The 235502-nt window shown below is 41.9% G+C and overlaps 12 protein-coding genes across 16 annotated transcripts; 4 read left to right on the top strand and 8 right to left on the bottom strand.

Annotated features, from left to right (window-relative positions):
* Positions 1-47395: 47395 nt before the first annotated feature.
* tmem59l (transmembrane protein 59-like) lies at positions 47396-61059 on the bottom strand. Its single transcript, XM_047342785.1, has 8 exons — positions 60718-61059; positions 59504-59609; positions 58559-58653; positions 58229-58381; positions 50999-51104; positions 50794-50908; positions 50049-50166; positions 47396-49268 (listed from the first exon to the last, which is right to left on the bottom strand). The coding sequence occupies exons 1-8, from the start codon at positions 60883-60885 to the stop codon at positions 49110-49112; spliced, it is 1020 nt and encodes a 339-aa protein (XP_047198741.1). The 5' UTR covers positions 60886-61059; the 3' UTR covers positions 47396-49109.
* A 4603-nt stretch (positions 61060-65662) lies between these two features.
* On the top strand, positions 65663-75192 carry crlf1b (cytokine receptor-like factor 1b). Its single transcript, XM_047342986.1, has 8 exons — positions 65663-65744; positions 67024-67245; positions 69016-69145; positions 69363-69535; positions 71144-71301; positions 71645-71816; positions 73860-74041; positions 74878-75192. Exons 1-8 carry the CDS (start codon positions 65663-65665, stop codon positions 74899-74901), a joined length of 1143 nt encoding a protein of 380 aa, XP_047198942.1. The 3' UTR covers positions 74902-75192.
* Positions 75193-75740: 548 nt separating this feature from the next.
* Positions 75741-80008, bottom strand: rex1bd (required for excision 1-B domain containing). Its single transcript, XM_047343308.1, has 5 exons — positions 79847-80008; positions 79269-79351; positions 78895-79099; positions 76400-76488; positions 75741-76173 (listed from the first exon to the last, which is right to left on the bottom strand). Exons 1-5 carry the CDS (start codon positions 79847-79849, stop codon positions 76104-76106), a joined length of 450 nt encoding a protein of 149 aa, XP_047199264.1. The 5' UTR covers positions 79850-80008; the 3' UTR covers positions 75741-76103.
* Positions 80009-81393: 1385 nt separating this feature from the next.
* Positions 81394-86147, top strand: fam78bb (family with sequence similarity 78 member Bb). The gene is made up of 2 exons (XM_047342806.1): positions 81394-82557; positions 84105-86147. Exons 1-2 carry the CDS (start codon positions 82190-82192, stop codon positions 84625-84627), a joined length of 891 nt encoding a protein of 296 aa, XP_047198762.1. The 5' UTR covers positions 81394-82189; the 3' UTR covers positions 84628-86147.
* A 1816-nt stretch (positions 86148-87963) lies between these two features.
* On the bottom strand, positions 87964-95551 carry slc35a3a (solute carrier family 35 member A3a). Its single transcript, XM_047343206.1, has 8 exons — positions 95136-95551; positions 94770-94979; positions 93720-93874; positions 93429-93551; positions 91159-91333; positions 89924-90042; positions 89638-89771; positions 87964-89524 (listed from the first exon to the last, which is right to left on the bottom strand). Exons 2-8 carry the CDS (start codon positions 94957-94959, stop codon positions 89434-89436), a joined length of 987 nt encoding a protein of 328 aa, XP_047199162.1. The 5' UTR covers positions 94960-94979; positions 95136-95551; the 3' UTR covers positions 87964-89433.
* A 2303-nt stretch (positions 95552-97854) lies between these two features.
* On the bottom strand, positions 97855-143902 carry notch2 (notch receptor 2). 2 transcript variants are annotated; one of them, XM_047342800.1, is made up of 35 exons: positions 143533-143902; positions 130155-130236; positions 117925-118199; positions 117232-117439; positions 116969-117102; positions 116450-116572; positions 114965-115198; positions 114251-114406; positions 113970-114155; positions 113400-113513; positions 113134-113247; positions 112681-112914; positions 111304-111414; positions 111007-111199; positions 110507-110652; positions 110263-110376; positions 109998-110117; positions 109743-109895; positions 108871-109099; positions 108372-108573; positions 108078-108231; positions 107642-107826; positions 107377-107509; positions 106911-107162; positions 106600-106712; positions 105218-105753; positions 104792-105133; positions 104513-104661; positions 104187-104388; positions 103431-103518; positions 103125-103278; positions 102723-103042; positions 102450-102597; positions 102093-102190; positions 97855-101166 (listed from the first exon to the last, which is right to left on the bottom strand). In XM_047342800.1, exons 1-35 carry the CDS (start codon positions 143603-143605, stop codon positions 99730-99732), a joined length of 7512 nt encoding a protein of 2503 aa, XP_047198756.1. In that variant the 5' UTR covers positions 143606-143902; the 3' UTR covers positions 97855-99729. The 2 variants fall into 2 exon arrangements, with proteins under 2 accessions (XP_047198756.1, XP_047198757.1); XM_047342801.1 differs by having other exon boundaries at positions 103125-103170.
* A 9981-nt stretch (positions 143903-153883) lies between these two features.
* Positions 153884-159248, bottom strand: sec22bb (SEC22 homolog B, vesicle trafficking protein b). Of its 2 annotated transcripts, XM_047343197.1 has the most exons (6): positions 159034-159248; positions 157948-157959; positions 157391-157500; positions 157060-157220; positions 155477-155623; positions 153884-155286 (listed from the first exon to the last, which is right to left on the bottom strand). In XM_047343197.1, exons 1-6 carry the CDS (start codon positions 159106-159108, stop codon positions 155132-155134), a joined length of 660 nt encoding a protein of 219 aa, XP_047199153.1. In that variant the 5' UTR covers positions 159109-159248; the 3' UTR covers positions 153884-155131. The 2 variants fall into 2 exon arrangements, with proteins under 2 accessions (XP_047199153.1, XP_047199154.1); XM_047343198.1 differs by lacking the exon at positions 157948-157959 and having other exon boundaries at positions 159034-159246.
* A 4731-nt stretch (positions 159249-163979) lies between these two features.
* npl (N-acetylneuraminate pyruvate lyase (dihydrodipicolinate synthase)) lies at positions 163980-174168 on the bottom strand. Of its 2 annotated transcripts, XM_047343013.1 has the most exons (12): positions 174012-174168; positions 173195-173272; positions 169787-169860; positions 168675-168762; positions 168498-168555; positions 167722-167797; positions 166119-166211; positions 165871-166016; positions 165495-165541; positions 165312-165396; positions 165172-165211; positions 163980-165070 (listed from the first exon to the last, which is right to left on the bottom strand). In XM_047343013.1, the coding sequence occupies exons 2-12, from the start codon at positions 173263-173265 to the stop codon at positions 164925-164927; spliced, it is 924 nt and encodes a 307-aa protein (XP_047198969.1). In that variant the 5' UTR covers positions 173266-173272; positions 174012-174168; the 3' UTR covers positions 163980-164924. The 2 variants fall into 2 exon arrangements, with proteins under 2 accessions (XP_047198969.1, XP_047198970.1); XM_047343014.1 differs by lacking the exon at positions 169787-169860 and having other exon boundaries at positions 174012-174157.
* A 3460-nt stretch (positions 174169-177628) lies between these two features.
* edem3 (ER degradation enhancer, mannosidase alpha-like 3) lies at positions 177629-191180 on the top strand. 2 transcript variants are annotated; one of them, XM_047342994.1, is made up of 22 exons: positions 177629-178614; positions 178761-178939; positions 179032-179077; positions 179573-179673; positions 179840-179879; positions 180147-180259; positions 180389-180542; positions 180985-181119; positions 182464-182569; positions 182834-182931; positions 183668-183793; positions 183882-183965; positions 184210-184293; positions 184568-184692; positions 184873-185044; positions 185143-185288; positions 185405-185549; positions 186258-186449; positions 186738-186903; positions 187891-188076; positions 188487-188534; positions 189948-191180. In XM_047342994.1, the coding sequence occupies exons 2-22, from the start codon at positions 178851-178853 to the stop codon at positions 190304-190306; spliced, it is 2715 nt and encodes a 904-aa protein (XP_047198950.1). In that variant the 5' UTR covers positions 177629-178614; positions 178761-178850; the 3' UTR covers positions 190307-191180. The 2 variants fall into 2 exon arrangements, with proteins under 2 accessions (XP_047198950.1, XP_047198951.1); XM_047342995.1 differs by lacking the exon at positions 188487-188534 and having other exon boundaries at positions 177630-178939.
* Positions 191181-192033: 853 nt separating this feature from the next.
* zgc:92140 (uncharacterized protein LOC447854 homolog) lies at positions 192034-220808 on the top strand. Its single transcript, XM_047343219.1, has 6 exons — positions 192034-192238; positions 206641-206770; positions 214769-214854; positions 216782-216849; positions 217531-217591; positions 219358-220808. Exons 2-6 carry the CDS (start codon positions 206680-206682, stop codon positions 219403-219405), a joined length of 354 nt encoding a protein of 117 aa, XP_047199175.1. The 5' UTR covers positions 192034-192238; positions 206641-206679; the 3' UTR covers positions 219406-220808.
* A 5035-nt stretch (positions 220809-225843) lies between these two features.
* On the bottom strand, positions 225844-227613 carry LOC124854707 (axonemal dynein light intermediate polypeptide 1-like). Its single transcript, XM_047342985.1, has 5 exons — positions 227560-227613; positions 226927-227036; positions 226585-226739; positions 226269-226447; positions 225844-226047 (listed from the first exon to the last, which is right to left on the bottom strand). The coding sequence occupies exons 1-5, from the start codon at positions 227611-227613 to the stop codon at positions 225844-225846; spliced, it is 702 nt and encodes a 233-aa protein (XP_047198941.1).
* A 1267-nt stretch (positions 227614-228880) lies between these two features.
* On the bottom strand, positions 228881-230832 carry LOC124854706 (axonemal dynein light intermediate polypeptide 1-like). The gene is made up of 5 exons (XM_047342984.1): positions 230813-230832; positions 229815-229978; positions 229490-229668; positions 229210-229374; positions 228881-229116 (listed from the first exon to the last, which is right to left on the bottom strand). The coding sequence occupies exons 1-5, from the start codon at positions 230830-230832 to the stop codon at positions 229069-229071; spliced, it is 576 nt and encodes a 191-aa protein (XP_047198940.1). The 3' UTR covers positions 228881-229068.
* Between the last annotated feature and the right edge of the window lie 4670 nt (positions 230833-235502).

Genomic DNA, 235502 nt, shown 5'->3' with positions numbered 1-235502 from the left:
CACAGCTCAGACCCTGATCTTGGAGTTTGTCTGTACATATGGACACAGGAAAACACATTTTCACCAACTCTGAAACTATGCTTAATGTGAAAAGACCAGACACTTGAAGCTGCTTGAGAAATGTTTGAAATATTCATCACTGGTAGAAGTGCTGTCAAACTAAGAATAGAATTTCAGATACAACTTGTTTTGAACATCCACTGGTGGGTGTTTGTCTGATGATAATCAGTGTCTCAGGTCATTGTTTATGCAACGCTTTATTCATTATTATTTGTTTCAACTGTTGTATTCCGGTCAAGTGCAGCCTGAATCATCTTTCTGAGCAGTAAAGGACACACAACCTTTAGTGACTCTGATTATCAAACAATCCAAAAATGAAGAGGTTGAATGTGGAACCAGAAGCGATGAGTTAATCAAGGGCGTTGTTGGTTATCACAGAGGAGGCTTAAGCAGCCGTCTCTGGTGCCAAGTCAGACTCAGTGTTCTGACACGATCACCCCACAGTTCGAGCACAGCTTCAACTCAACATTTTACATCATGCGCAAAGCCTCAGTCATTATTAGATCTTTGGAGCTGATTTCTTTTCAGCTAAAAGGGGATTGGTTATTCTTACTCATTCCAACTCTGACACCACAGTGACCTGAAGGCAATCTGCTTTCCCTGCTGCTCTTACACCTCAGACTCCAATTAAAAAAAAAAAGGAAACAGCTGCAGGGAGGTGGCACAGCGGCCGTTCCATATCATTGAATGGGACCAGCTCATATAAGAGCATCTCAGATTAGCTGCTAGATCCTAAATATAAGACACATTTATGTTTGTTGTCAGCCTAAAGGCAGAACGTGCTTGTAGTGTTTGACTTTTAATTACCTATAGCATGTTGAATCATCAGGTTAGTTTACTGTTCACACTGATCAGTATATGATACATAAAAAGTCTCAAGTCAGGGGCCGTTTCCTTAAGAGGCTGCATTTGAAGACCAATTGCCTCACATCTGTGCAACTAGACTGTTGAAGTCAAAGGCTCCTTCAAATGCAGCCGACAAATGCGTCCTTCTATCCCTGAGCAATGGAGGCTGCACCAGGTGGATCCTTCCTGGCCCAACATATCCCATGATTCATTGCGATTCACAGTTTTTCAAATACGTAATGGTGGCAGCAAGCGAGGCAACAGAAGAATTAATTTTAAATGTGTGAATTCAACCGAACAGCTAACAGTACACATGCTTTAAAAAATCTCTTTTCAGTGTTTTTAACCAACCGAAGAACTTTCTTGTCCAGAGCTCTGTTGCTAGGCAACAACTGTAAAGGCGGGACAAGCTGGTGACCCAATAAGAAGACCATCTCATTTTGGTTCGGCCTGCTATGGACTGTTTGAAATAATGGACGTGTACTTTGACTTTTTAGTTTGGTCCATGTCCCATCCACTAACACAGAGGAGGCAGGGTTTATGGCCTATACTGCAGCCAGCCACTGGAGGGGATCAAGACACTTTGGCTTCCCTTATACTGTAAGTAGAGGTCACCTTGTCCATCTTCATATACAGTCAGTGGTCTGAAGTATAAGTATTTGATATTGTATTGATCAGTGGCTAGATTCTTGATCAATCAAACAGCAATTTAGAGTAAAATAATGAAACTCTATAAGTCAGGGGCTGAATATGTTTTATTTCATATATGCGGTTTAGAGTTTAAGTTTTTATTTTGTTAATGGTTAGAAAACATAGAATCATTATGTAGTAGTTGTGGGGGAAATTGAATCACTTCAACATTACAACAATGCTTTATGCTTTCACATGTGTGCTTGGATAAAATATTTAGAAAACAGTGAAGCTAAGTTGTCAAGACAACCAACAGAGACATTTTTTATACTGGCGACATGCCACAGGTTAATCCATCTGATAAGGTAATACGGGTTTGACGTCAAAGGTCTAGAGTAATAATAGTGATGATATGTGATAAGTGCAAGAAAAGTCAAATTTCAAGTACTACACCTTGTAGAAGGATATCTATCACTGGTATGTACTTACACAGCGTCAGGTTAACAAAAGGAATTATTGTTAGAGATATGAAAACATGATTACGTGTTGTTACATGGACAGCCCATATCAGTTTTGGGAGGAACCTTTAGTGAAACAGGAGCCGTTTCCTCCATCTTTTCTCTCTGTTGGGTGGCCTTTCATTCACTCAGGCAAACAATGCAAAAGTAAAACCACTGAGCAACCACCGACCACATTGACTTTCTTCAACCTGAAATGTGTGTTCAAATCTTGTTGCTCTCCGCCATTCTGCAGAATGCAGCGTCTTCCCTTCATGTTATGCAACAGCACCAGCAGCGAAGGTCCACATAAGACGTGCAGGCATCCAGTAACCCCACCAGGTCCCTGCTCCGCCCCGACATGGGCCTGCACGGGAAGGAAAAACACAATAAGCCGCGGTCCAGACCAACAGAGGAATTCCCCCAGCCCCTGCCTTTGTGAGGCCAAATTATAATTAATAACAGGTTGAATAATTCATTGCCAAGCGAATGGATGCCTTTCTCAGCCCATTTCTCTGCACCTGCCTCGGGAGGCGTCCCCGGGGCCTGCATGTGTGCATGTGTAGGTAATGTTTGTGTGTGTGTGCGTGTGTGTTTGGTGGAGGAGCTTCCCAGGGCCAGTAAAAGAAAAACACACAGCCACACATCCTTTCACTCGCCGTTTCTCTTTCCTCCTCCTTGACATCATTGACTTATTGAAGAGAAATTGCACTTTTACATACACAGTGGTGAAGAGGATTCCTGGAGGGAGGCTGGCTTTACTCAGATGCCTCTTTGCCCCCCCCTCTTTATCTCCCTGATTGGGTCAACAGTTTGCAGGAAGTTCATGTGCATGAATGAGTTGCTCAAATCGCTCATGTGGCAAAGTCATCGCTGTTAATTTGTTTAAGTGTGAAATTCAAACAGGAAACTGAGTCGGGACATCAATCAATAAACTGTTCAGCCATTGTTAAGATGAAACATATTCAACCCCTGCTGTCAGTCTGTCAAATGAATAGGTGTCAAATGTCATGAAGAAATAGGTTCCGTTTGTTTTGATGCTTCATCATCATGACATTTACATTATATTTACAGATTTCAATTCCAAAATTTACATATTTTTACAAAGCTCACAGAAGACACTGGGAATATATTTAAATGTATGTATCTAGAATGGCATGCGTTACAGTGCATACCTCAACAGCAGAGTTTGGTATCATTTGGGTTTTCTCCAACACCGGTGGTCAATCGATGCTTTTAAAACAGTACCAAAACAATGGTAGATAATAATACAGCATTCTTTTATTGCTACGGTAAATTGGAAGTTGAAATTCAACACATTAACTGGGCACGTGTGGTGATGTTTATGTTGTCTGTAACTGAAATGAGGCACTGTAATCTGTCTTGTGATTTGGACCAATAGGTTGAGGAGAAACCGGTTCCTGATTGGCACCAGATTTCCTAAACCAACCCTACCCAACATTTCCCTTCCATGTATTCATGCAGCACCAAATTGCCCACAACTACTTAAAAAAATATGTCTGATTTTTTTTCATTAAGATTCTTACATTATTTCCTGGGAGATCAGTGAAAGACAGTGATAAAAAAAAAAAAAATCCTGGATCCGCCTACAGATACGGATACGGTCCAAAATGTTTTGGGATTCTTCCCGGACTCATACCACATTCTAGTTAGTACTTTTGCTTAAACCAACAAAAAGACTTAAACTCCTTGGTGGACATAACAATAAAAAATGATGTCCCTCTGCACAGAATAGTCTGGATGAACATCTAGTGCTGGTGAAAGATTTTTGAAGCCGTAAGCCAACTCCTTACATAACTTCACTCTGTTATCCCCAATATGAACCTGTCTGTCTGTTAGTGTGTCTGTCTGTCCGTCCATCTGCGTGCCTACCGACCAGTATTTACGTCTGTCCGCCTGCCTTCCTGTCCGTTTGTCTGCTTTGATTTGCATCATTCCACTTGGTCACCAGGTTCGTCTGTGCCATTCCCAAACTCCCCGATGCACCCGCCCCGATGCACCCCCCCTTTCGCTTCGCTTCATGCATCTGACACCCAGCGGCTATTGTGGGCCTCTGCTGCGATAAAGAAAGACTCCGTGCTCTACAGCGCTCCCATAATTAGAGACAAAGAAATAAGGAGCGCATTGGCACTCGCGGATTTTCGTGCCTTTCCTCCTCATACACCGGTTGAGACACACATGAAAGAAATAATAAAATCCATCCCCCTACATCTCTTTAGGCCGCCTCGTAAAAACGTTCAAAGTCATTTCAAACTTTAAAAACATTATTCAACATATTGCATTTGACAGCACAAAAGCCTTAATGGCTGAAACGCATCTGTGTTACATTTTCCAATTTTTCTTTTCAACTTGTATGTGCCATTACCTCAGATTTAACAGCAGCTAAAGCTACCTCTCCATCAATGGAGCCTTCTACCCGGGATAGATGAGGCCTTACCACCACTGGGATAAATAAAATAAAGAAATGATGGTCAGGTTTGGAGTTTCAAGCAGCAGTGAGATGAGGTGAGTGAAGCCCTCTCATATAGAATAACTACACAGTGGTTTACTACAACCATCTCTGTGTGCACCGTCAGTGCAGTGGCCTCTTGGAAATGAACCAGTGTTTCTGTGTTAATCACAAGCAGCTGCTAATGTCTGTAGGAACAGAAAGAGACATGAGAAACATGGTCAAATCTTTAGCTGTCATTTAAAAAAAAAATAGTGGCACTAGTTCTATTAGTAAAATCTATTATATCTATAGAATTTAACAAAAATGAATTTCTGGATCCAGCCCATAATCCAGTATTTTCCCTGATGCATATACTTCCACCAAGTCTCGTGGGGATCGATCCAGTGTTTTTTTTTTTGCGTAATCCTGCTAACTAACTAACAAACAAACAAACACAGATGTAAACATAACTTCTTTGGTGGAGGTAATGATGGTCCGATATCACAGTGTGGGGCTTTGGGTGACAAACCATTGGGTCTATTTAAAATCGGTCACACACACACACACACATACCCCCCCCCACACACACACACACACACACACATGCACGCACACGCACACGCTCCACACACGTGGTGCATGTATACGGATCATGTAACACCCGTCCAGTTCGGTCTCTTTGTGTGGACAGACTCTTGCTGACTTGTGCAAATGAGAACATTTACATCGCACAGACACAGAAACCACGATCACGGTCCTTAAGATCACACACACAGATCAGAACAGTGAGTTTGTCTTTAGATCATCATCTCAACTCGAACACGCTGTGCAGCGCAGAGAGTGGTGTGTGTTGCATGAACTGTGGTTTCTTTCCTTCACTTGTATTCTCTACCTGATTGCTTTGTCCCTGTACCTTTAAGAACCAAAGGAAGAGAGAGGGGAGGGGGTGAGAGAGGCTGGGGAGAAGGGCAGAAACAGAGAGAGAGAGAGAGAGAGAGAGAGAGAGAGAGAGAGAGGAAGAAAGAGAGAGAGAGAGAGGGAGGTGGTGTTAACGCTCTCATGTGTTTTCCTCCTGTGGGAAGTGCCACAGCCCCACCGCAGCATTAACACGCACATGCATGAACACACGCCTGCCCGTGTGCTCACACACACACACACACACACACACACACACACACACACACACACACACACACACACACACACACACACAGTCACACACAGGAAGGCAACACATTTTTGGACGTGTGGGTGAGAGTCCCTATCCACTCACAATCAGGGAAGAGAGAGTTGTGTTGACGACCATATTCCATGGCTGTAATCCCGTCATACTGTGTGGACATGGAAAAGGAAGCGGAAAGCGTATAGGAAGTGAGACACTGAGAGACGGTTAGTTGGGTTGGTTGTTTGACAGAATAAACAAGGTTGATTTAAAGTGTGGTTGAGATGAAAAAGACGATTTTTATGAATAAAGTTTTTGTTTGTTAAAGCCCAGATGTGCCACTACACAGAAAGTCGTGCCTTGGCTTCCATTCCCTCGGCACTGATATATTCCAGCTGATACAACACAGATGAACATGGCTGTAATGTCACCACTAGTCGATGCCCATTATTAATAACTGGGAGGAAGAATTGCTTTGGATCAGTCCAGTTCCTGCTCAGTTTTAGATGGGAACCACTAACAACTACAGACCCAACAGAGCCACACTGAAACATGTGGTTACATCCTGTCTGCTCACTCTCTCTCTCTCTTCCATTATCCATGATGCACCACCCTCCTGCATGCATCACCCTGCCATCCTCTGCTTCCCCACCACCACAACATATTGGCTTTGCCCTCCTCAGACAGAGTCAAATTACCATGACAGTGCTGAGGAGGACGTTGGGGCCACTGTTCGACCCCGGAGCGACTGAGGAAGTGAGAGTGGCATCTAGCTGTTTCTGTAACAGGCTTTGTGGTATCCCCATCCCATAAGCTAGACCTGGAGGGGCCACGGCGAACTGCAGCCGCACTCCGATAAGGTTCCTCGGCCTTGGCAGCAGCAGAGGAACATGCGCCGCGTGCGACTTGGCAGGCAGGCGGTGAAATTGCATCATCAGCATGAAGGCAGCCACCACGCCAAAAACATGCCTCGATGGAACCCGTGACAACATGCCGTGCCAAGTGCCTCCTCCTCCTTCACCTCTACCATCCCCACTCTCCGTTTAACAACCCCTCTCTCTAATACCACCCTTAATTTCCCTGCTCCCCCCTGCCCTGTCACATTTTTTAATTCTCTGTTCCAAAACATGCACAGGAGCATGCTTGCCAGCATGCGTGCCCACACTAGCGCGTGCATAAATTTGGCATCTCAGTAGTTTGTCTCTGCTGCATGTCTCCCACACTCCCTCGCACACCAATGCCAGCAAGCACAGAGCGCTGTGACCTCCCACTGCCCTGAGGGCTTGTGTGTGTGTGTGTGTGTGTGTGTGTGTGTGCGGCAGGGGGGGGATGGGGTTTAAGCAGACGGGTAATGGGGGTTGTCACACCAGGGAATCAGAGAGAGACGGTTGTCTGCTCCTCTGTGCCCTACAAGAGAGAACTGGTGCCATTATGAACATCATTCAATCCCCGAGCTTCACGACACAACACAAGCCTTCACTCCAGTAACAGTCGCACAGGGGGAAAAATAAAAACTGCAACTTTTACACCCATTAAATATTTCATCGTATTTCTAGGGGAATCACTGCAGTTCAGATTCAGGGTCTTGACACTTCACAATGACAGATCACATATTAATATCTGCAGTAAACAGAGAGGTAAGATGTATAAAAATGCTGAAATAGGATTGGTGGCAGCGGAGTGAGACTAACAAGTTGCCAGTTGCGTTTAGTTCCAAACGGATTTGTCGGCTGTGTGTAAAATTCGACTAACCTGGCTAAATTGCGTGTGATGCGAGGATGGGGTCAACAAGGGGACAGTGGCTGACATGATAGCTGGAGGTGTGTGTTCAGGGGAGGGCGGGCAGAGTGGATTGTGATCCTGCCAGTGCTCAGAGGAGGGGGGGGGTTGCTGGAGGGCTCATAGATATGAATAATACCACACAGACAGTAAACAGCCACTCTCAACGTTCTTTACACCTACAGCAGCTGACTGGCAGAGAGAGAGAGACGGTGGGAGGGAGACACACAGAGAAAAAGATCAGGAGACACCTCTGCATGAAGTTTGTCTAATTTCTTGGGGTTTTTTAAGTTCCCAGAATAGCCACAGTGGGATGATGAATTTAGAGCTGCCTGTGTTGTCAGGAGAGTAGGATGGGGGGTTATTGTTTGGTTTCTCTTCTCCTCCGCTCTTCCTTACTCTTAAACATCTCCATAGACAGACTCACAGAAGCCTGTCTAACACATGAACCCTGCTCCTGCTTGAAACTGCACTGTAAAAAACAATTTTATTCTAAAAGAAGGCAGCAGGGACGGCTCACTCAGCTTAGTGACATCAAAACCGAGCCGATGCCATGGGATGCCCGGCGAACGCCACCGCAGGCTCCTCGCTGAGGTGGAGGCTCAGCAAGATGCTCACCAGGGCTTTTTTTGTTATATGAGAAGTGCATGTGTCAATATGTGTGTGTGAGTGTATGTGTGTGTGTGTGTGTGTGTGTGTGTGTGTGTGTGTGTGTGTGTGTGTGTGTGTGTGTGTGTGTGTGTGTGTGTGTGTGTCAGGAATGTGGCATCACTTCCTCTCACTCCTTTTCCTTCTACCTCATCTTCACTCTTAAATGGCTCAAACTAAAAACTGGGGTTTTTAAGAAGTCAGGTGGGATTTCGTGTGTTTGTGTTGTGTTTTTTTTTGCATGTGTGCTTGCGTGCGTCGCTACATGTGTGTTACACAGAAAGGGGGTGTAAGTCTTGCAGAAAATAGGTTGACGTGACCTACATATCCATGTGGCTTCTTATTAGCATAGCACAGACAGAGTCCTACATGCGCACGCACGCACACACGCAAGCACACACACACACACACACACACACTCCAGATAATAACAGTGACTTGTGTCATAGAGACAGCCAAGAAAGCTATTTACATTATTTGCCTTGTGTCCTTTGTTTGCCTTTAACCGTCTCATCAGCAGAGCAGATGGCACGCTCGCACACACACACACACACACACACACACACACACACACACACACACACACACACACACACACACACACACGTGCAACATATGCGCAATGCACATAGAAGATAGCCATCATTGATAAATGTGTGGTCAACCCTGTAGCCACCAATTTCCACTTTGAGAACTGTCTGACAATTTACATGATGATGCTTATATACACTCCAATAAACATGAACATAGAGGAGGAAGCACCAACATTAACAAATAAGTGATACCACAGGGAGTAGAAGGTAAAGTTGAAGGTAAACAAAATAAACTTATAATAACCTAAACAGACAAACAGTAAATTAGGAACAAACAGAAAAAATTCAGAAAAATAGAAAATAGACGACATTGGTAATTTGTCCTAAATCGACCTACAGCTCTGTTGACAAGAATCTCTTTTGGCAGCCACATCTCGTAGAAGTTAGGTGTGAGTTATATACTATTACATTAATATGTTAAAAAGTTTTAAAGGAAAAGTAATGTCTATCTGGACCATGTTCACTCACATTTTTAGAGTCTATGAACTATTACTAAGCTGAGAAGCTGTATTCAGGGTTTGAGTCCTGAGTCAAATACTTTGGTTATAAGGTGGTAAAACACCAAATGAACAAATCGGGCTCATACTCCCAGATCAATGAGATATTTCCTGATGACCCATGTAGCTCACATTAATAACTGTTGCTTTTGTTAAAACATAAATGTGCAGGACACGTCTCATTACAGGGAAACACCAAGTTCAATGTTTGATAACAGATTGATTGACACTAATTGTTGGTGACGCGCAACATTCAAATGTTTTCTCTGATTCGTTAGGCTCCTGTCACACGACCCCCTTCCAGAAGAAAACAACCAGCAACAGCCACGGTTACCAGTGTGGAGCTCAACATAGAGAATCAATTACAAATGTCGCTAACCCTATCGGGTTTGCCAACTGCTGCTGTGCAGTTGAATTTTGCATTTTACAATGATACAACTGCTTACATGAGTAGGAGACGAGCTGCTGTTCGAGCAAATCCTGTTTACACCGGCATATACATGCCCAGTGGTCATGTGATATACGTTTGCATGTTAGTATGGAAGGGGATTAAAACTGATACCGAGCCAAAACGGTCTTGTGGCCGGAGATCGTTTTAATGCAGTAGTATGGATGTAGCCTCTATTGATAAATCTTAATGTCTGTGGTGTTATATTTCTCTCACAACTTATTTTGTGATACAAATTAGTATTTAAAAGTTATTTATGGGAGACAATAGCTGCGGTTATGGAAATAATGTCAGTTGTACCTTAAGAAAGGTTTTAACGCCGCAATACCTGTTTGTGGATGAAGAGGTTGAGTTAGCCAACAAAACATGTGATTTGGACGAACGAGATCAGTATTTGTTTTTTTTATTTTCTTAATGTTGTTGACTCTGAACCATAACTGTGAATTTGTAATAACCTAAACCAAGTGGTTTGATTTCCTTCATCAAATGGACCCACTGCAACACAACAACCTTGGGAGGGGTTATGTTTGTGTTTGAACCAAACCCCGCCTTAACCATAGCAGTGGCAGATCACAAAACAGTCAGCTGAATCATTTTTGTCAAGGCTGTTTGTAACGCCGGATAGGGTCAATCTGGGAGCCAATCACAAACTGTCATGTCTGTAGGACTTGTTAATGAATATGTGAGAAATCCTGTAACAATTTACACGATGATGCTCATATTCCAGTGAGCATGATCGCCAACGTGACCCTATAATATCAAATTAGTATATGACAACAGAGTGTAGAAGGTTAATTTAAGGCAAAACCAATCACTTACAAGATTATTGTATAATCAGAGAAAAAAATGGGACATTTGGAGTAAATGAATCTGCCTACAACTGTAGAACAACATTAAAGGGACTTTTTAAAAATTAATATTTGATATAATTAAAAGCTACTTGTTGGGTTTATTCCAATCTCCCAGCACACACACAGAGAGAAAGATGAACCCCGGTCAACAGGCAGCTCGTCCGAATGCAGGGAGGACCGAATGCGTCCGAACAGCAGGCGCAACCTGCGGGCAAGTTACAACATCGCCACTGACAGAACTAAAAGCGTTTTAATTGACAGATCATTAACACGGATTTGATGTCCTTAAGATTTGTGTACAAGGGCTCCACTGTTTTAACAGATTTAATTCATAAACACTTTTGAACACACTATTGCAACAGAACAGGAGATATTCAGAAATCTCAGTTCTCTGTTTCTCTGTTAAACCGTTTCAGACCCCTGGGCAGCAGGAGTCCTTCTCCCTCTCCTTCTCTCAGTCTTTCTCTGCCTCTGTTTTCTGCTCTCACTCGCTTTCTCTTCCTCTCATCCCTCACTTCATCTTTCTCTCTCTCCGCAGAGCAGCCGTCCCCAGGACAACTATTAATCAGAGGCAGAAATGATAGATGTTTTGCTCAACAGCAATGCCATCTATTTTGCCTAAGTACAAACAGTAGATGTGCTATGCATATTTATTGCTAAACACAAAAACAGTGTCTCAAAAGAACACACATATTTGCACATTAAGAAATGCACACACACACACACACACACACACACACATATCTATATTCTGCTCCTCTGTAAACAGCCTCTACCACAGTGACGCAGAATGCAGACTTAAATATACCACATTCAGGTCTACATTTTGTTTCCCTCCGCTGTTTGACCGTCTTAGTTTTCGTGTGTCATGGCCCCTTGCAGCTCCTCCAGCGCACCGATGATTAAGTAGCACAATGAACACTGTGGTCACTGTTGGCACAGGATCTCTGAAAAAGTCTTTAAAAGAAGGCCTTAGTGAGTCAGAGGACTGTTAACTTTACTTTAAAAATAATGTGTTTCACAAGGCTTTAACCAGCTATTGATATGAATCATTCACTGTCTGCTGTATCATCCTTCCAGGGAAAGGCTCTCCCACCCACGACCTGACTATTACGTTCGACAACTCCGTGTTAGCCCCCACCCAGACTGCTAAGAACCTGGGTGTGACACTCGACAGTTAACTCTCCCTTACTGCCAACATTGCTGCAACAACACGTTCCTGTAGATACATGCTGCACAACATCAGGTGACTACGTCCCCTTCTCACTCAGAAGGCGGTGCAGGTTCTGGTCCAGGCCCTAGTCATCCCACGCCTAGACTATTGTAACTCCCTCCTGGCAGGTCTACCTGCTAGTGCCATCCGACCGCTGCAGCTCATCCAGAATGAAGCAGCACGACTGGTCTTTAACCTTCCTCAGTTCTCGCACACTACTCCGCTCCTCCGCTCCTTTCACTGGTTACCAGTGGCTGCCCGCATCCGTTTCAAAACATTGGTACTTGCGTACCGTGCTGCGAACGGATCGGGTCCAGTCTACATCCAGGACATGGTCAAACCTTACACCCCAGCCCATTCACTCCGCTCTGCATCTGCCAATCGGCTTGCTGCTCCCTCACTGCGAGCTAACCACTCAACAAAATCACGACTGTTTGCTGTCCTGGCTCCTAAATGGTGGAACGAGCTCCCCAACGACATCAGGACAGCAGAAAGTCTACACATCTTCCGCCGCAAACTAAAAACACATCTCCTCCGACTAAACCTTGAATAAAAAAATAAAATATAAAAAAGTAGCAATTTAATAGTACTTATATGGCACTTACCTATAGCACTTTGTAGTTTGGCTTTCTTGAAGAAAATTGTACTTTCTTGATTCTTCTTGTTCTGGGTTTGTACCCTCATGGTTGAATGCACTTATTGTAAGTCGCTTTGGATAAAAGCGTCAGCCAAATGAAATGTAATGTAATCATGAAAAATGACCAATTCTCAGTTTTCCTTTCACTGTGAACTGGTAAAATGAAGCAACCAGCTGTATATATATATACACACACATAATTACATATATATCTATATGTGACGTTAAGACTAACCTTCCTCACCTTATAAATCACTTCTTAAAACTGATTGTTATTGACTGAAAGGTTCAGTGTGTAAGATTTAGGTGAAAGGGATCTATTGGCAGAAATTGAATACAAAATAACCCTAGTAATGTTTTCACTAGTGTGTTTCATCTAAATTGTACGAATTGTTGTTTTCTTTACCCCTGAATGGGCCCTTTATATTTAAATACTTTATATTTACATCGGGAGCAGGTCCTCTCTACAGAGGACGCCATGTTTTTCTTACAGTAGCCCAAACTAGACAAACTAAACACCTTTTGAGTTTTTATGACAACTGAAGGCTACCACAGGTTCTCCTTCATGTTTGGAAGAGGAGGGTGAGGTGAGGGGTATTCAGCTGCAACATGCAACTTCAACACTAGATGTCACTAAATTCTACACACTGAAACTTTAAATTAATGTGACACTGTAGCCTACTTCCATTCAGTATGCTGAGGTCGCTAAGGCTGTGTCCACATTCAGGGCCAGGTAGGCTCCAAAAGAGCTGGTTACTAAGACATATTGTTCAAACGGCCACACCGGAGTGTGCGGATAGTCACCATATGATATTCGAGTAAAGCTACCGTTGTGGAAACGCTATCTTCTCATGTGCAAGGCCCTGACATACCAAGCAGACATTCAGCACTGCTCACATCTCTGGGTACTTATCGTCACTCAGTTGTCTGATCAAGCACGATAAGTCAGCGTAGTGGGCGATCCAGGTTTATCTGGTTCTTCCTGTTTAGTCAAAATAGCGTTGTAGTTACCACATGGCGGGTATTTGTTTTCACCTTCTGACTGTTTAAGTGGTTGTGTCATGGTGGTAAGACCTGCTCCAGGAAACAACTACTGTAACAGGAAATACTAAAGACGCACTTTGGAGTATTTTGGCAGGCATCTATGACTGTGGAAAGATTTTGTCAACGCAACAGCATCATAGGTGTGTAGAGTTCAACGAGTTCATAAGATGGGTGTGATCCAACCCAGGAGTATTGAATACTCATGTAACTATGTAGTTATAACTATTCAGTGCTGTCTGACTAAAAGAGTCTGACTAAAAGAGTCGGGGATAGAACCACTGACCTTCTGGCTTGTGGACAACCCGCTCCAGCTCCTGAGCCACAGCTGATGCAATGACAACATAATATATTCATGGGCTAAAATGTCAACATGTCTCGGCAAGTGATCTCATACCATGACTCCAGTTTATGCTTGTTATTTAAATGTTCTGTAAATTAGATTTTTTTATTGTGCATCCTAAACTCACTGTTTATCACACTAGGAGCAAACACCTAGGTAGGGTTGGTTCAAACTGAACCATGTTTTTTTTAATATTTATATTTCAGACTTTCAGACCAATTGCAGGAAATGGAGACAGCATTACACAGTACAAGAAGAAAAAGACAGAACTGCGGAGCGTCTCACTTGGACATTTGCGTTCACACATGCACCTCCTCCGGAGAAAATACGGAGGATCTGCGGAGTTCAGTGCGTGTCTGAGAGCAGCTTAAGTCCAACTACAACTTGACACACTCACCTTTACCCAACCTCAAGCTCCAATTCCCCATCATCACTTCTCCTTCTATGATCTGCAGAAAGTGACCTTCATATCTAAAACTCATATGGGTCATTGGATCTCTTCACTTGCAGATCTACTTCCTGCTAGTCCCTAAGTCTGTTCCCCTCACAATCAGGTTAATCTTATTTTCAATTCTCTCTCTCTTTTATTCCTTTTCTAAGTATCTTCGACTGCTTTAGCTTGATTTCAGTTATGTATCTACTTAGACAACACAACACCGAACTGCTCCTCAAACAATAAACCGCCTAATAGCTTCTCAAGGTAGTAAAATAAACTGTTGTGTGTGAAAAGCTTTTTGCTGTCGGTTGTTAAGTCTTCAAATAAAACTGTCTGTACTGACTGATTTATGTTGTTGCATGACTTTCATTATCTACATCATAATACAAGTGGTTATTTATCTTTATACTAACTGCTTAAACAATTCACGAACAACATTATCCCACACTCAGCGAGCATTTCATCATGAACACCTGTACACCTTCTTACTCAGTGAATTAACTGTGATGGCAGCAGTGCAACATGATGCGGCTGGTGAGTAGCTTCAGTTAATGTCGGAAATATGTAAACTCTGCTGACTTTTGTCTGCAGTGTGAATGGATACAATCAGCATCCACTCCCGGGTCAAATGACAGGTTTTTATCGGCACCGGCTCTGATCAGCAGCGATGGAAACCAGACACCCGGGTTAACGCGCCATTTATTACACATACATTTTTTATGGGCTTTACCCTTGTTTGAAGTACCTGTGTATACCCACTAAATTTGGAGTTTAAGAGGTATGACTGTGAATCTGGCATGACTGTTGGATCAGATGAGCTGGTTTGGTAAAGTCAGAACTTGGCAATGGCAGAATGAATCCATGGACCCAACCTGCCTTGCGTCAACAGTCCAGGCTGCTGCTGGTGGTGTAATAATGCTGGAAATGTTTTCTTGTCAGACTTTTGGCCCCTTATTACCAAACAATCATCATTTAAGTACAGCCTGTCTGACTGTTGCTGCTGAACGTGTGCATTCCTTCGCAATTTACCACCATCTAATGACTACTTCCACCACGTAACAAAGCAAAGCCCTCAAACTGGTTTCATGGACACGATAACGAATTCTGTGAACTTCAGAGACCACATCACCACAAAAGGTTGACCTGATCTGAATCCAATGAAGCAGCTATGTGGGGTAACTTTATCAAGCCATCAACCACCTTGTGTGATACATAGATATGGATATTTGACAGTTCTGATACAGCCGTTCTGATACAGCCGTTTATTAGTTTCCTGAACTTGACAATGAGTTTGGTGATCACGGCAAAATCACATTCCGTTTGACTCGTACACATCTGGTATTAACATGTGGTTTTTGTGATCCTATCACAAGTGGACAAGTGTGTTAGTTAACACCTGGCATTAAAATGTGGCCCCACAGCCGTCTGGAGGTCGGATCTCACCTCCCCGCTCTATAAAAACAAACACGTACGTCATTTCTGTTCAAGAAGACCAAGTTATGTTGTTTTTACCCAGTCTGAGTACACAAGTGTGTCCGATGTGACTGTGTGTGTGTGTGAAAGAGAGGAGAGACAAGTCAGTAGAGTATGAATGAACTCCTGCAGCTGTGCTGTGAATATTTGATAAAAAAGGAAAATATCGATCGTTATGTGGTGATCAGTGTTGAAATTGTAGCGGTGGTCACAAGCAAATCAACGAGAAGAGAAAAAAATAAGTTTGATTCAATGTGAAACTGCAGCGGCCCAGAGGACGTCAGCTGAGCAGGGGGTCCTTCATATGTGGCCCAGGACGGATTTGCATTCACACTGCTAAAAGAACGTGGACGCATGTGGCCCAGACAACCTCCGAATGTGGTCTGGCATGTCAGTACAAGGTGTGTATGGGCCAGATACAGTTATTTCCTCTGCCAAGGAGGTTGTGTTTTCATCTGCGTTTGTCAGTTAGTTGAAAGGATTATGCAAGAACAACTGGACGGAATACCACGAAACCTGGAGGAATGATGTGGTATCAGTCTTATTACATTTTAATGCAGATCTAGAATAGGGGGCGGATCCGGTAATTTTTTCCTTGCTTTAGCATTGTGTAATTTTAACATTTTCGTTGATTTCTATAAGAATAATTCATGGATCCTAATGAAATAAAATCTGCCATGTTAAGGGCATTGATATCTAGGAGTTAATGCAATTTGGTGCAGAGTAAAAATCAGGATCTAGTGAATTTAAATGTGGTTTGAAAAGGGGATTGATGGTCCTTGGCGGAGGTAATGTGCTGTCTGAGTGCCATTATAGTTATTTTACGGTTTATTCTGTTTCAAACTTTAACAAGCAATTTGCTTGTTCATGATACTTGACAGTTGTAATAATTCTGTGTTGTTTGTTGTAAAGGGTTTTAAACTAAATATTGAGACCAACCCATACCATCACTCAATATATTGATTTCGCCAATGGCCAGTTACTTTTAATTCTCAGACAAAATTAGGCCAGCACCTCCCCCTTCAATGAGCTGCTCACCCATGAACCTCATTTACATGACTGAAAATCATGCCTCTCAAAATCAGTCATGCACCATGGACCCCAAGAACAAACTGGAAGTCTTGGCAGAGCTCGAAGTAAACCAACAGTATGGAGAGTATCGATAATGAGGACACAAACCTCGACTAGACTCCGCAGCTCTTGCTCAGCGTGCCAGGATTTGTCCAAGTAGATAAATCAGAAATAATTGCCCGTTTCCCCGACATTTCCTGGCCACACTGAGTGGAGATGAAGGGCAACGACACAATACAATCAGACATCAGTCACTTCTCAGCCTTCACGGGTCAGTGGCTGAAACAATAGGGAACATAGGGTAACTGTTAACCATATTCCTTTTGGACAAAGATCGTGTTTTTCCTTTTTCTTTTTGTCCAAATAAGGATTAAATAGGGAACTCTTCGACCTACTTATCAGGTTTTCTTTCTTGGCTCATCCTGACTCACCTATCAGGCACCTCATGTGTAATAATGACATGTACGGAAGTTTTGAACCCGTTGGAATCATCAATAAGTTGGTGTCGGTCATTGGTTGCAAACAAGACGCTGGTAGCAGACACCTTGTGCCTGTTAGGCTTCTTCAACTGTCAACATTTTTAAAAATGACTCAAAAGTAAGAGATAAGTCTCAGAAAACAAACCAGAATAAACTACTTTAAGTGACAGTTGTATAACAGAAGTAAAGACATTGGCAAATAAATGACCGTATGTGTATGTGTGTGTGTGTGTGTGCACCCTTTTTGAAGTTACATGAACTGCACTATCCATGCAAGAAAATTGCTTTTCATGCTCTTTCTTTCAATGTCACACGTCAGTGTTGGGTCAACAATGGTGAAGCATAAACAGAGGGGTGGCAGGATGAGAGAAACAGGGCAAATGGTGTATGGAGGGGCTGAAATGGAGTGAATCACTTTTTTACAGGGTCCTGGCTCAGGGCTCCTGGGTGATTGAACAGATCAGCTGGCATCCGCCCGACAAAGTGAAAGAGACGCAGACAGGAAGACACACAGAGAGAGATTTATGAGTGTATAGGGATGTGATCCTCCCCGTGTATGTTACTAGAGGAGTAATTTATAGTGTGAACACCTGCAGGCTAAAAGGTTGGGTCTGCACAGTACAGGCCACCGTCATGCTTTTCTCATCCATATTTAAAATAACAGGGGAGGGTTAGCAGAGGTCAATAGAGTAGAGCAAGGAGGCTGTGATGATACACTGGCAGATCACCACTTTATTATTGGTAATATATATATATAATTATGGGCCACTGGTTTTCAAGGTAGGACACAGACTTTTCCATGAAAAATATATACCAAAAATAAAATGAAATATTTACTAAATTCATATTTTGTGTATTAGTACAGCGGAGTATCAGGGCCACATAGTAGGAATAAGAAATCATAAAGTCTTTATATTACAAGAAAAAAAGTTGTAACATTACGAGAATAAAGTCATAAAATCATAAAATTTGAGCGAGAGAAAGAGAAAAATGTGTTTATTCTGAAAATGTCCAGATTTTTTTTCTTTAATGTGGCCCTAATACTCTGTCATTTAATACTAATAGTAATTAACATTTAAAATAATTTTACATTTACATAGGGACATTTTCAACAGGGGTGTTTTCGCGAGTCTGAGAGATGGACACAGAAAGAATACATTCCAGCTTTTTAAATCTCAATACGTTTCACAATACATTTATTTATGCAAGAGTGTTTATGGTTTGGGAATATTTTTGAAGAATATGCATATAATAAATCAGTAATGTTTTTCAATGAGATGGTCGTTTAAATGCAGTTTTAAACTTCATAATTATAAATGTGAGAGTATAATTATTTTTCTCTGTGATGAACCTCGGCCACTGAAAGTGTTTTACTGCTCAGTTTACTGTTCTCCCCTTCAGCTGAACTCATTTGTTGACAAGTTGTGTTTCTGTAGTTTTTTTTTGTTCTATGAAAACATCATTCTGCTGCACAACAGAGTGAACGCCTACACTTTTCTATTCATGCTCATGACTGAGTGTGTGTTGACACAAGAACACACACACTAAACACTATATGACCCGACACTTAAATGTAGGCCTGTCAATTTTTCATCAGCAGCACCTGAGTCATTCTCATCAGATCTGTCACATTCAGTTGCTCAACTCACGGCGTGAGACTAGTCCAACCTGTTTGTGTGTGTGACTATATGTGTGTGTGTGTTTTGTGCGTGATGCATATGTAAGAGAAAAAGACTGCAGAGTGGCTGGGGCCATACTGAACGGTATGTTCTCAGGGTGCAAGTGTATGGCTTCTCTATCAATACATTAAACTTCACTGTTTGCCATACTGATGGTATCAGAGTTAATATGTGTTAAGCATGTGTTGCTTCTAGTTACAGGCTAATTAATCACTGACAAGAACTCCCCAGGTTCCATTTAAAGCACAAATGAGTGTAAAATGAAAAACACAATGAATGAATGCAGTAATTCAAAAGCAAGCATATGTACGTTCATCCAAAATTTGACTCAAAACCCTTATCAACCTCATAGTGGTGCTCGAGGAAAGGTCAGTGAGTGACTATAGGATTCATTCTCTGGGGACAATGCATATCTGTACAGAATGTCATGGTAATCATGGCCAAACAGTATTTTGTGAGATGTTGAGTCTGGACTCAAAGGGGTGGACCGACAGGCCAGTCTGCATGGCCTTCCCAAACCTAAATATATATAAAGTTAATACACTAAAGTATTTATATGAATAAATAACACATTATTGCCCTCTAACTTAAAAGGCTGTTTTACTTTTGAAAACAGAAATGCACTTAATAGAGCCCATGCCACCTTATGACACCATATAAAGATTTACTAGATCACAACTTTGTACACAGTCATAAATGTCAGTCCCTTAAACATGCCTTCAATGTAAATGTTTACTCTCTATGCTAAAAACAATTATTGATCAAACATTTTGTCCTTGGGTCCAGCTCCACCCCTCCACAAAATGTCATGGAAATCCGTTGAGTAGTTTTTACCAATTCCACTCTCACTAACAAACAAACACAGACAAAAGCATAACGTGGCAGATGTAATAGAACACACAATGGATGGATGCAGCGATTCAAAAGCAAGCGAGGTGCAAGTCGATCCAACATCCAACGTTAGTGGGTCCCCATGGGAGTCGTGCTCTGGGGACCATGCATATCTGTACAAAACACGATAGGCTAACCTCCCTAGAGCCACGGTGCATCCATGGCTGCAATATAATACCTCCTTGCAATTATGAAAGCCTTTTTCATTAAACTATTGTAATTTAGCAAATTGTTGATACCTAAATATATGCAAAATGTGCCTCCAACTGAGCAGCTGACATTGAGTCTGGAAAACCGACTTGAAAAGATCAATATAACAAGACATAATATTGCCTTTAATTTTTATGATGTCGTTACTCAGCTGAACTCAGCCGTGTGTAAAAGATATGTAGCTCCTGTTGGGGAGTACGTGACACTGAGTAAAAGACTTGAACCATTGTTCCAGCAGTGTTTTTGAACTTTAACATGAGTTCTAGCAGCTGAGATGAACTATTGCTACCTCTGGCGACTCGTTAGTGCTAAGCTAATTAGTGGTGCTATGGCGGAGGAGAGGGGGGAGCTGGGATGTGAGGGGAGGAGCTAGGCTAATGAAGGATTAGACAGAGGTTGTTACCCTGTTTCCTTTTGATGGGATTACTATGCTGAGGGCTACACACTGGCTGGCTCTTAATGATAGTCGTTCTGCTGTCATCAGAAAACAACACCAGCCATAAAGTGGCCCACGGCACGAAGGAAAGGAAACGAATGGATAGGAAATTAGGATAGGCAAGAAAAGGAGAGGAGAGGAAATGTTAGGGAAAAGGAAAGGAAAGGAAATGTAAGGAAAGGACATTTTAGGAAATTAAATGAAAAGAAATGAAACCAGAAAGGGAAAGGAAAATGGGAAAGACAAGAATGAAGGGGAGAGGAAATGTAAGGAAAGGGGAAAGGAAACTAAATGTTAGGAAAAGGAAAGGAAAGGAAATGAGAGGAGAGGGAAGGAAAGGAAATGGGAAGAGGAAAGAGAAATGAAATGAAAGGAGAGGAGAGAAGAGGAAAGGAAATGAGGAGAGTGAACTGAAATGAGAGGGAAGGAAATGAAAGGAGAGAAGAGGAAAGGAGAGGAGAGGAAAGGAAAGGAAAGGAAAGGAAAGGAAAGGAAAGGAGAAGAGAGGAGAAGAGAGGAGAGGAAATGAGATGTGCAGTGACTGTGAGATTTAGTTAATTAACCTCTGTTGTGCACCTAAACTGCTCTCAGTCCGTCATCACCTCTCTCTGGGAAACACAAGTAGCATTAAAGGGATGTTCCACTGAAAACACCGCTGTCAGAATACTAACACAAAGCCTGCACTGACATCCCCCTCACCAACAAAGTGCGACAGCCACACCAGAGAGAAAAATATACATGCTGTGAGAAAAATTCATCGGGAGTGTCATGGTAGCTCAGTTCTCATTGATATGCATACCAGCTTATAATTTCAGCTCTGGTGATTCTCAGAACAGGATGAGTCACACCAACCGGTCTTCACCCTCTATTACTCTTCTTTCTCTGAGCTCGGCGGGGAGAACTTGAGACAGAATTATACAGCACTTAGAAGACAAACTATTAACTAAATGTTTTCAACCCGAACACCAGTTTGGAACCTTTCTCTGTCTTCAACAACAAACGCTCACATGGGGCTCCACTAATCTGTGTTTTTGATATCAACGCTTGATCCAAAGAAATCAAGAAATATTACATTCTGAAATTGTATGTGTGCGCAAATGTCTGAGTCAGTTGCTCCCTAGTAAATTGTCTCAATAAATGTCCAACTGAGCCCGTTTGAGAAAACAGTCTGGAGAATGTCTGGAGAATTTACAGCGAGTAAGTGGACTTGTTGATGACTTTATTAATTCTGTGTTTGCACCAAACCTGAAGCAACATTTTCACGCAATGAGATTACATACAAAGTCAATGTAAAGATGCAATAGATGCGAAATTCTCGCTATTTGCGTCACTTGCTCCAGTGAAAAAAATCACTTTTTGCCAAAGCCAATCAGCGTTGAGAATGACATTCACCGGAAACAGGTCCTGGCACCGACCTTAGCTAGCAGGTCATCAAAGCTGTGTGCACCTCCAGATGTGGACACTCGCACGATGGCGATGGATTCAGGTACAACGCTGTAGTCGGTATTCTTCCTCTCTTCTCTTCCAGTGGAGAACATGCAAATACCGGCGAACTAAACACAAATGATCAAACTTACGTAAAGCAACATGGGAATTTGCATCGTGTTTCGAGTGAAACCTCAAAAAGAACATAAAGACCTCAGGATGAAAAAGAGGTGCCATACATGTAGAAGACACCAAGAAGATGTCAACAATATTCAAGAGCTTTTGTTGAGAAGGGCCGACATCTGTGTCCGCAGCAGAATGTATAGATTCTCTTCTGCCTCCTGCGTGCTCTACTCACCCCTCACCTAAATGTTGTTGTTGTAAACGTGTCTGAATAAGACAATGTCCTCTTCATATATTAAAAGGCAATCTCCGAATATTTTCAGAATTCATGTCTGCAAACAGCTGTATTGACCAACCACAGAGAATTTCCAGCTGCTTTTTAGTCTTTTACCTCAATGATTTGGTTTTACAGCTGGAAACTCTGCTTCCATCAGTCAATTCCAGATGTAACAGACCCTTGTTATCAGCCAGAAAGCTCAGAAAAATGTTCAATAAATCAGTACCGCCTCTTATTTTAGTATTCTGTTTGACAAAAATGAGAAGTGCTCCTGGGGTCTACCATACCATATAGAAAGATAAAGATAATAAATGATTATAGAAAATTATTAAATTGAAGCGTAATATAAACAAAGTTAACAATCATTCATTTTTAAGCATACAATTAAGACAAATACAAAAAAAGCACAGGCATTTATATCCTTATAACTCCATATACTCACTTCTAATTCAATTTTTTTCAACTATCAACAATCTGTTTCTCTCAGTCTTATTGTCATTGTACATGAATCCGAATACACTGCCAATCCTTGACTTGCTCATAGACTCATCATTAAAGGCCAAATATTTAATATTATATATAATATTTAATTGGGCTACTTTTTTTTATACAAATCTTCCCTCCTCATGTTGACTTATGGAAACAAAAACAATTCACATGGGCTTGCCATTTGTAAATGTTGTGTTTTTTACTTGTTTCATAGCCCTGAAGTAGTAGCTCATGACAACGACAATAACTACGTTAAAATGTACGTGTCAGAAATGCATACAATTTTTTTAATAAACAGTTTTAAGAAAAAACATCTATGTAGCTCATACACTACATGCGTGATCAAGGTATTCAGCCTGTTAGAACTTCACATAATCTATATGTTTGATTAAAACAATGCCCCTGTTATACAAACACGAGGACATGTGGATGTGTGTGTATACGGCACAATGGTGGTGCCATAGCAACTGAGAAATGTTCCTCCTCATCATGGCCCATTGGATCCAAAGAGAGATGAGGAAGCTGCCCGGGTCTTTGTATGAACCAAAGTGACACGACAACATGACGAACATCACTTGTCAATATTTGTTTTGTAGGTGCTGCCTGAAGCTGTGTGTGTGTGTGTGTGTGTGTGTGTGTGTGTGTGTGTGTGTGTGTGTGTGTGTGTGTGTGTAACAGTCGTCTGTGCATCAGTGACAGACTCGTCCAGGGAGTAAATTTGCCCTCTTTGTTTTGTTTTCGGGGCTTTAATTTTGCTGTTGTTGGAAAATTACCCATAATTGCAGCCTGCAAATGCTTATCCCCTCTCTTTCTCCTCTCCAGCGAGTCTCTAGTGAACACTAGCCACACACACACAAACACACACACACACACACAAACTGAGGCTGCAACCCTCTGCAGATAAAATGGAAGGAGATCCACATTTTCTCACTGTCACACATATATGTTTGCACGCACGCACGCACACACGTCCACCTCCAGGTTGATAATGAGACTCTGAAAACATGATTTATGTTTCATGGTGCCATATAATTGATTTGATTAATCACATTCTTTCTTGACTAATTAAATTACCACAACAGATTACAGAATATTTGGCCGAGCACGTGCCCGCAGCGGTCCTCACTGTTTGTTGTCAGATTACTTGTTTCTGAAAAGCTGCGATCGATGAATTTTATGGCCGATAAATCATTCCAGGTCCATTCCTCAAGCTTTGAAAACACATTCACACAAGAATTCCTCGATACATTTCCCTCAGTAGTCAAACATCTACCAGTGTAGCCAAGTAGTCAGCACACATGATGCAATACAGATGGTCTCGATTGTGAAATTCCACATATGCTCATGATAATATGAAATATACACTGCACATTGCATACATACTTCTCCATGTTGCTCATCCCTGCTCTTGTGTTATATTTAAATAGAGTTTAGATATAGTGACAAAGATTTAAAAAAAAAAAAGATCTTAAATAGTGAGGAGCACTGTGGTTTCTGCAGGTGTGTGTTCCAATATTCTCCTTTCAATCTGTTGATTTAGTACATGTTGTCCTTTGGCCCACATATAGATTAGTTGACCTGTCTTATTCCAGCTTAGCCTACGCTGTACGGTTTTATTCCCATGGTTTTATCCCTCATTCCCTCACATCGATTGCTCCAGATGGTTGGTCTGGTTCATTCTGAGTGACGTGTCAAGCCTTGAATTAGAAATGTGTGTGATTGGAGTAGTTTGTAGAATTCTCAGTCTGTACGTGTTTTTACATTTTAATCATTTGCCATTCTTCAATAATTTGTGTTAGATTGCCGCGTGTTGGAGTGGGCATGTCCCTCGTTTGTGCCGAGATTGAATCCAGATGTTGAGAAGGAATAGGGATAAGTGTGCAAGGGAAGACAAAAAGAAAGCACGAACAAGTAAAAGGAGGAGTTTTCAGAAAACCTTTTTAACCAATCTCAAGCTTGGGGTAGATATCTTTTCACCCATGGGTGCTCAGATGGAAGAAGCTGCATTTGCAATTTAAGCACAATGAATACTGGTCGGCAAAATTACAGCTGTGTCAGTCTAAAACCAGCAAAGACGCTTTCTAAATTCCATTGGGTTTAAGGGCCGGGAATACTTAATTATCTTTAACCATCTTTCAACCAAAGTGCTTCTGTTGCCTAAACCAACCACAGAAAGGATGAAGGATGCAAACATCAGTCTCTTGTGAGACAGTTGCTCTGCCGTACACCTCAGCCACCTTCTGACTCTCGCCTTTCTCAGACAAATACCCTCATGAAGGAAGTGAGAGAATGTTTTCGCCAAAACCCCCATAAATGCTTGATTTGAGAAACTGTACCAAAAAAAAATTACTTTGAATTTAAAGTCCCCTGCCGGTGAAAATCAAATATTTAAAGATATTAACATAACCCTTTGTGCCATTTGTATGATAAAAAACATATTTCGAGGGAAATAAGCTGTCAGTATCATGGCTGAGTATTTCCACCTTAACACTGCAGTAAACAAATGCCAGTGTGAAAAATATAGATCCCAACAGCTAGGGTTTGTGATGTCACAAACCTAAGGAACCAGTCCTGTCAACTTATGGGTGGAGCTCAGTAGCTGTAAACAGGCTCCAAAGTTTGGTGGTATATTTAACGTCATGAGGGGAATATTTTCATGATGAAATGTTTGAATATCTTATTTTGAGGAAGATTAAGATAAGATTCTTAGGGGGTGTGATAAGCTACTGGAGAGGGATTTTCATAAAGAGACAACAAGGGAAGTGTAAAATTTACAGTTTACCCACAACATTCCCCCTGTACACCATGACACTGAACCGCAATGCTATTTCAATTTGCTTTACGGTTGCTGGAAGTCATCTATATATTGACTAGGGTATAGTTGCTCTCGTGAAATGTCTTTTTGCAATGTTGAGCCATCGTGCTGCAGAGACTCGAGATGACTGCAGCCTGGAAAAATGAAAATAAATTATGCGCGAGTGGGTCGAGGAAAACATAAAAAGAAAAGACTGAGAAATGGAAAAAGGGAAAATACAAGAGGCACGGGACTTGTGAAGTTTCGAGGTACAGCGGGACCTTATGAAGTGGGCAAAGAGTGTGAAGAGCACATAAAAAGAGCGGTGGATAGAGACGATTGGAAGAAAAGAGCAAAGCCAAATACAAGACAGATTGGTCGGCTAAAATAGTGGAAAGCAGGGGGATGTGAAGAAAGAAAAGAGAGGACAGACGAAAGAGTGAGAGAGACAGGAAGGGAAAGAGAAAGAAAGAGAGAGGGAGAGTAAAGAGGTCATGGCGTGGTTATGAAACAGACTCTGACCTAATCTGGTGTGTTTATGACTTTGTGTTTTCCTTTTTTTCCCCAGGCACTGAGACGCAGGCTGGAATTAGACTGGGCAGTGGCTTAGGATGAGCTCAAAAAGACGAGAGACGACAGAGAGATGGGAGCACATTGTACTGTCCCTTGTTGTTTTATACCCAGAATGCAGCACTGCTCATGTGTGTATAGTGGGGGTTGAGCTGGGGAGATCAGATGCGCCTAGAAGCACCTGAGCCTGAATCACTAAAGTCCTGTAATCATTAACCGGAGAAATAGTACAAACAATAAAAAGGTGGTTAGATAAGTTCCAATTATATACAGTAAGAAAAAAAATTATGCCATGGAGGGAAATCCATGTTAACTCCAAACTGTACGTTAGTAAATTACATGTACAGTCACTTTACTTTAGCCTTTTTCACAGCAGACATTTTGATTTATCACTATAGGAAAAGCACAGGTTTTACCGACAACATTTACAGTGGCTCTGTTTGGATCGAGGGTCAATGAGAATGACAATGAGCCAGTATGCACCAGGACCCTGAAACTGAAGCAGCTAAATGGAATTCAGCCATACTCATTTTATTATTTACACATTTGCTTAATGTAAGATGACATTTAAAAAAATACCCGCTGTGGAAAAGGTTTATTCTGCTCCCAATCTAACGCGTTGTTGCAAGTTATTTGCCTTTCTCCAGAGAAAATCCAATCCATGCAAATCTAACAAATCCAGGTAGATCGAGTCTAATAGACTAATGGTTCTTTTCACACCTCCCTTGTTTGGCCCAGACCTTCGGACTTTTCAGTTTAGTCTGAACCAAAATAACCGTTGTCGTAGGTGCCTCAGACAACAGACTGCACCAATGGAGCAAAATGGAATCTGACTAACAGAGGAGGTCTCGGTCCAGATCAAACTGAATCATGGTTCGGTTTGTTCGCAGTGTGAAAAGGTTTTTGGTTGGATATTTTGGTCTTTCAGGCCTATTGCAGGAAGCTGAGACAGAATTCAACAATAGAAAAGAAGAAATAGAAGCAGGATTGCTTGCAGTCTTTGCCTCTGATGATCCGTTTGAACAACAAGGACACTCATTTTGCTGGTAGTAATACAATAATGATATTAGAGTGGCAATGAAATCAACACAATGGACTACTTCTTTTTCTTCATTTAACTGGAAAGAATACTTTTTTATACGCACTTTGTTCAAAAATGTATTGAATACAGTATAGACGAATTGACATCAGACACACGGCTTTCTACAAACTAATCAATGTGAAGTATTAGTAGACGCAGCCCACGTAGGTGATGACGCCAGGACGTACTGTGCTATATGTCCATGTTCTCTTATGTCCTATGTGTCGTACTTCCTGGCTGTAAATACAACTTGTACTTTGGGGACAAATAAAGTTGAAAGTTCAAGTTGAAGTAAGCATGTCAAGTCTTTAGTCTGCTCCCTGACTTGCGAATGTGAAACCAAAACTAACCAGATCAGATGGAAACAATGGACCGTCTGGAACAAGGTGTGAAAAACCCCTAAAATCAATAAATCATTTGTTCATTATCTTGTCAGAAAAGTTACCACAGTGAGAACTGGCTTGTGGCAGCGTCCTTCGATGTCCGCTCTTCACATCATTGTGAAACAGAATTCAGCAGCGTTGGATTGATCACACACTTTTGGGGGACATGAGCTGGGTTTAGACCATCGTGAGACAGGTTGGTTTTACCCTGGTGATGTATTGTTGCAATAGAAATCCGTCCCGGTACAAGAACGTTTGGTGCTTTACCTCCTTTGAGAGGGTAGGTGTCTTTTTTTTTCAAATGAATTACTCCATTAACCCATATAGTTATTTCCCAGTGTTAATTGTGCATATTTTTATCCCCAGCAATATTAACTTATCTTCCGTAACTTGTCAGTTTATAGAATGCTGCTATCTTAAAGCTAACTGAGCTAACTCCCTTTTTGAACGATTTTGTATAAATATAAATGAAATTTACTTAAAGGATCAGTGTGTTAGATTTGGGTTACAGGGTTCTATTAGCAGAAATGGAATATACAATAATTGAATCATAATGATGTTTTCATTAATGAATAATCAGCTGAATTTACTAAGTGTTAAGTTTACATTACCCAAGACCCTTTATATTTACTTTGGAAATGTGACCTCTTCTACACAGTCTGAAGTTGCACCACCATATTTCTACAGTGGCTCAAAAGGGCCAAATCAAGCACAGATTCTGGAGATGGCCTTTTGAGTATTTGTGATACCTTAAGGCCACCATAGATTCTCCTCCGTGCTTTGAAGGGGAGGGTGGGGGAGGGGCATTCAGCTGCAACATGCACCTTCACCATTAGATGTCACTAATTCCTACACACTGAATCTTTAATATAACACGAGAGTTTAAAATTTTTCTCTCAGACTCTCTTGTCATTGCTCTCCCCTGTCGTCTTTGTGCATAGCTCTCGTCTGATACTCCACCCGTGCTTTACACTGAATTATAGATTTGACATCACATTCCAGGTGACCTGCTGCCACTGCACTCGGGCAGCGAGAAGTGCTGCTCTTCTGCTTGATCATTGTTGCATATGAATTCTACTGTACAAGAGACTCGGTGATCTTTCTCTCATCGTAACTAAAACACAGACAATTTGACACTAATACTCATTTACTATGATAATCCAACTGAACCTGTGTGGTTATGAACAACTCTGTGTAAAAGCTGCAAATCAAGATCTCAGGAGTTTGTCCACTGACAGCCTGTGAATCGATCCCATTACAGAGACGGCACGTGGATCGCTTTGTGATTATTAGTTGTAAAAAATATAAAAACACACGAGGAACAGACTTGAAACAGACACACATAAGGCTGCAGAGATCAGCAGTGATTAGCGTTCTCATTGAAAGTGTTTTCATAGAGTTATGATTGCAGCAGCTTTTATATATATATATATATATATATTTCAGCTAAATTTCAGACCACACTCAGTGAAATCACCAAGATCAGTGGACAGCACACAAATTTTCTGACAAATGATGCAACGTCCCAAGTTTAAAAAAACTAATTATATTTTGAGAATTTTATCCACGACTTTCACCAATGTAACAAATTAAAGTTCAGCTTCACCTTCAACACTGACAGCAACAGAGCACAAGGTGACTGGTGGGAGATTTCCAAACTGTTTGAGGGGCCCTTGTAAAAAATTTCATATATCTCTCCATCCATCCATCCATCCATCCATCCATCCATCCATCCATTCATCCATCCATCCCCCTTCATGTATATAAAGCAATGTCTGGACCCAATTGTCGGGACATTTCAGGAGTTCATGTCTGAAAACAGCTGCAATTGATTCATCAGTTTTAAGAGAGTGAATAACCAATAGAATCATTGTTCTGAAGAGTGTAATGTAGAATAAATCATTTGTAACTTAAACACATATACTTCTTATTCTTCGTATCTGTTACTGTTGGATTGTACAGCACAATCTAACTAAGCATCATTGCCATGACATCATGGTAAGTAGGTTATCGTAACAGTGACATATTCTGAAGAGGCACCGAATGTTCTCTGTTCACGTGTCATCACAACCTCTCATCACGTCGTGATTATATCAGCTGAGGGATCATGCCAAGCCGCTGTAATATAAACCCTGCGTTGTTCCTCGTGCAGGAGCAGAAATTCATTAATGAACTTGATAGTTCTGTAGTAGAGTGTGTGTGTGTCTACTTGTACCTCTATCTTTGTGAGGACCAGTTTGAGACCTTACAGAGTGAGGACATTTCATCTTCAGAGTGCTGTTTGAGGGTTAAGGTATGTGTGTGTGTGTGTGTTAGTGTGTGTGCACGTGCATGTGGCTTGACAAAGAGAGAAATATATGTTTTTGCATGAAAGTGTGTGTGAGTGTGTGTTTGGCCATTCCTGGAAAACAGCACAGAGGCTCACCAAGACCAGACTGTCTGGGACAAGGCGTACAAAGCAGCGTTTTAATGCTTTCCTCTGTCCTCATCTGACTACAAAACAGCACAGCTCACAGTGCGTGCGTGCGTGTGTTTGTGTTTGTGTGTGTGCGTCCTTCACTTTCTGATGAACAAATCCCAAACACAAAACAAAACAGATCTGTTTTCAATATTTTTTATTATGATATTAACCTTCTTATGACTAACATTCAACCACCTACTTTACAGTTTGATTCATATGTTTGTCAGGTTTATATGATGTGTGTGAACTTCTCAGTAGACTGGTTTGAATTCATGTGTATCATGTGCTGTTTACTGCAGGGAAAAGGCCAACCAACTACGTTCAGGTTTTCTGTCTTCTCCCTTCCAGGGCCTCTTCAACCCCCGCCCCCTGTTCTTACACACAAACACACCAAATCTCTCCCTCTCCTTCGTCCCCTCTAGCTCTCATACACACACAGATGTGCGCACACGCACGCACGCACACACACATGCACACGCACACACACACACACACACACACACACACACACACACACACACACACACACACAAAGATGCAGTAACACATTACCATGCACACAACTTGTAAGACACACACTCGCACACACACACACACATTCCTACCCGCTCGGCTGAGACGGTATGTGAACAAACCACAGGCAGGGAGAGGTAGAGAAGGCCGGGCCTCCACTCTTACTGATTACTGCAGGAGAAAAGAGGAGAGAGAGGAGGCTGCTGCCAGCTTCTCTCACAATGACGTGCACACACATGCATGCACGCAACTAATTCACATGCACAGATATAGAGAGAAACAATAAATCTCCCTGCCGCCTGCTGCACAACTGTATGTACTAATGCAGACAAGAGAACATGCGGGTTACCACACATACAAAAATGAGATGCTCACTTGCAGAGATATGATCAGTAGATCTGTAGCCACACACCCACACACACACACACACACACACACACACACATTAATGCTTTTACAGCTCCTACTCTCAGAAAAACATTTACACTGGCTCCCAGTCTTCCACACCTCTCTGCCCTCTTAAACTCCTGTTCTAACACCCCTGTGTTTATGGAGTCACGCTCACACACACTCAGACCCTTCATATACTGTACAAGCCATGTCACACACTGTCATGGAACCATTTACATCCTCGCAGCACAGGTTGCGCTGCACGTTGTTGCCATGCCAGCAAATGCTGACCATACAAAATGTAACCCCTTTTTTCACACTCACACACATTTCTGTTCTGGATGTGTGACATGTTAGCATGCTGATGTTCAGCAGGTATAATGGTCACCATCTTAAGCCCCTTTTCCACTGCTCAGAAAAACCTTCTACCATCTGGCTTTTGTCTGCAATGGGAATGAATACAAATGACTCTGCAGTAGACACATGTTTTTATCGGCTCCAGCTTGGTTCAGCAGTGATGGAAACATGACAACTGACTTTTTCTGTGCGACATTGCGATGCAGACTCAACATCTGGCCTTGGCACATTAATAGCGATGAACAACAGCGATGTTTTTCTTCGTGTTATGCAAAATGCAACACAGGCGAGACAGCAAGATGAGCTCAGTTTCAGGCACGTTCGTGATTACGAACATGTTGTACAGCCAAAAAAACTCTCTACTGGCAATAGGAAGTGAGTCAATTGCCTTTATTCAGTGGGTATACCCGTGTTTGAAATAGAACTTTGTACACGATAGTTTTACTGTATAATAGGTTTAGGTTTAACATGGTTAATTAGCATATTGCATTAGGCACTAGAAACACAAAGCGAAGATGGGGATGATGGGAATTTGTATTTGGTCATAAGGCAAATTATGTGGACAATTGACAGTTTGACCTGATGATAGTGCTGGGTTAAAAGTTAGGAGATCAACAATGTGAAGTGGATTCATCTTCTGGAGACAAAGAACTTGTATGGATGTGATGGATATCAGGGCTGTGTCAAAACACTGGCTCAGTGATGACTAGATGGTTCCGTCTTTAAACAATCACACACAACAAACCAGAAGCCAAAATATCCTAGATATGAACGATGCCATTCTAAGCCAGAGTCTGCACAGTAATGATCTGGGGATGGAGCCGCAGTATCGAGGTCCCGTCGACACAAACTCAAGGCAAATCAGGAGTTAGTCTCCGTCATCAATCATGATGTTTCCCCCCCTTATTAAACACAGGCTAAAATGAAGAAGTGAACAGTGTAACCACAGAAACTCTATTTGAACCGTTTTTTATCTGATGTGTATTTTGACTTCTCAGTTCACGTCCAGTTTGGTCCATTGAGACGCTCTTTGCTTCACCTTTGGGGAGCTGTCATGTCGTTCATCTTTATATACAGTCTATATCTTTAAAAACAGTCTATGGCGCCTCCAGGATTTGTCTTAGTGTTCACGATTTGTTCCCTCCACGCCTTGTACACCCCCGTCCTGCAGCACCTTCCCATGACCACCACCACACTCACCAATGTATATAGTAGCCTAAATGCATCCATGCATGTATCCTATGGCAAACTACCATGTTACGCACTTTGTAACACAGACAAAGAGCGCACTGGGTGACTGTTATGAATAGAAGTGAATAGAGGAGATCTGTTCTCTTCTCTAAACTTTATTTTCATCTCTTCTTGTGCATTTTTAAGCTGGCATACTGAAACCCTGCAGCTTTCTTCATATCCAGACTACAGGATAAGTCCTAAAAAAACATTTGCTTCAGGTGGGTTTTGCTCCTTCAGAAGTCTGATCAGCACCAGGAAACATAACTACTTCTCTTGGAGCTTCTTTTCTGACATTTTTTTTTTAGCTTCTGTACCTACAGACATGAGGATCTGTCTGTTTTTTGTCTGACCCCCGCTCTACATCTCCTTTGTTCTAATGTCTTTTCCCATGCTGCCTGTTGACACAAATTTCATGTTAAAACAACTTCACCTTTCTACAGTCATGAATACAGACTGGGGTTTGCCATGAGGAAGATTGGTGGGGGTCAGGTTTTTTGTGCATAACCCCCCCTTGCTGAATATAAGATTTAGGCTAAATTCACATTAGGTTTTCATTTGAAATTGGATCACTACAATGGAGAAGTTTGAAAATGCTGCATGCCACGTTTTACTCTGGGCTGCTTTTTAGTATCGAGGCGCACAAACCGACATGTTCGGAATCGATGACACCGACGCTCACAACAGCTTGCTGATTCTGTCTTTTCGGTCATGACGTAACTTTCACTGACTCATCAAGTTCCTATTGCATTACCCTCTTCCAGAAGAAAACAAGCGAGTGTAGAACACAACATTGATAATCAGTTTTGCGTGGCTGAACCTGTTCTCTTTGGTATTAGCTGTTTAAATTCGGACTATTCTGCTACAATTCTGCAACTAACAACTTGTATGGACAGGGATTAAAACTGATACGGAGCCCAAAAACTTGTGTGAACAGAGATCGTTTTAGCTTAAAAACTTTCAAACGAAAAAACATATGGATGCATCTTAAACGTCCACTGTTGTGTGCTCGTCTGTGTGTTGATGGCTGGAGCTCGGCATCAATCCGAATAATGTGGCTCTGAAAATAAAAAATCTCTGCTCATTGATTTCATATTGCTCGTGCATGCCGTCATTTGCATGTATATTGCCGACATAGAAATGCATACGGTTGAGCGGTTTCCATACTCCCAAAACACCATCCTTCTCCTCTCTTCTCTCTTTCAGCATTCAGCTCTACATCACCTCACCCCAACCATCTCAAAAACCTTTGCAAATTCTCTCCACTGCCATTTTGTGTGATATCTCTTTTCTCTTTTGTCTGAAATTTATTAACTCCCGTCTCCTCCTCTTACTCCGTCTATAGTTTTCTTTCTTGCTTAATTTCTCCCCTTTTCTCCTCTAAATGCCGCTTTTATCGTGAGCCCTGTCCTTTTTTTTATTAGCAGTCCAGAACAGTGTGACATTAATGTGAACTGCTCGTGGAGTTTCTCCTCTGCTATCGTATCTGAGCAGAGCTGCAGACCCCTCAGCACAGTGGCTCCACACAGGGCCAGCTCATGCCCTCTGACGCCATTCATAATCCTCATATCAGCCAGCAATGAAACTTCATATCTTCATATCAACGATATCCCTGCCTTTTAATAACACGGGAAATTGCTGGTCTAGGTAGGTGCTTGCAATGAATATTCTGGATCCGCATCAGCTGGATTCATTAAAAGCTGAAGAAATAAAAGATGAGAGAAAAATCTGTTAACTGTTTTATGAAAATGTTAAATTATTACAATATGATATCTGCAGGTGCATTTAGTCTTCTGCTAAAAGGCCTCCATGTGATTCCTCTTATTTTCTCAAATGCACATGAGACAAACACTTACATGTGCAACACTGATGAGTGTGGCGGAGCTGGTAATGACCACAGAACATTTCTCCTCCCACCGCTAAATCTTCTCATGAGAGCATCATGGAAACTCAACCAGTGTGTGTGTGTGTGTGTGTGTGTGTGTGTGTGTGTGTGTGTGTGTGTGTGTGTGTGTGTGACACATGCTGGCATTAACAGACACAGCTCCTGGATGATCTGTTTAAAGACACACCAGCCACTCTGATTGCCGTCTCCATAGCCGGCCATAAATAATGAGATTTAACTCAATTAGGATCCTCTTGAGGTGTAAAACAAGTGGAGAGGCTTCAGTTAGCCTCCAGTAATCCACACAGCTTTTACTCAGCCTGCTGGTGGATAACAACCCCGGGGTCAGTGTTTATCCTTAACGTAAACTAGCTGCTGTGAGCAGTGCTCAGCTGGCAGAACAGAGCCGGATCGAGCAGACACCTCCTGGAACGATAGCATCTGATCTCTCAGCTACTTGACGAACAACAGGACACTCCGGCTTCCACCTTCCCCCCTGCAGCAGTACCATCACCGCCAACCCTCCATCCATCTTCCTGCTCTTACTCTGGATCTCTGTCTCCACGGCTCAGACACAGGGACTGGAAGGGCAATTCAAGCTCAGTCACATATATGCTGAGAAATGGTGAGGCTGTCGCCACCGTATATACAGTGGACAGGCCTCATGCACTACACAGGAGGTTCCACACAAAGTATATATATATATAAAAATAAATAAATAAGGACAAACAATAATAAGTGACAGTAAATTGTAGAACTGGAGGACTGACAAATAACAAGGAACAATTTTGAAGCAGCTCCAGAGCATTAACAAGCAAGCAGCACATTCTTAAGAGGCAGGTTTAGAAAAGGCACTGCACAAGTAAATTAAATGAACAAACCTCCAATATTTAACAGTACTTTAGCAATATTAGCCAGACTGCATATCAGGTAGGCTGAGGTAGAATTATGTGGAATGGAGGCACACACAAAACTACAACACTGGTATTTACTTATTTACTTAGTTACTGTGCCTTAAACCACATACTAGAGCACTCATGCAAGACTGCTACTCTACCACTCAGTCATGCTTAAATATATCTATCTATAAAACAGGGAAACTACCAAATCAAACACCAAACAAAAGATGGCCTCATGCTACCTCCCTCAGGTGCTTCTTGCAGGAACAAAGCTCCATGTGGCCTTCCCACCCCTTTTTTTAGACTCCGCCCCTTTACCTGGACTTCCTGTTACTTCTCCTTCCAGCATGAACCTTTTCCAGTTGTAAAAATAGGTGTGTTGGCGATGGATCTGGTCTGTCTGTGGCTGAAAGCTGCAGGGGTAGAATATAAAAAGACACACATCTATTTGGACACTCTCTACTCATGACGCATCAGTGAGTCGACAACAACGACCAATCTCAAGTCGTCACATCTCAACGAATCAAAGTACTGTTACGTGAAAACTTACATGATGATGGGTAAACATATATGGGGGCAAAGACCCATGCAATATTTTCAGAGACAAACGGTTAGAGAGAGAACACATTTATTGCTTTCTGTTTCTTTGAGATCTAAAGACTTGAGAAAACTGTCTATAAATAAATATAAATATAAAACTATATTTCTCATTTCTTGCTGTTTTGATTTATCCCTCCTATCTCCTTAATTGCTCTTTTAAAAAATCTTCTCTGTTCTATGCCAATGCCGTTTTCAGACATCACCTGCGGGTAAAGTCGAAGAATTGGGTCCGGACTTTACCTGCAGTTTGCCTTTAACACATGCACAACACAGCGGGAGGTTTTTATGCGCCATTGCATTCACAACAGCAACAAATTCTCTGCATTATTCAGGTAAGGGGTGGTGCTGTAAGGTGCAGCAGGCAGAGGCAGGAAGTCACGTATAAATTCTGCTGCGGAGATCATGTGATCATGTTTACACCTCGCCGCCGTCATCAGTTCTTATCACCCCAAACTCTCTTGACATTTTCGTTTGTGTCATTTCCGTGTGTGACACCGCTTGTCGCGCGTTGGAAGTGTCATCAACTCCCCAGTCGCTCGTTGTGAATCCAATGGGTGATCTCCTGCTGTGTTCTCACATTCAATTCTACAGACTTTCTACAGACTCTATAGTAGGGGGCCAGGCGGATAAAGTCCGAAGATAATCCGGAGCCTCTCACTCTGACATTTGCGTTCACACATGCACCTCCTCCGGAGAAAATGTGGAGCATCTGCGAAGTTCAGTGTATGTCTGAAAGCAGCTTAACTGTCACAGGGAGATGAAATAGGCTTCCTCTCATCCTCTTTGGAGAGAAATAAACAGCGCATAATCTGAACTTCTTAGAATAGAAACGTCAAACACGTCATGCCTGTCAGTGAAGTTCTTCAGCCAATCAGGGCAGAGTTGTGTCGTCACAGATGTGGTTCCCCAGGTGCAGCAGCTGGAGCAGAACAACTGTGCAATCAGTCAGTCACTGCACATGAGGCTTTAAGGTCATGTGACATGATGACGTTTCGCAGAAAAATCTCTAACCAGCATGCATTGTGTTAAGTCTGCACACCTATTCCAACACTCTTGATGAAGGCTAAAAGTGACAGCTCTGACTGGTCCGGGTCTCAGCGCTGCATGGTGACCTCTCCTACTTTCTGCACATCCGTTTCTATGAAGTTGAAAATTCATCGTCATGGACAAATCAAGGTTGAAATCAGCCTGTGTAGTTCACGTTAGAACCAAACCTTTCTAAGACATGAACACATTTTACAAGACAACAAAGTGCAGCAGGATAAGCAACATGACTCCTTGTGCAGAACAGAAAATCCATGTATTCAGGCAAGGAAGGTAATGCAATTAACAAGAGTATCAGATGACCTGCGAGAAAAAGCCACGGCGATGACCTAACTGCACAGACTGTTCTAACGTCTTAAGATGACCGACGCTGAATTGTCATGCAAACACAGATCGATCGACAGGAAGTCCGCCGTGCTTCTCGCTCTTTTGTGATTGAGTGATTGACAGCTACAAGTGAAAAACACTGAAAACCTCTCAACCAAAATGGGACCGAAGACGTCGTTTTGCAGGGAGAGACTGGAATGTCTGCCAGAGAGGCGTGGTCTGTCTGTCTGTTGGTCTTCTGGGCTTCCATTTTATGGCGTGTTGGTGAGGCCGATGCAGATATGGTTTCACTCCCCTTGCCAGAGTCAGGCCCCGCCGCTGACAGCAGGTTTTATTTGATGTGGATGTCCCGTGTTGGGTTTCAGTGCCGGCTTCAACATATGATCTCCATTATGACCAGAGGAGGAACGCATGCTGGTGGATGACTGGTGACTCGGGGCAGACAGGAGAGAGGGGGATGGAAGGAGAGACGGAGGGAAGCCAACAGATGGAGAGTGGTGTGGAGGGACGGAGAAATGTAGAGGAAGGGAGACAAATGGATCAGGTGGACGAGTCAGGAAAAGTAGAGGAGGAAAGAATAGAAGAAATTAATGAGATGTGAAGGGAAACATAAACAAATTCAGTGTGGTTTGGTGTTTGAAGTGTAATAGTAGCTAGTTCAACAGCCGCCAGGCCCTGACGTCATTATATTCAACTAGAGGACAATTAATCCTGCATAAATCACACATCACACAAAAATGTATCATGTGTAAATGTGCTCATACAAAAACAAAATAATAAAGCTGTTTTCAGACATGAACTCCGAACATTTTCGAGAGTTTGCCTTTCAGATATGAAGAACGCAGCAGGAGATTGTCCGGGTCAGACACGTTGACAACAACAGGTAAATGTCCAGAACATTCAGGCGAGAGGTGGGACCTGGGTAATAGAAGATGTAGGAGGCGTATAAATTCTGTTGTGGAAATCACACCATGTTTTTTTTTACAACACATGGACACTGGCGTCGGCCCTTATCACCAAAAGCTCTTGGATCTTGTCTTTCCAAGTGGATATCTTTTTCTGCATCTTCTACATACCTGGCACCTCTTTGTCATCCTGAGATATTTGTATTACTTTAGTTTTTTTCACTTTATAAACATCAACACATATACTCACTCACTATGACTTTTCAGGCTGTATTCTCCCAGGGGCTCACTTAGATATTTTCTGGACATTTTACTAGGGGGCTGGCAGGGAAAGTTGCAGATATTTGTGTTCTCACATACAGCCCCTCTGGAAAATTTCGGGAAAATGTCTGGAATTCAGCAGATGTCTAGAAACAGTTTTAGTTAGTAGGGTTACCCAAGGACCCAAAGAAGAACCCATTAATGAATGAATCAAGAATTTATATCACTTTCTTTAACATTGCTAGCTATGGCATTAGCACATAACGGAGGTATGCACTCTTCGGACACCCCCCCTAGTTACCAAATAAGATATTGAGGAACACTGAGGAAATATATAGTCTCTTTTAGATGCCATAAATATCCAGTTAAGAAGTTTTTCCATCTTCCAAACTGAACATTACGTACAATCTGTTTCCATTCATTGTCTATACCGCTTCTCCTTTGAGGGCTGCAGGGGTAAGCTGGAGCCAATCCCAGCTGACATTGGGCAAAAGTAGGGGTCACCAGTATAACAGGGTCTACAGGGACAAACAACCATTCACACTCACATTCACACCTAAGGTCAATTGAGAGTCTCCGAACAACCAAACTCCAATCTGCCTGTCCTTGGACTGTTGAAGGAAGCCGGAGAAATCCCACGTCCATTGATTTGAAACTCGGTGACGGTACTAACCACATCACCCATGTGCCGCCTTGTACCATCTGTTTATTAAAGACAGAGCTATTGGTGTTACAGTTGTTTTGTTTATGTTTTATGTCATTGAAAATGATGTAACCCCATATAATAACTCTTCAACAAAATATTTCATTCAAGATTCGAGGAACACAAGATTGCAACACAACATTTGCATCCATTCCATTAACAGTCACATGTGACAGCCGTTTAGCTTAAAGAAAATAAAGATGTATTTTCAGCAAAATGATTAAAATTAAATATTCATAAGCTTCATTGGAGTTATCAGTACTGCCCTGCCCACTGCCACTGATACTGGGGGTTTATAAAACTAACTCTTCCACATATACCAGGCTTAAACTTAAACTGACATCCCTCACAATTCAAGTATCACAGTGAAACTTATGATCCACACGCACACATTAGTTCCACAACAAGGAGAACGTTCAGACACTTACTCTCGTACGGAAATGAAATGAACAACCACTGGCTCAGGATTCAATCTGATACACCGTGTACTATGGATCATGAAGCTTAATTATATGTTGGCATAATACTTGGATGTTACCTAAGTGCCTCAAAGCGCGGCCCTTTAAACGCTGGAATATGTTCAACTAATAGATTTGAGGTGTTAGATGGCATTTGTTGAAAGTGTGAAGAATTAATTACACAGAACGCCTTACACCTGCTGTGAAAGGTCAAAAAGATAAGTGACTTCACTACGGCAAACAGAGGTTTTATTAATTCTGTGTAACGATGTCTAATAAGTCAGAAGAGAGGGAAAATGACTCCGGGTGGATACAAAGATCTCGTATCAGTGTGACACACTCCTCCTGTACATCAAATCACTGTCCAACTCCAGAAATAAAACATTTTATAATCAGTAGCACTGAGAATTATTTTTCTACAATTAGAAAACTGATACTCTACATGACCTGCAGGGGCCAAAAATGTCACCCACACACCCACAACCCCCCCAAAAATCCCATCATAATGTGTGCATTTACACCATGTCACTTCTCAATTCAATCCAATTTTATCTGTATAGCACCAAATCATAATATACATTATCTCAAGGCACTTTAAATAGAAGGTCAAGACCTTTAAAAAGGATAGAGAAACCCAACAGTTCTCACTGATCCCACTTTCAAAACAGGCTGTTCTTTATTATCGCAAATGCTAATAATAATAATAATAATGGGAGTAAGTTATGCTATAGCGTCCCATCTTCTCTTGTGTTGTGTTGGTAATAACTTGGGCTAACTCTAGCACTAATAATAATTTGATGGAGGAGGAGAAAGGAGGGAAGGGGGAAAGAAAAAAAAATCATATTTATTGGATGTAACTGTTTCGGGGGTCTCTCTCTCTCTCCGTCAAATTGAGCCTGCACATCATTCTATAATTCCTTCTTATCGGCCAGAGGCTTTAGTTATTTACTTTAAAATGGACTAATTTCTTATTCCAGCGGAGGGGGGACCGGCCGCTGACTTGAACAGCTGCTTCATGACCCAAAAAACTGTCAGTCTTTCCCTGGAATAAATTGTGGAATGTTCCACCGCAAGGCGAGGGGGTGTGCGAGCACGGGAGAGACCACGGCTCCTGTTTAAAACGCGCCGGGGCTCGGTTTTTTCGCGACGCGCACACTCGCGGGACCACCTCGCGACACGGGCGGGTGCGTGCGCGTGAGTTGCGGCGGTGTGTGGAGGCGGCCGGACGCGGACGCACACGCCGCGCGCCCCCCGCCCCTGAGCGCGGCGCGTCGTGTAGGCTCATAGTAGAATCAATTCACACAGAGGGAAGCTTGAAACCGGCTCCGGGCTCTGCGCGCTGGGTTTGGAGAGAGTGGCGTGTCGGGCAGCTCACACTTTAATAGTCCGGGTAGCATCCGTGCAGTATGTACATGTCTGTCTCTCCATGTGTACGTGCACGGCTGTGAAAGAAGAAGACAGACACGGAAAGGAGGGACAGAGAGAGAGATGTGCAGTGAATTCTGATGTGACATGTTGTTAGAGCTCTGATTGAGTCTTTGTTTTGAGGCTTCATGACAGATGTGAAATAAAAGTTAGTGCAGGTCCGCTCTGCTGCTTGTGCTGATGTTTCCCTCTGTCTCTCCCCATGTGTGTGTGTGTGTGTGAGAGACAAAGCCACCACACACACACACACACACACACACACTCCTCTGTGTGTGTGTGCAACATTTCTCCCTCCCCTCATGATCAAAAACTTTCCACCATGTCAATAAAGCAGATCTGACACAGACCCACATCCATTCTGACACTTGTCACACACAGTTGTCGAGACTCGGACGGCTGCAGAGTTGACAGGTTTCCTGCCCCATGGAGCCGAGCCTCCACTCTCATCTGTCCACGTGCACAAAGAAACATAACAGCAGCATGTCAGGAGATCTGCATTTCAATAAGATCACCTATAGTCAATATCAGCCCGTTTAAGAAAACCCGGCCCTCATAGTTCGGCCGGATGAGGAAGATAAATGATTCTTAAACACGGCTGAAACTATATTATTAAAAGTTTTAAATGACCTTTTGTGAATTTCAATTAAGACCCATTTCCCCTACTTCCCTCGGAGCCTTTTTTTAACTTCCCATCTCCAGGTCACTTTCTTGCACAATTTGAACAGAGCATGGACTGTATAAAAAGATGGACGACATTTCTCGGCTTCCTCACACTATCCAGAAATGAAATCAAAATATCCAGAATAGGAGCGCCATGTTGCGCATTTGGAACTGCGGTCTCTGCAGTAGCAATATGAGGATGGAGCCACTGTAGCGAAGTTCCCGCCACACACACTGGACCAATCGCGAGCCAATCTCAGCTGTCAATCATGACGTTTCACCCTGTTGCTTAAGCATCAAATAACTAATTAAAAGCCAACATATTGGAAAATGAACACCTGAACGTTCATCAGTGTGAGAGGAACTACCTAAAATGACAGAAGCCCATTTATTTGACATGTGCGTTGACTTTTTAGTTTGGTCCATGTCCAATCCACTAACATGGAGGAGGCAAGGTTTATGACCTGTGCTGCAGTCAGCCACCAGGTGATCAAGACACTTTAGGGGAGCTGTCATGTCTTCCACCTTTTTATAGAATATGTTACATGTGCGTAATTTTCTCTGACTGTTATATTTCAGATTCATTATTCACAAACACATTACAACAGACCAGTGTCCAATCAATCCCACTGATGAACTCTCCTCCCTTCCTTAACTGTCGCTCTCGCTCTCATTATTCTGTTTATTTCTACAGTGTGTGTGTGTGTGTGTGTGTGTGTGTGTGTGTGTGTGTGTGTGTGTGTGTGTGTGTGTGTGTGTGTGTGTGTGTGTGTGTGTGTGTGTGTGTGTGTGTGTGTCAGTGGTGGTGGCTTGTTTAATGCAGTGCAGGTTGGCTCCTGCAGCAGGTCTGGCCAGATAAGACCAGCACACGGCTTTCTGGTGGGAGGGAGAGAGAAAGAGAGCGAGAGCGAGAGAGAGAGAGAGAGAGAGAGAGAGAGAGAGAGAGAGAGAGAGAGAGAAACATTGCCTCCTCACTCACATAAACCATTAAATTGTAATAATGGGGCCACCAACGCTCAAAGCTGGATCCATAGCACCCCCTGTGGGTGATTAGCTGAGCGGCAGCCAAAGTGCCAGGGTCCTTGAGACTGGATGTTCCTGTGTTTGTGCTCCCCACTGCTGAATGAGACACTCATGACAATTGTTTGAAGTTAATTAGCCAAAAGATGCAACAACCGTTTTCCTTTGCAATGGAGCATACAGAGATCAGGGTTAGCTGGGTAGAGAGGAAAGGGAGGGAAATAAACAAGTGGAGACAAAGAGAGAAAGAGAGATTTACACTGCTGTGGATGTACAGACGTTGACAAAAAGAAAGAAAAAAATGATAAACCTGGAGAAATCTAATAATTGCACACACAGGTGCGCTGCACGGTACAATTAGCATCCAATACTACCGTGTGGCATCTGACTGGAGGAATCTCTGTCTGTCCGTCAGAGGAAGGACGTACAGTACAAGGGGCTCAAACACTAACTGCTCAGTGTTTCAATAAGAACAGTGACCAGTGTTTTATCTATTGGCAGGACGTCAGATAATATCTGTCCAAATTTGTGGTTCACAGCGCTCATTTGACAACCGTGATGCTCCTGCATCAGTGTGATATGTGAGGGAAATCAGGAGAGCACCTCCTCATCAGGGGACTCAGAATGCAGGATGTGATCAGACTACGTCAGCAAGAACAGTCCACTGATATCCACACATTTCAGAGTTTAGTGCCTAATTGGTCAACAGAGATATGGGAAAAAAAAGTGATACGGTCAGTTGAGTCTTACTTTGTGAGGATATCTGGTGGTTCTGTTATACTGAGGAGGCATTTCGTTCACTTATCTCCTTAGACAGTGTCACCGCAAATCAATAGAAAATTTGTTATGATGGAACATTTCAATCCAGACGGGAGAGATGTCTTCCAGGATGATAAGACACCCGTCCATGATTGGTTTGATGACTATGTGGGTGACCTTCACAGTCACCAGATCTCAACCTGGCTGAGCACCCATAGGAGATTCTGGACTGATGTGTTAGAAGGTGCTCTCCACCACCACTATGGAAACACCAAATGAGGTATTATCTTTTTGAAGAATGGCTTTTCATCGCTCCAGAAGAGTTCAGAGACTTGTTGAATCGCTGTCAAGGCATATTGAAGCTGCTCGTGGTCCAACACCTCATTAAAGAGACTTATGTTGGTTTTTAGTTGCTTCTGGGATTATGGAGTTTTTAACCACCACTCTACAATTACACACATATTTTATATGGCAGGTTATTATTGCCCGATGAAATTCTTGTACTTAATACTTGAATTAGCCCTTTTCACTACAAAAGATAAGGTATGGACTAAACCAAGGGATTTAGTATTTCTCTACGGAATTGTATTCATAAAGTGTGAAGAGGATTCAAAAGCATTAAAGCAACATAATGAAACAAATTTTAACCTTAAAATAACGGCAGCAGTGATTTGATTTGATATGAGTCGTAAGAAGCAGCTAGCTAATTGAAAAAGTTCACTTGATATTCTTAGTACGTACGTCATAGCAGAGCCAGCAAAGAAACCGTAGAGCAAATTGTCAGAGGAATGGAAGAAGAGCAAAAGAGAAAACACTGTAATATTGGTCTGGCTTTTTCTCCTTGACGAGAGATAAAAGAGGCTAACATGGTAGATGTAGATGTCCAACTGGTTAATCATCTGGAGTGTATCTCTGGATAAAAAGCATTTGGAGAGGACCGGGCGAGGGGGAAGACACACAGAATGCTGCCTGTCTGCAGAGGACGGTAAAATAATTATGGATGTTTTAAGTGTTAGTGTTAGTTTAAGATCATGTTATTATCCATGAGTGAGGCATATGTTATTTCTTTCTAAATCTGGACTCATGACCTGAGTATTGATGTGTAAAATTATGACTATGGCAATGGCAGGAAAAAGTCAGAATCACTCTGGAATGATTCCTCCTGGGTTTGGTTGCGGGAAGCTGCTTTTAAAACTCACAGATCGTCCACACACTGTGTTCAAAGCAGGGACTCGGCTCTCATCGGGTCATAAATGTCAGCATTTGTGACATGTGTGTTGTCTGAGCCTGAGGCTCAGAGGCCCATAAAACCTCAGTTTATCTTTCCCTGCGTCAACAGAGGAAGGCTGATTGTCCGAGACGGAGAAAGAAAGAAACAACAAGTCCCATTTCCATTAAATGAGTTGACGTGTCAGTGTGAAAAGTAAAATCTGTTCTTACTACTCCTTTTTATTTATTTATTCTTCCTCCATGCATTACATCCACACACAAATAAGGGATCTATTTTTATTCAGAACAAGGTCTCACACACAGATATATATATATATATATATATATATATATATAAATATACACACACACATGCACAAAACCCCCAACCTCCCTCTCATCAGTTTGTTATCATTGGGACCCCAGCTGCTGCTGCCAGACTCATTCAGTGCACAGAGCGAAGGCCAGCCTGGTCAAGTTACTGAAGTGGCACTACAGTGGGCAATTTTTCTCTCCTTACCTAAAGTGTGTGAATGTATAGCAGACAAGTCAGAGCTCTGATGCAGCCCACACCTCCTGTCAACAGGAAGCCAAAGACACACATCTGCACCTTTCACCCACACAGCAGCGTGACAAATTGACCCCGGTACAAGAAAACAAAATGAACAGTCTGCAGATTTGTTGTGTGTAATACTTATTATCTTCCATCCCCTGTCAAGAGACGCTGCAGTGTTAATGGAGCGTATCACTGCTGCCTTAACAGACCTGTGTGGATGGTGACTGGCAGCGCCGCCCTCTTCCACGCTGCACTTGCAGCTTATTTTATTTCCTGCCAAATCATCAGAGGGTAATGTAACGTAAGTCCTCTTGTTGCTTCTTCCCTTTGATTACGTGTCACCGCTGATGAGAAGGGAGGCATGTTTTGATATTTCCTTCTGTCTGTCGTTCCCACAGCCAACCGGCATGTTATGCTAATTGGACACATACACTGGAGGCTCCTTTGTGCTGCCTTTGTTTGGTGCTGTTTGATTATGAATTGGTGACATCCAGTCTGTTTTTGATGTATTGACAGAGAAGCCAAAGCAAATTTCCATCCATGTCTCTTTTTCTTTTCTTTTCTTAAAAACCTCTTTTTATCTACAAGCTCAGAAAGAATAATTTGTAATCTATCATATAACATGTTATTGGATTGATTTGTAAATTTAGAGATTGGAAACCTCAGCCTCTGAACTCCCTGGACCTTTCAGCCATAGAAGCAGCTGCAAATAATGATCATTTACCAGTGTTTACTCATAGATGTATCCATATATATATGATCATTGTTATGAATGTAAAAAGTCTCTTGCAACACTAGTAAATACATCTTGGTTTTGCCTGGCACTCTCAGGCTTCAAGTCCTTAATTTTCTAAGCCATATTAAAGATACTTAAAGGACCTACTGTATAAATCCAAACCATCTCATAGCCATTTTACAGTCAAATGACATTGTTTTTGTCATTCTTTCAGCTCCAAGACATTTTGCAATATTGCATATTTTCAGTATTTGCTAACCTAAAATGTGTCAATTTTTCATTTTTTCATGCTCGCACACACTCAAAGAGAGAACACTTGATAAACACGATTTATCAATCTGTTTTACTGAAGGGGGGTGTGTGTCAAAGGTTTGCTCCGGTATTTTTGTATATATAGTGTTTGGAACTTAATTATATTAACTAATTAATAAAGTGGAGACAGGAACAAATGACACAAGCACATCAAGTAACATTTAACTTCAAATATCACTTTATGATTGCCATGGTAAATGTAAGTAAGGCCAGTTAGGAAGCAGACACTGGTGAAAACTCAGTGTTAGACCTTCATTAAATGTTAGTATCTCCTGTAGGCGAGAACAGGGAAATGCTTCATTTATTCTCCCAAGAACATTTGCCTTCACTTGATGTTACTGCTCTCATCTGTCATGTTTGTTTTGTTTGGTCGCTTTTCATCTCTTTAGAAATAAACTTTGTGATTAATTTGTGCTGTAAATGCCGCCCATTCTTTATTCTTGACTTTCCGCAGGAAGTCTGTGATGGTCCAGCTGCAGTAAACAGCTTTCTCCACATGACTGTCCTTCTGTTCTTTGACTTTGGTAAAGAACACTTTATCTCAGTCACATTAGGGGAATCAAATTACATCAAATCTCTGATCTTCTCTGATGCATGTATACTATAAACATTGTAAAGTCACTCAGGTGAACTCAAGACTCAGCAGCTGTTGTGTTTAACACTTTGCAGGTACTACTACTACTACTACAATACATCACATAATACATTATAACCAAAACTCTGCTGCCACCTAGTGCACTGAACAGTTATTACACAAGAGGGAGGTCATTTTGGCAGAGAAAGAAATTCCTTGGTGAGATCTAAATAACATTTTTATTACAAGTGCTGCCACCAGTGCTTTTTAGAGATAAGTGTTTTTTCCAAAAGTATGTGGATGACTACATTCTATTGTCATCAAAAAGGAAACGTCTCTGTGCATAAAACAAAGTCCATAAAAAGAAGGTTTTGTAAGATGAATGAAGAGTTCAGGTCTTCATATACCTCCATTGGGTGTCCACATACTTTTGGCTATGTAGCAAGTTAATTAAGAAAGTCTTCAGTCTGCTGTTAACGTGGAGTTCGTTATTCTTCTACGTCATTTTTATTCTTGGAGGAAACAAAAAAGATTCCCTATAAGTCCTTTTTTGTATGTATTCTTGTGTGAGAAAAAAAAAAACACCCGCGTCTCTAATTTATTTACAATGAAAACACTTTATTCATTATGTCCTCAGTATCATTTCATTGAAAATGAACAGACCAGTAAAAAGGAAACAATACAATTTGAAAGTCATATATTCTATATACCTTCAGTTTGAATCAGCACAGATATTGATTGAATGGCTTTTTGATTTGAGAGTCCTTCCTGTAAATTTGTGAGCATATAATCATTCATCATTACACAGTCTATTCAATGGTTACGGTAAATATGACATGACACAAATAAAGAAAATCACACGTCTATAGTAGAAGTTGTACCATGCTGGCATGGCGGGCGGGTTAAGTATATAAACTATCGAAGCGTCACTTGCATGCACGGTTTATTGTCTACACAGCCTGGAATAAAAGAGCGTTACAGGACACAGAAAGCACTGAGAGGAAAACATAAACTCGTCTCTAAGACTGTGCAACTCTGCTCAATAACAAAGGTCTATCTTAAAAGCTTTGCATTACACGTTGTCACAGAGGCTATCCTTCAGTATGTGCTCCTAGGACATACAAAATAGTCAGCTATTAGAAAGCACATGGCACAGAGCATATAACAGCTAAGAACTCTAAGTGATATAAGAGCATTAACATGATAATCATATTAATAATAATAATAATAATAATACAGCAATAGGTGCAATCTCCCTTCTCTACGTGTCTCTTTCCACTCTGTGTTACAGTATATTTTACATACAGAGCAGTTACATGTCGTGATGAATTAACTGTACATGGCACTTCAGTAACACTATTTAACAAGTAACTCATGTCGATGACTCTGAATAAATAGAGAAGACAAAATAAATAAAAAGGTGTTGTTTTTGTCTCGTCTCGTCTCAGTTTGAATCCAGATCCAGCTGCAGTTCTGAAATTGTTACTTATAAATGAATGTGAGCTGTTTGCAGATGCACACACACACACACACACACACACACACACACACACACACACACACACACACACACACACACACACACACACACACAAAGATGAATAAGGTGATAAAAGTTGTGGTTTTAGTTTATTCAGCAAGTGCGTCTGTCTTTCTCTGAACTTTGAGAATGTGTTGCTCACCACAGAACTGTTTTCCGTTGTGTAACGAGCAAAAACATGATAAAAAAAAACATTTTTTAAAGACAACGTTATTAAATATCTCACAATGATGATAAAGTACTGTAGCTCAACTGTGAGCTACAGTATCTGCAGCATCCCGGAGTGCTCACCTGTAATTTATCCCCCTTTCCTCTCACTTCCTACTAATTTTCTTTGCTCTCCGTAATCCATTAATTCACATAAACTCCCTGTGAGAATGAGGAAAATTGAATCTAAAATTAATCTTTGTGTTTGTCTTCTCTCGTTCACACCAGACATGAAAAATTAGAGATGAAGCTCTCAGCTGTAATCTGTCCTCTCTACTCATCTCCAGCGAGACAAGAGCACTGTCTTATCAATAAGCAATAAGCAGGCAGGATCATTTGAGGATGGACATATTTTTACTGTACAAGGAAATGAAATGACAGGCGTAGCTAAGTGAAAACCGTCTGATCAACACAAGCTAGATGTTTCAGTAAGATAAATTCAAAAGACAGTAGGTAGGGTGCCATGCTGTTAAAAATATGTTTTTAAAAATTCTGCTGATGGGCCACAGACTTTTAGACATGGTTACCCTGGGGGGGTGGAGAGAGCTCTCCCATTGCTCCTTTCTAAACACATGTTTTGTCGAGATCAACTTTCACCGGCAGCGGCCCCGCCTCCTGGCTGTCATCCGACTGTTTCACGGTGACAGCGATCACGGGAGTCAGGTGGTACGGGTTGACTTTGTGGGCATTGTCCAGAAACTCTTTATCTCCGTTGATGCTCAGCTGGAGGGACACGAAAAGACAGAACGCGTGAGGACAGTGAGGAATCCTGCAGTGCCTTACCGCACCATGTCTCGACTTATGAGCTCACTGAGATTTAGCTGCGTGAAAGAATTACAGAGTCAGCTTTAAGCCTTTACATGGTTTCATAAAGTGACAGTCCTTGGAGTGATTTTATGAAGATGCTCTGATAACCCAGTGTCTTTGAAGAGATTACAAAGGACTGATGGGAGCAGGCATCACGGAGGGGGTTCAGTGATTTGTCATGGATCCTTGTGAACTGCTGCTGCTGCTGGTTTGTGCTGCATAAACTACGAAAAGGTCTAGAATACTGCAAAAAGACAGTAACCGACTACAGTGATGTGCAGCAGAGCTCCCAGACGTGCAAGTTTTTTTAAGCTGCAGCCTATAGAACAACATTTACACTGGGTAAATGCAGGCTGCATAACTATGGTTTGACAATGCACATCAGTCGAATTAGAGACTGCAGAAGACAAATACCTTTGACTGACTGTAAAAGGATTTAATCAACTGAGGTGAAATGACATAACACATGAATGAGAGATGCCGGTGAGAATCAGACACCTCGGCTAAAATAAGACATGAAAATATCCCAAAGCATGAGAGCACACAGACACAGACTTAAACAGTAACAGTAATTCACGGTTCACAGCATGTTTATACCTGATCCGAAGAAATTTGCATTTGAAACATTGAGCTCATTAAGTCTCTGCTTCTGGCTTGTGTGCATGTGTGTTTATCTGTGTGTGTGTGTGTGTGTACCTGCGTCTTGATGTGCTGCTCTGGTGCGGTGACGAGGCTGGCACAGCTGAGCCATAACATGACCATGATGGACAGGAAGAGACAGGCCGCTAAAATCCACCGAGGAAGACCCGAACGTCTGGAGAACCGAGGTGTGGGATACAGGAGGGGGAAAAGGTTAGGGAAGGAGAAGAAGGAGGGGAGGAGGGACAGAGAATCATCACTGCATCAAGTACAAGCTTCATTTTTTCTACAGTCCAGTTAATCAGCTTTTATACACACAAATACCACAGAGTTCCTTCGTGAATATCAGGTGTAATTTTGCATTTATCAGTCACACATGAGATGTATGAAGTCTCAAAAAGACCATTTTCATACTGAACAGCCTTAAAGGAACTTTATGTGGAAAACACTAGTTCTGTCATTTATCTTTCATTCTCTGTAAAGAAAGTTAAATTGTACAACAAGTCAAAGAAACACAATGGTAAGAGTTATACTGCAGTGTAAAAAACTGAACAGAACTGAGTGTCAGCAGATCTGCAGTTTTCTGGGTGTTTGCTCCAGATACAGTATGTGGAGCACATAAAGTCAATGCTCCATCTCCATGTTTAGTTTTGACTCTGTCAACAGAAAGCAGACCCGTCCCAGACTTCCTGAGGGGCCCGATGGTTTGAAACGTAGCAGCAGATCAGTATTTTGCATTCTAACTATTGTAGAGCAGCAACAACAAAAACCAAAAGCAGGGTAACCTCCAGCTGCAGCTCACCTTGACATGCAGCCGAGGAAGTCGTGCTCAGCTGTGGGGTCGTCTGTGTGCTGCACAGGGTGCTTCCCTTTACCTCCTGCTTTGGATGTTCCCTTCTCTCCATGTCCCCTCACGCCTGCAACACCACACGTTGACAAACAGAGATTTCAGTTGAAGCGACTTACACAAGCTCCTATATAAACTCTAATAACTGTTATGTTCTCACCATGAGGTCTCTGGGTGTGAGAGTGGACCTGAGGCCAGGGTTTGTCCGCCACGTTGGATCGAGGAGCCTGCAGCTCGGGCAGAGAGTACTCCATCTCCGGCTGGCTCTGAGGAGGAAAACACACTCAGCCGTCATGGCAGCAAATTCACCACCGTGATTCACCAGCAGAACTGACAGGAAGGAGTCAGAGGAGCTGCGACTAAAAATAGTTGTAGCCGAGAAGTGAAAGAAAAAAGAAAAGCGAGAAGCAGCAACAGGAGATGAGTCAAATACAAGAAATGTCAGGAGATTTAAACTTTAAAAGAGTTTGACATTTTGTGTGTGTTCGTTTTCTCGCTGAGATGTTGATTAGAAGTGGAACAAAGCCGTTCTGTCTGTGCATTAACAATGGAGCCAGAGCCTGAGGCTGTTAGCCTAGCTTAGCATAAAGAGGTAGGTGGATTTTAATATCGTCCATCACCTTTAGACAAAGCCAGGCCAGCTGTTTCCCCCTGCTTTCAGGTTTTATGCTAAGCTAAGCTAAGCTAACCAGCTGCTCTATAGCTTCACATAGATATGAGAGTGGGGTCTTCTCAACTCTCAGTGACAAAGCAATAAATCTTATTTCTCAAAAATTTCAAACTATTTCTTTCACACTATATTACTATTATAAAAATGTAGACATTTGATTGTTTTTAAATTAAACATTAAATCACCTACCATTGCAGTCAATGTGGATTTATCATTTTTGTATAATTTTTGTATCAAATTGTGGCCCCTAGAGGCCACAACTTACAAAGAGTGTTGTAACTGTTGACCCCCCCTATTTCGCACACTGGAATCCTCCACCCCTGATTACATTAATGTCTGAACTAAAACAGGAGAACAAGATAACTCAAGGCCAAGTAAAGTATTCACCCTGTATTGTTTATTAATTTTGGATCATAATCACATTCAGCCAAATATGTACGACCTCTGAGCTGATAGTGAATCAGATTTTTACTCAAGGACGTCTCGGCCTTATAAGACAGGATCTGAATTGTCCTGATGATGAACAGTCTGAAAACTAAAAACAACACTCTGCCTGCTGCACAACACATCAAGGTGAGGCAGCCGAATTGTAGAATTATGAACAGGGGAGTTTTTTACTCATAGAAGGGCATGAAAATAGGGATTTATAAGTATATTGAAATACATTTTGTTTTTAAATATATATCCAGGATCATATTGTGAACACTAGCAAAACCTAATTGTGATTTCATCCAATTTGGAGCCTGATGATGAAACGTGTCCAATATGTCTGGGTGTTTCTCACAATATGTTTCTCACCCACACAAAACTGTTGGGGACAGCACTTCTGAAACAATGATTTAAAGCAACTGTACACACACACACAATCACACACACACACACACACACACACACACACACACACACACACACACACACACACACACACACACACACACACACACACACACACACACACACACACACACACAGAGCTTGCTGTCAGTGTTTGCACTGTTGTTTCATTATGTGCGCAGTGTTCCTGGTTCCCCTGGAGAACTCATTAAAAGAGGATTTGGTTCCCCACTGCTGACCCTCCTTCCAATACAACAGCAGCTGTAGTTGGATGTAACGATACTATTGCTGGCCTCAGCAACAACACACACACACACACACACACACACACACACACACACACACACACACACACACACACACACACACACACACACACACACACACACACACACACACAAGTCGTGTCGACCTCCCAGTGTTTATTGATTTGGACATTTAACCAGATCAATGAACTTTTTGCTGTGTCATACATTATAATGTGAGACAAGCAAAATTCAGTTTATTGGTTCTCATTTCTTAATCTATAAAATGATTGATCTCTTTCCTACTAAGTGATTTTAATCACTTCTCCAGAGGAACAGAACACTGAGGCATGTTTTTGACGCTGCCTGTGACACCGTTTTCTTCCTGAAACACTTGAAATCCTCCAAACGTTTGTTGTTGAGGTTATTTCAGAGCCAAGTTTGTTACACCTCGCGATCAATGCTTTCTGACAAAGTGCATCGAAACCAGATGTGTTTTTTTATTAGTGTAAAGTCTGGGGAAAGGCGAGGAGAGATGTGAGACAGATAATTCTCATTGGCTGCAGACTGCAGAGATCTAACCATCAGAATGAGTGGGGCCTGATCTGCATCTGTCATGCATTATGAGAGGGAGGGCAAAAGGTGCTCTTGTTAACAGAGAGAGAGAGAGAGAGAGAGAGAGAGAGAGAGAGAGAGAGAGAGAGAGAGAAAGAGAGAGAGAGAGAGAAGAAAGAAAGAATGGAGAGAGAGCGAATGAAAGAGGGGTTTGAGAGTTCAGACACATGACAGCCATAAAGAGACGGAGGGTTTCAGGCAGAGGCGAGGTGAACACAGTTAGACAGAAATGTCCTTCTCGTATTTGGTTTGATTTTAGAACAAGGAATTTTGCTGTTTTTGAAAAGAGTAAAGTGATTTAACAAATCCATGTAAACATGTGGAGGAAAATAACTTTTTCACTTGGATGATGTGGGTTTAAATTTAGGAAATAATGTGGAGTCAATTGAACTAATGGAGTTGAGAATAAATTACATTCAGTCATGTTCAATCAAGTGAGTGTTCCACACTCCAGTTCAGAAGGTGGCGGTAACGCACCTAAAAGTTGTTTGCCAACCACCATAAAAAAACTGAAGAGGAATCTCTAAGTTTCTGTGAGATTCCAAGTCTTTGGAATCACCACTGTGAAATCGTTTCTTACAAACAACAAGTGTGTGGTCTACGTTCTGGCCAAATCATCCAGTGTGTTTGTTCTGAAGATTATAAGATAAAAAAATGTTTTTTGTCATTATGTCTGTCGTCTCCCACATATTTAAAATTGGTCAATGGTTGAAAATCCTCGTTATTACGTGTTAAAAACAAGATTGGTCGCTGGACTGACTTGGGATTGGTCAGGCGGCGGTATCGGTAGGGCCTCAATTATACAATGTAGTTACTTACACTGTACACTGTGTAGTATGGTAAGCTAAATTCTTCATCCCTGTTTTACATTTTCAACTCTTCAAAGTATTTTAACTGTTTTTTTAATACAAATTCAAGCTAGCAATTCAGATTAGTTTCAGCAGAAACTGTCTTCTCTCATACTTAAGTCACTTCAGAAGCTTGTGCGTGGGTGAGTAAACAAAGCTGGGAACATACAGTGACTTCTGTTTCAGTGTTAGCATCATAAGTCAAAGTCACGCTTCCTTCAAACACTGTTATATCACCGGTTCCCTCTGTTCCTTTCAGGAGGGTTTTTTGAAATGCATTCAGGGAGAATGACTAATGTAATTGTCAAGATGAAATGGGGTGGGGCCTTCTCTCTCTCTCTCTCTCTGTACTGAGCCTTACAACAAGTCCAATTTGTTCTGCAGGCCAGCTCGCTAACTCAAGAAGGAGGAAATCTTTAATCGACTCAGTTTTGTCCCAAACAGCCTCTGAGTGTCGCGCAGTGAGGCTGTTTGGTCAGTGAATGATTTGTTATAATCACAAGCAGGCGGTGAGAGGGGAATAACAGAGGTGGAGGGTGGTGCTTTACCAGTAGCTCTGTTTTTCTTCAACGGGGTGTAACCACATTCAGGGACACTCTTATGATTCGCACTCACTGGGCATTCACATGCTCCAGAAGGTCCGATTTCGGTGTGTTTATGTGATTTCACACAACATCTTGACACCTCGCTCCAATTTTAACATTATAACAAGGACCAAAGAAATAAAATCGGTGTGAAAGCCATACAAATAACTGAATTACTTATCATAAAAACGACTGTATTGGCTAAAAGGTCTGATGTTGGGCGGTTGTGAGGGATAGACATGCAGTTTGACACAAGTGTAACATTTACAAATAGACATTAAAAGCTACTATTTAGAGCTGACTTTCCGAGTTGTAGTTCCACGTTGAGGTGGCGTTCAGGTAAATTCTGCCAGTGAGGAACTTTCCAATTATTCCGACACTTGGATGCACAATACTTACTGCCACTGATCGGTTACTGGTAGCTTCCTGATTGGTTTGGATGATACTCGAGGCTGCACACTACGCTCACCGCTTGAGCTCATAGAAAGTACACTCATGACCACAGAGACGGATGTACATAGACAGTCAGCTTATTATGGATATCCACATAATTCCTATTGCATGCACCGTTGGCCTGTTTATCTGCTGCTCCTCAACTAAGCTGGACTTTTTCTGCTGTTTCAACCCTCGCAGAGACAATCTGTCAAGTCGGTGGCGGTTTGCCAGCTGCCCACTAAACACAGGCCTGATAGTCTTTTCACAGCCCCGTGGAGCCTGGCTTCCGCTCGCCGCTACAGCCGGCACGTCACGGCCGTGAAGAGCAAAACATCCATCACCGAGGTCCGACAGAAACGTTGGCACTTTCATGTTCTGTGGCTTCTGCCTTTGGTGGAACCTCACAGGCCATAACGCACACGTTTCTTACACGTATTAGTGAATTTGAGCATATATAAGAGTCCTCTGTTACACAGAAGCACTTCTGTTTGGGTGAGGGTGCTTAAAATACTATCATTTTCAATTGAACCCTCTAATTATGCAGCTAAAGATGCCATCAAAGTCCCATTATCCGAACGGGAAAACCCCTGAAAGAGACGCAAGTTTCTGACAAGTGTTTGAAATTCGGAGGACACGACTGGATACTGTGGTGGTTAGAGAGACAGAATCTTATTATAGCTTTAATATATAGGTGGCTATACTGCATTGACTTTGGCAGTGTGTTTTTAAGTTTGACAGGAAAGAACTCTCCAAGTTCATACCCCAGCCAAGGCCCTTATGAATCCACATTTAAATTCTCTGCATCCAGTTTTTTAATTTCGACTCCCACACTCAATCACACCTCTAAACATGCCAGATTTTGATCATCAATATCCATGGATTACCCTCTAAAAAATCAATGCCCTATCTTGCAAATTTAATGGATTCTTCTTCCCGTCAGCATCCTTCCACCAGGTTTTTCGTGATAACCCGTCCAGTAGTTTTGGCACAACTCTGATAACTTAAAGGGGACATAGCATGCCCATTTTACCACAAGTTGATATGGTTCCTTGGGGTCTTAATGAAATGTCTGTAACATACTTTGGTCAAAATACCACAAGGATCATTTCAAACAGCACCCTTTTTAACCTGTCTAAAACAGCCCTCCACAGAGTGACCTGTTTTGAGTGCCGGTTCCTTTAAATGCTAATGAGCCAGCTCCCCCCTCCCCCCTCTCCCCCCATGATTTTAAACGATATAAATTACATATTTTATATGATATAAATTATCAAATATGCATCCCATACTTTGTATTCCCCTTCTGTTGTCCTGGAGTTTTAATTTTCCCAATCACATCATTAAGACCATGTAGGGAGACTTCCAGTGCCTTGTTACGACACAAAACCCAGGAAGCTCAATCGAGTCGCTCAAGCATGACGTTTCTGACTTAGAGGAACTATAACAAAACGCGCAAGTGTTTTTTTCCCAGAGTTTTTGGGTTGGTAGACATGCCAGATACCCACATTAACCTGTAGAAGCACTAACAAAGTGGAATTTGCATGCTATGTCCCCTTTAACAGACAAACCAATTAACGCAGAAGAAATCATAACCTCCTTGGCTTTGTTAATAAGACATCCTGCCAACCCACCAACAACCAAACAGCACTTCCACTGCAGGTGGACAGCATCCACGCACGAGTCCGTCACGCCGCCCTCAGAAATAACTTTATTCCTTAGCACAGTCCGCTCTCTGTTAAATCTTGCAGTGAGTTTCTGTCCTGAGGCAAGTTCAACACAGCTTGCCCTGCTGCTTATCAAATATGCATGGTGCTGAGGGCGGTGACATAATTTAAAAGGACATTTATAAACAATTAAAGTGCTGGGAAGAAGAAGAAATTTAGCAGGGCTCTAAATCCAACCACCTTCTCCCTCCCTCACCCCTGCTGCGTGCCCCCTGCTCACTCGACCGTCACAGATATACGGCCACAGAAATGGACTGTGAGATGTTTTGGCAGCGGACCAGGCTCTACGGCATCGTATAGCACAGGATATATTTTACACTCCTAACAGGAAGCGAAGGTCGACTCAACCAATAAGCTATTAAGGTCCACTAGCTTGCTTTTAACCCCCAATTGAAAACATATGATGTGAGAAAGCTTTGTAGAGATTCTTTTTTATGATTATGTGCCATCATGTCTCAGTGGAGCATTTATACTGTACGAGGACGTTGCAGCGATCGAGTCTCTGTGCACTTATACACTCAGCGGGATCGGACTGTGTTGTCAGTGCAGATGTTCAATAGGATGAGAGGGAAACTCTGCAGTGCAGCAGCTTAAATAAACAGGTCTCTATGTGGGTTTGCCACACCATATGTTTTTCACATCTGCAAAGGAGGTTGTTTTCACTCCTGTCTGTTTGTTTGTAAGCAAGATTTCGAAAAAAACGACTTGACGGATCACCAAGAAATTTGGTGGAAGGATGCAGCATGGGTCAGGAACCCTTTCAAATTTTGGTGCAGATCCAGGAATTTTTAACACTCTCTTTAACATTGTGAGCTAGGGAGCTTTTTTTAAAATATTATCAATTGTTTTTATTTTCACTGATTTTCCAGAGAATAATTAATGGGGTTTTGATGAAAAAAACAACATATTTAGGGAACTGATATCTATAAGTGTGCAATTTGCTCTACTGATGCCATTCTAGTTATTCTCATTAATGCAACACAATACAAGGAAAGCAGAGAAGTACGTATATTTATACCATTTAATCAGACTTATTCTGTGTCTCTACTTATCCAATGAAAATGTTAAGGATGAACTTAAGATTCGACCAATGCAGAAAGAGGACTGACTTTGATTTCTCTTAATATCTTCAAGTTGGCTTTGTTGCTATGTTTCAGCCATGGGAAGCATTGCCGCTAAATATATAGCCTGCTGTTGCTACTACTGCTAGGGAAAGAAAAAAAGAGGAATTTAGGAGCTAATTTTTGGTTAAAACCCAATCAGGTTATATGAATATGAATATATCAACAGTGCAGCAAAACCTTTTGCAGAAAATAACTTAATTTATCTTTGAATGTTTAACCATGACACATGAGAGATAAATACTTTTTTGGAAAACAAAAAAAAGTCACAGCTCAAAATGCAAAGCCCGTCAGTCCAGGACAAAGTCTGTACTTACCTGGAAAACCACCACCTTGCCATCGTCAGCCTGCAGGTAGAAGGTCCAGGTGGAGGAGATGAAGCTCTGAGCAGAGCTGACGATCTCGTTGCACCAACTGGACACGGCCTCCATCACGGAGGGGGGCTTCGGGCGGAGAGTCATGGCCTTCAGCTGCAGAGAGAAGAGAGAGCAGGACACTCTGTTAAGAGGGAAATGATTTTCTTTGTGTATAACCTTCAGATAGTGTGCACACTTGTATCCTTAGTAGTGATATAAGCACTCAAACAACTTAGATCTTTTAGCTGCAGTTAGTGTGTGTGTCACTGACTGCAGAGTGGCCTTCCTCACCTTCCTCCTCTTGATCTCAGGTTCAGAGGGTTGGCTGGCACAGCCGGTGCTGCAGGCCTCCTGCTCCAGGAGCTTAATGTATGCCTCCTGGCACGCTGCGGAGATGCAAAAGACGAGGCATGATGGTAAGAAAGTTGGAGAAGAGGAGGAGTGAGCAATACAGTCAGTTGGGCAGGAGACAAGAGGAAATGCAGGTACGAGCTGTTTATCCGAGAGGAAAGATAAAGATGCACATGAGACGCATCAGTTGGCTCCTGCGGAGACGTTTCACTCCACGTTGCTGTTATTGAAACAGGGGGCAGCTGTCTGGGCAGCAAATCACACCATTGATTTCCAATATGGCAGCTCAAACAGGGTGAACAGCCTCAAAGAGCTGAGAAAATATCCACTGGGGCTACAGTTACAAGTTTCCAAGTTGCACATAAGATCAAGGTTAAAATTCATGACTGACTTTTTACAGTCATTATGCAGAGCAGCGCTGGAACCAACTTCCTGATGGTCTTAGATTGAAAACCTTTGTGTGTTAAGTGCCTTTAACTAAACTAGGTCTTACACTATTGTATTTTATTCTATTTTCACATTATTATTTTACCCATTTCTATCTAATTCATTTGTATTCTTTTTCTCTTTCAGCATATGTTCAAATTTTTATACAGATGTATCCTTTTTATTTCCTTTATCTTTTTTGTTTTACTCTTTAAAATCACTTATATTGCTTCTTTTTTTGTTTTTACTCTGGGTTGTGTTTAATGTCCCTGTACAGCACTTTCAATCCACCTCTGTATATGAAATGTGTTTTATAAATAAAACTGCCTTGCCTTTTAAATTTTACGAGGATTCCGTCCTGTCATTCATTTTGACACCACTTATACAGACCAAGGCCTCAGCTGAGAGCACCAGCCTCATCCAAGCAGCTCGACACCCAGGGTCGACAGACTGACTCACCTCCCTGACACTCCTCCCTGCTGGTGTTGAAGCCGGCGTTGCCGTTGACGAACTGGCAGATGGAGTAGAGGCGACAGCCACGGTAACAGGCGTTCATTATGGAGTCCTGTAGCAGCCAGAAAGAGGGGTGCAAAAATTAGAAATGTCTCCTGCACTCTGGGATAAACTCCAGATAACCTTGATGGGGTTGGATGACAGAGACGGGCTGTGGCGTCACTTAATGACACAGAGCAGCTGCTTTATTGCAGCCTGTCACCAACAGCTGATAAGAAGCTTTCAGTCACTGTTGAGGAAACCCAGTGATGAGCAGCCACTTGTATAAAACAGGGGAAATGAGGTGGTGAGCGAGAAGGGAGAAGGGAGGGTGCACATTACTGCTTTATCTTGTCACAATGACTTCAAAGTGGAGAAACAGCGCCCCCTGGTGACCTCTCAGAGAACAGGAGAGACAAAGAGAAGCCCTGACCGTGAATGGTTTATTACAGCCTCGTCTGTCATCATCTTTACTGCGTTTCCCTGTTTGCTCACAGGCAGCAGAGATGTGTGTTTATCCTCAAACCATGAGGCAGCACCTTATACTTAGAAAGTGACTGTATAATCTACATGTTTCCGGTAGGATGACCCTGAGCTGTTAGTGCACAACAGCACCTGCAGGATGTGTTGAACCGCACCTGAAGACAGCGATGGAGGATGAGGAGGATGAAGAGGTGGTAGGAAGCAAAACATGCGCCACTGGAAATCAGAGCATTGGACATAGAAACGTAGAGCGATGCATGAACTGCCGCCCTGCTCCCGGTGCAGTGTGGCCTGGTGTGAGCAGGAGGCTGCGGTGCAAACTGTCAATAACCCCCGCATCACGTCTGGCCTGCTACATCTTGTAATTGCGGTTTATGTTGCTGGCGCAGTTTGATGCACGCGCCTCTCGCTATGCGCTCGAATGCAGATCACTTCTTGGACGAGTCTTTGAGGCGCAGAAGAAATGATGCTGCATCCATTTTCCCTCGGCCTGACTGGGAGCTGTAGCATCCCGGAGGCTGCAGCGGAAGGGGGGGAAAAGCCCGGAGCCAGCGTGTGGTACCTGCCATTGCGCACACAAATAAACGCATCATTTCTCTAGGAAAGAAGCGGATTTTAGACGCTCACCGCGGTGCGTTTATCCTCCACGGAGGCGGATAACCACGCGCTCCCTGCAGCGACGCACGGGAATAACTTACTTTAGCGGGGCTTTTGTTTTTGATGGTGAGCTGGCATTGCTTTTTGCAGTAGCTGATGTCGCCCAGCTGGTTGTCGAAAAGATCCGAGGACGCCGCCGCCGCCGCCGCCGCGAGGAGCACCGAGAGCAGCGCCGAGAAGCCGCACATCCTGCCGCCGAGCCGGAGCATCTGGAAGCCGGGAGAGAGGTGGAGGAGGAGCCGGTGAGAGTCGCTGCTGGTGCGGAGGAAGATGCTGCTGCTGCTGCTGCTGCTGCTGCCTCAGCCCCGGTCCTGTCTGCTCCACTGCTCGCATCTGCTCATGGCGTCACGCGCATCATCACCATCATGCACGCGCACCCCTCACACCCGCGCGCACACACACACAAACCTGCAGTGCATAATGTGGCAGCGATGGCATTCATAAAAAAAAGGCTGCAGATGAATTGTGGAGAAGATGGAGACACAGAGCAAGTGATCAGTTTGATCAGACATGGATAGATGATCCATAATCGATGTGACAGATATCAGGTGATGAAGATCCTGCTGCAACACAAGGGGGCCACAACACCAGCAGGGTGTATCAGCTGAGGACAAAGAACCAACAACTGTAAAAAAAATATATTTTACTTTAGTGGGAAATAAAGAAAGCTATTGTCAGTGTCTTGTGGTGAATGTTCAAACTCTACTTAGAAAAGTGCAAAACAATAAATAAATGTTAATATTACAGGTGTATTATCTATATATTGTATATACCAATAGGAAACAGAATGGCGCTCAGTAGACTGTTTACCTCCATCAAGGCCCAACAAAGTATGTGCACCAAATTGCACATACTTATAAACATCAGTCCTGGATATATGCCTGATTTTTTTAAAATCAAGATCCATGAATTATTCTATAAGAAATTAACAAAAGCATTGAAAAACGCTACTATCTCGCAATGTTAGAGGAAGTGGAAAAAACTCCTGCATCAAATTTAAAATCAAAATAAAAGTATGTTACTATTTTAATACAACTTTTTGCCAAATCGTTTTTCTAAGAGCTATGGTGACAGTTTATATCTGTATCCAGTGTTGGAACAGGATCCACTTTGCACATACAGAACAGTGAGCTGAGAACATTGAGGTGTCACATCATCTTCTGATTATCATTTATAATAGCTGGGTACTGGATGGAGCTGTAGAAAGACAACATAGAAATACACTACGAGGACAAAGGGAAGAAATGAGCTTCACTCCTATTTTGATTTCAAAGCCGTTTTAAAAATCAGCGACATGATCTTTTGGTGCTTGCGTACCCAAGAGACAACTACTTGACAATCTGGAAGGCGTAGAGGAGAAACTTGAAGAGCTCAATGACAAGCTGTAAAGACTAGAACCCTGGGGATGAAAGGAAGACAGGAAACATGGGACGAGACAATACACATGTTCCCAAGAACACCATCTTTCAACTGACAGTGAATTAGCTGAAAAGTCTGAACACTTGAAAATATAACTTTCAGATATTCGAAAGCAGATACTGCAGTTGTCAGCTTCAGAGTGATGGACACACTATAGAAAATGTTCCAATATTCCAAATACAGTAAAACTAAATTATGGGATAGATCCACTAGATTGCAGGGAAGGATCTTAAATTTAAAATAATGTTTCAAAATTTAAAACTAGGGCTGTCAATTTTTTTATTTGAAATTTGCACATTCATTTGAAAGTGGGGAGAGTTTTGTATTAGACCTATAATGACCAGTTCGAATTCGAAATATACAGTTTAGATACACATCAGACCATCAGTCTGAAGTTGTTTGTCTCCTGATCCAGCAGGGGGCGATCACTGTCAGCGTGACCTAAAGCATGCCCTCTTGACCTATCAGTAAAGTGAGCCAGTAACTTGACTTTGTTTCGCTATGAAAATGGAGGAAGCTAGCAAGTAAAGCCGTTCTGAGCCGACAGTTATGACACCAGACACTGATTGTTTGGATATATTTGAACCATTGTGCGTCATGTTTAAATCTTTTAAACTTTACTTTTTGAAAAACTCACAGCCCGATTGAGAACTGCTGTTAGTTTTCCTCTGTACAGCAGATAAGCTCTTCAGTCTGTACGCCACCAGCACATCTGTTAGTCTCTGCGTCACCTTCAGCATCAGCTGTGCGTCACTCTCTGTTTCTATTTGGAAAGTGAATCCTGAATAATAACATTTGTGAAGTTACACAAGAGAATAATTTAAAAACTCACACTTTAAGTTGGAGGGGAACTCACTGTAAGAGGTGAGACATACCAGGAAAGTGAGTAGTGCATTAGCAAGGCTGCTGTGATAAGTACAAACAGCCAAACACACCCAAACTTTCTTCATGTAAATCAACAATAGAACAAATTTTGGAGTAAATAAGTAAATAAGTAAATAAGTGTCCAGACGTATAGAAGATGATAATGGAATCGTTGCAATAAAGTGATTAATGAGAAAATATCATGGAAATCAAAGGTTTCCTTCTTGAGTGGTCATGTGTGGTAAACGTGAATCTGAGTTAATGGTAATGTCTCTAATAGTCTTAACATTATCTATTGTGAAACTTACCTTTCTCCTCTTCGCCTGCTGGGGCCCATTCTTTGGTGGAGGCTGCTTCACCGGAGCCTGGGCCTCCATCTTGTTGGCGTCTCCACTGTGGGAAAAAGAAGATTTAAAATGTATTTAAATGCTGTGTCATTCTAGTTACTGAGTTTTGATCTATCTGAGTTTGTAGTTATTAGCTCCACCTGCATTGTTTGTCAACGTGCTCTCCAGTTTTCGTTGTAAGTGCTGCACAATGTCAACAGGAGCCGAGATAAATTCAACAAAAACCTCACATGCTACCTGGTCTGATCTGAGAAGCAGAAATCTCAAAGTTAGAGTCAAGTGAGATCCTCCTGTGGACAGATGTGCAGCTGACTTTAAAGCCAGATGTGCTCCTGCCAGGTGAGATGGTTCTGAATTAAGTGCTTCTTGTTCTGATTTTTTGAGGCAGTTTCCAAACAACTTTAGGCGCATTACTGCCACCTATTGGACTGGAGTGTGGCTCAGAGGAGGGTTAGGGTTAGGGCAGGCAAACAAAAGAAGAAAAAAAACTTCAATTCTCTTTATTTGATCCGTTTCCTTTATGAATGTTATTAGTTGACTGTATGTTCACCCCAGTTCTTTTCTTAGGATAATCTCTCAAGTGAAGTTAGGCTTTATTTACCCCTAACCCTTTATAAAAGAATACAGGACAATGACACTTTTTATGTGGTCTATGGCCGTGACCAGCCAGCAGGGGCGACTCTCTTGTCGATGAATTTCAGATAATAACATTGAGCATAAAATAACAAACCAAAGTATATCAGTAGCATAGAATTTATACATGAAATTCCGTAATTGCTTTTCATTTTGATGTGCCACCCCAACATCTTCAGTGGCCTCATCTGGCCAACCCTATTAAACATGTCTGGAGACACCACAGGGGGATTCACCAGCTCACTTGAAACAGCCTAAATGACTGAACAATGTAAAAGAACAAAGAGTGTGTGAAGTTGTGTTTTGTTTTGTGTTGACCACATAACATAGATCATTACATTTTAAAGTGAAGACATGTTTTAGGTTAGGTTAAGGTTTAATTTGGGTTAAGTTTAGGGTAAGGTTTGGGCAAGTGGTACATATGGTTAAAGTTAGAGTAAGTCAATCAGTGTGTGTGTGTGTGTGTGTGTGTGTGTGCGCTTGGGAGGGGACACACTGAGGAGCACTAACAAACAAGGGAGGGGTGGTACAGCAGCAGTGGAGCCGCTCTGGAGTTTAAAAAGAAGAAAACCTTGTGTTTCCCTCTCTCTGTCTGTGTGTGTCTGTCTGCGTGTGTGTGTGCAGTCACTTTGGTCTGTGACTGAGTTTCACTGAGGAGTCACATGTGATCTGAGAACAGCAGCAGGAGCGAGACGCCGCACAGACCCTCCTCCTGAACTCTACCTCTCTGTCTCCTTCCTGTGGAAAGTCGAGAAGGAAAAACAGCAGAGAGAAACATGCTCTCCTTCATCTTTCTGCTCCTCCTCGTTCCACATGTGTGGTTCTCCTCGACACGTAAGTAGCAAACTTTCACAGACAGACGGTAAGTTACTTTGCTGTCTCCTCAGACCGCAGGAGAATGGAGGAGGAGGTGGAATCTGCCTAAAGATTAGATCTGTGTTTCCCAGTGTGAGCAGTGTTCTGGAGGCTCTGAACCTTCCAAACCAGTTCATGTTTTTAATCAGTTATTTAGCTTCATTAAAATCTGTTTAAATGATGATTCATTTCCTCCTCCCCAGGTGGACACACACCACCCATAACAACTATAATATCTATCAGCTGTACACTGAATTTTAAATAACAACAATCTGCTTGTTTATTTAGTCAATGTTCAGTCCGTTGCTTTATGAGAAGTAGGTTATATGGATAATCCTATTTTGCAGTATTTAAAATTGTCTGTTGCAACACTAGTGAGTTACATCTTGTATCATCAATCCATTGTGAAACACTCTGATAAAATCACCAGATATAAATAAATATAAATATACCTGTACAATAAAAGAATACATCTAGCAAAGTTTTAAAATGGTTAAAAGCTGTTTGGCAAACTCAGTGACAGTTGACAATTTTTTATCATATTACATCATTCTTTTTTGAGGAAAACTTCGTTGTCATAGTAAACTTTTAATTTGATTGCACAGTCTGTAACCAACTAATGCTTCAGTGTCAACAAAAATGATGAAAAATCATGAAATCATCCACTAATTGTTGCATTTTCCACTAAAATAAATGTGGATGCAGCGGCAGCGCTTTAATATGAGAGTAATCATTAGATGTGACCGTGCGTCTAATGGAGAATTAGAGTGAGAGCAGCAGATATCAGACACAGTGTTGGAATTAACTGAGATAAACAGTGTTCATCAGCTCTGTTGCATGAAGGAGATCAATCTACCAAGACATCAGCATGCAGAGGTTCACCATCGTGAGGCCGAGCAAGTCGACCACACGCAACTTCTTCAAAAAACATGTCAAACACATGTATGCTGGTTAGAATTCCTGAGTTTATTTCACACAAGCGATTATGTCAGTCCTCGCTCCTCTTGTAGTTTTCATCACTTTTCTTCACATTCACTGCTACAGCGTAGTGGCACATGTGTTAGAAAACTTGTCCGCTGCCCACCAGCAGCGCGGTTAATAACACTCTACACACTAAGCCTCATATCTCTGTGTAGAAGGAGCCTTAGTAACATTCAATACACACACACACTGACGGTTTCTCATGGACATCAATCATAAAGGTAAACTCTGAGTCTAAGAGGGGTCGCGGTATGGAAAAGCATTCAAGGTTTTTACTGACAAACCAGGGTGACCTTTCTGAGGCTCCATAAATCCACTTCATCAGAGGATCGTAAACATGTACTGAGCGGCTGCTGCTGTCTGCTGCTGCTGCTGCTGCTGCTGCTGCTGCTGCTGCTGCTGCACTCACAGCGTTTACTTGTGGAAGGAGAGAAATTTATAATTGAACCTCAAGCTTCACTGGAAATGTGTCCAGCTCTTAAATGAAACTGTACAAACATGATGTTATTCAGGAGACTAATAAATGGAAGTTAAAGGATGAAGAGGAGCTAAGATGTAAATTTGATTGAATGTCTGGAAGAAAATAGAAATGGATCGAACATTTTTGTTAATAGAAGAACAGAAATTATGTATATTCAAAATGATTCATAGCGTAATATAAAAAGCAGATGACTTCTGCACACTGTCAGCACTTTATTAAATTCAATTGTATATTTCTAAAATTTGTTGTAGCCCAAATTTAACTCACTCAAATGTGTGTGAATTTATATCTATTACATTTTGGTCACACACACGATGCAATGGTAACCACAGGATGCAAAAAGATTAAAACAATTTACAAGAACAAAAACAAATGCACACTCAATAATTAATCCGATTTGTTCCAAAATAAACAGCTGATAGATCCGGTCAGGCGGTTACAGCAAATTACTCAGAGACAATACTATCAAAACAATTGTTATAAATACAATTTTAGAAATGTATTCTTTGCTGTATGTAATTTTAAATCGAATATCTTTAACTGTAAAACCAGCAAATTCAAGGCATCATTTTAAGACCTGCACTTGATGATCGACAATAAACGTGTGTTTTGTGTGTGTGTGTGTGTGTGTGTGTGTGTGTGTGTGTGTGTGTGTGTGTGTGTGTGTGTGTGTGTGTGTGTGTGTGTGTGTGTGTGTGTCCATCTCCCAGATATAGCAGTGATCTCCCCTCAGGATCCAGTCCTGCGTATTGGCTCTAACCTGACAGCCGTGTGCACGCTGAGCCCTGAGCTCGGCCTCCACTCGAGCACTTTGTACTGGACACTTAATGGGAAGCGTCTGCCCATCAGCTCCTACAGCGTGGTGTCCTCAGACACACTGAGTGTCACCCTCCACAACCTGAATGGCTCCCAGCAGAAGTCTGGAGACAACCTGGTGTGTCATGGAGCAGATGGCCATGTCCTGAGCGGCTCTTGTCTCTATGTGGGCAGTAAGTGGAGCACAGAGCTGTATCGTGATGAGGGGGCTGTGTTAGTGTGATTACATCACATGGTAAAGACTGAATGGGTTTTTAAAAACTATGTTTATCAAACTCAATGAAATAACGTGAAGTCCAAGGGTAATAAACACTGAGCATCAAACAAACTGCTGTGCTATCAATCTACTAAGTGGAAAAACTATTTGTAAATTTGGGTTGTATCAACTTATTATTATCCCACCAGTGCAGATTTGCTGATCACTTCTTCAAAACTAAAAATCAAAAATTCTTTTAACATATGGAAGTTATAGAAATAAAAGATTAAAAGGTGAAGGACTTTATGCTTTAGAAAACTATATTTATACATCTAATTAAAACATAACCACAATGGACTTTAAATTCCACACAAGCATAAATAATGCTCATAATTAATGTGTACATTTTCCTACCAACACTGAGCTTATATCATCAAACTAGAGCCGGAGCAGACAGAGAAGATGGGACATTGAAAAACAGATGAGTTAAATTGCAACAGGTCTGACAAGGACAAAGCCACCAGTTGATTTATTTTACAAAACAAAAAGTTTGCATTTCACTTCTTATTTGTGAACAATAATACAACACAGACAGAGTTACTCTTCTTGAGCTGTGTTCAGCCCTTCAATAGTTTCTTGTTCCCAATTTTCAAGACAAAAACCTTAAAATCCAACTTAACGGGAACATTTCTCAATTAAAAGGTTGAATAAAAAAAAAAGGTTTCCCCTTTGGATTCTTTGTGTATTAATCGAATACATTCAACTATGAAAATGTAAAAAAATTAATATTAGAAACATGTTTTTTATCCATCCAACAATAATTAGAGTTTTAAAATTCGGCACAGAATCATAACTAATAACATTTATATTTCTATTGTTTATCTATTTAAAAATCTATGAGAAACATATGAAATCTTCCAAAACACACAAATGGCAAGTGCTCCAAACAATTTTTTCATCTTACCTCCGCCAAGGTTATTTTCTGATTGCTGTTTGTTTCTCTTTTTGTCTGACTGTTAGGAAGATTATTAGCAAAAACTAAAGAACCTATTTTCTTGAAATCTGGTGGAAGGGTAGGATATGGGCCAAGGGAAACCTCTTTAGAGTGGATTAGATGAAAGGGCAGATCATGGAAAATACCTCTGTTTGTTTAACATTGAGGGACATGGCATTTTTCAACATTTTTGTGAATTTCTCAAAAAATAATACAGAGACCTCGATAAAAAAAATAAAACATGGCACAACAGGCACATGTAGAGGGCTACAGGTGACGTTTGGAGTGGATTCGGTTGACGATCTGGATTTTGTGAATCAAAATATGTATTTTTAGGTTGGGGGGGGGGTGATATGGTATATGTATCTGATCTCAATTCATGTATATATACAATATGGTGAGAACAGATACAATCAGCCCTGGTGGAGGTATGTGCTCCCTAGTTGGTTCTTTATGAAGGATTTTTTTTATTTTATATGTCTGTAATAATTTAAAAACCTGTTGCATAACTAATCTGCTTTTTGAAATGCATTGGCTAAACGGAGTGAATGCTTCAATGGTTAAGAAATTAATCAAATGCTCTTTTCTCTCAATTTGTCTTTACATTTCAGAAACAAGGTCATATAGTTAAAATGAAATAGTCACATATATGACTTTTTTATTTGATTTCAATATGTCGGCAGTAGTTTGTTAAAAAGTCGTGTTCTGCCCCACAAATGAAGCTTTTCATTGCTCTTCTTTTCTTTCCTCCAGCGTCTCCAGAGCAACCGGTCAATTTAACGTGCTGGTCCCGCAACGCAAAGGACTTGAGCTGCAGGTGGAGCCCGGGGGGTCGGGGCGAGTCCCACATCCGAACCAAATACACCCTCAAGTACAAACTGAGGTGAGCGTCCCAGACCTGTGACCGTCTCGTCCAACAGCACCCAGGTAGACGAGCAGTAAATGGACGTGACCCATAGTTTGTCATCTGTATCACATGCTCCACTCGGAGGCTGTGGTGTGTTGTTCTCCTTGTGTACTAAGTGTTAAAAATAGACGCTGCCCTTTCAGAGACAAATGACACCAACACCATGACTAAAATAAACTCTGCCTCCGTCCAGGTGGTACAGTAGAGAGAAGGAGTGTGAGAATTACAGCTCAGGTAAACAGCGTCACTCCTGCTCCATCTCCCGCCACCTCGCCCTCTTCACCCCCTACGAGATCTGGGTGGAGGCGACCAATCAGCTGGGCTCCTCCACCTCTGACGTCACCACCCTGGACATCCTGGATGTAGGTGAGTCTGAACACTGCGTCTGTGCATTCCAACTCCTGGAGGTTAATCAACACTGTTTTTTTCCTATCCTTCCTTTTCCTTTCCTCTCTTGTCGTCTCCTCTCCTTTTTCCATTTCCTTTCCTTTTCGTCCTTTCGTCTCCTCTCGTCTTCCTTTCCTTTCCTACCCTCTCTTCTCCTTTCCTTTTCTTCCCATACCTCTCTTGTCGTCTCCTCTCCTTTTTCCATTTTCCAAAGGTGTATTCCTTTCCTTCCTTTCCTTTCATTTCCTCTCCTTTCTTTTTCTTCCTGGTCCACTCCTCTCCCCTCCCCTCCGCTCATCTCCTTATCTCCTCTCCTCTCCTCCTGCATATGGCTCACACACTTCTTCAGCTGGAGAGGATTTATTTGTATGGTTCTCTCCCTTCGGCCCGATGCTGTAACAACATTAGAGTTTCAGGCTGCAGCCCTCTAAGATAAACTGTTTTGTTTTTGAAAAGTTAAAAACACGGCGGTTGCCTCCAATGGCTTCACAGGCTCCTCAGTGGCAAATGTAGTTAGTGATGTACGAGTCGTAGCAGCCATTCCTTACCAATGCTGCGGCTCTAAACAGGCCTCCAGCGAGTGCCACGTTCTGAACTCAGTGTTTATCGTCTGTGACCGAGCATCCTCTCCCCACTATTCATCGTCCCTGCACACGGTGGAACAGATAACTGGGAGACTGAGAGTGGGCTAAACCCGGGGGAGCGATGCCATGTGCATGATGCATTGCACTGCCTCAACAGAAACAATAAGCTGTTAGCATCACACGCCAGCAGTGAAGGATGTCTAGAGCCAAAGGTTAGAACAGGAAACACTTTTACAAGATAATCAGTTCCTTCCTTTGTCTACTTCATTTTATCTTTATACCTACGTTCCAACTTCAAAGCACTTAATGTTTGTAGTAGGTCAAATGTTTAATAATACCGAGCACAGGAAGGACAGAGTGACCTGAACCAAAGGAGAGAAGAGGAGCCACCAAAACGTATCTGTCAAGTTTTTAAATATGGTCATGTTCAGCTGAGAGGACCCACATGCAGGCACCGAAGCTCAGGGAGAGGAATCGAACGAGAAACAGGCTCACAGCGTCCGGTGGTAAGGTAATCACAGCAAAAACATCAGGTCAATTCCTAAATGAAAACTGAACCAAAACATGAAGAACAACAGACAAACTGGCCAAGACAAAGAGACACACAGAGACTCTATACACACAGACAACAACTCAGTTTATAACAAACACAAAATGTTTGTCATGAGTTCAAAAACGGAGCCGAATGGATTATTCCCCTGCACAATGTTTGAGACAGATATTAAACAGGGAAATCATGTGTCTTGAGGGATGCACATTACTTTGTTTGATCGTGTAGTAAAACCCACCTCATGATCCTTTCTGTATTTTATAATGGTCAAAATGTAAGAACCAGTGGTAAGGATATTATGGTCTGGATAACACTGATTATCCTCTCTATGTTTTATTTAAGATGATACGTGTCTACACTACGACTTTCTCTGCAGGTCACTTCCTGCCCTCTACATACTGTACATCTGCTGTCGTCCCACTCACACTGTCTCAATTGTCCTTGTCTGTCCAGTGACCACAGACCCTCCGTCCAACGTGCAGGTGAGTCGTGTTGGCGACCTCGAAGATCAGCTGACAGTCCGCTGGTCCAGCCCCCCCGATCTCAGGGACATCCTGTTTCAGGCCAAGTATCAGATCCGCTACAGACTGGAGGACAGCACTGACTGGAAGGTGGTCTAAACTCTGAGACACTGAAAAAAACACACACACACACACACACGCACTGTACTACTGCTATGACACCTGATACATTAAACTTTGAACATATAAGTTGCTCCTGCTGCATCTTCAGCTTCTTGTTTGTGCTTTCATCATAAGACAAATCTCCCTCTTGTATAAAAACCCTGACTGCCGCAGGTAAAACCACTTTCATCCAGACTACATTTGGTAATTTGATATTTAAAAAGCGATTATAAGGAATAGAAACTATAAAAACAAACTAAAGAAAAGATGCAGAAAAGATTCAGTATTATTATCTCTTTCATCCTCTTTGTCGTGTTGTGCCCTCTCTCAGTTGGTGGATGATGTTGGTAACCAGACATCATGTCGGCTGGCAGGCCTCCAGCCTGGAACCGTCTATTTTGTCCAGGTGAGGTGCAACCCAGTGGGCATCTATGGCTCCAAGAAAGCTGGCATCTGGAGCGACTGGAGTCACCCGACTGCTGCCTCCACTCCCTCTCCCAGTGGTAAGTCCTTTACAGATTAAAAAAAATATATCTAGATCACATTCAACCTTTCCAAGTAAAATCCCACGTTCAGGATTTGGCTTTTTGATTGAAAGGAAAATGTGAACTAAATCAGAAATTGCAATATAAAACTGTGTGAACAAAACAGTGTTTTTACTTCGGGGAGCCCAGACACAATTTACCTTCAGTAGAGTCACAGTCTTCCCTTTCCTCGGCTGCCTCACGGCTTAAGTGGCTTTTAAATGTTTCCCAAATGTCCGCGATGCTCACAAATCTTGACCATTCTCTCCATCCTAATAATCAACCTTTCATTGCCAATTTAACTCAGACAAACAAAGTTCTTATCCCCGATCCAACATCCTGAACAAGCAGATCTAAACCGCATGTGACCCAAGACAAACCAAACATCAACGGGCTTGGTACCTTGATAGAGATCTCCCAGCAGAGGATGAGAGAGAACTGCAAAGAGCCAGGGGGACATTTGATAGATTTTTGTTGTTGGCTTCAAAGATTGATCAAGTTAAAAAGCTGGTTGTCTGTTGGAGGCACACACAGTGCCTATAAAGCTTGAGTGGAAGCAGGTTTGTGAGCAGGCGGAGCACATAATGAGTTACATAGGTTATGTGGTATTTACTCTCCAGAGGGAGGAAGTTGTTATCGGGCTCTGTTGTTTGCCATAAAGAAGTGATTGTGGCAGACTTTCAGTAGCCGGCCTCCACAGAAACCCTGGTATGGTACATCACCTCCGCACGTTAGGATTCTAAACTGAGAAACATGTCCGCCATATCAAAAAAACTGTTCTCCTTGTTTCATATTGTTCTGGGAATTTAAACAACATGAATCCTCATAAATGTTCTCTTGAGAACTCTGTTCTCTCAAAGCTTTGGTAGTCAAAGACTGGTTCTTTAGTAAGTTATTAATATTTTGTTGATGAAAACAAATTTTATGTCTGATGTTAGAAAATAAATATTTCTTTACTAAATTATGACATTTATCATTATTTTTTACATTTTGTAGTCGAGTTATTGCACAAAAAAAAAAAATAGAAATCCCGGGTTATTGTGCGATTGTATTCCTTTGACCACTGAACTCAATCAGTTCATCCTCGAGTCCAAGTGAATATTTGTACCAAATTTGAAGACATTCCCTGAAGCTGATCTTAGGATATCACATTCAAGAAAAACATAAACATCCATTGTGAGGCCGCCATGACCTTGACCTTTGACCTTTGGCTACCAAAATCGAATCAGCTCATCCTTGAGTCCAATTAAATGTTTTTACCAACTTTTAAGAAATTCTTTCAAGGTGTTCGTCATCTCATGATGGACGAACCGACAACCCAAAAACATTATGGTTGCCATCTTAGCGCCACGTGTTAACATGCTAACATTTGCAAATTAGCACTAAACACAAATTAGGCTGATAGGTGTCAGTTACCTGGTCATTATAATCAAAGTGTGGAATTCTGTAAATGTGGCACTGGATGAGAAGACAGGAGATTAGAATCTATCCTCTGGGGAACATGAATATGTGAACAAAATGTAATGAAGATATTAAGTTTGGGCCAAAGTGAACCAATATTAATATCCCTGTAGCCACGCTGTTAGCATAGCTACCAAACAATTCAATTACAAAATGTAACCAAGCTAATTCACTCAGGACGGCCTCCCAGAGAAGACAAAAACAATATAACAATATGACAATTTAAAGATAGACAAAATATATTTCCTTACAATTCAAATTATCTTCATTGACAGTTAAGTACAAACATGAATGGGTTTTCATTAGATTTTTTTTTATTGAATTCATAGTAATTGAAATAATGCATAAAAAGATAAAACACGTCAGTCACATCCATCGTGATGCTTCACAGGCCGAACATAATCCATACGCCACCTTCTGCTAACACTTGTCCTGACTTTAACCTTGACGCTGTTCTCTCTCTCATCCCACCTCTCCTTCACCTCTTCCCTCACCCTCTTTCCTTTGTCTCTCCCCCTCCTCTCCATCCTCCCGTCCTCCCTCCTTCCTTACTGCTCCCAGAGCGCCTGCAGAGCGGCTCTTGTGAATCCAAGCCCAGTGAGCAGAACTCCACCCTGCGGAGGGAACTCAAGCAGTTCTTCGGCTGGGTCCGCAAGCACGCATACGGCTGCAGTGGCATGTCAATCAAACTGTACGATCAGTGGAGGGTGTGGCTGCAGAAATCCCACAAAACGCGCAACCAGGTAGGTAAGAAGAATCTGTCTTTTCGTTATTTCATCTCACACACACACAAACACACACACACACACACGGCTGCCCTGATGTCCTCCACTGAATTTCTGACCCGGCCCTTTGTCATGCCGTGTGGTCCACATGGTTAACAAAGCAGAACTGGTTTCTCTGTAACGGGCTCTGTGGAGTTTCATTCTGCGCTTTATGATCAGGTAAAATGTGCGGTTTTAACTTTACTGGCCCTGAAGTGGGAGCATAAAAGTGGATTTGCTCTCAGTCATGTTCTCTGATTTTACTACATATTCTAACGACGTAGACCTCTGATCTCCAGCTGATGCCCACAACAAAGACCCACGAGCATGCAAATGTAATTAACGGCCCACTGTGATGTGTTCCGTTTGTGTTTTGTTCTCTCTTGGCACGAAGGACCCCCTTTCACAACCCAATGGCACGCAGAGCCGCGGCATCTCCGTGTGCGCGTCTGAGACTTTGTGGAGAGTTCAGAGCCCTCAGCCACATCCTCTGCTGCTCAGTCCTTGAACTCCCAGAAACCTTCACTCTACCTGACTCAATTAGCTCAGCAGTCTCTGTGGGTTTTTTTTTTTTGTGCCGTCGCCTGAATAATGTCTCTGTTCTCAAAGTGTGACAGGTTCCCATTGATTACCTTGAGAGAAAGGTAGCAGGGGACTGGGAATGATGCACAGAGAATAAGAAAAGAGATGATGCAAACAGAGGCGAGCGAGGAAAAAGTAGAAGCCAGACAGAGCAATTATCCTGATGATTATAAATTATACGCTTTTCCCATTGAATCATCTCAACATGAACTTATCTGCTTTTGTCTTTTCAGGTTCTACACGACGATAATTCATAGCAGCGCTGCTCAGCACGACCGGTGTTTGATTCAATAACCGCCTGAAGGAACACTGACAGATAACTGGCCTCTGGCGTCCCGGCTGTGGGAGAGGTCCACCCCCCCGGCTCAGGGAGGCTGCAGTGTTTGGTCATCAACTTTTGAGTTTAAAGGGCCCGGGTGGAAGATAAATGAAGCGAGACAATGCAGCCTTTTTGGACCATTTCCGCCAGACAAATCTGTCTTTGCACATCAAACACCAATATGTAGGCCCCCAGTAACTGCACTTTTGTTCTATGTATGTAAAAATAAGGGCTTAATGTTAGATAAGCAAGAGTTAGATGATACTTTGAAGTCAAATGGTAACGAAGCATTACTCCAGCATGTGAAAAATGTATTTCAGTGACAGTAACATGAGAAAATGTGGAATAACTACGTCAGATGAGTTTCCAGGTCAAGAAATGTTCAGTATTTTTTATAAAGGCTAAGAAACACAAACTCTTTTCAAAATCAAATCAAACAAATCTGAATTTGCAAAATTTCCATCATGGCATCATTTGGCTGTTAGGATAGTGTATCAGTATCTCTTCATGTATTAATCTTCTGTTAGCAAACAGCTCAATGAGAACTAAAACAAAAGCCATAAAGTGAGTAATCAAACATCAAACATTTTACTTTTACTATCAGTGTAATTCAATTTTGACATTTCTAAATGACGGCCCTGGTTCCTGTAAACTGTACATACTGTATCTGAACAAACATTTTGATACTAAATATATTTTATAAATGTATATTTAAACAATGGATTTTTTAAGTTATATACTGTGTATGAAATGTTTTTAAATGAACAGCAGAGAATGGAAAATGTCTTGTCAAGAATTTATTATTTAAAAAATAGAATGTATCAAGTAAACAAAGATGGATGAGCTTTTTAGCTTTACTTACTTTGAACTATTTACACATTTCATCAATTTCACTGAAACGTAAGCCTTTTTATCTTTTTTGCTGAGGCATGCATTAACACACACACACACACACACACACACTCGCACTGAAAAGCCCTCTGGGTGGAATAAGACTGCAGCAGAGAGCAGGGTGGAGCCAGGGGGGGCGATAATTGCAGCTGAGGAGAACAAGATGGAAATTGCAGCAGGGCCGCGTTGACCCGCCAGCCTCGCTGTGTGGTGATGTGAGAGGGCGGCAGCAGGCCCCGGGGTCACCTGTCAATCACACTCTGAGTCATACTTCAAGTCCTGCATGATCTCACTCAGAGCCTCTTTGTTCTTGATGATTCTGGATGAGAGAAGAACACAAAGCGTTGTTTAATTACTTGCTTCTGTGACAGTTTATTTTCCAATGAAATCAAACGACATAGGTGATTGAGGACAGGTTGTTAAATTACAGACACGCGGGAAGCTCATGAGCTCCTGAGCAGCTCTACCGCCGACAGCAGGTTGTAAGTGAGCGAGGAAACGTTCAGCGGGGAGCCCAACACAGTAAACGCAGGGGCTGCTCTTACTCGTGCTTGATCTCTTGAATCTTTTCTTGACAGCCCTCGTCCTCCGGGTGATCCTGGGCCCGCTGCCTGGCCAGCTGCAGCTTGGCCGTCTGTTGAGGAGGCACATCAGAAAAAGATTTATGCAAACCATTCATCAGCGGAGGACGGAGCGGAGACAGAGGATGGACTCTGGGATAATAGAAGCTTTATGACGTTACTTGCGGAAAGGAAGTTGATTTAATACTATAAAGGAGTGTAAAACTTTATACAAAAGTGCTACACATCAACACCAGATGTATGAGACGCTAACTGTTCAAGAATGTGGGGAATCACCGGAGCTGTTAACCTTTTAACACCAGTCCCAGTAAAACTGTCTCCGCAGCCATGATGAGCGTCACACACACACACACACACACACACACACACACACACACACACACACACACACACACACACACACACACACACACACACACACACACACACACACACAGGTTTAATGTCAACGACTTCAAACTGTCTGATTCGAACTAAACAGAAACAGTGTTTACTGGGCAGTCGGCACAAAAGACTAATATTTCCAATCAGAACAATCATGCACTGTTATACTCTGTCACTTCAACTGTCCTTTCCACTTTATATACTAATGAGTGAAGTTACAACAGAAACAATCACATCCTCACATTCCCAGAGGAGACTGCCATCTTAGCTTTATTGACAAAGGACAGTGATCTAACTGACTATGTTTTCAGATACAAAGGTTTGTGACACGGTGAGAGGACAACCCCCTCATCTTGACTGTTAAAAAGACAGAGGAGGTACTAGATTTCAACTCCTCCAACTCAAAATAGTTCACACTGTACACTTCAGTAAATCTAGACCTGCTAAGATTTACCCGGACATGGCCGACACTTGTCACAGATGTTCCCAGGCTCCATTTAATTTCACTTTGATCATGTCTGAGACCAGGGGAGCCCCGGAAGTCTGATTTCAGTGATAGTGGAACCAGTAATAGAAAGCATGGAAACCTAATTTAATTTACCTCATTAATAGCCCTTGTAGAATATGTCTATTATGGACGAACCCCCATCGCCTACTTTGTGGCTACATGATCCAATGTTTTAAAGTTGGGAAAAAAATCAAGTTTTAAATACAGGGTTCTGTGAGCCTCTTATCACTGACTTTAAGAATCTGAGCTCCGTTAACCAGAATGATTGTCTGGGTCAGACTGCACAACACATTTTAATTTCCTCATTAATGTCCTAGAGTAGAGGGAGGGTTAGGGGCTGTTGGAATAATTCATGTTGATGGAATACTTTGTAATGATTCCTAAAATGCCAATAAAATATGTTTAAAAAAGACAGAGGAGATGGTGTGTGACCCCTGGGCAGCCAGTCAGTGACCACAGGCCGTTGGGCATCAACGTCACCATCTCACAGCTCGGCCTCATACAAATAACCTGGTGTTTTCATCTCATTGACCTGGAACACCCCTGTGCACAGTTGTTACAGAATACAACATTGACTGCTCTTCCCCACTTTTATGTAAGTCTTTTATCAGGATCTTTTATAGAGCCTTATCAGATATGGCACTGCAGCTTCGCTCAGTATATTTAAGTCCAAATGGGTCAGAGTGATGCAGACAGTGTGGAAGATTGTAGGGCTAAAACATTAAACAGCACACATTCCAAAAGTCTATTTACGAACAGGCTGCCCTAAGACAAGCCAACAGGATAATAACTGACCCATCCCACGTTCTACATGCCGAGTACCAGCTATGACGCCCTCAGGCAGGAGGTTCAGAGGCCCTCATAGCAGATACAGCAGTTAATCCTGATGGATGGGGGCTGGATCATTTATAAGGGTCTTTTATTGGATCTGTATTGTTTCCTGTATTTTGACGTCTGGCTATTGTTTGAATCTTGGTTTGCCATTTAGAACCTTGTTCATGATTTATTAACACATTTGTTTATTTTCTGCAGGAAATAGTATTTTAATGGCAGCAGGGGCCTTGAAGATTGATGAATTGTTTTGCAGAAGAACTCTGCCCCCTTGTGTATAAACAGAGTAACTCTATCAAACATTGATAAAATGCTGTGAACTTTTACACAATGTAACATGACTGTTTTTTTTAAAGAAACCTGAAACATTAGTCATGGTAGGTAAAGAGAATGTTTGAGACACGTTTATATATTGATTATTACAGATGATTGTAAAGATTGTTATAAAGCAATATCATCAGTTAATAATACAGTAAACATTTTTTTTTTCAATTAATGAATGCTTCAGTGCAGAGTTGCTTATTGTTAATTATGTTTGTTTGTTGAATATCACAGTTCTGCTGGGTTTATTACGTCCAGTGCCAAAAGCAGGTGTACCACCAGGTAACATTTTATCAATGCACCATGCAACACTGCATGCAATGAAGCAACACTGTGCATAGTACACATTTTCTTGGTGTCTATTGTTCTCTGGTCTCTGTCTGTTTCTCAACCTGATATAAAGAGCATTTCCTACCAGTTCCAGTTTCTGCTTCTCTTTGCTCTGCAGCTTGTCCATGTGCTCAGAGAGGTCTGCCCTGTCAAAGTCATGGTGCAGCCTGCCCTTGATCTCCAGCACTTCCGTGGAGATGCCACAGAAGGCCTGCGTTATCTCGTGGACCAGCTGCCTGTAGTGGTCGAAGTCGTAATGAGGCCCAGTCCTCAAGTAGGCCTCGTGTCCTCTGGCAGGTGGTCAAGCATCAGCCAAAACAACAACAAGAGAAGGAATATGTGAGGCACATGTACATGAGGCATATAATTCACATTTCTCTGTTAATGTGCAGAGGAAGTGGATCCCATACATCCTTTTCACAGTAACAACAACCGCCTCATTACTGGATCTGTACTTACTCATCAAAGAGCCGATATGTCTCCACTCGCTCGGACTGAAGATGATAAAACCTCTGGATTAGGGTTTTAAAGTCTGTAGGGATCTGCAGAGAGGAAATCACATTGAAGAACATTAAACACGTGGAGAGGGATCATTTACAGAGCTCAGAGGAATCTCACATCTATTCAGGTGGACATGTAAAAACAGGTTATGTTACAGCTCAACACAAATATCTGTATTTTAATTCTAAATGTTAATTTTTTGTGCTTTTATTTTTAAGCTATCTCTTTGAGCTTTTATGATTTGTTATTGACCTTTATGAGACTTAACTGATCTAAAAACGACTTTTACTTTAAACCTAATATAACAGGCTATGATAAGCCTTGAACAACTATAAGTAATCTGGAACTTTACTTGTGTTTGTCTCTATTATTTTAGAATCACGTTAAAGTTCGAGCTTAACAGTAAAAAGGAAACTATACCTCTGACTCTGAAGAGCAGCCTGGTTAGCATTAGCTTAGCTTCCTGTCTACTTCAGCACATGTGTCAGTCCTCAGCCTCGGTAAGTTTCCTGCTGAATACAAAGTCAAACTCTTACCATGACGAGCTGTGGGGGGGAAGCGCCGAGGATGTTTCAGAGTCTATAACAGAGACATGATCTGGGTTTTCATCAACTAATCGATGCTTCCACTCTGTGAATCAGCAGCCTGAGGCCCCGCCTACCCCGGAAGTGACGAAAGAGCTCAGCGCACAGGAGTGGACTTCAAAATAAAGGTTTGTCACGAAATAACAGTAGAACTAATGCATTATGTTTCAAGGATTTGGTGACGATGATGCTGAATTGGACTGATACAATTTTGCCCAATAACACGAAATAGCTTGAGTCTTGTACTAGTTAAAGAAAACCCCACATTGAGTCTGGTTCTGCCAGAGGTCTCTTCCAGTTCAATGTAATCTGAAGGTGCTTGCTCGTTGTGGGAACTGTTTGTCTATAATGTTGTCACGTTTGGTTATGATTTGGCACAAAATAAATCAAATTTAATTGAGCTTATATAGTGCAGCCGGACCAGGTGAGGTGAATCTACCCGTTGACCAAACGCCTCCCGTCAGGCTCCTGCAGGGAGAGGCCTCCACAGAGAGGCTTGTCACTACAGTGTAAAAGGAGTCTATGGTCAAACCTTGGTCAAATCAGCCCGATGGGTCCTTCTCTCTGTGACGTGTTCAGTTATCTCTGCCGCAACATTACAATAGCGACAGATCTGCTGTGAGTGTGGCAATTACATTAAATATAGATTAGTTCAGGGATATGCACCGTGGAAGAATAGGATCAACTCAAAAGACCTTAAGTCAGTTGATACTGTGCTTTAGCATATGCTCATATTTACTCAAATAAAACAATATTATTGCAAAAAAAAACCTGAGGACCTAGAATGAATTTCTCTCGCCTTAAAAACAAAGTTGGGCAATAAACAGAACATATTTGTTTCTACATTGTGATGCTTGTGAAGTTTGGTTATTTTTATATTAAATCTAGTTTTGCAAGCAATCCAGGGTGTGGGTTGCATCTTCATATTAATAGAATGGTAATATATTTATCCATCTGTCAGGCCTATCTTTGTGCCGTATTGTGAGATCGTAAAACATGTGCTTTAGAAGTGTTGTGACGGTGGACATTATTTAAAAATAAAAATATATATTAAAGCAGTTTAAAGTCCTTCAAAAACTCCATCCATCCATCCATCCATCCCGTCTTAACATGCAGTTGGTGCTGCTTTTATTTTGAAAAGTATCACAATGGCTGCCTGTAGCCAATCACATGCCCTCCTGCACAACAGTCTCTTCATCTCTTATATTTAATTACAGTGTGTATAATCAAACTGTAACTATGTAAGAAAATGAAGTGATATTTTGTGAGGAGACCATATGGACCATGTAACTTCAGAAATGACCAGAGTGATGTGATAGGTGACCTGTTGAGTCTTAAACGTAAATAAATCCTCACACTGTGCATCAGGGGGCTTATCTGCTGCTTGTGTGTGTTTATAGGATTACAAAGCATTATTCCAACATGGAGGACACAGCAGCAGACACTCCTCCGCCTCCAGCGTCCCTCCGCCGCTCATTGGTCGGCTCAGCCTCTTCAGCACCACGCAGACTGAACAGCGACAGTCCGCCGGGCAGCTCCACCAGAGGAGGCTGCTCTGCTCGGTTACTATGACGATATCCATCTGACTGTTGTTTTTTTTTTACCTCTAATGTCATTGTCTTCTCCGCCTGTGTCGGGTGTTTATTAACGCCTCCTCATCTCTCCGGGTTGTGACCGTGAAGAGCTGCGTCTGTCTCGTCCAACTCTCCGGGAGGAAGCTGTGTGGTTCGTTTTCCCTCCACCATCACTGATGCTCGGACTCGCAGGGTCGGTTTCTTTCACCTGCTTTCTCTTCCGTCGGGTCGCCAGGCAATGACGGGCTGTGACACCCCGGCTACAGGCAGCAGCAGCGTCCCGTGCACAGAGCCGTGCCCGTCAGCCTCGCCGGGCGACCACCGGGTTCCCCCGCCAGCGCCCCGCCGTCCGCCATCAGCTCCCCGGCGGCTCCTGTGACATGACAGCTCGGGGAAGGAAGAGGAGGGTTAGAGGGAGCGGACGGATCGGATCCCAGAGGAGAGGGCACAGCTCGGAATCAGAGAAAATATATGATTGTGGATTTTTTTCTGTGACACTGTATTAATCCGTGCAGGGTGTTTCTCTGGAGAGGGGTCAGATCACGGGGTCAGCGGGGGCCCCCAGGAGCCGCTTCGTGTCCCCGTACATGGACAGCAGCTGACACGACCTGGATCCCCCTGCCCTCCACTGGAGCTTTATTGTGATTCTGTTGATTTCTTTTTGAGCGGGGGCTATAGTGTGGTACAGCACCCACCTTTGCCTTACAACAAGTCCCATCTCATGCACAGCCTCATACTGGTCGAGTCCCAGTCAGCCGCGCTCTTCCCCGGGCCCGTCCGGCTCACCTGGCTGCTCCTCACCGTCTCCCTCACCTGCACAGACATGGGCTGCATCCAGAGCATCGCCTGCAACAAGTCGCGGATCAAGCGGGAGAACATCGTGGTGTACGACCTGTCCGCCACCATCGACCACTGCCCCACTGTCATCGAGGAGAACTCGCCCATCGTGCTCCGCTACAAGACGCCCTACTTCAAGGCGTCAGCGCGGGTCGTCATGCCGCCTATTTCGCGCAACGAGACCTGGGTGGTGGGCTGGATCCAGGCGTGCACCCAGATGGAGTTCTACAACACCTACGGAGACGTCGGCATGTGAGTTTCACACCTCTTGTCACCTGCGTCCTCATGGCACCCCTGAGCTCTCACATACAGATATGGCCGTGTATGCGTGCAGGGCTTGGATGCTTGTGCACAACAACATATTCGTGCATCACACACTGAGCAGCACAAGAGGAGCATTTGTGCACGCAGCAGGTTAACTGTGCTCGTCAGCCTCCTTCACTCAAACGCCCACCGACAGATTCTGTTCCTGTGACTTTGGCACCTAAATAGGAAAGCTGCTATTAGAGGAGCTAAACAACAGTTGCTGCTCTCTCACACACACACTCAATTTGTTGCCCACGGAGGCATGTCCTCCCCCACACCCCCACATTATCTGGAGGGCACACATGAGGGGGTGTTTAATCCTGCTGGGTTTATAGAGAGTGGGTGTAAGGCTGAGAGGATGGTGGCTTATATAGGGTGGGGTGTCATCCAAATAGATGGAAGGGGGCCACAGGAAGACAAACTGTTTGGTGCAACAAAGAGATGATGATAATCCGCTGGTACGACCACCAGATACCATTTACAGGCGCCTGCTGTACTCTTAGCAAGCTGGTGTCTAGATGGGAATTTAGAGTCGAAATGAAATCATCGTATTTTCCTTGTGAACAAGAAAATTACAACAATTTTTACAGACACAAATATGTGCCAGCAATGACATATACAAATAATTATTTGGGGAAAATACTTTTATAATTTAACAAGTGAGATTTAATATTTGACATTTCTGCTTGATAAAAATATTAGATTTTTTTTAAACATTGCCAAAATAGTTAAATCATTTTTATGTGGATCTACTGGTTCAATAATCCAGTTTCATCACTATGTAAAAATGTTTTTTGGATCAGGAATATTTGATAAAATGCAAATTCCATCATCCACAGGTCCAACTCATGAATTACCACAAGAATGATAAATGTACTTTATTCATATTTTGCTTTTGTCTTTTGCACTTTTTCTATCACACAACAATTCGGGGTTCAGTGTCTGGCCCGAGGACACTTCGGAATGCAGACTCTATCCAGGGATCAAACCACCAACCCTCTAGTCAGTGGACGACCCACTCCACCTCCTGAGCCACAGTACTTATATAGTATATGCTATTCATATGAGTAATAAAAAAAAATACATTTTCCTGAAACAGCTGGGCACTGTAATTTGTAGCACACATTACTCAAACAGGATTAGGTTGTTTTCAGCTGCAGATATGAGGCTCTAATGTGTATTTATGGCTCCAGGTCTGTGTGAAATCAACTGAAAATAAACCACAGTGCATGTTCATCATACTGAAGGAACAAGTCACTCAGTGCAACAATGTAGATTCATTATGTTTTAATGGTTTTTGGGGTAGCTGGATATCTAAGGCACAGAGGAATAAGCTACACAAGGATCAGTTTATGGTTGTTGTTGTTTTTTTTTATATGATTTGTTGACAGGAAGGAAAAGACAGAATCTAATCAGACGTATAATTTAAATGCACACTGCAGTTTCCCAGAATCCTCTTTGATTCCAGTCTCATACTTCCTGTCTCGCTCCAGGTCGAGCTGGGAGCTGCCTCAGCTGCGCGAGGGCCTGGTGAGGGCCATCAGCGACTCAGACGGCGTGAGCTACCCCTGGTACGGAAATACAACAGAGACTGTCACCATAGTGGGCCCCACCTCCAAGCCGTCCCGCTTCATCGTCAGCATGAACGACAATTTCTACCCAAGCGTCACCTGGGCCGTGCCGGTCAGCGAATCCAACACGCCCTTACTGACTAACATCAAAAGGGACCAGAGCTTTACCACGTGGCTGGTGGCGCTCAACACCACGTCCAGGGAAAAGATCCTGCTCCACACCATCAAGTGGAGGATGAGGGTCGATATCATGGTGGATCCGACCCTGCCCCTGGGCTCCAGGGCCAGACTGGTGGGCCGGGTGCATCAGGACCAGCCTCGGGTGCTGACCCGCATGGAGCCCATCCCTCTCAACGCGATGGGGAGGCCCAACGCCAACGACGCCCAGGTTCTGATGTGGAGGCCGAGGAGAGGGCCTCCGCTTGTCGTCATACCACCCAAATAAGAGCATTGAGGGCGTCTGATTGGCTGAATCCTATCACAGTTGGCCACATCTGCAGCGAAACAGCTCAAAAGATAATCAGAGAGATTGAAAAACAAATGGAGATCTATAAGCAGGTCGCAATTTTTATAAACTGCCGTTGGCACAAATAAGAGTTGTGTGCGTGTTAAATCTTGAGGGGACAGCTGCCTTAATTCCCCACCGCTGCCTTTGACGATCCAGAAAGTATGTTGGCCTCTTCTTCAGGTGCTGTTAAGCTGTTTGGTTGTTCAGGATTTACTTTAACAGCCCCAGCACAACTGAGCGAAGCTTTGTATCACTGAAAATCTGCCACCGGTGCTGGGAGGTAACACAAACCTGTACTGTAGCTACTCTGGTCCGGAAAGAACAAGTTTTAGAAAGGTTGTTTTGGCCTTAACGTCGACACAACCCTGACCTGCACAGTGAGGTGCAAGAGTGTAAACAAGTTCATTCATAACAGACATAAATAACTGGACTATCAACTGAGATGATACTGGATGATGTGATTTCAGGCATGATGCGAGTGTGTTTGTGTGTTTTCTATAATGGAGCCCCAGGGTCAGGTCCAGGCTTGCTGCTTTGTCACACCAGACTGCCTCACACACACTCACACACACCAGGGGGGTGATTACGTTGTGTACATGCATCCTCAGAGCTATTTTGCTTTTTACATATCACAGAAAATGTAGAAATCACAGCTTGGAGTCGTATACGAAGCCCTGCAGCAGGATTCCCCCCCCCCACCCCCCGTCTCAATCGCAAATGGCCAGTTCATCCGAGCTGCAGAGCTTCTCCCTCCCTGCCTTTTGAAAGCCAGCGATGCCTGTGTTGATGACAGTAGAAACCAGGTTTCACATTTCCCCCGTCCCATCCCATCACATTTGTGGGGTTAGCCGATTTTGTACGTGTCATAAAACGAGTCTGTCCACAGTGGCTGTGTGAGGAGACAAATGGAGCCCCGCTGTACGTCTTCATTTGGTCAATATGTGTTGTTGAAGAACAGAGATTGTGGTGAAAGAGAACTGTAGTCATACTTAAAGGATTGGTTCAGCCAAAATGACAAAACAAGTCTCTAATTTGCTTATAGCCCTTATCCAGCCATGCAGATTTTCACTTTTTAGGAACGTAATTGTGCAAGCTTTGAAATACTGAATCTATCTGTGAGATTTCAAACAAAAGAAGTCAAATACATTTCTTTAGCGATCACAGCTGTGAGCTAAACGCTAACGACTGCATGCTAACTTGCTCGACATAACAATGCTTATCATCTTAGGTTCGAATTTTAACACGCCAACATTAGCTAATTAAAACGTATTATATTATTAAACTATTGATGTTGACGCATGTGAAGTTACTACAATTTATCAGGGGGGATTGGCCATAGACTTTATACAAAGATGGATGATGCTTCTTAACTTCCTCCCATTGTGCAAAACATCCTGGATACAGGCGCCGCCATCTTGCGCTTTTGACTTAATTTAATTTATGATGCGGCGTCTGTGCTGTAGTGATCGTGGTGTGGAGACGCGATATCAAAGTACACACGCTCGACCAATCACAAGTCAGTCTCAGCTGTCAATTTTATAGCATCAAGTAACTAATCAAAACCAAACTTAGTAGTTAAATTAGCACCTGAATAAACATCAGTGTGATAAGAACTACCTGAAAGGACAGAAAGCATCTTTGAGAAAATGATATTTGATGCACTTTGACTTTATGTCCATGTCCCACCCACTGACATGAGGCAGGATTTATGACCTATACTGCAGCAAGCCACTAGGTGGTGATAAAGACATTTTGGTTTCCCTTTTGGGGAGCTGTCATGTCGTCCATCTTTATATACAGTCTATGGGAGAGACACAGAAATGGTGCTATGCTAGGAAATTAACCACTATCCAAAACCAGTAACAAATAGTCCTCATAATCCGCAGACTTAGTTACCAGCAGTTTTAAGAAGCACTGATTCTTAGGTAAGAAAGTATTTACATTATTCACAATATCTGAAAATATGCATGTTGATTTTTCATGTAATTTGTCAAAGCTCTGACTGGTTACATTTGAAGTATTGGAATAGAGTCAGAAATCTCAGATATTTCAAAACCAGACAAAACAAAAAATACATCGCTACGTACTGCTAGAATTAAATGAGAATGTTTTTTTAGATTTTGGTTGAACTAACCCTTTAAAGATGATTTTAGGTATTTGGTTTACACAACTCAGTCTCTTGTGCCATTATGATCTTTTTATAAAATGTGTTTTGACGACGATCCTTGAAAATAAAAAAGCAGAGTGCAGCTTTACAGAACAGGAGTCGGAGAGTAAAATGTTGCTGACTGTTTTCCAAGAGGTTTACATGCTGTGTTTTCTGTTGGTGCGCACTCAGCCCGCAGTAAAACAGGTCATGCTGAGCTGCTGAGCTGGTGTAGATGAGACAGAGATGAAGAGAGACTGGAGGACGTAACCATGTTATTTTACCCCTGCTGTTCATTACTCTTGGTGCAAAACCGAACAAGCCTTCACGCACACACCTCATCTAGAACGACACTAGAGCCATGATCACCAGGAGGGACTGTTCCGACCTGCGGCACACTCAGCGTGGACAGTGGACATTTGAACAACATGCCGATTGTAGCCATGACACGGGAGCAGTTTTTGCGTCTGAGAGCCCACACTGACAATCAAAGGGGAAACATCTAGAGAAGCACCTTTAAGGAGGAGAAACTAAAAAGGGTGATCCTCGGTGGTTTTTGATTTTATTCGGAGACTTTTATAGGGTGGAAACAAAACAAAAACCTTTTTCACAAGTTGCCCTCGATTAAAGCAAGTGTCAGAGAAAATACATCTCTACTTGATTATGAAGTCGCACACTTGCAGTCTGTGTGTATCAGGGCCTCAAGTGTCTTTTACAGTAACAGATGTGCCTGAGGACTCGGGCAGAGCAGGTGCACGGCCCCTTCACGAGGAGCTCGACTCATTCAATCCCACTTGTTCTGCTGATTTACTGGAGTTTAATGCAGCGACTGTTCAAAAACACGACTGGGTAAAGGTGGTTTACAGTGTTACAACATGAAGAACGTGAAACTGCCGTGGTACAGTCCTTTCTCTCAGACTGTCTGGCTTTTGCATGCAGTGTTTTTAAAACTAATTAAAACAAATGCCAAATATGTCAGAGTGTTAAGTTATTTTATGTCCTGCCGTTTGCAGCTCTAACCATGGGATTGAATGCTACCCAGATGATTTCACTGTAGTCCAAGTATAAGATGTGAATGTAAGGGTGGTACAATAGAAAACATCAGAGAGGAGACAGACAAATATATATACAAAGAATTCAAAGTTTTTCTTTTATAAAATATTCACATATCAGTGATTAAAATCATGGAATTATTAATTATACCCGCTTTATCCCAAATTAAGTAGTTCAAGACAAAATACTCCAATCAAAGTGTACAGTCCCAGGTAACCTTCGATGTAAGGTAGGTAATCTGATGTAATCAGTTTCAATAGCTCAGACTTTACTGAGCCACATTCAGTAACGTTTAGATTCCTGTTCTTCGAATCAACAGAATATAAAGTTACACAAGCACAGGACACGAGGTGGATGTCGATAATCAGATGCTTTGAAAAGTCATGTAAACTTTTGTTTAATTCATTAACGAATAAGTTAAACAGAGAATGAATTTAGATTTATTAATTCATTATGATGTAAATGGTGCCAATATTTACATCAAAGGTTAACATCATTTCAGGTTGTAAAAAATTACCACATTAATCAAAACGTCCTTTTCACGTCAAAATTCTGTCATTAAATAATAATCCACCTCCTTGTTACGACCTCCAACTGCATCAAGTTAATTTATTCATTTTATTCACACACCCAGATTAGAGACAGACCAGAGCCATACACACTGATCTGTATATGTTATCAAAGACGCCTCAGTGACTATATGTTGCCTGGCAACAAAAACTGTTTCCAAAAATAGCTGAACAAAGGGCACCATGCGAACCATAATTCAGATAACACTGGTTCTGACGACTTCCAATGCCAACATCTTTGTGTGATTGATCGTTTTTTGCCCCGGAGGCAGATGTACAGAAATCCACCTCATCCGCGGCTCCAATGCTAAGCTCAACCATTCGCACCCTAAACCATGAGACTGCTGCAGTATCGTACACAGGTTTAGAGAAAGCAACGGCTGGGAAGGATCAACTCATCTGTCAGAATGTTAGATATCATAACTGTGAGGTGAACGAGCCGACAGCTACATCCACACGACATCTAAATGTTGTACTGCAGAATGAGAAACTCCTGCCTGTCTGTCCTCTAAAAATCTTTTATTGTTCGGATGTATCAGTGAGTGGCAGTCAAACAGGTTCTTAAACACAATCAGTCGGTCCAGTCGAGAATGTCTCTCCAGCTCTGGAGGTGATTCGTGATTATCTCTACAGCGGCAGTTAATGAAAGACAGAAAAACATACAATCCTGTTTCACCAGTTTACTTCTCTCACTGGTTACTCATCCAGCTGAGGCACTTTTGGTGTTTGAGACCAATCACAGTGTTGTGCTTGCTTTTTTTAAATCTCCCTTTTCACTTCTCCTGTCCCAGCCTGCTTACCTCCTCACCTCCAATTCCTCCGCTCCTCCTTTTGGCGATCACAACATAAGATAAAGACCTTTCCCCCTCTTTTTTTTTTTTTTTTTTTTTAAAATCCCTGTCCTCTTTTCCTCCTCGTCTTCACGCTTCAACAGGACCTCCAGCTGCTGTGGTGGTGTCAGCCGTGAATGTCCTACTACGCCCTGCTGGGGTTGGGGGATGACTTGCCCTCGTAGCCATACAGGAAAGTGGCCATGATGACCAAAATGGCCCCAAGGAAGAACACGCTGTGGAGGAGAGCAGACGTCTCGATCAGCTTGAGAAGTTGCGATTGTGAGAAAGAAAAACTGAGATCATAAAAAACTACACAGAGGGGAGAAAGAGTGATTGTTTCCTCTACCCAGTGGGGTCGAAGTCCTGCAGCCAGAAGTACGATATGACAGTGGACATGATGATGGAGAGCGACGTAGCAAAGCCCTTGAGGATGTTGTCTGCATACTTGATGACCGCTGCTATGACCAGACCTCCTAGGGCCTGAAGAAACAACAAACACACAGACACAGATGGACGAAGGCACGACCTGCACAGGCCGACAGGGAGGCTGCTCCGCCGAATAAAGAGTCTGTTGCTACAGAGGCAGGAACAGTTGTGGTGAGAAACATTTATTGCAGTGAAGTGAGAGTTACCTGCAGCGCGACAACAGCCCAGGTGACTTTATTGTAGCCCTGGAACATTCCCGACTCCTTCACCCTCTCTCCGTCGTAAGCCATCATCCCAAAGAGGCCAAACACCAGACCAAACATCCCTGGATACGGGACACACACACACACACACACACACACACACACACACACACACACACACACACACACACACACACACACACACACACACACACACACACACACACACACACACACACACACACACAGTAAGTGAGCTAAAGATCAGTCAAAGCATTCTATTTCTGCCGTATCTCACCACAATACAACTAAATTATAAGGGTTATATTGAAGAAAAAAAGAAAGTCTTAATATTATGATAATGTAGTCATAATTTAATGAGAAAAACATAAAAATATTAAAAAGTAAATCATCATGACTTTACTCTAGTAAATCAAAGACATTTTTCTCATAATATTACAACTTTATTCTTGAAATGTCCAAATTCTTTTCATGTGTAAGTTGCCCTTATACTCTGTCATACCACAGCTACTTTGTTTCTCTCACCTATGTCTCTAATAAGGCCTCAACTAACAATTATTTTTTAATCATTTTTGATTAATGTGTAAATAATTGTGAAAATAACCTTCAAATTGCTTGTTTTGTTGGAGCAACAGGCCAAAGCCCAAAAATATCCGGTTGCCAATCTGACAAAACAGAGACAAGTTTGACAAATCATTTTATCGATAAGATTATCAACATTACTAATTGATTTTCCAAGTAATCGATTCAGCTCTAAATCCCTATTTCCTCCATTTCCTATTTGATTACGTCACCTTATAACTACTAAGACAACACACAGCATTTTCTGCACTGCTCTTGTTCTTGGCTCCAATATTGTAATGCAGGTGAAAAAGCTCCACGCTCACACCAGGAAGACTGAACACATGCCTCACACGTTCCAGGGTAAAAATAAATCAGACGGGAACATTCATCTTAACAGGAATGTATCGCAGGTTTAAAAAAAGCCAGCTGGATTTCTGTGCAGGGAAGAAAACTGTGCACGAGAGCTCACTGCAGAAACATGGTGCAGGGGCCTGTTTCAATCTTCCTCGTGGATGAATGTGCATTAACCAAATTAAAATGCTTGTAAAGGTTAGGTATATATTTCTGTCGTCAGCATTTTAACACTACTCTTCAGTATATTGATTTACACTTACAAATACCTGCTAACACCAGACTGACTGATTAATACTGACCCAGCTGGATGTTGCGGACCCACACGCTCTGTTTGCTCTCCTTCAGAATCTTCTCAAAGTAGACGCCAGCGAAGCCACTGGAGCAGCACGCCACCAGGACGGCTGCCACACCGATAAAGCCTGTGGACGGTTCCTCCTCCTCTTTGGCTGCAGGAGCAGCAGAGTCAGAGGGCCACTGCAGGCACAAGACAAATGTGTAGATTCTAATAAAACACAAGGTTGAAAGTTCATTATCAACCCTGGAGACAAGTGGTTTAATTAAGATCTATTTCATTTTCCAGATTTTGTCTTTTCAACCGTATCCTCTGATTTCATCAGCAGATGGAGATACCGAGATATAGATCTAGAAGTCTGTGATGCTGGAACATGAAAATCACACACACAAGCATTTTACTACTTTGCAGATTTGTAAAAATGCTGCAGAGTGTGATTTCCTGTGTTATGTTCAGCACTAAGCAAAAAAACATGGTGTTAATGCAAAAGAAAGAAAAATGACCTAAGAGACCTATTAAGAAATATATTGTAGCTGTGTATATTTATGTATATAGATAAATAAGATGTTGTTAAAACTCGTTTCAATAAGTGAAGTGAAAATTAACACCACAAACCTAGAAAATGAAAAGTGAAAATTAAACCCTGCATTAATGAAACCAACTATTTCTTATCAGATCCGTTGCTCATTGGCTCTTTGTTTTTTTGTAAGTGATACTGTTTGCAAACAGAGCAGTTACTCTGGCTGCGTGTTCACGCCCAAATTCGTTGTTACACCAAAGAGGATAAACCAGCCTCATTCCTGCACACAGCACGATAAATATTTTCTTTCTGGTAGATCCTGTTATGACGGTGTAGCTTCATCCCCCCCTCCTCCTCCTCCACTGTGCATTAGTGCGAGTTCACACACAGCATTAAGATAACGTCCGGTATCATATCAACTGACTGGCACCTCCATTGTTTTGCCAAGGAGGAGGAGGAGGTGATTGAAACTTTATCATTCATCAGCATACCATTAACTCAGAGCAAATATTTATACATCAAGTCCAGGAGTCTTTGTTTTGAGTATTTACTTAAGTGCGCTTGGAAGGTGTTGAGGCACCACCCGTTTCTCTTGCACATCTTGATTGTACCCTTGCCGAGGTAAACTCAATAGCATGATTTATGATTTGTACAGACACACAGCTGTCTGTGCTGTACAGCTGATGACGCATATCAGAGCTACAGGCGACCCTCGAAGGAGCTGCCTGCCGAGCTCGGAGACACTGACCTGAAAAGGCAACAAAGAAGTTTCCCAACAGCACAGTGTTCTCCATAATTCTTCAATGGAAGGAGTTTGGAAACATACACTGCTCTCAGTGCAAATGCAGGAATGAGACTGGTTCCTCCATAACAGATAAAACTTCAAGACGTGACGTGATCACGCAGCCAGAGCAACTGCTTTGTTTGCAAAATGCTCTCCTACAAACAAACCAACAAACAAACAAACAAGAGCTAATAAGCAACAGATATGCTAGGAAATTGTTGGTTTCATGAATGCAGCATTTCCGTTTCACTTTTCATTTTTGAAGGTTTGTGGTGTTCATTCTAACTTCCTAGAGCTGGCTGCCAAACCAATTCCTTGGGGGGGGGGGGCCTGAGAAGAGAAGTGAGATCAGTGCAGTGCTGCAGTGATGGCTGTCCTGGAAGTTTCTTCCATCTCCACACAGGATCTTTGGAATGATCCGACAGAGTGACCATTGAGTTCTTGTTCTTCTCACCTGACTGAATTTGGTCATGTGTCCAGCTCTATGAAAACTCCTGGTTCTTCATAAGGCTGCGACTGGGTGGTGCCCTAATCAGAGAGCCGGTGGTTCGATCCTCAGCTCCTTATGTCACCATGTTGGGCAAGATGCTGACCGCTAAACTGTTTGAATTGAGGACTATTAGTACCTGACTGATTTCCATGAAATGTGGTGGAGGGTATAACTATGACTATTTTTTTTACTTTCTTTAACATGGTGAGATAGGACATTAGTCAGGGTGGAGTTATGTGCTCTCCAAGCGCCATTCAAGTTCTGTTTTGTAACACACTGAGGCAAACTCTACCTTTTTGCTTTAAATGGACACATACGCTAATTACTAGTGGAATAAAAGGCTTAATTTAAACGCTGCTGCTCATAACAAGCACTCACAGACGTCTATGTGTTTACTATTTTTCCATTAAGAAGATATTCTGTGTTTATTGTGATGGTGAAGACAGAAGTTAATATTCAATAGACTTGGAAGTTGTACCAGACCTGCACGAGAGCCACTCCTGCCATAAGAATGAGTAGAGAGAGCCACTGGTAGATGCCCAGCCTGCGGCCCAGCATGGACACAGAGAACAGAGCCGTGGTCAAGATCTTCAGCTGGTATGTCACCTGATGTAGGCAAAGTGGAAAAACTGTAAACAATAACAAAATAATTCATGCACAAGAATGATGTGCTTATTGCTAAAAGGCTCAGAGAGACAACAGCTCTTCTGCGTGTTGCAGGTCATCTAATTTTTCACCAGTGGTTTCAAAACCCAACCTGCTCTCATGCTGTACCTGGTATGTGGCTGCGTCGAGGTTTGACAGGGCGACGTACAGCAGGTTGTTCTGTAGTGTGTAGATCCCCGAGGGGATCGCCAGCTTCAGTGTTTCTATGGGTTTTTGGATGATTTCCTGGCGCAGGATGATGTTCAGAGCTCTTAAACTGTAATCTGAGGGGTGAAAACACCAAGTCATCCAAAATTTTACTCAAGTCTGTGTGTATGTACATCTGTAGATTTCTGCATGTTCACACTAAATGAAAGACGACAGAGCGTCTGAAATGTTTTCACTGTGGTATAACCTCCACCAAGGAGGTTATGTTTTCACCCCTGCCAGTTGGTTAGTTTGTTTGTTTGCATGATTACGTTAAAACTACCAAATGGATTTCTTCTAAACTTGGTGGAAGAATGGGACATGGGCAACTTTAATTTTGGCACAAATCCAGGATTTGTTTTCACTGTTTGCAACATTGTGATTGGATGTTATTTGACATTTTCACAGATTTCTCATAGTAAAATTCATGGATCTTGATGGAACTGATTTGTTTGGTGCAGTTTAATTAAATTTAAAGGGACTGTTGGGCCTTGGTGTGGGTATGTGCTCTAGTTTGTGATACGATTTTAGTAAAAGAAAGAAGTATATGTGAGGTTTTGGTGATTTTTCTGTTGTTATGTTATGCTTGCAACATGACGAGGGCGGTTCGACCCCATCCAAGTCTTCAATGTTGATGTGTTTGGATCAAAGAAAACATGAAATTTAGGCGTGGACAGGACTTTTTCACAGATTTCCAAGGGAATCATTCATGGATCTCGATGTAAAAAATACATGTTTTTTGAACTGATATCTATGAGAGTCCCTTAGATTTAAGGGCAGTGTTGAGCCTTGGCGAGAGTATGCAGTGTCATTCTATTTAACAGTATTGCACGGTTGATTAGAAACAACACGATCAATCAAAAATACACAGTTTAACTAAATTCTGACACTCTTTAAATAACATTATCAATGGACCAATCGAATACGATAAACAGTGGGTTATTTGCAGCCATGCAGGTGATGCAGACTCACTGTGCTCCTTGAAGACGAGCAGCACACAGGCGATGATCTTCATGACCTCGGCCGCCACCACAGCGGAGGAGGCCAGGTACCGCGGGCCCTCAGCCTGCAGGGTGCGGGAGTACCGCATGGTGAGCACCAGGGAGGTGGTCTGGAACACCAGCACGCCCAGAGACAGGTACTTCAGCCGGGAAGAAGCCATGGCCACAGGTCGGTTGGTAGCTGGCCACAGAGAGGGAGGAAATACGACTTTAAAAAGATGCAGTGTGTGTAGTTTGGGGAGATATACGTCATGTTGGAGAATAAATACAGAACCACAGTGAGGAATGCAAGCAGGTGTTTTAGACAGCAAAAGAGGATTTTAGTCGCAGCTCTCACCCTCCTCTTTTTCCTGCCTTCCTTCAATGGTGCCTTGACAGCAACTTGACAGACGAAGCCAAATGTCTCTAGAGGAAAAACCTCCTGTGCTCTGTCTGTCTCAGTCTCAGTCTCTGTCTCAGTCCAGGTACTGGAGGCTGGACCCAGGTGTCAAACAGCTGCACCTCAGCTCCTGGTGTCCATTGACCGCTGAGCTCCGCGGATCTAATGTGCGCTCATTCCAGCTCACCGCCGGCCCGGGCTCTCCCACACACCGCCACAGCTCGCTCCGCCATCCCGCTGTCACCCACCGTCACAGCAAAACCCGGATTTAAACACCGAGGCAGAGGCGAGCGTAGGAGAAGATCTCTGACATGCATAAAGTTCAAGGGAACTTCCGTGTACAGGGTTCTTCTTCTTGTTTCCAATCAAAGCTCCCTGTGGGGGTCAGCGACACCCGCAGGTCCGGAAACAAACTGCACTGCTCATTCGTATCAGCCTCTTTTATTTACAGTCTATGTTTTATCTTTTGTTTCCTGATCATCAGCTGACTAATGAAGTAATAAGAGGTTTAAAGGGATAGTTCACTCAAAAATGAAAAATGCACTCATTATCTACTCACCACTGTGCCGATGGAGGGGTGTGTGAAGGGTGTGAGTCCACAGAACACTTCTGGAGTTTCAATTGTAAACAACTGATGTAACTGGGGATCAATTCTTCAAACGTAATAAAACAGAATAAAAAAACATAGAATGCCTCCATACTGCTCCTATGGTGTCATCCAAGCTCCAAAAGTGTTTTGTGGACTCAAACACTCAAACATTTTTGGGAGAACTATCCCTTTAATAACCACTGACCATTAGGGAATTGTTCAGCTTTATTCATTAGTGTTTTTTTGTCTTTTTGAGCCAATTTAAAAAATAAAAGCCTGAAACACTAAAATCATTGTATTTAATAGAAACACTATATTAAATGTCTAATACCATGTACAGAATATCATCTTGTGGTAAGTGATTCAGTGAGATCATTTAATACAACAAAAAGCCTCAGGGGGTGTTTCTGTCTGGAACATTTTGTGCTCTCCTGTACTGATGTGTTGTAAGTGTTGTTGTTAGTATTATACTATACCATTATCGTGTGAAGATATGATGATAACATTGCTGAATGTGCAACATGGAACCAATGACCCACATTTCAAATGTCAGAGTGATGCTGATTTATAGAAAATACAAGCTACTGATTTTGACTTTGGTGATTTGTTCCTCAGGTTATTTCAGATCCATGGACCCAATTTACACCAGAACACGTCGGGTACATCGGTAGCTGTGGCTCAGGAGATAAGGCGGTTCATCCAATAAAAAGGGGGATGGCTGTTCGATCCCAGTGTCCCCCATTCTGTCTCACTGTGACAGATTCGGAACCCCAAATTGTGCCGGCAGTGTATGAGGTCTGTAAGACACAGAAAATGCTGTTCATCAGTGGTCGCCAACCCGTCGATCGCGATCTCCCGGTCGATCTCGCAGTCTTCACTGTCGATCCCCGAGCTCTCTGGACTCACTGGCTGCGGTTTCGCCGCAGATCAGCTGTGTGTCTGTTGTTTACACTGCAGAGTGTCCGCTGCTGGTTTATCTACTGCGTTGCCTTCAAAACAGGTTTTAAAGGCGGTTTATGTACTAAACTAAATACTTTGAAACGGGTTCGGCAAGTGTTGTAAATACGTTTGTGTCATAGACAGATAAACATTGTGTTTCACAGAAGAATAAACAGAAAAAACGTCTTTCAGCTGAGTTTTAATGTTTATCTGTTGAAATTGTGTTACACACATAAGTGGCTGCAACTCTTCTGTAGGCGTTTAAAAAAAAAAAAGCACTCCAGCGTTTCTGTTGACGGAATCCATTCTTTTGTTTAAAAAGGTGCTTTTATTGTGAAATATTTGCAGGAGCAGAATATTCACGGCTTCATACTGTATAGTACTTTTATTTATTTGAGTACAAGCGACTACTTTCATACATGGAAATAGTCACATTTATGGCCACATTCAAGTAAAAGCCCATGTAAAAAACATTGTGCTGCAGGAGCAGCTCCTCTGCAAAACATATTGTTGAACTGAAGCCAAATATTGTGCACTGAACAGATGCTGTAATATGAATTTATAATAATGTGAATATTGTTCATTGAATAGATAAAGTTGCATAACTGCCTTTCTTTGTGTATATTTATGCTTGTACATTCAGCCCTTAACAGAAATTGGAAAAACTAATACATATGACCTTCCTAAGTGGGTTTCTTGGAAGATATCAGGGTGGTAGATCTCAGCTTACGTTTGGAATTAAAAAGTGATCTTGGGCTCGAAAATGTACATAGATGCACTGTTTAAATGTGTCATCAAGACTAGAAAGGTGAAATATAAATGTATTTATTTACAATTTATCAAACTACATCCTGTAACTACCCATCAACCCTATATTAATTTGTTGTATTGGAGTAACAAAAAAAACTGTAGAGAGGAAGCAGATACTTCTCTAAACAATATTTACTGAAAGAATCAAGTTGTTACGTTGTTGTATGCCTTTGAAATAAAAAGTCATATTTTAAAGGACTGAGCACGAATTCAACGTGATGTGTGATTGAACAGCATCCGTTAAAGGTCTAATTGAGAAACGATGGAAAATCAATGAGAAATTAACACAAGAACATGATGAACACAGTAGCTACATCAAATAAGACTGAAGAGCAGAAATCTATGAGGATCTGGGCTTTATTTCAGTAAGCACATTTTTGGTTGATCATTTGGTTTATTTTTTTCCAACAGACAACTTATTTCATCAGTTTTAGTCTTCTATCGTATACAAACATGGTGACAACTACTTCATATGACATGTATATTATAGGGTATTTGGTTAACAGAAGAAAGTACAAAAAAAACATTTTATATACAGAACATAAACACAGCCTTGCATATGTACGGAGCTAAAACGCTTGATACTTGTGAGAGAAAAAAATCCTGTTCACTGACATCTCCATGTACAGCACGTGTTTGTGAAACTGCAGGGATTTCCTTAGTACAGAGAGTAAAGGCCTGAGCAGGCACAGGGAATATCAATGAAAGATTAATAATTCGGTTTCTTTACAGATATTTAAGTCATTATTCAAAACAAAGAGAGCCTTTCCTGCTACAGGTTGCTTGTGCTTTGAGTATCGCTTTTTATAGATCATTATTATTATTAACAGGAATTTGGACTCAATGTACATTTTTGGCTGAATCAAACAAAATTTGGTCTTAGAGACACTGATGTTCTTTGTTTAAGTCTCAAAGGTAAAACAGTGAATGATTGTCCGTGTTCACAGAGCAGTCACACAAAGCTATGCTCAACATCTACTTTAAGAAGAAAGATAAAAAAAAAACCCATTATTAAACTGTACTCACCCCCAGACTTGGTTTATGAATCATGAGAATTTAAGAAGGTGCAGAGTTACACTGATTGTAGTTAAGCAAAAGGCAAAACTGGTTAAATGATTTTGAAAGATAAACTATTTAGAAAAGAGGGAGTTTAAAGTTAGAAACATGCACCTCTGTAACATTCAGAATCATTGAAGAAGTGCGAACAGTATTCATGTAAAAAAAAAAAAAAACAAAAAAAAAGTCTATGTACATTTCATCATACAACAAACTAAACCTGGTGGCACAACAGTACCAGAGAGTGTGACGGAGCAAATCTGTTTGTATGTCTCTCAAGCCTATAGTGGCACCATCTGTGACAAATCCTGATTTTGTTTTAAAATCAACTCTTTCTGTATTTCTGTAACAGTAACTGTCTTCAATATATATAATACATTGCCTGTTATGTAGTAAAAAGATGCCTCTGTGCAGGTCTTTCTACTGTGTCATTTCCTCGGTGTTCGTCTTTCTTAGCAGGCAACAGTCTTTTATAAAAGTTGCCCTTTAGCACAGTAAAAAAAAATGCATGAATATAAAACAATTAAGGCAAAAAACAAGTTAGTTTCGCTTTGAGAATAAAAGCTTAACTTAATGTGACCCATCGTATTAAAAAAAGTAGAGTGAATGGTTTCAACTAGGAGTTAGTATCGGCAGGCTCATCACATTAAACAACATAAAGATAGCACATAGCAGGAAGAAATAACAATGTCCTCCAATGTCGATGCAGAACGTCTGCAGTCCATCTCAACAGTCTGTTTCTCTTATGAAACTCCAGCTGATCAGCGGTCATCAGTTCCGCGATGATCCCTCGATAAAACGTTTGTGTTTGGTGCCAAGGCCCAAAAAGAAAAGTCCGGACTCAGATAGCAGAGGGTTGAAGTAACTACACAGAAAAACTGATTTTAGCTCATGATCGACTCCACAATTTTTGGTGTTGAGAAAGTTTGATATCTAGCTGATAATACTCGACGTTTTAGAAACTATACACACAGTTTTCTTAAGTGCAAAGAGGAGAAGAACACAATAAAGGGGGAGGTGACCGATAATAAAAATCAAGAACATACAAGGAGAACTAACAAGAGAGGTGAGAAAAGCACTGGATGAATTATTACGTGTTGTTACTCAAACTACAGAGAACCCTAAAGTCCGTCTATTTGTGCTTTCCTCTCGGCTGGCCTACGCAAACACCTGCATGTTTCCGAGCTGAGGCTGTTGAGAGGCCTGCTGCATCTGCTGCGACTGCGGCTGCGGCTGCACCTGCTCTGGAATGTGTGTGTGGCGGGATGATGGCAGTGCGTGGTGGGGGTTCCCCAGAGGGGTGGGGCTGGTGGTGACGTCAGACCAGTCTGAGTTGGAGTGCGGCGAAGAGGACGACCAAGGGTCTGGGGACTCCGGTGAAGGGGTGAGATATGGGTGCTCGCTGGGCGGGTGGGCAGAGTGGCCGGGAGTGGTACCCTCGGAACCGGCGGTGGCGTAGCTGTGCTGGGAGGGGGGCGTGGGGTATTTATCCACAGGGCTCTGCATGGGCGGATAGGAGGGCAGTGGTCGAGGCTGGCCCTCGATCCCTCCGTGGCCGACGTTGTGTGGATGCTGCAGGGTGTGGGAGAGCCCGTGCGTCATGCTCATCTGCTCAGGCATCTGGTACATCATTCCCTGGCTGCAGTGGAGGTGGCCTGATGTCTGCTGGGGGCGAGCCTGACTCTGGTTCTGCACCTGGGATTGTGTGACTTGTACCTGCCCTGGCTGAGGCTGCTTCATCATCGCCTGGCCTCCTCCGGGAGCCATCATCTGGAAGGTGACAATCGGCGGCAGCTGCTCTCTGCTCATGGTGACATTCATGGGCGTCAGCATCGCACCCTGACCGTGGTGTTGGCCCATGCCTGGGTGAGATCCCCCCATCTGGTGCGGTACGAGGCCAAACATGTGGCCGCTGTAGCCGTGCTTGGCCATGCCCACCCAGCCCTGCTGCTGCCCCAGCATGTGGCTGACGGGGGGCAGCATCGGTCTGGATGTGGGGCTGCTCAGGAGGGGAGGAGAGTTTGCTGTTGAGGAGACGGCGCCGGACACGTCGCCTGTGTATGAGTGTGGCGATTCCAGTGAGTCGACTGGTGACATGGTGACAGAGCTCTCTGGAAGTCCTCCTGCTGCTTTGACGCCATTCGCACTCCCTCCTCCCGCTGTACCTCCCCCACTTCCTCCTCCCGCAGCCACACCCGGCCCCTCGCCTCCCGCAGGCTTCTTCCTTCTCTTCGCCTTCATGTCTTTCAGGTCCTTAGCTACCCCGCCAACACCTCCCACCTTCGCTCCGCCCCCACCCCTCCTGCTCTTCTTTCCCTGTGGCCCAGGCCTCATGCCGATGAAGCCCGCTCCATTGGCACCACACATAACAGAGTTTCCTCCTCCACCCATGTGGTTCGGCCCGTTGTGTGGACTGTGAACCAGATTGTACTGGTCCAGCAGGCGAACGATGTCATGATGCATCCGTTCTTGGGCAGTGTCACGGGGCAGACGATCCAGGTGATCGGTGATGTCACGGTTGGAATAGTGGTCGAGAAGAACCTGAGCTGCCTCGAAGCTGCCTTCTCTGGCTGCCAGGAAGAGTGGGGTCTCCTCCTGTAGGAAACACAAATGGATTAATACATGTATAATATACATAATACGTGTATCAACACATGTCATAGAGTAGAAATTCAATGTCAACATGTAGGTAAGCAGTTCAGTACATTCAGTCTATTCAATGATGTGCAGTAATAAAGTAGAAAGGAGCCTCAGTGTTAGTGCAAACATGAAGACTTTCTCTGTCTTCATTCCCAATCATCTTCCTCCCTCTCCACCTCTTCTAATCAGCTGACTGTTTGGTGTTTGCAGTAATCCAATCAGATCTTAATCAGCCAATCATGTTGTTGCTGTCAGGATATAAATCTGTTCTCCTCTCTGTCGCTGTCAGCTGTCGTTTCAGTATTTCACTGTGACCCTCCTCAGTCACCTCCAGTCTCCATGTCAAGTGTCAACTTCATCTTGCGAACAGCACGATCTCTCATTCATATCAGATCACTTTCTTCTCTCATTGTGCACGGCAAACAAATGAATTCATTTGAATTTACTGTGCTTACAGAGATTTTAGTAATTGGCCCCTTATTCAGTTAATCATCTTTCTGATTAGTTATACGATTACTTTTTCTCCAATACAACCTTCAAGACTTAGGTCTGCAGTTTAACTTTAACAACAGGACAACTGGTTAATGACATGATGTTTAAGTGACAGTCAATCCTGTGTGAAGTGAGTGTTGAGTAATAAACAGACACGATACACAAAAAGCTGAATTTTGTTTGGGGTTTCACTTAAAACTTTACATTTAAGCAAAAGGAAATAAATCTGTGTATGAAAGTCTTTTTGGTTAATACTTACTTCCTGATGCACCATTTATATAATACTTATACTGCTATAGATTTTATTTTAGCACTTTTCCAGTGAGGTAACTTTAAAACAAAATGAGAATAAGGTTTGAAAAAGCATGAATGAAAACAGAAGAACAGACCTTATTGTCTTGCATGTCACGGTTTGCTCCGTTCTTCAAAAGCACGAGAGTGGCCTCCACGTTATTAACTGCAGCTGCCCAGTGCAGAGCAGATTTGCCTGAAAGAAGTGAGAAAAAACAAAGAAGCACATCCATGTTAACCAGAGTGAAATAATAAAAAATGTAGTGGTCAAGAACTTCATAAAAAATTGCTATTCAACTAAACTTAAATTTACAGTCAGACTTGGATACTTCTCCTGCTTAACAAGCAGGTTAATCTTGCTGATACCACAGGTTGAATTCAGTACAAGCTGTATTGCTGACCAGACATCCAGTACAACACAAGGACATTTCACTAAACAATTTACGGTTCCTGACCGTGGTCGTCGACAGCGTTAATGTCAGCGTGGCAGTGGATCAGCTCCTCCACCATGCCCTCCACAGCGAGCCTGGCTGCCAGGACCAGGGGAGTTGTGCCGTCATTCATCCTGGAATCTAGTTCTGTTGCACGATTACGGATCAGAATCTAGGAGACGACAAAGATACAGACACAACAGAGATGATGAATAATGATGAAAGTCTTTAGTGAAGCGGCTGTCAGAGTTAGTCATCAGTTTATAAATCAAATTCAAGCTCAGACAGTCATCTCACCTGGAAGACTCCCTGGGCATCAGCTGCCACAGCAGCATGCAATGGAGTTCTGCCCATGTTGTCATGGCCGTTGGGGTCTGCTCCAGCGTCCAGCAGTCTCTTGGCAGCATCAGCTCTGGCGTAGCGAGCAGCCAGGTGAAGGGCCGTTTCTCCAGTGCGGTCGGTCTGGGCCATTAGGGAAGCACCCTGAGAGATCAGGTCTGAAATGACGCTCGGCCCTGGTTCATCTCCTCCACTCTCCTCATCCTCGTCTCCCTGCAGGCTGCAGTCTGGGCCTCCGCCGTTCCGCAGCGATGCCAACATCAGCGGAGTGAAGCCATCTGACAGAGGAGTTATTTATTATAAAGAGAAACGACTGAAAATGAGTCACGTCTCAAAAGTTTTGAGGTTAAGTTTTCTCACCAGGTCCCTTGACATTAACATCCAGACAGTCAGCATCCAAGTCGGCCTGTGGGGGAGTGAGCATAATATCAGCAGCCTTGCGGTGCTGCAGGGTCCACTCCCTTTGGTCAATTCCACCATCCATATTGATGGGCAGCAAAGGCTTATCTTCAGTCTATAAAGAAGCAACAGAACTTGAAACTAAATTCCCAACAACCAAAAACACTTACTTATATTTTAAACATTTGTTTCACCCAACTTCAATTTTAACTGCTCCAATCCATCAGCTTTATTTGGACTATTCGTTTTCTTTCTCACTTCACTTACTCTTGGTTTCTTGGAGGGGACATCTTCATCCATCCATCTTTGACTCTGACCTCCATCAATCAGGGCTCCATCCTGGGTCTTGAAATTCCTGATATGACAGAAAACTATTTCAGTAATGCTCTAATTGTTTCTTACATTATTCCAGCTGTTCTCTGTTTCATAACTCCGTCTAACACCAGTATTGTTCAGTGGGAGCTGATCAGTACAACCAGAGTATCTATACACAAAAAAGAATCTTTACATTAGGAATGGTACCCGTATCACCTGAGACACCCAACATTTTACTCTGGTATGAAGTCTCACTTAGCTGTTGGTATCATTTAGCTTGTTTAAAGGAGACATATTGTGCTTTGTAAGTTTCCCCCTTTTCTTCTAATGTTATATAGATATACAATTCCCTGTATTTGCATAATGCATGTCTAGCAACTAGTCTGCCATGCTCCCTAACAAAACCAGGTGAAGTGGGAGTGGAGGCTGACACTTCCTCACACACTGGTAGCAGTTGACCACTCACAATAGACAGGACCAGCCTGCCAATCAGAACAGACTGGGCTTTATCAGGAGGGGGCCTTAAAGAGACAGGAGCTAAACCAAGTGTTTCAGACAGAGGCTGAAAAGAGGAGCTGCAGCAATGGACAGTATGAGGAAGTGATGTGTTTTCTGAACATTAGAGCATGTGAACATAACAAATTCAAATTATGAACCTGAATGTGGGCATGGTACTCTTTAAAACAAACTGTCTGTGCACCCACTTACTTCAGGTCAAAGTCATCTTGTCCAACAGGTTCTCTTCTCTTGTCATTTTTAGTGGCCAAGAAGCCATCTGGCAGCCACAGAACACCATTTTTATGCTTCCTCTTGGCTGCGAGCATCCCCAGCACCAGAATGAGCAGAATAATAACCACCGCCACTCCAATCATGTACATGAGAAGCGGCTTCACAATAGGCATCGGGTCATCTGGAAGATACAAACACTGGTTAGCACACACCAGATGTTGTGTCTTCTTTTGATTTAGGTTTTTGCCAAATGGGTAATGGAAGTAAAGTTTAAATTTAAAGGTTGAATTTAATTAACTGCTTACCATAACTGCCAACAGACACTAATGGGTAAGGCAGTTCAGCCTTGATGTGTGCTGCAGCAATGAAGGCCGCAGCCTCATCTGTGTTGGAGAAACAGTCGACTGAACTCTCTGCACATTTACGGTTGTCAATTTGCAGGTGCACCTCCGAGCTGCACAAACAGATGTGGAAATACAAAGACAGTTAATGCCACACAGTCAATTGGTGATTAAGTATTACGTATATACGAGTCCAAGAAACAGGACTAACTATCTGACGGTGCCATCAGGAACAATCCTTACCCAATAACCTCTCTCTCTAGCTCTCGTTTGCTTCTGCTCCTCTGTATGTATCGTTCCTGCTCCTCCTGTTCCCTGAAATATGGATACACCATTGGCTGATTGTTTGTATCTAGCTTCACGTGCAGGTTGGTGTGCAACAGGGCTCCCAGGGAACGCAAGAAACCATTCAGGTCTCCAAGCAGTTCCTTGGGTTGCAGCCGGACCACGATGATCAGCGAGCCAACTGCTGATTTGGGTGGAGTGTCAGTGGAACAGTCCAGGCCGTCCCAGCCACAAGCCTCTGTGGAGCAGCTCTTGTCACAGATGCCATCATGGTAGTGGTCTGCGCAGTACTTGTCATACCTGTGTACACAGAACAAGAAGGACAGATGTTCGGTGATGTGGCCTCAAAACATTTATGACTTTAGATATAAAAGGGTCACATACTTGCAGGGGCTCGGCGCAGTCTCCTGGCACTCAAAGCCGTCAAAGAGACATCCGGCGTTGTCGCACTCCTTATTACAATGTCCATTCTTGAAGAGATCCCAGCAGGGGACACTGGCAGTGCAATTCACCCAAGGCTGTTGCCAGTTGAGCGAGCAGTCCCCTCCGTCCCAATGGCACTCGTGGTTGTTACACTGATCATCGCACACTCTGTCCCTTGACTGCATCTCACATTGCGCATAGGGGCAGGTCTGAGTGGGTAGTACGGGGAGTTTGTTTTCGCAGATTCGTCCGGAGAAGTACATGGGACAACGACAGCTGTACTGGTTTGGGTTGGACGGGTCCTTGACGCAGGTTCCTCCATTTTGGCAGAACCACTGACACCTCTGTTCATTCTCACAATGTGTCCCAGTGAATCCCAACTGGCATTGGCAGTACACGTGGCCAACTGGTGACTCCACACAGCGTCCACCGTTCTGACAATGTAGCTTTGCACAGTGGCCTTCTCTTTCTATTTCGCAATTGAACCCAGCAAAGCCCTACAAAACAAAACATGCCGTTAAAGTGTGATAGCAATAGAGTTATTTTAAAAGTTAAGCTTGGCTACACATATTTCTAATGTACATCTAGGTTCTCCTGCACATTTGCTGCTTGTCTACTATACCTGAGCCATGGTGTGGCCCTCTGAAGCAAGCAAGAGAATAACAGAGGGAGCGAGATGTTAGTGCAGAGAAAAACAAGCTTTTAGTGATATATCTATGTTCCACAATAAGAACAAAAGAAAGGAAAACACAGAAGTAATAGTATCCAGCTGTCTTTTATAAGCCTATGGTGTCACTCTACTGTAATCTGACAAAGAAATAAATGATCCTCTAAGATTTAAGTAATAATTAAACATCAGAAACCTTGTTTGTATTCTTGATTTTTAAAGAATGTAAAACTTTCCTTATCAAACTTCTTTATCAATACAATTCTAAATTATATTTATTTCTTTATTTCTTATTAACCAAAGTTTACGTTGACTGTGTGATAGTAGTATTGGAGGAATGTGTGGTGGCCAATCAAGACACAAGAATATAACTGGAAAATGGAAGATTACAGAATAAAGAGCAAAAATCAAAACAGAGAACAAAACATGCAAATACGTGGCATGCCAATGGTTATTTGAAAGACTGATGAGCACAGCGCTGTTAACCAATACAAGACAACAACCTCAAATAAATGCATTACATCACACATGCAATAAGGAGAGTACTGCATTACACTGATCAAATTACTAGAGTGCATGGAAACACAATGACTGTAAAGCTCGTTTGTGACTGTAAAATAACTGTTTGAAACAGTGATATCCTATAATGTTAGAAAAGGACATAGGAGAATCTTACAGAAGCACAGGAGCAGATGTAGCCATGGACTGAGCTCATGTTCATGGAGCAGAAGCCACCGTTGTGACATGGCCTAGATAGACACAGATCCACCATGGACTCACAATGACGACCTTGAGAGACGAAAGTCAGGAAAAAGATAAAGTAAAATACAAAACTGAAATACCTTGCAGAATTAATCAAGACATTTACATACATGAAACTTTGTACATAAAAACACAAACGCCTTTCTGATTTTGTAACAGAAAAATGACTTGATATAGGGATCCTGGTGATGTTACGTCCCTTTGAGCAGCTAAATATAAATGTACCCGTGTATCCATGGCGACAGCGACACTGGTAATTGTTGACCAGCTGCACGCAGTCGAGGCTGCCGGGGGCGTGGCAGGGCCCAGACAGGCATTCATTGAGATCTCCCTCACAGTGTTCTCCAACGAATCCTGGAGGGCAGGAGCATGTGTAACGGCCGATACCGTCCACACACTGTCCTCCGTTCCGACAGCGAGGCTCCCAGGAGCCAGGCTTGGGTGCGCAGTCATCCACATTCACTTCACACTGGAGCCCTGCAGAGCAGAAAACAGAAAGATACATCAAGTCACGTTTTAGATGCTTTCAGCTAATTATATCACCAGTCAATCATTTTAAAATACAAAATCAGTCAAATTAACAATGTTTGTCATTTGCTCCACAAAGTTTTTGACCTTTATCCTCCATTACATTTCAAACTTGTGTGTGTGTGTGTGTGTATTTATGTGGATATGCTATATGTAGTCTTACCGTGTGTTCCAGGTGGACAGGCACAGGTGAAGAGGTTTATGAGGTTGATACAGGTCCCTCCATGCAGGCAGGGTTTAGAGTGACATTCATCCACATCATACTCACAGTTCACCCCCTGGTAGCCGGGTTTACACTGTAGCAATGAATCAACAGAGACGATAGCTCAATGTGTGTTTTAGGAATATCGTGGCTAGCTTGGTTTCAACATAACATTTAAAGTAAAGTACAAAACCATCATATAAAAATAGTTGAGAATTTTACTTACAATACACTCGTATGTGCTCTGATAGTCTTTGCATGTAGCTCCGTTCCGACAAGGGTTTGACCGGCACTCATCCACCATCTCTTCACAGTAGCTGCCCATGTATCCCAGCTGACACTGACACTGGTGGGAATTACCCACATTTATACACCGACCAGCGTTCTTACACACATTCTCCACTTCCACACCTGCAGACGTTTGGAGAAGGACATGGAAATGGTGAATACTGTGAACATGTGTGTGTATTATCACTGTTTTGTTTAAACTTCTGTCAAAAATATTTGTATAGCAACACTGAGACTTATCTCTTGACTTTGTTTCTATTTTACAAGAATTCACAATCAACTTGTATGTGATTACAGGTCATCTCAGTCCCACTTTTGAATATTGTGTTCTTTTTTTATTCTGATAACAAACTCAACAAGAAGTAGCTCCAAACCTTTTGTGGCAGCAAAGTCCTGGCAGGAAAGGTTGGGAACATCACAGTAAAGTCCTGTCCATCTCACTGGACAGTGGCAAGTCCAGGAGGACGTTGTCTGAGAGCAGACACCATCATTGTGACAGTGCACCTGGTTGCACAGGTTTACAAGGTTCTGTACGCAAAGAAGGTAAAGAAGAAAATTATTATAGTTGGTTGTAAAAGACCCCAAATTACCAATTTGCCTAAAAAGGGCTTTACAATCTGTACACCATACAACATCTGTACACTTGCAATGATACAAAGACAAATCACCTGGCAGTTCTGTCCATTGTATCCCATGGGGCAGGTGCAGCGATACGTGCCCAGGCCGTCGGCGCAGGTTCCTCCATTCTTACAGGGCTGAGAGTCGCACTCATTCTGCTCATACTCACAGAACGTTCCGTAAAAACCAGGACGGCAACGGCAAGAGAAGGTGTTGATGTCATCAATGCAAATCCCATTGTTCAGGCAGGAGCTGAAAGGAAGGAGAAAAAAAGTAGGGATTGATGAATGAATAAAGAGATAGGGCAAATACAGTATAAAATCAACAAGGAAAGAATTATTATTAAACAAAAATAATTTAATTAATCTACAGGCTTTAATTAACACTCGTTTACCCAAACTAGATAATTTAGGCATAAATATGTTTACATTCCATCAGGAAATTGCGATACAGTACAATTCATCGATGAGGAAAACATTAAGAAAACAAAAATTAAACGCAGCCAAAAAAAGCAAGTTTTCCAGATCAAGCAACGAATAATCCTCTCACCTCTCAGTGCATTCAAGGATGTTGTGTTCACACAGGATTCCATCAAAGCCCGGTCGGCACTCACACACAAAGCTGTTGACGTAGTCCCGGCAGACAGCACTGTTCCTGCAGGGCTGACTGGCACACTCATCTACCTCAGTTTCACAGCGCTCCCCTTCAAAACCAGCGCGGCAGTCACAAGAGAAACTCCCAACATCGTCCAAACAAGAGCCTCCATTCAGGCATGGGTCTGTAGAGAGGAGAGGGGAGGAGGATTTCTATGATCAAAAAGTTTATTTAAGTAGCAGCTACTGAATAATAAATATATTATGAAAACATTTTTTTATAGATAAATGTATCAATGAGAAATCCATCAGGTATCTGGCTGAACTTATAAGGGTAAAAAAGCAACTTCCCTTGTTTTAACAAGACTATGTGTCTGAAATATTTACATCGTGTACAGACTTGTATCCACGTGTAACCCAATAATTCAGTAGACTTTCTATGCTGCTTTTTACTGGTGTTATTTCCTGTTTCCAACTTTATAAAAACATTATATGTGTTGAAAAATATGGGCATAATAAACTAAGAAGTCAAGGTTCTATTAGTAACTATACACAAAGGGCTGTGTCTGCCCTGGACTATAGTCCGTCTGCACCCATTACCATTCGGCTATAGGGGAATATTGGAACTTGGAGGCGATCAGTACCATTACAGTAGCTAATTCCCTGCAAAGTAAACATCACGAAAAAGAGTAAAAGAGTATGTGAAGGGGATTTTGAAAAAGGTAAAAGCCACAATCAGAAGGGGAGATGAACAAGTGACACCCGCAGCCTATATCTGGTGAGTCAGACTACGAACAAGGTGACAGAAAAAGCTGAAGTGAAACTCACTGGGAGAGCAGTCATCAATGTCTGTCTGACAGTTGTGTCCGCTGTATCCAGGTTGACATTTACATGTGTAGCTGCCTTGACTGTTCATGCAGCGACCACCGTTTTTGCAAGGATTCTTTTTGCACTCATCCACATCGTCACGGCAGCGCTGACCTATACAATTGAAAAACATGTATATCAGTACAGGATCAAATACAAATACACAGAATGTGATACAGCTGCTCTTGGGCACACAACTCGCAGTTTCATACGCACCTTGCCAACCCGCGGGGCACCTGCAGGTGTAAGAGGTGTAGTCTGCAGATGGATGACACACTCCCCCTCGCTCACATGGATGGGAGGCACAGGGAGCCTGCTCCACCTCACAGTTTTTACCTATATTGACATTGTGCACATTTTAGATAAAGAGAGACATATGTGAATGAAAATGTTTGCTAAAATGACATTCAGGTGGCCGCTACAAAGACTGCTATTGGACTGAAAGTGGGTGTTAATATGGTGGAAATGTGGTATCACTAACCCGTGAATGGTGCACTACATTGACAGGTGTAACTGTTGACTCCATCTATACAGAAGCCTTGGTTCAGACAGGGTCCAGATGCACATTCATCAACATTCTTCTCACAGTTTACACCTGATGACAAGAAAAAGGGTGATTCAAAGAATTCTCTGTTAAAATACAGCCTTGTGCCCTCTATTGATTGCTGAACTAAAAGCTTTAAAATGCTATGCTGAATTACAACAATTATCATGATTGTTTTTACCTCTGAATCCAGGTTGGCATTGACAAGTGTAGCCATTATGTCGGTCCAAACAAGTGCCACCATTCTGGCATGGGCTAAGCTGGCACTCGTCCTTTTCCTGGTCACAGTGCTGTCCCACCCAGCCAGCTTTACACTCACAGCGGTACCTTTCCACAAAGGAGAGGCAAGCATATGCTTAAATGGGAAATTACCCATAAAGCAATAATAACACCAGATGCTTGGGCTATTTTCAGCATCAGTTCCAGCAGTTCAAGTCAGGCTAATTCTTATTATGTGATAATGCAGTTCTAATGTTGAGCAGGGGCAAATTTGTAAAGCAAGTTGGAAAAAAATCTGCAGCTGAAGGGGTAAAGGAAAACACTTTTAAAATAAAACTATAATAAATATAGTATAGTAGTTAAATAATACAATAAAACTAGCCCACACAAATCTGTATGTTAGTCCACATCCAACGGTTGGATTTGATAAACACAGAACGATATTCAAAACATAAAACTTACCCATGTTGCTGTTCAATACATTCCCCATGCACACAAGGCTGCGGAGCACAGTGATTTGTCCCAGAGAGACACAGAGGGCCGTGGGTAGTGGGCGGGCACAGGCAGTAGAACCCGTTGACCTTGTCCGTGCAGGTTCCCCCACTCATACACGGGTTTGAGATACACTCGTTGATCTCCACATCGCATTTAACTCCTATTACAGAGAAATGTAAATGAAGTAAGTTGTATTAAAAGCAAATATTGATTTAATATTTTGTTTATGAAACATAAACAGGTATATCTTTAAGAAAAACTTACCTGTGTATCCTGGGGCGCAAACACATTTGTACTCATTTATGCCGTCCTGGCACTCGCCGTACTCACAGGGGTTACTGGCACAGTCATCTTCATTGATCTCACAGTTTATCCCTGAGGAGAGAAATTACATGTGGTCCCTCACATAGTGTAAGAATAGTCAGGTTATCTGATTTATCATTTTATCTGACTATATAATGTGAACTGATATTTAAAAGCAACAACAACCATGTTCTCGTGGTGAAGTATATCAAGTAGCTGTTAAAAAAAATAAATTCAACCACCAGGGGGTAGTAGTACTCCATATATAAAAGTTAATGAAGAAGTGAAAATGTTGACAAAAACGGAGACAGGCCTCCGATAGAACAGAGAAATACTACAAGTATGCATAAGACAAGAGAAGAACAAGAGAAACAAGAGAGAGGGAAAGCAAGAGAGAAACAAAGATGTTGGGCAACACAAAGAGAAAATTGGAAAACAAGAGAGAGAACGAGGCACTTCAAAAGAAGGGGAAATGAGGGCATGAAACCTGAAAGTGAAAAAAACCTGACAGGGTGACCTGACGCCAGTTTTGGTAAAGTGAGCTCAGTGCAGACACCGGTACCAGGCCTCAGGGTGACACAACGTACTGAACTTACTAATCCACAGAGCAATGTGGAGTAGCACCACTCGAACCAGACTTGTGACGGCTAACACACATGTCGAAATACTCTACACTTCACAATACACTGAGAGCTACACAGGAAGCTCTAAGTGTGGGGGATGGGGGGGTCTTAACATTTATTTAAGCTGTTCTTCCAACATGACAAAACTATCCGGGGCTCTTTAATGCGATGTGGTAAACACATTATTTAAAACAGATTATTTCAAACAAAATTCTGTCGAGCTAATTTACACTTCAGAGAAAAAAAACAGTTGTGGTACAAAGTGTCAGAGGAACTACAACTCAAAACTAGTTTTGTGTCGATTGTTCAGTCTGTGTGGTTACTATAGCAACCAGATGTCTAGCGGAGTGGAGCTTTGTCTCAAACCGTGCAGACGACATGGCAGCCAACACATTTTCAGGAGCAAGTGGCTCACACTAGACTGTGGAAGATACATACTTGTGAGGCTGATTATAACGAAAAGTGCCTTAATGATGATGATTTTATTCATGTCTACATCAAACACATCAGCACCCACACCAGGTGTTTCAGAGTGATTTGTTATCACAGTCTGGGTTTACACGAGGTATCTTTTTCCCAGTGAATAATACTGCCCCTAAACATCTCCATCAAATATGTCTGTTCCACATGTCGAACAAGACTTTCTTTGAAGAATAAAAATAAATGTGACAAGTCTCACTATGCAGGCACTCATTTTAACACATGAAGTACTCACCTGTAGTTCCTGGTGAGCAGTTGCATTGGTAGGCATTGACCAGGTCGATGCAGCGTCCTCGGTTCTGACAAGGGTTGCTGTGGCACTCCTGGACCTGGATGTTACAGATGGAGCCCGTGTATCCAGGATAGCACTCGCAGGAGAAGGTGGCGATGCCGTCTTTACACACACCATGGTGGCATGGCTCTGGTACGCAGTCATTGATGTTCTCCTCACAAAGTAGGCCAGTGAAGCCTGAGGAAGGACATTTCTTCTTAATAACCAAAACTATTGCATCATGGATCATGTGACTATTTCAGATTGTTTTCTGGGTAAAATAAGACACTGGGGTTTGATGTGGTGGACTCTAACATTGTCCCTGTTTCTATGGCGCAATCGAAGGGCTGGCTAAACAAATCAGAACAAAGACCATGTCACTTCACTTCACTTAAACATAAAGTTATTCCCTTTTACCTTCAGCACATTCACAGTCATATCCGTTGGGTCGGTCGATACACTTGGCCCCATTTAAACAGGGTGTGCTGGAGCACTCATCAATGTCTATCTGGCACATTTCACCACTGAAGCCTGAAAAACCGAACACAGAACAATATGATGAACATAGTAACTACAAATTAAAGACACATTAAATACATTAAAGAACATTTGGAAACGGTTAGGATGACATTCATTGTCATTTTGAGACATCAAGCAGAGTGCATGGCCTCATGTGTACCAACCTGCAGGGCATTCGCAGACAAAGCGGCTGACCTGGTCCAGACATTTGCCCTGGTTCAAACAGGGGGAGCTGAGACACTCATCCACCTCTATCTCACAATGAGTCCCCTCAAATCCTGCACAAAAGGAGAGAAATTGATTTTCTCATTAGCTACTGCACTTCTTTATCCAGATCTGGAACATCCAAATTTTGATGCAAATTAAACTGATTAAATTATTGAAACAAATTGAGATGCGTGCATTACATTTCAGTACTTTACATTACAATTCTTTTAGATGACGCTTTTATCCAAAGCCACGTACAATAAGTGCAATTAACAATAAGGGTACAAACCCAGAACAGCAAGAATCATGTAAGTACAATTAGTCTTAAAAAAGCCAAACTACAAGTGCTACGTGTAAGTGCAATATATAAGTGCAACTAAACATAATTTTATAAAATAAAAAAATTATATGAACACCAGCGTTGACGAGTGCACCGTCGTGGCTGAGTTATGTCTTCTGAGAGCTTCTAGTCTGATTGTAAAATTTGTTCAAATGTAAGGTAATACGTTATTTCTCAAGAAAAGTACCAGGCATGCAGATGCAGCTGTAGTCCCCAATGCGATCCAGACAAGTGCCATCGTTCTGGCAGGGGCTTGATGCACACTCATTAACATCTTGTTCACAGCGCGGCCCGGCGTAACCCCTGGCACAGTTACAGGTGAAGGAGCCATCAGTGTTCACACACAGACCACCATGCTCGCAAGGGTTGGTACCTAAGGGGGTAAGAAGAAAATGTTTGAAACCGGAAGAGATAAAATGTATAATATGCATGTACAGACATTTTAAGAAGGGTAGCCTTTGTTCTTACCGATGCTGCATTCGTCTCTGTCAATGTTGCAGGTGCTGCCGACATAACCAGGTGGACAGTTACAGTTGAACATGCCACTGATGGGGTTGGTGTCACACTGAGAGCCTTCTCTACAGGGGTTACTGATACAGGCATCATCTCTATGGCACAGCAAACCTGGAACGAATAACGTGTTATTGAGCAATAATGACAAATAAGTTTACCCATTTGAAAAAAGGATCCTAATGCAAAGAACCATCTGTGCTGAGACAAAAATGTCACCAGTGAATCTCCATGGTTGTTCGCAGTTTAGAGAAAAACTATTCCAATGTGCCTTTGCTACTAGGTAGACTAGCAAGAGTAGGAATGGGTCACTAAGTTACCATCTATTCTGTTTATAATTAGTGGAAGTGGATTTACATGGATCATGCTATGTGCATTCTCTTCAAGAATAAAGCTTTTGATGAATTAGAAAACTATTAGTTAACCAAAAGTACTATGGAAAACATTAGTTATGCTTCGACTTCCTCAACTGAATGCAGCTGCCTGCTATTCAAAACTCTATCAACAGCAAGTAATCGATAACGAAGAACATATACAGTGTCAGTGTAAGAACCACAAAATCACTTTTTTGAATGATAAACTATAAAAACAAGTATTGAGCAACAACAGAGAATCACGTTCACGTCAGGTTTGGTATAAAAATGTCTCCATGTGGTTTCACTTCTGGCTCACCTGTCTTTCCATGAGGGCAGACACAGATGAAAGAGGCAACGCGGTCGATGCACGTGGAGCCCGGGCTGCATGAGGCTGTAGCACAGTCATCAATGTTTTCAGAGCAGTCGGGGCCGCTCCACCCATTAACACACACGCAGACGTAGCTACCGATCAGGTTGCTGCATGTACCTCCATTCTGGCAGGTGTTTGGCTGCAGACGACACTCATCCACATCTTCTGTACAGTGCTGACCTGTGGAGGGGCAGAGGCAACGACATGGAGTGGAGGAAAGAATATCGAACAAATTAAGTTAATGCTCCGTGGAGCTTGTTACGAATATGGCTCCATATTTTCTTTTGAATGCATTTTTATTTAAAAATGGTTTGTTGCTCACATGGAAACAACAAGTTTAAGTTGGCTTTGCTTCCCCTGGTTGGATCAATATTACACAAACTCACACAGTCCCAAGGAAGCTGATGCATGCATGTTTGTTTTGTAAATGGAAAGCTTGAATATGCTACACAAGTGTGTCAGCAGAGACACACCTTGTGTAGAGAACAATTCTCAGAGATACAGAGAAAGACATCAGAAGAGAGGTAGGAAATATGATATGACTAGAATCACCGCACTGCGGTTGTATGTCACCACCAACCAGTGCCTTTCCCGTCTACATATTTCTAAAACATTTTTTGTAGATTCATATAAGGTCAACGTGACCTTGATCTTTGAGCACAAAAATCGAATCAGTTGATCCTTAAGTCCAAGCGAATGTTTCTATCAAATTTGAAGAAATTCCCTCAAGGTGTTCTTGAGATATCGCGTTCATGAGAATAGGTCGGACGGACTGAGATCAACCTGAAAACATAATGCCTCTGGCCACTGCCCTCTCCGGCACGGAAGCATAAAAACAGACCACATGAAGGGATGGATGCTATTATCACTGATCATACACATTTACTCCACCTGATTGCTCAAACAGCACTCAGAGAAGTAAAGATGTAACAGTAGAAACAAGATTTAATTGTTATTGACATGGGGTTTGGAAAATGGGTTATGTTTTCATCTGGGTTTGCTCCTTTGTTTGTCTATTAGTTAGCACCATTACAAAAAAAACACAAGACAGATTAACATGAAACCTGTGTGGAAGGATGTGGTATGGATGAGGAAAGAACCCAATACATTTTGGTGCAGATCCAGATTACTGGGCAGAAACCGGATTTTTTTTCAGGTTCTGTAACACTGCTTTATAGGGCATTGTTTTTTTACATTGTCACAGGGTTCCCGGGGAACAATTCATGGGTCTTGATATAAGAAACTAAGTATAATTGGGAGATGAAGATTGATATAGATTGACATCTATAAATGCAGTTTATAATGTGCAGTTTGATTGAATTTTAGGGGACTATTGGGCAAAGAGATAGTAACTGTACCACATTAACAACCATAGCATAATAATGGCTATAGGAACAGATATACAAATGATCATACACACAAATCCCTTACCAGTCCACTCAGGGGGGCACTGACAGTTGTAGGTGTTGACTCCGTCCATACAGGTTCCTCCATTGGCACACTGGTGATTGGGGCAGTCATCAAGGTTGTTCTCACAGTTACTCCCATTGAAACCTTGCACAAGTTTAAAGAAACATTAGTTCAATTGTGCGTTGGGAAGACAAGCAATATATATTCTTTGGTATAGTATCATATGGTGTGTGTATATGTTTTGCTGGTGTATAAACAGGGTGGGTGTTTGTTGTGTCTCCAAGGAAACTGTAGCAAACTGGCAGTGCAGTGTGTTTAATACAACACAACCAGCAGGATCAGACTGTTTACACTACAAACATCATGTAACAATTCAGAAACTCAAAGCTGCATTTACATGTCTACAAACTCCCTCTGTGTCTCCACCAGGCTACAACATTGTCCATTGTACACAGCCTGAGTTTTTTTCTGGTTCATGTTCAGAGTGAGCATTAAAAAGATGAACAGAAAAGTAGTCTTTCACAATTTAAATCCTCCTACCTGGAAGGCAGTGGCAGGAGTAGCTGGTTTCAGTGTTCTGGTGGCAGGTGCCTCCATTTAAGCAAGGAGACGGCGAGCACGGGATGTATGAGCTTTCACAATTTCGGCCTGTAAACCCCGGGCCACAGACACACCTGCAGCAATGACAAGAGTTTCATTTCGTTTCATTCAGTCTTTACAGTGGACTTCTGTTTCAAATTAGTGATCAAATTGAATACATTTTGACACTTTCCCAATTGGGTTACTACAAATTAGATACTCACTTATAGGAGCCAGGGGTGTTGTCGCAGGCTCCTTCATTTTGGCATATAGAGGGTGTGGCGGCACATTCATTTGTGTCATTAAGGCAGCGAGGACCTGTGTAGCCAGGAGGACAGGTACATGTGTAACTTCCAGCAGATGGAGAGCTGCACTTTCCACCATTAGCACAGGGACTAGACAGGCAGCTGTCTTCATGTTCACAACTTGGTCCTGGGGATGAAGACGAAGCAGAGGACTTCATGTCATTTCATGATGTTGTGTAACTGTGCTCATCACAAATTATCACAAATTTTGTTTTTTATTTTTCCAGGATACTGTCAACAAACATTAAGCCTACAATTGTCTATAGGACACTTTGGGCCTTCTCTAAAACAGAATTCACTAAAAAATATATTTAACTAATTGATAGATAATTATCGAATACATGTGTCAGAATCCAAAAATATAGTTCGCACATTAAGGAACTTTAAGTTTTTATTAGCCATGTCAGCAACTTTTAAGATATCCTGCTAACAGCTAAACAAGCACAACCACAAACGGATCATCCCCGGTGGAAGCAATAGCAGGCTTCTGAGCTCTAGCTTATTAAAGTAACCTCCTACATTGCAAACAAATACATCATTGTTGTGGTGAGAGACAGATGGCAGACCTCACCAATCCCGTGGAAAACTCCTGACAAAGAAACAGTGTCTCACCTGTCCATCCTCTGGCGCACTCACACTTGTACTTGTCGAGGGACAGCAGGGTGCAGACACCTTGGTTGGCACAGGGGTTGTTCGGGTAACACGTGGAGTTCTGGGGAGTTTGACAGTGCAGACCAGTGAAGCCCAGGGGGCAACTGCAGGCGGCGCTGCCTGGTACAGGTACACCAGCCAACATGGACACTGAGCAGTTCCCTCCATTCAGGCAGAATCCGGGTTGACAAGGGTCCTTGTGTTGGCAGTACTCACCCAGAAAGCCAGGTGCACACCTGGACACACACACACACACACACACACACAAATATAAGTCATGGTGCAAATCATTTAGAGCTAATCATCCAAGATGATAAAGTTGAAAGATGAGTTACACAAATATGTGTATGAGTGCGTGTTTGACAGAAGCAAACAATCAAAACAAAAGATTGAGTTTCAGTCACGTAGATGTAAGGCACCGCATCAGACAAGTGCTGCTGAGGCTGAATGCACACACAAAGACTATCAAATACACAATACTGCTAATTCACAGACTTCACAGTATTAGCAAAATGTGTAGTTGTGTGAAACTAGTTGTTTTGTTGCTTACAATATTAAACCATGTAGTAAATGGTTATTAGACTCAACTCATTTTCATTTAATGCCTTTATCAAGAGAGAAATCTGATGCTATTGACAGTACAGGGCCTGATGCTCAACAGGAAGGATTTTCAGTCTCATGTTGTTAAGATGAGACAGGAATAGAACCACGAACCCTAAGAGCTTAATTTTAACAATATAAGCACATTTAGGGCAAATCTAAATCCCCTTTTACTAGTTTAAGTTGTGTGTTGGTCACTGCCTGAGGTGCATGGTTCCAAAGGGTTGCCCATAGTACTCTGGGCGTGGTGTAAAATAAACCAATCAACTCCCTCCTTGGTGGATTGACATTACTGTGGCAGATTTGCCAGGTAGTAAGACAGATTCCATCATGGTTTTGCCCATGAGCAAAGTGAAAGACATGGCCTTGACATTACTGAACAAACTGCTCTGAACCCTGCGCTGTTGCCCCATAAACCCTGCTCAGAGAAAAGAGGGAAGCTGGTCTAAGGGTTAAACTGGGGTCAGTTTTGGCAAAGAAGAAGTTCAAAAGCAGAAGGATGTGAGGTGGAGTTATCTGGAAGTTGTTGACTGAAGCCTGGTAGAAACTAAAAACAACAAGCAGAAAGCACCAGGAACTTGGGCAAAGTAACAGATGAACAATATTCCTGCCAACAGATAAGTAATACCATAAACTACATAAAAGTTGTTCACAAAGAACTGTGTGGTATACAACTGAAAGAAAAGCACAAACACTTCGCTTTTACCGACTTATGACCACATTTTCAAATCATGTGCATCTGTTTTTCCTTCTGCTTAGTCATCACTCATTTCTTTCGATTTCTCTTCTTTGTCAGTGAATCAACTGCATGCTGAGCAGTGGGTAGGAAATAGCAATATTACTCAATGTGTCCACTAGAGATCTCAAGAAGACAATGCTCCCTCCATCACTTTCTATTCCTTTGTTTTTTCTGTCCCTCCCACTTTCACTTCTCTGTATGTGACAGTATTTGGTTGGAGGTTTTGCTTTGTTACTGAACAGAAAAGCATTAGGTAACTTCCTGTGTGTACCACTTTGTTCAGCCTGTCTCACATGGAGTGTGTGTGTGTGTGTGTGTGGCACATGGCAGACACACTGTCTGGGGACTGTGGGCAACTGAGCGACCTGCAGCCTCTTACACAGGCCTCTAAACCCACCTCCCTAGAGGGGCTCAGGTAACATATAATGGGAGAGTAGAAATACAGCACACTGTAACCAACACGCACAGGCAAACTCATACCCTCTTTCCTAAAACCGCCAAAAGAAAACAACATGGATATTTAATAAATAAGCAGATCTGTAGCATGTAAAAACATACCAGAATCCAGGATCTGTCTTATGTCAGTCTTATTTAATCTGAAATGGAGAAAGAACTGTGCAGATAAAACTTGCTTGATACTCGTCTCACGCTTTCTAACTTTTATTTATTATTGGCCACTCCACCCTAAAGCAGCTTGAAGATGTTAGGTTGTGAGCACATGGGAAAGTGGGAGAATCTTGAGTCCTGCCAGGCAGAAGTTTCACAGATCAGTCACATCTGTGATACTTGTGCCTGGTATGATGCGAGTCACCCGCTGTCTCTTCAAATGTGGCGAGCAACGTCTAACAATACATTCATAGTCTAGCTCACACATTGTTCACAAATGTACAGTGACATGCGCACCATCAAGTGCGAATTCGTTTAACCGAATAAACACTACAACATTGTTCCATGTGTCTATTTTTACAGTTTCCAATTCGTTTTCTTTATCAACTTCAAGTGTAGAACAGGTCTGACAGTATTTGCTCATCGTTAAAAAATTGGTGGTAGTATGGTATCTATAGCCAAACCCAGAAATATCTTATCCCCCAGGGCTGTATACCTAGAGCGTTATCTAAAAATGATTGACGCACATTATAAATACATCAATGGCCCTGTTCAAACCTTGCATTAACATATGTCTCGGGTGATCTGATCACAAGTGGACAGCTCTGACTCCGTCAGTTCACACCTGGCAATAGAATGTGTTTTCACATGAAACACTGAGTAGAGCAAAACTGTTTTTGGTTCGGCAGAGGACGTCAGCTGAGTAGGTGGTCCGTCACTGAGGCCCAGGACACATTGGGGTTCACACTTCTAAAATAAAATGTAGTCATATGCGTCCCTGACCACCTCTGAATGGGGTCTGAGTGATGTGATCTCAAATGTGTCCTTGTGTGTACTTGGAGCTGTCAACTTGTGATCAGATCACCCGTAAAAATCTTCTCTAAAAATCTTCTATTCGCACATACTCACGGTGCTGATGACAAAAAAAATGGAAGATTAGTGATGTCAGATCTTCAAAGAAAAGACAAACTTGCTCTCCCTCTTGACCTAAACCCTCACAGATTAGAAATGGACATACTTCCTCTATACCTTGTCTGTAGCTGCATGTGTGCACTACAACTCCCTACATCCCCCAAAATATATTCCTACACAAAAACACGCACACACATAATTACACAAACACAAAGATGGCCGCCCCCTCCTCCCCCTCACTCTAAACAAAAACACAGCTTGTCCATGATATCTCAACAAGACGGCCGTGCTGAGAGTTAGGACCGCTCTTTTTTTCCTTCACAGACAACCCCCTCCACCCCTTTCCCAGAGTAATGACACAGCCCTCTGCCCTGTGACATACATCACATTAGCAGGCTGACACACTAAGAGCACCATGTCCAGGTTAATGCCAGGTTTACATTTCATTGGGAACATTTCACACATTTTTACCGTAAAAACTATGGGAAACATGAGATGTATTTTCAAAGTCAAGACGAACCACTTCAATGGGAGAAAGGGGGGAATTTGAAACGTGTGCTTTGTTGTAACATTTAGCCAGATTTTCGGTCTTTTGAGTTTGGAATAAACACAATGCCCTTTGTGGGGCATTTCTTTTCTCAGTTATGTCACATAAAACAGAATTAGTCAAGTTAACCTAAGTATGACTCCTTTCGTAGAGTTGTCTTGAAAAGGTATTTGCTACTTTAAGGTTTGTGTGGCAACAGGACAGTATAGTAGTAGGATAGTAAACTTAGTCACTTCATATCTAACCAGTGTTGACAGAACCAAATGCCATGGCGTCAGGAAAAGATACCACCCTGTCCTTCAGGTTTCACTGCCAGATAGAGAGTTTATTATTTAGCCACTGGCTGTATCACTAGAGCCAGAGGCAAACAGACTAGGCTGTGCAGGATTCACATCATTGTCAGGGATTGGTGGCTCACTGAGGAAAAGATAACCCAGCACACTCACACACTGGCTTGTCCCTGAATACAGCACAGGAAGCAGCGTGATTCTTCTGCTAAATGTTCATACGCACTACAGAATAAAGGCTAGAATTTGAAATCACACACACACACACACACACACACACACACACACACACACACACACACACACACACACACACACACACACACACACACACACACACACACACACACACACACACACACACACACACACACACACACACACACACACACACAGCTCTGCTTTCATGAACAACACAGCGGAGCCGCTTTCTGCAGCCAAGCTCATCTATGGGATTCTTTGTTTTGCTCCATGAGGCCTTTTTTTCCTCCTCTTTTCTCCATCCTTCTCTCACACTCCGTGCAGTTTCCTGCAGCCCTTCTTTCCCTCCGTTTCTCACTCCTCCACCTCTCATTTCTACCCCACTCTCGAGGTGTCAGGTTTCCACAGCTGGCTCACATTAGCGCCCCCTTCTCATGCACCGCACTCCCCCCCCTCTCTCTCTCTGCACCCCCTCTCTCCTTCATTCTCTCTCCTCCTCCTCCTCTACCTTGTGCTGACCTCTGTCTATCCTGGCCGGCTGTAGGGGGCTTCAATAAGCAAAGAGGGAGGATTGATTCCCAGTCACTCATGTAATGTCCCTCACCTCCAACCCTAATTCCTGTGTCTCAGGCTCCTCATTCTCCTCCCATCCCTGATCCATCCTTCTCCTTTTGTGTCCATTCTCTCCCCCTACCTCTCCACCTTCCTCTCCTCCCCCTGCTGCCACTTTTCTAGTCTGAACAACGCTTAATAACTCCATCATGCTCTCCCCCTGCAGCCATCACAGTTAAAACAGTGTGAGAGAGAATACACCAGCTCACATTTCAATCTCGGGCTCATTCCCTGGCTTGGCTGGTGCATAGGTGGCCTATTCATTGTACTGTAGTCCTGTGTGTACATGCACGGATGTCACAATTCAGATGCAGAATACATTACTCTATTTACTGTGGCTTCCACACATGCCTGTGCCATTAGCTTAATGGGTGATGTAAATTAGCCGTCCAGGTTGTAAGATGGTAAAGTTCCTGAAATAAGATCTGCTGCCATTTTGACTATAATGCAACTTCATCAGAACCAAGAGTCTTTAGAAAGTTGAATCCAAATCACAAATCATGATCACAATTATTCAATACTGACAAATATATCAAAATATAGCAACTGCATCACTGTTGTTCAAACCAATGATTTGTGTGAGTCGTGACTTGAGACCAAAAACTTGTAAGTCAAAAACTTTCTTCAGACCAGAAGGATATGTACCAGAAGGAAGATAAACTGAGATTAACTTCAACAAACTTCAGATACAGAGGTATAACACAAAGGAGGAAGCACTTTTTTGGACCTAAAAGTTTAACAATGGAGCCCCATTTCTGTACAGGCAGGCAAAAGGTGAACTAAGGTGAAGGTTTTTTTTAAACACGGGTAAAAAGAAAAGGGGTGATTGACTCCTTCCCCTTTGTCAGTAAAAGAGTTTTCGTTTCTGTTTTTTTTCCACAGTGAGTAACGCAATGACGCCATGAAAGCACCTGAAACTGAGACTTTCTCTCCCCTTGCAGTCTTGCCAATGTTGTATTTTGCACAATATGAAGAGAAAAAAAAAATCACTGTACCCAAGATGTAAGGTCTTACATGGTCACACTAAAAGAATATAAACTAAATGCAAACAGAAGTGCAAAAGCAGTCAATAACACCATCACCTCGAGCCAGTGGCACTATATTGAGGACAAGCCTCAGTGAGCTTATGGCAGTTTTGTGATACCCTTGATTAAATTCAGACATTTCAAAGAGGCATCCATTACAGAATCAGGGCTTGACATTGACGTTTTGAGGCTTGTCCCACAAGATCTTTCTCTTACGTTGCCAGGGGGGTAAAACAGGTCTTGCACTAAGTGACTAGCAATAGTGTAATAGTTAGGCCCATACACCAGTGGGTGCGACAGGTAGGTCAAGAGGTTTGTTCTACACTGGAAAATTAAAATGCAACTTAACTTAGAGGCACAGCTTTAATTACAGGTTATTTTCGATGGGATGGAAACTATGAACATGTCACTTAAATAATCATAAGTCATTTTTCTGAGTTGGAGGTGTATTTCTGCCACGGTAGCTCACTTCTCAGCACTTTAGCAGAGTAAGGTGTGAAAGAGATTCAAGTTCACACACACATAAAAGAAGGTGGGTGAAGTGAAGAGAGAGCACAACGAGGTGGAAGTAAAAGTCAGAAAAGTAATGAGAGTGAGACGTATTGAGAGGGAAGGAAGCGGGGCAGCCAGACTGAGAAGCATCAGTGCAGACAGAATAAAGAAATGCAGAGCAGGGTGGAGTCTAAACTCGGGCCTTGTGGTAACATTTCAGGCTATGTTTAGAAACATGTTCATAAAGAGTCATCTGAGTGAGCACGGGACTCATTTTCTCTCTAAAAACTTCTTCTGCCGATCTCTCTATGTTCTGTCATTATCCTGTTTGTGGGGTGGTTTAAGTGGAGTCTCCAACAATACGTCTGTAAGCTGAAAAAGGTTCTATATCCAGGTCTGCTCTGTGTGTAGTAGACCATGGACTGATTTAGAAATCTATAACTAAAAAAAAAAAGCACAGTGTATACCCTCCTATTAAGTTCACCTGATGACAGAATTACTGATGTTTCCCAAGTATTGAATTTATTACTCTAGCCCACCCATGAGATTCACTTGGAACTTCCCACTGGCAGGCAACAGAGTGAGAAATTTAACATGTTATTTATGTGCTGGTGTTGATATTTGTCAGCTTATTATTCAAATAAAAACGAAATATTAATTGAAACTGAATTACATTTAATTGATTATAGTTGCATATACTTTACTGATTACTTGGGCTTATTAACAAAGCAAAGAAGACCGATAGTAAACTGGTCAGAGTCAGAGACTTCACATCACAGAAGATGTACAGACTCAGACTGAGTGTCACAATGTGACAGAGCTGAGGTACTTTTGACCCCACAATGTCATCATCAGTGTGTGACAGAGAGCTACTTATCACCTCACTGCATGTGGGTTTATGGTCTGGTTGCTACATTCCTCACTGTTTTGGAAGGCTTCCTCTTTTGAAGAGTGAGGGTTGACTTTCCAGACCTTCAAGAAGCGCACTGTTTGTGTATTTCACCCTTTATGTGTTTGTTTTTGTTTGTTACCTTCACCAAGGAGTTTATGTTTTTGTCTGCCTCTAACTGTTTGTTTGGGGTGGGGCATAACCCCAAAAAGTACCTATTAAAATCTGGCGCCAATCAGGATCAGGGGGGAGATGAGGAATTTTACTTTCTTTAAGTTTGCAATATATGATTGATTTCTCAGTGAATAATTCATGGATCTTGATGAAGAAAATGTGGTGTGTTTAAGGGACTGATACTTGTGAATGTGTGCTATTTGGTGCAGAATGATCCAAATAAAAATCCACATCTAGTGAATTCAAATGTGGTTTCATAAGGGGAATGTGGGGCAGAGACGGAGTGCCATTCCAGTTTTTAATATTTCTTTTATCATGGTGATCCTCCAAGAGAGATTTAAATCCCAGCGACCACTGACAGTAGAACATGAAGGCCAAGCTCTACTGATTTGATTACGTTTCATAACTAAACAATGACTCAATTTAACTATAAAATGAGCCAAGATCAAAATAGTTGCAGCCCTTGCATCATCATAGCAACACACAGAGCACCATTCAAATAAAGATATGTTAGCTGAACTTCAGACCTCTCTGTGCCAGTACGGGAACTTGCCACAGGCTCAAGGTGCCCCTGACAATTCAAAGACACACACACAGACATACACAAATATAGTACTTATACAAACATACACACAAAGAAACTCTTATCATTGTGGTTCCAGTCTCCACATCTACAGTGCTGTTGACTAGGAGTGAAAGAGTGGGAAATCACTGCCGTGGGTTCTTTTTTTCTTCTCAAGGGTTTGTTGACTTTGGTTTGGATTGTATGCCAAATCCAGTTCAGATATGTGTGAATGTGTGTGTGTTTATTTGTACCTGATGGTGTGGGTGTGTAATGCATCTGATGTGAAAGCATCTCTCGCTTCATTCAATCTTCTGCAGGCATCCCCTTTTATATCTTAAAGGCATGAGACTTTAAGAGCAGATGTGGCTGTGAAATCATAACACAAGTTTCTATGAGGTGACACAAAGTGGCTGAAACTGATAACAGCAAGAACAAAAGGTCTTCAGCAAACCTCTACAAACAGAAATATCTTATCAGAAGATGGCGCAAGCATGACTTTAATAAAGGTAAAAGTTGAAGATGTAAAAAACAATGTATAAAACTAAAATAAAGAGAAAAGAAAGTGTTGAGAAAAGATTCTGGGGTTGTGGGAGAAGGATTAAAAGGCCAGGTGAGTTTTGTCCAGAGGCATCTAAATCTTTGCAGCAGTGGGAGGGATCAGGGCACGGATGGATGAGTGACAGTTTGATGAAGAGGGCGTAGCAAGAGGGAAATTACACTCCTCTCTCCGCTCCTCTCTCGTTTCCCTCCCTTCCCCCCCTCGGTGCTGCTCTCTCATCATTAAGGAGTTGTGCTCCGAGGTATTCCTCCTCAAATTACCTGAAAAGAGACATCCTCTTTTCTTTTGGCCCTTTCTCTTCCTCTGTAGCCAGCAGGCAAATTCTACACGTCAATCAAACTGGCAGCAGGTCCACACAACACAGTGACTCTCTCTCCTCAGTCTAAAGAAAGATTTTTTAATAAACATAAAGACATGACAGTGACTACAAGAGACAAAAGATAATAGAGGGAATATGCATTGAGAAGATGGAGAGTCAATCCCTTTGCTCTCATGGAGTAGTGAAGCGCTTGGACAATATATTATGTGTATTCTCACTAATGCGTCTAATCAGAAATTGACCCCAAACAAACAACAACTTACTTAAGTCAAGCCCACTACTTAATTGTATTCTTCTTTGATTCTAATGAAATAGCTATAATAGCTGATTGTGTGTGTACATTTATGACCTCAAGCCTCCACTTGAAAACAATGCCTGCATACCACAGAGAAACATGCCTGTTTGTCTGTATCAGTCCTGCCCCCACATGCTCTATATGAATGTGTGTGTGACTGAGCGACTGAGCGTGCTGAGAGATTGTGCACAGAGATAAGAATTGTCTTGATTACACAGACATGGGACGTCTTCATTAGGTCCTACTTCAGAAAACACTGGAAGCAATGACTACATGGCAAGCATTAAAAAGTCCAGAGTGAAAAGCTGCATGTTCCTAACCACACAGAAGTTTGTTGAGATCCCTTCGTGTAAATGTAAAAGTCCTCAAGCCCAATGTCACAGCATAACCAATTTCTCTGTGCTCTTATTCAATAAATATCTCATCAGAAGTATTTGCATCCCTTCAGCAAGGATAATTTATAAATACGCAACAAGCAAATTTGTGCACATAACCGGGCAGTGACACAGTCACAACACACACACCTTTTTCTCACACCCAAAGCTGAAGGCTTGCAGTGTCACCGGTTAGACAACTTCTCTGCAACCTGTCCTACGAGGCCGCAGGTCGACCTCTCCCATGTACTTAAACTTGTAGAACATTCTTCATTTCTTGAACGAGACGCCTGAGCTTTCTATGCAAGCAAAAAATTCAAACACTTTTTCTTTTTTTTTTCTAGAAATGGAATTTAATCAGTGAACGCTAATGTACTGTATTAACAACGAGGCTCAGGTACACTGGATCTAGTGTTAAGAAGTTTTCAGTTTCTCTTCCCTTCTCATTTTCTGTCTCTCTTAAATGAAAGAAGTTTGTCTCCACTGTGGTTATGATAATTTACCAATGTCCAAACAAAAAACAATACTGTACTTGCCTGAACTTCTATTATAATTTTCCTGTTATTACATAATTTGAAAATATTTAATAATAGGTCACTTGTTTTTTCATCCTACTCTCTCAATTGAAACAAAGCTGGCTAAACTTAACTAGGAATGCCTCTAAGAAAACAGATGAACTGTCCGTCTGTTAACCATGTGGTGACCTATCATATTATTTGTCAGATTTATAACAGTTACTCACAGTCTCATACATAGGGACGCAGGTCTGAGCCAAAGTGACTGTTTACTTACAAATGGCTGTCTCTACTATACTGAGGAGACTAATAAACACATAATTACATTTTAACACAATGAGCCTTTTGACTAGCAGCACAGTGCAGACAGGACCAGACACACAGGGCAGAGGCAAGCGTGTGTGTGGGTGCATGTGTGTGTCTGTGTTGTTCCTGATGGCACAAGACACTGACTGAGTAGTTAATCAGTCTAACACTAAGCCTGCGCTCTGTCAGCTGACTCTTCTAAACTAGGAGACTTGTCTGTGTGTGTCTCCAGGGCAAGAGGCCTTTCTACTGTTTTTCTTTTATCTTCAATGTCATCATGTATTTCAGAGAAAAAATACTGACTTTATGGTCACGACTGGAGACGGATAGGCTACAAGAAAATATACAAGACAAGAGAAAAACAACAAAATCTTCCCACATGCCTTAAAAATGTATATTTTCTAGTTCCCTTGTACAAAATCGACAAAATAAATAATAATAATAATTAACAATATAATAGAAATTAAATGGAATGTTTACCCTGAAGCACTGTTCTGTATGTAAGTCATATTAAGGACACTGCTCTGACGTTACATGAGATTTTTTATCTGGGTATATGGTAAGGCAGGGATGGGTCATCATTTTTTAAATTTTGAAATAGTCATAAAATTATAAAAGCAGTTTATGCAACTATCACCCTGTCTCTAATCAAAACATTGTCCCTTATTTATACTGGTGCCTTGTAGTAAGTAATACTACGATCAGCAGAAGGAGACTTTAATGCACCTAAAAGCTGTATAACTGTCATTAAACAACAAAAAAGCAGAACAAATGCATTTCCACTAGCCCCAGTAAAAATGTGTGTGTGCTGGATTTAAAGTCGAATAGATCCCTGTGATTTTGCTAAAAATTCCCATATCTACTTTGAACTCGTCTAGGCAACATAATCTCACTGTTTCCTCTTTAAATAAGCTTGACCTAGCCATTCTAGCCTATGTTGATTTCTGACATATTGAATCCACCCATCATACGCAGCCAAATTGCAGATGCTAAAAAACTAGATGCAGCAAGACCCCTTATCGTCACACCCATCCTAGCCTCACTTAAATGGTTGTCTGTAAGATCAAGGGTTGACAATAACACCCGCTGTCTATTAAAATACTTGATTCTCAAAAAAAAAAAATCAGAGTCAACAGGACTCACACATACACACACAAACAGACTCTCACACACACATGCAGATGCTCCACACCAATATATCTCCTCACACCTGCAGTACAGAGTCTATCTGACCTTCAATTTGTCAGAGGGAATGTCAAACACTGATTACGATGTGTCGCTTTCACCTTCCCTTTTTTTTACAGAAGCAGCACAGTGTTGGAATTCCAAAAGCTCTGGGAACAGACGCACAGTGTAATTCACATCACATTCGATGAAATACGATCAGGTTCATGAACCAGCTATGTGTGTATTTTCGTTGGGAATTTGGCTCGGGAGTGGCAACACAATTATAAAGACAGCTCGGTCTAAATTACAAACTGTGCTACGCTGTCAGTAAGTGGAAGGCATAGATCACAGAGACCACGGCTCTCCTTTACACTTTAGCACTTTTCCCTAATGTGCTGATTGCACCACCGGTAGTTGGCGGCTTACATGCAGGTCAATTAAAGTTTCCACAATAATGTGACATGTGCCAAGGAACAAAAGGCTGCACATGTGTGGTAACAATTAATATCCTACTTGTCATTTTGACTCAGCAAGCCAAGTTTCTTTTCTCATTGGTTACAATAAATAGGTTATTTTCTCATGCAATAAAAATATCTCATCATTTTCTTGATCCCCGAGCAACAACAAATCAGTCAACAGTAAAATTATGTTGGCAACGCCTAGAGCTATCAGTTCTATAGCAACAAGAGAGTGTGTAACAAAACCCCCCAAATGTCCTAAATAGGATCTTGGAGGTGGAAATGTGTGTATTGGTATTGTTCCCAGTACTGGTGTACTCTGTCTGACAGAGCAGTCTTTTATTCCCCCTTTCGTGCCTGAGCAAAACCTCATGGTCCCGTGGACAGGCTGAGGTTGATCTAAAAACCCTATTTCTGTGCGGGATTTCACATCCAACAATCCCCTTATGAAGTGTTTCTATTGCTCTGGTCACATTTTCATAGCAGTGTTTGGATGACAGCATGAGTTAAAATTAAAAGCCTTTGTCAGTCTTGACCGGCCAATCTTACCTGCAGTATTCAGTGCCATTGGTAAAGGTCAGACATGTAGCGTTGTTTACACACGGTGCTTTATTATCCACACATTGCAGACCTGCAAGAGACAAGTTAGAGAGAGGACAATCAGAAGCAGTTTTCAGACATGAACTCAGCAAAATGGGGTCCAGAGTTTGCATTTCACAAATGAAGAACGCGGCAGGAGATTTTCCAGCCATACGTGTTCACAACAACAAAGCATCTCTGGAGTATTAAAGTAAGGGTGGCATGGCATGCAGGAGGTATGACCCAAGAAATTTAGTTTTCAGCTTTGTGTGTCACGTATTAGAAACACATGCCCACTTGCTTGCGGAGAATCTCTAGGTGTGATCTCACATGGGCTCACTCGAACATGATCCGGAGTTTTTGGGGGGGGGGGGCTGGCAGAAGAATCTCTATGTCCGCAGCAAGTGACTCAGACATTTGAGTTCTCACATACAGCCCCTCAGGATAATTCCAGGAGTTAAGTGCATGTATAAAAGCAGCTACAGATAAACTTCATCAGCTTGATGTTCAGTCAAAATTTTCGTGACACCAGTTAGTCAGTAGTATTGCTACCTAAGCTGATTTAGCTATTCAGTAACATATCTTAACACAATGAAATGCTGTAGTAGTTTCAGAAAACTCAATTTCTTTATTAAAATGCACAGATTTGTAAATTGTGAAAATGACTGCTCCCAGTTCAGTTGTTTATCTACTCTGTGGAGAACAAGGTCTGATGATATGCAGTTTCCATAATATGGTGTTCTTGAATTGCTTGGTCAATGGTGAAATCCTCAGGCTTTATGTAGCTTAAACCAATAATTATGGTTTTATATCAATAAATTACCAATTTAAATTACTCAAAAGTTAATTAAAAGCTGGGTAGCTTTAGCGTGCAAAGGCTGGCACTACTGAAAACTCATCCAGGGTTCACACTATGGATTTTTTTCCTACAGGACCTATCAAATTCATGTTCACATTCCCAACCAATAGAAATCCAGGTGTAGTGCTGCTGACAAATGTATTTGCCCCACCCTTAATTCATGCTCTCACAACTGAAGACCACACTCTCAAATAAAGTCAGAAAAAAACCTTCATATCACAAACCCTACCCCTCTGATGGAAACCATCCTGTCTAAAGGTTTCCTCATTTCCTTCATCATTCCGGAGATAATGCAGAGGGTTCACCACCTATTTTGCCAACTATGCACAGCCAGCTAGTGGTCACAGGGCGGCTGGATGGGCGAGCAGATAGAGATGAGCCTTGAAGACAACAAAACCCAACTATCCCCCCACCAGTGAGAGACTCACAGCCAGACACACGAGGTATTGTGCGGCCTTCAAGGCGCCAGAGACACATGGCTCAAGTGTTCTTCACACACACCATGCTGGCCCAACATGCCAAACAGAAGTGTGGTCTTTATTCAAGTCTTTATTTATCAATGTGATATGGTAGCCATTTGAAGGAAACCACAGTTAGTGTATGATTAATTAAGCAAAACTGAAAAAAAAAAAAATGAATCAATCAGTAGTGGTTACGTAAATGCTGCTATATTAAAATCCCTTTTTTCATTAATAGCCCCACATGTTATAGTGAGTGGTTTTGTAATGTATAACCACTCTATCAGAACAGTGCTCTTTTTAACAGAACTGAGGGGAGGTCAGCTGATTTCGAAGAAATGACAACAATATCTTAAAAAACCAGTCATTGCATTACAGGAAGTGTGCTCAGCTGTAGTGTTACTTCCTGCGCCTAGATTAATCACAGATTCACTTATGTTCAGGAGTCCTTTAGGAGACACGTTTACAACTATTAACTCTATTTGATATGATTTTGAGGGGTTCATAAGTTGTACACAGTTCAGTTAACTTTCAGGGTCCACTCTCTGAACTGGTCTTATTCCAGAGTGAGAGCACACTAATGCCTTCGAGCCAGGCTGACAGACATAGTTCATTAGACATGGGGATACCATACATAAACCACTGTGAAATTCCTAATCCCAACAAGCATGCACACACACACAGTTACAGACACACACGTCTCTATGTGCATACTTGCAAAGACATCCACTGTAATAAAGTGTGAGTAGATATCAGACTACAGCTGCATTCAAGCAACCACAGAAAATGCTGTGCTATTTTAGGATTTGTACTGAATGGACATATAGTATGCACAAATGCAACAAGTCAGTACATGAAAGTAACGCAGATATAATAAAACAATGTAGACATTCAGCATATGTTTAGTGGAAATGTTTTTATTGTTAAGTTAGCTATGCTTTTACTGTTCTACATAATACATCATAAAAGGAACAACAAATTGCTGTACATTAAATCTGGGCAACACCATAGGATGCCTGTCATCTAGTTGTAAGAGAAAAGAGAATGGCTGAGGGGGAGGAGATGAGGAGAGCTGAAAAGACCAATTCATCAGACAGGGGGAGAGAAGGAACTGAAGCTACTGAGCAGAGACCGGAAAAGGCTGCTGACGCCCCCTGACTGGTTTGACGAGCTTCCCATACACGCTGTTGTAATGCCAGAGACATTACAGACCCAATGATCTTACCAGATCTGGGATTGTCTGCCTCCTATTACGCCACTTAAATACTTTAACACACACACATGCAGACATTGACCAATCACAGTAATCGACCTTCACCAGCCTGGCCCCATGGAAGCTACTACCACAGATAAACTAAGTAAGACTGGTTCACACGCATTAAAATGACTGAACAAAGTTTTGTGAGTCAAACTCATATCAACAGCATTGTATCCTCTCTACCTAACTGTTCTCACACTTAACTATCAATGAAACGAGGAGAGGAAAACCCTCCAGGAATGAGAGTCTTGATAAGACTGGATCGACAAAGTCAACAGTGAAACTACAGCCAGATGGTGTGAGCTGAGAGGAAACAGACACAAGTTACCTGACCAGATGATTTCTATGTTCTTCCTGTTCAACAGTCCTGAGTCCAAATATATATGCATATGTATCCATGTATGTGTGCATGCATGAGTGTGTGTTGTATCAATAAACTAAACGTTATTGGATCTGCAATCGATACACAAAATGTAAGAAAATATCTAATATATTATTGCTACATTGGTATGTAGGGTTGTAACGGTACACAAAAATCACAGTTCGGTACGTACCTCGGTTTTAAGATCACAGTTAGGTACGTTTTCGGTAAAGTATAACAAGGGAAAGAAAACATTTGTCCGATTTTTTATTTATTTTTATTCAACCCTGGTTAACTATGACTGTGTCTTTATTACCAAAGTAATTTTTACAAAGGAAAATAACAAAATAAACACTTATAAATAAATAAAATCTCCATTAAGGTGCAGCATGTAAACAAATGAACTGTACTTAAACTGCACCGGTCAACCAACGACATCCAGTCCTTCGCTAAAGTTGCCCTCTGAATTTTAGACACACACAAATAAGTTCCGCACGTGAACTCTCTGTATTCGTTCAGTACACGTGCATACTGAACCGGAAGGCCCGTACTGGAATATTTTCGGTTCGGATACATGTACCGTATCACCCCTATACGTGAAATGGGATTGGGCCTTACTCTACTGTAGAAACAGCATTAATGTCATGCACTCCACTCTACCAGAAAGCCCCAAGGATAAAGCAGAGGTGGCTGGGGTGTATATGAACTCATGGTAGTAGTGGGAAGCAGAAAGGAAAGGTATGATATGCCTTGTAACTCTTGAAAATGTAAAACAAAAAAAGCAACAGTGGCTTGTTTGCCTTGTCACAAGATCAAACAAGCACAAGTTTTGGATGATATATAGCTTTGCCCTTTATCAGTAAAGAATGAGCTTATGTTCACCTGATGTGACCTCACCCAGCCCTTGCCTTCAGCATTGCTAGACATGTTCTAGTATTGTGTGTTTTAAGTATTGAGAAAAAGCTGCATGTCGTTTGCAACATTGACTTGCATAATCTGAACTGAGGATAGTGTTGCATGGTATAGTACCAGAAAAAGTACAGCACAAAATAAAGCATCTTACAAGTTATTGCACTTACAGGATGACGGCATTTAAATAAGTGTAATATTTTAAATGAGTTGCGTTGATGTGCCACACCTGGGGCAGTGCTTGTGTGTGTCTTGAGCACTCTGCATCAACTCCCTGCAGACACAGTGGGTGTGTCAACTGTTTTAACCTTTCATTGTGACAACAGGATGAGGCATGGCTACTAATAAAAAGAAGGGAAATATTGAATTAATTTGATCACAAAGCAGACAGTCAGGGCAAGCTAACAGATGCAACAAAGAACGTATTTAAAAGATGTCTGAAACCTATGTGGACCAAGGCAGCCAACACATCCAACCTGGCAAAGAATCTCTCTGACAGACTGACAGAAACAGGTTCGCAATAGTGATAGATAAAATTATCACATCAGACCGGTGGGCAATGTCTACTGAAATGGCATATAAGGATGTCTAAAGTTAAGCATCAAGATGGACGATGACATCAGCAGGGTCAGGTTTGCTAAGCTCTGATGCTCAGGTTAGCACAAACGATTGGCATCAACAATGCATTGAGCTACAGGTTCTCTGAACCCCCGCAGCTCCTCTGCATTTTCTCTGGAGGAGCTGCATGTGTGAACGCAAATGTTTGAGTGAGACGCTCTGCAGACTTTCTCCGCCTGGTCTTGTATAATGTCCGTAGAAATCCAGAAACACAGGATTCCCCGCTGTGTTCACATCGAGCGAGTGAAAAAGCGGTGAAACACGTAGAAAACTCCGACAAAGATGTCAAGAGAGTTTGTGGTCTGTGAGTTGTCGAGAAAATAACGTGATCTCCGCAGCGGAGTTAATACGTCACTTGCCTCTGTCTGCTGCACCCAGCTGCTCCACCTCTCGCCTGAATAATACAGAGGATTTGTTGCTGATGCGAACACGTTTGTGCAATAAAAACCTCCCGCTGTGTTGTGCATGTGTTAAAGGTAAACTCTGGGTAAACTCCCTAGCCAATTCATAGAAGACTAGAGTTACAGTTATGGAGTTTGTTTGTGTGTGTGCGTTTGGCGGGTATATCAAAAACACACCCACACTAGATGGAAAAAATTCAAACAACAGAACACTCACTGGCCTATAAACTACAATTTTTATTGAACATGATAATAATACTTATTTAATATATCGTTAACTGTAGGTCTGGAACTTCATTGTGATGAAACTCACACTTCTTATTAACCTGTACACCACTGGGAAAAATCCATATGGGGTATGTTTAGACATGCATGCTGCAGGGCTCATGTGATGGCAGTATCAATGACTGAATGACAATCATTAGATTAGAATGAATTTTGTGTAAACATTTATGACAATCAATTTAATAATCATACCATCCTTCTCACAGTGAAACAACTGGACAGCTTTTTGATGTCCATGAAAATTGCGACTGTTATTAAAGGTCTCAAGTAGGGATGTCACAAGAACCAATACTTCGGTGCCAAGTCAATTCTAAAAACGTCACGTATTTTTTTTTACAGTACCGGAGGTACCAAACAATACCAGCCCGCCGTGCTGTATCACCCTGCCGCATGTCCTCCCTCCCCGCTGAGTAAAAGGACAGAAATCAATGAAAATATCCAATGACAATTTCCTAAAGACAAGAGGTGATACCATCAAATTAACAGTTTTTTTCAACCAATCAATTTGATATCATGCAAGCCTAACGCCGGGTTCACACCGGACGCGGAAGCGCCCCGAAGCACCGCGCAGCGACAATTCTCATGCACGCAGCCGCCTGGCTGTTAAAACCAGACGTGCATTTCTCCGCGATTCTGCTTTCTCCACTGGTTGTTGTATGCTCCGTTCAATGTAGGGGATCGGGGGTAAATGATGATGGTCTTCACAAATTTTCTGTCAATTTACTGTTTATTTAAAAGAATGAATTATGAAAACCGACCTTTCAACCTGGACAATAGCCAGTGCTCCATACAGTCTCTAAGAGCTGCTAGCAAGATTATAAAAGCTTTGTCTTGTTTTTATTATTACTTAAAATGAACTCTTGTGCATAATCAGAGGCTCATTTTATTTCGCTCCATTAAAATTTTCACTTTATATTTCTAGAGGCATTTACTGAGCTGCAAGAGAACCTTGCATTTTGACTCCAGACTCCATGTAAAAATAAGTTTGGTTGGTTTTGTTATTTTCCTGTGAAAACCTATGAGGAACTGAGAACACTGATGCTTAAGTGTAAATAAACCAAAGAGAAGACAGAAATCACAGCCCTTGAAGGTCTAGACAGGAAAAAAATGAAAGGGGCCGTCTGGTTGTTAGTGTTCAGCTGGCATTACACTGGGTCCTCCCTCAGCACTCGCCGCTGCTTTGTCACAGACACCAAAGCAGGTCCCTAGAGGGATGCAGCCATGTCGTATGAAGAAAAAAAAGGAGGGGAAAGGCTTTGAGCTAAAAGCTGTGGATTGAGATGGGGAAGTAATTCTGAAAGTAAAGACAAAGACTGCACACGAAGGGGTGTCCCTGAGCCCTGGCACACATCCCATACAGCGCAGGGCAGGAAGTTGTTCGCGCTGAGTGAGGAAGTAACCCCATTTCCTGGAATTGCTGTACAAGCTTTTATATCCAGCTGGCCCAAAGAGTCGTCATGGTAACTAGCAATAAAATACCCTTAGCTCAGCATGGAAGGAGGGAGACAAGGCTCAAACTAAACACCATTACCCTGAGGGAAGCTGGCCCACACAAACAGCAGAGGAACCGAGCAGACAACCTAAGCTCAGGCTTTTAAGGCTTTAGTCTCCCAGGTCAGCTTCAGTTTGAGGGCAGTGACTTACGGCATGAAACAGGTCAGTGCCAACAGAAACAACCCGGGCATGTGATTACTAGGGAGCATCCAGCTGATCTCTTGGATCGTTATCAGGACGTATCACAGATTTGTTAATCCAACAGTATCTGTATAAAACTGATTCACTTCTAAAGCTTTGCACCTGCTGCCAGAAATGCTTGACTGCCTTAAAACAATGAATCCTATCAAATAGAAATGCACAAGTGACCCAGAGAACAGCACAAGAGTTAAAAAGCAGCCACAAGTCTTGATTGATGAAAATGAGGTAAAGATGGAGGGCAAAATCTTGATTGTGACAGCCCTAGAACTTAGACCTTCCAACTGAGATTTTATTTCCCCCGTTGTAATTACTTGGAAAAGTTGGAAGTAGTAGTTTGGGTCTCATTTAAAGCTGAGTGTATCGGGCAGGGCTGAGCTGTTTTGGTACAGCAGGACGAACTGCTGGCTTGCAGGCTCAGTGTGTGGTGTATGTATATGTGTGTGTGTGTGTTGTGTGTGTGTGTGTGTGTGTGTGTGTGTGTGTGTGTGTGTGTGTGTGTGTGTGTGTGTGTGTGTGTGTGTGTGTGTGTGTGTGTGTGTGTGTGTAGGGTTTTTTCTGCATAGAGAATTGCGAGGTGGCCGCCTCTGTCCAATTTCATGCTGCCTCCGCCTACCGACAAAATTCTAGTAATTGTTTTCACGGAAAACATTACGGTGGAAATAGCGATCAACCATTTATATGGAGTAAAGTTCGGGACAGAGTCGTATCTGCGTCGTAATTGGTTTTTTTCATACACGTTTGGATCGTAAAAAAATATGTTTATTTAAAATTATTTTTAATGGCCCTATCAGTAATTTACTGCTCCTCTGTGTCTCCTTCATTCACATTGCGCACTGACAAACAAATCGAGCCAAACCGCGCGTGCCCCGCCATCTACTTCGACTCTCCATACATTGCCTAAGTTTACAAATTCTGTTGCTTTTACCCAGTCATAGTTTACATGTGTCTGATGACACGGTTTGTGTGTGTTAGTGCATGTGTCGCTATGTGTGTCAGTGCGAGAGAAAGAGAGCGAGCAAGTTATGAATGAATGCATGCAACTATGAAGAAGGATTTTATTCATTTAAGAAAAGTGATGTGTTGATCAGTGTTGATATTGTGGCGTCATTTTTAAAAATCGACTTTTAAACTGGAGCAGGTCAAAGATGTCTGTCTCTCTCTGTGTCAGTGAGAGTGAAAGAGTGTGTGTGTGTGTGTGTGTGCGTGCGTGCGTGCGTGCGTGTAAGGGAGAAAGAAAGAGAGACAGACAAAAACATGGAGTGCAGACCAGACATGGCAAATGAAGGGACTTTCCCGCACTCATTCATATCCAAAGTTATTTCGCTTTCAAAACTTTTTCTTTGTTATGATAAAGAAGTCCGGAGTTTTGTGACTTTTTGAAATAGTTTCAAATGTAGTCTGTAATATTTAAGATGTGCCAAAGTTACTGGAACATTCATACAAAATTCAAAAAAACACATCCAATGATGCATTAGGATATCTGCAGATAAATCAGCAATTCACATTACTACTCCAACAGCTCTAAACTGGCTCCTGAGATACAGCCTGACAGGGCTGGAAATTACTGTGGACAATATTAACATGTTATCGCATTATGGCAATATGTTCTTATAGAATTAATTCAGAAACATGTGGTACAAAGTCAAACACCCTTTCATCCAGTTGAGTCAACAATTTTGTTCAGTGTATGTTTTAGTATATTTCTGTTTGTTTCAGACATCATGCACAGATAGATTTTGGTGCAATTTTATTAGGTAGCATCTAACAATGAAAACCGATTACAAATTAGTTCTGCTATCCTGGTTTAGCCAAACATAACAATTTTTTTCCTCATGACAAGGAAAATATACAAACTCCATCTGTCTATTAGCTGTACCAATTATCCTTGAGGGACACAGGGGCTTAAGCCAGTCCCAGATGATTTTGGTGGGGTTCACCCTGGACAGGTCGCCAGTCAATCACTGGGCTGACACAAAGAGACAAATAACCATTCACCAGAGTCCCCAATTAACCTAACCTGCATGTCTTTGGACTGTGGGAGGGAACATGAAAGTGTCCTTGCTGGGAGGTGAAAATGCCATCCCATAAGCGTTAATCAGAGAATAAGTTTAAGGAAAACAGGTTCATCGCTGGTTGGCGGAGAGTAGGAGCAGAAGGACTACTGCCTGACCACAGCCCATCAGTTTCTATGCCCTGGACAATCTTTATAATCAACTCTATGTTTTAACAAGGTAGTTCTGTTTCCCACCTACATAAAAAGGGGTTGGGTTTAACACATTCATATCCACTCAACTGAGACTGATTATAAGCTACAAGTTACAACTGGTTGTTAAACACAGTACTAAATTATTGCTGCAGCTTATGATTACAAATCATTTCTGCAGTTTCCCTCCTCCTCCTCCTACCTGTTGTGCCCGGCTTGGTTCATTGCTCCATGCGCCCTGCCTGCCTGTCTCCAGGATTACGGGGCTGCATGGGCCAAGGAATGCGGGCGGCAGTAATTCCCTGTTAATTTGCTAACCTGTTCAACAGTGCAGACACAACGCTCTGTAATCCCCTCGACCTCCGCCGCCACAATCGCTGCCTCCTAACAGTGCATGTGATTCATGCCTGGCCTGCACCTAGCTTCATTCACATTTCCACTGGTATTTCTGTAACTGTGAAGATTTGACACTCAGAGCAAACTGATCAAGCAGGTAAGAGTGGCGTTAATAGCACAATCAAGCAAAAATGGTAATAGTCCCACAACAATGCCTTCTACCTTGTCTATAGGTTTGAATCTATTCTCAGACAACTTGGCGTCAGTGCATACATGCACGGTGTGCGTGTGCATGAAAATAACAACACACATATCTGGGGTGAAGTCCCACAGTCCAACCCACTCACCCACTGACTCATACACACATTATTTACAACTCTCTGCCACCATGGCCAACAAGCATGGGACTGAAACACATGTGGCGGCCCGGCTTTTTGAACTACACTACTAATCAAAAGGGTGGAGTCGGCTGAACTTAATATAACCGGAATCATGACGAACACACTGGAGCAATGGCAGATTTATCTTGCGTTGACTGCAGGGTGCAGACGAGAAGAGATAAGAAGGACACTAGAGAGAAACTTTGGAGGGAGTCACAGAGAGGATCTCTTAAGCCACATTAATAACACAGCCACAAGGCAGTGGGTAGAGCTGGTGGTCAATAAATAACGCAGTACCGTGGGCGGCTCAATAAATATCTTTGTCTTCAAAGCGCAGGTTGGCGCAGATAAATCCCATTTCACACCAGGCTCCATCTTGGGTCAGATGCAAGTAAACCATGGGCAGCACAATTGCTGGCCTTTGTCAATTTGTATCCACAATGCAATACATAGACACACACACGCAAATAGATACACACACGCATGTCAGCTGTCCGCACTGGGCAAATATAATGCAACCATCCACAAGCCCACACCATGAGGCTAACACTCAGTCGTGTGCCACAAAGATGGCACCTACGCTTCCTCGAGAATCAGATTAGAGTGAGCTACAACACTGGATTGTCGAACAATGTTAACAGTGTGTCTGCATAAACAAAGATGAGCTTAATAAAATTATGATTAAACTGTGTTAAACAGTCCTGGGCTATTTTTTTGGAATGCTATTGAATTTGTGTTTACATACCAGATATAAAAAAGTGTTTACCATACAAATGTATGAGCTTAGTGACACTGAGCAAAAATAAAATACAGACTGTATCATCTACAGATTATTAAAATTTGGAAAAACATGTTTTAGCTGGGATTTTGCATGTAAACAATATTGTGGTCCTGCTTAGGTTGAGGTCAAACCTTTCACCAATACCCACACTGAGCTGTAGTGCACTAAACTTACAGTTGAGCATTATTTATGAGTTCTTTATGTTCAGCAGATTGCAGCCATTTTATGACCCATGATCATTTGCCAAACTCCAGCTAATTGTCAAGTTAAGGTACTGCCAATTCAAATCTGCTGCCTTACATTAAACACGTTCAAACAGCAAACATCTGGCAGGCTTTTAATGTGAAGACGCTACAGGAAGTGCAGCTGTTTAGCAAAAGACTGCAAACTATTTATAGTATCAAACTTGGACAATACAACGAGAAACAGAGATTTCCACACAGTTTTGTTGATGAAACATGTTCAAATACTGCAAATGAGTAATGCCCACAGTGATGTCTATAGGTATTGTATAGCAGCATGGGTAAACCTCAAACTTCCTTCTTGTCATCAGAGTACAAAGCACCTTCTACTATACTGTCCTGCCATATGGGAAACCAACTTGTGCCTTGCATGCGTCACAGTCACTCACGGTGCTGTCCCATTCATGTAGACGTTCATCATTAACATAAGGAAGAAGGATAGGTGAGGATGGAACGGGGAACAAAAAGAAAGAAAAGCATGGTGCACAAGGAGTGTGTGTGTGTGTGTGTGTGTGTGTGTGTGTGTGTGTGTGTGTGTGTGTGTGTGTGTTGTGTGTGTGGTGGAGTGAGTGAGTGAGTGAGAGAGAGAGAGAGAGAGGAATGTCAAACACCAACAACATTCCTGTGCTTCTCCTTGCACTGCCTGCAGCACTTTTACTTTGTCTTTTTGTCTTTTGTGTAACTTCTCTTTTCATAAGTCACCTATAGTCCATGAAAAATAACACGAGAGAAAAGGAGGACTGCAAGTATCATCTCTGAAGGTACAAGGATAAAAAAAGTGTTGAAAAACCCTAAAGGATAAAAGGGCTACAGGTTATTTCTTATTTCTCATTATCTCTCGGAACTGCCAGCAGAACCGAATCTAATTTAGGTTAAAAAAAATTAATAAAGCAGCGAACTGGGTGGCTAAAGACTCGAAAAATAAAGCATAATCATATAATTTGTTAAAAAAAAGTCAAAGTAAGGCACACATTGGATTTTTAGTATAACTAGATTCACAAATGAATCAAGGTCTGACCCTTGAAATAAAATATCTTGGCCAAAAGTCATCAACAGTTTGACTAACAATGCCAATTAAATACAGCAACCAAGATGAGCTGAGAATCAAGGTAATCCCACCGTCCCTCTGTTTACAACCAATGCAGATTAAACATCACTAATCTCCAGGAAATCACACATTTAAGGTTCATCTTATCTTACATTGCACTGTTTATACCCCTTTTGTCTTTTTAGACCTGCTTTACCACATTTTCACACTAAAATGCAAATAATTTGTGACAGAGAAACAAACCATTGTCTAATGTACTGTTAAATTTACCAATTTATTTAAAGTGCTTTTCAAAAAAATTAGCATATTTGGTTATATCATAAGTATAATCTACATTAGAAAACATAAACAAATGGGCATTCAAATATTATCTATAATATCTATCTAAATAATATCTATTTGCCATCTGTATACAAAACAACCTTTCACTCAAGAATAAATCCTCGCCCACTGTGAGCTGACCCATGGCCTAACCATGTAATTTAGGTCCTGCTATTTAGCTCTAATTAGAGGACACCAATTTGTGCTTTATTAAAGACAGATGCACCAGGACATAAAGCAATTATCCCTACTTTTAAACACACATGGACACTACGAGCAATTCTAGGATATAAGTTCAGTGCAAGTTCCTCATTTTAGTGATTGAGATAATTTCCAATTATATTTAGGTCATTTTGAAAATTGCCCATTTCTTAAACACACTCCTTCCTTATTGTGTCCCGTTTAGTGGATTTAAAGTGAGTGTAGCCTACTTGTTTTGAAAATGGACCCACAAATCTGAGATGGGGAGTGTTTCGTAGAGAGAGCAGGAAAAAGTGAGTCAGTCCCTGAAACTCCATGGAACCATCATGGTGGACATTTGCCCCATTTGCCCACATTTCATTCATCTCTCCATCCCTGTCAGCTCCTCGTATCCAGCCAGGCAGTGTGAACAAGTTACAAGTGTCCATTTTGAATTCTTTCTCATGCTCTTGCTGTTCAACATCTGGGCAGATGTGCGGCTCAGAGCCTCAGACTGAGCAGCCACAACCAGCAGGCCTTCAGTGCTGCTGCTGATCAGACCTCAGACCTCCTGACTTTGACACAAAGTTAGCTTCACTTTCAGAAAGTGCGAAATCCATGATCAACTTTTGGGGTATTTTTGGTGTTAATGAGGAAACAGCAGTGATAACATTGGCGTTAAAATAATGAGGAGTACTGTTGCTAAATGTGTTGTTATAGCAATTTCAAGGTAACCGTGTTCGCATGTTTCTAAACGCAGCAGCTAATCACCGCAGGTTGTCTTCTATTTAAAAAGTTAGCCGCGGGGACTATTCATGCTAATTTAAAACTAGCTAACTTGTCTTTTTAGCTTTAAAGCACCTCACCCACACAGCGCGCGGAGAGAGATGCGACGTCTGCTCCGTCAGAGGCGAAGGCAACAAAACGCGACCGTGACAAGTTATGAAATATTGAGGAGGGTTAAAAAAAAAAACACGCACACATCATAATTTTAAAAAGAAAACACAACTTACCCAGAGAGAGGTGGGTGAAGCACAGGACGAGGACTAGGGACCTGCCGGAGGACAAACCGGGGATGTGCTGCATATTTGCTGTAAAATCCACATATGGTCGCCAGCCCGAAGTTGAGCTGCCTCCCGGGACGGTGTGAGAGAGAAAAAAAAGTGACGCTCAATGAAGAGGGACCAAACTCCTCGCGGAGGACGACTACAACATGTCAGGGGAGGCTCGACACGAGTGACTGCGACGACACGGAGCGACTTTTTTTTTTTTTTACCCGTAAACAACACGCACCGATGAGACGTCTCGCTGGTGCCACGGAGCAGAAAAAACTCCTCCACCTCCGACCGCTCCTCAGCCTCTGAAGCCACTGAGCGCGCAGACGCAGACGCGCGTATCCTTCCGCTGAGGTCCGCGGGGATCTATCTTCGGAGCTGAAAAAGATGGTTAAAAGAGTTGGGTTTTTTTTCAAGAGCCGATGTCAAAATGGAAGTTTCTGCTTTCGCTTTATTAAAAACCTTTTTAACGCCCTGTATGTTTGTTGAGTTTTCTGTCCGGACGCGATGTAAAATAGACACCACAGGTTTTTCTTTCTCGGTGTCGCCGCGGCGGAGGAATTTTGTTTCTCATTTTTCTACTTCTCTGAGCCTGGAATGAGTCAAAATTAACCCGTTCACTGATTTTTACTCCGTTTTCCTTCCTCCGCTACACGAACTGCACGTTTTCTGTACACCAGCTCGCTGTTTGTTCCACACCTTACATTCAGAGGCAGTTTCCAGGTAGTTTGGGCACGAGGAGTGACTTTGAAGCACTTTGTAGTGGGAAGACACAGAAGGTGGGGAAACCATAACTTCCACGGATCTCCTGAAAACCTCCAAAACTTCACTCATGGATTTTTTTGTCATGTTACAGACTCACAAAGAAAAGCAAAGGCCACACACAGGCGAGTAGATCACTGTGAGATTGATGCTGTTAGGTTAGTAGACACTTTCTCAGCTCAACGTCTGCAAAGTTAAAGGTTTTATTAGCTATTAATTTGGTCTTTAGGAGTCATATATTCTTTTTTTTTAACGACGTTGCAGAAACATTGCAACTGTCCTAAAGTTAAAAACTTATAATGATCATCAATGACAAACATGACAATAGATAGATGCCTTAGAATTTAATTGTTTTCTTTTTTTTCATCAGACCTAAAATGATTGGTAATGTAAGCCAATAGTCATACGATCAATCAACTGCAATTCGGCAATTGATTAAAGTTATTTTCATGCAAAAATGCAAAAAGAAAATTCCATATCCTAAAATGTGAGTAAAAAAAGTATCTTCTTTCTTTCTTTTTATACAATTGCATCTTTAATATTGTTTAAGTAAAAGTGTTGGTTTAAAAAAAAAACAAGACATTTGAAAATGTCTTTTTTTCTTTTGTTTAATGTATTTTTTTTAATTACATGTCATATGATTAATCCAAAGCATCTCCAGTCATCTCACAGGTTAAATTTACTGCTCAGGTTGTCAGTACCATAATGAAACTTTTTTGTAGGCTCGAAGGAATGTAAATACTTTTTGGATCACATGATTGTATTTTTTTTTACTAGTAGAGAAACCTTTCCCTCATGCAACAGACAGACACACCAGCTTAATAAATAGTTATTGACCCCACTAATCCCAGACTAATTATCCCATATCAGCCTGAATGATCCTGATGTAAATCACAGGCTTATCACAATAACAAGACCACGTCTCATCCCAGTGATTTGTTTGTCTTTACACCCTGTTAGAGAAACACTGCAGAGACTCCTGCTGCTGCGACTGGCCCTCTGTCCTCCATTCAACCCTGCTGAAAGGCTCGAAACAAGACCCCCCCCCCCAGGGGTCCACACTGACAATTCTTTGTTGCTGCGGCCAATGTCAAGCTCTTGCTCTCCATGTGTGTGTGGTTGGATGTCAGGTGCTGGCACGACAACAAACGGCATCCAGGCATTTGGTCAGATGCTGTTTTTGTTGATGAACCCCGTCTCGTGTTTGCTTTTTTTACATTATCCATCACCAAAGCATATGAATTCATTCGCACAGATGGCAAAGACATTGCTCAAGTAAGCCAATAGTTAATCACATCAGAGGATCACTTTGTCTGCAGCACTGTTTTCCTGATGATGTCACTCCAGATGTGGGCGTCCATGGTTTGGGAGAGAAGGGCTGAGAGAGGGTGTGGATCTGCCTCGTGAGCATAAAACACTGATTAGTTCCTCCCTACCATGGCGCTGATGAAAGACCTTCACCACAGAAGTCTGACACAGTTTCAAAGAGGAGAAATAAAGCGTCTTTGGGAAAGCTCAATATCTTCGGTGCTTTAAATCCCTTTGAACCACTGTTTTAGTAAATGCATCAACAACCTCCGACCTCACATCTCCTGTGAGAGATGACACTCAACCCTCCAGCTTATCAGGGAACAAAAGCAGATTAGATAATTACACTTTTGCTGCGTATTAAAATCCCATTTAAATGTATTTCATTAGCCGGGAAAACTGCAGGAACAAAAACAAAACAATGGGCGTGTCATGAGGTTTTTACAACCACTGCATGAATATTGTTTTTATGTTGAATTCCAGGTATAACGTGCAACAGAAAAAGTCATAAAAAGGCGGCCTGGATCACAGCCATGGGCCCGGCAGGAGAGCCGCTTTCATCAACGTTGGGGCTCTTCACACCGATTTGGAGCTCATCAGTCAGGGTGACTCCAGCTGTTGGCCTGTAGATTTATACCACAGGACACGGTGTTCAGGGGGCAGACACAGAATGACTGATTGCAGGCGAGGACGCGCCTGAGAGAGTACGAGTGTGTATGTTCATGTGCACTCCTCTTAACCATAAACACGCCATCTTCCCCCAACGTGATAGCCATGGGAAACCGAATCAGGGCCTGTCATTCAAGAAGAACGGCACCCGGCCTTTACGTTCTAAGATGGCAGGCAGGAGAGTCAGTATGAAGAGTGTATATATGATTCCTTTCTATATTTAGTAGTGGCAGGGATTGATTCACCTCTCATTGCCCGGCTGTGGCAGCTGACTCGGTTGCATAAACAGTTGTACATAACTGAGACATGTCTCGTTCATTGGATCTGGGGCGCTTCTATATGCTCAAATGCAGTATATTAGTATTCCACTGTAGCAAACAGCACTGGTAAATGTTTGTGCGTGACAGATCAGGTTTAGTTAACACAAGTGTTGAACAGCAGGGGTTTTGTGCCGGCTTTGCTGAGATAAACGTTCATGCGGGAGCAATGGGTGTGAAGTTCTGACGCCATCTGTGTGCCCATCAAGACTTCTGCACATGTTGTGTGTTGATCCATAATCTATTGAATGTTGCCTTTGCCGTGTAAGCAGATCTAGTTGAGCAGAAGGCTACAGGGGGTATATTTAGGGTTGATTATCACCTCCTCCTCGCTGACCTGCCTCGACTGCTGCAAACCAAGCACTCCTCTTAGACAGCTTTACATACATTTGTGTAATGTGTGGCCCCTTCGGTAATAGGCTAAAAGACCATGATTATATTTTGGAGCAAAGGTTTGAGCAAAGGGGCGGAAGGCGACGTTCTGCTCTGCAGGTCTCTCTCTGTTAACAAGTGGCGTTCGAAAGAGCATATCAGATCAACTCAGTTTCACATCTGCGTGACGTCGTCTGGCCACTAGAGTGGGGTCATCAAGATGAGAAGCCACATGGTGTCTGATTTACAGAGAGATGCTGAGTTGACACAAGGGTTAGGGTTAATCACAGTAAATTATTTTCCTGTGTGAACTTGAGGTTATATGAGACAAATGTCAACATCGGGGCAGATAATGCGCAAAACATTTAAGAAAGCACACAGATCAGCACTAAATCTGTGTAATCATTTACTTGGTCAGACGTGGGACGGTGTCTAAGGAAAATAAAACCTGCGCAAGTTAAGATAAATAGCCTCGCGGAATAGCCATAGATAAAAAGTGTAATTTCATAGTGTAATCTAAGATTATGCCGAGGTTGTCATCTGAAGTCGTAACTATTTGATTGATTCTCGAGATTATGAAACACTTTGAAAAAACCCCATCACGTAGCCAACAGCGTCATGTTGCAGACAGCATGCAAATCAAGGGAAAAAAAACACCATATCCAGAAAATCTCATTAGTTGTTTATGTCCTGTGGCTTTGAAAACAGAATACATGTTACACCAGTGAAGCACACGAGAACCTTGTGTGACCAAGTGTTGTGTCGGAGATCTCAGCCAAGGGGTCCCTGTTCAGCACAAGGGGGGAGTTGGCAGGGAGGTGAGGAAACAGGTGATGAGGGAAAGGTGTGAGGAGGTGGAGGAAGGAGAGAGGGAGGGAAAGCATTTATGTAAACACGTCCTGTAAGGTGACCTGGGGCTGTGGAAGGGCCAGGTGGACAGGAATGTGCTGTTGTGTGTGGATGGGATCCTCCCTTGAGCGCCCCGGCCTGCCCACCGTCACCCCACACTAGCGGGCTATTTATATTGCACTGTGGGAAAATGACAGGCCGAGCTGTGTCATCTGGGTTCTGCATGGTTTATAATGCCCTACCATAACCCCTACACAAACACACACGCACACACATGCATGACACCAACAGGGTTCCAAACTCCCTTAGTCACAAACAACTTCAGGATAAACTACAGTATGAAAATGACGAGGAAACAGTTTTGGGACACTTCAATTTTAACATGAACACATGCACTCACGGACACACACACGGGGGGCATTATTCATATGTGCAGAATTGTTCCTCTGTCCTCTTAAACTGTCCCTCTGAGATGAACATTGAATATTGTCTGCTGCATACGCAAATAGGGAAAACAACAAAAATGAAAAAATAAAATATTCTATATTTAAACAGCACTATTCAAGTCTTGGTGACCACTTAAAGCGCTTTGCCGTACAGTTTATTTGCCGTTTGACGTTTTTTTCACCCGTCCACACACACATTCATGCAGTGCATCCAACCTAACCTCTGAACGAATAAGCCAGTCACCTCCCACCCCAAGGTCGTCTGAATCTTTCTCCCATACATTAACACACACAGGGATGCACATTTCAGCACAGACGTATGCACACACTTGTGCACGCACCAGCGCCAAAAAATAAACATGCAAAAATACTGACACGCACATTTGGACCCTCTTCCATCATGCCCAGGGGTCCCTGAGGCCCGAGGGTGCAGGAGGTCAAACTAATCCTCCACAGTCCGTGATGTTTACCACGCAGGCGGGTTGAGAACACAAGGGACAGGATAGAGAGGAGAACTGATAGTAAAACAGAAATAAAACATAATATTTAGGTTGAGGCTATGATTCATTCGGTTTTTTTCTGTCATGAAATAATATATAAACACACCTACCAAACAAAGATGCTACGCAAATCACAGATAGGTTCATCACAGTATAAAACGTGGCAATGCAAGGACAAAATTAAGTTATGTGATAGAAGGAAACAAGCTGTAACACTAACATATAATATGTTAAACTGACTTATGACGCAGAATAAAAGCACTAAGGGTTAACGTGACTTACTTCCATAGTTTTCACAGAAGCATCTAATTACATTCTGAGTATTTGATATCAACAACATCAACGTGAGTCATTTTTTCTGCATTTTCTTCATGCTCAAGTCGTAACGTGTGCGGGCCGTGTTTTTCTGCGTGTTTAAATCACATGCTGAAAGTTATAGAGTGTAAAGTGAGTGTGCCCGGGCGTATCTTTCCAGGGTTACGTGTATCATAAATTCACAAGCCGCCAAAAGACAGGCATGGCTGGAATTCACACTTCAGCCCTCACTTTCTCACAGGCTCTGTGCAGCATTGTGTGCGTGTGTGCGTGCGTGTGTGTGCGTGTGTGTGTGTGTGTGTGTGTGTGTGTGTCAGACACTATGAATAAATCAACAATGCTATCTGTTTGAAGAAATGTAGAAACAAATGAGAAAACCGGGCACTGGCTCACGGCTGTGAACACAGCATCTCTTTACTATTGTGACATACATTTATGTGTGTGAACGTCTGTTGTTCCTCCTCTCTGTTGCTTACCCTCACATTTCTCTCTTCCCACTCTATATCCTGTTTTTGTTTAGGGCATATTCTTACACATCTGACGGACACTTCTAGAACACAGCACAAGATGTGGGTAAATATGTGGTGCTGGGAAAAAAAGGTAATTTATTGCAAGGGTTTTACGACAGAGTTAAAGGTCTGCTCTTTTTTTTTAATACACTCAACATTATGGCAGTAAGGTGTGAGGGGTCATCATTGGACAGTGATAAAGAATACACAGAGTGCAGAGCAGGTCTTGGGCTGTGGAACCGACTCTGTGCCCCTGTGAGAAGTTCCCTGTTCCCAGGACCCGGTGTGTACGTTCGGGGGGGCAATAACTCATCAGGTCCCTTGACTTCCTCTTTCGGCCTTCTGCGTTTTATGGCCCTCTCCGCTGCCATACAGCTGCTGTCTCCACAGCTTCCCTGTTCTCTGATTGGAGGAGACGGGAGTTTGATGGAAGAGGATGAAAGGGAAGGGACCAGGAAGCAGCTGGGATGAGGTGGGAAGCTGCTGTGATATGGGATGGAGCGAGTTTTTATCATAGTAATTACAGATGACTTGATTCCCTGGTGGTCCATATCTCTCTGCATCTTCCCACAACACGTGTGATGTGTGGCGTACAGTGGGAAACAGGGTGTTCCAGCCAAGTTACCATTTAGTTTTTACTTTGTTGTTAATAATTTATTTCTGCATGGAATTTTACTTTTAAAACCATGCTCTTTAAAATCTACAAGGAAGGACATTGTTTAAATGGTGTTTCTTTACTGCTGCCTACTAGGAGTTTACAGTAAATTATAATTGCACCATGGTAATAACAAGTTCACTTTACACAGTACAAACCACTCTAGAGAGATGTCAGCCTGTCCATTACTTTGAAAAATCTCGAAAGTCACTTGGTATAAACGTTCATGTTTCCCTGGGGATGAATTATAATAATTTTGTTTATGTCCTGGTGGTTTCATATTGTGCAATCTGCAATTCAACATTTTTGCTCAATGCACTCCAATCACGAGTCAGCCTCTATCACAACCTTTCACCCCATGTTTATGGCCTTACATAACTAAATACAACCAAACAAAAACTGAACACATGGACAAACATCCGAGGGATAAGAACTACCAGAAATGAAAGAAACCATCTTTGAGTAAAATTTTATTTGACATCTGCTTTGACTTTTTAGTTTGTCTCACGTCCCATTCCACTAACATGGAGGAGGTGGGTTTATGACCTGCATTGCAGCCGGCCAGATGGCAATCAAGGCGATTTTGGCTTCACTTTGGAAGAGCCATCATGTCGTCCATCTTTAAGCACAGTCTGTGCTCTAACACTGTGGATAAACACAACCCCACAGAGGAGCTGTCGTCTAGTCTCTTTTTGTGTTTGGTTACCTAATGAAACAAGTCAGATGGGTTGTTGTTTAAAAAAAAAGTGAACACTCTACAGCTCTGAATGTTGTAAGTACATCACATTGTGCAACCAATAACACATTTCAGATGGTTTGAGGATAAAACAAGTTGGGTTGAAGTTAACTGTGATCTCACCCAAACCCAGTGTTTTTTAGGATGTTGTGTAAAATAGTGTGGGGGATTTTCCCCTCCTGTTTTGTCACCGCCAGAGGTTGAGGTCTGCTCTCGCTCCAGGGAATAGATGGAGTTGTGAGTGTGCAGCAGGCCATCCGCCTCTAACATCTTCAGTGTGACCTTCCATTAATAATGTCATATCTGTGAGCTTCAGTGGGCCTGGGGCACACGGAGCAATAATGAATTAGTTTTTGCAGCCGAGCGTGCAATCTGTCTGCAAGTCTGTTTCCCCTCAGGTGCTGAAACACAACTGAAGCGCTTTCACTGCGTCTGGAACCGCACGCTCGACTGTTCCAGTGATTTTGAGACGGAGTGGCTGCAGATCAAGGTTGAGGTCACGTTGTTTTAATGTCCTGTTTCTTTAAGATTGCACAAGTCTCAGGAGGAGTCTAGATGTGGGTGGACGGTCTTGTTGTTGCGTCTGTGTCTTTGACAGGAAATTTAATCAAGATAGGGTAATGTGAGTTGGCAGGAGGACACATCACAGGTTTTGTTTTTGAAAATAGATACAGTACATGTGTCGAAGGCACTACTCTACCAGTGTCAGAGTATGTGTAAGTGTGTGTGTGTGTGTGTGTGTTTAAATCAGTCTATGTGTGTTTAGTACATGCGCCGTATTCCTGACCCCTGATCACATAAAGTATTTTAATCCAATCAGCTTCGTTTTCACATGACTGTCACACACTCGCTGCTGCTATGGCAACCCCGCAGAGGAAGGAGAGAAAGTGCTGGAGCGCGAGAGAGGGGTTCGTTGTCCTCTCTTTAATCACTGTGACATTTGCACACATACAAACACGAACACACACAACTCACACATAACCCTTATGGATTTTACACTTATATGTAGGTGACACACTATCTTCATATATAAAAAAATAAAAGTGTATATTTCTAACGTTACAAAAACACAGAGATAGAAAAGTCAAAAAGTCACGGAAAAGGATGAGAAGTCACAACTAAAATTAGCTTTAAATATCAATTGTAGTAAAATCATGAGAAATACACAACTGGTAATTCAAACGTTCGTAAGTTTTGTCTCGAAAGTCAAGATTTCAGAGAGGACTTTTTTTTACTTCGAATTTTCCATGGTCAGCATAATAAAACAGATGTAAAGAATTTAACCCTGAAAGAAATTCTAAATTATAGATATATGCATTTTACTACAATCCCGGATTCTTACCTTGGCCAGGAATCCACGTTCTTTAACATTGCATTTTTGAGATTTTCACAGGGAGAATTTCCCATGGAATAATTCTTAGATCTGGATAATAAAATCCGACATATTCCGGAGATGGATATCAATGAATATGTGAAATCTGGTACAGCTTGAGGGGACAGTTGAGGTATCTGCTCTACTTAGTACTATTCTAGCTTTTAGCAGAATTGAAAATTATTGCTTTCTGGAAATAAACGAGAGAATGGCTGTGCAGATGGTGACAAGATCATTTCTATAGTTATGCAGTTGCTGCTGTGGATTTGACAGATATATATGTGCACAGACACAGAAAAGATTATGAAAGAGTGTTAACTCTGATCACGATTGAGGCCAAACTCACAAATACCCACTTCCCTTGAGAGGTGAAAAGGTTAGGCTGTGCCCTGTGGTTGGTTTGTGACGTGCCAGCCATTGCTGCGTCTCTGGGGTTTTTGTCTGTGACATTTCCTGTTCTGCTTCAAGTTGAAGTGTCAGGCTGCTGCTGTTTCTGCTTACGGTGCTCGTCATTCTTACATTTACTGAATGTGTCAGAAACCTGCATCAGCAGCACTGTGTTTTTTTCTTACCTTTGACATGGAGCTCAGTTAACATGAGGTCACTGTCAGCAGTTGAAGTTTCCTGGTAGGGAGAGTCTGGGCCTCACTTTTCAGCAGTGTGCACAGCATGCCATCTTCTGGTCATTGATGGTACAAATATACACAAATGCTATTAAAATAAAGTATTAAAAAGTATTTTTAAATCAGTGTTGATATATTATTAATATATATATATATATATAATTATTTAGTGTTTATACAAAAACAGTTGTGTTTCTGAAAAAGGAGTAAATATATGGAATAATTATGATAAATAAAAAATGTGTAGCTCACTTTACATGTTTAAAAACGAATGCAAAACAAAATGTTTGTAGTCAAATTTTTTTTTACTTTGTTTATTTCGGATTGATTTAATGGATTTTAGGGCCTAATTGGGATGCCATTCACATTCTTCTGGGTATGAAGGGTAGGCATGATAAACTCCTTTATTTATTTATTTGATATGATTTTTTGTAACAAATCCTTTGTTTATCCCTTGCATTATATTATACATAATACCTTTTATTTAAATTATATTATCCTAAATATTTAATACTATAATTCAAACACCATAACTATCTGTCTGTCTGCTGTGCGCACACACACACACACACACAACTGCTCAACTCTTATCATATTACAATAATCCTTTGTATCCTTTGTCCTGTCTGTATCTACTATGACTTTTTCTCTCCGTCTTTTTTTGTCACATATTTTCTACATATATGTCTTCCACTGATTGACAAATTATATTATGAAACCACACTTAAATAACCTTGTGTTTCAATCAATAGATAATCTATGCATCTCAAGAGTTTGAGAAGAGGATCAAATGAACTGGTGGCAATTCTTCCTGATTGTTTACGACCGAGTCAACAATGAGAATCTTATACAACTTTAAAATCACTTAAACTCAAGTTCATCTAACAAATGATTTTATTCGTGGATAACAGACATAACAGAAAAAGTGAAGGTGTCCGTTCCAGCAGAGAGGAAACAGCAGTTTCAACACCCCCTCAGCCTGAAACCCCTTTAAAATCAAGTGGAGAGACGTGTGTAAACTTCATACAAAATAAAAGGACCCAACCAGACAGCAAATACATTTTTCCTTTTTTATGTCTGGTTACAGAAAGGTGCAGATCGACAGTCACGATGTAAGGGAACGGAAAGGGAGTGTGGTCACATACTGTGGACACAGGGTTCAGGGTGATCTGGGTAGGGACTCTGTGAAAATGACTGGAGCGGGGGAGGTGGGGGCTGAATGTTATATTTCACTCTTTAAAAAGAGCAACACCTCCACAGGATTATCTTTGGGTCCCCTCTGTGTCCATATGAGACAGGCATCTTAATGATCCACCGTGACACACACACACTAAACCATCATCTCCACCTACTTTATCCTTCTTTACAAAAAAAAAAATCAATCAACTTACAAGGGAAGCCTGGAATATACATTTGTGCTGATTAAAACTTAAATGACCCTCCCCTGCTAACCAAATAACTCCTCTCACTTTACAAATAAACTGAAAACCTCACTCTCCTCCTTTTCTTAGCAACATCATTACCTTCCCCCCCCCCCACTAATGTTCGTACAGTCCTTATAGACACGGGTGAAATAGCTTTTGCAAGGCTTATACAGCATTTCTAATTAAGTCTATTTAACTTTTTGTATGTTGTCACTGGGCCTATTAAACTAACCGAGGATTTTGATTTCCAAATATCTGTATCTATAGCACATACTATATGTTATAGTACATATATTACTACTATGATATCCATGTTAAGAAATGGGTAAACCCATTTGTTTTGCTCAGGATAAAAACAATGTGGGTTGTTGTTTTCTCTTCACTGTATTATTAGGCAGTACACATGGTTTAATCAGTCACTCCTGGTACAGTACAGCTTTGGAATCTCACAAAACAATTTCCTTCGTTCCTGCACACAAACTCAATATAATTATGAATAATACAACTATGTATTATGAGATTATGTATATTCAGGTCACACATCCATGGACATGCGAGAAGAGGATGGATGAGGGTAGGTCTGTAAAGTCTTATTAAGAGCAGGGATCCTGTTTTTAGGCAAAGGTGACGGATTTTCTTAGCGTCTGGAGAAACTTCAACACCTCCTTCCGTCCTCTTCTTTAATTTCTCTTTCGTTCTCTCAGAGCCACCAGAAGCGTACATAGACGATGAGCATGATGAAAAAGACACCACCGGCCGCCAGCTTGGCATAGGTGGAGCGGGTGTTCAGGTACTTGGCGTCGCTCCTGTACTTCTTCGACAGGGAGGACAGGTTGCTGGCCTTGGAGTCGAGGGCTGCGTGGAGGAGAAAGCGGAGGAAAGGGATGAGGAGGAGGACAAAACAAAAAACAAAAGAGGAAAGACAAGAGTGAGAAAGGAAGGAGGGAGAGACACAGATAGGAACAAATAAAGAAACATACAAGCTTGTAGTTTCCAGTGTGAGAACAAACACGATGCGTCAGTTTAAGCCGAAGGGAAAACTCACCAGAGAGAGCCTCTCCTCTCTGCAGCACCTCCTCTATGTTCGCCACCATGATCCGCTGTACGTCCTGGAGCTCTGTGTTGATGTTGCCCAGATTCCTTCTCGCTCGACTGTCAATGTACGACTTCTTGGTTTTTTGGATGTACGTGTCTGATGAGGAAAAGCAGTTGAGGGCAGTGTAATGTGGTTTTTGCCACATTAGTTGTGAATAGGGCCCCTTCCACTAGTCATAAAACCAACAAACATAATAATAATAATAACCTAAATTTGTATAGCTCCTTTCAAGGGACACAAAGACGCTTTACATGTTTAAGGACATATTGAAGCTGACAGAGACAAAAATAAGAGCAGATTATTTGGCCTTTGTCTGCAATGGGGAATGGGGAATGGGGAATGGATACAATCAGCATTCACTCCCCGGTCAAATGACTCAGCAGAAGACAGGTTTTTCCGATCAGCAATGATGGAAACAAGACACCATGCAGAGTGCACTTAGTGGCAAGAGAGTGAGGTGAGGGTTTCTGTTTTCATTGCTTTTGTGACTGACTCACCGTTGGGGGAAAAAAACCTTTTTTAGCAGATTTAACTTGGTTTAAAATACCTGCTTATACCTGCTAATTTTGGTGTAAAAGAGGTAAAACTGTTGACTCTTAGTTCCACTTTAACGGTGGACCGTTACATCTGTATGTCTGCATGTCTGAGAATGCTGATGAATCTTCTTCTCTGATCAACGTTTGTAGTGACATAATGACCACAGAATCACTTAATGCAGAGGGCGAGTTTGCTTCTTATGATTTCCGGTGTTGTGAGGGATCATCAGGGGATCATGATGCGTAACAGAGTGCTGAAAGTTTAAATGTAAATTTTTTGCAGTTGAGACAAAAAACTGGCCTCAAGACTCTGCAGTCATTTGACAAAACGTTGACATGAAAGTGATGCAGTGGTGAGTCAGAGAATTTTTGCCAATAGCAACAAGTAAATAGTAGCGGAGAAGCTGAATCTCCAGCAGGTCTCTGTGGTAATGTGATTCCCAGGTTTTGAGGAAGAAGAAAGCATTGAATAAAAAAAGAGGATACCTCTGGTTCTGCTGCATAAATGTTGATGCTTTATATTAAATTGTCCATTGTGACAATAATAAGGTAATAAAGGTTACTACAGTGTGATGCTAAATCAACAGCGTTCTCTTTTTAGCAGGTCAGTCATACGCTAGATATAGTTTTTCATTAATGGTGATATAATATTCACAGTTTCTGCTATTAGTTAACGTTATTAAGAGTTTTAACGCAATTTTTTATGTAACCTGAGATGAAAATAATGCACACATTGTGCTATCAAGATTTTAAGTTCATGTTTGTGCACAGGAAGAGAAAAAGTGGTCTGAGGATATTGTTGACTGTTGATTTTTTTTACCCTAACACAACATGTATGCAACTACACTTATTTTGCCCCATGTCAGCTGACACCAGGTCATTTGGATCAAACAAGTTGAGATATCTAAATCCATAATTAACAGGACTACAGATCAGGTATTGATTTGACACCAGCAATGTGACCAAAAGTGCAACATACATCATTTTTGTTCTTACCAAATTCGATGAAGGAGTACGGCCGGGACACTGTGGGAACCTTCTTTCCATGTTGCTCATGAAACTCTGCCTGCAGGTCTTCTATGTAAGCAAAGGCCAGCTTCTTGGGGAAACTGGCTTCACAAAGCACAAGGTAGCAAACGCCTTTCTCTATAAAATAGCTGCAGGAAGGAACGAAGTAGAACACACACACACAAGGTGCCATTTGTCATCTTGGATCTTAACTGTGACATAACAACTTCAAAACTATCTACAAACCATTGCTGGGAAACCAGAGGTGTCTTGTTTGGATTTATTTTCCTGCACATGTCTTCATACTCTTCATACTCACTGAAATGCCATGGCACCAGCCTCTAAAGTGCAGCGTGTGGGACTCTGGTCATTGAGCTTCCTGAAGAGCTGCTTAGCTTGACTCTGATACTGCTGGAGGTCCCGACCCAACTAAACAGAGAGAAAGAGCGATGACAGTCAGCACACATTTCACTCACATCTCACGCAGAAAATAAAAAGGGCAAGAAACCGACTTTTGTTAGCCTCGATGGGCAGGTCGAGTGACCAGGACAGATATTAACTACAGGAATTTAAAATGTGGTGACCAGACAGACAAAAATCATTCTATTTTACATGACAGTGTCACTTTCTTGCCCTGTAATGTGTTGAAAATAAATACTGGGTAAAGACTCATTGTTGTGATGCTACATCTGAGACTGAAGGCATCAAATAGCCACTCCAACTTATGGTGAATTCTTTATATTCAGCATTTATCTTGGGTATGGGTACATTTTTGGGTGTCATCCCCTCCGCCGAATAACAGATTCTTCCCTGCAACATTTGTAGCATCACACAAAAATGCATGAAGTTGAAGCACAGAGCAGAGAAACTACGAACCTTTTCACTTCCCTTTTTGAAAGCAAAAAAAGAGAGTGAGGGGAAAAAGGTTAGACTTTTGAAAAGTCATGCTCAATAAATACCAATAAGGGTCAATAAAAACATTGGAACAAGTTACAAATGGCATCCATTTGAACATTTTACATGTTTCCATGTTAAAACATTAATCGGTGTCCACCATTCAGTGGATAAACCCTTGCAGCCCCATTTTCTTTTTGCAAAAGCTACAGCCGGCATCTCATTTGATGTGTCTTAAAAAGTCTTAATCACATGAACCATAAAATCACAAAGGATAAATATATATATATGCAATATAGATGTCTTTTAAAGGACCATTATGTAGGATTTAGTGACATCTGGCGGTGAGGTTGTGTATTGCAATGTGTCTGTGATTAGCTACTGTTGGCTAATCAATTAATCAATATATCAAACTTTGCACACTATTATCAGCCGATTTATTAGTGTGGTTCTAATAGAGATAGTATTAATAAAAGTAGATAAAATACAAGTACAAAAACATATGGGAATTATAGCATTTGTATATGTTCAACCTAAGAAACATCTAAATAGACTAATGCACCTGAAACCTGGAGATCATCCTTTGTGGCCTTCTGTGTTTTTGCCTCAATCTATTGAACGCGTCTCAATGTGGATTGAAGGATTATCTGTAATTTCTAAGACTTGAATATTACCGAGTTTAGACTCAGCAAGAAGCTTGAAATGTCCACACGAGCTGTAAGATGCTCAGAGGGTTTGGATCAGCGAGTGTTCGGCGTCCAGGTGGAAACCGGGATCTCTGAGGAATGACTCAGTGTCACTGTGTAAACAGAAGTAGTCGGGCTCTGTGTGCAGACAGGCCTCCTCCACTTATCACCTCCACTCAGGGATCTCATTAAAGTTTCATACAGCAGCCCCTGGTCGAGACCTGGAGTCCACATCTGGAGTCCCCCCACCCCCCGGCTCAGCTGCGCACTGTTAGCTAACGTGTCACTGTACCATTTGTACATGAGTTGTGAGGCGTTTTACAGCTGGCGCCTGAACACTGACGCTAGAGTGACACAAAACAACAGCAGACAGCGATCGAACCTGCTCGTCCTCCTGCATGGAGGCGGCCAGCGGCAGACCGTCCGCCAGCCGGGCGATCATCGTCAGCAGAACCATGTCTCCGCCGTCCTCTGGTGTTCCTCCGCCGGCCGGTGAAAGGGCTGCAGGTGCCTGACTGGACCCGGAGCTGACGAGCTGGAAACTGACAACAGCGCAGGACTGACGCGCTGAGCTGGCCGGAAACGCTAGAGCTTTGTTGTGCCACTGCTGAAGGCGTCCGTGCTGCTATCAGACGGAACCAAAAGCGACCATAAATTGAATTCCGTCTCAGCTTCGTGTTTATGTAGTGACGATCATTTTCCTAAATCTATAATCTTCTTCGTTAGTTTCTTCGCCCCACCCCCCCATCGTGTTTACTCGTCATCATTTTCAAGTAAAGTCAATTTTATTCATATAGCACATTACATGTGACAAGCAGAGACGCATTATGCTTCAAGATAATAAGCAAAAATAAACTACAAACAAATTAGACGACTGAACACACGACATGACATTTATGACATGAAGATGTAAATAAATAAATGAATGAAAGGGAGTAAAAACATGACAAAAAATATGCGATGAAAATATAAAATATGCAGACACATCAAACTAAAAATAAATGAGTAAACAAATATTTGAATGAAAGGGAATAAAAAAATAATTACAAAAGTAAACATACGAGATGAATATATGAGAAAACGTAAAATAACAAATAAATAACAAATAAATTATTTGAATAAAAGTTAATTTAAAAAACAAACGAAACAACTAAACATAATATGAATATACAAGGAACAGTCAAACAAAATAAGTGAAGAATAAAATAAATAAAGTGAATAGAAAATACATGGCTTGGCTAAACATATGAGATGGAAAGTAAAAAACTCAAAAACAAAAAATAAATATGTAAGAAATTAAAGAAATAAAAGCAAATTAAAAAATATATGACAAAACTTACCATATATATATATATAATACGAGGACACATAAAAATAATTATGTAGAAACACAAACACATAAACATATATACATACACATAAAAGAGGATTCAAACTTGACAAGACTAAACATATGACATGAAAACGTATTGATAAAAATGAGGAATCATACGACAAAATAAAAAATTAACAAAAATTTTAAAATGCCAATTAATTTCAAATAACTGAAAGATAATAAAAGCAAATACGATAAAAGATAAAAACAAATAAGACAAAATAGAATCAAAGGTTAAAAGAATATATAACAAAAACTTCTTGTAAAGCCAGTGGGTGCTTTTACTGTGAAAATTAAGCCAAGCTGATCTGAGTCGTTACATAAGCCATTCTCCATTCTCTTCTTATTGCAGAGAGCGGTGTCATTATTGCGCCACGAAACAATGTATGTCCTTTGCACCGTGGAGCAACCAAAGACCAAGATGAGCCAGTGAGTTAATCTGATAGTGATAGCTCTGACTTGCAGGCATTAGGGGGCAGCATTGTTCACACCGAGGCAACAGGGGGCAGCATTGTTCAAATTGAAGCAGTGCAGTGAACTGAAAATGGGAATGTGGAATTTAAGACTTACCTGCATCATAAATGTCGAATATTACATACAAAATTTATTTTTTATCTCATGAGAGTAAAGATCGAGGCATCACCCAGGATTTATCATTAAGTTCTTCTATGGTACACTTGATAACGATATGATTCAAAAACAGATTTTGTAGAATGGCACTCAATAGAGCGCGACCTTTGCCGAGGCCCAACAGTCCCCTTAAATCCAACCAAGCTGCACCAAATTACACACACTCATAGATACCAGCCCCGTAAATATGCCAGATTTTTCTTACAGTTACATCCATGGTTAACCAATGAAAATGTACAAAAAATGCCCAATCTTGCAATGTTAAAGAATGTCATGATCTAAACCAAAATGTTAATGGTTAATGGTTCTTCCCTACCCTGACCACATTCTACCCTACCAAGACCACATTCTTCTTTTAAGTTTTATGGTGTTCTGTCTAGTTGTCTTGCATAATCTTGCTTCGAAACTAAATGACTGCAGTAGAGTTTACAGGTACAAATACCAGTCTGAATCAACTCAGGATGGAAAGAGGAATTTGCCAACTCCTCTCAACACACCCCCCCCCCACACACACACACACACATAAACACAGGGTTCGCCCTGGGCAGTGTCCTTTCAACCATCTTGTAAATCTCGTACACTGACGACTACAGAAACCCAACCAGGAAGACATATTCTGAAGTTTGCAGATGACACGGTCACAGTGTCCCTGTTACAGGGGAAGGACACAGCACCTGGCCCAGTGGTGGACGATGGGATAACTTTTTTAAATTAAATGTCAGTAAAACCAAAGACGTGCATAGATTTTAGAAGGAAGTCATATCCAGCAATTCAAACTGCTATCAATGGAGAGGTTGTGTCCAGAGTCATAAGTACCGGAGTTTTGTTATCGAAAACAAACTAACAAATATAAGTACTCTGTTAAAAACAATGCAACGTCTTGACTTCCTCCAGAAGCTCAATTGGTTTGGTGTGTGCAGTACACTGATGACACTAGGGGACAAGTTGCAACACATCAATCAGGTCACCTGTAAGATCTTTGGCGTTAAGTTACCGGACCTGTTTCTCACCTAAGAGAGCTACAGCTCAGGCTCGAGACATCTTACAGTGTCCTCGACATCCTCTCTTTGCTGAATTTGAGCTACTGCCCTCAGATTATAAATCCAAATCCATTTTTTTATTTTTATAACAACTATAACTGTTGTTATTTGATGTAATGATGTATTTAAATGTTTTTCTTTATTGTGTCCGAGTCTATGTGCCTGTGTTTCCTGTGAGTTTATTTTTGGTGTTGTTTTTTTGTGTTGCAAAACAAATTTCCCCTTGAGGACAATAAAGTTGAAGTTGAACACACACACACACACACGCATGCACACGCACGCACACACGCACGCACACGCACGCACACGCACGCACACGCACGCACACATCCTGAAACCACAGTGAAAATCTTCTTCTCCTCCAAACTGTATGGTGAGATGAGTAATGGAGGGATGCAGAGAGAAAGAAAGGAGACTCCAGATGGTGAAACAGTTCACCAGACCCCCAACGACCTCTGAGCCTTGTGACTTGTGATAATAGAGTGAGTCAGGTGGTGTGTCCACAGGGAGTCACTATCACAGGCTGCAGCCCCGACACCACAGGCCCAAGCCAAGTGACCCCTGGCTGCTTAAAGATCATGGAGGCAAGACATGGTGTGAGCTGAAGAGCAGACGTGTAAATCTCATCACTGGATATTTGATAGAAAATCTGTTCAAGGTGTCAAATTTTGTTTGTTCTTGCACTATTGACCAAGTTCAATTCAATTCACATTATTTTTAATATGTGATGTGCAGTGCAAGGAATGTTAAGATATTAGAAAAAAATTAGATTAACAAAGACATAAAACAATAATGAAAAGACTGATTTCATTTATGTTAATAAAATATACACAATAATATAGAAAGTAATAAATTACAAAAAATACAGCCCTGACAATCACACTTGAAGTACAGAAGTATTATTAGGAAAAAAAGTCAAAGTACTTGATGTGCAGTTAAAGGGCTCCTGTGACTGAAATCTTTTAGCCCAAGCTTCAAAATCGCAAAATCTTTTTAGCCCGGGTTTTGATTAGGTATGGTTTATTTATTTTATTGTGTTAACAACATTCAACTGTTTTAGTTCTTGACTCTGTGGGTAACATTTTCATAAGTTGACTATTTCTGTGTCATTTAATCACCATTTGGTCGGTAGTGTTCTCTGCAAACTGTGTCCTCGTGGTGATCATCACATCTTGTTTCCTCTCCCTGACTGGAAACACAGCTTCCACTTGTAGCTTCATAGAAACACGGCAGCGACACAGCCACTGAAGTCAACTGAGGACGATGCAAACACCTGAAATAGCATGAAGGAGATGAACCTGATAGTACTTGTTACTATGACTATTAACAGGTAATATGTTGTTCTGATGCAAGCGACTCATTGAAGAAAAACACACCTTCAGGGTAGAACCTGACTTTACCACTATGAATGCCATGCTTTGCCTTTCTGAGCACGGTTCTTTTGAATCCAAATGTACTATTATAGAAATTTCCAGGACCTCATCATGAAAAATGGGTTTAACTGGGGATGAGTTAACACGTGCAACATGAAATGGAGGTGAAGCAGTTACAGCTGCTGAATACATAGACGCTGGTTAGGTCGACTTCAGTGGGTCATCTGTGAATAAACTGGCTAATTGTGAGGGGTGAAGCAGTAGCTGCATTTCTACCTATCCCAAATCTAAACCTAACCTTAACCTAACATTTACCTCTATTTATCCTTAACCTCAACCTAAATCTTTACTTAACCTTACCCTAAACCTAACCTAATCCTAACCTTAGACTATCCAAACCCTGACCCCTAACCCATTTAATCCTAACCTGACTTTAACATAAATCTATACTTAACCTAGCCTAAACCAAACCTTACCCTAAACCTATCTTTAACCTAATTCTTACCTTAACCTCTCCTAACCTTGACCCCTAACTCCCTACCCTAACCCCCTCACCTATTCAATCATAACCTAATCGTGACCTAAACCTAATTTAAACCTATCCTTAACCTAATCATATCCCTTAAATTAAACCTAAACTTAACTTAAACCTAACCATAATCTTATCTTTCATACATGTGTTCACCTTCAAATTTAATGATTTACGTCAGACTTACTTTTAGTCCACATAAGGAAGACTAGTACCCACAATGTGACACTGTAAACAGATTTAGGTCCCAACAACATGAGTAATACTTGGACCACACACAGACGCACAAGCCACATGTACTAACCTGCATGTATTAGCAGGTCTCAGACATTCCTTGGCCTTGTGATATTATCATTCAAGAATGAGTCATGACTCAGTGTGTACAAACAAACAGATCAGTGTATTTAACAGTTGCTCATTTGTGATGATTTCTCATAATACAAAGCAAAGCATCTACATGGAACACATTTCCCTTTAGAGAGTATACATTTAATAACAAACAAACAAAAACTGAATCTCATTTATCAGCATTTGACGCTCCTTTGTAACTACTTATATTTATTTAGTCTCTGTTTGGAGTGTCAGACAGTTAATATATGAAACCAGGTTTATTGTGTATAAATGCTCCTTCTGTCTCCCTCAGCCTCCCCCTGATGAGGTCAACTCACGTTCGGGGGTTCCCATAACTGGGATTTTCAAGGCAAAAAAAAGTTTTCAACAAAAGGATGCTTTGTGTGCTTAAATTCCCAAAATGAGATTCAGCGATATAGCACAGTACTGGAAAATAATACTGGTAATTTGTGACAGTCCTGGGTTCCATAAATTTCCCCAGGTAATGGAAGTTAGTTTTACTTCAAACCATGATCAATGATAAATGCTGTAATTACAGTACTTGTTAATCGAGAAGAAGTTTCCCAATCAAAAGAAAAATAACTCTTGAAAAAGGTATTGTCAACAGAGAATGCCCATAAAATAGTATAGGAGAAATAGGAGAATATTCAAAGAAGGACAAAAGTCCCATGAATGTTTTTTATCGCAGCAGTAAAGTGTATATTATGTATATATATATATAAGTTTCAGGACCTTTAGAAGCAGTTAATTGTTGTATAATTCATAGATAATTTTGGATTGATTACAAATATACCCAACCCTGAATTGTTTTTTTTCTCACTGTGCTCCTGGAATTATTTGCATAGCACCACTTAAGTACAGCATTTAGCTGATGTAACGGAAAGGTTTGTAGCAAAGTGTGAACGTCTGATTCAGAGTTTCAGCTTTTGGACAGACGGTGAGGTGACAGAGGGATTTACAGGGTCAATCAACAAATCAGTATTTAGGGAAAAGACTGTGATATTTCTGCACAATGGACAGGGCTAGGCTAGGAAGACAAGGCATCACGGGGATTCGAGGAGGCCCCAGACACAGGCCTGACACCTCGATCATCAGCTGCTTGTTCACTCCCAGGTCGAAACCTGTCAATCACAATGAAGCAGCTTCAGTATACGTCCAAGAGCATTTGTGCAGTGTTATACTAAGTAACAAAAACATCATGATACACACAACCATCACTCACCAAGTTTCTTGGCATAACTGAGAAGCTCTTGCATCTTGAACTGTTCATGGAAAGGAAACAAAGATGTCAGACATCAACAAAGTCAATGTAAAAAATGTCAAATGAGAGGTTGTGACCAGCGACAGGGTGATGGATGGTACCTGTATTGTTCTTGCTTGGACAAGGTCGCCTTTCTCAAATGCTGCCATGAGCTCATTGACATGGCATCCCATGTAGTTATACGTGCTGTGGACAGAGATATTAATAAGAAGTTATATGTAAACAACTGGCACAGAGCGTGAAAGGATACAAAGCGTTGTGCAAATACCAGATCACAAACTGACCTGCCAACAGCTCCGTGTGCTCCCATCGCCAGGGCTGCAAGCAGTTGCTGTGGAATAATTAGATATAAATTATTTTATTTGGCTCTTGGTTAGAGTCAGTACAACATAGTTTTAGGGCCATATTAAAAGAATTGGAGATTTTGAGAATAAAGAGGTAATTTAATTAGAAAAAAGTCATAATAGGCATTATAACTCCTCTAGAATTTCACGTAGCCAAAAATTATGACTTAATTCTTGAAAAATGCCAACTTTGTTCTCAAAATCTCCGGGTTTTTTTTCCATTTAAGTGGCACTAATACTCTGTCGTGGCGTCATAAAACTTCATTATAAACGAATTCAGCCCAAAGCAGATGGACCAGAAGGAGAGAAGACTGACCTCGTCCACACCGTAGAGGCATGACCAGTGGGGCTGACTGTAGCTGACACACTGGCCAAAGTCCATCAGGTCACTGCCAGAGAACTTGACTCCACTGAAGGAGGGAATGAGTTCCTCGATACCTTCCAACACATCCCTCCCCAGCACTGAAACAAACAGACCATGTCCCAGTCAGTGAGGAGGCCGTCGGTCAAAACCTTTCACAAGCTTTTTACCAGAACGCAAAATGAGTCATCAGTAGCACTGACCATCAACACCGGTGACAGATGGAATATGATAGTAATAGACAGGCATGGTTGGAGCAACTGAAGAGACTTCATGGAGAAACGTCCTCAGTACATCTGGAGCAAGGTGAGAAGGAACAAATACATCATAAAAAGCATTAAAAGTCAAAATGTTGCAAGTGCTTCCTGCAAAGGCATTTTAACAGTTAAAAAAGAGACCATCTTTCTGGAATAGGATTGAGGCGACTCTATAGCGTCAAACTGAACTTTGTCGACTGCAAGAATTGGAGATGAAAATGTGTTTGTTACAAGTTGAGTTGAGATCTATAAGATTCTGTAAAGAAGTCTAGTCAGGTATTTCATTTTAGAGAGAAACAAACATCCACCGTCTCAGAGAATATTAAAGGTGTTTAAGTCAATGGTGTGTGTTCATTTAATGTTACTACAAAATAGGATCATATTAGGTCTGCACCCGTTTTCTCTAATTACCTCAGCCTAGGAGGTTATATCTCCATCCCTGTTTGTTGGTTTGTTTGTCAGCAGGTTTTGACATTTTCACAGATTTACCACGTTGATGGAAAAAAAGATCAGGCATATCGACAGGACTGATATCTGCTTGGTGCAGCTTAATAGAATTCTAGTTTAACCCTGAGGATATTCTCTGTTGTGTGTAAATTACTTTTAATATATTCTGCATGTGAATTTGCTTCTGTAGCAAGTTTTGCATTGATATATTCACCACAGGCCCTTACTGTACATGCACAGATGACAGGTTGATCTCTGTTCATGATATTGTTTATCCGAGGGAAGAATAACTGAAGGTTTACTGTTAAAAATCTCGTCACTATCACACTTACTGACCAAAATGTTGTTTTAGTGTTTATTTTATTGTTGTTTATTGTTAATTATAATGTACACTGCAGCTTCTCAATTCATTTCAGGGTTCAGGACTTCTATCAGCAGAGGGTCCTCAGAAGAGCCCGGAACACCATCAGAGATCCCACACACCCCCAGCCCCTCTTCACATTCCTTCCATCTGTCTTTTTGGTATTCGTACAGGAGAAAATATATATCAAAAGATCAAAAGTACACAGGGCTGTGCTTTTGTGTGTGTGCGGGTTGTGCAAATGCGTCATACTGGACAAGTACCAGCAGGGGAGTGGCAGTCTTACTGAACAAACACCTCCACATCTACCAACTCTTAGGTTTGTTAGTGTCATGATAGAATGACACAAGGGACTTCACATTACTGACATCTGCTAAACCCAACAATGAATGATTACACATTGAATTCACACACACGAGGTATAATCCAGAAATGATTATTTCTTCATATCACACAGTATTGTCTCAAACTGTGTCATGAACTATAGGAAGCATCAAAAATATCGTACTTTAATATTAGTCAAACAACACCATGCCCAATATAAAATGCTGTGGTAGATTTATTCAGCTAAAGAAAAGAAAAAACGATGGTCATGAAAAAAAGTGCAGTGGAGTTTTCTTGGATTATACAGTGCTGTCGTGTGAATACAATAAGTAAATGGTGGGACACGTTTGCAACACATTTGTGTATATGACCTTTCAGCCTAAATCATGAACATTTTCCTGTTTTCCCACAACGTACCTGCAGTTCTGGGTTTGAAGAAAGAGGGGGAAATGATTGCTATCCCATCAGCCCTGATCTGTGCAGCGTGACGAGTCTGGAGATGAACAAGAAGTGGAAGAGACATGAAATTTCCTCCATGGCATATACAATACCAACATTAGCCTTCTAGCACCTCTTAGGTTCATTGACCAACACATTATTTCTTGTTTGTTAAATCTAAAAGAATTTGGGATTCAAATCATACCATTTTACATTAGCTAGGCAAAAGCCAATGAAGAGGCAGAGTAATTTGTATACCAACAGAATAAAAGACCACAGAGCAACAAGATGTATTTATGGTTTATTCATAGGGTTCACATCTGACATGCTGTCTCTTTAATATTCTATCACTCTAGGTGTTTTTTTATACATGTATACACTTGGACATGCTTTTATAACTAACTTACATTAAATGTGATGAAAACAAAATATCAACAAAACTTTTTTTTATTTGTTGATTTTTGTTTAACTGCAGTGCATCTACTTATTGAAACACAAAAAACTGTGTTTCAGAGCGGAGGATTATTCTTTAATCCTGGTTAAGGTAAAGCTATAAACTTGAAAACTAGCCTCATTTGGAGCGATACATTTCATTGTTAATAATAGACCTATATAATTACGCTCTATGAAACAGAAGTTCTTAGAAATAAGTCTGATTTACTATAATAAGCCTGGTTTATACCTAGTGATCTTGATTTATGAAGAACACATTCTTTTTAGTCATGTGTCATTTTGATGTCTACATTACAACTCACCAGTTCTTGGGAATCTTTCAGACTCATGCAGCCGACATGCACAATCACCTGATCTATTCTGTGGAGACATGCGAGCACATGTACGAAAAAGGAATTTCACAATCAGCTTTACTTGGCCCTGCATTATTTTGCAGATATGGACAAATGTCCTGATGAAGAGGCCGTGTGATGACTTACTTGCCCTTGGCTTTTAGACACCACTCTTCAGCCAGGATCTTCCTCTCTGCAACACTGAGAGACATGCTCTCTCCGGTGGTGCCATTGACTGTAAACAAGCAAAGTCTTGTCTTATTTACTCATAGAAGTTTCAACATCACAAAAGCATAAAGTAAACTTTCTTTAAGGAAAAATAAAAGAAGACAAAAATCTGACCTGAATCTGCCTCTAATGAATCAGCACTCACAAAATAAAATTCTAGATTAAAGTAATACATAATCAATAAGAACAAGAGAGATAAAGCAAAGCAAAATACATGCATGTGCATGTTGTATATAGAAATAAGATGATAACCTAACCTACATATCCAAGCTTAGCCTACCTGGTCCCACCAGACCTTCAGGGAAGGAAAAGGTTTGGCCAAAATGGATGAAACCACCAGGCCTGAGTGTGCAATATTTACCAGGACAAAACAATTTCAAGTGGAATGAGCAGTGATGCAGACAATGACAGTGAGATTAGAAAGAACATATAAGACATGATGAGGGACAGAGAGAAACGCAATCATCCTCTGCTGGTCACAAAGACAGGTTTTACAGGAAGGAATACGTGTCAGTACGAGGAGACAACTGGTCATTGAGTTTGAGCAGGGTGTGAAATTAACATTGGAACAGATTGATTACAAACAGACCTCGAGACAAAACAATATAATCCTGTTTGGCAAGAAAGGTCAGATAAAGCTGTGTTAGCTGAGGAGCAACATGCTACTATGAACAAAGGTGAGGTCAACATATATATATTATATATATATATATATATAAAATGACTTCACAGGTACATTTATTACTATAGATTTTTTAAATAATTGCTGGTACAGTACGTGGAATCCAAAAGTACCAAAGTAACTAACTGACCAAGGTTTGGTATTTCCAACCTAAACTGACTATCCAACACTGCCCGTCACTAAATTTGTTCTTCTCTACCTAAAAATACAGGTTAATATGGTCGAAAGAGGGACAACACATGAACTATGTCTACAAACCAACAAGGCAAAACATGCGATATGAGGGATTCAGGTGGGAACACAGACAATGACAAGTATAAAAAAAAAAAGAATCCACATGTAAACTTACCAAACAAGTTATTTACACCTTGCTTCTCTTTCAAGTAGTCAATATAAGGTCCAATCTCTGATAGGTTGACTTCACTGTTTTGGGAAAATGTAAAAAATATAGGCCCACACATTTGGCAAAAAGAATACCAAACATGCTATAGTGCTCCAGATCTACACTGTAACAAATGGCTGTAGTTTCTACAGTAACATTTTACAGTAACTTCTTGTTCTGTCGTTGTACAATTTTTCCACAATAACACATTGTAAAATTACAGTTGTATTCTGACTGTAGATGGTGCATGTTACAGTTAAATACTGTTGATATCGATTGCGTTGCACGAGGCGGTTTGAAAGAGGACCTTGACATGAGAGCATGGGAGCAGAGGAGCAACAGCCGTGTCCAGCCACTACATAATAAGTAAGTTGAATGTAAATTGCCTACAAAATTAATATGGGCTTCAACTTTGTTGGGATGTCATTGTAATAACATTGTTGACATCTTAATTAAACCAATGCTATTGTTTTCAGTTACTAAAGTGACAACTTACTAAAGTGAATGACTTAAAGTGAATCAATGACATTTGAAATTGAAAAGCTAGTATGCAACCCTACCAGGATGGTTTTTTATTAGAGGAGCAGTTAAGCTCAGTAACATCGCGCTAAAACTAGCATGCTAACGCTAGCGCGCTAAAACTAGCATGCTAACGCTAGCGCGCTAGCTGGGTGAAATGGGATTTGGCCTAAATTGAACAGTCAGTGACTGCAATTTTCCATTATTGTAGCTAAGTCGTGTTTTGAACATAGGGACATTTGGCATTCATCTTGTCTACTTTATTGTGGGGAGGCAGTTGGTTGTGGAACTTGCTGATTTGGGTATTCACAGTCTAACAGGGGTAGTCCAGGGCTCAAACTACATGTGTGTTAAGCAAGAAGATCTCCTTGATTATTGTCCATTAATGGTGTACAAGCTGAATGGCACATCAGTGATTATATTTCACCACTCCCTCCCAGATATATACTGACATGTCAGTACTGGGGGAGGACATCAGACCTGCTGTTTTTTCCCGCCGATCACTGATCATCTGTGAGCCAAGTCGGCTGATTTGCAATACCGTTTTTTTGTTTTGTTCTAGCAGGTATAACTTTTGCAAGCAGATGCAAGTTTGAAATTATTATACATTGAAGCTTTTGAAAATTATATTGGTATGATCTTGTTACCCTCAACAGTTAAGCTATTTTTTTTAATGTATTTTTTCTTGTAGGTGTTAGCAACAGCAGCTGACGTCGAAAGAACACTGACACTTCCTGACTTTCCGAAACTAATCGTCTTAGGTAGTGTATACAGTTTTTTTTAAATCTGTTGTTAAGCATTGCACAGACCGAGACTATGTAACAGTTAAACATGTGGATATGTTTATGTGGAAGGCAACAGAAATGATGTTAGATCATAAACTGCCTTTGTCTGCTGCCCTCTGCAGTTGTCCAAGTAAGACAAAAGTAACGAGCCCATTTAGTAATTCAGTGATAGGAATAGTTGGGATTTTTTGTCTTAAGGGTTAGGCTTACCAACCAGCACTGACGTCGTTGCATGGACATAACCCTGGGCATAGAGTCCTTCAATTGAAGATCTCATGACTAGCCCAACAACAGTGGCAGCAAACTGGGACAACTACCAAACAACATTTTAAACCACAACAAACATGCCAAAAATATGTTTAGTAATCCACAACAGAATATATATTAACTGAATATTTAATGATTTTTCCTACCCATTTTATGGTGCCCTCAGACCACTCCTTACTTTGGAACAATTTTGTTTGTTACTGAATGGCAGTATTACTACACACTGGAGCCACAAAAGGCTCCAGTGTGTATCCAGGCTGTGTTTCACAAACAAAATAGTTCCAATACAATGAGTGGTATAGGAGCACCGTGAAGCAGCAAAATACGCTAAATATAGTTCTGTTGTCAATACTAAAAATGTTACTTCGGTATGTTTTGCGATGCGATTGTTGTCCTTGCAAGCTGGTCAGGAAATCTCAAACCAGAGGACCTGCTGCCTGAGGTTATGTTGATGCAACTATATCACTGCTGGTCAGCTCATGCAATCTTGTGAAGTTTTGCTTTTCATATTAAATGGGCAAGTGATTATCTTGTCTTGAACAACCTGATGGATTCGGCTCCCTCTTTTAAGAGGAGCTGCCGGCGCAGTTTTTTCATGAAGTTTCTTTTCGTGTGATTTTGTGATTTCAGATGTTTCGTTGGAATCAATCCAACCAAAGGCACCAAGACGGCAAAGCTGGTCAGCCAAAGAAGTGGGAAGGGGCGTGAAAACAAGAACAACTCTGTCAGTCCTCGTGTCTCTTCTCTCCTCAAGAGATTAATGGACTTTGAATGGCTTTGAGTGTAAGTCAAACGTAAAGCATGAGGACTGTTCTCCTCCTCACTATGTGACTGGACATTGTTCTTCTCTTAACATTTTATTAGTATTTACATCTTTGGCTGATATATTAAGATTTCCAAACACACTGAATAAAGGTCATCTTTTTTAGCTGGTTAGCTAAAAGTTAAATTATACCAAAAATTAATACATTTCTACCTCAGGTCCTGGTTTCAGATTGGGCCTTTAAGCCGAGTATGTTCTCTGGTCAATGTGAATTCCACTGGGTGGCCAGTGTCCAAAGATATATAATTTACGTTTAAGAGCTTTTCTGAAAAAAAGAACACCATGTACTTAAAACGTTGTTAAACTGTATTGAGTATCAATAAAAGTTTTATTTTGTTGCAGCTCTGGCTCCGTTTTTATTTAACAGGTGAAGAGACTTTAGTGCAATGTAGATGAATTTTGGATAAACAGTATGCATGGTCTCATTCAAAATACCTCACAATATGCATAATTTGCAAAACTGCTAATGTAAAAATAAATAAAAATAAACTAAAAGAATTGTACAACATCATATTGTATTTTGAAGTATTAACAGCTATTTATTGGCAACTTTAGTTGCCAGGTGACTTCTGTAATTTGAATAGAATACAAGGTAATGTAAACTAGATTACAAATAATTGCAGTTTTCTGTAAAAACAAACAAACAAGAAACTGTTGTAATTTATATACAACAAAAAACTGTAAAAGGTATCCTGTTATATACTGTAATTCTTTTTACAGTAATTAACAGTAATTTTACAGTACTTTATTGGCAACTTTTTTGCCAGGTATTTACTGTTAATTCTACAGTCAATTCTTTACAGTGTACTGGAATGTATTGCGGCTACAGTTTTCAAATGTCTTCACACTCACTCCTCACTTAGAATTTGTTTTTACAGGGGAACTGACTCAGAGAACACTTTCACACTAAATACATCAGTCAAAGCTGGACTTCTGGAAAAACAGCAGACAAAGGGGAAGTGGTGGTTAACGGCTGCTTACCCTTGAGCGGTGAATGGAGTGAATGTAGCTGCAACAAGTCCTGTCAGCTTTTTGTCCGCGACTGGAGCCATGACTCACCTAACAACACGAACATTAAATGTTATACACCAGTAAACAAAACATCTGGATGAAACTTGCAGAGGAGGATTTCATCGGCAGCACATGTACAGACAGTGTTGCAGACCCCTGTTTAGACCCCTGCTGTTTGAAGGATGAATATTGAGTTCTGTGGACAATCAGCCACAGACAGCACACTTCCCTCATAACCGGACACATCTGTGGCGCTAGACAATAAGTGGTCATCTGTGCAATTATCAGCATCTGGACATGTCCCACATTTTGATGTGGGTGGATGATCTCAACAAAGCAGAATATTTGAAACACACTTAAGAATAACATTTGTAAGAAATAAGACTTGGGAAAAGTCTGAAGTGACTAGAAGTGCTACTTGAGAAACAAAGACAGGAAGAAAGACAGGGAGAGGAAAGTCAGAAAGAAAGTCAGGTAGAAAGAAGGACAGACAGACACATAGATAGATAGATAGATAACAGACAGACAGACAGACACATAGATAGATAGATAGAAAGAGAGACAGATAGACAGAGATATATTTCTCAGTCCTGTGTGAACATTTAAAGTCGGACTAACCTGACAGTAAAAGACAAACTTGCAGCACTGTTGCACCATGTACCTACAGGCTACACGGTCAGTTAACACGAACAGACGTGTGGAGTTACATCGACCGACCAATAAAGCGGAAATTTAAATAAACCGTCGACAACGATTAAACAAATGTACAATGTGAGCGACATCTTACCTGAGAGACGACTTTTCCTTCCGTGGGCTCAGGACATCAATGTTTATACTTTGGGGGAAGTTGCATGTTACTGGTTTTAACTGGATTTCCAGGAGACAAGGATTTGTTGATGTCCTCGTCATGTGAAAACATCTGAAGAGTCAAGTGATGCCGCAATGCTTCATGGGAAATGTAGTCAATTGTTTAAAAAAGCACGAAAATGAGCCGATATAAAAATGCAATTCCTCTAGTTAAGAATAAGGAAGTAACCAACTCACTTCTGAACACATAGACTGTGTTTCCTATGGATTTGCAGCATGTTTGGAGGTTTAAATGAGTTTATCTGACAATGTGCTGACCAAACAACAACATGGAGGTTATGCTTGTAACCATTGTTCCCTGAGGGAGGGAATCGAGTTACAGTACTTAAGTGATTCTCAAACTGTGGGGCGCGGAGGCATAACAGGTGGGGCTCGCGACCGGGGGGGGGTGTGAGGCGGAACTAATGTTCTGACGTCCGCATCTCTGAGGTGGAACAGTAAAACAAATCGTTCTTTGGCCGTAGCCAGGGGTCGGCAACCCGCGGCTCTGCAGCCACCTCTGCAGTGGCTCCCTGTACAGTGGTGTGCATGTTGTTAAGACTCAAATCTATGTTTTTCTTTGTGTGTGTGTCTGTGAAGATGGCAATGAAACTGAACTCTAAACAAATGCAGTATGTTAGACAGGGGTGGGGGCAGTTTGGGCTGAATATGTGGAGAATGTGTGGCCTTCACATAGTGACTTTTAGTAGCCGTTGCTGGCTGGTTTTAATCTTGAAGTTGGTTAGTGTGTGTGCATATTTTTCGCGAACGGGGAACTTTACGAATCAGTTTTCATATGTTGAACGTGAACGTGAGGGAACGTCACGTTAATTTGTTAAATCATCATCGTATCAGGCCAGCATGAAAAAGCGGGCGAATGTGTGTGTGTGTGTGTGTGTGTGTGTGTGTGTGTGTGCCCCCACTCACACACTTTATTTTTTCTCTATTTTTTGAAAAAGCGACAAATGTCACAAAAAGTTGTTTGAAAAAGTTTTTTTATTTGCACATCAGAAATTCCTGAAAGTAATGTGAATTTAATGTTCATGTGTATGTTATGTAAATACACATGTTAAACGTGGCCCATTTTGTCATAATTTTGTTGGGGCAGGGGAGCGGGTGGGGCATGAAAAATATTCTAGCTCCAAAGTGGGGCATGACAGAAAAAGTTTGAGAACCACTGCTGTACTTCCATAGATAGTATAAAAAGATGGAAGACATCTCTCCACTTCCTACCACTATCAAGAAATGAAGCCAAAATACGAGGGGTGCCATCTTGCTCTTTTGGAGTCTGCAAAGTAGCGATTGGGGGTGGGGTGGGGGTGCCACAGTAACATCCCCGCCAAAGCAGACACTCGACCGATCGTGAGTTAGTCTCAGCTGTCAATCATGACATTTCCCTTGTTTTTATAGCATCAAATAACTAAGCCAAACTTTCAAGAAAAGGCTTAAACAAACATTAGTGTGGCGAGAACCAAATAAAATGGCAGAAAACAATTTTGAGAAAACTGTATTTCACTTTTATTTTGAATTTTGAATTTTGAATTTTGAATTTAGTCCATGTCCCTATCCAGTAACATCAAGGAGGTGGGTTTTTGTCCTATACTGCAACCAGTCACCAGGTAGCGATCAAGGTGCTTTGGCCTCACTTTTGGGGAGCTGTCATGTCGTCCATCTATACAATATATAGGCCTACAGTCTATGGTGTTAGGACACAGATATTTGTTGATATGGTCATAATGTGAAAACATATTTGCATTGAATGGCGCTGCAAAACTTCAAGGGAAATATAGTCAATTGTTGTAAAGGTACCGAAATTAGTAGATATACAATTGTTTGTCCTCTTGTTATGAATTAGGAAGTATCCAGCTCACATTTGAACATTTAGCCTGTGTTTCCATTATATTATCAAATAATAACTGATTAAAACCAAAACAAACTGTATTTGACTTTGACCAATCCAAATCCACACACTGATTTGTTGTACAGAGTGTATCATCCAAAAGGGACCTGTAGATAACAAAAATAAGGATGGACTTAAACGTCCAAAAGCACACACTGTCTTGTCGTCAGCTTCAGGTTTCTGGGACACACCCTGGAGAACCTAACCTGGACTGACAAGGGTGCAGTCAAGGGTGAGGTACGACTTTTATTTTACAAGGAGGCTAAGAATAACCAACCTCCCAAAAAATGGTGCCTATCATCATTTAAAGATACACAATGGAGAGTAGTTAAACAGGTAGACAGTCTGGTACATCTGCACCAGAGCGGACACCAACAAAAAAGATGTCTAGTGTGTTTTGAAAACAGTACCGGACGTAATTAACATTGAGCTGCCACCACAGGAGAATCTTTACACATCACTGAATGTGAGAGGACGGTTAAATAACATCATATAACACACCACACAACCTGATAACCTCTTTAAACTCCTCCCATCAGAGAAGTGCTGATTCATTCACACACGTATACACACACGCGCACACACACACACACACACACACACACACACACACACACACACACACACACACACACACACACACACACACACACACACACACACACACACACACACACACAGTTAACTTGACTGCCATCATGGGCAGGTATAAATATGAATTTAATACTGTCAATTTATGAACCGATCTGTCACTTTAATCCGCAGGTTGTGTGCAATATTTTTGCTCCTTTAACAAATATTTTGCTGCTGAATAGTTTGTTACTTTTGTTACTGTTAGTTTTTGTTGAATCAAACTTTTATCTTTACTGTCAAATGTACTTTACACTAATTACACAAAGAGTTTGTACTTTTATTATACTATCCAATAATGTATGCCTTATCCTTTAATTCTAATATTTAATACTTTACGCCCTATCAATTTCTTTGTAAATGTTTTTAGTGAGTCTAAAACACTTATGCACCACTGGAAATTACGCAATTGCAATAACGTTTGGGAAAAAAAGTTATTTCATCTTGAATTGTATTATTTACAAATGACTAAAGCTGCCATCATTGTTGTCAGTAACTTAAAAAGAAAATTGACGGAAAGCAGAACTTTTATTTTAAATGATATGTAACTCTGCATATTAATTACATCATTGAATTTGATGGCTGAAATAATAAACATAGGATTTGTTAATGTTGTATCACTTGAAAACAAATATAGTCTCAAAGTTGTTTTTCATAATAGATTTAATTTTGTTATTCACTACAAATGCAATGGCTTGGCTTCGCTAAAGACGCTGAATGGTATTTTTCCGAGCTTTCAGAGCCACCATGAAAGGCAACACTGGGGAGAATGGGCGGGACTGTTGTGTGCAGGGATTTTGTTTCTCCACGTGTATTCCTTCAGGCAACTCTTCCGCCTGGTTGTGTCTACACTTCTAAAGCCATAAAACAACAGTTTATTCTTAGAATTATATTAAATGTGCCTAATAAACAGCTTTCACTGCGGTTTGAGTTAAATCTGCGCATCTCAACGAAGCACAGGTTGTTTGATTATCAGCCTGCTAAGAAAATGATGCCTGACAAGCAAAACCTAGGGCGTCTTTGCTCCTCCAAACAGGAAGCGGATGTTGTGGACGTTTTCATCGGGACATCCGGAGTATCGCACTTGCTAGCTCGGCTAAACTACAGCTTACGGTTAAAATATTCTCTCCACACCCAAAGGACAGCGGAGACCGACCGAACAGGCCCGCGGCTCCACGATGGACGTAGTTTTTGTTGATTTGTGTTGTGTTGTCGGTCTGTCCGCGGACGCCAGCTCGGCTAGTTAGCACAGCTAGCTAACTGGCTGATTACAAGTGCGGCTCTTGGCTGATTAGGTGACGGAAGAAAACAATTCAAAGGAGGAAATCTTGAACTTTATTTCTAAAAGACAAAGGGGATACAACAGGAGCTGGAATGACCCGGAGGCTATAAGAGCTGTTAGCTGGACTTTTGGGTTTAATCTGCTGTAGACTGTAGATGAAGTAAACGACCCGAGGACCGGGCTCGTAAACAAATAAGACAAGGGAAGATAACACGGCGCTGCTCGCTTTGTTGGTTTGAACAACTAGTCTTAAAAGATGACGCTGTGTCTTGAATGCTGCTACGTTTTAATTTCCCCGATGACTGTCTAACAATCGCTGACAATACGGTCACTGTCATTTTCATACTCCGATCGCTGGATTCATGTTCACTAAACGGGTTTGCTCAGTGACGTGATGTTTGTGATGTTGGTCTTTGGCATGTCAACGTGTCACACAACGTGTCCCGTGTCGGCATAGGTCCGGGTCAGAGTGTGGCAAAGTAAACAGGTGTGACCGAGCAACCTGCTGGGAGTAGGACTGGGAACAACCTTGCACTTCGAGATAAGGTCAACATCAGTGACACTGTATTTTCTGGTCACTTTAAATAACATTCCTGCAAAGTTATTTCATAGCAATTGCGTGTGTAAGTGCACAGATTGTGCCACGGAGCTCCACTGATGTATACAAACACTCATCGGTCACAGTCCTGTTGCAGGTGACTGCAGAGAGAGAGAGAGACACACAGATGGAGAGTAAGTGGCGAGGTTTCTACTTGAGTAAAAAACTAGGATTTATTTCAGATGCTGTATATTACTACTGAAGATGATGTATAACTCAAATGGGAGGCAGTAGGTTTACGTTTCTTTGTTGTCTTCGTTATTTGGTGCTGTTTGGTTAGGGCCGTGGTAATGACTAGATATTTGCTCAGTGACTGACTAACTGAGAGCCAAGCTGTTGTTGAGTGCTGTGGTCTTTCCCGTCCACCACGATGGCGCCTGTACTGTTCCTCCTGATGCTGAGTGGAGCGTTGTGCAGCCTCGGACAGGCCATGTCCCGAGAGGAGAAGCTCAGGCTGAGGTGAGCTCAGAAAAACTTACAGCACTTTTGGAAATTAATTTGAGGAAAAACAATATGCTGACTGGTGTGTGTCTTCTGTCTCTTCACTAAAGGAACCAAGTGGTTGAGATGTTTGACCATGCATATCAGAATTACATGGTAAGTTCTTCAAAGAAAGAAAGAATTCCATACTTTGGTATTTGTTCTGCTGCCTAACCTAATTCAGGACAAATCTTGTAGAGCTGGACTGATTTATCTGTTGGTCGATATGAGCCTTTCACAGACATATCACTATCAGCGTGTGTTTGCCGATAATAAACAATACAGAGCAGATTTGCATTTATGTTTACATTTTACATAGAAATGGGTATATTACTTAAATTTAAGTACCATATACTTGATTATATTTGTGTTTTCTTTGTATTTATATCATGTTATATCTGGTAAAAGAGTAACTGTGGTGCAATGAAGAAAAATTGCTGATGTTTTAATGACACTCAATAAGTATTAAATGCGGCTTCGAAACTCCTTTCATGTCTCATATCGTGTGTATTTTAAGATGAATGAGGACTAATCAGACTGAGCTGAACACCTAGAGAAAAGAACTGAAGGTCCGATCAAGGCATTAAAAGCATGTTTGTTTGTGTTTGCCAGGACCACGCCTACCCAGCGGATGAGCTGATGCCTCTGACGTGTAGAGGAAGAGTACGAGGGCTTGAACCCAGTCGAGGTGACGTAGACGACGCTCTGGGAAAGTGAGTACCGTACTGCACCAGCTCTATGTTTTTTCTTACTCCCAATAGTGAGGGAAGGTGGAGGCAGATTGCACTAATACATGCTGAATAACATTCATTCAGTTACAAATGTTTTAAGCATTTTCTTAAGCACCTTTGGTTAATAATTATTTTCTGTATATTTTAGGTTCTCTCTGACCCTCATAGATACTCTGGATACTCTGGTGGTGAGTATATAGTTTATTTGATTCTATATACAGTGAAGTAATGACGTACATTATATGGAAGAAAATCTTTAAATTTTTAATGATAGTGATATTATGTCTGCGAGAAATATAAATGTTACTGGTTAAAAATTAACAAGTTCCTTGGTTAAACATTTGATCATAAATTATTCTGAACATAATCCATTGTACTTTCTTCCACTTTTAGACTGTGAATAGGTTTATAATTCAGCCTAATTTTTATAATCATGTACTGTTTGTCATTGCCAGCTTCTAAATAAGACGACAGAGTTCGAGGTTGCAGTGAGGAGAGTCTTAAAAGATGTGAGGCTGGATAACGACATTGTGGTGTCGGTTTTTGAAACCAACATTCGAGTCCTCGGGTGAGATTGGAGTGAACTATCAACACATAATGGCTGTTAGGAAATACACCACATAATTTACAGCAAAACGGAAGACAGAAGACATCAGTGGATTGTGTTGTACTGATATTCCCCTGTTATTGTGTCCAGTGGTCTATTAGGAGGACATTCCATGGCTGTGATGCTGAAGGAGGGAGGTCAGCACATGCAGTGGTACCAGGATGAGCTCTTATATATGGCCAAAGACATTGGTCTCCGACTGCTGCCGGCGTTCAACACCAGCAGTGGCCTGCCTTACCCCCGGGTGAGTCAGACCCACACACTAAATACACAGACTGATTCAGCTTGTTAAGGCCAGACACAAATGCAAACATACTGCAAACCTTATAAAATGGGTTGTTTTATCAAGAATTTTATACATACAGGGCTTGTGTGTTATTTAGGTTCATGTTTTAAAATATGTAATGGATATGAATATAGTTTATTTTATAGGGTATTATTTCATGACAATGATTGTTCTGCTTGGAAGTGAAAACATTGACATTTGTGGTATTAACTTAGTAAGAAGATTCAATTTATCATGGATCCATTTCTGGACTCGGTCAAAGTCTGTATGTTGAAAAAAGTAGAAACAATATTCAGTTTAATTAAAGTAAATTTATATAATATATATATTTATAATCGGCATTTTTTCAGATCATTGCTACATGATTTACATTTTTTAATGTTTTTTTTCTGCTCGACAGGTAAACTTGAGATATGGTGTCAGTGGTCCTGCGTCGAGAACGGGCACAGAAACGGACACTTGCACCGCGTGTGCAGGAACCATCATCCTGGAGTTTGCTGCCTTAAGTCGCTTCACTGGGGATCCTGTGTTTGAGGTATTACAGTTTCATCAGATAATGATCAAACCCTCTCATACCCACATTAATATGTTGTAATTTATGTATTTCACTTATTACTTACTTATTTTAAATCTCTTTATATTGACTTGAATGGTGCACTGATATGAGTAACACAATGGAAATATCAACAATCACAATGTTGGTTTACCTCATTAAACTTCAATGGAAACAGATTTTTGCTGATGTTCAAATAAGTGTATATATTTATATACATGCATATATTATAATCTCTTGGCTAAAAGGATTTCACCTTTTTGACTATAACTCATTATTTACCAACAGCACTGTTATAATACAAAAAATTGTAACTCCTTTTTTATTCTCCTGGAATATTTTCTTTGCTGAAACTTGTCATTCACTTGTCACCACTGTCAAAGAGCTATTAGCTGTTTTAATTATTAGAATGCTTTAGAGAGACCCGTATCAACTCTGACCTGCCACACCTCACAAATGGCTCATCTTTCTTTATGTGTCATCCAGGTTACACTTTGGGATTTTATTGTTTCTCCATGCTGACGACAGCCGTGGCAGTAGGCTTTGTGATTTCAGGTTATCCATCTTTCCATCTCATTCTCGTGAACATGATATCTCACGAATGCCTGGGGGGGGGGGATTTCTTCATTATTTGCACAAACACTCACTTGGACTCAGGGATGAAAACCGTACTCATGTACAGTACTCAGCGTAACACACTAGTGAAAACATCACAGGGATTATTATATATTAAATTTCTGCCAATAGATCACTTTCACCTAAATCTTACACACTGGACCTTTTTTAAGCACAGATTTGAAATTGCTGCTCGTCACAGTTTCTTATTCTCTTCATATTTGTTTTCATTTCTCTTGTCCTTTATCATCCCTTTACTCTTGGGATCTTCAGGAATCGCTGAAAAATAAATGTTCCCTTGCTTTTCATGCATTTCTTATACGCTACAGTTAGTAGTTACTCGAACAGACAAATTCAATTCAACCACCAATAATCATATTCACATCATGGTTTTCCTATGAGACTTGTCAAAATGCCTTCTGAAATAAAGGCCTCTTAATTTAAATCTCCTGAGGTGGAATAGAATAAACTATTTTTGGCTGTTTAAAAAAGTTAGAGCTTTGTTTTATCCTTGTGAATTTGATTCAAGCCAATATAATGAAAACTTGATCTATTAGTGAAAAAGTTCATTCTTTTTCCCAGCGTTACCATATTAGAGCCTGGGATTGCTGAGCAAGCACATAGTCAATCACTGTAATCACTACAACAGTGGACATTTACTGCAGAAAGATTTTTACTTTTAATCAATAGTGCACTTTCCCTCTCACACAGACCCATGCCAGGAGAGCTATGGACTTTCTGTGGGAGAAGAGACAGAGGAACAGCAATCTGGTGGGAACCACCATCAACATCCATTCTGGAGAGTGGGTCCGAAGAGGTGAGAGAAGAGAAGGAGTTGGAAGAGAGAGGAAGAATGACATGAGTGATTGACAGTTTGGAGGAGGGTGTGAATGAAGAACAGGGTTAAAGAAACAAGAGATAAGCCCCGATGGGGGGAAAGTGAAAATTAAGAACACAGCTATGAGTCTTTGGGTCTCAAGAGACGATTTGACTACAAGGAGTGGGATAATGAAAACCGAACATTAGTTTGTCATGTGATTTCTCTCGTCTTATGGGGTAAAGTATGATTGTGTGTCTCCAGACAGTGGAGTCGGAGCAGGAATTGACTCATACTATGAATACCTACTAAAGGCCTACATCCTCCTGGGAGATGACATGTTTCTGGAGCGGTTCAATATCGTAAGGACACACAAACACACACACACACACACACACACACACACACACACACACACACACACACACACACACACACACACACACACACACACACACACACACACACACACACACACACACACACACAGTTGAAAGAGTTATTTGATACCTCTCTGTGCATAATAGCATTTAGTCACAGGGGCATTTTCCATTTGTGCATTTCAGGGTTCTGTGTAGTTCCACACCTCACACATTTGAACATAAGCATTTACAGGGTCATCATTTTTTGGGGTCTAAATAAAATAGGCTTACATTCTGTTGTAATGTGATTGGTCAACCACTTAAAGTGTGTTGGAAATGCCATGCCCCTAAACTAGAGGCCTCCTGATCAAGTGTAAACAATGGCTACGGTAACAAAGGTGTTGTCTCGTCGAGCCAAACAAGCAGCTGGGTGATCATGTTCCATTTTACTTAGTGAGGTTGATGCTTCACCAAAACTGGCCATGAATGCAAACCGGTCGATTAACAGTGTTCAGGAGACGTTTTTATTTGTGTAAAAGAAGGACTCCCTTTGTTGCAGACTTCAGCCTTTGTAACCTTTACATCAACAAACAGCAACATGACACTAAATGAAAGGGAAAAACCTGAAAAACATAGTATAGGCACTTGAAGATATTGCCTTTTCAAAACCTTACTCAGGTGACATTTTCTCAGCCTGTTTTAAAACCTCATCAATCTTTTTATTTCTCTTATTCAGCACTATGCATCTATAATGAAGTACATCAGCCAGCCTCCTCTGCTGCTGGACGTCCATATTCACAAACCTCTGCTTCCCGCTCGCACCTGGATGGACTCTCTGCTCGCCTTCTTCCCTGGACTGCAGGTTAAGACTGGATCCTGTGAAGTGATGATTGTACTGTACCTGTTGAGTTCTGTGTCTATTTCACATCACATAATTGTGTGTGTCCCAGGTGTTGAAAGGAGACATCCGTCCTGCTATCGAGACCCACGAGATGTTGTACCAAGTTACCAAGAAGCACAACTTCCTCCCCGAGGTAATCTGTCTCTCTGCATAGCTAACTACAAACAAAATACCTACATATCAGGTTCTACCTGCTCGACAATAAACAACTTGGTGTCATTGAAGTAGAGTCAAATGACGAATTGGCTTAAACTGGTTCATAGGAAACCAACCTCCATTTTACATGACACTGCTGCATTTCCCGTTGCTCTGTCTGTTCTAGTTACAACGTTTGGGTTGGTGTCCTGACCCCTTCGTCCTTCTCCGTTTGTCCCCAGGCCTTCACAACTGATTTCAGGGTACACTGGGCCCAACATCCCCTGAGGCCTGAGTTTGCAGAGAGCACCTATTTTCTTTACAAGGTAATTTATCAAGGAAGCTCGACGTACTGCAGGCGTGCTCTTTTCATTGCCACAGTCCAGAGGTAAAGGTCTTTCATGCACCAGTTTATGTTAAATGTTCTCAACTTAATGATTGACCTTGAGTTTCTTTGCCTACACTCTCAAGGGGCATCAGGACTGTAAATACATCTTGTTTTAGGAATGAAAAGTCTTGCACCTGAAAAGATTTTACTCCTTTTATAGTTGTTGTACTATCCTCTGTAATGACCACATTACCGTCTCCTCGTTCTCCAAGGCCACAGGCGACCCCTACTACCTGGAGGCAGGTCGCACCATCCTGGACAACCTCAATCGCTTCGCCCGTGTTCCCTGCGGCTTCGCTGCCATGAAGGACGTGCGCACTGGAAGCCACGAGGACCGGTGAGAATATAAACACTCTATACCATAATTTACATACCATGAGATTATAGTATGTGAAGCATTGAACTGATAACAACTATTACTGAATTTCTTAGGCTAATATTGATATTTAAGAGTATAAAATCTGTTTCCTATTATGGCATTTAAAGATGTACGTCATACAGAACCTCTTTTTCTCAGAATGGACTCGTTCTTCCTCGCTGAGATGTTCAAATACCTGTTCCTCCTGTTTGCTGAAGTGGAGGACATACCCTTTGACGTGGAGGACTACATCTTTACAACCGAGGCCCACCTGCTTCCTCTGTCTCTCTCTGCAGCCCCTCACTCTTCCTCTGGCTCCTCAAACAGAACGGTAATCGACTCTATCCAGTTATAATTTCAAAGGAATAAAGATCTGAAAGTAATAATACAATTCGCTTTAACAATATCTTTCATATGCTCATACTTCAGTCACAGGAGGAGCTGGATGATTCTAACTTTGATTGGACCTGCCCGAACACCCGCCTCTTGTTTCCTGACCCCGCCTACCCTCGTAACCTGAGAGAACCAATCCGTACTGCTGTGGACAAGAGCTGCCCCCGTCCTGCTCCTTACCGGTAAGTGCATAAATACAAGTTAAACCAGGACATGTATTTGCACTTATTATATAACTATTAGTTCTTGTCCAACTTTTATAACGTCCTTGTCAATTTCCTCCTCACCCTCCTTTCAGGGAGCCCGGTATGGGCCGTCCTCCCCTGAGGGCTCAGGACTTCATGGCAAACAACCCTGAACACTTGGAGTTGCTGAGGCGCATGGGCGTCAGTCTCATCCACCTGAAAGATGGCAGGGTTCAACTGGTCCAACACGCTACACAGGTACAACAATGTAGCACCAAGGACAAACATGTGTAATAACATGTAATTACAGTATCATTAGTTTAAAGCCAGCCAATCCTTAAATATGTAAAATATTGCGAAACACTCATCTCTTAAAATGTATTATATCTGTGGAGCTTAAGTAGAAAAAAACTACCTTTTAAAATGTGAAGATAGTTATTTTCAAAAAGTGGGACACATGTCTCAACTTTTGAAAAACACATTTCCCAAGATATATCTGCAAATAGGCTAGAGAGATGATCTAAAGCTTATATTGATCAGAAAATGATTTCCCATCACTTGATAACCATATGATATAATTTTATAAATGATGCCCTGATGTCACAGTGAAGTCAGAAAATATTGTCATGCATAGTTCAAAAATTAATATGCATATGCATGTAGGGCTATAGACACAATCATACAAGATGCATGATCATATGGTTAGAATGCACTGTTGCAATCAGTAAGATAAGAGACCAATCATTCATTATATGGTATATACAACGTCATGGTGATGTTATTATAAAATACATCATTACAATACTTTTAAATTACTTATTACTGCTGCTTTTCATTTAGATGTGTCTATAGCCCTATAGGTACTGTGGCAGACGTATTCCAGTGTACCTCCCAACCTTTAAAACCATGGTATTCCTTCTGTCCTGAATTTAAAGTGATCTCTCTCTTTGTCTTGCCCACTCCTAGGCAGTGAGCGCAGTAGCGGCAGAGGACGGCGTGCGCTTCATGCAGGAAATGATGGAGCTGTCCAGCCAGCAGCAGAAAGAGCAGCTGCCTCCCAGAGCCATTCAGATCGTCTCACATCCGTTCTCTGGCAGGGTCGTGCTGACCGCCGGCCCAGCGCAGTTTGGCACAGACCTGTCCAAAAGTTCCACAGGGGTGAGTGGGATTTGTAGCTCCACTAAGCTGCCAGGTTTCAAATGGGCACTTGACTTGTCCTCCAGTTGGCTTTTCCTAAGAGCGCCACTTAGTTATCTTGTGTTTTGAATAGGGAACTTCCTCTTGCAGAATATATTCCTAATTCCAACAGAAGAAACGTTGACTTCTCTGTTTCAGCACCAGAAGAGATCATGTAGTATCTGACTGCAGGAGTGCACACAGCATAATTACGTACTGTTTGTTCCTTCACTCTGAACAATAATTCTGCCTCTTTGCTCCTGTGTGCAGGTGCGAGGCTTTGTGACTGTGGCTGAACCCTACAGCGGCTGCACTGAGATCACAAACGCTGAGTACGTCCAGGGCCACATCGCTATTCTCCAGAGGGGTCAGTGCATGTTTGCAGAGAAGGCCCGACACATCCAGAAGGCCGGTGCCATCGGAGGCATCGTCGTCGGTGAGTGCAAGCAGCTAACGACACAAGATGGAAGATGACTACTCAGTGACTAGATTAGCGCTCAATAATTGGATTATCTTGAAGACAGACTGTCGAAGGGTTCTGCACATTGCATGATGACATAATAATAATTAGGCAGAGCTTCTTTCGCATTAAAGTAACAGATTAACTAACAAAAGATAAAATAACAGATACCATATTTTCAATGAATCTTTTATTCTGAATAGTGAATAATGACCAACTTGGATATGTCTTCAAATTCTCTGTTTTGTCTAAAAAACAATGCCAAACCTATACATCCATCCACTCATTGTCTTCCGTGTATCTCCGGAAAAAGTAAGACATTCCATAGCAACGCTTTTCAGCTCTTCCTTATCCCAAGGCGTTCCCAGGCCAGATGGGATATGTAATCTCTGTAGCGAGTTCTATGTTTACCCAGGGGCGCCCAGTAGGCAGCCTAACTAGATGCCCGAACCATCTCAACTGTCCCCTTTCAACATGAAGGAGCAGTGGTTCAACTTGGAGTTTCCTCCGGTCGTCTCAACTCCTCGCCCTATCCCTAAGGCTGAGCCCAGCCCCAACAGAGAAAATGAATTTCGGCCACTTGTATTTGTGATCTTGTTCTCTCAGCGAGGTTACCCAATTTCATTGTCGCCGTTTCATCAGGGTGTTCTGAAACGTTTTATTTCTGGCCCCTCCCTGGGACGACTTTGCCTTGGGAGGCTCTACCAGGGGCGAATGGCCCAAACAACACAGCTCCCAGGCTCACCGGGTCAAACAAACAAACCCCTCCAAAAAAAATAAACAAGAAATTCTTTCAGCAGAGAAGCTGGGAACAGTAAAAGTACCACATCTATCATTGTTAATGGAGTGAATTATTGAATTGTTGATCTATATCATTGTCAGTTAATTGTCTGTCTGTCGATTAAGTGACTAATTATATCTCTCTTTCCCATCGTTTGCTCCCTTTCTCTTCTCTTCTCCCAGATGACAACGAGGGCAGCAGCAGTGACACGGCTCCCCTCTTTCAGATGGCCGGGGACGGCCGCAACACAGATGACGTCACGATGCCTCTCCTCTTCCTCTTCCACAAGGAGGGCAACATCCTGTTGGAGGCGCTGAAGGAGTACAGGGAGGTGGAAGTGCTGATGAGCGACAAAGCCAGAGACCGAGGTGTGACATCACTCCCTCATATGCCTTCCTAATGGCTTGAGCTCTTTCTATTTCTATTCTTCTTATCTCTCTGGTTAAGATTGATCACATCGGTGTAGTAATAGCTCCTCACTGACTGCGCCCCATTATGTGGTCGGCTTTATAAAATAAAGATGAGCTGTAGGGATTCAGGCATTATTTGAAGTCTCTGAGATCGTGACTCATTTCAGAGCCGTCCACCAGCTGTGGGTCTAATTGTGCATGGTGGAGATTTACACCCTTATCAATATCACATCGCCGTTCTTTTCTTTCTTTTCCCCATTTTGCCAAATCCCCCTGTACCCTGTGGTGAAGTGTAACAGTGCCTTTCCTCTCCTCTCTTTCTTGGTGTCTCCTCTGTTTACATAACCCTCACCCATTCGGAAAAGCAGCAGCCATATTTAAAGGTAAACCTGGTCCTGGCAGTGTTGTTGAGGGCAGTAAGTATTCTCTTCTTTTCCTTCTTTCTTTGTCTGTTACCCACATTCTGCACGTTTTACTCTCCCTTGAGTTAATCTCAATTTTCCCTATTATATTTAAATGCTTTAATAGCCCCACCTCTCTTCTCCTCACTTTGTTCTAAATCCACAGGGCTCTGTTTGTGTAAGATGGGGAAGTTTAGTGCAGTCCTACAGTATTTGTTCATTTCCCCCTCAGAGTTTAGGACAGGTCTCTTACTTATATACTCATACTTATCTTTGCTCTACGTTTACTTTTTTAAAATATTCATCTGTATTTGATGTCAGAAATGGCAAACTTTTAGAACTAATGGTAATAAGCATATAGAGACGATTGCTGTGAGACGTTAATGTCCCTATCTCACCATGTCAAAGCACTGATTCCCATTAATAATCTCGTCTGTAACGGCCCACCAAATTCTAAATTGTCCTGTCACAATTTCATAATGAACCAAAAAACATTTTACACTTCTCATAATAAAATAAGAGATCTCTAACATGGGGTTTTACTCCATTGCTGCATTGTATTACTGTGTACAGCACTAGTTGCAGCACTATTTGCCGCGTGCGCGCTCTTGCCATCACTCTCGTTCTATCGTCCATGAAGTTGTAACCAACCATGCAGACAGTCAGACCTTATAGTTTTAGCTGCAGTAGTGTGCGCACCCGCAAGTGGAATGTATGGCATTTCTCTATTTCACAAAAGAACTTGTCTTTCACTTTCAAGTCTGTGAACCAGTTACTCAGAATTTGTTTTGGCTGAGAGTGACGTTCGTCGGCATGCATGTGCGTCAAATGAATTGTTTGGGAAAACGCTGCAGAGAAGTGAAACGAAATGTGGCTTCATGCAACCTAACTTAACCAGACAAATAAAAGGAAGTCAAAGACGGCTGTAGCTGCATTAAGGATTAGTTTTCTTACTTACTTTTACAAACCATAACAGATTGACAAGTTGTCTTTTTTTAACCAGATCCCTGCAAATTCATAGAACAGATTTTTGTTCAGACTCCTTTTCTGTGTTGACTCTGTTTGGTTGTGCAGCTGTGTGAGAGAGGCTCAGTCCTGTGGGAAACATGACTCACCATCAGCATCATGCTGTTATGGTTGACAACCTCTTGATGAAAACCGTTCTATTTTGGACTCAGAATGACTACAGGAGGCATGTTGTATAGATTACAGACTGAACAGGAGGGAAAGAGCTGTGTGTGTGTGTGTGTGTGTGTGTGTGTGTGTGTGTGTGTGTGTGTGTGTGTGTGTGTGTGTGTGTGTGTGTGTGTGTGTGTGTGTGTGTGTGTGTGTGTGTGTGTGTGTGTGTGTGTGTGTGTGTGTGTGTGTGTGTGTCCTGGCACATCTTCTTGTATAGAGTTCAGTATCTCGCCCCTGCTTCCTTTTCAGGTGCGGATGTGCAAGAAGCAGAGGAGGACTGCCTTACTGAGGCAACAACGCCCACCTCATTCGAATCCACCACTCAAACACAAACGAGCACGGTGGAGCTGGACGAATCTGTTTCACAGGAGGAGGTTCCTCCATCACAAGAAACAAGTCAAGCAGAGGAAGTTATTCCAACGGAAGCGGAAGTTAGTCCCACCGAGGTGGCGGCTGATTCGGCTCAGCCCAAAGAGGAGAGAGACTCTGACAAGAGAGACGAGGCTGAAGGCCACACAGACTCGAGCAGCCAGTCGGTGGACGAACTGCTGGCTGATTGGCGGGAAGACTTGGAGGCTTTCCAGCAGATGGAGAAGGATGAGCTCTGACAGTCGTCGGGCTGCCGTACCCTGTGACTGAAGGACCTCCTGAAGGGAGTGCATCGTCACCCCAGCCTCAGTCTGATGAACTCTAAATAACTGTGTCTTCTCTTGCCCTCTGTGGACGGTACCTCGTGCCAAGGCAGCGCACACTCTGTAATTCTGGACCATAACAAAGTTCTTTTTAGCCTGGTAGATGATGGATGAGAGGCCAGGGTTCTTACCTCACATTCTCATGCAGTTCCTGTTCAATCTGTCATAACAAAACCTAGCGAATGACATGGATCAGACTGTGTCCAAATTACTTCTCACATTGATGGCCTCTATGCATTTCTGACTCCTTTTGCTCAAATGAATGCTGGTCCAACAACTGTGCTCTTGACTAATTAGTCCATCGACCAATTCTATTTTAACGTGATGATTAATTGTGATGATGCATTAACTGTTCTCATGGTCTTGGGCCTAATCATTTGTATTAATGTGAGTTGATTCATGTGGGAATCTGTGACATCAAATCAGCTGCAGGATGTTTTTTTTCATGGCTTTATGGTAGACAAACTCGACACCAAATCTCTCTCACTGGAGCAACATAAAGTCATCTGTCGGTGTAAATATGTATTTGTCAAGATGTGTCGATTGAAACGATGTAGTGCTGTTCGCTCAGGTTCTGGTTCTTCTCAACCAACAAACTCTGGACCACATGCGGTGTAGCAGACACACCCTCAGCAGCACGGTGGGATGGATTACACACCCACGGGCCGCCACAGGGGGTCGCTATGTGATCTGTCTGTCATGCTGTTCCTGCTAGCTGACTGGAAGGAGCAGGAATAAGACAATATATGAACATGGTGAAATTCAATAAAAATCAAGAGTGTGAAATGAGGAAGACAGTGGATTTTTTTTCCTGGAAGACCCTTTTCCGATATTGAAAGTAAAAAAGAGGAAAGTTTAATCAAAATTCTGAGATTATGAAATTGAAATTATGAGACAGTAAATCGAAATTATGGGATACTAAGTCATTCAAGTCGAGTTAGAAAGTCATTATTTTTAGATACTAAGTCATTATTTTAAATTGGTACGTAACTTTAATTATGTGAGTCATTATTTTTATTTACCAGGACATTTTGATTTAGTTAGTCACTATTATGGTTTAGTGAGTCATTACTTTGATTTACCAAGACATTGAGTAAGTAAGTCGTTATTTTGACATAGTGAGATATTATTTTGTGTCATATTTAATGATACTGTTATTGGGAAATATTTAGTCATTGTTTTGTGATATTGAGCCATTGATTTTAGATGGTTTCACATTATAATGACCTACAGGGGTTTATAACAAATTGGCAGAAATGGGCTTCTATATTTTTACTGTATTAAAGGTAGAAAATATCTTCAGCAAAATGCACCTAAAATATCAACAGTAAAACTACTTGTTAGACATAAAATACTTCTATTTATCACATATATAATTGAATAAGTTTCACAATATATCAATTATTGTGGAATGTATGGAGTTGAAATAAGAAAAAAAGCATTAAATTCTAATAGTGTACAATACTACCCACTCCAGGATTTTATGTAGGAAAATATGATTTGTTTATGGATTTCCATCAGATGTTTCACTGTAAACACTAAAAGTGGTGGATCAAAGGACGGATCATTCACTTTGATTGGTGTTACCAAAATAAGGGCTCGGCTCCGGCAGTGATTGGTGGGTTTTCTGGATGTTTGGTCTGGGGCAGCACTCTTCGCCAAGATGGCTGCACGATCGCGGCAGCGCGCAGTAGTGGCGTCCTGGTGAAATGACGCACGCCGCGGTTTACGTTCACTCCTCCACGCTCGGAGCTCTCTCTCCATAACGCAGATCCCGCCCGACACACAGCCGGAAGACGGACCGGCTGTCCTCCCCTCCAGTGGACCGAGCGGAACCGGTTCATCTGAGTAAGTACCGAGCCCGAGTCACTCGTTCGCCGCGTCCCGGAGGTGGAGACCCCGCTCCGGCTCCCTTCTCTCTCTCTCCCAGCTCCTGTCTTTTGTTGTTGTTTCCTGACTGAGCCGTGATAACCCGGCGCTTCCCTTCCTGCAGCTCCGCCGCCGCCGCCGCCGCAGCAGCAGGAGCGGCTACAACAGCCCGACGGCTCCTCCTGCTCCTGCTGCTGCTGGAGGTGGGGTGGGGGGGCTCGCTAACGCTGCTTTATCTCATCATTTCAACCACACCGGGCGCTCAAAGGACACAGACGTGTCTCATTGTGAGTGTGTGTGACTGTGCTCGGCTCATTTTCAAATAGTCTCCACATCCTGGTTGGCTGTGGCTCCCTGCCTGCCTGCCCGCCTGCCCGTCCCGCCGCTCCCTGTGTGCCCGCTCCTCGGAGGCCCTTTGGGGGGTTTTAATGGAGAAACTCTCAGAAGAAGGAAGAGAAACCTGGGGCCGGCTGAAGCTGTACAGACCGTTAACCTTTTGTGGAAATGAAACTCTGTGTACACACTCTCTGAGACCGTTTGCAGTCCCCCTCGCTGCCCACAACTCTGCCTCCCCCTGTGGGAAACAAAGCGCCCAGTGTGTCCCTGTAGCGCAGCTGGACACAGCTGTTGAGCCTTGGCTGCAGCTCCCAGCTCCCAGCCCCAGGACCAGGACCAGGACCAGGACCCGGGGGGCTGCTGCTGCTGCTGCACAGCCTCTGTATGTGCCCACAGATCCTCCAGCAGGATGGGAATAGCCACCACACATCACCAGTAGCCTTCGGGAGCCTTAAAAAACTGCTTATTATCTTTTTATGTCTGCCTCAGAGGGAGGACACATGCCGCTACAGGGCTGGGCCACAAAGGCCAAAACATGTTATCAAGATAAAAGAAATTCATATCGGCCGTTATCGATAACTATCACAATGACTGTCAGATGTCAGAAGACTGGTTTTCCTTAGTGAAGGTGGAGGTTTTAAACTTCTTTATTCCAGAGAATGATTGTCCAGTCTACAACCGATTACCAGCAGACCCCCTCCCTGCTGATATCGATCATTATAATGATAATGATAATGTCACATAATAATTTCTTTCAACCTAAAAGACAGATTTTTGCATCTGAGTGAAGGTTTCGGTTTTAAACTTCCTTATTTCAGAGAATGGCCAATCCTTCAGAAACAACAAAACATTTTACAAATCTGTTTGAGAATAAAGAAACTATACAGTAGCCACCCCCACCCCCACCCCACCCACCCCCAAGTCTTTTAGTCTATTTAGATTACGCAAAAACTACTGGACAAGTTACCACAAAACTTGGTGGAAGGTTGGGTCAGGAATGAACCCATTAAAAGTTAGTTGGGATCCAGGAAATCATTTCATCACTTTCTTCATCATTGCAAGTTTTTGGGCATTTTCACAAATTTCCTCAGGAATAATATCGTGTGTTCATGGAACTTGGTGGAAAAACAAGTTAGATATATTTAGAGGACTGATTTCTAGGAGGGTGTGCAATTTGGTGCAGCTTGGATTGAATTGAAGGGGACTGTTGGGCCTTGGCGGCGGCATGCATTCTACTGAGTGCCATTTTGGTTGTTATTGTTTCAGCACGCAGCCCCTAGATGATGATTCTGCCGCTGGATAACATGAGGAAAGTCACCGCAGCCAGAACTAGATGTGAGATACAGGCTCATTTGCAGCTCAGCAGTTTAAACTCATCCTGTATCTCTTTCAATATCCTCCTTCCCCACTTCCTCAGACACTAGTGTACTTACTATATACCTTACTTAACGTGGATTTCCACATGCCACCCTATCTACCGCTGTGGGTTCATGCTGCCATATGGCCATTAGGTACTGTATATGTCCTCAAGTGATCAACACCAGGCCATTACATCCATTTGGCGGCTGTACGGCCCCCTGGTGTTAAGTAGGTTGTTGTGGCCAGTATTACAGTGCACAACATCCTGTCACCAGCCGCTTCCATCAGGGTTTATATAGGTTACGATTGAGTACCAGCAATCCTGTGAGTGGATGTTGTGAGTCCCCCTCCCTGCTTGATTTATCTGTCTGTCTTCATCTCTCTGACTCTCCATCTGCCTCTCTCCCACCCTCCCACACTTGCTCATAGCAAGTGTGTGTGTGTGTGTGTGTGTGTGTGTGTGTGTGTGTGTGTGTGTGTGTGTGTGTGTGTGTGTGTGTGTGTGTGTGTGTGTGTGTGTGTGTGTGTGTGTGTGTGTGTGTGTGTGTGTGTGTGTGTGTGTGTGTGTGTGTGTGTGTGTGTGTGTTAGACCGCACGCTTATGAGTTGTTTCTCACATATGGCTCTTAGTTCCGGTAGCAAGCAGTCAAGACTGAAATGCAAAGAGTCTCACTCCTCCTCATTCGCTTCTCTTCCTGTCTGTCTCCCACTCCGAAGCAGGAGCATCTATTCTTAGTCCTCCTCCTCTTCCCCTCAATCACCATCACCATCATCCTCCCGCCCCATCCGTCCGGCCTGTCCACCTGTGGCCTCTCCACCTTGAGCTGATGAACGGGCGGTTCAGGTGATTGTCTAGCAGGCAGGGGGTTTGGGTCGTGATGCATTACCCGTGATGTCACCGTGTGAGGAGGTGGAGGGTTTCTATGGTTACCAGGATGTCTTGTCCGTCTCTTGTGCGTGGGCGTGGGAGGGAGTTCCCATCATGACAGCGTCTCACATCCAGGTTGGTTTTTTTCTGCGTGTGCTGAGTGTTCTCTTGATGGCAGAGCTCGGTGCTGTCAGGTGTGATGAGTCTGTATTGCGGTGCAGAAAGCACAAGGCCAGCACAACACGATCCCTCTGGGTTCCGTGTGACTGTCAGTTTGACGGAGGGGCTCGCTGGCCGATCGGTTTCTTCCCCTCGCTGAATAATCAGGCAAAGCAGCAAATGATGCACCACAAAGCCTGAAAACTGTGCTTGTGTCGTGTGTGATATTTAGTTTGTGCACATTTTTGTTTGCGTTTGTATCAGTGGATCATGTCGCCTGTTTCTGCCCTTGCTCTTTCCTCACCTTCAGAGTCGGCAGGGGTCGGCCGAGCAGCCGACACGCACGCTGTGTGCGCTCGTGTCTGTCACATGATACAGCAGAGTCTCCCCGTGTCCCTGACTGTGTGTTTACACTGCAGTTTGTGTTCAGAGTCCGGTCAGGACGGAACGCGGAGACAGGGCCCAGTACTGATTTGGCTCGCCATTTAATTTTATTATCTTATCGGTGATTTTCACTTCTGTGCAGACTCTAAGTGCTGTGTGAATCTTTGCATGAATATTTCCCATCAGACAGAAGGCATCTGTTTCCCATCTCCACCACAGATAACAGGGTCTCTGACAGGATCTCTGCAGGGCCCATTCATTCAGCAGGCAACCTTTGAATAAAAGTCCACTTATTTTATATGAAGACATGTGACAGTGGGAAAATCATGACCTTAATAAGTACTTCAGTCTTGGCATAAACGTAATGATGTTTGGGAATAGATCATTATTATATGTGCTATTTTGTATGTAACGTTTGTTCTTACCCGCTGCTTTTCTAAGTGGAATCAGACTTTTTCTGATCATAAAACATGACGTGTTCTTGCAGGAATTAAACCTGCACCTATAATGTGATACAATATATATAATACAATGGAAAGCAGCATATTTTTAGACGATGGAATCAGCAGCTGTTTGGCATCTTTGTCTTTTAAATTAAAACAAACCATTTTTATACAAACAGTAAATATTCAACCAATTTATCAGATAATCTGCCGATCGTTTTAGTCATTTTGTTGTTTGCGAAAATCTCTGTTGTGCCAAAGTAATACATGTTGGACAAGCTTTTCTTTCGGTTGACACATGTGAGCTCTTCTGTCAGCATCTAAAATATGCATTTATGATTTAAAAGATGAATATGAAGTGAAATAGCATAGAAGAACTGCTATATATGTGTCAGTCTTTCAAGCTGTTGAACTAAATTCATCACAGGACTAGAACAGCACTTAGAGAGCGCATACATCTGCCTAAGCTGATTGACCTTGTTTATCACCATATTGCATTTACATGTATTGACATCAGATACAAATACCCTTATCATAATTGTTTAAAAAAACCCTCCAAATAATGTTAAAGAAATCAAATCCAAATGTTAATGTCAGAAGGATCTGCTTCACCATCCAGGCTGACCAGTTTTCTGAGAGAAACCCTCTCAGGTGGTTTTGCCTACATTTGTCATGGTGATATGTGGTTAATAAAAGTTCAACCCTAATGCCTAGCATCATTACCGTCAGCTGATAATGAATTATAATAGCCTCACGTTGTGTGTCATTAGTCTCTCGGACAGCTGATTACAAACTGTTGAATGGTCCTCTGAGGGAAATGTTTCCTGGCTGTGGCACGTGTGTGTCGCTGTTCAGGATGAAAGACGAGGGGGAAAACACTGGTTTGCATCTGAAAGAACAGCATTGTGGGTAAATCACAGCAGCACCGTGGAGACATGAAACACGGGCTCAACTGTAGCTGGTCTGTGAAGAGCTGGGAACAGGACACACACACACACGCAGACTCTCATCCGATCAGTTTGGCCATTTGTCCTGCAGCATGCTTGCTAGTTATGCACAAATTGATCATTATTTTTCTCCAGCTGTGATAGTTTCGCGACGCAGACAGAATTTGATGTGAAAACATAAACATGTTTAACATTGCGTGGCTGCTGTGTTGGAGTAGGTCCCGCTATATCAACCAGGTGCTCACTGTTTGTAAATGTGGTGAACAAATAGTTACTCATTCATATTAAACTTTATAATAATAATCTGCATATCAGTCCCCTAAACATGCCTGATTGTTTTTTTTTTTTAGCAAGATCGATGAATTATTCTGAGAAATCAGTCAAAATGGTAAAAAGCAATTCAAAATGTTAAAGAAAGTGAAAAAATTCCTGGATCCGCACGAAATTGTAGTAGGTTCTTCCCTGACCAATAGCGCTTCTTTTCACCAAGTTTCGTGGTAATCTGCCCATTAGTTTTTGCGTCATCTTGCTCACAATCAAACAAACAAACCAACCAACAAGCAAACGAACAGGGGTGACAACAGAACCTCCTTGTGGGAGGTGATAAGCAAATCTCTGCAGACAAGTTTACACACACAAGTTTAAAAAGGTGTGTGTGTGTATGTGTACCAGCTTCAGGTCTATAGCTTGTTTTCGTGCCACTGGTTTGTTTGTGTGTTTCATGTCTGTGCAGGATGAAGTCATAATATCACTAAAGCATTTCTCCACATAATTACTTGCCCACTTTTCCTCTCTTTCTTCGGCCCCCGCTCCGCAGCCACCAGTCACCTCAGGCTCCGACCTGCCTTCACCTCAGTCACAACAGGGAGCTGCAGAACAGATTACTTTGTATGGGGGGGGAAGAAAACAGGCGTGACTACTTGCGTTTTTGCTCTTCCAGGGAATCCGTCTCGCTCGCGAGAAGTCGGTGATACGAACGCCAGTCGTTAATAGGCCTCAGAGGAGACATTTTATCCGGACGCCTCGTCTGTATTAGTGGAACAATCCATTTTTGTATGTTCTGGTTCTCCCTGCACCAAACTGAATCCCAATGCGGCTCAGATTTCAATTAGACTACCGTGCTGGCATCTGAGGTTAGACTACTAATGGCAATCTGAAATGTTTTTGCAATACTCACCACTTTCTGCTTTGACTCCTTTGTTAATCTCTCCTGCTGTCTTCTCTGCAGACGTCTCACTTTCAGCTCAACTGTTTTTTATGGACCTGGAGAAACAGCGTAGGCCTCCTGCCAAAGTATATGTTTGACACAACTTGTATGAAACCTGTTCTTGTTTCTCAGCACATGTCTTGGCTCTGTGCAGTGTGCCTCTCATTGTCAGTCAGATTGGCCACGGTTTCACCAAACAGAACAGTGGGGCACCTGTATTTACCCCAACCCCCCCCACTTGACCACTTCAGCCTTATTATGAGAAAGAGTCAGAAAGAGGAAACAGCAGACAGTGGGGGAGATATAGAGTGGGGATGTACAGCAACGGCTCACCACTCAGGAGAAGCCTTCTGCTGTCAGCCAGCCTGTGTGGGTTGGCACCGCTTCCCAGGCTTGTCAGACTGATGGAGTGCTTAAACTGGGACAAGAGGAGAGCTGCAGCATTTGCTGCGTGGTTAGAGCAAATACTACGGCGCGTTGGCCAAGGAGTTGTACTGAAGCCCTGCTGTGTCACTGGGAGAGGCAAAGACGCACTCCAACCCACTGCAGCTCACAGCACTGATTCCCCAGCCAAGTGTCGGGGGGAAGTTACTTCACATATGACATTTAGATTTTTGCTGTGCTGACAGCCAGCATAATAAGAAATGTGTTAGTCAGCAGGAAGTGTTTGCATTAGGGGTGTGTGATCAGCAGTGTAAGTAAGATGAAATAGATTTGTCTTATCGTTTTAATATCTCTGGGTCACTGATGGGCCCTTTTCCCAGATGCAACGTCAACATGTCACAGTTGGAAAGGTGGTTGAATTTGGTTGTTTTGCAGTTTCAGGGTCCAAGTATTTTGCATGATGGCTCAGTGCCACAGTTGCAAATCATTGAGCAGGGCAGCAATTTGGCAATATTGTGATAAAGTACCTTGATGAAATGAACTATATCAACATGTGTAGTGAAATCCATCCACCCACCTTCCCCCTCCCTCCCAGGGGAAAACATGTAGACCCCAATCTGCATGTTTTTGGGCCTGTGGGAAGAAGCCAAAGTACCGAGAGAAAACCCCCACAGACACAGGCAGGACATGCAAAGTCCACGTGGCTTTGAGGCGACAGTGTTGACTGCCCATGTATAAGGGCAACGACTACACGTTATAAACGAACCACGATAAAGCATTTGATCGATATCATTCAGTTCTATGATGCCCTCATTCCAAATTACAATGTCAGGTCGTGAATAAAGCAGGAAACCGATCAATGATCATAAACATTGCGCTTTTATGAAGTGTGTTACCAGATGGAAGCTTCTTTTGCTTTTCTCAGAAGCACTGACTCGCATACTCTGCATGACGGGATCAGCAGCAAGATTAATCTTTTTTTTTTACAGACTCATCAATTGTAATGCATATAGGGAAATTGCAGAGAATTTTTTTTGACAGTCCGTTGATAGATAAAATTCAAGATCATGATTTATTTTTTGCGGCAAATCCAAAAGAAATCAAGATGTCGTAAATATGTAAAAGTCTCCTGCTCATTGAAATGCAGTATTTTCTGCAGTGGGCTAGAACACTTGGTGAGAGCATGTGTGAGCATGTCGCTTAACCTTTGTAATGGTGTTCTGCAGTGATTTATAACAGAGGTAGGTCGCCTCGCCTCAGCTCAAAACTACCTTGTCTGTTATTATAAAGCAAATTGAATGAGTGTGACTGTAAAGCCTGTCATGCACTAAATTGATCATGAGATAAGATGTGTTAGGAAATGGCCGGCATACCATCTCAGCTGAGCATTTTTTTCTCGGCGAGACCCTGCACTTGCTGACAGACTTAGTCACTGCAGATTAATGCAGAGCAGTGAAGACCAGCAGAGCAGCGCGATGAAGCAGAGGATGAATCTCTGCCGTGTCACAGGTGGGGAAACGCTGCGAGACCGGCCCCCGCAGCCCGGACTCTCCCTGAGGCACACCTGTTACAGTAGCCTTATTATAACAACTGATACACAAATAAGGAAATCAAATCCACACCAGAACATAACCTGCTACATGCCTCCCCGAAAAACCCTCCCTCCTATAGTCGTCTTCCTTCTCTCACTTTTGCTCAGCCAGTTTTTCAGGCTCTGCGGTCGCTTCTGCTGCCTCTGGCACAACCCTGTGTTTGAGGAACCCTCGCGCTGCACACTGCTCGGCCTGTCTCCACGCTGTGTGTTTATGCAAGCACGCACACTCACATCTCTCCCTGCGCGGTGCGTTTTTTTTTTTTTCAGTTGCTCCTTGGACAAACTGACTCGTAAAGGAGACTTATTCAGCAGGTCATGTCACACCTCCAGGTATGCAGGCATGGACAAGCCTCTGTGTTTGCCAAATCCTGTTCCTTTTTAAAGGGCTTGGGTACTTGCCATGTGTTATGGATGCCTCTTGGAGTTAGAGGTCTTTGTGCCCCTGAGGTTTATACTATTATTTTTCATGTTTTTAAGATCGTTTATGGAGGGAAACATTGACGTGAGACTCGCTGCTAAATGTGAAGCAAGTTGAGCAAGAGATGACGTAAGACTTGCTAGCTGACATCACAGTGTTATTTATATCTCTAAATTAGGCTACTACGTGGCTTTGGCGAATATGCCCCGAGATGAATGTTAAGCATCTGGAGCAAGTTGCATGGATTGTGAGGTGGTCGTGTGCCAGTCGGTATTAAGAACTCTTATCCCCTTCAGACATTAGCTGGTTCTCAGATCATGTTGGCTCAGCCTGTGTGCTTTGTGTGCTTTGTGTGTGTGTTTGACAGCAGGAGTGGAAGATAGTTGCTCGGTGCGAGGGTCTTGGCTGACTTGCCAGACTAAGCTTGTCCTATTGACACACTTTGTCTGCAGGGAGCTGGGAGCAGCACAGTCCAGCTTTCCTGTGGGTTAAACAAACACCAAGCAACGCCCCGCTGTGGTCTCGCATGTGGCACCGAGTGGCTCACTACTTACTCGGGCTGATTCCAGCTAACGTCTCCGATGCTAAAAGTGTCCGCACTGATCTCATTGTACAGTGGAACACATGCAAATGAACTTCGGCGCTTCCCAACATTTCTATGGTTTTAATAATTTGATATGAAGCGGTGTCTTCTTGGTGCATCGCTGAGTTGTTCAGTCACAAAGTAATGTTCCCCTCTGTGACTATTTCATTTGAAGATTGTCTTTTGAGGCCTTAGAGGTAAAAATGCAACTTCTTTTCTTTTATAACAAAAAACAACAAACCAAGATTTGAAAGCTGAACACAGTTTTTAGTTTCTTATTTTCTACTTCAGTAATCAATCATCTTGGGTCTCCTTGAGATTGTTAACTAGCTTTTTAGGGCATCTGTGAGGCAAACATTGCACATTCGAGACGACAAAATCCCAAACAAATCTGCACATGATTGGTCTTTGATTCAGATATGGTGCCAACATCAACAGCTCGCGTCCCTTATAAAAGCAAACCTCCCAAAGAAAGTCTCGGGTGAGGAATTCTGAGATTTCCTCAGAACTGTAAAGAGACTGTGTGCACTAATAAAAATAGACTGTTGCTGTGTCTGATTGTGACAAAGCCAGCCAGTTAGAACTCCTTGAATTTCAACACACAGCAGATTTTCATGTCCCTGCATCCTTTGCCCTGTCACAGGACACAGTTATTTATTCATAGGTATATTGTAGCTCATACATGTGTAGACCCCCAGTAATAGCAGCTTGGCTTACAGATTCACACAGTCTAGCATGATCCCTGCAAACAACAGCTTTGGGACGGCTGGGTCTATTTTTAGCGCGCTCCTACTCACAATTTGATGTTTCAATACACGCAAATCAAAGCCCTTCAAACAGATGCTGCCCACACACTGGAGACCCTTTGGAAGTTAAAATCTATCAAGGCTGCTCCCTTTTCTCAATGCATTTGTTCCTTCAGTGGGTTTCAGAAGGGAGTCTCTCAGCTTCTGCTAATCTAATATTCACTTCAGAATTTACACTAATAGCCCAGAGTTAAAAGAGTTTTCACTGTTTCCGTCTCTGTGGCCTCTGTCTTTTTGGCTGTCTGCGCTTGTTCTCCCCTCTTTCCCTGTCTCAGTATCTCTCTCTGTGGCTTTTTTGTCTCCAGCTCACGGCACTTTGATACTCCTTGACAGGCAACACGCAGCCCCGCGGCACGGTTTCCGGGTATACACCTCATCTTCCCCGGCACAAAATCCTCATTTTTTGCGACCTGTCAAGAGACGGATTATGCTGGATGAGATTATTTTTTAAACTTCACTGCTAGTGTCTCTTTGAGACGATGTGACTGAAACTACATTGAGACCTTCATCCTGTGTGTGTGTGTGTCTCTGTGAATGTGTGTAAGTGAAATATAATTGAGTTGTTCCAGAGTGGTAGTCGCAGTAAGAGGTGTCCCAGGCTGCCTGCAGCAGACTGATAAGCTCCACCAGGTTTCTCAAACAGGCCACAGGTGAAACCACCGTGTGTGTTTTTGTGTTTTTGTGTGTGCGTGTGCATGCTTGTGTGCCTTGGTTCTGTCTCTCTAGGTGCAACCTCTGCTAACAATTTTAGGAATTCATGTGGAAGCTCAATTCTGGCTCCAGAGATGATTTTGCTTTACATTTATTGATTGATCAAAGAATAACCCAATAGTCCCCTCGATTCAATCAAGTTGCACCAAATTTCACGGACTCATAGATATCAGTCCCCCTAAATGGGCCAAATGTTTGTCATCACAATTCATGCATTGTTACTGGGGAAATTTCCCAATGTTAAAAAAAAAAGTGATTAAAAGTTCCTGGAACTGCGCTCCAATCCGGATCCAGCCCGAACTTCAATGGGCTCTTTCTTGACACAGAAAAATCTGTTACGTAGATTTCACATTAAACAATCAAATCAACCAACCAACAAAGAAGTGGTCAGGGGTGAAGACGTAACTGTTATTGCAGTATGAAATGGGACAGTAAATTAATTTCACAAGATTGAATAGTAGCTCAAGTTTCAAATGAGAATCTGAAGGGCGATATTGTAATAATACCATGATGTCATGACATCTTGATTGGTTATTCTAAAGTCTCGGAACGTGTCACTAATGTTATTAGTTTCAAAAGGTCATGGGAGCTATAATATATGAGGTCATTTTCTGACATCATAATAACGTCATTCCTACCATATGATCATGAAGTATTTTTCTATTTATTTTAGCTCCAGGTTGTGTGTTCAATAGTCCTATTGAATGCAAATTTCATTTTGAACTTAACGCGATGTGATTTTCTGACTTGTGACTTCCTCCTGACGTCACCTGATGGGGAATATAAGCTTTAGATTGTCTCCCTACCTCTACTGTTTGCTGAGATGTGTTGGAAAATGTGTTTTTCGGACCATGTATTTGTTGACCTTTGACCGTCAACACACCCTCAAGTTTGTTGACAATCTGTCCATGCACTGTTGAGTTATATTTTGCACACACACACACACACACACAGACAAATGAAAATACGGCTGTTCTGGCGTGCAGCGTGATAAAACATGACAGGCAGCCCTAACTCACCAAGTTAATTGCTGAGAACTGGGAACGTGTGCGTGACAGTGCTATAATGATGTCAGTCTGTGTGATCACCTGATTGTTTCTCACCCCTCTACATCTCTGTAGCAACTGTCTTCCAAAATATCAGCGATAACTCTTAATGCAATTGCTAATTAGCAATTAACGGCCAAATGACTGGAATTATCCTGGACTATCCAACCATAACCACATAAAATACGGTTGCATTGCCCGTACACACAGACGCGTAGTTGCACAGCCACCACTCCCTGCACCCTGTACACCTGGTGCTTTGTGTTGTGTCCAGGGACATGGAGGCTGGTCGGCCGCAGCCCAAACACAGGAGTAAACACTGTGGACTTCAAACGCTCGCAGGAGGAGGGGCAGGCAGCGGCGTTCTTTTGAAGCTCGGCACTTGTCTGTCTTCCTTGCCTCTTTCCATCCCCACTGTTTTGCATCTTTTCCTTTTACCCCTATGTCCCCCTTCGTCTACTCCACCTGCTTCCCTCGCTGTCTTTGTTTTATCCGTCTCTTTCGTCATCAGTTTTTCTGCCTCTCCAGCCTTCTTCATCTGGCACTCGTCCTCCGCTCATGCACCAGATTTTCCTTTTTGGAGATGGGGGAAGTCATTGGCTGCCTCTTTCTGTGTCTGTGTCTATTTTTTAAATTGGCAGCAGTCAGCTGGGCTCTGTCAGTGACAGCATATGGCATGTGTGAGTGACACGGAGACTGTCTATAGTGTAATGTGTGTGTGTGACACTGCGACGGCTTCGTCTTAGCTGTCCTGCTAGGTGGGAAGGTTTTACTTTTATTTTCTGAATAATAATAATGACGTGTGAAATGTTCAGTATTTTATTCCTTCCCTCATGATGTGAAGCAACAGATGTTGGCTTTCAAGATGCTTCAACAAGGCCAACACATGGTTATATTTTAATATTTAAAATAGTTGTGGACAAAGGAATCAACAGCATTTTATTTTTTTTATATCAGAAATTCATGCAGTCACAAATTCTAATGGGAAAAGAGTTGCTTGTATAGAGCTCAACAGTGCGGTTCCGAGAGTAAATACTCAATTCATTCTAAGTAGAGCTTTTAATTATCAGCCATAATGTTATAACCCTCCCAGTTGGATTTACCACAAGCTATGAGATTGGGAAACAATGTTATATGATATCAACTGCATTTTTAGATAAATGTGTTTTATACGTGCAGGGAAGTACTACACCGCCCACAATCCTCACATGTAACATGAAAATCATGTTGGCTATGCTCAGATTGGCTATAATCGGAAGTTGTTGGGAAGGGATAATTCGCAATGGTTTATGGGATGCATAGTTCCTTCTCACTTAAAATAACTATGTCACACTCCTTCACCTTTTATTCTGTTTTCCAACATTTGTTTGCTCCGAATCAAATGTTTTATGGTCACGATTCATCTCGTAGCTGCTCAGCCTGGTTCCAAACCTGGTGGGCTCTCACTGTTACACTCTATTGAATGCATTTAAGCATATTCATATTCATAATTCTGGTTTCATGGCCGGTGACTTTACTGCTTTGGCTCACTCTCATTCACCACATTTCCTGCCACAGCAGACAGCTGTTTTCAGCAACGCCACAAAAACCCATCTCAGTAAACTCTGCACTACCTGCTCAGAACACAGTTTAACATTTAGCAGCTAAAGAGATTAATATTAGTCGGAAGAGAGCAAAACAGATCAAAGAGTGCATGCTGGGCCGACGGTTCTCCAAATAAATGTCACCGTGCTTTGTGTCTGCTGGACGTCTAAATAAATAACCGTTTTCTCAGTTCTCCTCCACTTCAACTATATAAGGCGATAACATGTCAGAGTGGAGAGTTTACAGCTTTGTTTCATTCGCACCAGTTGCCATGAAATCAATTCGCAATGCTTTTTTCAATAATAAACACACAAAAACTGTTGTAGATCAGTGTGTGTATGTGTATTTATAATATAGTACATTATAGTGGCATGTGTCAGCAGAGATTCACACCCCAACAACAGTGAAACTCTTCTGTTTTGTTGCTGTGACAATGACCAAGATTTATAACAAATATCTGGCAACAAGCAGCCTTTGATATACAGTATGTCACAAATAACATGCACAAATCCGCTCCCTTCACTGGTTACCAGTGGCTGCCTGCATCCGTTTCAAAACACTAGTACTTGCATACCGTGCTGTGAACGGTTCGAGTCCAGTCTACATCCAGGACATGGTCAAACCTTACACCCCAGCCCGTCCACGCCGCTCTGCATCTGCCAATCGGCTTGCTGCTCCCTCACTGCGCGCTAAACGCATCTTTTCCGACTACACTTTCGATAAAAGAATAATAAATAAAAAGAAGTTGCACTTATATGGCACTTACATGTAGCACTTTGTACTTACTTGATTCTTGTTGTTCTGGGTTTGTACCCTCATGGTTGAATGCACTTATTGTAAGTAGCTTTGGATACAAGCGTCAGCTAAATGAGATGTAATATATACTGTTCTGTTTGTGTAGATGCTGTGTCAGCCGGCTATTGCAATGTTTTGATGTTTAGAAATAAATAATGTGTTCAGATAAACGATCTCATGACAGTCCAACTTCAAATCAGGTCATGTTGTTTTTTTTACCCACTGAGCCGCCCCGCTGCTCCTGTTCTTCACGTACGATGACAGTGGTCAAGTTTAACCTTTTTAAAAGAACCTCAAAGTTCATGTAATAACCTGCAACATTTTCCTATGAATGCTCACTTCACTTTGTGTGTATTATGATGACTCGCCCTGTGTTTGTGGCTCTGAGCAGCAGGAGTGAGTGAGACACTTGTGTGAAGTGGAAAGAAATAATGTGTTGTAGGTTTCCTGCCTCGTAACTATATATACACGAAGGCCAGAATGTAGCTGAATGTATTTTTCGAAACAATAAGTGTTGAATTTAACACTGAAGTGTTTGCAGTGAGAAAACACTGCACAGTGTTTTACATCGACTGCTCCAGTTTGTTTAGAGTAAAGAGGACAGGGTTGGTTTGCGTCAGCGACTGTTGCTGAACAAACAGTGCAGAACTTTGAGGAACGATACCTATAAAGTACACTGTAAGAACAGAATAGCGGCGTTGTTCATTTTATTGTGTTTGTCGTGATTATAAAAGTTCTTCTCTCTGTCCTCGGCTCAGGTGAGAGTGCGATGAGGAGAGGCTTCAGAGTGTGAGGCCATGGGCTGCACCTCGGCCAAGCAGGTGTCGGCCGTGCCCAACGATGAGGAGGGACGCGGCAAGGCCTACAGCAATGGAGACCTCTTCACAGGTCTGTTCTCACACACACACACACACACACAGACAAACATACACACACAGGGACGTCAATAAAAGATTCACAGCTCCATTTCACTCAGTTAATTGCCCAGCGTTGATCCATTGCCCTGTCTGCCTTCACAATGTATTTTCTTCATTATAGCTCACTGTGTTTTAGTTCTCCTTTTCGAACAATAACTGTCACAAAGTAACACTGCAGTCAGTTTTATTATAGGGAGTGGAGAGTTGATGTAAGAGAGAGAGGAAGTAGCTGGTTAGTGAGGCTGCAGGGTTGTTACTCTCTCAGGTGTCTCCTTTACGTTCTACAAGTGAAATACATTTTTCTCCAAGATGGATTCTGTCATTTTAGGTAGTTCTTATCACAGATTCTTATGGTAAGTTTAGTTTCAATTAGTTATTTGATGCTAGAAAAATGAATCTTTATATACAGTCTATGGATTTTACACATGTATTTTACCCTGTTTCCACATGCGATTCAGTAGTTTCAAACAAGTCAGAATATCTTGGCCTCTGTCGCTTTGATTTGAGCACATAAATGTGTCTCAGTATATGCAAGAAATTGCATTTCTGGAGTACCCCTAGAAGAGTCTCGATTGTAGATGAAATAACAACAAAGAAAAGAAGAAAGAAAAACATATTAAAGCTTGACAAAAACATAGTTTGATAGCTTTTCTGTAATTTTTGAATAGTTTTACCAGTTCAAGCCTCTAACTATTACTACTAAAAAAAAAGGAACAACACTTCTGGACTCACAAATCGAATATGCGAGCCACATAAGAGTGGGAACAAGTGGATTAGTCACTGGATTAACTCAACAGACAATCAATTGTTTGTCAATTCTCAATCAAAAATGCCAAGAATGCTCAAACTCTAGCTTCTTCACGTGGAGAATTTGCTACTTTTTTAAATTTTACATGCTTCTGAACAGAATATTTTAAAATCTTGGAAAAATAAATTTGTAAATTTGATGATGCCAGATTTGACTTTGGAATATTGTGTATAATTGGACCCATCCATTCATTTCAGGACGGGGTTGACCTGTGGACAGAGAACTGTGAACTTGAGCAAGACGTTATATGTGACGTAAATGACCAGAATCAATTCAAGGCAACGTAATAAACAGATTAATCGGCACCGACCGTTAGTTACAGTGCAGCTTTAATTATAGCAGCGGGCAGTTGTGCAGTGAGGGACGGGGGCCGAAAGTGAAAGCCTGAGTGAGAGAGAGATGATGGATGAGGGATTAACAGCGATTAAGAATTAGGAGCAACACTCCGGTATAACTGGTCACAGGCAGATGGATGTGGCAGATGACGATCCACAGGAGGTCCTCTCTCTCTTTTTCTCTCTCTCTCCATCATCCGTCCTTCCCTCTCACCCCTCTTCCCCCCTCTTCTTCACCATCTTGCCCTCTTTCTGTGACCTCTACTTGACTCGCTACTCTTTCTCTTCCCTTCGATTCTCCCTCCGACACGTCCCCGTCATCCTGCTCCCCCGCTACCCTCCCTGCTCTCAAGCCTCAGAACGAGGCAGGAGTCAGGAGGAGAGAGATGGGAGGAGGGGAGCGTGTTTCCTTGAGAGAGGAAGTGTGTTGACGCTGATTCTCTTCTCTTTTTCTCTCTCTCTCCTCAACTTCTCTGTCACGTTCGGATGGCCCCTTCCCTTCCCCTGCTCAAGGCCTCATTCTTCCCTTCCTCTTTCTCTCTCTCTCTATTTTGGGTCTCTACACCCTCGCCCCCCCTCTTCCTGCCTTCATCTCCCAGTGTCTCTTCTCTCCAGTCCTTTTCCTCTCTTCTCTTGCACATTAGGTCAGAACCTAACGTGCCCTTTCACCCCCCCTCCTCTTTTCGCCCTCTTTCTCCTCATCCTATCCCCCAGTCTTACTGTCAGTTTTGTAAATGGGGATCCAGAGTGGCGGTGGATGAGCTAGACTACTGTTTGAGTGTGTGTGTATATGTGTGTGTGTGTGTATGAGGAACTGGAAGACAAATGACCTGGATAGTCTGGATTAGAGTTATCCCAGGCCACAACCCCCAATAACACTGCCTTTCTTAACTCCCGTCTTCTTCTCTCTCTGATCTTCATCCACTCTTACGTTTTTTTCTTCCTCTTCCAGCCTTCTGACTCCAATCCACAGTGTTTCAGTCATCGTCACATACTGTGCAGTCATTCGTTCCCACTTAACTCGCTGCCCTTTCTAAACTCAGCTGAACTGGCTCACAACATCCGGTGTACTTTTCATGATCGAGGCAGAAAAGATTGGTTGGTTCTGGTCAGTCAGTCCGCCTACGCACATAAATGTACCCCCAGTAGACTTGGTCAGTGTGCGACCGAACAGTCAAATATGCATGTTTGTGTTTTCTGCGTATCAGTGTATTTAGTTGGACAGATATTCTTTTTGCTCATGCTGATCCTCCAACAGATTGTCTGCCAGTCAGGCTGTCGTGTGTGTGTGTGTGTGTGTGTGTGTGTGTGTGTGTGTGTGTGTGTGTGTGTGTGTGTGTGTGTGTGTGTGTGTGTGTGTGTGTGTGTGTGTGTGTGTGTGTGTGTGTGTGTGTGTGTGTGTGTGTGTGTGTGTGTGTGTGTGTGCGTGTGTGTCCCAGATATTGTGGCTGCCTGCTCTGTCAGACTCCGGCCACTAACCCTAACCCCCCCTTTCTCCACCACCACCACCCCTCTCTCACACAATAACCGGAAAAGGCCGAGCTCCATTACACAAACACTGAAGGAAGAAGACGGAAAATAGCAACACACTCCATAACATTATGCTATTGATGTCGGCAATAATCACAGTCGGAGTGCTGAGTGTGTATACAACTGAGTTGTGTATACACGTTGGGGTGCATGGCACCCTAACATGTATACACAACACAGCAGGCTGCATATTTCAATGTTTGTTTTAGCAATTTTGCTTTTTGGGGGAGTTTAAGATTCCGTCTGTTGTTCTGACTGAACATGATGTCTCTCTTTCCCTGGGAAACTGTGAGAAAATAGCCTTAAATAAAGACGACATGTTGACTAAGACACCTGTAAAAGGATTAATGGCTTTTATGTTTTTACTCTCAGGAAATAAAACAGGATTACTTCAAACTGATTGTTCCGTTTAGTTCCTCAAAGAAATGCTGACATTTCCTTGATGCTGAGCTTTGTTTTATCACATCACTGAATGGGCGCTTAGACCTTGCAAGTATTTTCTAATTCACGGTTGAGAAGTTGAAGAGAGCAGGTACATCCTTGAATGAAAGACACTTCCTCGCTGCCTCTTTGTAGAACAAGAAGTCACAACAAATACAGCTTCTGAGCACAGTGTGTGTACCAACAGACACACACACGCACATACTGTGGCATAAACAGCACAGTTCACATTAATACAAGAACTGTGGCATGTTGCTGTGATCACAGAACATCAGATGAATCCGTCCCTGTGTCCGGGGCTTATAGGACTTGTTTCCCCACTCCACATAAACCAATATTTATTATGGGCTTTATCTTCCGCGGACAGTAAGAGAGGTCTCTTTACTGTTGGTGCAACAAAGTTCATGGAAAAGCTTGAGTCCTGAGATCTCTACCATTTCCACCATGACATGTGTTGCTTATTGAATCCATCACAAGTCCACAGATGGAACAGAGAGCCAGCATAGCGGCACATAGACTTTGTGGATTCTTCGTAGAGCCTCGCAAAACCTTCTTATTTCTGCAGATTTGTCCGCTGCACAGTCACGGTGGGAATCTCCTGTTCTTACTGTTCTCCCTCATCCCAAATATTTGCAGTTGGATTTGGATCTGGTGACGGAGGGTGCTGATGACTCATTGCCATGTTTATGAAAACATTCTGAGAATACTTTCCTTTTTTACACGGTGGATTATCATGGTGAAAGAAGCCATTAGAAGATGGCAAATTGTGGCCATAGAGAAATGCACGATATTGACAACAAGGTACTCAAGCGATGATTGACTTAGTGACCAAGAGCATATTTCACAATTAGCAGCCTGGGCTCTTGACACGAGGCACGTTGGATCCATAGATTCATTCTGTTCATGCAAAGATTCTGACTCTCCCATCTGTAGCCTCAGCAGAAACCCCGGTTCATGGGATCAGCCTCTGGTTTGTGTTCTTGGTCGACAGGAGTGAAACCTGAAGCGGTCTCTGCTGTAGTAGAACCATCAACCTCGAGGTTCAATGTGTTGTTCATTCTGAGATGCGTCGCTTATCTGAGTTACCATAGCTTTTCTGTCACCTCCAGCCAGTCTGGTCCTTCTCCTCTGTCCTGTCTCATCAACAAGGTGTAGCCCCCCACACCTCGAATATTTCTGAGTAAAAGCTCCGGAGACTGTTGTGTTGTGAGTGGATTTTCTTTGTTATACATGATAGTAAATTGAATTATTTTCAATTTTGGTCTGTTGCTTAAATAAAAACACATTTGAAGATGGTTGTGGAAAAATAGAAACAAGCATTGTCACTGCATTCTGACAGTTTATAGACGAAATAATAATTGAAAGAATACAAATCATTAGTTGTTGCCCAAGAAACCACAAAATGTGTGAATTATTTTGTAACATTAGACTAATCAGATGAATGTCACTACTTGGAGTTTGAGGGTTGATTTATATGTACATAATACATATGATTTAATATAATGTTTCCTTGGGAATGTATCTGATATAAAAGTGTTAATATTTGATCAGTAACTGCCGAGAAAGCCAGATGCTCAGTGTCTGATGGTTTTATTGGGTGACATACATCAGTTGGTTGTGGTCTGGTGTTTTCAGTGGGTCCATGATGAACTCACAGGAAGTCGACATCAATTTGAAACGGCTCAGTATCAGTATTTTCTCATTTGCTTCAGTAACAGACCGGATATTTCAGAAATTGCAATTTTGTCCCTTATAGTTTTTCATCATTTTATTTCCACCAGTGAAAGGACATTAATTTCTGTTCGGAGTAATATGCACAGTATTTACATTTTTCTTTTTTCCGATTTTTGCTTGGTGTGTGTGAGTTAGTGTTGACACTTGGTGTTCAGGTGTAAATGTCATGGCCAGGCTGGTGATGGCCTGGAGCCCGAGTGGCTGAGAGGGGAGGACACAGCAGGAAGGACAGAGTGACATAGCCACAGGACAGCCAGGCCGGCAGGAGCTGTGGGAGCGCACGCACACACACACACACACACACACACACACACACACACACAAACACAAAGAAGGCTATGTAAATATGACTCACACCTATAAAAACACGGTACTTGCATAAAATGACTTACGTTCTGATTCAAAGACGCCGCTTTATCTGAAATAGAAAAACATCCGCGCACAGTGACTGACGGCACCTTAAGGTCAGTGCAGAGCTCTGGTCTCTAATCAGAGATGAGAAAGATGTCCACATCACAAAATCATGGCTTCTTAAAATACTTCTTCCCTCTCATCCTTCCTCTCTTTCTCTCTCTCTCTCTCTCTCTCCCTCCCAAAGCGATCCCAGTCGGCGTGACGAAACACCCTTGTCATTTCCTGTGACAATTACTGCCGCACACACACACACACTACACACACAGCATGACCAGTTTTTGCTCCTATCTAAATTGAAGCGAGGTCTGTGATGTGATGAGTCTTGATCGGTGGAAGCTGGGTCACTTTGATCTGTCTATACTTGTCGCATTAAGCTAAGTGACGATCCTGTACCAGCAGCAGAACGTTCAGTCGGGCTGCAGCTCACCCAGGTTATAAAATTTAAAAGACATCTTTTTTTCTCAGATGTTGCTTGGAAATGTCCATTTAGATTTATTTGCAGTGCCCGTAGCAGTGGCTAACTTTACCAGATCCCATCCATTCGCATCCAGGATTCCGCCTAAAGCCGCAGATTGAGTAGCTTGAAATTCATGTGGATTGCCCCTGTGTCATGCAGAAGAGCAAAGGAAATGGCTCTTAATTCTGTCTCCTGCTGTAGCACCACATGTGCTGCATGTTTACCGAGCAATTCTAAGCTTGGGGAGCCTTGTGAAACTGTGTGCTTTACCGCGTGCATGTGTGTCGGCATGTTCAGACAGGAGCTGCTTCGCTCCGACGCCTTTACATTCCTGAGACAAACGGTTCTAGAGTCCCTTCTTGTGTCTCTCAAATTATTACCAATCAGCAGCGTTTATCTGACAGTGAAGCCGTTATTAGGCTGAGCAGTGATGCACATGTCAGATGTCGAAACGCACATGATCGCTCCGATGCAAACAGACACAGGTGATCTCGGTGCTGGGTGGATTGCGTGCAAGGTAGCAGAGGGAGGGGTGAACACATGACAGACGTACTGTATGGATAGACAGACAGATGGCTGATAACATGAGGGCAAAATACAAAGTGTGCAGCAGATAAGGCCTGGAGTTGGGCGTTCATATGTGTTTGTCTGTGTATCAGCGTATCGGCTGCTACTTTATCAGTTACACGTACAACAGTCAGGGAGTTAGATGAAGTGCCAGTGACATTGTATTGTTCTGCTCAAGGTGAGGTGGGGTTTGCTCTGAAAGCTGCTCACGTAGGGTTATTAGAAATGATCTGATTTGTTGTGATGCCTCGGATTGAGCATCACTGGGGATTCCTCTTCATGTGTCGGGTCTTTCTAGGTTTTTTCTCCTTACGCTGTTTGTGTTGGCAAAAATTTGAATAAAGCTGTAATATATGACCTCATCCATGAACATGATTTGCGTCTGAGTCGCGTGAGGTAGATTTTCATCGGCAATGGAGGCAAAGACAAAAACTCTCATGATCCCACGTGATTCCCACGAGCACATTTACTAAATAGTTATAAAGGAAATGATGAATGCAGAAATAATTAACTAAATACATAAATAAATGCAAAATGAAATAGTTTGGAATGAAATAGGCTATTTCTGTATCGCTACATCTATTTATTTATTTTTACAATAATTAATTTATGTATTTGACATATATTCATATACATTTATTTCTGTATTTCTACATGTATTTATTTATTCATTTCTACATTTATTTATTTCCTTATCTCTGTGTCTATATGTGAATAAGGAAATGCAGCCTTTTTTATTGCAAATTTTTATTTAACATGTCATTTACAATAATACAGATATTTCTATTTGCACTGGATGACAGGACCTATTGTCTATATCCCTGTGCCTTTTAGACGGACTATGACAAATGTAACATTTTCTAAGCATCTTTTTCTGATTATCTTTTTTGTTTTGTCCTTAACATTTGTTCTTTGGTGAGCTGATTGATTGGTTGTAGTTCTGGTTATATATCGCTGCTTACCTTAGCCATTAGTTAAATTATAAAGGGTTTAATCAGTATTTAAATATGAGTAACCTCGAATTAGTGAGAGGTTTTATTTAGCCTGAATTTTTATCTTCAGCAGTGATTCCGAACGCACAGCTCTGGGCGGGGTGATGGTGCCGCGCAGTCTGGTGGAAGTGTTACCAGTCTCGCCGCCGCTGAGCTTGTCGTAACTGTCTAAGCTGTCCATGTAGCCGAGGAGCTGTTCAACTGATCTTTAATCCCCTTCAGCTTTCTCCCTCTTATCTTTCCCCCCTTTTCCCTTCTCCGGCTCCACTTGTTTGTCGTGTCCATTCAACATGTGCGCTTTCCTCTCGCCAGCTCTCTGCTGTCGCTCTCTCCTTCCGCAGATGAGCTGCTGAATGTAAAATGGAAAGGAAATGATACCTCAATACCTCAGCCACCATATCCACTTTCTAAAACACTGCGTCAGGTCTTGGGTATCGGATTACCTTGGACAAATTATAAATTGAATCGATGGAATCACTGGTCTTGATATAATGCAGTGAGCAGAGGAGAAGAAGAGAGGATTATGACATGGTTTAGTTATCTTAGCCTTTCGCATCATATTGATCAGGATGCATGAAGAGAGTCTGGTCAGTGTCTCCTCTCTGTGAGACGCCTCATAGATACATGTCGCTCATTTCCTTCCTGCGTCTCTGCCCCTTCTTTAATCATACCCCTCTTTCTCTCTCCTCAGATGAATACAAGATGAAAGGAGTGGAGGAGGTGAAGTACATGAGGGGAGAGGAAAACCGAGTGAATGCACGCAACCAGGAGAACCTGGTGAGACACACACACACACACACACACACACACACACACACACACACACACACACACACACACACACACACACACACACACTGACAACCTGTCATTCACATCCAGACGCAGACCTTTTTTCTGACAGTTCATCAAGTCAAGCGAACAGGCTCGTGTCTGTGTCCAAAGGCCTCTTCCGTCAGCCTCGCCAGCCTCCACACACACTTATCGTCTCTTGCACAAGCGCAAATGCACACAAACACACAAGGAGTTGCCTCGCACGCAGGTAGAGACGACATGTTGGCGTGTGTGGAATGTGTGGGCTGATCGCTCGGTTGACCCCATCCTGCGAAAGCCTTCTGAATGGAGTGACAGTGGTGAGGTCATTTTGTGAGAACAACTTTGCAAATAACACGGCTGTTCAATCCTCCTGGCGAAATAACGTGAATAATTAAAGGGCTCAGGCCCATTCACCCTCCAAACCAAATGAAGTGACTGAAAGGTGTGGTGGTGTGAAGTGAGAGCTGGGTTGTTTGCTCAGTAAATCAGGTCTTTCAGCCTGGCCTCCTGGCGAAGTAGTGAAACAATAACCAGAGTACCTTTTTAGATCTTGATTAAGAAACAGAAGCAGTGCCACACAGCCACAAATTATATTACTAGAGCTCAGAAAACAGCCTCCTATCAAATACACAGCTTGACTTGGGTTATTAGCGTAGATGTCACAACAGAGGTGTCTGTCATCTGTTGTTGAAATGGTTGTTGCCTCGAGCGAGCGGGAGGGTTTGACGACGCTTCTAACACGCGACACACGCAAAAATAAAAGAAAACAAATATCTCCCAGTGAAATCGCGGTGTCACACGCGTAGAAGACACCGACGAAGATGTCAAGAGAGTTTCTGGTGATTAAAGCCGATACCGGTGTCTGTGTGTCGCCAAGAACATCACCTGATCTCTGCAGTGGAGTTAATGCGTCACTTCCTGCCTCTACCTGCTGCACCCAGCTGCTCCACCTCTCGCCTGAATAAAAACCTAGCCTAACCTTAAAGCCAACTTTCCAGATTTTACCCGCAGGCCCATGTGGTCAGACCAGAATGTGTTTCTTCACACTTGACTCTACTGTAGGTGTTTTCTTTCAAACAGGAACTCCTGCTCAGTGGCTGGTGAAAGATGCCGGTGACAGTATTTGCCGATTGATCGCTGCAAATGTTTTACTGTGGCAGGAAACAACACAAAGCCGGCAGCAGCTGTCACTTTACTTCCAAAAACAAAGTTCAAATGAATTGGACATGCCACGGTATTTGTTTCGAATAGAGCTAATTGTTTTCCGTTTGTCTTTGGTACCTCCTCCGCTGCCTCGCTTGGGTGGAGAGCTAACAGGGGAGCCCACAGATCGCATGGTACAAAGTGGACAAACAGCCTTACCTATCTTTGCTACTCTGCTGCTACGGTGAAGAACCCACAATACGTCCACAAGCTGCTTCTCAGACGCTTTGGTGCCATGATTGTTCGCTCAGGGCGGCTCTGCTCGCTAGCGTCCTCCATTTTCATAACAAAACAACGAACTTTACTGACAGCTCAAGAAAGATCGGCTACTTCAGACGGTCTGATGCGCTTCTTGACTGTATATTTTGAAATAGAACGAGTCATTAGAGTTCCAATATAAACTTTTTCCCCCACGTTCGAATGGATGCTGGAGTTTTGAATAAAAAGTGACAGCCCTACAGCAACATAACATGGAAAGTGTGCAAGGTGACCAACCTTCATGTTTTATTAGACCTGAATACATTATATCTGTGTCTCGTGGCTGCAGTGCAGTGCCAGCTGGGCGAGGAGGTAATTTGATAATGCAGGCTCGAACGTGGCGCTCGGTGGTGTGGCTGTTCGCTGATATGAGCTGTTTGTTTTTTAACTGCTTTATCAGCTGATAATGGAAACTTGTGTGTTTCAGGAGAAGAGTAATGTACAGTACAGGGGCAAGCAGCAGAAGGAGCTCACTGGAGCAAACATCAAGTCGAAGTAAGTGGCCCTCAGCGGCCTGCACACTGTCACTGTCTGGAGGAAATGTATGCAAAATATCTGATCTATGGAGGATTCTGACGACTTAAGCAGCCCCGTGGTGCTCACAGCGTGGAGAAATTATATTTAAAATAAACCAACAGCAACATGCATGGTGGTTCTATTTCTATCTTCCAATAAGAAATCTGTGGCTGACCTGATCTTCTTAACTTGAATGTCTATAATGTTTTTATGTCCATTAAGATGCAACTTAAAATCAGTTAATATTACGTGTGAACTAAATTATATTTTGTTTTACTGTCTCTTGGCCTGATAAATCACCAGTTTTGCAGAATGGACCCCACTGCACATATGAATACAGTATATACTATATATATGTATGTGCTTGGTAGCTGCTGGGTGCTCAGCATTTAACCTCTGGATGAAGGATTGGGTTAATTCTTTATAAAATAATCATTTAAATTCCTCCTCAGCCTCACAGCCATGGATTTCTCACACTGCAGGCAGGATTGTGTGTACGTGTGTGTTTGCGCTGTGTGTGTGGGGGGTGTAATGGAAAATTCTCATGATGTATTTCTTGCCTCCCTTCTCCTCCTCCTCCTCCTCTTCTCCAACATCCAACTTCCTCTCTCAACCTCCCCGTCGCCTCTCTCTGTCTCTCTTTCTCTCTTTCGCTCTCAGTATTCACACGTCAGAGAGCCAGCAGGAATTCTTCAGGATGCTGGATGAGAAGATTGAGAAGGTGAACAGTGTGTGTGGGGGGTTGTCTATAATATGAGTGTTTTCATGCACTTAAGGCTTTTTTTGGGGGGGGTCGGAGCATTTAAACGAAACAGCTGGGTCTTAAGATTTAAAGAGACAGGCTGTACAACAACAACAACATCCTCGAGTCTGCATTGTCACTCTGCTTTTGATCTCAACACTTTGCCCTACATGTGTGAGGGGAGGGGAGAGGGGGGGTCGCTGAACTTAATCCTGTTTGTCAGCCAGTTGAATTACTCATTACAATGAGTAAAGGCCGGTTTCAGCTTTTGGATCTGTACATATCTATGATCCATGTAATCTTTCAGTGCTGCCTTTAAAATGGCCTGTGTTGTAAGTGCAGTGGGGGGAGACAATCCAGTTCCCTTTACTTGAGTGAATGCAGAAATATCTACATTATACAATATCTAGTCTAGTAAAAAAAGTCCTGCATCCAAAATCTGACTTAAACCTGCTACAAGAAGCTGTTAACTGGTTATGAATTGGTCTCATTTTAATATCGCTGCCTCTTTATGACCCACAACAGCCAAAGAGACAATCAGGGAGAAAATTGTCTTTTTGATGAGTGTATGAACGATACTAAAACAAAATTACAATTCTTCTCATAATATACAGCAACAAAAAGATGCATTACCTCATCGCTCTGCATCGTGCACACAGCTGTGTGTCTTTTTTTCACTCCTTCCAAAACAAAAGCAGACGCCAGCCAGACCGAGGTTTTAACGTCAGGAGGCCATGGAAACACTACCGCTTTTGTCCACAGTGGCGCTAAAAGCAACATAAATGAAAAGTGCCTTGTAGGAGCTTTAAAGGTTCAGTGTGTAGAATTTAGGGACATCTAGTTGTGAAGTTGCATGTTGCAGCTGAAAACCTCTCACGTCACCTTCCTCTTCCAAACATGAAAGAGAACCTTCAGTTGTCATAAAAACTCAAAAGGTTTAGTTTGTCCAGTTTTTACTGTAAAAAAAACATGGCGGCCTCCATAGAGGGGACCTGCTCCAGATGTAAATATAAAGTATTCAAATATGTGGCATCTATTGCAGTTCTGGTTTTGGTCTCCGGACGGAGACCAAAAACGGATGGACACAAACATGACTTTTTGACATCTACTTTATAAGGTCATACAAAGTATGTGCAGGTTGTGTTTGCAGCTCTGCCCAAAATGTGGCCAACACAGGTTCAATTAAAAGTACTTTAACCTAAAATCATCAGTAAAAGATACATTTAACTGTCTAATACATTTATATAAATGAAATGTGCAATGTTTTCATAAAAATGTAGTGAAATTTGAAGGGGATATTAAAAGGAAATATGTCAGTTAAGTTCCTCGGGATACTTAGGCTCCCTTATTTGCGCTCTCCACCACTGTTTTTTATTGCGTCGCCGTTACAGCCAGCATTATAAAACTGTATTTGTAGAGCGTAGAGTTTGACAGGCTGTTAGATGAGCTCTGGACAGGAGAGGAAAACAGTGGAGTTAACTCCTCATCATGACTAAAGAAACAAAACAACATAACTGCCCACCTGTCAGCACTTAGCTGCCTCATCCAGTGTTTTCTGTGCCAGTTCCTGCAAATAGACACAGGTTTGTTTAAACGTGATGGGAGTAACAGGTGCACGGGGGGTTGTCTACAGTTCAGAGAGTCATTTAAAGTAGGTTATTACTGAACATACTTAACTGGAACAAATTGGATTTTAAAAACGAATTATGCACATCTCATATTCTCTCTTCTTCCTCTCTCTGCAGGGGCAAGACTACTGTTCGGAGGAGGAGGAGGAGGAAGATGGGACATAGCACAGAGGCCCCCAGAATTCACCCCCACAGAGAGCCACACTGTGTGTATGTGAGTGAGAGAGAGCGTGTGTGTGTATAAATGCATATGTGTGTCCATGAGAGTAAGAGAGATTTGAATCCGTGTTTTACCAGTAGGATTGATTGTGTGATGGTTTGAAGATATGGCAAAGATAGTATTTTAAGTGGGGGATACGTGAAAGAATGAAAGAAAGAGAGAGAGAATGGGATGAAGAGAGCTTTCTTCAGAGACTTCAACCCTCCTCTCTTAGCACCTTGTCACTGCAGGCCCCTGAGTGGACAGATGGAGGTGGCAGTGTGATGAGGGGACAGACAGAGGAAAGGAGGGAGAGATGGAGGAGGATGTGATGACGGATGGTCACACATGGTCCTGAACAGAGAGGACAAACTGACTTATTTCCTCCAGTAGGACAACAGCTCCTCGGCCCTACTTCTGTCCCTCTGTGTCTGTCCTTCTTGATCCTGAATATTGAGCCCCTGCATTTGGACAAAGGAACTCACAAATATGGAGACCAAGTGAGGACAAGTTGACTTGGTGTGAAGTACTGAGAGACACACAAGAGGAGAAGATGCTGAAGGGGCTACGTAAATTCACCAGGATCCTCACTGGACTTTTCCGGGCCTGCCGACCTACAGCCAGGCCGGCCACCAGGGACCGAGAGCAGGAGGGAGGGAGGGTGAAGGAAGGTGGAGAAGAAAAAGGGGTAAATTTTGGATATTTTAATAAAAGAGAGTAGGGAGAAAGCTGGTGATTTAGAAACTCTATACTCCTCCTGCCTTCTGAAGTCAAGGACCTTTTTTTAATTTTTTATTCTGTGCCACAGCAACTCATTCAGTTATTTTTCCCGTATTTTTTTTTTGTTGTCTTTTGGCTTCCTTCGTAGTGTATCGTCATCAACTTCAATATCTTCCTCACCACCACAGCAGGCAGACTGAGGCTGCATCATTCAGAGAATCCGTCTCAACCCAATCCGCCCTCATTTGTTAAACCATTACACAGCAGATCTTAACTGACGTGCACACACACCATGGAGTCTTTTTTTTTTTACGTTTGTTAACACTCTCTCCGTCACAACCACACAAATACACACACACAGTGTTGTATCCCTTTCATTTCACCAGAAGACAGTCGTGTGCATCGATTAGAGGTATTCTTAAAAACTCTATATCTGCTTCATTTCAGTGTTCACACACACACACACATACACACTTAGGCCCTGATGCAGCGAACCGGGTGAGCTCTAGGTGAGGATGCGTGGTTGCCATGGAGACACAGACCCGATCACGTTTTTTTATTTTTATTGATGTATCATCATCATGGATACTTCCTGTTGTATTATTTTGAATACTTTTTTTCTATTAAAAATAAAAACAGAAGCTCTTAAGGTGGATGTCATCTTTGTGTGTGTGTGTGTGTGTGTGTGCGTGCGTGCGTGCGTGCGTGCGAGGGAGAGAGAGCTGAGTAATCGGGTACCGTCATGCTGGCAGTGGACTGAGGAGTGTGAAGTCAGTCCTTTTCCTTGTGGTCATGATGCCTGAGGCCATGCAGTCACAGCAGATTCACTTAGAGCAGTGAGACTGTGTTCTGCCACCTGCTGGTACAATATCAGCCTGCATTTTACACATGACTGAAATTATAGCCTGTGCTCGGTTATGTAGGATTTTACTATAGCTTCAACAAACAAAATAATAATTGGCAAAATTGGCAAACAAAAGTAAATATATGTGGATTGTGAAAGATGTATTCACAAAGGTAAACAAAGTCATTTAAAAAAATCTTTTTTGGGAGATGGATGTCTCCAGGATATCGTGTCAAAATAATACAAATTTAGACCAGTAACTGTCGAGTCAAGTATCCTTCAAACTCAGCGGCTCAGGGGGGTTTTAAATAAGGAAAAGAGATGCATAACATTCAAAGAACACAATAATAGATATCACTGATTCTGTACTTATCCCTCTTCTGTTTGTATATTAACCATCGTCCCAAAAAATACCTAAACCCCAAAAATGTTAATATAATTGAATCTTCAGTGAATAACAACTTTAGGGACCAGCTGGTGAAGTAGAGAAAACCAAAGATAATATTTTGTCAGGTGACGCAGCATAACTCCAAAAGTAAGGCTACTGCTGCTCTGTTGTGTCCGCTCACTATTCACCATATCAACTTTAGGCTATAAGCAGACAGCAGGTCAGTGGGGCTGCTGCCTCCAAGTGGCTTAAACCTCAGTTAGTGCAGGTTTGAAATAATAGACAAAGAAATGCTACACAAATAGATGGCGAAGAAATTATGTGGGCTGTTGTAAATTATAATCATATTAAAAACATCTCCCTTGATCAATGAAATGACTTTGACAATATCTTATCAGACACAGAAGGAAAACGTATTATTGTGCAGTTAATAGATGTCATTGGGATAATTATGGACAGTGATCATTTGTTCTTACAATGACTGATTGAGTTACAAGGATGATCCCTCCATGGTCTGATTCTCCAGTATATTCTGGATCTTTTATCGCCGTACAACACTGTTCACTCTTTTAAATCCTCTGTCAGGGGCCTTTTAGCTGTTCCAGATTCTCGGCTAAAGACGAAAGGGGGACAGAGCTTTAGAAATACCAGCTCTGAGCCTCTGGAGCACCCTGCCTGAGGAAATGCAGCAGGCTGAGTCAGTAGATTCCTTTGAATCAAAGCTGAAAACTTACTTTTATCGTATCCAACCCCTGATTTGAACTAATTCTACTTTGTATTATTGTAATTGGTGGCCATGTTTCAAATTCTGTCACAACTGTAGAGTTTTTATATTGTTTTGTTTATTCTTTCATAACTAACCTTTTATCTGTTTTATGTTTGTTTTTTTTATGCATAGGGTAAGGGTCGGCTTTTGTATCTTTTATATTTATAAAGCACTATTATTATAATAACATAATGTTTGGTGTATATAAGTGTATAAAAACCCTGAGTTCTTATGTGATATGTGTTCATGCTCAGTGGTCTATTGTACACCCTGTGGCACTGGAAGTCATCATGCTTTGACTGAGTGTGAATGGTTAAGCTGATCACAACATTATGAAAGAAAAGTTCAGTAGCCTGGCTGCTTCTTTATTAGCTATGCCCAGCAGTCTCTAACTCATAACACACACACACACTCCTTCATTGCCTAATATGAGTCACTCGCAGGGGGCACATAAGGTCACTATAAGCAGCCACTGTTCACATCAGCAGCCTTAAAGGGTCCCTGTGGACCAGGGCTCGCTGCAAGGCTCTCCCACACAGACATAAATGTGTGTCGGAGGCAGACGGCTGGAGAGAGAGGTGGGCACGGTAAGAGCGAGAAATTAAGACGAGGGAGTTTGAAAAGTGAGAATGTGGGAGGGAGTGAGCGAGGAAGAGACCGATGTTGCCCGTTAACCTCAGGCAGCAATATGGGCAAGAAAATGTTCTTTCCACCCTGGTGTAAGTACCAATAAAGAGAGCCCACTCCTCCCTGCTTTGTTTGTGTGTGTGTGTTTTACAGTTTTAGTGCATGTGTGTAAGTGAAAAAGAGCTCAGTAATGTGAGAGTACGTGTACTTGGCTGTAGTGTTATTCCTGTCCTAATTGTTACTTAAATCAGGGCCACATTCCCATTTTACTGAAATATTGGTTAATGGTGTGTGAATCACTGCAGTGTGTTCAGACATTACTTATGCAGAAACACCTTTTGCAACCTCTGAAACATTAATGACGAGGGCTACGTTGTTCTTTAATGTTAATGTACACATTATAAAACCCACCTCAGCTCATGAGTGAGGGCAAATCCCTATGGTTTTAATTTCCCTTGGCAGATTTGTTTATATTTTGATCATGACCCAGGTCTTAATACATTTTTTGTAACATTTACGCAAGTTCTGTATTTTCTGACTTTTTAGGGTGATCATATATTTACATATTACTGTGGCATAATCATTTTCTGAGAAATATGTAGTGGTACTTTTGGCTGCATCATGGCAGAAATGTGCATGTGTGCATCCATGTGAGTAAGCAAGCGTGTGTGTGTGTGTGTTTGTGTGCGTGCATGCGTGCTTATGATTTGCCCACAAAAAGAGTATGAGTCAACTCCAGGTCACCTCTGAGAGGCAGAAGGATGGATCCCTGCCTGGATGCTCAGCAGGCCCTTGCTCAGTGTCTTAACTCTATCCAGCAGTTCCTGGCTGCCTATAACACACTTTTGGGTAGTCCCCCTCCACAAACCCTAAACACATTCATTTAGAAATGTGACAGCACCAGACTCATGACCGACTTGCTCTCTGTCAGTGTGGAAAAGTCCACATTTCCCATCCATCGAGTACATACATTACCTATACTCCTGTGTCTCTTATGCCAGCCTCAGTCTGCCCTCTCTCCTCCTCATCCATTTGTATGTAAAGCCTCTCCCTGCAGAGCCATACTCTGGATTACCTTGTTGCAAAGCTCACATGAGGCGGAGGCGAAGGCTTGAGGAAGTTGGAATTAGATGCATTTGCATTCATGCCGCACACCCACAAGAAGTGACCTACTTAAATCCCAGGGAGCTAATTGTTCGGTGTAAACACACTATGTTTTATCCATGAACAATTATGCAACCGTCTGGACGAATCTTCTCAGTGTCCACAAGCACAAAATGTGACAGTTCAGCTTTATCACTGAAGAGACCAGCACAGTAGGAAGAGTGGGAATTGAGAGCCTGGTTGCTTTTTGGTTTGACCCTTGTATTATATGTTACTGCAGTCTGCCAAAGTCCCATTAGCTGAGCAAGCCGCCAGTGCCTGGAGCAGGAGTTGTGACCTGAGCTCAGTGGACCTGAGGAGACAGTGCAGCAGGAGCAGGAGATGTTCAGCATGGAACCAATTAAAAAAACTCAACCACCTGACAAGAGGATGAGCAGTTTCCCCATCACTCTGTCTGGAATGGAGTTTCCCCGCAAACCAGACTGTGCATGTGATTTTGGGAAAAGAGGGAGAGAGACCTTCAAGGATAAGACAAGAGCACCATCTGCTGGCTCATCTGCTTTTCTCTTCTTAATATTAGATCCTGGTGATTCAAATTAGTTGTGAAGACCAAACATTCATTTAATGCACCTACACACACACGTGTTTGTATTTTTATCTTAGTGAAAACACTTGTTGGTATAATGCATTCCCAATCCTAGCCCCTTACCCTTACCTTAATCATTCAAACTAAATGCCTAACCCTTACCTAAACCTAATTCTAACCCGAACCCTAAAACCAAGTCTTAACCCTCAAACAGCCCATTGAAAGTGAGGACTGGTCAAAATGTCCTCACTTTCCAAAAATATCCTCACTCTGTAGGGTCTATGCTTAAAATGGTCCTCACAAAGATAGAAGTACACAAACACACACACACGTCAGCAGCCTTACAAAGGAAAAATGTAATAGTATGTCTGATGGTTAATGTACAAAAGAAAAAAACTTAATTTGACACAAAATATAGTTTGAATGCCTGATTAATGTTTTATCCCAATTAATAATTTGAATGATCTTCACTGTCCTCTCAGTATTCATGCGCGTTTGCATCGCTACACCCGCTAGCATCCCCACTTCCGGTCGTGGACTTCCGGCTACAAACTTGGTGTAAATGATCTTGTTTCAAGTCGAATTTGTATGTTGGGGCTCGCGCTCACTTGGATGACACCACACGAGCGTCTGAAGAAGGGGTCACCTTGGCTGCAACACTGTTTACCCCAGAGACTCCTAAAGTGTTTTGTGTATATGGTAAATAAATTATATTCAATACATAAATATATGGTTTAAATAAGCTACTGCCGGGAGGCCCACTTCTTGCCAGTCAAAAGGACGAGGGCCTATGTTTTATATCTGCAAGAGAATGGCCTTGTGGGACATCCTACCAGGCCATGGCTCATCCTCTTAAGTTAGTATAGGTAGCAACATTATGTACATCTTTTATCTTGGTTCACTAGTAATAATAGTAGTCATTCTTATAATAAAGCTGAAATCAAAATAGGGTAATAAAAATAATAAGACTAATTTCTTCATATAGGGGCTTTATCAATGCCATATACAGTTTAAATTGGTAAACAAAATGAGAGCAAAAAAGCAAATAAGTGAAAATAAAAAATACCCATCAGACAAGAGGGTCAGATAGAGATACCTGAACCAGAATGAGGACACAGAGAGTGAGAGGAAAGAGTCCAGAGGTAGAGAGACATACAGAGACCCTAACCCAGTTCCCTCAGCAGTCTATGCATAGAGCAGCATAACTAAGGGATGGTTCAGGGTACAGGATCATTATGTGCTGGGAAATTATAACTTCAATGCTTTAGTCGTCTGGTAGTTGTTTCTTCTGTTTGCCGATCCCATGCAGCTGGATCTGAATAGAAAGACAAATGAGCTGATATTAATCTGACAGCGGACAACACAGGTCCTACTGATGCTTGATCTGAAGAACAGCACGTTTTCTCACCTTAAGATCCTCACTGACTCTCTTGAGGGAGTCTATTTCCCCTGTGAGCCTCTCGTTCTCCCACTCTTGCTTTTCGTTCGCGTTCCTTTCAATCTCGTCACATTTATCTTTCTGTTGTTCCAATTCCTCCCTGAGGTCTTGTATCTCATTCTCCATATCAGAAATCTGCATGAATTAAGAGAATAAGAGACATTTGTAGTTAATTTCCTGATGCACAAGTTTCCTGCCACCATTCTTTACACCTAACAGAAAAAACTGTCGATAATTGTAATCCACAGCTTTAACTGACTGATAAATTAAATCTCTCGATTGACATTGCAGTATTTCAGGTTTTGGGTCATAGTTTTTGTAAACATGACACATAACCACCAACTCAATGCCCTTACCCTTTTCTCCATGTCAACCTTGCCCTGCTCAGCCTGCAGGTATTTCCTCATTCCAGAAGCCACACCGCTTTCATACAGTGTCTCGTAGGCAGCCAACGTCATTTGAATCTCATTTCTAATCTGCAACAGCAGCAGACCCCTCTCAGAACATGTGATGGTCACCTGTCGAATGAGCTCATCTTGGAAAAATTGATAATAAGAGTTAATATACAAAGAGTACATATATCTTATGCATCTCAAAACTAGCTATATATTATGTCCTTAAACTATTTATGCATCTTCCACTATTTTAACTACATTTCGGCATTCTGTCTACCTAAGCACTGGGAATAGAGCTCCCTGCGGAAAGGGCAGATGCCTCTTTCCTTGGCCTGCCTCTGCTTCAGCTTTGTGTCCAGGAGTTCCTGGAGGCGCATAACATCTAGTCTTGAAGCAGGAGCACTGGAGATGTTTTGCTTCTTCATAAATTCCCTGTAATAGTAGAAGTTCAGATAAATATCACAGTGGATTAAATCTGCTGAGAGATGTACTGCGGATAAGACATAAGGTTACACTTCATTATCAGGGTGTCCATTATTTGTTTTGCATCCCAAGACGGCACTGTTTCAATAAATAACAAGAACAAAAATAAAAGAAAAACTAATGGAAAAAGCTATACCAGGGAGGAGAGATTTCATTCAGGATATCCACAGTTGTCTTCCCAGTGTCCACAGTGTGGGTGGTTTGGGGTTGAGGAGGTTGTGGATCCTGGTTGAAGTTCACAGTCTGCTGAAAGGCATAGTATTACATGTGTTATATTGAATGCATTAGAATTTGAATACAAATAGCTGATACCTTTTTTATATCTTTATTTTTTTTCACTCTATGTATTTTCTTCATAGCTCACTCATACATCCACAACCAGCTTCAATCCCACTTGGGCAAAACTGTTCAGTCAGTGACAGACCAGTTCCACAGCCAAGCTTTGCCATGTTAAAGACAGTTGACCAGTCTGACACATGTCAGGTTGATGTTGCCACACAGACAAAGAAGTAACAGCTGCAATATCAGTGCTTGCACAAAGTGCACATAATGAGTGTGATTTTTTAAAAGGAAAATGCAGCAAAAATCTTCACCACTCAGCTTCATCAACTAATGATCTTTAGTTCCCACATCCTGTTTTACATATTACAGGTTTCCAAGACAGTTTCCATGTATTTCAGTTAATTCTGGAATTTAGGTTCACTTTCAACTTCCATTAAATTTCAACTTTAACTTTCAAAGTTTTGATTCTGCTGTTTGCTAAACTCACCGTATGATGGCTGGACAAGTCATCACGTTTGCTAGGACTCTTCCTTGTCTTCATCTTTCGCAACTTTCGTGTTCTTTCTGTATTTCCAAAATTTGTATTCTTGCTGAAAATGCACGGTGAATGCTGAAATGCTTTGTGGAATCAAAATGCTTCTTCTTCTTCTTCTTTGAACGGTTTATTGATGGGTGGTAACCGTCGAGTTACAGAACCGCCATTTTATCCTTTTATCCTTTGATCCTTATACCCTTATACCCTTATACCCTTATATTCTTAATCTAATCGTGTCTTTTATCTTTGTGTTTTAGGAGAAGCATGGAGTGGAAGAACTGAGCTTGGAAATAGTGTTTACCATTGGAATAGGGAGTGTGCTTCATTATCTGAGGGAGACATGGTTGGACATGAATGTAATATGGCCTAGATAACTCAGATTTTTGCTCTAACACAGTAGGTTGCTATTGGTTGGTTGCGTAGGTTGCCACTAGACCGAACGAAGAAGAAGCTGTCAAATATCAAGGGTAAAAGGAGATACTGTACTGAATGGGGAATAAGAAGAGGAAGTAGGATATTGAAACACACATGAGGATGGCAGTAATGCACCTTGATGTTGGTTGCCACCCGCCAATCAACTGTACGAATAAGAGGATGATTTTTTGACATTTCCATTAAAAAGGTAATTTTAATCTAACCCTAGGCAAGATTTAGTTAATGAGATATTTGAGACCTTGTACAGATTTCAAAATATGAATACTGTGATAAGTTTTATGTGGATACTGGCACACAGAGGGATATAGGGCAATGAAGGGTTGTATTTATTGGCTAAGAAAGAACTAAATCATGAAGAAGGCATGGACATTTCACGTAGTAAATCATAACTAACCCTAACCCTATAAAAACATTTATATTTTCTCACTCAGCTCCTCTTCTTTTTCACCAACTCATGTTTTTGCCGTTTAGGAAATTCCTTGTAGTGTCTTATTTTTCATACACACACAAACCCGTACTTTCTCATCACCCCCTAAATTAACTTAGATATATGATGAATAAATTATATTCTATACATAAATATATGGTTTAAATAAGCTACTTCTAGAAGGCACACTTCTTACCAGTCAAAAGGACAAGGGCCAGTGTTTTACATCTACAGAGAATGGCATGGCAGGACATCCTAGGAAATGGCTGATCCTAAAATAATACGAATATTTAGAAGACAAATGTATTCACAAAGGGTTTTATTAATGCCATATACAGTTTAGATAGGTAAACAAAATGAGAGCAAAAAAACAAATAAGTGAAAATAAAAAATAAAAATACCCATCAGACAAGAGGGTCAGATAGAGATACCTGAACCAGAATGAGGACACAGAGAGCGAGAGGAAAGAGTCCAGAGGTAGAGAGACATACAGAGACCCTAACCCAGTTCCCTCAGCAGTCTATGCATAGAGCAGCATAACTAAGGGATGGTTCAGGGTACAGGATCATTATGTGCTGGGAAATTATAACTTCAATGCTTTAGTCGTCTTGTAGTAGATTCTTCGGTTTGATCCCTTGCAGCTGGATCTGAATAGAAAGACAAATGAGCTGATATTAATCTGACAGCGGACAACACAGGTCCTACTGATGCTTGATCTGAAGAACAGCAAGTTTTCTCACCTTAAGTTGCTCATTGGCTCTCTTGAGGGACTCTATCTCCCCTGTGAGCCTCTCGTTCTCCACCTGTAGCTTTTGGTTTGCGTTCTTTTCAATCTCATCACATTTTGCTTTCGCTTTGTCCAATTCCTTCCTCAGGTTGTGTGACTCATTCTCCAGATCAGAAAGCTGCATGAATTAATAGAATAAGAGACATTTGTGTGTAATTTCCTGATGCACAATCAATGCTGTCAAGTTTTGTGTTTGTAAACATGACAAATAACAAACAACTCAATGCCCTTACCCTTTTCTCCATGTCACCCTTGCCCTGCTCAGCCTGCAGGAATTTCCTCATGCCAGAAGCCACACCGGTTTCATACAGTGTCTGGTAGGCCGAAAGTGATAATTCAATCTCATCTTTGAGCCGCGACAGCAGCAGACCCCTCTCATCACATTCGATGGTCACCTGTCGAATGAGCTCATCTTGGAAATATAAAAAATAAGGAGTTCAGTTTATGTTGCCCAATAAATATACAAATCTAATGCATCTAAAATCTAGCTTTATATTATGTCCTTAAACTATTCATGCATCTTCCACCATTTTAACTACATTTCGGCATTCTGTCTACCTAAGCACTGGGAATAGAGCTCCCTGCGGAGAGGGCAGATGCCTGTTTCTTTGGCCTGCCTCTCCAGCAGCTTTGTGTTCAGGAGTTCCTGGAGGTGCACAACATCTAGTCGTGTAACAGTTGTACTGGAGACGTTTTGCTGTTGCTGCAGCAGCAAAAATTCCCTGCAAGATCAGAAGTTGAGATAAATAACACAGTGGATTAAACTTTCTCAGCAATGCACAGTAGATAAGACATAAAAGATGAGTCACACAATTACCCAAATTACGTGCAATGTTTTAATGAATAACAAAAAAAAATAACCAAAGAAAATCTAATAGATGGAAAAAGCTATACCTGAGTGGAGAGATATCCCCACTTTCCTGCCGTGGGGCCTCAGTGGTTTTGGGTCTAGGATGTGCTGGAACAAGGTTGAAGTGCATTGGCTCCTGAGACCTCAGCTTTAAACTACTCCTCTGTAGTAAAAAGTACATAGTATTACATTTAATATATTACATGCACTTAAAGGTACAGTGTGTAGAATTTAGTGACATCTACTGGTGGAGTTGCATGTTGCAGCGGAATACCCCACACCTCAACCTCCCCTTCCAAACATGAAAGAGAACCTGTGGTAGCCTTCAGTTGTCATAAAAACTCAAAAGGTTTAGTTTGTCCAGTTTGGGCTACTGTGAAAAAACATGGCGGCCTCAATAGAGAAAACCCGCTCCCGATGGAAAACAAAGTATTTCTATATAAAGGGCCCATTCTAGGGTCAAGAAAACAACAATTCTTACAATTTAGATGATTACGCACTAGTGAAAACTCCACTAGGATTATTTCATATTCAATTTCTTCCAACAGATCCCTATAACATGATTCTTCCTCTCCCACATCTTACATGTTGTCAAAGCTATATCTTTCAGTTAATTCTGGAATTAATGTTAACTTTCAACTTCCACAAAAGTGGAGCTTTCCAAGTTTTGATTCTGCTGTTCTCTAACAGTTAGAGTCTAACTCACCGTATGATGTCTGGACCCATGTCCAGGAGGAGGAGTCTTAACTGAATTCAATGTGTTCCCACAGAGCGGCATCTTTTGTGACTTTGATGTTCTTTCTGTATTTTAAAAATGCAGTTCTTGCTGAAAATGCTGTGTGAATGCTGAACGCTTTGTCGAATCAAGCTCGTTCTTCTCCTTCTTTATTCAGTTTATTGGTGGATTATTAAGGGTGCATTGGGATCAAAGATCAAGGGAATTTGATTACATTAAAGATCACCGGAATTTGTTCTGATCAAAGGAATGTGATGCAGTCTTTCTGCAAAGATGTTCTTTGGCCACCCGCCGGCCGGTGGGCGGAGCAGAGTAGAAGAATATATAGTATATATAGTATAGTAGATGGATATAGTAGATGGCAATAATTCACCTGTTAGTAAACCCAACAAAGTAGAAGAAGTTTCTGCAAAGATCAAATAAATATTAGCAAAGTGCTTTACAGTATGATCCTTGATCAAGATAAAAACATTTCTTTTATATGTTATTATGAACCCTTATCTTAAGTTGCTGATTGGCTCACTTGAGGAACTGAATCTCGATCTTTGGGAACATTTGTTTGTAAGTTCCAGATGCATGATGAATTCTGTATGGTTTACTGCCACCATCCTTACTTCGTGGAGCAGTATAAAGTAGCCAGAGACATGTCATTAAGTCAGAAAAGCTAAACCCCTGCTGTACCGTTGTCAGTAACACCATCCTGGTTGTTCCCCTCAGTGTCTACTGATTTCTATATTCTGGAAAAAGTGCAAGGATGTAAAGATTATGGAAATATAGCAGTTTTGGTGGAGGATAGATTGCAAATATCATACAAGACAATTATTCCAGTATAGATGGATCCAAAGATCCTATTAGATCCTAGAACAGAGATATTAGCAACAGCACTACAGTGGATAGAAGAGTTACAAATTAGGACATTTTTTGTGTGTACAGATTCGTGCTCAGCATTAATGTCATTACAGTCATTTTCAACAACAGACAAGATTTGGTTAATGAGATATTTGAGACTTAAAATGTTTTATACTGTGACTACTTTTATGTGGATACTGGCACACAGAGGGATAATGGACAGTGAAGGGGTGGATTTATTGGCTAAGCAAGCACTAAATCATGAAGAAGTCATGGACATTTCGCTAAAAACAATATTCAAAAGAAACATTATTAAAGAAAGGCAGCATAGCTGGGATATAACACAAAGCGAGACACCTTTATGCAGAAGAGCGGGAAGCGGTGTTGTTGTGAATGCGTCTGAGCTGAGAATCTCCTGCTGCGTTCGTGTGGGTAAGACAAACTCCAGAGAAAGTCCCGACCCAATTGTGTGGACATCTGTGACCACCAAACATAAAGCATTTCTTTCTTCACCTCCACCTGCCAGCACCTTGATTTCGTTGTCAGAAAAGCTGGTGGGAGTGACAGTATCTAGCTGGTATGATAACTGAACAGGCAAGGGATTAGCTGGAGTGCTAAGACTTGATGCGGTTTATAGCAGGTTTTCACAAGCCAATCACGATTGTCGTGTTGAGATCGTGCTTCTGAGTGTTGCCTTGAGGTCCCCATCCACCCACACATTACTGTGAGTGTGTGCATGCTTGCAAGAGAATTCCCTCTGCTGAAATCACAGTGTAGCAAAAGCTTAACCAAACTGTTGTGTAAAATTACAATTTATGTGTTGTATCATAGTACGGTAGAGAAAACAACCTTTTTATAAAGAGCCACAATCATCTCTCTCTCTCTCTCTCTCTCTCTCTCTCTCTCTCTCTCTCTCTCTCTCTCTCTCTCTCTCTCTCTCTCTCACAGACATCATTTTCTATTTATTCATTCTTCTTTTGAAGCATTTGACCCTGGTATTTAAAGCTAGAGTAGCAATTTAAGCTATGCTTTCTCTACTCTGTCTGCAACCACAGTTAAACAAACCAAAACGGCTGGCAGTTCTTAAAACATACATTTATCCCAAACACAACTAAAACAAATGATACAGTTCTGCTCTATCTGTCATCCATAGTCCGGTTAGAGAGACAAATGACTGCATGCCACCAAAATTACAAAGCAGAAGTTTTGCTACGTTAGGAAAGCGAGTGCATGAGCCATCTGAATAATGAATATGTATCGTACACTGAGTGAGTGCAGAAGCCTGAGACTGGGCCAGAACGCTGAGGCTGTTTTTTGAGATCTGACCAGAAAGTATAGAGTGAAACGACAAACACAAGACGAAGGTTATTGCTAAAGTTGAATTATTTATTTATACGCATTTTACCTTTTGCTTCAGTCTGTGTTTTAAACATTCACATTTTAGTTTGACCAGAATTTGGTCCCTAATGACGCTGAGCAAGTCACAACAGGGGCAGATTCCTCCAGTCAGCTGTGCACTGCGGATTATCCTGATCGCTGACCTGGACTGGCTCTATGCACGAGACTGCAGGTTAACAAACCTGCAGTTTGAGGAAGAGAGTGTGTGTGTGTGTTTGTGTATGTATGTCTGTACAGATATTTTTGTGAGGACCATTCTGAGCTAAGAACATACAGAGTGAGGACACTTTAAGAAAGTGAATATGTTCTGACCAGTTCTGACCCACTTTCAAAGGGCTGTTTGAGTAATGGTTGGGGTTCGGCATTTAGTTACGATGTACAAGTTTAGGGTATGCGGCTGTGGAATGCATTATGCCAATGCGTGTCCTTACTTTGTGTGCGTGCGTGCGTGTGTGTGTGTGTGTGTGTGTGTGTGTGTGTGTGTGTGTGTGTGTGTGTGTGTGTGTGTGTGGGGGGATGCAAGCTTAACTGAATTTGGGGAAGCGCTAGGGGGAGCTAAAGATCATCATCACCAGACTGATTGAAAACACAACCAGGTGCGAGAGATCCTAGCTCCTCCTTAAATAAACAGAGCTGAGCCAAGACAGGGACACGAGTAAGCCAGCTTTGCTCGTCTGTCTGTCCCTAAACTGTATTTAAAAGAGGTTACTGCAGGGTTACTGTAATCACTGTACGACACAGTATAATATTATGATGGCATGTAGAGCATGGATGCCAACTTTTGGAACCGGAGGTTTTATATTTGCTAACAGCAACCTACATAGTTAGTAATGCAGCATTTTTTTAGTTATTTTTTATGTCACTGGTGCAGTGCCCAGATGTCTATGTCTATGTCTATTTGCTTGGCCTGTGGTAATGCTCTCGAGCTCACCTCAGAATTATTCCCTATAATTAGTGAGCCCTCTTCAAACAGTTCTACAATATACTGTAGTATACTATAGTCTATGGTGCAGAGTGAAGTTAGAAAACTTTGTGTTCATCCTACCTGGTTTATCTGCGATGGGAATTTTATGGTCAAGTAGTCTTTTTCATAAAATTATACTAAATTGGCTCATAAATAAGTATAATAATGATTTTAAATACACACACACTCTGACTGCTACAGAGCGTCTGTTTATTCAATGTATTTAATGTAGTGTATTGGATGTATCCAGAGTCCAAATCGTACCAAATTTGGCACTGCACTTATCCTCACTAACCCGTATCTCCAAGACCTAAACTTTTCATGAGTTCCGAAAAACACTGGTTTTCGACACATTTTTTAGATGGCAATGATGCAACACTTCTGGCCCACTTGCAACTGGTTTAAAATAGATGTGAGCCTTAAGTGGCCCACTTGTAAAATAGAAAATGTGGACCAAATATCCCAAAACAAATGTGGGCCTTTTTTGGCAAACATGAACCTACCGTGACCAATGTGGTAAATAGTAAATATAGCCTGAATAGCACAAAATTAATTTGGGCCATCTTTGGCACCTTTGGTTGACACACTGTTTTGCTTTGGCTTACTTGTGGCCCAAATGTGGAAAACGGGAGCGGACTGCCTAAGTGCCATCCTTCCCCGGGGTATGTGGGCCGAATGACAGTGTGACATTGTGGGCTATATGTGTGCCAAATGTTGGTCAAAACAATTTTGCTTTGTGGGAGTGGAGTTTTAAATGATTTATTTATCTAAAGAACCAATAAAGGAATCTGATAAAAGTTCTGGAAAATTCAAATTTGGACATTTTCTTTGAACAATGTAGAATGTTTTCTCTGTATTATTAATTGACACTTTGGTACAGCACAACCTTTTGTGCAAAAATACAATGTGCCAACTATACTAATCATTCCTTCTGTGGGTAACTCCAACTTTGGGCGCGGACACTGTCTTGTATGTTTGATCAAAATGATACATGGTGAAAGGTGAGGGATGAATATATACGTAAAGTTCTGTTCCTTTTTGTAAATCAGACTACCTTTCGCAGCTGTAACAAATTAAAGCTTTTGCAGCAGGCCTGCACATGTTTATAAAAAGAGTCACATTACAGGGGAAAGAAATTTTTAAAAGTGCAACAGTCTGTCTGGCTGATGTCAGAGCTGGTGACTTCATGGTCTCCGGCCTTTTGGTGCAGCATCCAAGAGGCTGTCAATCCCGAGGACGTAGGGGGAAAAAGGAAGCAACTTACTAAAAACTTTCAGGAGGGAGTGAAGGAGGATAAGCAGAGATGGACCAGCTAACATATATGATTCACTTCACAATTCACTTTTTTCACATTTACAGCGGCAGTCTTTGGTGAAACAAAGTACAATGAAGGCGATGAAATGTCTACATTTCGCCATTAAGGCCCTTTTCTGGGGTGCAGTCCTGGAA

This window comes from Hippoglossus stenolepis, chromosome 14 (assembly GCF_022539355.2).
Source record: "Hippoglossus stenolepis isolate QCI-W04-F060 chromosome 14, HSTE1.2, whole genome shotgun sequence".
Lineage (NCBI taxonomy): Eukaryota > Metazoa > Chordata > Actinopteri > Pleuronectiformes > Pleuronectidae > Hippoglossus > Hippoglossus stenolepis.
This window is presented reverse-complemented; position numbering and strand designations above follow the sequence as displayed.

Coding starts and splice junctions, on each gene's coding strand:
- tmem59l (XM_047342785.1), bottom strand. CDS start 60,885: ATGCTCCGGCTCGGCGGCAGGATGTGCGGCTTCTCGGCGCTGCTCTCG. Junction 58,382..58,558: donor CTGAGATCAAGAGGAGGAAG/GTGAGGAAGGCC, acceptor TTCTCTCTGCAG/CTGAAGGCCATGACTCTCCG. Junction 50,909..50,998: donor TCACACCCAGAGACCTCATG/GTGAGAACATAA, acceptor GTGGTGTTGCAG/GCGTGAGGGGACATGGAGAG.
- crlf1b (XM_047342986.1), top strand. CDS start 65,663: ATGCAGAGGTTCACCATCGTGAGGCCGAGCAAGTCGACCACACGCAAC. Junction 71,302..71,644: donor AGGACAGCACTGACTGGAAG/GTGGTCTAAACT, acceptor GCCCTCTCTCAG/TTGGTGGATGATGTTGGTAA. Junction 74,042..74,877: donor CCCACAAAACGCGCAACCAG/GTAGGTAAGAAG, acceptor TTGTCTTTTCAG/GTTCTACACGACGATAATTC.
- rex1bd (XM_047343308.1), bottom strand. Junction 79,100..79,268: donor ACATATCGGCTCTTTGATGA/GTAAGTACAGAT, acceptor ACCACCTGCCAG/AGGACACGAGGCCTACTTGA. Junction 76,489..78,894: donor AGAAGCAGAAACTGGAACTG/GTAGGAAATGCT, acceptor CCTCCTCAACAG/ACGGCCAAGCTGCAGCTGGC.
- fam78bb (XM_047342806.1), top strand. CDS start 82,190: ATGCACAGCCTCATACTGGTCGAGTCCCAGTCAGCCGCGCTCTTCCCC. Junction 82,558..84,104: donor ACCTACGGAGACGTCGGCAT/GTGAGTTTCACA, acceptor GTCTCGCTCCAG/GTCGAGCTGGGAGCTGCCTC.
- slc35a3a (XM_047343206.1), bottom strand. CDS start 94,959: ATGGCTTCTTCCCGGCTGAAGTACCTGTCTCTGGGCGTGCTGGTGTTC. Junction 93,552..93,719: donor TCGACGCAGCCACATACCAG/GTACAGCATGAG, acceptor TGCCTACATCAG/GTGACATACCAGCTGAAGAT. Junction 90,043..91,158: donor GGTCCGCAACATCCAGCTGG/GTCAGTATTAAT, acceptor TCCCGTATCCAG/GGATGTTTGGTCTGGTGTTT.
- notch2 (XM_047342800.1), bottom strand. CDS start 143,605: ATGCAGCACATCCCCGGTTTGTCCTCCGGCAGGTCCCTAGTCCTCGTC. Junction 130,237..143,532: donor CTTCACCCACCTCTCTCTGG/GTAAGTTGTGTT, acceptor TGTCTCTTGCAG/GTCTGCAATGTGTGGATAAT. Junction 116,573..116,968: donor CTCCTGCCACTGCCTTCCAG/GTAGGAGGATTT, acceptor AACTTGTGCAAG/GTTTCAATGGGAGTAACTGT.
- sec22bb (XM_047343197.1), bottom strand. CDS start 159,108: ATGGTTCTGCTGACGATGATCGCCCGGCTGGCGGACGGTCTGCCGCTG. Junction 157,221..157,390: donor GCTGGTGCCATGGCATTTCA/GTGAGTATGAAG, acceptor TCCTTCCTGCAG/CTATTTTATAGAGAAAGGCG. Junction 155,287..155,476: donor GAGAGGAGAGGCTCTCTCTG/GTGAGTTTTCCC, acceptor TCCTCCACGCAG/CCCTCGACTCCAAGGCCAGC.
- npl (XM_047343013.1), bottom strand. CDS start 173,265: ATGGCTCCAGTCGCGGACAAAAAGCTGACAGGACTTGTTGCAGCTACA. Junction 168,556..168,674: donor TGTCTAAAAGCCAAGGGCAA/GTAAGTCATCAC, acceptor ATGTCTCCACAG/AATAGATCAGGTGATTGTGC. Junction 167,798..168,497: donor TGAAAGATTCCCAAGAACTG/GTGAGTTGTAAT, acceptor GTTCATCTCCAG/ACTCGTCACGCTGCACAGAT.
- edem3 (XM_047342994.1), top strand. CDS start 178,851: ATGGCGCCTGTACTGTTCCTCCTGATGCTGAGTGGAGCGTTGTGCAGC. Junction 183,966..184,209: donor AGCACAACTTCCTCCCCGAG/GTAATCTGTCTC, acceptor GTTTGTCCCCAG/GCCTTCACAACTGATTTCAG. Junction 185,550..186,257: donor TGGTCCAACACGCTACACAG/GTACAACAATGT, acceptor GCCCACTCCTAG/GCAGTGAGCGCAGTAGCGGC.
- zgc:92140 (XM_047343219.1), top strand. CDS start 206,680: ATGGGCTGCACCTCGGCCAAGCAGGTGTCGGCCGTGCCCAACGATGAG. Junction 206,771..214,768: donor CAATGGAGACCTCTTCACAG/GTCTGTTCTCAC, acceptor CTCTCTCCTCAG/ATGAATACAAGATGAAAGGA. Junction 217,592..219,357: donor TGGATGAGAAGATTGAGAAG/GTGAACAGTGTG, acceptor CTCTCTCTGCAG/GGGCAAGACTACTGTTCGGA.
- LOC124854707 (XM_047342985.1), bottom strand. CDS start 227,613: ATGAAGACAAGGAAGAGTCCTAGCAAACGTGATGACTTGTCCAGCCAT. Junction 226,740..226,926: donor AATGAAATCTCTCCTCCCTG/GTATAGCTTTTT, acceptor CTACTATTACAG/GGAATTTATGAAGAAGCAAA. Junction 226,448..226,584: donor GCTCTATTCCCAGTGCTTAG/GTAGACAGAATG, acceptor AATTTTTCCAAG/ATGAGCTCATTCGACAGGTG.
- LOC124854706 (XM_047342984.1), bottom strand. CDS start 230,832: ATGGGTCCAGACATCATACG. Junction 229,669..229,814: donor GCTCTATTCCCAGTGCTTAG/GTAGACAGAATG, acceptor TATATTTCCAAG/ATGAGCTCATTCGACAGGTG. Junction 229,117..229,209: donor GAGCCAATGAGCAACTTAAG/GTGAGAAAACTT, acceptor CTTTCTATTCAG/ATCCAGCTGCAAGGGATCAA.